The following is a 288,358-nucleotide window of genomic DNA, read 5'->3' on the forward strand; positions in this document are numbered from 1 at the left end:
CACTAACATTGCTGGTGTGATATGGCCAACAAATTAAAGCTTGGCAAAGGCGACACCATGGCAGTTTTTTTTCAAAATGACTGTGACTCTCAGCTAGATTTATTTAATTAGCTGTAAGAGATCTAATCTTAAAGCATTACAACGGCACTGGTGCATAGATGTCCTTTTGATTTACTGCTGCCATACTCCAGGATATCAAACTGGGCGATGGTTTCACATTTGCCAGCTGCTATGCTGGTCCTTTTTTATTGCACAGTACATCCTACTGAATTTAAGGGTTATAGAGACATACAGTACATTGGGCCAAACCATGCAGCGATTTTAATCTACACAGCACTATATACTGTAGTGTATAGTACCTGTATTTTCTTAGTTCTTACAAATACATGTGTGGCAGTGATCCATTTGCACCAGTCAATCTCACTTGCCTACAGTACAGTATATTAATCGATTAAAATTCATTCAGTCATTAAGTGTACACTCATCTCTTGACTTTTCTCTTGTGCAACATCTTTTCACCTCTTGGCTATAGTAAATTTCTGTCTCTGTCTGTACTCGGTACAGGGTTATATCTTTCTAATCTCATCTAATTCCTCTGAGTGTCTTTGGAAAATGACTGAATTTTAGATTTTGTCAGGGATGTATATAAATTAGGGTGAATTGTTGAGAGTGCTGATGGCGCTGCATCTGCAATTGTACATTAGCTCTTCCTAGATGCTGAAAGTGTTTGGTGTGCAAATGTTTCGGCATGGAGCATGACAGTTTCCTGAAAACTCAGATGGTGCTACTGTACATTGCTGACTGACTACGGTGTAGATTTAGATTTCCCCATAGGGAGTTTGATAACCTTTGCACATACAGTAACTGAACATGTATTGCATAGTCACCAACATTGAGGAGAAATATACCATGAAAAATACCTGTTGTTGGAGTGCAACGTTGCATCCTTCTCTTTGCTCTTGAAATGCCCTTGCTGTTGTGCTACTGGCTTGTTCTGACACTGGAAAGCTAATGCCGGTCGATAGCTCTGTTTTCTTATGCATGAATTCTCTCCCCTCTAGAGAGGTACGAGACATGCCATGCTCCGAATTGAGATCAAGCAGAATTGTCAACTTGAGCTTTTGCACAACTTCTTCAATTCGAATGCATTGACAGCATTTGTGTGAAAGTTGGAGGTGTCCTGCAAACATCTCATTTCAGATTATGGCTTTTAAAAGTAAGCATGTGTTTGAGAATGCATTGGTCTCAGCATCGGTTGAAGGGAAGTATTATATGTCCCACCTAATAAACAGGTCTTACCACGTTCTTCAAAAGCTTCTGTGCACTTAAGTACATTTTGCAGAAAAATGGAACTTGTATTTCAGTTTGGACATGCCAAGGTAACCCTCCGGTTGTTTGAGCAAGGGAATGAAAAACACACGGATTAGATCGACACTTTCTCTTCTTAACATCGTTCCCTAACGTGCAGTGTCATTCACTTCTGGGGGTGGGGGTAGGGGGGATATGGACACCCTTCACGTCCAGGGAGGGGGTAGAGGGGGGTTATGGACACCCTTCACGTCCAGGGAGGGGGTAGAGGGGGTTATGGACACCCTTCACGTCCAGGGAGGGGGTAGACGGGGGATATGGACACCCTTCACGTCCAGGGAGGGGGTAGACGGGGGGATATGGACACCCTTCACGTCCAGGGAGGGGGTAGAGGGGGGTTATGGACACCCTTCACGTCCAGGGAGGGGGTAGAGGGGGGTTATGGACACCCTTCACGTCCAGGGAGGGGGTAGACGGGGGTTATGGACACCCTTCACGTCCAGGGAGGGGGTAGAGGGGGGTTATGGACACCTTTCACGTCCAGGGAGGGGGTAGACGGGGGGGATATGGACACCCTTCACGTCCAGGGAGGGGGTAGAGGGGGGATATGGACACTCTAACGCTGCTGACAGCGTGCGATGACATCACAATGCCTGTTTAACTCTTGTGACCTTTTTTCTTCCCGCCCCGCAGCAGCGATGAGGACAACAAGCCCCTGCAGGGCAGTCAGACATCGCTGGACGGCAACGTGAAGGAGAGCGACGACAGCCTCGTCGACTACGGAGAGGGTGGTGATGGGCAGTTCAACGAGGACGGCTCCTTCATCGGCCAGTACACCGTCAAGAAGGACAAAGACGAGACGGAAGGCAATGAGAGCTCTGAGGCCACCTCGCCTGTCAATGCCATCTACTCCCTGGCGTAGCCTGCTAGCATCACTGAGGTCACTCCCTCTACAGGATAGGAGGAAAACACACGCGCGCACACACACAGTCACACAGTCACACACACACACACACACACACACACACACACACACACACACACACACACACACACACACACACACACACACACACACACACACACACATAGATGCACATACCTATTATGATATACAGTATGACACACATGACACACGATTATACACACAAGAAGAATCACACCAAGGCCTGTCTAAAGACTGTTGTGGGCCATGACTAAGGAGGAAAGGAGTGATGGTTCCTACAAAATGAAGCGAAAGGATTGAGAGTGGAAGTAGACCACGAGCCAGTCATTTAATTTAGTTTGTTTGTTTGTGGCTCTGAGAAATCGGCTGGTTGAGGTACTGAACACTGCTAGTTTTTCTCAATGCTCTGCCCGCCCCTCCCACACAGACTTTAAGTGAGCCTTCCGGGCAGCAGGGGAATATACAGTACAAGCACTCTTAAATGTCTCTAGAGATTTTCTGTTTGTTCCGCTCCGAACATTCTCCGCTTCTCTACGCTCTTGTTCTAATCCCAATTACGCACCTGCACCCCACCCACCAACACACACAAACACACATACACACAAACACAAACACCTCTGAGTCGCAAAATGAGCATCCCAGTTAAGTGGATGCAGAGTCCCATCCCCGTCCTGTAACATATCAGCTTATAGAAACACCAACTCAGCAGGATGCCGGCAGATATGTTTATCATATTGATATTTCCGCAATGAGAGATCTTTTTTTTTCTTTTGTTCTCCACAGCTGGTAGATGAGTCAACGCATATTACTAAATGCTGTAAACAGTCCAGGCACAGATTGTTGTGCCCTGCAAAACTATGCACTAGCACCACCACCTTCTCCATACTGATTTCCAGTTTAATCTTGTGAAGTTGTGAGCAAAAATGAAAGCTTTTGGGTTCTTGTCAACCTTCACTGTCACAAGTTAATTAAGAGAATTTACTAAATTCTCTCCTCAGTTTTTGAAGTGGAGTATTGTTTTGTTTTTGTCACTCTATACCTGTTGTGTAGATGTGCAGATATTCAAAATGGCAACAAGTGACGTTTCTGCCACAGCTAGTTTTTAGCACCAAATTTAACTGTCTTAACAGGTGATGTTATAATAACAGTGCAAAACTTGTTTCAAAGCACGGTAGTGTCTTAGTGCAAAGAATAGAGGAGAGGCAATGGAGAGTGGGCTAGTTTTACTTGAGAAACACTGAAGGCCAAAAGCCAATGTTTTCTCTCTACCCATCTTCATCACACGTCACTCTGTGGATGCTACTTCCTGGTCAGCATGCAGGCCAGCAGGTTGTGATCTTTCTAGCTTGATGTGCACCACTTTCCCTCAACTTTTTATTTTTTAAAATGAAGGGTTCAAGTTGTGAATTATCACGGAAGAAAATGGCAGCATTAGGGTCAGGTAGAATCTATTTTTTGAAGCATGAATATAGCCTACTGTATAAGCCCATATAATTTGCAATCACAGCCACCTCTGGATTAAAGCTAATAAAACCAACAATTTAGCAATCACAGAAGAGGAAATAAAAGAAACAAAAGAAAAAAAAGTAATGAAAGTATAAGTACCATATATTTCCACCAATAGCATCGTTCTAATTCAGTCATTTTGTTAGCTGACTGATGGACTGGCACAGAATCATCTTCTCTTACTTTTACTTTATTCCCATTTTCATTTGTTGAGTGCATGTTGGCTTCACCACATCACTTTGGCACTCATGCGTAGATGTTGCTCAACTGCACTAAATCTCCCATGTTAAATCAAATCAAACTTAACCGTTGACAATTAGTGGATGGAGGTATTTCAGATATTTATTTTATATATCTATTTATTACATTATGTAGATAGTATTAATATATTAGTGCTTAATTTATTAATTGTCCCATAAACATTTTTTGGCCAACTTATTTTGTTTCACACAGACATAGCCAAAAATAAGGATCTTATCAGACACTTTCACTGTAAGTTATGAGATGCGTTCAACACACATCTGTATATCAAATCTTTATGACAGACTTCAGAAACATTATTGTCCATGTCCATCACACATTACAGAAATGAATATATCCAGTTGGCTTTTCTGCTGTACACTGACAGGCTGTCATCATACATTAAAACAGTCATGCTTATGTGTCAATCGTGCTGCTCTTTTAGTATTCATGTTGTATTAATGTTATTCCATGTTGGTATTCAAAATTTATGTATAATATAACTTTTACACATCACAGAAATTTAATATTGTTGCTTATTTATTTGGCATACGTACGTGTGGGGCCTGATGACTGGCTTACGTTTGTAAATATTTAAAAGTTTGATTTCCAAAAGAAAACAAAAATCAGAGTAGAGAGAAAAGATTCATCAATCTGTAACCACCAAGCAAATGTCCTACAGTAGGTGTGTGTGTGTTTTGCACCTTTGTAATGATAGCTTTGAATAACAGTTGCACTCTGAAAAAGTAACACGACTCATCTCTCACTCCATGTTGTCCTTTACTTTGACATTGTCTGTAATATATTGTGCAGTTGTGGCAAGTCTGTCAGTCACTTGTTTGACCATGGTTTGGAATATATGTTGTGAAAGAGGTATACATTAGATTATCTATGATGTAAATAAGACGTAAGTGCTCCAAAAGTATACGGTTGTAGCATTCTGCAGACACCTGTTAAAAGCATTAGAAAAAAAATATGATAATAATAATACTTGCATTCGCTAAGGTGTCAGAGAACAAATTCTCCCCTTCCGCTGTTGTTATTCAGCATTGCTGCCTCTGAAGTCAAACAGACTCCCATGATCCCATATCACATTCCTGCTGTTCCTGCTTCCTGGTGACAGGCGGCCGGTACATTCATTATTTCCTACATACCTGTCACGAACTCCGTAACATGAATGGTTTCCTGCAGACTGCAGTCTCTTTCTCCTCAATGCTCCTCAAAGCAATACCTTCTGAGTATACAACGCAGTTGTTTATTTTTTGTTATAATGATGTCTTCTGTTGACTCACCGTGACCTCTGGGGTTGTATAATTCTAGCACCATGGACAGAGATGTTTCATCAACACACTACACGTGCTGAGGAGCTGTAGCAGAGACACAGCACCTGCCCTTCCTCTGTCCTCAAACGAATGCAAGACGAGTGCTCAGAGAGAGACAATTCACGCATCAACCTCGTGCAACCCAAAAAAACAATGGATTGATGTATGTTCTTGCTGTGGATCTGAAACTTTAGGTCTGAACTTTGTCCTCTTGAGCGCTTTCTTTTAGTTCTGGTCTGAATACCTGCAGCCCCTTTCCCCCTCATGGCCTTCCTCCTGTCCCCAAACGGATCCCAGTGGGGAAATTAGTGAGCTGACGATTTAACTATGAAAAGAGATTTATGCATATTTGCTGATACACAGTGCTTTCTTATGAATTTGTCTTGTGTCTGTATGTGGTGATTTGAGGTGCGCACAGAACCCGGCCATAAACATTTTTTTTACTGTCTGCCTCATCTTGACTTCCACCTCTGTTCCCCCAAAGCAAACCATGGGGGAAAGAAAATGTCTATTTTTACAGCTTTATGTTTACATTAATTTAACATGCTGCAAAAAAACAATAACTAGGATTTACTAGTGTGCACATAACAGTTTTTTAAACCATTGGTCACATGCTGTTTGGCTTTTTTATGAATTCTAATTTTAGCATCTTCTTTTTACTGTGTATCAGAGCAGCTCATCAAGTCTTGCTTCTACACGCAAAATAACAGCTTTTGTAAGGTACATCTAATCAACAGAAAAATGGCATATTAATATATTCACCGTGTATGCGTGTATGATGAGATGTTGCAACTTCTGCTAGAGACGCCTTCTTTATAGTAAAGCTATCTCTTTTTCTCTACCGCCTGACTTCTTGTCTTTCTTTGTCTCTATATCAAATGTTGTCATCTTTTGTTGTCATTCATTGTCTTTACCATTTAACACGTTTTTTTATTCCAGATGGGAAATATGGTTTAGAGTTGTGTGTAAATTACTATGTACTAAATAGAACAACCATTATGAAATTTTGCCTGCTGTTTTTGTGCTGCATATTTGGATACTTTAATCAGTCTGATGGCGTTTTTGGTGCAATTCCACAAGTTCACTGTATCTCATTTGACCCCTAAATCTAAGCAGTGAAAACCTACATCATAAAAATTTGATTTACTGTATGCTGTAGATAGGTATTCCGTATAAAAGCTTTTATACCGTCGGAAACCAGACTATTCATGTTATAGTCATGTTTCAGCCCACAAAGAAATCATACCATAACTCTAGACTATTGATTTATCCACAGCAGCCTGGGTGGAGTGGATTACACCATTCCCATTAAACTAACATGTTTGTTGCTCTCCCTTTACATGGAAGACATGCAAAAAAAAAAAAGAAGATGAATCTGTGCATACACTATGAATGTCATCTTGGCTGCAGTGCACTGTATAACCAAGCCAGAGTGAGAGAAAGCAGCAGAGAGAGAGAGTGTGGCGGTAGCATGTTTTATTGAAGATGGCCCAGTCCATTCTGCCTTGACCCCCGCAAGGCTAGTAAAAATTAATGTCTCGCCACTCTAAACACAGCCCCACTCCCTGGCTCTCGATCTACCCCATCTCATACGTCAGCGGATAAAAGCCATTAGCAACCCAATCCGTTGACAGGCAGAGAAAATTGCACTGAGGCATTCAGGCTTCATTGTTACAAAAATATAGCAATGTGTAATTATTATTTCTGTGTCTGTTTGGAGAGCTGGGGTTACTGTCACGTACAATAGATAGTATAACCCATCGTTTTTGTCAAATTGCGGAAATTGCGGAAATGGTAATTGCGGAAAATGCGGAAATGGAAATTGCGGAAATTGCGGAAATGGTAATTGCAGAAATTGCGAAAATGGAAATTGCGGAAATTGCGGAAATGGTAATTGCGGAAATTGCGGAAATGGAAATTGCGGAAATTGCGGATTTTTTTTTTCATTTTTTCATTTTTTTCAAATCCTCAAAAATGATGAAAAACGGCGCGCTATAGTATGCCATACGATATGGGCTATAGCCCATGGTCCAAAATGATGAGAAACGAGGATAACTTTTTTTTTCAAAATTTCAAAAAACATGGGCTATAACCCATCGTTTTTGTCATTTCGTCATTTTTTTCAAATCTTCAAAAATGATGAAAAACTGCGCGCTATAGTATGCCGTACGATATGGGCTATAGCCCACGGTCCAAAATGATGAGAAACGAGGCTAACTTTTTTTTTCAAAATTTCAAAAAACATGGGCTATAAATTAGATACCAAAGGTTGAGCAGGCAAATTATGACTGCTCTCTGATCTGGATCAATTTGGCACTACGAGGTCTCAGGTCTCCATTTTTGTTGCGACCAACAGGTCACAGATTACTACAGTATGAATTATGAAAACCTACAAAACCTGTCAGTCCGTCAGTGACTCCGTCACGCCACCATACATGGCCGTCAGTCCGTCACGCCTTGTGACACATCACGCCACCATATGGTCGCCAGTCCGTCACGCCTCGTGACACGCCTATACAGTATGGCCATCTCCATATATGAAGATAACGACACTGACCTCATCAAACGCAGGATAACCAAGACTGGATCATCACTGAAGACTGGATCATCACCTAGATCTGCATATATGGAGCCGGCCAGCAACTCTACATCTGACCTCAAACCCTTAGATCTCCATATATGGAGCTGACCTGTTCTGACATTCCATATGTTGATCTGACCTCATCGATCAAACCTTGTACACTCAAGACACTCTATGGCCAGTACAGAATTCATTCTATGTTGATCCGACCCCCCCATGCCAAAGCACCAGTGCTCGCCCAGCAGTCTGCCGTCACCCAGGCGGATGTGCTTCTCGCCCTCAGGGTGTCTTACTGGTATTATGAATCTGTATGTGTTTTAAATTGCTTGCTCGGTAATGACTCTGAGATGGCATATCCATGCCTAATGCAATTCAGTAAATGTCATAGTTAAATGTGAGACTTGTTATTTTCTCCTGGATGGTCATTTATTCAGCCTTTGCCATGGTCCGTGGCTGCTCTTTGCAATTCCACCACCCACTGCTGTCATTTAATCCTTATGAAGCAATATATTATCTTTTTATTAAACAAACAATATGTGGCTTTGACACAGCATTCAAATTCACTGTAGTGTAATTGGTGGTTAAGTGATCAATACCATTAGTCCAGTTTGTTCCTCTGTTGCTCCTCTGGTGCTGACAGTGTCGTCTGCATGGCTGCTGGCTGCCATGGTGTTGCGGCACTATAAAAATGTCCCAGTCAGCCAAGCAGTCCTCCAAACCCCACCCCACCAAGTCACAGATGTGCTGGTGTCTCCACAGGGGGGATGTTAGCATAAACACTGACAGATGTTCACCGGTCAATGTCTAACCAGTGCCAGGCTCTATATCATATCAGGTACCTGTCCTGGGACCATGCACACCGCACGCACGCACGCACGCATACACACACACACACACACACACACACACACACACACACACACACACACACACACACACACACACACACACACACACAAACACACACACACACAGCTCTCTCTCACTCAACCGGTGTGCCCACTGATTTAATCTTCCCAAGTGGTCCCCTACTTCCCATCTCAGTGGAGATCTGAAGGACAGAAACTAATTTAAGTCATCAGATTAGTAGACAAGGTCACTGCCAAAAACACGTATACTCCCTGTGCTCTCTTGACTCTGTTACAAAATGTTATTTATGGCATGACCGGGTATAGTTTTGCAATGGTCTTGCCTTGCATGTATTTGTGTCCTGCGCCAAGGACCATATTGGAAATGAATGGGCTCAGAAGCTCTTTTGTCATTGAATTGAATGGACATACCATAGGGGGGTGAAAACCAAGCTGTGGCTTTCTCTCCACACAGCCAATTGGTTCCAACCCAAACCACTTACCTCATCCTCTCAGACATGTCTATAAAAAGACAAATGGCAAGTAGCCTACTGTAGAAATCCTGTTGAGACTTGATTTATCATGAAGGGTAACCTGGCCTGTTGAGAGATGGATACGTCCCAAGTGCCTGTGTCTATGCACTGTAAAGCAAACTTGGGCCATGACACAAGTGCACAGCATGCTTGTATAGATTTACAAGATACTGCCCAGCCAATGTGAGGGTCCATCGATCACTTTGATCACCACAATGACCCAACAACTCAAAAATATACAAGCAGAGCATTGTCAGCATATCACATGCAACAGCTCCTGTGATATCTTTTCATGTTTGATTATGGGTGCAAAAGAATGACTAAAAGTCAATTGGTTCTCAAGGACAGGTAATCGCTTGCACTGTGTTGTACAAAATGTGTTGAACAAAAAAGACTGGAGGGCTGCGTATGGGCTTAATTGGATAGGATTTTAAAAAAGGAATTAAGGGTCTGTACTGAAATATAATTTGGATGTAATATATTCAAGAGAGGGATAGACAAATATTTCAACCTGGCTATTATCCTTTGTTCTTATACCAACTGTTTACATAGAAATACGCTATTTGGGGTGAGTTTATACAAAATAAATCTGTGATGCTCAGGCTCACCCCAAAAAATACTTTTTTTCTATGGATTACTCATCCCATTACATGGAGAATTCCTGGATTCTTTTTTTGTTTTGTTTTGTCGCATTCCTAAGTCAATAATTTGATGACCAGCAGTGGTTCTGGTTCCCTGTACGGATGCAGACGTCAGAGCCAGAATCGGCAAGGCAAGAGCCGCATTTATTCAACTCAGGACCATTTGGAGCTCGAAACAAATCAGCCAGCGGACAAAGCTCAGACTCTTCAGCTCAAACGTCAAGCCAGTACTATTTTACGGATCAGAGACGTGGAGGACAACAAAGGCAACAACAATGAAGGTGCAAACTTTCATCAACAGCTGCCTGAGGAGACTTCTGAGCATCCGCTGGCCAGACACTATCAGCAATAATGACCTCTGGCAGAGAGCGAGTCTACCACCAGTGGAAGAGGAGATTAAGAGAAGAAGGTGGGGATGGATTGGCCACACACTCCGGAAGCCCAATACCAGCATCACAAGACAAGCCCTTAGATGGAACCTGCAAGGCACAAGAAAGAGAGGGAGGCCGAAGAACACCTGGCACAGGGATCTTGAGACTGACATCAAGCAGTGTGGACTGACATGGAAACAGCTGGATAAGAAGGCCCAGGATAGAGGACTCTGGCGAACTGTAGTCAACGGCCTATGCTCCATGAAAAGGAGCGATAGGCATAAGTAAGTTTAAGTGGCGACAGAAAGAGTTACAGTTTTTCACGATTGTTAACGGCAATACTGTAAATTACAGTATTACTATTATTTGGGAAGGGGGCCCTTTTGGGCAGTTTGAGCAAGTCGGTTTACAGTAATGTCAAAAATAAATAAATAAACTTTTTTATACAATTTTTTTACAAAAGGAGAAATATGGCTCATTCTCCATAGTCAGTCATTCATGTGCGTTCCATTTCTATTATTGTGTTTTAAAAAGTTCACTTCATTGTGCTGTGAATGCTGTGGTAGTGTGCAGCAAATGCTTAGTTGTATGTGTGTCATTTGAAAATATGGCTGTGTGTACCAAATGAAAACACGAGTTCCATTTTGGGAACAGTTAAGAGATTTCATGGCAAAGAGTCATCATGGAAAAGGAGAGTCAGGGTTTAGCATTTTGTGTGTGAGTTTTTCAGTTTTGTGTGTGCAGTTTTGAGAATGCCGTTGTGAAAAACGTGTGTTAACAATCGTGAAAAACTGTAAGAGTTTTGGGGGTAGACTAGCTCTTTAAGGACAGAAGCAGAATATGAGGATGTCAGGCTGGGACACGTACAGTGAGGAGCATATCGTTTCTTTGACAGCATCCATGTGCTTTCCACCGCCTACAGTGTGGCACTTTGACTTTTGAAACAAACTTTATCAAGTGCAGAACTCAAGTTATTTACAACTGGCAGGAGTTTTTCCTGCCAGTTGTGAATAACTTGAGTGCACCCAGAGAAAAGAGTACCCGAGTGCTGTAGAGTTGTAATGACATTTTAGTGTGTGTTTGTGTGTTACAGTAATGAGGTTGTGTGTTTGCATACAGACTCGCTGCATGTTTGTAAGAGGGAGAGAGAGAGAGAGAGTGTGTATGTGTGTGTGTGTGTGTGTGTGTGTGTGTTAAGGCTGTACCCTAGCCCTTATTTTAGGACTCGAACTTTCGGACCAATCATGACAAACACAATTTTTCGGGCCAAACAAAGAATTAGAAAGTAGATAAAACGGCAGGTTACAACACGTTGTGTTCTTTGTAATTATTTGGTCCAAAATATTGTGTGCGTTGTCATGATTTGTCACGACAGGAGTTGGCTTCATATACGACGCTTAACTTAAAGGTCTTTAAATAAATAAGTTTTGAAATGCCTATGGAGAAAATGAAATGGAGAAAAATGTCCTGGGCCACTCGTCGTTCTGAAAGGGGGAGGGACTGCGACGCTCTATTGTGCAAAAGGATGCCTGTTTAACAGATTAAATGTAATCAGCATATAAGTATTTAATCAAGATCCTCTTCATCAAGTAAAAAAAGCAATCACACAACGCTGGTACCAACAGGACCCACCAACGAAAGATCAATGGATGGACATTATTGAGGAACTGTATTCTATGGAAAAACTAACATTTATACTTAGACTACAAGAGGATAAATTCTATTAAAAAAAAAGGGAAAAGTGGAATCTCTTCTCTCAGCCTAGCGATATTGCAATAGAATTTCATTGAATGTTTATTGTAATATGAAAAATGCAGCCCTTTTTCTTTTACTTTGGTCTTTTTTTTTTTTTTTCCTCTCGTATTGTCTTGTTAGTTGAGTTTGTCTGTCTGTTCTTCCTTCAATAAAAATTAAGTGAAAAAAAAAATTGAATCAGCAATTCAGCATAGGGCGCAGCAGGGAATCGAACCCCATCCCAGTAAACCAGGAGCTCCATGCCTGTGCCAAAGTGCTTTGTTTGCGACGCAACGCAAAAACCTACCCTTGTAGGAGCCCTACCCTACCAGCCCTACCCTACCAGCAGCAAAGAATACAAAAACAGATACTTACCCAGTTACCGTGAACCATCACGTTCTTCTGCAGATGACAGGCAGTGTCCACAAGTTAGGTGAAATGACAGAACCGGCCGAAATTGTGGCAGTCGACGCAAAAGACGCAACGCAAACGAGTGCAACAGCAGGCAGCCCGACACGACGCAACCGCAGGAAGCCGGAACGCAAACGCAAACGAGAGCAACACCATCAGTAGGCTACCCTGCAGAACCACACCAGCGACAGCAAAGGACAATAAACAAGTTTGTACTCACCGCAGCAAGCAGTTCTTCCCAGCAGCAACTATAGTGTACAGTTCCTACCTCAATGTCTTGTGCAGGGAGGGGGGGCATCGGTCTGGGACACTTCACATGGGCTCCAGGGTAGGGTGGGGGTCCTCGGAAGCCTAAATTGGTGGGGCTGTGGGGCCCACGGACATGGCTCGTCTCAGGGTGCAGGGCTTGGTGCTGCCTCCTACACCACTGGTGCAGTGACTCTTCATATTCTGGAATTACATGAAGAGAAATGTCATTAGTGTTATGTAGGCCTACATCACATTAGAAACACACGTGGCTGTATAGCCTTGTCAGCCCCCACAACCCATATTTTATAATATATAATTATATATTATAATAGAATACATCAATATTAATTATTAAACCAAAAGTTCAAACATAAATCATAAATCAAATGCTTTCAAAATAAACAAACAGTTAACCAGTTGATCCAAGTTAAGACACCAAGCCTATATGACTCACCGAAGAGTAACCAAAGGTTGTCACAGTGGACAGGACCATGCTGCTGTCAAACATTTCGGCCATCTTGCATAGGTGGGAGTGGGAGTGGGGAGTGTAGGAACTGATGTCAGCTTTATACTGCCTTGATTGACAGTTGACATGGGTTGCCATTTGCGGGTTGCCATGTTGGCTGGGTTACATTTACATTGCCAAGGCAAAAAGCAACAATACAATTTGAATTGAAAGTCAGAATATTCAATAAATCAGTGTCACACACACACACACGCACATGCGCGTGCACACACACACACACACACACACACACACACACACACACACACACACAGACCACGCAACAGCGCAGCGAGAGAGAGAGAGAGAGAGAGAGAGAGAGAGAGAACTAACCTTTTTCTCAAATTGTGCCATGCTGGTGTGTGTGTGTGTGTGTGTGTGTGTGTGTGTGTGTGTGTGTGTGTGTGTGTGTGTGTGTTTGTTGCTGATTGGCTGATTGGCTGATTGGCTGCAGGCCCATCACCAAATTAATGTGCACAGGGGATTTTGGAGAGAGACACCTGGGACAGCACAACAAGGAGATAGACATAACTTCTGACAGGAATGCACGAGAAACTTACTTTTTAACATATATCACATTCTCGCCAAGATATATTTTCGAGTTAATAAAAAAGGGGGGAAAAAAACGAATGGTTCAAATGCATTAATTAAGATTCGAGTGCCAACCCTAACGAGCGAACATTCAAACCTTGAATGTTTGGGGACAGCCTTAGTGTGTGTGTGTGTGTGTGTGTGTGTGTGTGTGTGTGTGTGTGTGTGTGTGTGTGTGCTTGCGTGTGTGTGCGAGTGCACGTGTGTGCAAGTGCACGCGTGTGCAAGGAAGGACACATACAGTAAAGACACCCCCACACAGTGTGTATTTGTACTGTATGTGTGCCACTTCCCACTTGTCTGTCTGTTTATGCAATAATGAGAATGGAAGAAATAGAGACAGCTATAAGAAACACAATGGACTCTGTAACACTATGATGAGTCACTCACAGGCGAGCAGCCCAAGCTTCTGAACGGGGTATGCAACACCACTCACAGATACAGATATAGGCACTATGTCTGCTTTGGTATGGTGCTAGCGCCTGTTTTAAATTAAAGCATAAAGAAACTTGTGAATACACATAGGCTACACTCAACAGTTTTCTATAGGTCATAAAGCTTCCCATGTTAGAGATTTCATTCACTAAACACACACAGCTTCAATGGCTTTTAGTAATGCATAAGTCTTGAGTGACTTATAAAAGCCATGATTTAATCTATAAATTTGAACTTAGTGTGAGGTGGTGAGTGTTTGATTGACATTCTGGGCTCCACCTTGTTCCACAGGTGCGAGCTGTTGGCCAAATGACTGCCTACAGTGCCTAGTTGGCCAGTTAGAGCCTATTTAAAACTGTCTGTGATTTGCACTCCAGCTGGGCAGCCTGGGCTGGTTGCCTGGTTCATTGTACTAGCTGTATTGTTTGTACATCCTGGGTTTCATCAGTATGTTGTGAACAGTTGTGTATGTTTTCAGTGTATGCTTGTGTTAACCGCGTTTTAGTTAAGTAAAGTCTTTATTGTCCACCTTGATTTCCTGAGTGTATTTTGAAGTGAGTTCTACATATGGTCGAAAAGCTTGACAATCATGGTTAAAAATTTGTTTGGGTTAGAATTGGTTTGCTTAGGAAGGGGATAGGGCAGCTAAAATGAATATCAAATATCTAAATACTGAATCGAGCAACTTAAAAACTGTCCGGGTTGTTCAAGCATGAGTAGATGATAAAATGACTTTTTCTTTTAATTTTGGATGCTTACTAATTTACTCTTGTACATTTCGACTTCACTGCATTTCTAGGAAGAACGTACATTGTGAATTAACCACTTACTAAGCCCTGATTCAGAAATAGAGATCTACAAATCAGATCAGACACATTGTGAGCTTTATGCTATTTTCACTATTGATATTGTTTTAACTTTTGAAAATCTTTTTGTTTTTGGAAACTGTCTAAATTTCAATACAACAATGCATTGATATTAAAAATATATATAAAAAAGAATAATGTTAAAATACTCAATACAGAAGAACTTGTAGTTGAGTAATACTTGACCAGGAGGCAGAGCATCATTCTACACTACAGTATACATTGACTCAAGTACTGGGGGTTGAGTACTTTATCCACCACTGTGAGTGTCTGTGCTAATGGAATCACTGCCTTCATTGTGCAGTGTGTACCCCATATTCACAAACAACTTTGATATTCACCTCAGGTTAATCCACATTCAAATGTTAGAAATGGAAATATCATGCCTGTTAGGCATATCTGTGGCTGTGGACAGAATAATGATGGGTAAATGAAAGCCAATTAAAATGTGTGTTCCGACATGCCATTTCAGAACAAAGCAACTTGGGAATAAGTTGTTTACGTCCCTGATACTCTCTCCTCATCAATCATGATTTATTTATATTGTGAATAAATATGTAAAGGGAGCTTTTTATTTAGCTCTTGTCAGTATTGCTTGTCCGCACAGTAAAGGAGTGGAACCAAATGGACCCTTATTGGTCCATTTGGTCTATCAGACTGGTCTTTTGCCTGTCTGACTGTCTTCTGTCATGTATTTTGTAGGACTGCAGCTGCCTGCTGTTTCTGACCCATGTAACGATTCATCATTTTCTTATTTTGGTAAGTGTAATCTGTAAAGAGAATCTGTCAATCTATGTCTGCACAACTATAATCATTTATCCATCCATCTTTTGATCAGTCAATTAGCTGACATACGTCAAGCCTGTGTTTGCAATGCCACTACATCTCTGTCCACCCATCTCCGAGTCTGCACTTAATCCTGCATTACAAAACCAAATTACTGACACATAGCCTATTGTGGCTCCCTCTTGGTTATGAATGCCTCTGTCCACCTTTTAGCTATTAATCTGTGTTATTTGTCGCCAGTTGTTCATTAGTCAGAGGCTGAATAATAAAACGTCTCACAGCGCAGCATGTAATGGCATTATTGTTCATTTGTCATGGGGGAGAAACTATTTGAAGGTACGTGGCATGGCAGCAGCCCTAGCAGGGGCTTAAAAGGCACTAAGCCACCGCAGGCTCGATCCGTCAGTGCTGAATTATTCATGTCACTTAAGGCGTCTTGCCCCAAATGGAGAGTGAGGTTAAGGGTATAGGCACACAGAAAGGATCCTGTTTACACTGGTAAATATGTGGCATGTAATGTCTGGATAATTATTTGTTATTATGTGAATCATTGCCCAAGAATCTGGCTTTAGTTCACCACCAGCAGTGCTTCATATTTATGTGAACAACGGTGTCACAATAGTAAATTGGGCAAGTAAGCGAGAGTAGACCTTGAACTTGACACTATTTTTGTGTTGAATGTGTGACTTTGAGACCTTCGCTATACAAAGTAAATCAATGGGGAGAATATATTGGATTATTAGTTAATAATCTATGCAGCAACTATTGACGATATATGACCAATATTTGGAGCGACATCATGGTATGGTGACTTACACAACCAAAACCTCTACCAAAGTTTCATTTTACACTGGTCTAGGTCTTTACAGTGTGTGAATAAACAATAAAAAGGTCAATATTTCCCATCAAACTATTCATATAGCTGATGAAGCCTCATTCATATTGATACTTTTTAATATTCATGGTGAAGAATGTATCTTCGATTAACTTTGATAACTTCGATTAACTTTTTTTAAATTATATTTTAACCACAAGACCATTAGCATGGCAGATATAGCTCACAACAATGTGTCACAACTCACAACTTGACATGTTGTGAGCTTGTAGAAACGGCAAAACTATTTAGTGTACAGTAAAAACAGAAGGGGGCCTAGTATAAAGGCCTGGCCCATATGGGGGACTCCGGTCAACTTGGTTAAAATATACAGTATCATCATTACATAAACACATGCTTGGCCAGTGGCCACTATGGTTTGCAGGAAAACACCAATACACCAATGCTAATTGGAGATGTCGCTCAACCCTAATGTCAGTTGGAAGCAATATGCAAGAACCAAGATTGATATTCACGGTATCTGGAACGGTTCCAAAAAGAATACTTCATGTTTGATTGGGAAGTGCTGATGTCTTTGTCTGCAAAACATGTGCAGCAAAAATATCAAACACGATCACATTTTGACACCTGATTTCGACAGTGAAAGTTAAGACTTCCTCATGACTTGCATAATACGTGACTCACAGTTTTGGATGCAAGAGAAGGGTACAGATGAGGAGGGCAGATAGATGAGTGAAATGCCACAGAAGGTGAAGTTGAGAGCTGGGGAGATGGATCTGTTTTTATATTGGTGAACTGAAAAATAAATGCGGTAGTCTCACACAGCCCTTCTTTCAGAGAGCTATGCCTACTTTGCCTGGCAGAGCTGTGAAAGGTCTGGCTATCTGCGGTAACCCTTAGAGACAGGAAGAGAGAAGGTGACTTTCTTCATGTAGAATGACAGATGATAAGAATGATAAAGAAGATTGAATACCAACGGAATAAAAGAAAAGGAAAGAAAGTATTTGCTGATGGGTAATGGCATTCTTCTCCTATACCTATGTTGGCTCTGTCTCTTTTGGCCACAAGGTCAACTGATAATCCACTTTGAAGGCCAAGCCAACAGACAGGTCAGCCAACAGGCAACTCTAATGCTGTGTTCACACGGGGGAAAAGATACAAAGATGCAAAGCTACACAGTGTATTTGTAGCTGCTGTAGCTTTTGCAGCAGCTACAAGCTGGGGTGCATCTTTGCATCTTCATGTTGCTGGCTTCCATTTACAATGAATGGTAGACTGTAGCTTTGCATCTGACCGTGTGAACGCAGCATAACTCGACTCAAAAAAGTGAGTTACCGCTAGACGAGTTCTGTGGGGTTGCTTGCCATATATACAAGCAATTTACTGCATTACTGTATTGCATTATTTACTGCAGTATTTGTATACTATGTGCAGTGACAATAAATTGAATCTAATCTAATCTAATATATATATATATATATATATATATATATATATATATACATACACAGTATATATATACATACATACACAGTATATATATATATATACACACGGTATTGTGTATGTGTGCATTTATACAGTAGTACTTTGTCTCCTGTCATCATTGCACAGCATGTGGTGTGAGGGTGACCCATCATTTTTGCACTTTAACCCATGTGCACTGCTATCGCTGAAACGCCATGTATCATCAGCAATCTTAACAGTTCATTTTCTGCTAACGTGTTACCTCTCTCTCCCTCATCCATCATCCACCCCGCCTTACATCAGCCCTCCTCTTGCTTCCCATCCCTCTTTTTCCCGTTGCAATGCTATAGTTATTGTTGTGCTGCATGTTCTTTTGAGGTTCTCCCTCATCTTTTCATTTCTGCATGTCATCCCGACATTCAAATACATTTTGTGCCTTCCAGTCTTTTCATGCCTATTGTCCATCTGTTCCCTCCTCGCTCTGCCCGTCTTCTCTCTCCTCGTCTCCTCCTTTTCCTGCTCTCCATCTGCCTCACTCACTGGAAGAAGTCAGGTTGATGCTGTCACTCATTTGAAGTGTTACAGCTAATTGGTCTGACCCAAAGTGTGCAAGAGTGCTTTGACTTCTTCTTGGATTCATTTATTTCAAATGAATGGAGGGAGAAACCCCAATAAATGTATGAAACGATCGTCTGTCTTAGCCTTTAGTCTCCCTCCTGTCTTCACCTTTCCAGTGCAGTCCAAGCAGGACCAAGGACATCCCTATCCCTAACACCTAACAGGCACAGCAAATTATCATTATCTCAGGGAACAACAGAGATATTCACAGAAATCAATAGAACAATTTCAGACCGTATAAGAAAATGGGGATAATTTGACACCACTGTCATCGCTGTTTAACACCTTCCCTGTATACTTTCTTTCTTTCTCTCACTCTCTCCATTTTCTTCCACTCCCCCTATAAGACCCCCCACCTTTCCTCCATCTCAAGGGGGTGAACCAGTGACTCCTTAATGAGTTGAATGTGTACACAGTAGCCAGATGCCAGTAGATACCCATTAGCTCATATGACAGACAGACAGGACACATCCCCCCTCCCATCTCTCTTTCCCCCTATCCTCAAACCCTCCACCTCCTCCCCTGACATTGTGCCGCATGGCTAACGCCGCAACCGCTACACCAAGCAGACACCCAGCCCAAACAAGACGGTCCCTGCTGGGAATAGCCTTGTAGCGGGCTGTCTGTCTGACAAAAATTGAGGGGGAGGAAGTGGGGTGTAAGTATGGAACATAGCAGAGGGGAGGTGAAAGGGGGGACAGGAGGAGAGGAGAGCAATGGGGGGTTAAAATAAGTACATGTTTTATTAATTAGAGGGGACCCTCAAAGTGATCTTTATTAATCATTCACGTGCATGTGCTTTGGGTTTGACTTGGAGTGCTGGGGATGTACTATATGGTGAGGAATATTGTCAGTTTCTCTTTGGTTGTCTTTGTTATTTAAATTCTTTATTAGCAATGAACCCTTGAGATGCAGGCTACCATCTTGTTTTTGGGGGGGTTCTCAAGAAAATAATACAATACAAACACATTTAGTAAAACATAAAAATAACTAAATAATCAAATGATACCAAATGTAACAACAAAAACATAATTGCGACAGTAAGTTGCAGATTACTATGAAAAGCTGCAAAACCTGTCAGTGACTCTGTCATGCCACCATATATGGCCGTCAGTCCGTCACGCCTCGTAAAGATCACGACACTGACCTCATCAAACCCTGGATAGCCATACATGTAGAAGACTGGAGCACTCTGCCCTCATGGTATATTAAAAGGGTGCTATATGCTATACTAAACTATGCATTATTAGACTCTAAATAATTTTATTTAATTTAAAGGTATGGTAAGTGATACACTTATTTTATCAGTATACCCTATATTCAGATTTCAAAATTTACGTTGTTACTGTATATATTATATAGATTTTGAAATCTGAAATACTATAATGAATAGGGCACTATAATGAGTTATTGCTTTTTTCTTTTTTTGGAAAATGCAACAACTATTTGAAGCTCTGTATTGGGAACAGTCCTTGCCTCACTGATTAGGCCTTTCTATGACAACCCACTCTTGGACTGAAGAAAGTGACTCTCATCAGTTTATTCTGCGCTTCTTGACCTTTAAAATGCAAATAATGTAGAGTTAAAGCAGAGATGTCCACATCTACATTCAGCCATTACGCTAAATGCTTTAAAATTGTATCGCCTTATTAGGCTGTTTTTGATTTGTTTATTATTATTTATTATTTGCACATGAAGGTAGTTCAGCCAATGAGCTACTAACAGGCAAGCTGTAATTATTGCCAGCACCCCCAGAGATTTCAAATAATCACATGCATTTTTTTGGATAAACGATTGCCATAAGATTTTGAAACGGCTGTAACACAGAAACAGCTTTTTTGCAATGTGATGCAGAATTCAATCCTGCCACAGGTATTCTGTAAACGTGTTCATTTGTAATATTCAGTCACCAACATCAAGCAGCATAATCTTTAAGTATAATTCTCCAAACTTTCACCGAGAATAGCCTCTGTTTTCCCCCCTCTATGCTAAATACATATTTGACATTTCAATCATTCTGCCACAGCGTGATGAATGATTCCAAGCAAATACACTATGGGCAATTTTTTGAGTGATTAAACTGTGCGCACGCGCGCGTGCGCGCACACACACACACACACACACACACACACACACACACACACACACACACACACACTCTTGCGCGCACGCACACGCAGACATACATATAATACACATATAAGTATGCTAGCAGCATTTCATTCCCAGTCATTTGTTATGGAGTGTTGGCTTTTTCAGAATGCCTTGGAGGACCTTTGCTCCAGTATTTATTGTATTCCACTGTTGTCTCAGACTTGCCGGTAAATCATACACGTATGGCATCTGTATCAACTTAAAAAATAAAAGGAATTGAGGTTGAGTTCATGCAGTTGTGGGTAAAAGTAGAAACCCTAAGTTGCATCAGAGTGCTTGGGGATGTAGCTAGTTCTCTTTAGTACAGGATCAGGTCAGGAGGCTAACAAGATTAACCACTAGTAAGTAACTGTCATTCTGCTAATGAGAGGATGGACTTTGACAGATTGGCAGTAATATGTGATTGATTATTTCACTGAGTATTGGTTCCCCATTTCTATCGAAGACTGCCTCCACTGACCTAAATCCAGTAGGGGTTTTGTGCAACTTTTAAGTACCTGGCTTGCATTGCTGCCAATGTTTAGGGGCTTTTAGGTCGATTGCAAGTACTTCTTAACACTGTTGATGTTTCTGTAAATCTACCCTGCACTACTGAGGTAGGGAGGGACAGATTGAACTTGCAATTGTCTCTTTACTTGATCTGTACTCATACTTTGCCCCACATTAACTCCAAGCTGGTAAATATAACTTCTGCAGATATATTCAACCCCAGGAAATTAACCCTTTCAATGTAGATCTCAATTGTTACTTTGTCTCTGCTTCAGTTCAACAGAAACCAACATATAAGGTGTGTGTAGTAGTCAGTATAGCTATAGCTTATATCCATTACCAGCTTTCATGACTTTTTTAAGCCACCCTGTCAGAAGTCGAAGGTGCTGCTTCGATAGAACGAGATAGATCTAGCACCCGACCTCCATGGTTGCGTACGAGTTTCTTTCTTTCATCTCCTTATCAGCCCACCCATCCCAGACGACTTTGGAGACATCTCTCCTTTACACTCTGCTCTGCTCGTCGAGCCTCAGAGGACACCTTGCCTGTACACTTTCCTTTCATCCCCCAGAGCTCGGGATGTCAGAGCTGTGCGTCAGTTGAGAACTCAATAGTATACATGCAATGGAAGCACCAGGAGACATAACACGAGGCGTGTGGGTGACGTGTGGCGGAGTGGGTGTGAATAGAAATGTCTTGCTGTGTTGAAAGTGTTTCAACGCAGGAAATCTGCGGTTATTATTATTGGGCGTTGGCTGCATGGAAGTATACGGTATCTTGCTGTAGCAAAGCAATGTGAAATGGTGCATGGACACAACACACACATGCACACGCACGCACGCGCACACGCACACGCACGCACACATGGGAAGAAAAGTGTCCACTTGGACAGATCAATGGAACTGCCTTCCTCGCATTCTCTCTGTTCAGATAATGGAGTTTAATGGGCCCAGTCCCTCGAGACCCATCCACATACGATGACACCATGGTGCGGGCCGGTGGCAGGACAGCTAGGGCTGGCTGGGGGGGCTGTTGGCCACTGCGATAGACACAGAGCCTCATCTGTTTGGGTGACTTTTGTGACAGCACCCATGTCATAATGTAATCAGCGTATTTGACTGACATGGCTGTGTTGTTGGGGTATTGTATTAATCAGGGTAGGGTTACGCTCTGGGCCATCTGCACATGGCAGCGTCAACGGCCAAGGTCTCCACCCCCTGTGGCCCATTCTGGAAATCAATAGGCACTCTCATCGATGGACAGAGATGGACTCCTCAACATTACATTGCAACTTCACCACCAGACTAGACTAAGTGAGTGACAATATGGCACAAAATTGAGAAAGTCATGATTCTCCAATACACTAGCACTAAGTCCATATATAGGCTAGTGTACTGTACTGTGAAGTGAAGACAGTTGTACGAAAGCTTCCTTTAATAGTATAATTGTATTTCACAGATGCTCTTCACCTACATTTTCGAAAGAATTGAAGGAAACGTTTTTTTTTCTTTGTTTTTTTTCTTTCTTGAAGCACTATTCACCTACATCATTGTATGAGCAGTAATACCACTAACATTTTTGGTCTTTTGGCAGGATTATTGTGAGATGGTGGAATGTATTTGTTGTTCCACATCAAAGCGACTGAAGATCAGAAAATATTCTGCATTTAAGATGATTGCATTTGTCATGTCATTTACATTCTTTGATCGTTCTATAACCTCCCAGCAGCTGGTGTGAGGATAAATGAAAGAAATGAAAGAAGGAATTGCGTAGAGTGGAGAGAGGAGGACCAATTACTCGCTTAAAAATGGAAACACATGCATGAACATGAGTGTGTGTGTGTGTGTGTGTGTGTGTGTGTGTGTGTGTGTGTGTGTGTGTGTGTGTGTGTGTGTGTGTGTGTGTGTGTGTGTGTGTGTGTGTGTGTGTGTGTGAGAGAGACCACTCAGCGGGGAGCTGACTTGCGGTATTTGTCGTCACACTTGACTTAGCCCAGGTGTGTGCTGAGGCCACAACAACCTTCATGCACGACAAACACAGCCATGCACATGCACACACACAAAAACACCTGACACATACTGTACACTGCATGCGACATGACGTGATCCCACCATGCTTTAAAAGCAGATGGTGGGGTTGGCGGTGCCCATGAACCCATAGCTGATCTGATGTGATGGGGGAATGGGAATCTATTATGGAATTGAGAGCTTGACAGCTTCTACGATCAAACATGCATGCAGAGAGAGGGGGGGGGGGGGGGGGGGGGGTATAGTGCTGGAGTGTTTCTGGCTTTGTCTTCATTAAACTGATTTCTTTATATTAACATTGAATATAACATTAGATATACAACATCAAAGTTTAGTATACCGGTATATGTTAGTATATGATAGTTTTGAAGACCTGACGCGTTGAAACGTTTGCACTGGTGGCATTTTTGTGCACAATGACAACATTTTTATGTATATTTCTGAAGTAGAAATGTAACATACAAAATGAAAGTAGGTTAACTGTCTTTTTTGACATTTGGGTTTATGTGCAGGTGACAAGGGCTCATGCTTGTACAATTGGAATATCTGCGCCTCACACACACACTGTGTTCTGGTTCGACACATCTTCAACATTAATACAGTGAAAAATGTTCATGAAAGTAACCATCACTTGTAGAAGAGCAAGTGGTTTAAATGTTTCTCTCTGTGCTTGAAACTTACAGGTGGGCATAGGAGTGAGACGCAACATTCAGAGACCAGAGGGGCTGATGCACAGGTGCGTGCAGTGCCTCCGCAGTCAGCACTACTCTAAATGCTAATTGTCAATGGACGATCAAAGAAGAGAGGGAGAGAGAGAGAGAGAGAGAGGAATAAAGAAGAATGAAAGTGAGATGAAATTTCTTTGGGCTATGATATCCACTCTGCTGAGAGAGTGAAGCACCAACAAGACCCGAAGGATAGAGAGAAAAAGTAAGATTCTATTTATATTGTGTTTTGTAGCAGGGCAGTGGCTGGCAGACGGACAGGATGGGGGGGGGGGGGGGGTCTAGGGGGCTTATAGGGGCTGGATGAGATACCGGAGCACTCCCTTCTCCGACGTACTGTACATTTCTGATAGAGCAGAGGAAGCTACAGTATGTGTATGAGTGAACTTCTACATGTGCACAGATATTTCTGCACCCACATCCATATGGTAGTATGGATGTGGGTGGCATTATCTCGCGTAGAGCAGCTGTCTGGGAACCGGGAGGTTCTTGGTTTGACCGATTACTCCTCCTGCGTAAACCGGAACCAAGTTGCGGATGTGCACATACAGAATTGCTGTATGACAGTAACATTTAAAGCTGTAATCCATAAAAAGTTTTGGGAAAAAGTTATTAACCAATCTGTTAGGTACCGTAGAACATGTTAATAAATAGATTATAACTAACACACCTGCAGTGGTTGGAGGTGCATGGTCTCATTGCCCATAAGACATAGATCCTGTGGTCTGGTTGCATGAAACTCAAATGGAAATAGCATGCGTGTTGTACTCGAGTTCAGATCCCAAATAGGAGAGGCAGCCAGTGAGTGCACTGGATATAATCACTCAAAATCAAATTAAATATCCATATTTAATATTTCACCTTACACTCACCTTACACTCACTCTCTCTGTCTCATTTGAAAGGTTTTTTGTGTGGGTTTTTTTGTTTTTTCTGCCTTTATTGATAGGTTGAAAGTAGTCTGATAGGAAATGGGGAGAGAGATGGGGGAAAGACATGCGGCAAAGGCCATCGGGATCGGGAGTCGAACCCACGGCATGCTGTCAGGCTGTATCGGCAGCCTAGGTGCCCAGCCTAGGTGCCCAGACTGCTAACCGCCCGGGCCTGAAAGGCAGTGTTGACTTTAACTTAGAAGGTGGTAGCTAGTCAGCATACATTCTGTATAGCAATAATTGCATTGCATTTGCATTTGCTTTGAAAAGTTAGATATAGTGTTGGCGCAGAGCAATATTTACACCTGATTCGACACCAATGGAGTAATGATCATAGTATTACTGACATCATAGAGGCATGACATCATATAGGCTGACCTCCAATTTCAATCAATCAATCAATCAATTCTGCCATGACCAAAGTCACAAAATTTCAGTTGAACAGAACACGGCCTCTGCGATTCAAGCTGCATGTTTTTTAAGAGTAAAGAGAGCCTACTGTCAGCTGTCCAGCAGTCCAAATATTATTAAATTAAATTTCAGAATGGTAGACCTGAGGCTTGAGGCCAATGGAGATAGAAACCTTGAGCAGAACATGCATTGATGGGACTTGAATGCAACACAGGTGGAGAAGGAGAGAAGGAAGGAAGAGGATATGAGCCATATAGTAAATCCCCCAGCAATGTAATCCTACAACAGCATCCTATCTGCTATAAGCTTTATCGAAAAGGAAAGTTTTTATGGCAGAGTCGTCTAGAACTAGAATACGTGTAAGTCTGTGTATTGTCTGTGTTTACTTTGTTCAGAGATTATCTTGCAAACCACTGGAAGATCATGCAGTGCCAGATTTCTTGTGCATGCTAGTTAGTAGGTGAAGGAAGCTTCCATGACTGCCTTTCCTACTGTTGATGAATTGACTTGTTGTTTAAAGTGCAAATTGTGATTGGCCGGAATGAGATAATGTATGATGATAAGGTGAGGAGTGCTTTTTGCAATTATTTGCATATACTTTAGTTTACTTTATTTGTTTATTTGGATTATATTAATGAACATTACATTTAAAATTGTAGCGTAAATACACTGGATTTAGCAGAGCTCAAGCTAATTTCCATCCGTACGTAGTCTCCGGACATTGAACACTAAACAAAACTGACATATCATTCCTACTGACCAGCACATCCATCCCAATCCCATAATAGGTACAGTTGGTTACTTTATTAAGCAGTACAGCCACACACAACCTGCCAATATATGCCCAACTATAGGGCTCAATCGACCACCCCACGTTCCCGTTTCCCAGCCTGGGGGTGGGGGGCTAAGAGACCTCTCATGTTTCTCTCCAGGCTTTTAGGCCATCATTAGAAATCGGCAGTATTGATTTTCGCCTCACCAGGCAACAGATGGACACAGCCTTGGGGAAGCGCAAAGTGGAGGAGTTCTGGAAGATGCTAGTGTAAGTCTGCCACTCTGCTCTGTCTGCCATCCACCACTCTGATGATCACAGTTATCATCACATGATCATGAATGTATCGATCAATATGGTGCTGATGCTGCTCGGAGGAACCCTCAACCATTGCTAGAATGACAGCAAGTTGACCGGAAAAGCTACAATGTTCAGGAGATGAAACTAAAGAATTTCACGCTTGTGTAATTGTAGAAGTAGCCTCGGAAACCCAGACGTTTTTATTTCCATGCAGGGAGAGAAAAAAGTCTGGTCCAAGTCCACTTCAATACGGCATAGGCCTACAGTAGCGCAAACGTCGATCACTCTCTGCTGATTTCTGATCGTCTGCACCTTTGTTAAATTGACGCACACACTCCTCTCTCTCACTGTCGCTCTAATGAATTAGTCTCATGTTGCGCAGCTGCGTCTAAATTCTCCTGACGTAGCATAGGTGAACCCCAGGCTATTGTAGAAGAGGCTGTATAGTCTATGAGCACCGGTGTATAAATATGCTTGGACCATAGAACGTCTAGTTGGGGTGAACATTCAAACACATCCAAGGGCATTCAACTATAGTTCAGTCAGACAACTCACAAATAGATTGACCAATATTTATTGCAAGAATGAGTAACAAGTGTGCATATGATATTTGACTTGGCGTTCGGCTCTGCTGGATTTCTCCCTGCTCGGCACGATTAAGCAACAACATAAAACATAAAGAGCAGGGAGATAGATATACAATAACCCCCCCATGGGGCGCATAAATAGCAGAGCCCACCGGTGGTGCTGGGGTGGTGGTGGGAGAAAACATCACATACAACCGGGAACCATGAGCAGAGGAAGGCAGGAAGGGCATGGAGTCTAGTGAGCTTAAGTAGCCTGCCCGATTGGTCAGCTGACTGCCGCATCGGCGAATGACGTGTGAGACTTGCACACACTTATACGCCCACATAGTAATGCAGCATGTTAACCCCTTGAGTATAGTATGTGCCCTTGAGCATGGCATGAACCCCCTTGAGGTTGACTGACTGAACTGCCTCGCAAGCTTCGTATTATTTATTGCGCGATGTAGTGAAGGAATGGACGGACGGAAAGAAAGATAATTGGAATTAAGTAGGCCTACAGGGCGTTACAGTGTATTACATTATAAATACATCCACTGCTTCCAAAGAATTCTGTGGCCTGGATATCAAACGGCTCCAAAATAATACATTGTAATCTCTTGGGAAGACACATGTACACAAATTAAATTATGATGCATTTAACATGTAAAGTAAACATAACTCTAAGTCACAACTAAGAAATGCAGAAACAAATGCACGGAATAATTACAAACAATTAAACTCATTGGCGGGACAACATCAAACAAAGGTAAAGGACCTGAGCATGCAAGCACTTATATCCTCGCCTTAAACTCCTCTTGCACCCACTCCTGGTTTTAAGCTTTGAGATTTTGAACAGTACTGTATACTCGTATGTGAGGAAAGGCAATTTTATTTGTAGGCCTACTGTATAGCACATTTCAAGGCAAGGCATTTCAACAAGGCGATTCAATATGCTTTACACAGAACATCAAGCAAAGTAAACACAACGATACAATTACAGTGCAGAATTCAGAGAAAGAAAAAGAAAAGTTACTCAATCAAAGGCAGCAGCAAAAAGAAAGGTCTTTTGTGTTTTAAAAGAAGAATGGTAGCAGACTTGCAGTCTGCAGGAGTTTGTATTTTCTCCACAAAACCATTCAAAGCTTTATAGACGAACAGTAGCATTTTTAAATCAATTATTTGACACACTGCTATAGTGTAAGGATTTAAGAACTGGAGTGATAATTATGCTCCACTTTCTTGGTATAAGTAAGGACTTTAGCATGTTCTGAATCAACTGCAAACCTCTGATAGATTTTTTTTATCTTTGATGCCATCCTGAAAATAGCTTTTGAGGTATCTTGTTTCTGAATCTGATTAAAGTCGAATGCACATAAAAATGGTCAACAGGAATGTGCAGCTTGTGCTTATGTGGATATTGTGAGATGTAACAGTGTATAGCATCTACTGTATACAAACCAAATAATAAACAAATAATTTTTGTTGTGACTTCTGCACGAATTGTATATCCTCATGGTGGGCCATGATGACAATATTGAAAGTGTGTCCCCAAATAATTGCCATAACAGGACATATTAAGTAAAAAACAAAACACATGATAAGGCATGGAAATAACTATGCCACTGCACTTGTTAGCAAAGTACACAACATTTCTTGCATTGTAGTTGCTCACAGGGAAACCCCCATTTCTGAATAAGTGAAACTTAATCATAGACACTTGATACATTTGTCAATACAGGGTTTCATTAGGCGATGTGCTCAATTCATTTGTCTTTGCTGAACGTCACTCTTTGTGAACGTCATCTGATAAATACGAGCTGGTTACTGTATCATGTCACCATGTCTCCCCCCCCCAATCACCAAACACCCATAGACCCTGCCTGGTCCACAGTGTCTGAGGGTCTCTCTCACTCTCTCTCTCTCTCTCTCTCTCTCTCTCTCTCACAGACACACACACACACACACACACACACACACACACACACACACACACACACACACACACACACACACACACACACACACACCAGAGGATGACGTCTGACAGTTGGGAGATGATTTGTGGGGCATGCTGCCTGACCGGGGCACGCTGAGCCCAAATTAAAATGAATATGACAGCAGTGACTACAGATCTACAGAAGGCAGACATTCTGTGTTGGGTGGGGGTAGTTTGAGCCAAGACAAGGGGCAAGAGGGGAGGGTGAGATGCTGTCTCTTGGGACCGTGCTACTGAACCCTTATGGGTTTAGTAAGGGAAGTGGCTTTCAATTGGTTTAGTACATTTTGCCACAACCATTGCTCAGGAACCAGTGTGAAAGATGATGCAGTAAGTGTATGCACTGCCAACTCACACTCAGAGTGTGTTAGTGTCTGTCTCCTTTGTCTCGGACTCTCACAGGCAGTGGATTTTAGATTTATAAAATGAGTTGGGAAGTCGAGGCTGGGTGGATGTGGGAAGTGAAGAACAAAAGACACTCTGGGGAATTGGAACTGTAAAACTGAAGTGCCAAATCTTGCAGTCATGTAAAAAGAGAAGACGATGAGTGAGAAAAGAAAAATGAAACTTCCTGGATTCTAGCCAAGGAAATTAACTCGAGACCCTTTTAATGCCATCATCGTTATTTGATGCCGTCGTAAAGATACGCACCCTCTGTTGCCTAATCTAATGACAACCTGATAGAGACAAAAAATATGAGATTGTTAGTAGCATTTCCAACATTGGCTTGTTTGTGTGAATATATGTTCATGTGTAACATCTCCCATGATTTGAATGACACAAATTATGAAATCTGGTACATTGACCTTGAGCTAAAGAACAGTATACACAACATTTAAAACCTATGCAACTTCAAACACATAGATCCATAAAATGTTATCCATGTTCCAACTTCCATCCATATCAAATACATGTTATAGTTGTAATAATATAGCAGTATTAGTCCTGTCTGAAGAATTCTAATTTGACCAATTTAAGGGCCAAATATCTGATCTACAAGCTTGTAGATCGACTATTATTGGTGGGCAACATCAGCGTTTAAGTATACTGTAGGCTATCGTGCCCGCACCTTTATTTCCATTCAAATGGATTCCGGCAATTTTCTTCACAGGTCTTAAAAAAGCTCTTTGGCAACTCCAACTTATTCAGGATATCGATACCAGGGCCCTGACGAAAACTAGGAAATATGACCACTTCACTTTAAACCAGTTCTAAAATCCTTGCACTGGCTACAAGTCAGAGAATTCATTTAAAGATTGTGCTGCTTGTCTAGTGTCTACAAATCACTCTGGCTCTCGGGAACAAAATCATCTCTGATATGCATGTGACATATGAACCCAGTCTAGAACCCTACTTTGGACATCTGGTGCTATACTGGTTGTCCTGTTTTGTTATCATGCAACACAGACATGGAATATCCAACCAGCCCTTCTCTGACCATTTTTAAGCCAAGTTTAAAACGTTCCTATTTTATACTGCCAGCATACATACATCCAGTATGGCTAAAAACATAATTATTATACTTTTATATTATTCTTATTCTCTTTATTCTCTCTTTATAGCTGAATAGTTAATACATCAATTCCTCCAGACTTGTTTTTTCATACTTTCTATATATTACCTTCCCTCAAACCATTTAATTTGGATATCCCTCTTGTGTTTCATGCATAATGTTGCAGATAAGGCTCATGATTTGCAGTAAATTGGGATGTGGGCCTAAATTGCTGATTAATTAGGCAAACATCAAGGTGCCTAATGTCACTTGAGTAATTACCAATTATCTCTATGCTTGCTAGTTCATGTCTGTTCATACGTTTTGTCATGACTCATAACCTAACCTTGCACGTCTAATTGGCAGCGCTTTGTTCCGGCCGTGCACTAACGGCCCCTTGCTCAATGCATGTGTAGTGCAGGGTGTGTGTTTGTGTGCGCGCGTGTGCACGTTGTTCGGTGAACAATGTGCTCGCGGGAGCTCAGGTGCGCGGAGGGTTGAAGCGGATGTAATAAAACTAATCATTAAAGGGGCGCCTCCCGTGATGAGATTGTGCAGCGTATGGTGGCGGCGTGTGATGATATTCTATTGTATTGGGGATGGGGAGGTGTGAAGGGTGGGGTTGGGCAGTGTTGGGGGAGGGGTATTATCATGTCTCAATTCAGAAGAACAGAAGAAAGACTGTGTGTAGGGCAGCCGGGCAGGGCAAATCGATGTTCTCGTTCCAAATAAATATTAAACCACCACCGCTGCTGCTGCACAGAAACCGGGCGAGCCGCTGTCACTGTTTTTATCCGATTTCTAAAAAAGAAAAGCAAACGATAAATCCAAAAAGTTGAGAGACCGACGAGGAAGGGAGGAAAGACGGAGGTGGGTGGAAGCAGGTGAGTGGTGTGCCGGTGTATCATGCCAACGGGAGGGAGGGACGCTGCTTTTATAGGGCACATCCGAATGCGTCAAGAGCTGCGGCTTGACTAAATTCTGTACCGCAGAAGGGGGCTTCAGTTCGTACTATAGTCGAAGGGGGGAGAGAGAGAGAGAGAGAGAGAGAGAGGGAGAGAGAGAGAGAGGGAGGGACCATAACAACGATATGTCAGATGAGGGGACGCTTCTGTTATGTGATACACACTGTGGTCCCTTCGACAGAGAGAGAGAGCGAGCAGCAGCATCCCCATCACCTCACCTCCGAGGCTCCGCTTCTTGCGCATGGTCAGCACTCTACTCTACGCATCTCTTCTCTTTTTCCTGACCGTTATCAGCGACTCTGAGAGGGAGGAGGGACGCTGCGCGTAGATCTACGCCACCGACAAAAGGTAGGTAAACAAGCGAACATTTGAAACGTCCATTAGGCTATGTATCAACCCGGCCGTTTGTCATTTACATGATTGGGCTACTACGGGAGGTTTAATTGTTGTGGCACCAACATTGAAAGCTTAGCTCCTCTTAATGGTGGTTATATGATTGTTTCACTAATTTGATTCGTTCCCTGCTTATTATTTTTTGACGCAATGTAGGCTACTACAAGCTAGAACACAGTCAGCTACGGTCAGTTAATGCCATATGGTTATTAGGCTATAATCTATCAGCACCACTAACAATTATTTTAAGCTTAAGTGCCTATGTTGATGGCTATAGTTGCCATTCCTGTCAAAAGGGACGTGCATGGTTTAGTATAGCCTATAACCTGTGCTCAGGCAGGTTTTGGAGCCGAGCCGAGTAGTAGAGAAAAGATTATCCAAAAGATAGTAGCTACCCGCTCATCATGATCAGTGATGCACTGTGGCTGGTTCTGCCGCGGGTGATTTTGCTCATAGGGTTATACACCTGCCCTCCTAGAGCTTCGGATTTGGATAAGATTTGAGAACGGAGGAGAAAAGAGAATAGATGCTATAACTTTGTTTTTGTCAATGCTCCTATTGTGGGCCATTTCACACAATAATAGCTTGCCTTATATCATATGACAACTTCATCAAACATTAGATTAGAAATCGTTTATTTATTTATTTATTTTAGGCAACTTATTGCACTACGTCTATTTGATCAACATCTGAGGACTTATATTCCAGCAGTTGACTCTTCTTTCCAGATGCTTGAAAAAGCCCCTTTTGTGACTCTGAAATCCTGTGCTTATTGTGTAGCCAATAAAAAGACTTGAACTGAAGCCAACAAGAAAAATACTTGAAGAGGGATTTTTGTTTTGTTTTGCTCAAAGCAGTAATCTAGTGTTTGGCAGAGCGTGATACTGTGGCATTGTTACACTAAACAGAGGCATTTGTAAGCCCCTCAGGATGCTGAGTATGTCAGAGAAGGCATTGGGCTATAGCTACACTGTCTGGCATCTCCCCGTTGAGAGCACCTTGCTCCTGCATGCCATGTGATGATGTGAATCAGGTAAACCCTGAAGGATTCAAGATTTAAAAACTGTTGCAACTTGCGTGACAAATATCAAAACTCAAACACAGCTTTACACATCATTGGCCTGGACGGCTGGCGTAGCGGTCCAGGCACCTTGGCTGGTAATCCAGTCTGTCAGTGTGCCGCGGGTTCGACTCTCCATCCTGACGGCCTTTACTGCGTGTCGCCCCCCCCATCTCTCCCCATTTCCTGTCAGCCTATACGGCATACGTATCCCTATTACAAAATAAATAAAAATAAATGCGAAAGCCACAAAAAATATCTTAAAAAAACATCACATCACAAGTTTACACCAAGTGGGTGAAATTATTTTGTGCAAGCTTAAATTCCTATGATTGAAGTTGTTAAATAAATATAAATAATAAAAGTAAAATAGTAATGGAATGTGCATAAAAGGTATAAAAGTAGGCTACAGGCAACAGGAATAATAACTCACAGTTGTCTTTAACAGATCTCAGACCTCGAAGGCTTTTCTGTAAATGCAAGGTGCCATCGAACCGCGACTTGAATTGAAACGTAAACTGACCTTACCCGTGGTTCATATAGCATGCTTAGACCTAGAATGAAATGCTCAAGCCTTTCATCGCACCCTGCCTTAGCTGTAGCCAGAGCTAGACATTCGGGTTAGTGCTGCTGAGCGCGGCATCAGGGCCGACTCAAAGAGCCCTTGTGCCTCTAATTAGGGGGCAAGAGTGCTGGGGTCAATCCCTCCATCTCAGAAAGATTTTAGTCTGTGACTGTCTATATCGTGTGTGGAACTGCTGAGTGGCTCCAGTGTGTGAGATTGATGTGGAGATACAGAGCAAGTGGAGGAATGCTTTGTTCTGCACAGAGAAGCCACCCTGTTATCTGATCTGAGAACAGTGTCCGTTTCTAACTGACCACTGATCTGAGAACAGTGTCCGTTTCTAACTTGGTGAGGATGATGATGATGAAAATAGGCAACTTTATTGTTATTATTAAATAATAATAATATCTGAAATTGTTCTTGCATCACATGAGCTCCGTTTGCAACATCACAGGAAATCACGAGAAATAAAGGCTACATACATTATCATAACATTACACTCACTATATTCAATATGAATAGGTCTTCAAATCCGCAAATTAAAGGGATATATAGTTACATGTTTACGTGGCTCTGCAGGAGTCTAGTCGTCTCTAAGAGGGTCTGACAGATACAGAGTTTTCAATATATGGGCACAAAAGGGGTAATGCCCATTTACGCAAATAAATCAGTTGGCTCATAGAGTGTTTTGTCAGAAATAGGCCCCTGGTCAGCTTCTGAATTTGAAGAATACTTGGTATTTGTGTGATTGCTGTTTTGTCTATGAATGCTATCTTTCTACTGGCTTTCTCTGTATCTCTCTTGTGCCGCAGTGCTTTCTCAAAAACTCTGTCCTTATAATCTACATCCGCGAGCTGTTTGTACATTTGCTCTGACTGTAATGTTGATTGTTTGATCTGCCTAACCCCCAGCATAGAGCTATAGGGACTGGATGGGGTTTTGGCCAGAAACCACAGACTGCCGAGATATTTGCCTTCAGAAGGATTCATTTACCACAAACTCTGTAGCAGATAGTGTGCACTGGATGTTGAGTCCTGCGCATTGGCGTCCTCTTTCGAAACAAGTATAAAGATAGACATGCATACATCATATGCATGTATGGTATAGCCCCCTATCAAATGTGTGTTTGCTCACACGCACATGTGCACACCACGCACGCATACACTGACAATCACTGACAATCACTGTGGCAGTCTGTGGCATTGTGCAGATGACATCATAGGGGGACAGCAGGTCAAAGCCAATCACTCGGGGTCACGCCTCCAGACATAATCTACAGCCATCATCTTATTGGAGCAGAGCAAGTGTCAGATCGGAGGAAGCCACCGGCAAACGATTAGTCACGCACATACATCACCGTTGGGAGTTTTAATGGGAGGTGTATCTAAATGTGTTTGTGTGTGTGCATGCTTGCGCGCACGCGCGCATGTGTGTGGGGGGGTGTGTGTGTGTGTGTGTGTGTGTGTTGGAAGGCTTGTATAGTCTGCTAACTGTCAGGGCACTAGATACAGGCTTAGCAGCAGCCCATGTACAAATTAAAAGCCAGTGAAGCGCTATAAGAGAACATGCTGCAGACTGCTAATGCTGGAACAGGGGCAGGAAGCTACAATGTAACACTGATAATGTTAGGGCAGCCAGCGCAGCACGACTAAACCCAACAAGAACACATGGGGGATTTTACAAACCAGACATTATAACCACTTTAGCCCTGTTTTATACATTGTCATATTATATGAAGGTAACGGAACTTCTAATGTGTCCACAGAAAGTGTTTTATTTGCAGAGGTGTATCATGTCTACTGTCCAGAGTGCTCGCACAGATCAACCGATTGCTCGAAGTCGAATGTTGTGTGTCATCTGCGATTCTGCATTGTTATCACAAATAGTCTAACTGAAACAATGGTAAACATGGGCTTCTCATGGTTTTGGTAACGATTCAACGTCATTTGGTAAAGGACCAGGTTGTCAGACATAGCCAGGACAGGATGACATTGGTGAGCCGTGCTCATCTCCAAAAAACGCTATAGGCTTTCAAATTCGTTGACTATAGTGTCAGCAAAGAGGGTTGTTTTAAATCTTCAAACAAGTTCAAAGCTGTGGTTTAAACTTCAATTACAGAGAGATTTTGGTGTTCGCGCAGAAGAATCCAACGTTCGCGACTCCAAGGTTATTCAAGAATATGAAGCCTTGTGTGTGCTATCGGTTGGTTATAAAATATAATGAAGACAGATTGAAATGGCCAACTAGGGATGCAGGGGAATTACTGAGCATGCAGGTGAACATGCTGTTCAGGCTCAGGCAATTGAAAATTTCTTAGGTTTCCTTGTGGAATTTTTTTGTGGTTCTAGTCACTCGCTATGTGTCCCTGTGTCTTGTCTGTCCGTCCGAGTACGGAAATAGCGTTTTTTGACCATCAAGTGTCACTGTTGCGCAACCTAACGCACGCACACACAGAGGCCAGGGAGGAGGGCTTGTACAGTACAGTAACAGTACTACAGTACGAGTACAGTAGAGCATCACTCAGTCCAGATGGGTCTGATTTTGTTTGGTCGGAAGCTGTGGGACTTCGCCAAAGGATTCCTTTCTATCTCATTCATGTGAGTGAGATTGCATATGACATTTTTTAATTACAGCTTCTAAATATTTGACAAACTTATTTGAACCATTTATATTGCTTGCTGGATGAGTTTAGGTATTTTCTATTTTGTCATGTTCATGAATATCTGGCATTAAGCCAACATTGGGTTGGTTGTACAGTATGTGGAGTAATGTGCATGCTCACCCAGCGTAATGTGATTAATTGACTTCAATTAACATCTCAAATTGTTATATTATTACCAACACCCAAGTAGATTAGGGATAGAGTAGGGTTGGTGGGTAAGCCTTCTCAAATTGTGTTAGAGTGTGCATGTACTGTGTGTGTGTGTGTGTGTGTGTGTGTGTGTGTGTGTGTGTGTGTGTGTGTGTGTGTGCGCGCGTGCGCGCATGCGAGAGAGAGAGAGAAAGAGAATGGGGGGAAAGGGAGAGAATTAATATAATGATGACAGCTCCTTTTGCACAGCTATTGATCTATGTATAGGCCTATGTGGCTATTCTTTGAATATAGTTAAGCATAGTGTGACTGCAAATACTATTTCATAGATGTCAATTGCTGTCAAATGTGACATATTTTAAGGCTTGTAGTATGGACCTGGACAGTGATTACTCCTGACAATGTGCTAAAAGAATCACACCCGTGTGAAGGGAGTGGTGCAACTCTGTGGCGCCTCACAGCTAGAAGGTCCTGGGTTCGATTCCCGTTGGGGACGCTGTGGGTGTATTCTCTCTTCCGTGTCATCAGTGCCCATACCCGAGGCGGGGTTGGCGAAAGGGCCTTTCTGTGTGGAGTTTGCATGTTCTCCCCGTGTCCTCTAGGGTAAAAAATGGGTTGCAAAATCGTGGGATAAAAAGTTTGATAGCTCCCCCATCCCTCACACCTCCGTCCTTTTCTTTCACTATTACGCTTGCAACTACCTAAATCTATTGTATTTCAAATATACTGTGAAACTGTTACAATATATACAATTTATGCATTTAGCAGTCATAGAAGACGCTCTTAATCCAGAGCAATTTACAGTAAGCAAGAACACATTGTAACACATCAAATACATAAAAATAGTCATCAATGATCATAAACTTAAGCTAAGAACCTCCCGTAATATCCGTCTAAGATCTGCACAATTAAACTATAAGTATACACTATAGAATGCTATGTCTACATAATATGCTATCTAAATTAAATCATGTTAGACTTTGCACATGCCTGCAAGGTTGTCGAAGCAAGGAAGTGCTGTGTGCTAAGGTGGAGTCTGAATAATGTGAGTTTTCAGACTACGGCGGAAGATTGGTGCTCTTAATATTCTCTTTCTTGTTGTTGTTGTTATTTTCTATGCTGCTGCCTTGTCTGAAGGTGCCTGTACACAAGATGTAACAAAGTACAACCTTGAACCTTGAATGAAAATATTTTGTAGATGTAGGTGACATGCAGTCTGTGCGTGTTATGTTTTCTTGTGTATCCTGTTCTTGGTTTTTGTTATTGTTTTACCTTTCTGTTGTGTTCCTGTGATTTTGAAGTATTGTTTAATTTGTTTCTTAGTTGCAGTTTTGCTTTACACTGTGAACCTTTATTTTGTAGTCTTGTTTTGTGCCTTCCTGTCTGCCCCTGTAGTTCTGTTCCTGTCTTGTCTCACTAGTCCTGTGATTGCCAGTGTTTCCACCTGTGTCCCCATAGTTCCCCAGCCCAGCCTATCCCAGTGTTGATTGTCAGTGGTGTTCACCTGTGTCTAGTTTTCCCATGTCTATAAGTATGCCCTTGTGTTTTCAGTTCTTTGTTCGTTCGTAAATTGTTGTCAGTGTTATTTAGCTCCTCGTATATTCCTAGTCCTAGTGTTACTTTCTTGCTCCTAGTTATCCCTAGTGTTCCTGTATTTGTTCCTGTTCCTCTGGTTTGTGGTTAATAAACCACCATACACTCGACCTGCCTTGTGTCTGCCTCATCCTCTGCCTTTGTCCTGCGCTTGGGTCCCGCACACCTCTGACTCTGATCGTGACACCGTCGGGATCGGTAGTCGAACCCGCAGCACACTGCCAGACTTGGGCTACCGGCCAAGGTGCCTGGACTGCTGAGCCACGGCCCAGGCCAGTAATCCTGTTTTTGAGGGGCGCTAGCCCCTCCTATATGCAGCTTTTGTTCCCACACGTCTCATATTTGCCATTGACAATGAAAGGAGAAATTCGGTCATATGTGCCTCAAATATGACGTGTGTTTGTGGCAACACAAACATTAAATGCCATTTGACAATGAAGTGAAAATGTATGTCGTATGTAGATGAGCAAATCATCTAACCAATCACATAAATTCAGTTGATTAGATTATGTATGATGATGTATAATGATAAGAGCGCCCCTCACTTCACAGAAGTTCACACATGTGTGATTCTTTTGTAATTGGTTACTTGACATTTCTCTCCACTCTATCCTACAATTTTAAGTAAGAAGCGTGTGATCTAAGATAATAGTAGGTAGTCTAGTCTCGCGTAGAGAGACTGTTTATGGGCTCAGATCCACGCCAATATTATCTGTGTGTTCGTAAAAGAAAATGCGTAAAAAAACAATCTGTAAAAGAAAAATGCGTAAAAAAACAATCTGTAAAAGAAAAATGCGTAAAAAAACAATCTGTAAAAGAAAAATGCGTAAAAGTTACAGATGCTTTTTTTGGTTCCCCAGTGATATCACTGCCAAAAATCACATGACGGCTGAGAGCCAATCACTTACGAACAGAAAAAAAAACAAGCTAAGTTACAGATGGTTTTTTTGGTTCCCCAGTGATATCACTGCCAAAAATCACATGACGGCTGAGAGCCAATCACGTGAGGCCTTTTCCTCTACCCAATCAAAAAGCTCCATAAGTCTGCCTGGCAACTGAGGTTGCCATGTTTGTCTGGGGCTACGTTATAAGTATAAGTATAAGTTTATGAGTTACAAGTTTAGCTATATTATATCCATATCTTGTCTTAAAACAACCACTTAATGGCATTATTGACTAATTCATTATTTTATAATGATATATATATATGATATATATATATATATATATATATATATATATATATATATATATATATATATAAGTTTATGATTTACAAGTTTAGCTATATATCCATATCTTGTCCTAAAACAACCACTCAATGGCCAATTGACTAATTCATTATTTTAGTAGCCAATATTAAATAGGGGGGTCTCAAGATTCGGGGACCCCCAGGGACCCCCCAGGGACCCCAAATGGTAACTAATTTTTCAACCGTTTTTTGACGGGGGTTGGCTTGTTGTGATTGTGTCGCCCCCCTGGGGGCGTCTTTGGGGGTCTCAAGGTTCAGGGACCCCCAGGGACCCCCCAGGGACCCCCAAATGGTAACTGTCATTTCTCAACCGTTTTTGACGGGGGTGGGCTCGTTGTGATTGTGTCGCCCCCCTGGGGGCGTCTTTGGTGGTCTCAAGGTTCGGGGACCCCTGGGGACCCCCCAGGGACCCCCAAATGGTAACTCTGTCATTTCTCAACTGTTTTGGACGGGGGTGGGCTCGTTGGAATCGTGTCTTTGGGGTCTCAAGGTTCAGGGACCCCCAGGGACCCCCCAGGGACCCCCAAATGGTAACTGTCATTTCTCAACTGTTTTGGACGGGGGTGGGCTCGTTGGAATCGTGTCGCCCCCCTGGGGGCGTCTTTGGGGGTCTCAAGGTTCAGGGACCCCCAGGGACCCCCAAATGGTAACTCTGTCATTTCTCAACTGTTTTGGACGGGGGTGGGCTCGTTGGAATCGTGTCGCCCCGCTGGGGGGGGTCTTTGGGGGTCTCAAGGTTCGGGGACCCCTGGGGACCCCCCAGGGACCCCCAAATGGTAACTGTCATTTCTCAACTGTTTTGGACAGGGGTGGGCTCGTTGGAATCGTGTCGCCCCCCTGGGGGCGTCTTTGGGGGTCTCAAGGTTCAGGGACCCAAATGGTAACTCTGTCATTTCTCAACCGTTTTGGACGGGGGTGGGCTCGTTGGAATTGTGTCGCCTCTCTGGGCGCATTATCAGGGTTTTGGAGGTTCGGGGACCCCTGGGGGCTCCCACATGGTAACTCATTTTATGATAGATCTTTATTGATGGGAGGGAGAGACAGAGAGAACCATTTATATTCATCTGCATATTCTTCTTACTATAGCTCTCTCTCTCTCACACACTTTTCAGATATCACTTGATATGGACATTTAACCAAGCGATTCGCCCTAGAGAACTTTGGTTCCTACCTAAATAAATAACTGAAAAATACTGCACTGACTGACACAGAGGCAGTTACATTAGTGTTAGAGCTTTGTAACATGATGGGTAATTTGTATATGCAGGTGTGATTTATTGGCGTGGGTGTACATAGGCTATAGCTGTTGGGATTTATATTTAAGTGTAGGAAGGAGGAATATGCATTCAACTGGGTACTGTAGATGTGCCCAGAGAGGCAACACAATTCCAACACGGGCTCGGTGCTGGCACCGATGTTATTCAACATCTACATCCACGACCTACCCCTAACAACATCAAGGAAGTACGGCTACGCAGATGACCTGGCAATTTTGCTCAGCAAACCAACCTGGGAAGCAATAGAGGAAGGCCTCTCTGAGGACATGAACATCCTGTCTTCATACCTGAAGGACTGGCGCCTGAAGCTCAGTGTTGAGAAGACTGTGGCAACAATGTTCCACCTCTACAACAGGGAAGCAACCCGTTGACAATGGTTGACAACGCCCGGCTAGAGCACCAGTCCTCCCCGACATACCTTGGAGTGAAGCTCGACAGAACTCTGTCCTTTAAGCAACACCTGGACGGCGTCAAGGGAAAGACCACCGCCCGTGCAGCACTGATAAGGCGTCTAGCTGGCACGACATGGGGAGCGTCCACGAAGACGCTGCGCATCTCCATCGAGGCCCTGGTGTTCCCCACCGCTGAGTACTGTGCCCCAGTCTGGAGCCGTAGCCCTCATGTCCAAAAACTGGACTGTCTCTGGATGCCTACGAGCCACTCCAACCAACCAACTGCCAGTCCTTGCTGGAATCGCCCCCGCAGAGGTCAGGCGAGAAGCAGCCACACTGGCCCTTGCTCGCAGGGCTCAGCTGAGCGAGGCCCACCTCCTCCACGGGGTCGTCACAGAGACACCACAGCGCATGCGTCTCAAGTCCCGGCGGCCCTTTGCCACACAGGCCCAGGAACTGCTCCATACAACACCAGCCGACACCTCCAAGGCTTCCTGGGTGAAGGCAAGATGGAGGGACCAGTGGAAGGCAGCAGAACCATCCAGGCTTCACCACTACATTGAGGATCCCACAGATGTTCCTGGCCAGCACCTCCCCCGCAAGGAGTGGACAACCCTAAACCGCCTGAGGACGGGTGTCGGACGCTTTGGTGCATCTATGCAGAAGTGGGGTCTCACAGACAGTGCCCACTGCGAATGTGGGGACCCATCACAGACTGTTGAACATGTGCTGACCAGCTGCCCTATATACCGGCCACCGAATGGTGACCGTGGGCTAATTGACCTAGACAATGACACACTGGACTGGCTTGCTGCAACGGAGCTAAAGGTCTAAGGACATACGACAGAAGACCCCCGTCCAAAACGGTTGAGAAATGACAGAGTTACCATTTGGGGGTCCCCAGGGGTCCCTGAACCTTGAGACCCCCAAAGACGCCCCCAGGCGGGCGACACAATCACAACGAGCCCACCCCCGTCAAAAACGGTTGAGAAATGACAGTTACCATTTGGGGGTCCCTGGGGGTCCCTGCACCTTGAGACCCCCAAAGACGCCCCCAGGGGGGCGACACGATTCCAACGAGCCCACCCCCGTCCAAAACAGTTGAGAAATGACAGAGTTATCATTTGGGGGTCCCTGGGGGTCCCTGCACCTTGAGACCCCCAAAGACGCCCCCAGGGGGGCGACACGATTCCAACGAGCCCACCCCCGTCCAAAACAGTTGAGAAATGACAGAGTTACCATTTGGGGGTCCCTGGGGGGTCCCCGAACCTTGAGACCCCCAAAGACGCCCCCAGGGGGGCGACACAATCACAACGAGCCCACCCCCGTCAAAAACGTTTGAGAAATGACAGTTACCATTTGGGGGTCCCTGGGGGGTCCCTGAACCTTGAGACCCCCAAAGACGCCCCCAGGGGGGCGACATTATTTTATAATGATATATATATGATATATATATATATACAAGCCAACCCCCGTCAAAAACGGTTGAAAAATGAGTTACCATTTGGGGGTCCCTGGGGGGTCCCGGGGGTCCCTGGGGGTCCCCGAACATTGAGACCCCCCTATTTAATATAGGCTACTAAAATAATGAATTAGTCAATTGGCCATTGAGTGGTTGTTTTATGACAAGATATGGATATATAGCTAAACTTGTAAATCATAAACTTATACTTATACTTATAACGTAGCCCCAGACAAACATGGCAACCTCAGTTGCCAGGCAGACTTATGGAGCTTTTTGATTGGGTAGAGGAAAAGGCCTCACGTGATTGGCTCTCAGCCGTCATGTGATTTTTGGCAGTGATATCACTGGGGAACCAAAAAAGGCATCTGTAACTTTTACGCATTTTTCTTTTACAGATTGTTTTTTTACGCATTTTTCTTTTACAGATTGTTTTTTTACGCATTTTTCTTTTACAGATTGTTTTTTTACGCATTTTTCTTTTACAGATTGTTTTTTTACGCATTTTCTTTTACGAACACACAGATAATATTGGCGTGGATCTGAGCCCATAACTGTTGCCTTTTGCCTAAGTGATGCCTGCAGACAGCCACCATGTAAAGCTGCAACTGCTTTTTGATTGCTTCCCATCGTGCTGCCTTACAAAAGTAAACACAGGGGAAAATAAAGAAACCTTTAAACTTCAGGAAGTTACAAAGAATACTGAACTAGAACACTGTTTTGTGTTTCATTATTTCAGCTTTTTGTTGATAAAGATGTCCTGTGGCAATTACTAGTCTGCGCACAGTGATGCAGATGATGACCTACAGTAGTAAATTGTTACAGCAAACGTCTTGTGTGTGTGTGTGTGTGTGTGTGTGTGTGTGTGTGTGTGTGTGTGTGTGTGTGTGTGTGTGTGTGTGTGTGTGTGTATTTACTGTACACTGTACAGAGTGGCAGGTGTCCTCGATAATTTACTCAACAAAGACTATTTGTTTCTTGACCACAAATGCATTCCTGATTTGGGACCCTTAGTGATATGTACAGTCATTTGTCCATTCTAAAAAGTACATTTATGGTTAATTATTATCGTTGTTGAGTTAAGAAAATGTTTCAAAATGGCCATCTGTCAGTTAATTAGTCCATCAGAAATGGCGCAAGAGTTCAGTATGTTTCCAATGCAAATTAATCATAGAGACAAAGGATACATTGGAAGAATGATAGTATATTGGCAGCAGCTCTTGAAGTCTTTTACTCCTTGCCAATTACGTTGATTCCCTAATCCCTCTTCGTCCATCTCTCCTTTTTATGTTGCCATACTCTCAGCCATGTTTTGTTTGCTCCCGGCTGATGGCTAATTCACACTGACTTCATCATATGACTTTGTTGCTTTCTGAAAGGAATTTGTTCAACTGAAAAACAGTGACATTCTTCCTCCATCTCTTCCAGTATCTTCCAATCTCGCCTTTAATCCCAAAAGGTTCTGTACCACTTTCTCTTTCCCAGAGTTCGTTTGATACCAGTTGTATGTCTGATGTGACAGATTGGGGGTGTGCAGTAGGGTGTGCAATATGAGGGATGGTTCTCCACTGGGACCCTGGTGACGCCAGTGGCTCTCCCGCTCTGGAGGTCATGCTGTCTGGGTAATGGTCTCAGGAGAGGTGGGGAGACTTCGGAGGAGAGGGGTGGGGCACTCGCAATATTTCTATTGGTGTTATCTAAAACCCTACTGGGTGAGACGGTGCCATTCAGATCAACTAGCAGGAAATTGCTTCGATGAAACTGCCGTTGTATAGTGCCACTGGCACTAGGGCACCACACGGTGTACCACAAATGTCACATTTTATTATATTTCTTGTATTGTGAATTTGTGATGTAGGAACTGTGCTATTTGTGATGATGATGTGAAATGTAACTGCCCTTCCTTGTGGGTTTTCTTTCTTCACCATGTGCTGTGGTCTGCGTTTAGCGTTTTCCTACGGGTGGTTGTTGGAACCACAGCTGATACCATCCACTCCCTTTTTTTAAAAGAAAGATTATGGAGTAGACGTCTAGCTGGCATAGCATTAACACTACTGCAACCTCAAGTTTCTGTTTAATACCATTGGGAGAAATTCGATTCAAGTATTAAATATAAGTGCTGCTAACATTATTATTCAATGAGAGTGATTCTGCAATAGTGCAGTGGTTACTGGTTTGTTTTTGCATTTTGACTAGATAAAGGAGACTAAACTAGCACAATAACAGGTGGGAGTAGAAACTACACACACACACACACACACACACACACACACACACACACACACACACACACACACATACACACACACACACACACACACCAAGTTATGGTCATTTGAAATGTTAGGCACTGCTGTAACACTGTTAGTGCCCCGGTGTCATGGCATGTCATGGCAGATGCCCGACATAGCATTTGTGCCATGTTTGGTGAGGATTGTAGCTAAATTGTGCCCGTGGCCCCCGGGGGCCCTAACTTGGTTCCTGGAGCCCCTGTGGCCCCTGGTGTGATTTTTGTCATGGCAAACCCCTGAACAGAAAGTTTGGTGCAGATTGTAGCAACGGTGTGCTTGTGGCACCAAGGTGCCCCTGATATGACCCCTGGGGGACACACGTGGCCCCTGTACTGATGGCAAACCCCAGGAGCCCCTGATGTGGCGTGTGGCGCATGCTGTGGCTATATCATGCAGACTTGCATCATGCTAAGTTTGTGGCGGTCGATCCGATTAGTGGGTCCGCCCGCCCACTCATCCACCCACCCTCTAGGCAATTTTAATATAGGATATGATAGGTAATTCATAATAATAAAATAATAACCCACATTTATAGTACCCAGCAGTACTATAATTGTGAGCCAGAGGCTGTGATCACGTGACCTATGCTGCAGGCTGCAGTCTAGAAGGGGAGTCTGCAGAACTGGAGCAGTATGCAGTTCAGTCAGACAACTCAAGGAGGATGTAATATATATATTTATTGAATATAAGATAAACAATGCAATATATTTATTATGGTTTGGCGATGTATTGGATCTGCTTTTTAGGTACGGGTCAAGCGCATCAGTCCCGACCATAGGGACTCCGAATCCCCCGTACCTAAAACAGTAGATCCAAAACGACAGGTGGTAGCTGGGGTGGAGGTGGGTGAGCACGCACTTGTATACAGCAGCGCACAGTATACAATAAAGCATTAGCAAGTAAGCAAGCAGAATGAGCGCAAGTTGTATGACAGCAGCACGCTGATACAGCAGCAGTGGGCAAACAAGAAGGCAGAGGAATGCAAACCTCTGGTTCAAGTAGCCGGTATGAGAGATGGGGTGAGCTGTGATTGGCTGAGTGAATCATGTGGATGATGCTGTGGTGGCCCAATTAACGGCCGGCGCGCTGACTGAGGTTCCCTGACTGAACTTGCTCTGCGCATGTCTACGACAGGCGCAAATGCTCATTTCAGTCAGACAACTCAAGGAGGATGTAATATATATATTTATTGAATATAAGATAAACAATGCAATATATTTATTATGGTTTGGCGATGTATTGGATCTGCTTTTTAGGTACGGGTCAAGCGCATCAGTCCCGACCATAGGGACTCCGAATCCCCCAAACAGCGCAAAACATCCGAATCCCCCAAAAAGCAGATCATCACCAACCCTAAGCTATATATGTGTTCAACAGTACAGCGCCTGTTCTAGCATTATGTGATGACTAAGTCAATGTGTTCAACAGTACAGCGCCTGTTGATCCCTGAAATTCAGGGGTCCTAAACGGTGTCCTGGTTGCCACTGCGCAGCAAACCAACATGAACCCAACCCAACCAGGATCACCGAAAAGGACATTCTATCATTATCATTAATGTCTGAAATCAGTACCCAGTAGTCTACCACCTGGAGCTGCAAATTGGCAACATGATCGCATGCATGATCATGATGCGGCAACGCTGCTGCTGCAAGTTCTGCCACAGTAATATACAAAATACAGTTTTAAGAATTAATTATACACTTCTGCAGTAAGCAAAGAAAATCAGTAGCAAACACACTATTCGCAACTAGTTAGTATTTGAGCCTGCAAAATATCTTTCAAGACTAGTCTAACATAGCTTTCGTAAGCAGCAGAGGACCACTGGCCTAAGAAACAGAAAGATCATGCAGAAACAGTTTTAAGAGTATTAATAATATCCTGCAGCATAAGGAGCAAAAATAATGAATATATGCAGCAGCAGCAACGTAACCAACATGATTCAGAGCTCATTAGTTCTGAGCCTGAAAAATGCATTTGCGTTTAGCAGAGCATAGCTTTCATCAGCTGCAGAAGACCACCAGCCCAAAGCTTGTAGAGTGTAGCATTTTGAACTTTGGTGCTGCTGTGGTAGCTGCGCCGATCCTAAAGAGTGTGACGTGTAGAGATTAGGAGGCAGCCCACAGCCTTGACACAGAATAAGCAGCTTTTGCAGGACCGGCCATGGCTTCCCGGAATCCATCATGAATAGGGGCTCATGACATTGCGGATGGACAGCATGGCAGAAAATGAGGCATGGAAGAGAAAGGACAAAGACTAGTGTTAGTTGCTGTCACAGATATACCTTAATGAAATTAGTTGTTTTGAGATTTATGGTGGGCATCCAAGCAAAGTCAGAAGTGGAAATATCATGCATAGGATTCACCACATAGAAGTAAAAAAAAAAAAAAAAAAAAAAAACTATTATAGGATTGCCAGTAGATTACTCACTGAAGGATCTGGAGTAAAGCTGAACGCCAGTTATAATGCCTTTGCGATTTAAAACAATTAACTAAAAGCACTACTATGATAGGATACACAGAAAGCAACTTGGAAAGATGAATAGGACCCTGCAGAGTCATAGGTTTTAAGACGATTTGGCAAACATACTGTAACCTCATGAGCTTGCAGCTGCAATTAAGAGAAGGCAGGAATAATTTAGCATGGTTTGATTGAAGGTTTCCAGGCAACTTCGAAACCATCAGCATGGCCTCTGAGCTAGAACATGAAATTAAACAGGACAAGCATCTCTACGTTGACGAACCTGGAATTAGAACAGCTCTTAGAATGAAATAAGCCATAACACAGGTCCAATAGTTATACCACTGAGTAACGTGTCGATAGATGGAACAGAGGAGCGTCCTTATTGATGGGTGATGCAGATTCCTTCATTATGACTGATCAGTTTCCCATTCCAGGTTTTATCCGACTAAAAGCATGCCACCGCTGCTTATAAGGTATCTCAAATAACACGGAAGACTTACATCTGCCGGCAAGTATTAAATTCAGCGATTTATCTGCAACTCATCTCCCTTCGTACTCTTCCCCCAAGACCGTAGAAGGAGCTGCGTCCATGTCAACATATCAAGGATACACATGTTTCAACCGAAACACTACTTGAGCGGCTGAGCGACTGCATGTGAATAGAATTAATAGAACAAATGCAGCCTAGGTGAAGATGCAGATTGATTAACTGATGACCTGCCTCATGGTTTCAGTAGCAGCAGATCCACGTATACCACCAATGTGAGCCTATCGATAATGGCTGCAGCTGCGATGAAGACTGTATGCGGCAACCCACAGGGAGGACCTTCCCGGCATCCAAGGTTCATCTCATCAGTATAAAGGGCTGTCGCTCAGGAAATGGAAACAGAAGCAGTATGAGAACAGGCTATGAATCGCTTTAAATGACATGGATATAGCTAAAGTTGACGTTAAAGCAAGTTAGCTTCAGTCACAGTGTAGTATCATCTAAGCCGTAACGCTGATAGAATTCAAATCAATCATTTAGCAGCAGTGTTAGCAACGCGGTAACGCCATATCTCTTTTCCTGGACTGAGCATAGGAAAAACACCACGCCTCTGTTCCTGGGCTAAGCATAGCAGAAATGTTAGCAATGAGCCAATTCCTGTCTTTAAAGACAGACTGTAAGTTTTATTTAATGTTAAACACTTCCCTGGCGCACCATATGTACTTACCTGTAAAACAGACCCATAGAGTAAGACAGAGTTACGAAAACTCCGTTCACTTCATGGGGCCAGTTCAATGGCGCGGCTCTTCTTCTACAAATGGGTAGAAGGACAGAAGTAGACAGAAATGCATGGACCCAGGCAACAGCCCAGCTTTAGTATTCTTAAATCCCTTATTTTAGATTGTTTGTAGTAATCATACAACAAACACATTACAGAGACTTTAGTCGTCACTGAGTAATACTTTTAAAACATTTGTCATGTTGCACACATGCCTAAATAGCTCTTATTTGCACCGCCCTTGTTGAAAACAATGTATTCAAACTCCACTTGTCCGCCTTTCAGGCTGCATGAACAGTGCTTGGTTTATGCCCGCTCATCGTAACTCTTCTAGTATTAGATGGCTCTGCTGTAACCCATGCCGCCATTTCTCCAAGCATAGGCATAGGCAGCGAGTCGGGGGAGCTTGAGGCCTGAAGCACCCACTGACACAATGGGCGCATTCGGAAATAGCGCACTGAGCACACTGTGCAATGAAAACAAATAGACGAGTGCGCTCCCGCACTGGGGGCGGGGCGGGGGCACCCACCACCGTTCTAAGAACTTACGCGCCCGCATAGGGCCTATATCCCGTGCGTCCGTACCATAGACTGTTTCTCCATTCATGAGCATGAGCACATTCCAACCATCGTGAGTACTGCATCTGATTCATTGAAAAGGAGGACCCCCCCAATGTAACCGAGCCAAAGTGCTTTCTGGGCATTTTTTAATCCTCTAGCTGCAGACCGCTTACATTGAACTGTGCTTGACAACTGGTAATAGTTGCAACACATATTCCAGATCATTAATTTCCCTATAATTAGCCTCCTAAATACGTCATAATAGGACTACCAATTAAAATAATTGTTGAGATTCCTGAATGTGCAAGCATCCACCTTATAGCCAGGTAAATAATTTACTTAAACAGCAGGATCAATTAGTTTATAGATAGTTAGATTGATTCCTCCAGCCAAAAATAAAAAATAAATATCCAGCATGGCTCTGCCCAACACTAGATGCATGATATGGTACAATTCACACTGAGATATCCCTTGGGACCCAGGTGCCATGTGGGCCTATGCAACCAGGAGCAACCTCACTGCTCCCTCAGTTGCTCTGGTCAACTCCATTTACTTCTGACTGATGCTGCATTGGACGTTTCATTCTGAACCGAGAACTGTGTTGCCATATTGGAACAGACAAGCAGCCAGGTCCGCGAAAACAAGCCACAAAAACTATCTTGAATCATTATGAAAACAATCCAACAACGTCAAATAAGTTTATCATCATATTAAACTGAGGGTGCTTCAAATGAACCGCGGGTTTAAACAACGTTCACCCGGCAAGTGACTTTAATAAAACAAGCTCAAGACGCTTATAATGTGCAGACGTGGCAACATGCTTGACAGACGCGATGCGGGCATACTCCGAGTGATCTAGTAATAGTGGCGACAGTGTTGATTCCCGTGGCAACAATGGAATGCGGAAGTGCTCGTTCTATCTCAATGTGATAGTTCCAGCCAAAGGAACAATGTTTGGAACTATACAAAGCGTGTCGCCACTCTCCTACTCTGCACTGTGGACAACTAGTCGCAGTGTATACTTTAATCCTGCTGCCTTGAATCTATATTACGTCCACATATTGACTAGTAGCCTACTACTACGCAGCCAAGACAAGAATGCGCCCCAAGCGTGACCACTGTTAAAAAAAAACGGATTATAAAACTTTGGCCTGGATTTACATGTGAAGAACGGCGGAAAGCAGAGCAGACGGCAGGTAAGCCGCTTCCTTGACTAGTGTTGTGAGCAGGACAGGACCCGACGTGAAATACATTGGCTAACAAATGCGATCTCGGTGTGATCGAGGCACAACGATAAAATGGCAACAGAAAAGAACATTTAAGCAGCAGCTTCAACTTGATCTAGGTTATTTCCGTCGGTGAACAAAAGCAGTGCACGTTCTTCCAAACAATTAGACTGCACGGACTTACCAGGATTTGTATGAAAACCGTGAAAGCAACGTTTAGTGCATAATCGCCCAGACAGACGCCACTTGTGGCAGTGGCAAGACTGGTGGCATATAGCAGCAGTAGAATTGAGCACGCACTTGTATACAGCAGCGCACAGTATACAATAAAGCATTAGCAAGTAAGCAAGCAGAATGAGCGCAAGTTGTATGACAGCAGCACGCTGATACAGCAGCAGTGGGCAAACAAGAAGGCAGAGGAATGCAAACCTCTGGTTCAAGTAGCCGGTATGAGAGATGGGGTGAGCTGTGATTGGCTGAGTGAATCATGTGGATGATGCTGTGGTGGCCCAATTAACGGCCGGCGCGCTGACTGAGGTTCCCTGACTGAACTTGCTCTGCGCATGTCTACGACAGGCGCAAATGCTCATATGTTTTCATCAGTTAGTTTAGCATTACAAAAAATATTCTGGAGCTCAGCAGGAATGTTTCTCAAAATGTCTGGATTCAACATCAACGCAGTCTCATTTACTTACTATCATCATTGACAAACTTGACGTAGTTGACTCAGCATTGACATGCATACAGTAGTCTAATTTACTTTAATTTGCTGTGTGCAATTTCAAACTAGATTATAAATGTTGTCCTCAAGGCGCTCCACATCGACATACCGTATAGTCTAATTTAATTTCATTATAAAGTATTACATCATACAGTACATGCAATTCAGAAAAATAATTACAACTGATTCCTATGCTGTCGGTATGCAACTTGGAGGCACTGAGTCGACAACAGGCGAGCCTCACAGATTGTCTGACTGCTTCTGATGGCACCCTCTGCCTAGTATAAAAGTGATCTATATTATCGGAAATGTTATCAGGAAGTTTTGTTATCAGAAATGTTATCAGAAAGTTTTGTACACTACGTTTACTGTGGGTGAAAAAGAGATCCACCCCCTTAAAGCTTAATATGGTTATTTTGTAGGATTATGCACCAAAACAACTGTGCATGACATTTTGTATCATTTCAACTAAGCCATGTAACAAACTAGAACATAACTAGAACATTCACGGTGAACTGAATTGGCTAGCTCCTCTTGCCAAGCATGAGGTCCCACAGGGTTCGATCCTGTTTTTTCTCTATAGATGCTCTCCCTCGGTCGGGTGATTTCACGCCATGGCATCTCGTTCCACAGTTACGTGGATGACGTGCAACTGTATCTCCCACTGAAGGCCAAAGGCCGCACTCGGTTCGGACCGCCTAAGAGACTGCCTCTATGAAATCAAGGAGTGGATGGCTCAGAACTTCCTCCAGCTGAATGATAGCAAGAGTGACATTGTCCTGCTTCTATCAATTGCACACCGTCATCTCAAGCACATCAAGATCAAGCACTTCCTCTCTTCCAGTGAGAGTTGTCCTAATCTTTTCACGGCTCGACTAGTGCAACGTCCTCTATGCTGGACTCGCTCTCAAACATCAGCAGCTGATCCAAAATTCTGCTGTCAGACTTGTGTCAGGCACCAAGCTAAGAGAGCACATCTCACCGGTCCTTGTCTCTCTCCATTGGCTCCTAGTTGTATTTGAAGGCTCCACAGTTTAGCAGAGTAAGGCCGGGCAACCGTGTCTTTGCTGTGTTGGCACCAAAGTTGCGGAATAAACTCCGTGCCCCACCCTAGGGGCTTTAAAAATATGCTTAAGACCAAACTTTTTACTGTAGAGGACTCGTGCGTGCGTGCGTGCGTGTGTGCGTGTGTGCGTGCGTGCGTGCGTGAATACTGCTCTGATCAGTGCAATATAGGACTGGTTTTTAAGGCCTGAAAATCTAGTATTGTATACTTGCAAACAAACAGTGAGTGAAAACAGCCTCTAAAGTTTTTAGATGATATTCATATATTCACCCTTGCTGTAATTATATGTAATTACTGTAATTAAATCTTTTTTGCAGTAGCGTAACTGGTAGTGTTGGCAATACCTTTTGTGCAATTATTGAAATTTAAATGAGCTGGTTACTCCATATGCGAAAATAGCCGATAATTTCAGATGATTATAAGGTATATTATCATCCGACATGGTCGATACTCTCAACCCAACCTAGATAGATTTACTGGTACATTAAATGTCAAAGTTTGCTTTGTTCCAGAATTACATTTTGTTTTCAATTTAACTATCTTGTGCTGCCTGTAACAGAGAGCTTCCAGTAAGAGCTTCTGCATATCTTAGTATTGGCAGAGTGTAAGGAATAAATGGAGACTGGTGTATGATCTGTTAACACAACGTAATGATACTGATATCTTATTTTGAGATACTAGCCAACAGTCAAAGTGTGACTGGTGGCATTTCTATTACACCAAATGAAAGCAGATCATGTTAGGACTGTTAATCCTCCATGTCATTTTAATTCAATCTTTGCATAAATAAATACGTTTAAGGTACATTTACTGAATAAAATAGAATGTCGTGGAAGCCAACAATCCATATTACGATCCAATATAATCTTGAAAGTTCCCCTCTATTGCTATACCAGAGATCAGGCATCATGGAGGGAAAAATAACTAAACTAAGCATTTCACGCTACTCTGAATCCTGTATACTAGGTCTTGTATGCTTTGAATACAAATAGAGAAAATATGCCTGTAGATTTGTCTGCTCTAGGTCCTTTGCCCACGAAGAGACTGAGGAGAAAAATCGTTGATGTCAATATTGTGTCTGCGTGTCCTCTGTCTGTCGTTGGCTTTCTGCTCACTTCAGTTTCTCTTCTCAAGCTCAGGTTTTACCACATAAACCCTACTCGATGTCAGCTTGGTCTGTCAGGGTCCTCAATTTTACTCTTTCTGCTGTTGCTACCATGACACCTGAATGTCTTGCAGGGATTAATGAAGGTTTATCTTAGCTTATAGTCCTCACAGCTGTCAGTCTGAATGGCAATTTGATGCAATGGGCAGAATTTTCCTTCAAAATTAGAAGAGATAAAAAATGTATAACCTCACATAACATAGCTTCCATGCCACAATTTATTCAGCCAACCTTTTCAGCCACGCTGACTTCCTCCGGGTGTTACAAACACCAAACTAATATGTTTAGGTTATCTTTTGTTTCCAAAGACCTGCTGGCATATGAAACAAATGTTTGTGTGGTTGTCATTGTAAATGATTGGTTGTCAAACTCCATCTGGCTGCTAGTTGAAGTGATGAACTTATTTGACCTGACAGTGCACTTTGGCCTTTGCCTTTGTTATCCCTGAGAGTATTGTCGGGGGTTGGGTGGGTGGGGTGTGTGGTTCATTGAGAGGACTCATGTCAGAAGTTAGAGGTCACACATCCGGTCAATACATTTCTCATCTGCTAATTCACACATAGTGTTCAGCACTGTGCATAGGATACACACATGAGCAGTCATTTACATACAGTATATGCATGGACATTGGACACACACGCATGTGCTCGCACGTGCAGACATACACACACACACACACACACACACACACACACACACACACACACACACACACTGTGACACACACAATTTCCCTTTTCCTGCTACACAATCTCTCCATTCGCTTTTGTCCTGGCTGAAGGGCAAACTCTACAGACTCAGCAGATGTCTGTCTGACTGTGTGTGTGTGTGTGTGTGTGTGTATGTGTGTGTGTGAGTGTCCGTTCATTCATTCATTCATTCATTCATTCAATTCAAACCGTTATTTATTCTCGAAAGACATTGAGGTCAACCCCATTTGCAGTGTCGTCGAGATACACATAATACAACATTTCAAAGCAATAAACAAAAACAGAACAGAACAGTAACATTTCCATCATTGCGTGACGTAGCACGTAGGCTATGTTTAAAAACAGTTGCAGACGCGCGGGTGTGTGTGTGACTAGGTGGATGTCCTTCTACATACCATTGGGAGTACAGAAGATACAAAGCCTCTTTCCACAAATGTGTGTCAACCTATTTGTGCACAGTGTGCTCAGGTGTGTGTGTGTGTGTGTGTGTGTGTGTGTGTGTGTGTGTGTGTGTGTGTGTGTGTGTGTGTGTGTGGTGTGCACAGTAAGTGTGCAGTGTAAAGTGCCCCTACATGTGTGTGTGAGAGCATGGTTGTGTTCTTGCTGTGTGAAGTGCATTGCAGTAAATGGTCCTCTGTTTAACTGGGCCAGAAGTGGCAGAGGGGACTCATAGAAAAACTATTGTTCCCTAGTGAGCAGTTGCAGTACATGCACGGTGACGCACGCACGCACGCACGCACGCACGCACTCACAAACACACGTTCATACTTTCTACTCAGAGCCAGTCACACTGTGTGTATCAAGCCACTGCTGGCGGGTATAATAAAAGCATTGCTGTTGTCTCACACTAATGCGTAATTATAACACCACACCGGTGTCACGCACCAAAAGTAGCAGATCTACAAGCGGTAACAAAACAACACTTTTCGACGCAATCACAACATAACGTGAGCTTGTAGATCTGCTTAAACCAGGAGGAGCTGATAGCATTATCTGGCTTAATGGGTGCAGGTGTCTGCTCATCTATATATTTTCCCCTTGTTGCACTTGGTTGCACATTGCCTGACTCGTTTTGCTATTTCCGTTGTGTGAGACAGCGGCGTGCAGCTAAGTACAGTTGTGTTGTTTTTCTACATAGTGCAGGATAGTTTATGTAGTTCTTGTCCTGTGCATGTATGTCCTTGGAGAATGGCACTTCTTAAGCCCCTCTAGGGTTTTTAGGCATTCTCCTTCACATTTTGTATTGACTTTGTGTATCAATTTTAAATGTTTTGTAAGTGAAAATAAACAAACAAGAAACTAGTTGTATAGCTGTATACTATTGTATAACTTGTATACTATTGTTCTGTATTGACAATGCTTCTTATTGGTCTTCTTGCCTCTGTCTTGCTGTAGCCTACAGTATATGAAATCAGTATCCTGACCTGGAAATGTTCTGTTTACTGAACAACCATAGCAATCTATTTCTATTTTCTATTTTCTATTCTATAGCAATGCTAGCTATTTAAAGAATGTGTCATTATTAATAACACTTATTGACACTGATTTAAACGTTCCTTTGGCTGCCAAAGCAATCGGTTGATTATTCTCTTTCCCTTGGCAGTAAGGCCATTGTCTAGGCAAACCGTAGTGGAGTTGGAGAAGGCTGTGCTTAAATAAATGAAATCCATAAAGTATGGCTGTGTGACGGTCATACACATAACCAAATTATGCATGAACAGACCAGAGAAAGAGATATAGCAAGATTAGTACACAGATTTGCGGTTTGTGAAGAGATTGCAGAAGTGTCCTGACATTTAAATTTAATAAACATATGTATATGTCCCTATTCACTTTTCAGACAGATATTTAAATCACTGTCAGAATCTGTAGGTGGAAACCCCAAGGTTAGACCAAGTGGGTACAGTTAAACAAACAGACATTTGAACTGAATGCAAAATAATCCCTTGTGTCATTGCTTTCAAAGGTCATACGCTCTTTTTTCCCCTCATTTCCAAAGGGCTACTTCACACAACAGCACTTGACTGTAGAACAGCTTCGGCTGTCACATCTCATTGGCTCTTCTATCACAGTCAGGCACACACATATGCATCCACAATCCACGTACACAGACACTGACCTTGCTAAACTATTTCCACCATGCATGCATGTGTTCATATCAGTATGGCCCAGAGGAGCGGTGCAGACTCTGCAGAGCATCTTACTGGCCATCTGCATCTGTGTGTTTTTACATGTTTTAGTATGCATTTATGACGGACAAGGTACAAAATGTCACCTGGCTGTGTCCCTCAGAGAGTCTACAATCTCTACATAATAGAACAAAAAAAAAACCCTACAAGAATGCATTCAATGCAAGCAGTTGATCGATCATGCTTTCAATTTAGAGTCACTTTATAAGAGAGATTTGATGTCATATTGAAGACTATTCTGACAACAGTGGTGTGTCTTTGCACGGTAGAGTCACATAGTTATAATTCTTGTAATAATTGATGACAGTTTTTTGTGTGGAAATGCTTGTCTTAACATGCAAAATTATACCACAAGCTGAAATGTACAAATCACTTAATTTCCACTATAGCATATTGGCGGCACACAGTTCATTAAACAATATTATTATTTTAATGCTAAAGTCGGTCCTCTGCATAAAATATATGGAAATGTAATTTTCCAGGTGGAAGAAAAACATTGTTTTTTGAAACCCTACCGCAAAGTGTTGGAGGAAGAGACTCCAGAGAGTTTGCATTGAGGTGGAATCTGAGCCCACAGATTGGCTTTCACTTTTCTGCTGAAGCAGTATAGTCCACCATCTGCTGGTGCAGATCACACCTCTTTCTCTCAGTTTATCTCTTTCACAGCTAACAGACCAGTTGTATAGTTATTCTCTGAGGTTCAGATAGAGTGTGAAGACTTGGCCAGTCAAACTTTGGCTAGTGAGGGATTTAGGTGTTAATCCATCAGTCTCCTTTTATTTATTTCTGGGCAGACTGTGCTGACATGGCTATGGCCTGTTGGGAGGTTCACACCAATTGAAGGTTTGGCTTGTAGAACCCTATTGATTCTTACTGTTCTCTCGTCGAAGGGATTAGCGTAGTCCCTATCCTTCTAGTCTCTTCTCTTCAGTGTGTGTGTGTGTGTGTGTGTGTGTGTGTGTGTGTGTGTGTGTGTGTGTGTGTGTGTGTGTGTGTGTGTGAGTGTGTGAGCTCTGAAGTCAGTGCCGGTCTCTCTTAGTGTCAGGGCTCATGATGGAGATGCTCTAGCCAACTGTGGTGTCATCGACAATAAGGCTGGGACTGAGGGAGGGAGGGGAGGTTCAAAGTTGTCGTAGAATCAAAAATGAAGTTTGTTTAGCACAGCAAGAGCAAGGTACTACTCACTGAATAAAATGGCCAAAGACCATGACTGCTATGGCACTCAATGGGGTGTACTGGACCTGTCCGTACAAATAAAGCAGAACATTATTTGATGTTGTGTTGTTTGTAGCCTTCATGGTACAGCGCACAGATTTGAATTTGAAAGCATCTGCAGTGGGTGGGTATAAGATTAGCCCCAAAGACACAGACGGGCCTCTCATCTTTGCAGAGAAATATAAAGCAAATCTTTTTTTTTACACAAGCTGTCTGCATAATAATAAGGATGTACTACTGTATGAAGGCGCTCTTTTTTTCTTAGAGGTGATGTGTTAACAGGCTTCCAGCCAGCCAGTATAATGCCATCATTAACATGGCATTTCGTTGACACTCTGCCATTGCAGCAGTGACCCGTGGCCACTGCTGTCTCTAGCCAGTCTGCCAGCATGACATCATGACATGGTATTTCGTTGTCGTTCGTCATATAACCCATATATATATAACAGCCTCACATTCTGCTACTCAGGTGCCTGCAGTGGTGGGAAAAGTAGAAAAGTACTTCAAGTGCAAAACGTTAAAGTACTCGTTGTGCAGAATGTTATGGTATCCAAATATTTTTAAATTAGCAGATCTACGAGCTCGCGATGCGACCAAATGTGAGCTCGTAGATCTGCTAATTTCAAATGGCCGAAATAGGTCTATATATATATAGGGCTGAAGTATGTTTTGTATTAATAATAAAGATACTAGTAACTAAAGTTGTCACATAAATGTACAATATGTGGCTCTGAAATGGAGTAGAAGTAAAAGTACTGGAAATTGGAAATACTTAAGTAAGTACAAATACCTCAAGTACAGTACTTAAGTACGTACTTAGTTACGTTACACCACTGGGTGCCTGAGTCTGCTCTGTAACTGTCTGCTCTGTAACTGAGACAATACAGTCTCCTTCGATGCTGTTCATGTGAACACAAACCAGCCCTTAATTGGACAACCACCCAGGCTTCTTTTGCATGAACGTTGAGCTAACGCTGCACTACGCTCCTGTCTATGTGATGTTCAATGAGACATTGTTTTGTATAGAGAGATATAAGTGACTTGGGAAGCCGAGATATTGGCACTTATGGATAGTATTACACGGTGGCCATCTTTGAACGTCTTCTGCCATCTTGATGACATGGCCTTCCCCTTCCAAAATGAAACGTATGGTGACGGAAACAATGTGGCGCTTTTGTCAGCCGTGTACACAGAATTCTTAGTGAGCTAACAGCGCTCACTATAAGCAGAGCTCAGCATGCAAACTGTTGTAGGTCTGAGAGTAAAATTACTTACTTACTTAATTAATTACTTTACTCACTATAAGGAGAGCTCAGCATGCCAACTGTTGTGGGTCTGAGAGTAAAATTACTTACTTACTTACTTACCAATCCTCTTTGTTCTCGGTGGAACATAAGGCTGCGACTATAACTGCTTCTGAGAGTAAATACCATTACATAAAACTTTCATAAAAAACTGCATACGTTCATAAAAATAACACCCGTGTGAACTGAGTGGTGCAACTCCCCTCTCTCTCTCTCTCTGTGTCATTAGCAGGCAACAGTGCAGCACTATCTCTCTCTCTGTTTCTGGCACAACAGCGCCCCTACTGGTACTCATAGTCATACTGGTGCTCATAGTCACATTAACGTCACATGGGTGAACACGGACATATCGAGTGACAACTGAAATGTAAATTGACACTGACTGAGTTGTTATAAATAGTTGTTGATATATGATAATAATAATAGTATGATTATTGTTGTTTTATTATTATTATAGCCTGTTCTACATACCTCATAAGGTGCTAAACAGATTGACAGCTTCTGTTCTACGTGTGAAATTGGAATTTGTAGAGTCTCTGGCCTAGTTAACTGAGCATGGCAATGATATCTTTAACACGACACGAAGGAAAAGAGAGAGAGAGTGTGTGTGTGTGTGTGTGTGTGTGTGTGTGTGTGTGTGTGTGTGTGTGTGTGTGTGTGTGCGCGAGGCTGCGAGCGCATGTGTGGGTATGTGAATGTCAGAATTCCAGTCACGGCTGCAGTCTAATCGTACTCATAATTTCGAAACGGAACATGAGCTGTCTGTCTCCCCATGGAAGCATATCTATCTTCGAATCAACGGGCTGTTTCGTGCACGCTCGTGTCTGTGTGTGTGTGTGTGTGTGGTGTGTGTGTGTGTGTGTGTGTGTGTGTGTGTGTGCGCGTGTGAGACCTTCAATATCTCAATCTATGAGGCAGCAGGGGCTATTCTTGGTGTTTGATGCTCCACTACATGTGTCTGGATTTGGGATTGATTGAGCGTGCGTTTTCTGTTTACTTTCTGGTTATGTGTATACACGCGGCGGTGTGTTTGTGCGTGCGTGTGTGCTTGCATGTATGCGTGCGTACATGTACTGTATGTGTGCGTGTATGGGGTGTCTGAAAAAGAGACAGAACATAAATGCTGTGTCAAAAGTGTTTATTGTAGCTGGTCTGGTGGTCAGTTACATCCTCGACTGTATATACTAACGGCAACATCACACACATTTTATTTCATCCCTCCTCCTCCTCCTCCTCAGTGTTACATGTGATTTTACTAACCACTGTTTCGGTGGTCACCTTATCTGGGTGTGTGAAATTTGAATAGGCCTTAACACTAACATTAAATGATCACTGAGGAGTTAGCTACGCATGTATGTACTGCAGTTTTGATGTCGTCGACTAAAACTGAAAAATGTTCGTTGTATGCTTGGTTGCATGGTGTGAGCTTGTAGAGCGGCTATTTTCAGCATTCAACCACCTATAAAATCAGGCATTACGACGCCATCAAGGCCAGCCAAAATACATTTTAGTCAACAAAATCAACTCTAGATTGAATTGACTAAAATCGTATGTTATTTAGTGACTAAAACTAGACTGAAACTAAAACATTTCAAATACCGTCAAAAGACTATGACTAAAACGAAATCAAACATTGCTGTCAAAATCAACACTGATGTACAGTACTGTATGGGAGGAAGGTACTGCTGTAATGTGTTTGTAGGTATTGTACATGTGTAGAGCGCATACTGTATGTTGTGTACGCGTGTGTGTGTGTGCACAGACTGTAAAGTCATAACCTACAGTATGTGAAAGGTGAAAAAAGCTTTGGGACAGTGGGTGGTCTCTGAGGGTCATCCGTCCAGACTCTCCTCCTCTGCTCCACCCCCAGCCGTGTCCTCTCTGGCTTTGATTCCCCCATCACTGTCCCTGCTATGTTCAGCCCTCCTGCTGGTGTGTGTGTGTGTGTGTGTGTGTGTGTGTGTGTGTGTGTGTGTGTGTGTGTGTGTGTGCGTGTGTGTGTGTGACTGTGTGTGTGACTGTGTGTGTTCTGTGTCCTGGTGGGAATGTGTGTCCTCTGTTGGCAGATGTCCACACACCCCAAAAAGCTCCATGGCCTCAGGCGATGTCATATACTTATTTATGGAGCATGACTGTTAGACCGACCGACCGACAGACAGACAGACAGACAGACAGACAGACAGACAGACAGACAGACAGACAGACAGACAGACAGAGTGTCTTTGTGATGAAGGACAGCTGTAAGTTAAGCCACATTTTATTTCATTAAGACGCTTATGCTTCTTTTTCATTCTTGTTAGTGTCCTAAATTGCCCTTCAACATCCTCGACTTTAGATAAAGTTTATATAAAGCGGATGGCTATGCAGGCTCGCTAAGTGCAACAGTGCCATGAATGCTGGAGTGGTATGGTACTTATAGAGTCAGCCTGTGCGTCATCGTGTTGAGATGCAGATGTGCACGTCCTTGGCTGTAGTTGCCCAGCTACAGTCAATACGTTATAGAAAAGCATCACTATATGAGTGGAAATAGTGGCACTCCAAAATAAAAATGCTTTTACCTCAGGTTCACATTTTGTATTGTGCCACTTAGAGGATACTTGCGCATTTGATCAGAGCATCATGAAACACGGTGGTACAAGGCTGCAACATGCACAGTACATTGAATAGACACAGCAAAACATGATCTTTAAAGGAGATTCCATATACTAAAAGGCTTTCTTACCTTTCTTTGTAGTTGTTACGTCCCCATCAAAGAGGTCCAGGTGTTATTTTGTGCAAAAGCTCCTCATTGGCTATTTCCCCTCCCATAAGTCCTAAATGAATTGCATTGAATTGAATGGGATGTATGGGGTGCTAATTCGCTTATTTCCATCGCTCAAAATTATATCTTTTTTGTATATATCCTCTCTTCATAATGTAAATAATAACCCAAGCGGCACACTTTACTACTTATTTCGATGGAAATAAGCGAATTAGCACAACACCCCATACATCCCATTCAATTCAATGCAATTAATTTAGGGCTTAGGGTAGGGGAAATAGCCAATAAGGAGCTTTTGCACAAAAAATAACACCTGGACCTCTTTGATGGGGACGTAACGACTACAAAGAAAGGTAAGAAAGCCTTTTAGTATGGAATTCTCCTTTAAGCAAATCATGGTCAACCATGCATCCTCTGTAATTTGTAGGTGTAGAAGAAGTTACTGCCCCTAGATGGGGTAACCTCCCCACGTTGTCACAAAGGGAGATTCACCCTTATTAAACCACAGTATGCAGCCACACAAGGACTTCATGATTATTTTCCATGCCTTCTTATAAACAGGAGTAACCGTGTCATCCTCATGCCATGTTTTTATTGCTTTATGTTTAGTTATCTTGCCCTTTTAGATTTTTTTATGTAACACAACACGCCTAAAAGCACATGCACTGGAGTGGATATATTATATGGTTCCTTGAGATTTTTATTCTGTATGTTTTCCCCATTAGCTATTATGCTGAGTTGATTTTTCTCTATGAAAGATATCTTCTATGTTATTCATGTTGCATTACCTGTGGTGTAAAGTAATGAGATACTTTGTTAATGTTCACCTCATTACCAAGAGCGCTGTTGTGCATGTGTTTGTAATTAGCCAGCTATTGCCACTGCTGCCAGTTCTACTGCACATTTTACTCAATGTTTTACACGTTTTACTCAAGCACCACTTTAGACCCCATTCAGAAAGCAAGCAGCAGTTTTTTCAAGACCATTAACACCAAAACACCAGTAATTAATACTCAACTCCCTATTAGCATCCAGCAAAATTAGTTGTCAATGCCATAAAATACTTTTCAGGTCTCAGACATTTCCTTTTCTTCTTGCTGAGAAGATGATTGAACCACTATTTGCAGTCTTGACCACAGAACGTCTCCTTTATGGGGATGAAAACTAAATGTTACTATGAGTCATCATTTGAAAACAAATGACAAACAACTTTAAATGCCAGCCAAACTGAGGAAAAAAAAAAAGCAATCCTGCTTTTATTTGAGCACCTGGGCTTTAGACGTTATTCAGCTGCAGTGTTGGCTGTGCTAACTGAAGAATGAAGGTTTTATTACCGCTCAGTGAAACAGGTTCCTAAATCAGGTCCTAAGGGCAGGCGTCTCCCCTGCATGCACAGTGGGACATGTTTGTTCCATTTGTGTTATCTCTCACTGTTTCTGGACACGGAGTTCTTGTTAGTCTGGCAGAAGTGGATCGACAGAGAGAGATAGGCAGACAGACAGGCAGGCAGACAGACAGGCAGGCAGACAGACAGGCAGGCAGACAGACAGACAAAGAATGAGATAGGTGGGCACTGAGGGGTAACAACATGGAACTCAACCCTCCTGGCACTTCAGACAATGTCAGGGCCAGCTCTGAGATTTACCCATTGGCAAAAGGGTTTTCAGTCTATCAAAGTGCAGGACATGTTGGTGTTCTATAATTGATTATTGCTGCTCTAGTGACAATGTAAGTACTTGAGTATTGTGTGTAGAATGTGTGGATAGAACATGTAGATGGCCTCTGATCCTGAGTATTGTGTGTAGAATGTGTCGATAGAACATGTAGATGGCCTCTGATCCTGAGTATTGTGTGTAGAATGTGTCGATAGAACATGTAGATGGCCTCTGATCCTGTGAGTATTGTGTGTAGAATGTGTCGATAGAACATGTAGATGGCCTCTGATCCTGTGAGTATTGTGTGTAGAATGTGTCGATAGAACATGTAGATGGCCTCTGATCCTGTGAGTATTGTGTGTAGAATGTGTCGATAGAACATGTAGATAGCCTCTGATCCTGAGTATTGTGTGTAGAATGTGTCGATAGAACATGTAGATGGCCTCTGATCCTGTGAGTATTGTGTGTAGAATGTGTCGATAGAACATGTAGATAGCCTCTGATCCTGAGTATTGTGTGTAGAATGTGTCGATAGAACATGTAGATGGCCTCTGATCCTGAGTATTGTGTGTAGAATGTGTCGATAGAACATGTAGATGGCCTCTGATCCTGAGTATTGTGTGTAGAATGTGTCGATAGAACATGTAGATGGCCTCTGATCCTGAGTATTGTGTGTAGAATGTGTCGATAGAACATGTAGATGGCCTCTGATCCTGAGTATTGTGTGTAGAATGTGTCGATAGAACATGTAGATGGCCTCTGATCCTGAGTATTGTGTGTAGAATGTGTCGATAGAACATGTAGATGGCCTCTGATCCTGAGTATTGTGTGTAGAATGTGTCGATAGAACATGTAGATGGCCTCTGATCCTGAGTATTGTGTGTAGAATGTGTCGATAGAACATGTAGATGGCCTCTGATCCTGAGTATTGTGTGTAGAATGTGTCGATAGAACATGTAGATGGCCTCTGATCCTGAGTATTGTGTGTAGAATGTGTCGATAGAACATGTAGATGGCCTCTGATCCTGAGTATTGTGTGTAGAATGTGTCGATAGAACATGTAGATGGCCTCTGATCCTGAGTATTGTGTGTAGAATGTGTCGATAGAACATGTAGATGGCCTCTGATCCTGAGTATTGTGTGTAGAATGTGTCGATAGAACATGTAGATGGCCTCTGATCCTGAGTATTGTGTGTAGAATGTGTCGATAGAACATGTAGATGGCCTCTGATCCTGAGTATTGTGTGTAGAATGTGTCGATAGAACATGTAGATGGCCTCTGATCCTGAGTATTGTGTGTAGAATGTGTCGATAGAACATGTAGATGGCCTCTGATCCTGAGTATTGTGTGTAGAATGTGTCGATAGAACATGTAGATGGCCTCTGATCCTGAGTATTGTGTGTAGAATGTGTCGATAGAACATGTAGATGGCCTCTGATCCTGAGTATTGTGTGTAGAATGTGTCGATAGAACATGTAGATGGCCTCTGATCCTGAGTATTGTGTGTAGAATGTGTCGATAGAACATGTAGATGGCCTCTGATCCTGAGTATTGTGTGTAGAATGTGTCGATAGAACATGTAGATGGCCTCTGATCCTGAGTATTGTGTGTAGAATGTGTCGATAGAACATGTAGATGGCCTCTGATCCTGAGTATTGTGTGTAGAATGTGTCGATAGAACATGTAGATGGCCTCTGATCCTGAGTATTGTGTGTAGAATGTGTCGATAGAACATGTAGATGGCCTCTGATCCTGTTCAGTTGTCATGGCAGTACCACATGAAACGCATCACAGATACAGAAAAGGTGCTACAGCTAGAAATAATAATAATAATAATAATAATAATACATGTAATAATTATAATAATAATACAAAAAGTAAACTGGAGGGATAGGAATAAAGTACCAGAACCAAAGCCAAGGAGATATAGTATACTACAGTACTCTAGCTTGGCCCTTTGCACTTGGACCACTTTGCATTTTGTATGAGCCATTAAACATAATGAATTTCAATGTATAGTCACAGTGTATACTGTATATTATTAACATGTATAAATAATAGTAAAATTGTCAAAGTGTACATAAAGCAATCTGTCCCCAGTAGTGGGTAAAGAGTCAAACCGCAGTCAAACCCTTTAAAGAAAATATATATTTATCCCCTTTAATGAAAAAGCAGTTGCTCCCAATGGTGTGCTTTGACATTAGGCCAGGTGTGCCTTGGGATTTTGTGACATCCACACACATTATTATTTCAATATAGTATATTATTAATAATAAGATGTCTTTTCTATCAAATAGTTTTCATTATCTGTCTGTGCATCTCTTTCTTCATAGCTTGATATCTCGCTCTCTTTCACTCTCTCGCACGCACGCACGCACGCACGCACGTACGCACGCACGCACGCACGTACGCACGCACGCACGCGCACACGCACGCACACATGTCGCACGCACACAATCTCTCCCTCTTTACCTCATTTAAAAATGTGTGATAATTCTGGTTCAAAAGGGTTTTGTTGCTGCTGTGATGTATTTCTAAGGGATTTGGTTAATAAATATTAAACCATTTGAACCATTTCACTATGAGTCGAGTACCAATGTTTCAATATTCTTTGCATCTACGGTATTCTATAATAGGACTGGCTGAATAATACACAGACATTTTTTCATTTAACTCTGTGAGTGTATAAATGGATCCTGACCTGCAGTGAAGCATCCATGCTATATAGTGTGTGATGCATAGACAACAAGGAGTCATTTGGAGCTGATATGCTTGGTCTCTTCTCTAGTCTCACTACTCCATTACACCGTAAACTGATTTGATGCGCTATCGTTCTCAGTCTGTCTCCCTCCTCTGTTGCTTCCAATTTCTCTTTTTATCTCTCATTTTCTGTCTTCATTTTTCCTTTACTATCAGTTCGGCTCACACAGTCTCCATTCCCATTATTCATTCATCATTCAGCTTTGTCGCTCTTTCTTCAGTATCTTCTCTGCCATCCACTTTTTCTTACACTCCTACTCAGTTTGTTTTACTTTAATATCACTAATATTATTACACACTTTACTATCTCTACTACTAACTATAAAACACCCCCCACCCACCCCCACCAGCTTATTAGCCATTTACTCGAGACCGGCAGCCAGCTGTGCAAGAGTGCATGCTGTTGACAGTAATTTGTGTGTATGTATATATTGTATGTGTGTATGGTAGTACTAGTAGGGAGCCCAGACACAGGCTGAGACTGAACCGTCTTGGGACCCGTCTTGTTGCGAGGAAAAAATTGCAGTCCAAGAAACCACCAAGAATTCCCACTGGGAAAGTCATGTAAGCTGCAAAGAGAGAGTTTGCTCTCTGGGACGTTCTGTCAGATTCGACTGCCTCCCTTGTGGTGGTGGGTAGAGTTGGGATGGGTGAACACATGGCGCAAGGGAATTGAGGCAACACCAAATGACAGCCATAGAATATGGGAAGGAAGGTTGAGTGGTAGTGTAATAATTAAGCAATATTACACGAGAGGGTGTTCTTTAGGCCTATCGTCATTAACGGTGCCGGAGATTAGCTGTTCACAGACGGACGGACGGATGGACACACGGATGGACGGACGGACGGACGGAGTGCAATACTCTCTCCCCATGCCTTCAGCCTGGTGGAGACAATTATTATTAAAAGGCAGAGGCTACCAGAAAGGTCTTCAGCATTGATTTAATTAACTGATCGTTGTGTGGGAGTTTGTAACAGATGTGGTGTATAATAATAACTGAACGTTCATCATAATCATGTTTAGGTCTGACTAGTATATACGTGTGCATATTATGCAGCAATGAGATCTAGTAATACTAAATTATGCAACTGTCTGTGTTCATGAGGATGTCATTAAAGACTTCAGCAAGAGCATTCTTGCTGAAGTTTCAGCATTCAGCATTCAGTAATTTGGGAAGCAACCCACAAGAAAAGACATGTTGACAATTTGTAGAAGATCCAAGGCCATGGAATTTGAAGCAGATTTTTTTTTATCAGAATTGCAAGGCTGCAGGAGAAGGATTTCAGATGTCCTCCAAATGTTAATATGCAGTGGTTTGTGGAGGGAATACCATGAACTTAAAGTGAGTGAGGTTGAGATAATAAAAGAAACAGATCGATGGAGGGAGAGTAAAAGGAAACCATAACCCATGGCTTTGTACTCCAATAAACCAGGCACACCTGCTGTTGTGGGGGTGCTTGGTGTGTGGGTTGCGGGTTGTTGGGCAGTCTATAGTTACTATTGTATGTGTCTCAGTCTGATAGTGTACTGTTCATGGGTTCACTGGTTGCTGTGGGGGTGTTGCACAGTAAAGTGTGGTTGTATTTTAAAGCATTTTGTCAACTATTTCACACACACACACACACACACACACACACACACACACACACACACACACACACATGATTCTTATGATAGTTGGTCATAATGATTGAAGTGATTTGTACTTTGTTTTCACAGATACGAATCAGACAGCGCTCCCCTGCGACGGTCTGCCACCAGGTCTGACCACATCCGATTCTGATCCCTTTGTGATCCAGTTCTAATACTGGTGTGACTCCGACAATGGGCCACTTGCTGTTCCTTCTTGCTCTGAGTTCACTGGCTCTCAGCTATGCCATCGGTAAGTAGCCTGCATTTAGCTCACACACAAGCTGGCATACTAGAAATATCATTTTGGAATTTGGTATGATTGATGGCATGGCATGGCGGGGGGGAGGGGGGGGGGGGTTTGGGGGTGTTATAGTGATGGTTGGGGGGACTGATTAAAATTTCATGATTGTTGTCTTAGACAGGCAGGGAGAAGGAGGACTTCGATTTTCACTGAGATGCCCTTTTCCATTGGAGCTCTGAAATTCACCATTCCCATGAATGATAGATGGCAATGAGGTGCAGCCTTTGCTGAAATTAACAGGCTCTGCCAAAGTACTGAAATGTGCAGTCATGCATAGTTAGACCCCCTGGGCACAACACATTTTACGAGAAAGCTGTTCATTATCTGTCGATGGTGGGCTGAATAACACGCACGCACGCACACACGCACGCACGCACGCACGCACACTTTTCTATTGATACGATTGAGCAAGCATGAAAGCAAGGTAGCAGAAAATAAACTTTCAAAGATAGACTCTCTCACACACACACACACACGCACACACACAAACACACACATACGTGAAACTTTGTAAAAAAAACAACAACAACAATAACACTATTTGACTTGGAACTTCAGTTCCACGTTCAATGGGGAAACATTCAGACAGGTTTGAAAAAGAGAAAAAAAAGTATGTTTTTGAATTGCAGCAATATACTTTAATGACATTTTTCTTTCTTCTTCATGTATTGAATGAGAGTAGGAGACAGAGAGCGTGCACAGTCCCAAAAGCCCAAGGCAGCAGCCTGCTTTACATAGATGCTATACATCATGAAGCCAAGGTGCACTGCATGATGCATCTCAATTGTACATAACACCCCCTTGTGTATACCATGCATGCACGCATGCATAAATGCATACCTGTGCATGTTTGAGGCACAGACCTTGTGCATCTGAAAGACAAGCTCAATTTATTGCGTATGATGAATGGATTTTCTGTACACCTGGACAATACTATATTTCTCAAACTCTAGTTTTGCTTACTATTTTCCAACACCCCAGCCAGTTCTCTGTCTCTCCTGCTGTTTTGTTTTGTAAACACAAAATAAATGTTCAAGTGAGTCACCAATTTCATCCAGTCAGGAGAGAGTACCCATTTATCAGTTTAAAATTTGTAGTATTCCAAATCCAATTGAAATTCCATTCAAATAGCAATGATTTGATCGGCTGAGCAAAGTACATATTGAAGATAAAAGTGAGGGCAGACAAGTGAAGACGGAAAAGCAAAGACGCAAATTGTGATTGGCCAGAATGAGATGATGTATGATGATGAGAACCGGAGCGTAGAGTAGGAGAGTAGCAACACGCCGCAAAGCGGGTGCCTATGGGCTATACAGTAGTTCCAAACATTGCTGGTTGGAACTATCCCATTGAGATAGAATGAGCACTTCCGCATTTCATTGTTACAATGAGAGTCAACGCTAGTGTCGCCACTCTCTTACTATTCCACTCGGATAAGAACGCCCCTCACTTCACATGGGTGTGAAGTGAGGGGCGTTATTGGAGCCATTGAGCTGTTGAGCTATTGAGATTAACATTTTCTCTCCCACCTCTCTCCAGTCCATACACTTCCTCATGAGTAGCCTCCTTCGCTCCTTTCTCATCTTCCTTGTTTAATCTCCCCCTTCAAGAAACTCAATTATTCGTTTCTATCTCACTCTTTGGACTTCCTCTCTAATCCTGCCATCTCCCTGCTCTCCACCTGTTCACCCTTATCATCACATTCTCCTCCTCCCGCTGTACCTAAAGGTGTTCTCACCATTCTCCGTCCCTCCCTGTCCTCCTCTACAGAAGTACTTCGTTATCTTGTGTGTTAATCACACAAGATACCACCCGTGGTGGTATCTTTCTCATGCTCTTTCCCTCTCTTCTTCTGCTCTTACTTTTGCTTGATCTCCAAAAACCTGTCTTTACCTCTGCAACCGAATTTGGCTTTCCTTCTTGATGTTCAAAAATCACACCTGTGTGAAGTGAGGAGCACTCGTATAATCTAACTCACGTTGCTATGATTAGGTGATGTAATGACGATAACGAAACGGTGACAAAACAAAACATTAAATTCTCTTTTTTGTCAAAGGCGTTTCTAAAACAAGCATTGAACTAAAAACAACCTGTATATAGGAGGGGCTAGTGCCCCTCAAAAACACAAAAGATAGTAAAACAGAAATCTTAATCACAGGTTGAGGCCTCGTATAAACTCTTTGGGCTTCTTGCCTCCTCCTAGCACTTTAATTATTTTTTATTTTCTTCCCTTTTGTACTGTTTTTATACTGTGCTAAATAAATCAAATCAAAATCAATTAAATCAAATGAATCGCAAACGCGATAGAAGCTTATCGCCGAGAACCTGCCGGGTGGCTTGTTGTTGTTTTTGACCAGCTGTTTTGCTGTGTTGCCAGGCGGAGATGTGTGTGTGTCTGGCCATGACAGTGGGCCGGTGTTTGAGGAGCAGCCAACTGGTCTGGTTTACCCAGAAGGCCTGAGTGAGGGCAAGGTCACACTCAGTTGTCAAGCCAGAGCCAACCCAGCTGCTACCTATAGGTCAGTAATGCACTCATACACACACAATGTTTCAGTTTCTTGACCTTCCATGAAGTCATTGTTTTCCATTCAACTGCAGAGACTTGAAACACAGTTAACCTTACCTTACCTCACTTTTATTTTAGTTAAGTTATTGTTTTAATGCAGTTGAAAGTGTGAATTGATATATTACCTGGAAAATATTATATTAAATATAATATTATTTGACTTCATCATGGCGTTATGGATATTAACCGTAGAAGCAGGTACTTTTAAGGTGGAATTACCACCTGAAAGTTTGACCTACATTGTTAGGGGAATCTGCGAATTGTTAAAAATAAATAAATAAAAATAATAATAATAATTATGCACCCTTGCACCCTTCTTTGTGTTCCAGGTGGCGTGTGAATGGCACTGAGGTCCCCCTGGGGTTGGATCCTCGCTACACTCTGGTCGCAGGAACCCTGGTGATCAGCAACCCTCAGCATGACCGCGATGCAGGGTCCTACCAGTGTTTGGCCATCAACCGCTGTGGCACCATCATTAGCCGTGCGGCCAACCTTAAATTTGGCTGTAAGTGAGAACAGGTCAAAACAGACGTTGACCTGTTTGGGCTTGTGTTTGGCCCATTATTGTGTAGTGGAGGCACCTGATAATTCGTTGGCCATGCCAAGAACTGGTTTCAGTCACTTTGGGATAGATATGAGCATGTTTTATCGATTTGTATTGTAAATCAACTTTAAACATTGTCAATAATACACTGTTAATGATTTTCCTTGCAAATACATGTGATTGCTTTCTTAATATTTACATCTTTATTTTATTCTAAGTTCTTAATCTATGTTCTATCTCCAGACCTCCATGACTTCCCTCCAGACACCAGAAGTCCCCAGACAGCATATGAGGGCGTGGGGACCTTCCTGGCCTGTCAGCCCCCTCCCCATTACCCTGGTACTGTGAGCTGCCTCCACAAACAATGCTTAACAGTAGCTCATAACGCATTTATGTCAATAAATAATAAAGAAACTATTCTATCAGCCTAATAATCACATTAAACCGTTCTTTACACCCACAAGCGCCATTGGATATCTCTGTAAGACTCATGCAATACGATTGCACTATAAGATGTAATTGTACAACCATTCTCTCCTGTCTTCTCCAGCATTGTCCTACCGCTGGTTCGTTAATGAGTTTCCCAACTTCGTCAAAGCGGTGGATGGCAGGTGGTTTGTCTCCCAGGTAACAGGGAACCTGTACCTGGCCAAGGCGGAGCCTAATGACACGGGAAACTACTTCTGCTTCACCACCATCAACCTGGACATCAGCACCAAGAGCACGTTCAGCAAGGCCAATCAGCTCACTGTCATGGCAGACGGTACGGGACTGTGTGTGTGTGTGTGTGTGTGTGTGTGTGTGTGTGTGTGTGTTTGCGTGCGTGCGTGCGTGCATGCTCATGTGCATGCGTGTGTGTGTGCGTGCATGCTCGCGTGCGTGCGTGTGTGTGTGCGTGCATGCTCGTGTGCATGCATGTTTGTGTGCGTGCATGCTCGCGTGCGCGTGTGTGTGTGCTGTGTGGTTGTATCACAAATTTAAAACCCACGTACTGTAAGTTCAACCCCTGAAACAATATTGTAGTTTTTTTATGTGCGTCATAGATGATTTACACACGTTTGCCAGTGCAAAGACTTTCAGTTAGATGGATAAGACAATATTTTTGCAAGATAGGATAACTTTAACAGAGTGCCTATACATCAATCCTATCCAGTTGTTGGTAGTGAAGAAATAAACCGGATCGTTATCAAGGACCTTGCAGAAGCAACACACCTCACAGACCAAATAGATTTTTATACAACATAATTATTTCAGACGGCCCGGCAGGAGACTGTTCTGTATTCACTAATGATATCGTTGCTGTCAGGCAGAAACCTTGTTTTCTCCACAATTTCGTCTTTTTATATAATTTTTTATTTTTTTTCATAATTGAATGCTCTGGCCTATTTTATTATACTAGCGAAAATAGCTAATCTGCAATCTCACAATGCATGATCGCATTCACGCATTGTGATGTGTTTTGAGGTTGGAAATATAAGGATGCCCAGGTTGAAAGTGCTTAAGTCTGTCTGTGTGGGTTTGATAAATTTTCAACCAATGACGAGTCATTATCAAGTGTTTGTGACCATATTATAACTACAGTTGTAGAAAATGCCCCCAAAGTATTTTATTCTATGTGCAATTTTCATTGCCATGGGTAATGATCAGGGCGGCTGTGGCTCAGGAGGTAGAGCAGGTCGTCCAATGATCACTGGGTCGGCGGTTTGAATCCCGGCTCCTCCTGTCCACATGTCGAAGTGTCCTTGGGTCATTGCCTCCCATGCGTTGGTCGGTGTGAGCTCGCCACCATTGGTGTGTGAATGTGGGAAGTGAGGACGCTGGCGTCGACTGTTCGCCGCTTCACCTCCCAATGTATGAATTAATGAACCATTGTAAAGCGCTTTGAGCACTTGGAAAAGCGCTATAAAAATGCAATCCATTATTATTATTATTAAGTCACTAATTCAGTTTGTTTGAGCTTGCAATATTGTGTCTGTGTGCATCAATGGCCACAAACCACACACTTATACACTATAATTTGTTGAGCTGTGTGTGTGTTGCTGCAAAAGAGAGCAGTAAAAGGAAAAAAAGAAAAACAGTATTAAGCCTCTCTTTGTCCTTTCTATTAACATCTAGAATAAGGGTCTAAAGTGGTGTTCTGGTCGACGCATGGATGAACCTAGTGAACAATAAAATCAGCATCGAGATTCATCATAGCTACAGTATATATATTCCTTCCACTACACCAGTAAATTATATCCATTGGTACTGCAGGTTATTCTTTCCATTTCATGAAAGGTAATAGGTTTGGAGACGGACATACAAGGTTTACGCACGGCAGTGGCGACAATACAGAGAGTCAGACTGCAAACTAATGTGGTATCAGGACAAGCACAAGCTTCTGCAGAGTCATATATAGCCTACATCTAGAAACAACAGAAACATGTTATCAGTGTGAAAACTATCACTCACGTATGATGAGAATGTTGCTGCACAGAAAATTGGCTGTTCCAGATAAAGATCTTATTTAACAATGAGTAATGTACCCAACCCAACAGTATATTAGAATGACCTTTTCCACTGAACTCTGGTGACAAATGCTTCACATAATACTGGAGCATTTGTGTTAATAACCGCTGACTTGTCGGGATATGAATGCACAACATACACTTTTTTCAACCCTCCAGTAATCTACAGTATATTACATTTACAACCCAAATGTGATTTCATAAGTAACGTTATACATTTCCTTCACAATAGCAAATCCCAGGAAGTCGGCTCCGAGCATCAAAGTGCGTTTCCCGGCAGAGACCTATGCACTCGCAGGACACACCGCCCAGCTAGAGTGCTTTGCCTATGGAAAGTAAGTTCTTAGTCCAAGCATGTTATGTGTTGTCAAGTTAACCTTAATGTACCTGAGCTTGGTTGTCTTTTAGGTTTAAGTAGTACTTAAATGTCTGTTTTTGTGTGTCTCTTATATCTCTTCCGTTCTTCTTTTCTTTGTTTTTGTACCCTCTTTTACTCTAAATCCCACCATTTCATTCAAACCCTTTGCTTCGCTTTATTCTGCATATTCTCTTGTTCCCAACTCTATTCTCTCCTTCACAATCCATCCATCCATCCATCCATCCATCCATCCATCCATCACTTTCCCAAACCCTTCATCCCATAGTCCAATCCCAAAGCTGCGCTGGAGGAAGGTGGATGGCTTGCTCCCTGCCAAGTCAGGGGCCAGCGCAGAGAGCCCCATCCTCACCCTGCCAGAGCTGTCCTTTGACGACGAGGGCGTGTACGAGTGTGAAGCGTACAACTCAGAGGGAAGTGACACGCACCAGGGGCGCATCACTGTGCAAGGTGGGGAGACAACATCCACATGCATTGATTGCATTCACAATCACACGTCTTCACACAATTTACACGTCTCCAGCTACAGTAGATTTGCGATTTGCGTCATGGCATTCTCCATCGACTCCCACAGTATACATTTTGCAGTTACTGTCAAAGTTAAAGTAACATCTTAGTTGGATGGCAAATACAGGCCGTGCACAGACTTTTTGGTGCCCTAATGTCAAACACGTGGACTGTGCATGGGATGGACAGTAGGCTAGCTATACAGTATATACTGTTCTAGCCTAGTTTTTCTTATTGAATGACAGCTATACGGTGAGCAACTGTGATTCGGTTCAGTAATAAATACACATTATGTAGGCATAAAAAGCCACTTTGTCCTATGAAGGCAATCGGGCAGATGCTCGGGCACTGGTTAGCTCCTATGTGTGCCTGCCTGACACAATAAACCAAATGATGGATCCAAAACATTTTCTTTTAGATTTTTTTCCATTTTCTTCCAAATTTAGTCATTGCCAATTCCCCATATGTGCTGTGGTCCCTGGCGTTGCCAGCCCACCCACTGCTGGGCTGGGTAGGGTGTATAGTGTAGATAATCCTGTGCCTAATCCGTTATGCATGGGGTTTCCAGCTGCAGCTTTTCAACATAATACACAAGGTGCCTGACCAAACAGCAGGGGTCGCTAATGCATTGACAAGGATGTGGTCTCTTGCTGGTTTCCTAACCCGCAAACACCGCCAGTTATGTTTGTTGTGGCCAAGCGGGAGACACCACTATGTTATACCTCTGTGTTATACTCACAGTATCCCCCAAAACATGGATTTTCCTATGAAAGGGTGGCCCAACTAATCCCAACAGTTGGTATATTGATTGCCTAGGCCCCATATCAAGACACTTTATAGAGATTTAGGGCTGTATTTTGTGTGTCTTAAGTACCAGGTCTTATTCCCTAACTTGAGTAAACTAAAGACCTGGAGGCGTGATCAATGCTCTTTGGCCACTCAGAATAGCCAAATGGCATTGATCACGCCTCCAGGTCTTTAGTTTACTCAAGTTAGGGAATAAGACCTGGTACTTAAGAGTAAGACACGCAAAATACAGCCCACAGTTTCCACAATATCCAATCAAGTGTGCTGTTGTGTTAGTTGTAGACAGCAGGGTAACAAATGCCTACCTCGTTTTCATGTTCATAATACATTTCGGCGACCTGCAGATGGTGGCATTGTCATGCTGGAAGATATTAGCTCATCTAGATAGACCATGTGCTTTTTCAGAAATGCCCCACTTGACACTCCCATAGTTACACATCAGTTATTGGGGGTTACGTGTCGTCTTGCTGATGGGCATTCTGAGGGAGTGTTGCTTGGTTGGCATTTAGATTATATTTTGGCATTTTATGACTTCATTTGATAGCGATAGTGGAGAGAGACAGGAAAGGCAGGTGAGAGAGAGAAGGGATGACATTCAGCAAGGAGCCTTGGGTCAGATTAATACCCGAGCCAGCTGCGGGAAGGATTTATTTAGTCTTTATGTCATGTGGATGCAGTATGCACTCTTAGGCCCAAACCACACCAGCTGCAACTCCTAGTAGTTGCATGTTGCAAGGAGTTGAATGGCGACCCTCTGGTGTGGTCAGGGCTTTACAGGTGAGCCACTGGGCCACCCCACTTGGTTGGCATATGCACTTTATGTGGAGGTAGGGTGGGCCTAAACATACCACATTACCCCTTTAAACTTTAAGTATGCTCTGTACAGTATATTGTATTCATTAATGTGTGTGTCTCTCTCTCTCTCTCTCTCTCTCTCTCTCTCTCTCTCGTCCCTCAGCCCAGCCAGATTGGCTGCAGGTGATGAGTGACTCTGAGGTGGAGATCAGCTCGGACCTGCACTGGAGCTGTGTTGCAGCTGGCAAACCACGGCCCTCCATACGCTGGCTAGGCAACGGGCAGCCCCTCAGCACACAGGTAGCACACACACACACACACACACACACACACACACACACACACACACACACACACACACACACAGGCGTGGTTGCAGTTGTGTGTATATCCATCTCTCTATTTTATTGTTTTTATCTTCAATTCCTTCTACTTCTGACACCCAGGACCGAGTGGAGGTAAATGGGGGTCGCCTAAAGATTAATAACTTGGCCCTGGAGGATTCTGGGATGTACCAGTGTGTAGCTGAGAACAAACACGGCACCATCTACTCCAATGCTGAACTCAGAGTCCAAGGTAGGTGAGCAGGGTTGGATGGACTGCTGTGAGTAAACACTTAATATACTGTGTGTACCAGGTAGTGAGAGTGGATGCTCAAACATTATTCTTACAAAAAAATAAATGAAAAAACAATAATGTCAAAGAAGAGTTGGCCAGCTGACAGCCCCCTCTCCCATCTCTCTCCCTCCGTCCATTCCAGTACAGGCCCCGGACTTCAGGTTGAACCCAGTGAGGAAGCTGGTACCGGCCGCCCGGGGCGGTCAGGTCATGATGGAATGTCGACCTCGGGCTGCCCCGAAACCTACCCTGTTCTGGAGCCGTGGCACAGAGCTTCTCATCAACAGCAGCAGGTATTGAACTGTATGCCGGCCCATAGCGTCAAAGTCCTTTACCTCAGATTAAAGCTGCTATAAGCAATAATATGTCAAATTTTTAATGACCTTTTTCTTTTCTTTTTTGTATTCAGACAGCCAGCAATGGGTAGAACGCTCCCTAAAAAATGTAGTCTCGGTGACACATGTAGGGGCCGCAATCTGCATTCAAAGATTTTCCTAGAAGCTTTGTCATTGGTCGATTTGCCGGTCTGCTGATTGGTCATTGCGACCAGGTTTTTTTCAACCAATGACAAAGCTTCTAGGAACATCTTTGAATGCAGATTGCGGCAGTGTACATGTACTGTACAGTAATGGCGATGTCTCTATATACAGAAAGGTCAATGTATTTTAGAGGTACAGTATACATTAACAATAAAACAACAACAATACCAAACCAAACATATGGATCTTTACTTACTGTAATCAGTGTTAACATTTAAAGGTTAACGGTTCATTAAACTATAGAGAATACCGGCAATGATTTATTTTACGTGGATGTACTGCATTTGGGATTTGAATCAAACCAAAATGCAAAATGTGATTAACGGAAATATTTTCAAAGTTCGTTATCGAGCATAGTGGCCCATGACATCATGTTCAAACAATCAAGACAAGAGGCGATCAAGAAATAAATGTAATCAACCCACGCTGGCACAAACATGTGGGTCTAAAAGTGCATTGATACCTGCCAACCAGTGCTGTCCGGGTAAACACAATGTGTAACAGTTTCTTTCATATTATTTTATTGGTATTGGTTCCGTTCTGAATGTATTGTCTCCTGTCTTTCCACAAAATAATAGAAAATGCTCGATAGTGGGCTCGATAAGAACCCGGCTCGTTAAGCCTGATCGATAAGGTGATCGTTATCAATACAAATTAACGAGCTCCATCCCTACTCAAGACACGCTCCATATATGGCCAGTCCAGAATTCATTCCATATATTGACCCCCCATGCGTGTATATTGGTTATTAATGGATGCATACACTCGCTGATCATAACAAATTCCCAATGGAAAATGCTTCTCTGGACCTTTTTTGGAAACTTGTCTTTGCCAGGGTGACGGTGACTCCAGATGGGGTTCTGTGGATCCATAACATCAGCAGAGTTGATGAGGGGAAATACACCTGCTTTGCTGAAAACTACTTGGGCAAGGCAAACAGCACTGGACACCTGTCTGTTAGAGGTAGATGCAGGCGAAAACATACGCACGCACGCACGCACGCACGCACACACACACACACACACACACACACACACACACACACACACACACACACACACAGTGACACACACACACACACACACACACACACACACACACACACACACACACACACACACACACACACACACACACACACACACACACACACACACACACACACACACACACACACACACACTTTTTGGGGTGTTCTCTCCATTTTTCTGCTGTTTGGCGATTCCCTGCTGCTCCTAGATCCCCCTCTCACTCACAGTTTCAGCATTTGTTTCAGCATAATTACACACGCAGTACCATTTGGACGCCCATTTCTGCACAATGTGCTCATTCGACATGAACACTTACCCTATAATCACAGTGTCCAGCCGTGACTATAGTCTACTTCCTGATAGGTGCCCCCTTAATTAAGCACCATGGACAGCGACGCTGTTGCAAAAGGCTTTACAACCCTATTATTATGCCTGACTTAGTTGCACGCTGTGTTGTGCACGGCAATGCACTGTGATGTGAGCTTGTACAGTAGATCAGACACCAGCATGCAACTAGATATAAATCAAGCTTCAAAGCTTTGTTTTTTGAATAATACTGACACAACAATCTGTGGGCTAATGACCGTCGCCCACTCTCTCTTATTTGTTTTATTCCTCTCTTGCTCAGGCTAGGGCAATGTCTAGTGGGGACACTATGTCTAGGTCCATGTTTTATGGTTTTACTATCCTCATGGTCTCAACACACAGTAAAGCATGTTACACACACACAAATACATATGTACTGTATACGCACGCACGCACGCACGCACGCACGCACGCACGCACGCACGCACGCACGCACTCACTCACGCACGCACGCACGCACGCAAATCATGCAAGCTAATAACATCTCTTCATACCACAATCTCTAACCCCCCCACCTATCTATTTGTGTCCAGATGCCACCAAGATCACCCTGGCCCCTTCCAATGCTGACATTAATCAGGGAGACAATGTCACGTTGCAGTGCCATGCCTCCCACGACCCCACCATGGACCTGACCTTCACCTGGGCCCTCAATGGAGTCCTGTTGGACCTGGAGGATCCTGCTGGGCCATTCCATCGGGTGCAAGGGGTAAGTGTCATAACACATGATGGACTGTACTACTCCAGAGGAAAGGGCTTTTCTGGGATGATAAATTGGGGATTGCGTTGGGACTGTGCCACATACTTTTGTGTGAATGAGGCATTTCTTTGGGGGGGAATATTGATAGTGAAATGTACAGTACTGTACTGCAGTTGAAGTAGACTCCATTGTTAACAATACCCCTGTTTGGAGGCTGGGAGTCATTGTGGACTGTAGCACTGTAGGAGTGTATTATACAGATAAAAAGGGAGACTCCATGCTTGGTTGAATGTAGTATTCGGTCATGGCATGTTAAACATTCCATGGTACCAGTCCAGACAGAATTAAACCTCTAGGTATCCAATACATGCTGCCAGTTCATGTCTAAAATTGTGATAGTACCCATTCTACTCTTATGTGGATTGTTATGCTTGTCTTCACTCATCATCATCTGTCCCTTCTCGTCCTTCAGAAGGAGACCATAGGTGACCTGCTGATTGTGAGTGGCCAGCTGGGCCAGGCAGGACTGTACACCTGTACGGCTCAGACGGTGGTGGACAGCTCTTCGGCTTCGGCCAAACTGGTGGTCCGAGGTAAGGCAGACCCTTTATACTACAGGAAATCTATGGAAAATACAGGATCAACCTCAAACTAATTGCAAAAAACCCAAACTCAACCCAAATATATCCTGAATAACAGAAAAAATAATTGTCTGAGGGGAAAGTGTTGAAAATGGCCTGTATTTTCTAGATTTCTAGAAAATATTTTCTAGATTTCCTTTTGCTTTAAAGGACCACTTCACCACTTTTCAACCTATCTTCATATAATAGGTCCTCACTAATAATCATGAAAATTTTGTTTTTCTACTCGGTCTGATTGAAATTATTTATTTGGAATACCCCTTGAGATACAATATCTCGTTTTCGAGAGGGTCTACAAGCATACAGTCAATACAAGGTAATTAACAGAAAATAAAAAGGAAAGGAAAACAAAACAATGATTCTGTGTCTCATAGGAGGGCTGTGGGCAGTTCAGAAACCGTCTTCCAATGACATCATCGATGGGGAATACAAGCTAATAGAAACGCCAGGCTTTCTAGTCCTGAAAAGTTGCAATGAGAAAATGGAAGCCATCGTTCTCACGATAATGAAAATCTAAACATTTTTGTAAAGAAATCTGCCTAATGATGTCACTGGAAGACGGTTTCTATACTGCCCACAGCCCTCCTATGAGACACAGACTGAGTAGAAAAACATCGTGCTATTTTATCATGATTATTAGTGAGGACCTATTATATGAAGATAATATATGAAATATATGAAAAGTGGTGAAGTGGTCCTTTAAGTAGCATATGACATGTCAAACTAGGGTGTTTTCATGATGCTGAATCCATTCCAAGCATTAGTTTTGACCCCTATTTAGTGTTTTTATGCAAAACTAATGTCTATGGTGGCCATACTGTACAGGGTACAAGCCATTTTCAACACTTTCGCAGACACTTTTCCTCAGACAATTCCAGGCAACTTTTTTTCTGTTATTCAGGATATATTGAAGATACAATTCAGCCGAGTTTTTTTTTTTTTGCAATTAGTTTGAGGTCAAATTACATTATTACTGGACTATTACACCTGTTCTTTTCTATAAGGGATTTGGTACAGATATAGCTTAGAGGTTAAAATAAGCAAATGCGTCTTTCTATTTTTGTGATCTTATGCAGTAACGGTTTGGCGTGTGTGTGTGTGTGTGTGTGTGTGTGTGTGTGTGTGTGTGTGTGTGCGTGTGTGTGTGTGTGTGTGTGTGTGTGTGTGTGTGTGTGTGTGTGTGTGTGTGTGTGTGTGTGTGTGTGTGTGTGTGTGTGTGTGTGTGTGTGTGTGTGTGTGTGTGTGTGCGCGTGTGCGCGCGCGCGTGTGTCTGTGTAGGCCCTCCAGGACCCCCTGGAGGATTGGTGGTAAAGAACGTTGCAGAGTCGTCAGTAGAACTCAGGTGGAGTCGCGGCTATGACAACCACAGTCCCATTGGGAAATACATCATCCTGGGACGATCATCACTGTCATCCGAGTGGAAGAGGATGAGAACAGGTGTGTGTGGGTGTGTGTGTGTGTGCGTGCGTGCGTGCGTGCGTGCGTGCGTGCATGTCAGACTGCATTCCTACTAGTACTGTAACTGCAGGTGTGAGTTAGTATACTTAATGCGTGTTTCCCGCATCCGTTAGATCCTGTTAACATTGAGGGCAATGCAGAGTCATCCCGTGTGATTGGACTGATGCCCTGGATGGATTATGAGTTCCAGGTCATCGCCAGCAACATCCTGGGCAGCGGAGAGCCCAGCATGCCCTCACACACCATCCGTACACAGCAAGCAGGTGAGGGAACCATGGAAATAAGGATGTGACACTTTGTGATGCTTGTAGTAGACGGACAATTTTTCCTATTTCCAATCTCTTTTTTAATATCTTTTTGAAGTAGCATATCATTGCTGTCTGGAAGAAACCACCTAACTTCATTTTAGATTTTTGTTTTTTTCATAAATCAATGCTATTGAACACGTCTGTGTGTTGGTTAAAAAATATTAACTCTATCTTTACCGCTAGCTGTTAGCATTAGCCCCAGCTCCAGGGGCCAGCATACACACTCACTTTAAGAAGACGGTGTTTGCCCGCCCCCCCACACACTCTCGCTACCGCAGCATTGGAACACTCACACCCTCCTTACCTCTCGTCAGAAGCGTTTACATGGCGCCAGCGTTGCAGTACAAAGACACAAATTAAATCTGAAATGTGGATGGCAGAAAATCCACCAAGGACAGCGATCTTAGAATCTGAGTTATGAAAATCCTCTCTTCCACTGCTTTGCACTGTGAATATACTTGCAATGCCATAGTTGGAACGGTGGGGCATTGCTATGGGAACCGGACCAATGTTAAAGGCTTCCATAGGCATCAACCATTATATAGACTACGTTGGTGTATGTATTATATACGGACTTGGGATATGACGCCACCTAGCATCGACGTACGTATATATACGTACCTGGGAAAAATAGAGTTAAAAAGTGCTTCGGCGAAAACCTCCTAACTCCATTGAATCCTCAAACTATCTGCCATACCAGCTAACTCCACCCGTTTAGCCATTTTTTACCAGCTGCTATGCAATAGCAAGCTGAGTCTATCATCGGTGTGCAAGCTAGTCCTCTAGTCAGCTGCACACACATTTTGCAGCTAATGGGAGAGCATTGCAGCCAATGGCATTTGGAGTCATATGCTACTGTGCACGCCAACTATACTGTCAACATCACACGCTCACTTTCAACTATTTGAAACTAACTATTTCACCACAGGATTGCGCTGTTTGTGTGCAGCAGCAGACTGCAGTGTGTGTGTGTGTGTGTGTGTGTGTGTGTGTGTGTGTGTGTGTGTGTGTGTGTGTGTGTGTGTGTGTGTGTGTGTGTGTGTGTGTGTGTGTGTGTGTGTGTGTGTGTGTGTGTGTGTCTGCATATTTACGCGTGCTGTGCGCACACAGCCAGTTATAGCGGACCCCCCGCAGATAATGTTAATGCAGCTGGTAATTAATTGATTTAATCCATTTGGCCTTGTTTCCCCATAAATCAGTGTTATTGAACACCCTTTGACAAAAGCCTCCTAACTCCACTTGAGCTGGATGATTCTTTTTTACATTTTTTGTATTTGTTTATTTTCATTTCCTGAAAAATGGAGTTAGGTGGTTTCTTCCCAACAGCAGAGAGCCAAACCTATGGTTTTCTATGTCTCCCTTAGGTCCCACAGTGGCCCCTAGTGGACTAGGAGGAGGAGGAGGGGACCGCAATGAGCTCATTATAACTTGGACGGTGAGTGTATCAGAAGGTGTCAGCGTGAGTGCTGCACTGAATCAGTGGAGCGTGGCATTGTGAAATGTGCCATGTTAATAGCTCCTAAAAAAACCTGTATTTTACGCTTTCCTGAATCCCCCAGACCATGGCCAGAGAGTACCAAAATGGGGATGGCTTTGGCTACATACTGTCTTTTAAGAAGAAGGACGACCTGACATGGACAGTGGCATCTGTTCCCCACGTGGAGTCATCTCGATATGTCTACTCCAACCAGAGCCTGTCACCGTACACCCCCTTTGAGGTGAAGATCAAAGCCTACAACCGCAAGGGCGAGGGTCCCTTTAGCCAGATCGCTGTGGTGCATTCAGCTGAGGAGGGTAAGTCAGCATCACTGTGTAACAGTTTACGGAAATAGCTTTAAAAATGACTTTAATAGATGACATGTCATACCTTGTGATGAAGATCTATAAATGCCTGTGGCCCTGGTAGAACACCTTGTGACTCACTTAGTGAGTCATGGTGGCTCCTATAGGTACCGACCGTATACTATAAGCCATATCTTGCACCAAAGTCACACACTCACCATTTGGGGATTTAGCATTGCGCATTTCCATTGCGGGCGCACTCTTGTAGGTTGTTGAGGACCCGCAATTTGCTTTCCCATATGCGTGTGCCCACAATAGAATGTTTAGGGGTATCGCAATAACACGCCCACATCAGCCACACCTCCCGCCGCAAATAAGGGAGTCGGCATAATGTCGAGCGGGTAATGCTGCCGTGCGATACCGCTTAGGGGCAGCGTCAGCTGCCTTGTGCGCAATTAATGGATAGTGCGAGGCATATACTGTAGCATGGGGTATACGATAGGGCCCTATACTGTATGTACTGTACTAATACACCTTCATTCCACTGCTGACCCTTGTCCCCCCCCCACCTCCAGAGCCCACAGTGGCACCATCCAGTATCAACGCCACAGCGCTGAGTGCCTTCGACATCCAAGTGTCATGGGAGTCTGTCCAGCAGCTCAGTGCCAACGGCATCCTCAGGGGATACGAGGTCTGTGCGAACTTGCCCTTTTGCTTGTCCTCTTGATACCCTCTTAGTAGTGACTGCAATATACGGGTCTCCTTCGAAAGTAACAAACATCACTTTTTGCAAGCTTTTAGTTAGGCTGTATGGTTAATGAGAATATTTTTTATTTTTGAATCCTGTAATATCTTATCATCTTTTATGTTGTTTCTTTCTGTAATGCCTTCTAATGTTCCTATCTTGTTTGTTTGTGTTTGCTTTTTATTTTGAAACACATTGAGTCTAAGCCTGTCACATAAAATGTGATACTGTACAGCTGAACTTAACGTAATTGTTTATTTTCATCACCTATTTCATGATCTTTAGTTACAGTTTGTCACATCCTGTCCACCATGTCTTGTTTTCTTTAGAACTCAACATGAATTGGTGTAAAGGGTAAAGTTCTTAGTTAGGGTAATTTCAATGGGTAATTTTCAAAACTGGGCCATTTCAATCTCCAGTTGACATCATGCCGAAGTGTAATTACTGTGTTAGGTTTAATTATGGAGGCATATTAGTGCAGTCTTACATCATCAGCATTGAGTATTTTGTCCCCCACCTAATACAGTATTAACAATTTATTAGCTCAATGCCAGATGGAGATTGGAGCTGTTTATTGGTTTAGTGCTTGCTATCAGTGTCTCTGATGATAAAAGTAGAGACCGCTTACCTTATTATCATTATGTGAATCTGAGTCAACAAAGTTTTACTTTCAGTCCTCTGTTGGTTGATTTGGAATTAGAAAAACCCAAAGTCCAATTAGTAAATAATTTGACAATTTCTTCTACAGAAGTGGTACAGTATGGGACCTCACCTCACAGCTTTTATGATGATGACAGTTGTTTGATAAAATGAGCAGAATGGTGACAACATGCGTGTATACCCCATTCTGGGCGGGAACCCCTTTTGGTGTTAGCATTATGTTGTGCTTTAGCTATTGAAAAATAGCAGATCTACAAGCTCATAGCGCGCCACCGAGTGGCGCGCTACGAGCTTGTAGGTCTGCTATTTTTGAAAAATCGAAGAACCACTGACATAGAAACACAGCTTTTTCAGAAAACTGTCAGGATGTAGAAGACATTTTTTGAATCTGATCTCAGGTCAAAATGGGATAATTATGTTTGTGCACATACATTATAGATCCGCTACTGGCGGCAGCATGAGCGAGAGGCAGCAGCGGACCGAGTGCGCACGGCTGGACTCGAGACGACCGCCAGGGTGTCGGGGCTGCGGCCCACCACTCGTTACCACGTGGCCGTGTTGGCTTACAACAGCGCCGGCACTGGACCCCCGTCACCGCGGGCTACCGTCACCACCAGGAGACCACGTATGTCTGCCTGACACACACACACACACACACACACACACACACACACACACACACAATAGCTCAGGGGATATAGAGCTTTCAACTTGTTATTGAAAGGCTCCCGGTTTGATCCCTGGCTCCTCCTATTGGCTGCATGTGTAAGTGTCCTTAAGCATCCTGGCTGCATGTGTACAGTAAGTGTCCTTAAGCAAGACAGACACTGAGGGCTCCATCGTACGCCATTCTTTATCCGCAAGTAATACACATTTTCCGTGAATTACGCATTTAGGAGCTTCCACTGTGCGTAAACGTTATCTTTAGCAACTATTAGCTGTGTTGGTCGTGGAGTGGATGGCAGAATAGTCAGATACTGGACACAAAACAACCCTCTGTATCTAAAATAAATGTATTTCAGGCAGCACGCGTTGCTCTTCCATAAGGCAAGATCCAGGACATAATAGATTATAGATAATAGATCTCTTAAAGGGGATGGCACCGCTGGCACACTGTTTGGTTTAAGTTGCGTAACGCTCAAACCACACCTATGCATAATGTAATGGGTAGCGGAGGTGTTTTAAGGATTTAGGTGGTGGCACAAGATAGCATTACGGGGGAACGTCCCTTACACAATACTAAATCCCAAAATGTAGGACATAGGGCTCCTGGCAATAACGGAAGCTGTCATCTGTTCATCAGTTTCTGTTCACCAAAATATGTTTTAAAATTGGTTTAAAAATATATTTTTGAATTTTCATTTCTGCTAAGCAGCAAGCTAATTACAGGTAGGCTTAGACTAATTTAATTTACATTGCACTGTTTCATAACTGCGTTATGTATCCTTGCGTCTACTGTCTTCAGGCTGAAATGTAGCTTTATCCATATCAACTGTAGAGTCCAGAGGTCCTGTTCGCCTGTCGTTTGTGTGAGGGAAAAGTACACGGTTTACAGCCACCCTGGCCCTGGGGGCTGTAAATAAATTCATCAGGTCCATTTCCGAATGTTAAACTTTGTCAGTGTGAGGGAACCACTCCTCTCCCTGAAGCTACCTGAGGATGTGATAACACCATGGTCCGTTCCTGCTCATGAGGTGTCCTTATAGCTATGTTTAACCCTGTAACGAGCCCCACCCTCCCACAGGCCCCTGAGTGACATGCAGTTGAATAACCCATGACATCATGACTCATGACATCTGATAGAAAACGCCAGTAGCGTTGCATTGGAGCAGTATTATTAACCCATTTAGGACTGAGGCCAATTCTAAAAACGCCTTCTAAATCCTGACCTACATTTTCTGAAAAACTACAAAAAAATGATGCTGCCATAAACTGTAGGCTACATAGCATTCCTGTCTTGAATGGTAGTCTTAATGCCGGCTGCGGTGCATTGGAGCAGTATTATTAATTAACCTCATTTCTAGAAGAACAATACTCTTATGATATTGTTATTGACTATTACAATACACGGAATAAACTGAATTACCGCTCTCTACACCTTCATTTACAAAGATTCTGACCTGGTCTACAGACTTCAAAGTATAAAGACAAATTTACAGATTGCAAATCAGTCAATCAATCAATCAATCAATCAATCAATAATCACCCGGTTAATCACCTGTTGTAACCCACTCCCCCCTTCTCTCTCTATCTCACTCTCTCAAAGTGAGTGTGGGGTAACGATATCCTAGTATACCAGTATGTCCTGATGAAGATCTTATTAACACAATTTGTGCCCAAGACGTCCACAGACGTCCTAGGAACTATTCGAAACGTCCACAACGCAATTTTCAGCATGACCAGTGTGCAGACTCTATTCTCTTTTGTAACGATAACCTGACACATCACATCATACCCTTTAATTGACTGGTGATATACAGTAAATATAAGTGGCACAAATAATTAATAACCAGACTTTGTGGATTATAGACACATTTGAATGAAAGCAATCAGTTCAGAATAAAGCATGGAATCTTACAAAAACAAGTCATGCATCACACACTACACTGTGGAAGACTGATTGATTGATTGATTAAAATGTGTATTCACAGTTAGTAAAATGGGTACATACAAACAAAAGCACGAAAGTCAATACAGAAACCAGCAAAAAAGGATAAAACCATAAAAAGCACTACGTTTACATCAGGGTCCTCCATTTTCAATTCATCAGAACATTTAAAGACGTACAAATATACACTTCTACGGTCCTCGCTACGAGGTCCTTGAAAACCCACTCCACTCAAAATCTGTCCGCTCTGCAACCACTCTGCTTCACATGGCTTGGTTCACGTATCTCTGTGGAAGTTATACTCTAAGCGTTTGTTTCCTTCGCAGCTCCAAATCGTCCTCCAGGAAACGTGTCTTGGAAGACAGATGGTTCATGGGTAACAGTGAGGTGGGACCATGTCAAGGCCATGCACAATGAGTCAGCCGTGTTAGGCTATAAAGTGAGTGTACACTGTATACAGACAAGTCTGAATTATTTAGAACATTATTAGCTATCTCATTACATAATTTACATTTACAACAATGGTGGTGCCATGATGCAAATTTGTTTCCCTATCAATAAGTTACAGTAAGGTAGATATGGCCACATATCTCATAATCTTATGAGATATAGCTGGTAATAAAGGATGGATATTTAAGACCAAAAGGTAATTTTGGATGAGCTGCACAGTGCAGTTTGACGAAAACATTTACAGTACCTCACCCAAAGAAAAAACAAACCGAATCCTTGTACTGATTCCGTAAAAATATATTTCTTTAACAGAATCTGTCTTGAGAGATTAAACAAAAAGTGGTCTATTGTTTTCAGAATAGCATAACACAGGATGTATACTGTATAGTGTTGCAATACTGTATGGAGGATAAATATTCTTTCTTTCTTTGGTGGGACCTTAAAATACCTTTCATATCATGTGTGATAATATGATTGGTTAGTTAATAGTATTTTTTGCCAGGTTCTGTACAAACACGAGGGCCAGACAGCACTGAAGGTCCTGGACAAGGGGAAGACATCAGTGAGCCTGCCGTTGCCTAAAGACAACGGTTACGTGGTGCTGGAGATCCGATCTTGGGGTGAGGGTGGCGATGGAGCAGCCCACGAAACCATTGTGTCCCGTGACTCAGGTGAGACACATGCATGCGTGTACACTTACAGTTGGATTGCAAGAGGGAGGTCTTTAATGATGTAGAAGACATTAAAATAAGTCAGTGAGACAATTTCCGAACACCAAGGGCATTTCATTATGACCTAACTCCAGTGTATTTGTTGAAGGTAAAACATTTACTAGTAATAAGCTCTTACCACCCACTGAATGTTAATGGCCTTGGCTTCAACAACCTAACATCTGCTTGTAGCCATGGAAACCTTTGGGCTGTCAAAAATCTTCCAAGTTGAGCATACATGAATAACAAAACGTACATGTTATGAGGGGGGTGAAATTATGACAGGCAGTTGCTGCAGTCAAAATATGACCTCCCAGTCAAAAAACACTTTGTCTTTGAAATAGACACTTGTGCTTTCTAAGGAGTGATTTGGGGCCCTAATGATGAATACAAAATTAATATCAACATACAGTACCTCCACTTGGTCCACTTCTAACCATGAGAACAAATTCTTAGCTCCTCAAATTCAAGTACCGGTAGTTTCACACCACCATTGAACATTGCCCTTAGGTCAACTGTGCTGGCTGCAAAGAGAATTGCCAGATCTTGAGAATTGATTCAGTCCAAGAGAGCACATTCACCTTTCTTATTGCTGGTGATGCTTACATTAGCTGTACAGCACTTCAGGTCAGGTCTAATTAGCGGAGGTCAAACACACTATTACCTGGAGGAATGTGGTACTTCTGACAGCTTCTTATTCATTCACTGTGGGGCCTTAGCTCTGTTCTTCAGCCCCAGTGCTCTATTTGATTATAAGCCACCGCGCAGGTATTTTGTTCGTGAGTGACAGATGGCCAGAGAGGTCAGATATTCCGTCTTAATAGGTTTTCTCTCGGGCTATTACGAGCTGTCAGTCACCACAGTAACATAACTGGCTAAGGGGCGAATGGCCCTAACAGCCTACACTGCAGGAAAACTATCTGAGAACACTGCGCTCAGTACGCTGCTGCTAGGCTAGTAAGCTGCGGTATAGAAAGATGTCATCATGCATCCGGTCTTCTCACCATCAGTCAGTTGTTATTCCTGTTCAGATATATCGGGTGGAAAAATAAACAATCTCAAAGTCAAAGTCGTTTGTCATTTGTCACACACGTTACCGCAGTGAAATTTGTTCTCCGCATTTGACCCATCTCTTGGAGCGGTGAGCTGCAGCCGTGCCACGCTCGGGAATCATTTGATTAGTAGATCTGACCCCCCATTCCAACCCTTGATGCTGAGTGCCATTTTTACAGTATGACCCGGGCGGGGATCGAACCCCGACCTCCCAGTTTCAGGGCGGACACTCTAACCACAAGGCCTTTTATTTCCCCCCTTCCAGGAACTGGAATGATGGTCCAGAACAAAGCGTGCTCCTCGCAGTCCTACCGTGGACTTCTCCTGCTTGCCAGCACAATTTCCCTCACTCTCATTGGCTTATTGGGCCTGTGATCTTCTCTGCCATTTTTATTTTTCATATTCTAATCCTCTTGGTCAAAGTCTTGTTTTTTTTTTGGTAGGGTTTCAACTGCCAGGTATGGAGTGCAACAAGACATGTTGCAGCACTGAGAGGGTGGTGGATGCAGGGCGGGTGGGATGACAACAATTATTTAAATGTTTGTTTTTATAAGAAAATCAAAGAGGGGCTTTTTTAAAAAACAAAAATGTGTCTGTGGGCATTACAGAGGGGGGGGGGTTGACTACCTGATTGTGTATTTATGTACTGGTATTTATGTACTGGTGTCAGTAGAGACCATGCCTTATGGGGACCATCACATTCGTGGCTAACGCTTATCTTGTATCTGTGGCCCTCTGGCTTTTTCATACTGTATTTCAATAACTAACGGTGTAATTTACAAGAATTGGTCGTGTCTCTATCCAGTCAGTGTACATATAAGTGCTACAGTATATACAATGGACATTTTAGAGTCGCCCATTCAAGCACTGAGGAACCTATTATTGTTGCATTTTAGGCTCTTCTATGTCTGTATTTTAGATTGTGTTTTTGTTTTTTTGCTTCAGCTGTATTTACAGCAAAACTGCAGAGAAACATAACTGGTCCGAATGATTGTTTACATTTTCTATCATTTAGGTTTTCTTTGAAAGAACCTTGACAGGGAAGAACAAATTGAGAAAAAAAAAAGTATTCTTTGTTTACAGTTTTTGTGCCTGCGTCGTTTACATAATTCAGACACAAACCGCTGCTGTCGAGCAGAAATCTCATATTTCCATGTTTCAACTTTTAATGTTAGTTTTTTTTGTAAATTAACTACATCATTTCATGCCACACTCTTGTGTTGCACACACTCTTGTGTGCACAAAAGTAGTGAAAATAGCTGATGGGCTATTTAAATGTTTTTAAATGAATAATCATGAAAAAGAAGAAACACCTGCACACTGTCTTCAACTGCAAGTGAAAAAACGTTAATAGGTTAACACTTAACAGCAACGTTTTGGCCCATGCGAACTTCATCAGGCTATCTTTCAAAGATAGGCAGTGTGCAGGTGTTTTTTCTTTTTCATGACTTCGGGCACTTGGTTGTCCTTCTCCTACGCACCTGTCGATTGTAGGTGTGCAAAAGCCTTGCTTTTTATTAATTAATTAATTTCCACCCGACAGAGACGAAATGCAAAAAAAATCTAAAAAGATAAGCTTGCTTTGTGTGTTTGGGTTGGTGGCAGGCTGCAGCCTCATTGTCATGGTGGTTGATCGTACAGGCATAGTGCAGAGGTTGATTGTTGAGCAGAGAAGAATAACTATTGATGATCAAAGAGCCCCGCAGTGTTCAATGAGTACAGTGTTATCGCAGTTGTTACAGCTACCGTTATCCTGTCAACATATCAGCGGTTATGCAATATGCCTTGTTCATTGTTTACATGACATCTAACAACCGGATATTGTTCCATACTGTTCTGTGTTTCTTATCAGCTTTACTCTTGAAGCTATAATGCACAATTGTTTTGTTTTGCTGTGCTTGAGTTAATCAGACCATTATTCATACATTTGTCGTTCTCAATTTGGACTTTGTAACAAGCAAAACAGACTGGACACTAAGTGTATACTACAAAGTATATAATATGTAAAATAGGTTTTGTGGAAGCTTATCTTCTTTTACTTTCCGTGTTATTACTTTGCTGGAATACAAGGTTTTGTTCTCTGGAATATGGTATTCTTTTTCACCATGATATTTAATGATTCAATAGCAAGCATTTAATATTAGCATCAGCTAGATTTAGCTGGGTTTTTCTTTTGTTTGTTTTTGAGTGGTGCAACCACTCCAACGAACAGCAATGTCCGTGTTCACCTATGCGTTGTTCACCTATGTGTGTCTGTGACGTTAATGAGCACCAGTATATGACTATGAGTACCAGTAGGGGCGCTGTTGTGCCAGAAACAGAGCGAGGGATAGTGCTGCACTGTTGCCTGCTAATGAGAGAGAGAGGTGGTGGGGGGGAGTTGCACCACTCAGTTCACACGGGTGTGATTTTACAGTGTATGCTATTGCTACTGTACCAGATACAAGCTCCGTGAAGTTCAACTATTTGCTATTTACAGAGAAAAGGTTCTGCCTGCATACCACTTACCTTTTACAACAACACACAGTAAGAGAAAGAAGAGCCAATATATTTATTTTTCTTTCTTTCTTATGATAAATGTGTTTGTATAGTAGTGGTACACAGATTACTTTGCAAGTGGCAATTTCATTTTATTACATGAGAAAATGGTTTCATTTCTACAGTATGTTGCACCCATATGCCAAAACTACAGTTTTCATGTTAATGAAATGGGGCAGATCTCCTTTATTTTCAGGTATATCCAAACCAACACAGGATAAAGTACAATATGAACAAACACAGGGTAGTATGGTAAAAGCAGCAGATGCATCATGGATCTCACCTAATAGTTGTAGGGAATACGGTCATTATTGTTGTACACACATTCTTTCACTAGTGAAATGTACTGATGACAGCCAAATACCGTGTCACCAAGCACTGTATAGGGAGAGACACACAATGTACAATTAATTGTTTAGTCTCTGAACAAGTCAGAAAGCCATTGAACAATGTCTGTCTTTTTTTGTTATGCTTATTATGTATTAAGTGTGTTTATTTATTTATTTTATCACTGAAGCGTTCTTATTCAGCCATAAAAATCATCGCCGTTTCAGACCCTGTCTAAAGCCTAATGACTGCTCCATCGTACGCCAGTGTCACATGATAGAAATCTACAATCATCTGCATCATCTACAAGCTTGTAAACCAGCGACACCGTCGTACAACAAAAATATAAATCAGGCTTAAGGTGACCAGTTACTTTCCAGGGTGAACTTGAAAGTGACTGATTATTGGTTCATCACACACTTCCTGGTGGAAAAAAGGAGGCGGTCCTTCATCTGGCAGGGGCTGAAATGCACTGGATAATGCCGTTGCGCCTTTCCAAATGTGTGATTGAATGGAAATGTGAGGGGGGGGGGGGGATCACTTGTACTGTAAATATTATTCAATAAACACCATGGGATTGTATTTAAAATAGACGCATACAGTAAACGCATTTATTATTGTCAGAGTTGTGTTGTTTTGCGCAATAAGTACATGTGTGTGTGTGTGTGTGTGTGTGTGTGTGTGTGTGTGTGTGTGTGTGTGTGTTCTCCTAGAATCACTGCCAAGATCAAATTAAGTGTTGGCCTGCTTGTATTATATTATGTTATTGTGAAAGAATCAGCGCCTTTTCCATGGAAAGCCAGTTATAGTATGAGCTAATCAGTTAGATTGAGCAGTCCCACTACCCTGATTACTTATCAATTGCACTTTGCCACCAGTTATTGGTCGCTAATAAGGAAAGTATAAATCACAAAGGACAGCAACAGTCTCTGAACTCTCTCTCTCTCTGTTCTTCTTGAAGAAAGGTAATGTATCATCTCAATGTGTTGTGGTCTGTGAAATTTGTAAATTCCATGTTAATCTAAACTTGTTAAGTGCCTGTATATTGCTGTGGCCTTGTCATAATTAATGTTTGGTATTTCTTGTAGTGATTTAGTCATCACTGTTCCTGTTACAAGTGGCTGGATTCCGGAAAGACAATGGTGAAACTTTCTCTCCTCACAGGTATAAACACTGTTCATACTTACTAGTATCCAGTTATTTGTTAATAGTTGTGTTTATGCATAATCTTGCAAATCTTCTCTATTCATGCTCACATTTATGCCCTTTTTATAGCACTTGGGGTTCTGCTTACTCTGCACTTTGGTAAGCATTTTACTGTTTGCTATCTCATGTTAAACTCTTAAGATTAACGAGCACAATTGAGATTGAGATAATGCACAGCATCATGTAAATGTAACTGATCAACGATCAATGTTCCAACTATGGCCAGGGAACCCCAGTTTGACACTGGATACTCTTACGACCAGTACCTTGGTTTGCTACAAGAACAAGTGACAGAACTGTCTGTATTGTGATGATGAAAATAATAATAGAGCTGTTACTATAGTATGTATGAACACTATGAATAGTGAATAATACAGTATTAGTATTAGTTCAGCATTATTATTTGTAAGTACCTCAAGAATAAATTGGAGTACCCGTTGAAACATTTAAAATAGTCACATGAATAATGAAAACTTGAGATTCTTTCCCGCCTCAGTATCCTCCTCTAAGCTGGTGTGCCACTTGACCAACTGGGCTCAGTACAGGCCTGGCAATGGTAAATTCACAGCTGGAAATGTGGATCCCTTCCTGTGCACTCATGTGATCTATAGCCAGGCCACCATCAACAGCTTTAATCAGATCACCAACATAGAATGGAATGATGAAGAGCATTTCCGCAGCCTTAACCACCTCAAGAATGTGTGAGTTCATGTAGTCAACATGGTTCTTCAACAACAACAGTGACAACCACTTAAGCCCTATTTCGAGAATAACAAGCAAAAGTCTACAAGCTCACGAGCTTTTTACAATTTCTATTTGCATGCTGTTCATAATGTTCAGGGATGATGTGTTTTTGTAGGCTACCAAGAAGTTATCTCCACCAAGGGTTCCCACTGCACATATCCAATGGAAATTCTGCTTGGAACTTTTTTTATAAATATAAATAAAACATCTGTAGCAAACGAAGGCTTATGATATTAACACATTCTGTTCAACAAGATGATCTTCACAAATCAACACACTTTAACAATATTTTATAACCATACAGAAAATTAATATTAGTTTTAAAAAGCTTCAGAATTCACGTTTGGGATATTAAAAGGTGTAATTTAACAAAACATTGAATGGTTCATTAATTATACACCTTATTTTCTACATAACCCTATGGTAAAAAATCATTACAAATCTGCGGCGAAGGAACACACATCTGAGTTTTATAATTATACTGTACACAGAGCGCGTTTTTCTGATTTTTAGGTGTGCAACCACCTTTACACTCTATTTGACTCTGAATTAAAATGACCAAGATTTGTCTCTCCCTCTCTACCCTTAGTAATCCTATACTGCAGACTTTGCTGTCTGTCGGAGGCGCAGTCAATGGAGTCAGCCCGTAAGTCTGATTACAACAGTTATGTAGCAGAGTAGCCCTGCCTGTAGCCCAGAATGATGGACAGATCCTCTGTGGCTAAGTTTAATGGCCATGCCTCAAAATTCAATAGTTTGTTTTCTACGTCCCACCAGATTCATCAGCATGGTCGGCCTACCTGAGAGCCGTGCAATGTTCATCAGGTCTGCCATCAGCTACCTCCGTGCCCATAAGTTTGACGGTCTGAACCTGGCATGGGAGTACCCAGGGCACAACGGCAGTCCACCTGAAGACAAGCAGAGGTTCACTGCGTTGATCAAGGTGAGCAGGATTTTGTTCATGCCAAACTAATTATTTGGTGAATTAATTTAGGGTATTCATAGGCTATTAAAACCAAACTGAGGGAATGAATCAACGAGTGACTTGAGTGACAAAGGAGAACATTATTAGGCAGTGTCATGGAAACTCACCAATGAGTCAAAGACATCAATGCTTTTTGGCCAGAAACGCTGAGCTGTGTTTGTGTATTCTCAACAGGAGTTGGACCAGGCCTTTGTGGACGAGGCAAAAGACACAAGGAAGACCCAGCTACTGCTGACCGCTAACGTGGGCGCTTTCCGCCCCACAGTAGACAGAGCCTATGAGGTTGAAGAGATCGCACCGTGAGTTCAAATTAGCAGGATTTCACTTGTCCTGTTTCTTGTCTCACAGTGAAGTGCAGTACAGTACAGTACAGTACAGTACAGTACAGTACAGTACAGTACAGTACAGTACAGTACAGTACAGTACAGTACAGTACAGTACAGTACAGTACAGATAGAGTTAACCAGTAGTACAGTAGTACCCAAAATAAGTTTCTTAATAAAACAAAATAACAAATGCATTAGGAGAGAAAGTTAAAAGGCAAAAGATTGAGCTAAGACTCAGATTTGAATTATAGCCAGGAAAAGCGAGTCTGAAAAGGTGGGTTTGAGGGAGGCTCTGAAAAGGGCAAGGGTGGGGTAAATAGATTTATTGTTGTTAAGGTTTTATTATGTGTTGTTTTATTTATTTTACTTTTGGTAAAAACAGTCACTTGGACTTCATCAATGTGATGACCTATGATTTCCACGGCCACTGGGAGCCAGCTACTGGACACAACAGCCCACTGTTCCAAGGCACAGTTGACTCTGGCTCATCTATGTACCACAACGTAGTAAGTGCACACGCACGCACGCACATATTTACCACAACATAGTAAGTATACACACACACACACACACACACACACACGTGCGCGCGCACACACACACACACACACACACACACACACACACACACACACACACACAATGCATGCTTGACCACAGGGACACACTATAGCAATACATGCCGTAAGATTTCTCCCTGCACTGTCTTCCTCCGTCTCTCTCTCTGTCTCTCTCTCTTTCTCTCTCTCCCACTCCCTCTCCCTCTCCCTTTCCCTTTCTCTCTCCCTCTTCTCTCTCTCTCTCTCTCTCTCTCTCTCTCTCTCTCTCTCTCTCTCTCTCTCTCTCTCTCCCTCCCTCTCTCTTTCTCTCTCTCTGTCTACTTCTCCATCATCATGTTTCTCTGTAATTCTCTGTATGAAAGCATTGGGCCAATTGTTTTTGTATCACCAGTCAATTTGAAAAGTAAAAAAGTTACTTAAAGTAAGTGTCAGGTGTCCACTGCCCCACATTCACTTTATGAGTCTTTCGCAAAAGGATGTAAGATTTTTTATGTCATGCCAACAATGCCAGCATAGTCTGAGGAAAAGACCTCAGAAAGAAAAGAGAGATTGGTCTCTCTACCAAACACATGCATGACAAACAAACATCCTCAACATCTTTTTCTTTTTTAGAATTCCTCCATCTCCTACTGGCTGGCTAATGGTGCTCCTGCTGAGAAACTGCTGTTTGGCTTTCCTACATACGGACGTACCTTTCGCCTCAGCAGCTCATCCAACAGCTTGGGAGCCCCAGCCAATGGACCCGCTGATGCTGGACCCTACACCCGCACAGCTGGCTTCTGGGCCTACTATGAGGTGCTTCCTAGAGCTAACTTTAAATAAAACAAAATGCATCCCTGATATTTGCTGATATATTGATATAGTGATGAAATGGGGGGCACGGTGGCACAGTCGGTATAGCGCTGTCGCCTCACAGCTAAAAGGTCCTGAGTTCGATTCCCGCTGGGGCGCTGTGGGCGTGCTCTCTCCTCCGCGTCATCAGTGCCCATACCCGAGGCGGGGTTGGCAAAAGGGCCCTTCTGTGTGGAGTTTGCATGTTCTCCCTGTGTCCCCTAGGTAGGTACCCTCACAAAAAAACATGCAGTAATCCTGGTCTCCAAACTACCTCCCACTGGCCAGCCGGGGCGCCTGATGGAGGGGAAAGGAACTGGTCGGAATAACGTGTTCCTTCCACGCGCTACGTCCGACCGGGGAAACTCTCCCCTGTCAGGTGAAAAGAAGCAGCTTGGACTCCTCATGCATAGAAGGAAGCATGAGGTCAGTCCGCTGCCCCCCAGGTTGGCAGAGGAAGTGTAGTGCCCAGGATTAGGTAATTGACACTGGGTGAAGAAAATGGCTTGCAGTGATTAGTGATGAAATGTAAAGACAGCCCCATCTCTTGTGATCATGCTCAGGCTTTCGTCCAATTCTTTACTCATCAAAGTTTTATTTTTCATGGGAGATTTTCTTTGCCTTATTGAAAGTCTAAAGCCTTGGGATGTTGTTTATTTTGTTAAATGTATGCCCATAAAGCCCTTTGAGACTGTAACCGGCATGATTCAGGCTATACAAATAAACTCGTCTTTTCAGTCTGATAACTGTGTGATGATGATGATGATGATGATGCGTCTCTGTGATTCTAGATCTGTGGCTTTGTTGGCAGTGCTGCTGCTGAATGGATTCCTGATCAGTCCGTGCCTTATGCCACATATGGAAGTGCCTGGGTGGGCTATGATGACAGACGCAGCGTAGCTGCTAAGGTACATCCCCTCTCCTTAATTGTAACCAAATAAAATTGTTCATTCATCTCTCATAAACCTCTGTATGTGTTTGTTACAAAGGACAAACAAAGGACAGATTTTCTGCACAGAAAGAAATATACTCAATGTTAGTATAAACCTGAGAGTGTAGAAATCGACCCGTAAGGGTCTTTACTGTAATTCTTACAATCATTATATTTGTTGCTGTATTTGATCTCTTATTTCAACATCTTGCAGGTCCAGTGGATGAATGAAAACAACCTGGGTGGTGCACATGTGTGGACACTGGACATGGATGACTTCGATGGGACATTTTGCTCAGAGGGGCCCTATCCTATGGTCAACCACCTTAGGAACTCAATGGGTAAATACTGTACCTACTGTGTACATACACACTCTGCACACTGCTCTAAACCTGGGTTTCTCAATCTTTTTTGGTGCCAACTGCCAATGCCCCCTACCCATCCAGGTCCCTTACCACCCCTCACACTGAATTAAAATGTAAACTTTATTTCTTATTGTTAATATGTCCTTTTTAGCCTACTTTCAGGGGAAAGAAAGAGGCAAGTTACTCATTTATAAGTAGAATTGTATATCGATGTCAGGCCCTGTCACATAATGCCCCTCTCAAAGTACTGAATGACCCTGTCATGTTACCATGATACTGTACCATGTTAACCATCACAGGGATGCCAGGCCCTTAATTACATGAAACTACAGTGACCAAATACTTTTAACGATCAGTGTTTATTTCATTTTGATGCATTTTTTCCATAGGCTTCCCCCCTAAGCCCACCACCACACCAGCCCCGACCACTACCTTGGATCCTGTGGCCTCTTTCTGTAAAGGCCGACCCGACGGCCTGTATGAGAACGTCGCTGACAAGACCACCTACTTCCACTGTTTTCAAGGGAATACGTACCTGCAAAGATGCCAGCCCGGCCTTATCTTCTATGATTCCTGCAAGTGCTGCAACTGGGCTTGAAACCCCCTGGGCCAGGTCACAAACATCACACTCACAGTGGTGGGTGTGCCAGGCCTATAGCATAGAACTCACACGACTGCAACAATGACATACCCTTTTATGTTAGTCACAATCTCCAATCTTCAATCCAATCTCCAACTGCTACAATGTATGTTCATCAATAAAATAACAATGTGTAATGTGTCTTTTCACAGCTCAGCTCTAATAACCTAAATGTAATAAAATCTCATATCTCAACATAATACATAACGTAATAACGGATGTTGTGTTATAATGTGTTTCATTAAGAACTTCATAATGTAATAACAGTAATAATCAGTGTCATGGTCAATATCATGGTCAGTATTATGTCAGTATCATGTCAGTATCGTGGTCACATAATAACCACTCGGTGGGAGGAGACTCAAAAATACCAGATCGGGGAGCAGCCGTATAACTCTATGGGAGCAGCCTTATAACTCTATGGGAGCAGCCTTATAACTCTATGGGAGCAGCCTTATAACTCTATGGGAGCAGCCTCATAACTCTATGGGAGAAGCCTTATAACTATGGGAGAAGCCTTATAACTCTATGGGAGTAGCCTTATAACTCTATGGGAGCAGCCTTATAACTCTATGGGAGCAGCCTTATAACTCTATGGGAGTAGCCTTATAACTCTATGGGAGCAGCTGAACGCACACATGTTCATTCACTGGACGCGCAAATGTAAAAAGAGTCGGTCTTGATTGTGTTACGCGCACGCAAGTCTTCACGCCCGTGCATGGGGCCTTTTGATTTGGTGTAGCGCCAGGGGCCCAGGGCCCTCAGAGGGGTTGATTCGGCACTGTCAATATGTCAGTATCAATGTGGAATATACACATCTATCACAAAGAAAACATTAATAGACTTACATACAAGACAGAATATAGAAAATGTACCAAAGAAAAGAAACAACTAAAGTATATATGTTACAACAATAAAAGCGATAAACACAAATACTAAGGGCCTCATTCACTAAGCTGTAAATGTCCTACTATATTTTAGTGCAGAGATGCAGCAGTATTCTAAATATGTAGACTACGCTATTTTGTATAATTGTCTATAACCCATCGTTTGTTTCATTTTTTTCAAATTCTCAAAAATGATGAAAAACGACGTGCGCAATTTCCGCAATTTGCAACTCCCGCAATTTTTAATTTCCGCAATTTCCGCAATTTTCAATTTCCGCAATTTCCGCAATTTGCAATTTCCGCAATTTGCAATTTCCGCAATTTCCGCAATTTTTCCGCAATACTCTGCAATTCCTACGCAATACTCCGCAATTCCTCCGCAATACTCCAACATTTTTTTCTTTTTTTAACACTCCGCAATTTGCTAATGTTTCTCATCCTCCGCAACACCGCAATTTTTTCGGTAAATACAACACATTGAGCAGGGCACTGCAGGGAGTTGAACCCCGTTCCGGTAAACCAGAAGTACCAGTACCAGTGCCTTAGCTTTTGTGTATTCAACTATTTGGGTAACATGTGAGCTTTATCCTCTAATTCATGGGCCTGGATTGTTTTCCAAAATTTCAAAAAACATGGGCTATAACCCATCGTTTTTTAATTTTTATTTTTATTTTTTCAAATCCTCAAAAATGATGAAAAACGGCGTGCTATAGTATGCCGTATGTGCTATAGTATGCCGTACGATATGGGCTATAGCCCATGGTCCAAAATGATGAGAAACGAGGATAACTTCTTTTTTTCAAAATTTCAAAAAACATGGGCTATAACCCATCGTTTTTTTCATTTTGTCATTTTTGTCAAATCGTCAAAAATGATGAAAAACGGCGTGCTATAGTATGCCGTACCATATGGGCTATAGCCCATGGTCCAAAATGATGAGAAACGAGGATAACTTTTTTTTTTTCAAAATTTCAAAAAACATGGGCTATAACCCATCGTTTTTTTTATTTTGTCATTTTTGTCAAATCGTGAAAAATGATGAAAAACGGCGTGCTATAGTATGCCGTACCATATGGGCTATAGCCCATGGTCAAAAATGATGACGTTCTCTCTACCGCAACATACTTAAAAGTATAGCGGTGTATGAGAATGGGTGTTGCGGAGGATGAGAACAGAGAAGCCTACATACTTACACCTAGCAACCCCATTCTAGCCTACTTAGGTTCATCGTACAGTGGACATGTTTGCCTGAAAAGGAATATGTGACAGCTGTTGGCTGTTTTGATTAAGTTTGATTAATGATGATCAATATATATAGAGCATGATGCTATCATATATATTTTTATTAGGAGGCTTGTTTAGCAGGTACTAGGTTATAGGAGGAGCGCCTATTATGTTGCCTGGTACTGGTTGTTGCTTCTGTCCCCTGCAGGTGCTGAGCATTATTGTCCCTAATGTGTTGCCGTCCTGAGGAGGGCCTGGCTTGGAGCCTGATCAGCCCTCGGATTGGTCCTGTGGCAGCTCAGGCCTTGCTTCCTGGACTATAAAGCTCACTCTCTGTCTGGACTTCGGGGTGGGAACACTGCTGTTCCCTCCAGCCGACTGCTTATGTGTTTCATGTCAGGTTTAGTTGTATTTCCATTTGTCTGTGTGTTAGGTTGTGTTGTTTGGTCATCTGTCATGTAAGTCATATAATTCTGGGCTCACAGAGCCATCCTGTCCACCATTTTGTGATGCACTTAAGCCAGTTTGTTATTTATTGTCATTTGAGTATTAAACCAAATATTATTTTATGAGCCGTGTTGTTCTTTCATACATGTTACGGGCAGTAAAACCCCTAGACTTGAACCGAACATAATTGGTTGCTCGTCCGGGATCTTGATTTTTTTCAAGAGGGAACCCAAAGTTAATAATTGGTGGCATGTCTGGTCTTTTGGTTGGTAAGAGTGAACCCATTAATTGGGATTTCTTTTTCCAAAAGTTAACCCATTAGTTGGGATCTCGCCTGGGTTTTTGGCTTTTCAAAAGTACCCATGTTAAGTGCATAATATTGTTAAGTGGCTGTTTGTCAGGTTTCCAAAGGAAAGTTGAGCTTGTACTGTGTTAATTTGGTCTCTCTTTCTTGTTTGGTTGTTGCTAAAACTGAGCCCATACTCCTATATGGTGTCTCTTTTTTAGTAATATTTGTTTGGTGAACCTGTATTTGTTAAAAGAAAGTAACATGGTGTTTTTTCTTTTTCTCTGTCCTGTTTGTGATCGGCTGGAGTTGCTGTGGTAGGTATGTGGCTCGTATTTTGTGCACCTTTTAAGTTTGGTTAGTTTAGTATAGGTGAATTGGAAAAACTAAAAGCTGTTAGACTACCAAATCTCTTAATTGGAATCTCTGTAGTGGGGCTGCTAAGAGGCAGAGTTAAGAGTGGTGGCAGAGCTGTTGGTTCTAGCCTATGTGGCGTTCTGTGGAAAGCGGGCCAGTACAGATCTGGTTCTGGGGGGTCGGGTCCCCGGAGCCGTGCTGGCCTACCGAGAGTGACTGGGGGGGGCCCAGTCACCACTCTGGGGGCTTGGGAGCATCCATCGTCTCCGGGAGGTGGAACTCAAGGTGACTCTGGCTATGACAGCGGGAGAGAGAACTTGGGTGACACCACCTGTCTGCTACTAGTCCTACATACTTAAACCTACCACCCCCATTCTAGCCTACTTAGGTTCATCTTACGGTGGACATGTTTGCCTGAAAAGGAATATTTGAAAGGTGTCATAGTTTTAGAAATATAGTGCTTTCAAATTTGAGACTTTTATAATGGGGCTCAATGGCAGATTTTGGCATGTCAAAAAATCACTTTCACCTAGAAACTCCATTCACACTTTATTTTTCAGCTTACCATGGAGACACATGCTGAAACTTTTTACTTTGAAATGTTTTGTAGTTTCTGAGTTATTTAACTTAAACGCCCAATGCATTCTCTATGGCAATAGCACAAACTTTGGCATGCTACTAGTCCTACATACTTAAACCTACCAACCCCATTCTAGCTCTTACGGTGTCAAAATACAATAAATACTGTTGAAAATGGGGAAAATATGAGTTGGAGGGGGTACAGCATTAAGTAACACAGAGAGAGAGAGAGAGAGAGAGAGAAATATATCACAGATTCACACTCCATATTTGGGCTGTCCACCCATTTGCCAATATATAGTTAGGCCTAGTGCATTCCACAGGGAGAGGGCAGCAACAGAAAAAGCATAATCTACCGAAGAGGAAATAACACAGACCTGTCCTTGCCCTCAAATGCCACCAAACATTGCTTCACGCATTTTTTTTGCGCCAGAGGCAGGGCATTCCCAAGTGTAGGAGCAACCACTGCAAAGGCCCGGTGTTTTGAGTTTGGTCTGAGGACCTAAGAGGTCTCACATTGGTCTTACGGGGCAGTAAGTCAATATAAAGGGGCCAACACGTGTAAGGCTTTATACGTAGTTAAAATAAATTAAAAAATCTATTCTGGCCTTAATTGGAAGCCAGTGCAATGTGGCTAATACAGGAGTTATGTGTGCCCTGCGGTTGGTATTTGTGAGGATTCTAGCTGCTGTGTTTTGAACTAATTGAAGTTGGGATAAAGATGACACACACATGAGGTGTGTGTGTGTGTGTGTGTGTGTGTGTGTGTGTGTGTGTGTGTGTGTGTGTGTGTGTGTGTGTGTGTGTGTGTGTGTGTGTGTGTGTGTGTGTGTGTGTGTGTGTACTGTAAAGCCACCAATATTGTAATTTTGTCAACATTTTGTCTTGTCACTTGACCACCATTGTGCGCACTAATATACATGGTACTATTATGCTATGTGCAAGATTATCCTATGCCATATACAATACCTTATCATTAGCCATATAGTTTTAGGTCAGATTTCACACTATCTTATCCCTTTCTGTTACTGTGTGTCTCATGAGTCATGACCAATCCCCACCACCCATTTTCCTTTGACATGGAAATGTGGCAACTTCCGTTTCTGGTTGTTGTAAAGTCTTGAGACATTGCATATAAAAACAACTGGAAGTCACTGGTATTTGCAGACGTGCCATCAATTACAGTACAGGTATGGATGGTTATTTTCTTCTTTGACCTTCCCAGAATAAGGTGCATTTATTGTCCTGCTCTATTAGTTATTGGCAGAGAGAGTTGAGTAGCTGTTCTTAATGATACTGTCTGGAACATGACATTTTGCATGTAGATTTTATGCGGCATATACTGTACAATAGCTACTGTGGGCATGTAAGGTCATCATTATTGTGAGCCAAATGTAAGATAATGTTAACCCAGTATTGTAAAATGCATAAGTGTTAGAACACAACATATGCATATTTCACGTTATTGCCACTATAAATTAGTTACTGATTAATGTGTTAATCCATTTAAACATCTTCAATGGATCAAACTCCCCACTGCAGTTAGAACTTCAGATTCACCCCCAAGGGTTAGGGTCTCCACCTTAGTCCATATAGCACTTGACCTAGAGACTATCTACCTAGACTCTGGCCATGCAGATTTATATGCAAAATGTAATTTAGATACCATGTTACTTAAGACAGATGCTAGGTTTTGTTTACCTGATATCCTATAGTTTAAATGTACAGCTTATTATGTTTGACTATTGTTTAGACTGATGTTCTTGGTTTATTTACTGAGGCACTACAATGTCTCTCGGAATGTGTTTTCCGTTGCTTATTGTAAATCACTCCAGATAAGAGTGTCTGCTAAATGAATAAATTGTAAATCTTATGCCTCCTCTCCTAGTGTCTTAGAGACAAGATGACCACGTTTACTGTCCTAGCAGGTACATTTCACTACCCATATGTCACACGTCTTCATACATACTGTATTCTCAGGGAATACAGTATACTGTTTTGTCCGGATCTAACATTCACAGGTACTGTTTTCTGTTTTTCCTTTTTTTTCCTCCCCTCCTTAGGCTTGTGCTTGGCCATGTGCCAGCTGGGTAAGTCTATGTAATCTAATATGACATAAAACCTCATCTGATTCTGCTAGTTGCATAACACTTCACTCTCACTTGTACGTTAACATTTACTGTTAATGACTGTTATGAAACTAAATGTTTAATAAGTGAGTAAACAAAACAGCATAATAAATAAATATATTACATTTTTCTCCCAATACCAGCAACTGCCTCTCAAATGGTGTGCTACTATACTAACTGGTCGCAGTATAGACCTGGAAATGGGAAATACACACCCCAGAATGTGGACCCCTTCCTTTGCACCCATTTGATTTATGCATTCTCCATCATCAACCCTAACAATGAACTGATCACCTATGAATGGAACGATGAGGTTAACTACAAGAGCTTCAATGCCTTGAAGACAAAGTAAGCATGTGTAATTTAATACAGTGTAGAGTATAGACACACAGTAAAATCCGGATTTCACTGTTCCTGTGTTTGAATATGTTCTACCTGACAAAACTATTTCTGTATGTTATTTAAATGAAATTAAGAGTTAGCCTATTCAGACATTTGATGAACATAAAAACAAAAAATATACGTTGCTATTGCTGATGTAATTAATATTACTAATTAATATTAATTAATATTACTGTGTGTTACTTCACAGGAATCCTGAGCTGAAGACCCTGCTGGCCGTGGGTGGATGGAACTTTGGTTCAACCCAGTGAGCATCCCTTTCATTCTTGTTCCAGAATTACGTTACCGACATAAACATAAAAATAAACATTTTGAACAGCAGTAGGACTTTGTAGTTAAATTTAAGGCAGAAATAGGATGATGAAGTATTTATATTAACCACATTAATACTGGTGAGTGGTGGTGACCGTATTTTGGCAATCTAGGCAAGAGTTAGCTATAGGACTATATGCTTCATGTATATTCATTTGTATACCTTTAGCTTGTAGATTTGCTATCTTTGCCACGAGACACTGCCGTATGACAGTAAAAAATCTATGTTTAAGTGGTTAAAATAACAGCTTAATAAGGCATCAAAGACAAATTCATGTTATGCTTATGCATCCCCAATCATTCTTCAGCTGAAGAAATAAAAAATATTCACATTTTGTTTATAGATTCTCCATCATGGTGTCCAATGCTGCCAACCGTCAGAAGTTCATCCAGTCGACCATCAGATTCCTGAGGACTCATGGCTTTGATGGTCTGGATCTGGACTGGGAGTATCCTGGAGCTCGTGGAAGTCCACCTGAAGACAAGCGGAGGTTCACTCTGCTCTGCAAGGCATGGCCCTGACTCTTATTGTCAAATTCTTCACAGAGGATGACAGTACTAATTCACTCTTTTAGATCTGACCAACTGGCACTGCCTTACCAGTTGTGGTTTAATTTTACAGGAGCTGGTTGCTGCTTATGAGGCTGAGGCTGCAGCGACTGGAAACAGCCAGCTCATGGTGACTGCTGCTGTGTCTGCAGGAAAGGGAACCATTGATGCTGGATATGAGGTCGCTGAGATTGCAAAGTAGGTTGTTGTGTAATTTGAACAAAAAAATTACTTTTTTTTGCAAGAAAATGAAAGGGTTTGTCAGCATCTATAGCCTACCTTTTATACCTGTTTATTATGTTTCTCCAGATATCTGGACTTTATTAATGTAATGACCTATGACTTCCATGGAACTTGGGAGCAAGTCACTGGACACAACAGCCCACTGTACCGTGGCTCTGAGGACAAGGGTGACTTCATCTACTTCAACACTGTAAGGATGGCAAAACATAACAATAATAGATCATATCATTCTCATTTGAGTGATCCGTGAACTGTATCCTGTAACCTTTGAGGTAAATACTAGTGAACATTCACTGTTCAGACAACCGTTCGGGCCTATATGCGTATACTGTGCTGTATATTGCTAAGCCTTCCACTTCAACCTCAGGATTATGCCATGAGGTACTGGAGAGACCAGGGAACCCCAGCAGAGAAGCTGATGTTGGGTTTCGCCACTTACGGCCGCACCTTCCGTCTGACATCATCAAACACCGGCGTTGGAGCCCCGGCTCAAGGCCCTGCATCAGCTGGACCATACACACGGGAAGCTGGCTTCTGGGCCTACTATGAGGTGAATGTATACATAAACACAATTATAAAAACATAATTCTAATTAGTATTACTATTAGAGTAGAGTATTTATATTATTGTTATATTTTGTTTCTTACAGATCTGCACCTTCCTGGATGGCGCCACCGTGAAGTGGATTGAAGACCAGCAAGTTCCCTATGCATTCAAGAACAACGAGTGGGTTGGCTTTGATAACAAGGAGAGCTTTGCAAACAAGGTAAGTAGAAAACAAATGTATTCCCATGGCAATAACAATTAAACAAGATACAGTAGCCAGACATGGGGAAATTTGGGGATGACATACAACTATACATGGACTACTTGGGGATATGAAACACAGACACATGGAGGATATTGTCACTGTCAGGTGGAAACCTCGTATGTCCAAAACTGTTTATTTTCAGGAAATGGAAAAAAATCCAATTGATCCAATGCAGTTATGTACAAGCTCTTGTTAATACTTTCCCCATTGGTTCAATATTTATAAAAACCCACACACACTTTACCACTTTCACTTAATAACTAATTCATTACAATGAAATATGGAGATATGAGGTTTCTTCCCGACAGTAATGATATGCACTATTATAGGCTATTAGGTCTATTTATTCATTTGTTTTTCTTTACAATTGTTGGTAGACAGTTGACATGTACTGCACCTTAAATGTTTGGCTGGTCTGTGATCATATATGTTTGCTGCTCTTTGCTTACTATTTTGTTGATTTTATTGCTTTTAAATTTGTCTATACTTTAGGCTATTGTGTTGTACCACTAATTGCCTCAGAATACATTAAAGTGGTGTAAGTCTAAAGGTCAGCAGCAATCCTGCAACTATAGCGGCATGTCCATGGTGTGTACTTGTACATCATGGCCTGGTAATGTACAGTACTACTACAGAAACATGATGAGATAGGGTCCTTCCCTAAGGCCCAAGGCTACTTACTTAAGTCAAAGTGGTATTTCTTCAGACTATTATGTAAGAGCAGTGTGATATCAAGTCAGTGTACCATTTGTGTGTATGTAAATGGAGATGGTCAGAGGATACTAATATAAGTCTTAATCTTAGTCTACTGCACCTTGCTCAGTCAGTAATGTTGTTGTTCTGCAATCTACAGGTTCAATACATGAAAGACAACAAGTTTGGTGGTGCCTTTGTGTGGGCCCTGGATCTAGATGACTTTAGGGGAGACTTCTGTGGTGAGGGGAAACACGTTTTGCTGGGCCATCTGCGCAGCCTTATTAATGCTGGTAAGTATTCTTTCTCGTCTTTCTTTCTGTGCTCATACATGTTGCACCATGAGAAGTGACAAAGAATATGGAATATGGTTGTAAAGTGTTAACACTTTCTACTTAAATGTTGCACAGGATGAGGAATATTAATATTTGCGGGATTTAATATACTTGTTAATAGGCTAGTCCCATACTTGATATCTTAGTAAAACACTTTCTGCTTCTGTCAATCTCTCAGATCTTCCACCAACCACAACCTCCAAACCTGGTGTTACCACGCATAAGCCAACCACCTCCAAACCTGGTGTTACCACGCATAAGCCAACCACCTCCAAACCCACAACCAAACCTGTTGTGACCTCTAGGCCTACCACCATCCCTGTTCCAGGGAGAGGATTTTGCAAAGACAAAGAAGATGGAATCTATGCTAACCCTGAGGACAGGAGAACATACTATATGTGTGCAGGTGGCAGAACCTACTTGAGGCCGTGTGGAGTGGGCACTGTCTTTGAAGACAGCTGCAAGTGCTGTATTTGGCCCTGAGTATTAGATCAGATCATATAAGTCGTTGGATGGTGCTACAAGCTTGGAAAATAAATGATACGTAGATTGCAGAGTTAGTTCAGTCAAGAAGTTAATACGCTGCATTACTATGTGGGTGTATTCAGTGTTATGCAAGACCCATATGTCATACACTGGCGTTGCAATCAGCTGACCAATTGGGCGAGGTATTTAAGCTCACCTAAGTCAGCATTCTTCCTGTGTTCCTTGTGCATATGCATTCCTGGTTGTTGTAATGCGCTGTTTGCTCCTACCGCCACCCCAGCACCACCGGGGGGGTTATTGTATAGCTATCTCCCTGCTCTTAATGTTTAAAGATGGTTGAGCAGGGAGAAAAATGTACCAGAGCCGAATGCCAATATGAAATATTATATCCACACTTTCTCATTCTATAATAAATATTTGTTCAACTCATGTTGTAAACATGATATAGTTTCAAGAATAGACTTGTAGAATTGACATTTTTGTGAGAATTGCATTTAATTGCATAAGAATAAAATATAAAACATACTGCTGGAAGTGTCAAAAGTTTTTTTTCACACAAACTCATACAAATGATTTACTACGTACTGTAGCCTAAGTCATACATCACTTCCTCATTTTTCCTCAGACGAGCCCTACAGCGGTGTATCATCTTTATCCTCCATACATCTGCCTAGCTCATCAGTACTGTGCACTGTAAATGAACCTGCAAAAGGACTCCAATGGGCAGTATTGTTAGCAGAGGTAGGGAAGAGAATTTTCCCTATGCATTTAATCATCCTATTAGGAACAGTGTATACTGTAGCTATTAAACAGCGCCCAGGAGCAGTTAGGTTTCAGTGCCTTGCTCAAAGACACTTATGCATGATACCATGGGAGCAGCCAGGATAAAAAGTAGATGACTAATTGGCAGGCAGCAATGTATAATAATAATAATACATAAATAAATATAATTTACATGGCGCTTTTTATGAAAGCCAAGGACGCTTTACGTGAACAAACACTAGCTGCGTCTCTTCAGTGCATTCATAAGAGTCCAATATAGGCGACTGCTGAATCTCCATGGGCAGAGAGTTTCACATGGTAGGAGCCGCCACACTAAAAACTCTATCACAGATTGTTACGAGAGGAGCCCCAAGTTAGAAGACAGTTTCTGCGCTGGGGTATAACCATGGAGTAGGTCTGTATAGTATAGGTGATGCAGAACTTAACCGGAAGCTAGGGAGGTGAAAGAGTGCATGGGAGTGATGTGCTGGCATTGCTGCCAATGCTTGTAATGGGTGAGCTCTGGAAGCTGAGTTCTGCACATACTGCAGGCTTTGTAGGGAACACTATTACACTTGTCCAAGTGGGAGGTGATGAATGCATGGATGTGGGTCTGAGAGTGACGGCCGAAACCTGGCTATGTCTTTGAGGTGGAAGAAAGTGGATTTGGTAACAGATTTCATGTGAGGGTATTATGTATGTATACTGTACAAGTGTACATGCTATACGGTGTAAACAATATTTAATTATCAATGGTATTTCAATCAATCTTTTCAATCTTGTCACATTGTCAATTACCAATCTTGGAGCAAAAGAAGTATCATGTATAATGCCTTTGTAGCATATTATATTATTAATTTGACAGGACCCTATACTGTAGCAATTTTGATTTAATATTGGCCAATTCATGTCACTATCACTTAAATCAAATTGGAAATGTATTTGAGTAGTATGTTTATATTCAAAGGCAAAGTGTGTTCAGTAGTCCAATAGCATTACTAAAAAAAACAAAAGTAAATGTAATGGTCCAAAAGTATAATCCATCAAATTTACGGTAGTTATCTTCATACTCATGTTGATCAATATGTTAGAGAGAACAACTGATTTACCAGTCACTAATTATCTAAGAGTCGTGCATGGTCTTTTACACCAAGTAAATTATTGACTAATTTACTTCCCCCTCCACCCCCACTCAATTAATTACTTTACAATCCCTCCCTTATACTTGTCCTGAATCAATAGTATAAAAAGCTAAATATATTCCTATTCACTGGTATTTCATCTGATGAAGCGGGCTCTGAGGTAAGTTTGGAGAAAAATGTATCAGTTGACAGAATTTATGTAACATTTTCACCGGGTTTTCAGGACAATTTAGACATATACAAAATAAAGTAGAGTAGAGTAAAGTAATATTATATCTGAGAGAATAGGCTACATTAATTTACTTACTTACAGCACTTTTAATGTAAATTTTATGTGTGTATATGCGGATCGCCACATTTTTCTTTGCATGTCACATTTACAAATTGCAACCATGACAGACGAACCATCATCACCGTCCTGTCTGAAATTACCACCTGTGAGTACACAGCTGAGGTCCTGATATTCCAGGTCCAGCTTTTGATAAGCAAATTAAAGACATAAGGTTGTTTATTCAGTAACGTTTATGACATTAATACTTTGGCCCAACATATCATTACACTTGAATACAATTGATTAGAGTGATGTGTTAGTTCTTATCTTATGGGCATCAGTAGGTTCGCTGGACAAAGTCTCCATTATTGTGGAATGACCTAAAGGAGGCATAATAACAGGTAGACATTTCGACATTGCCTGGCATGACACACACACGCGGCACGCACGCTGCATCACGCTATATCTTGCGCCACCCCTTACCCCTTTATATCCTTAAACTTATTAGCCATTTTTACTATTTTAAAACATTTTAAAATAGTACAAATAGCCGATCTACAAGCTAACAACGTGTCGATGTAGATTGACATGATAGTTAGGAAACAAATGGACCCTTATGAGTCTGTAACTCTGAGAGTGTACCAAATGGACCCTAACAGGTCCACTTGGTTCCATTTGTACACTCTCAGAGTAAAATTTACTTTGATTTTACAATCTATCTCTGGGGTCCCAGAGATAGAAATGCCATTAAATCGGGGACCGTAGCCTAATTCAGGTCAAACCACGGGGGGACCTTGAAATGAAAATGGTTGAAAATCACTGCTAGACCCACAAAAATCTTCTCTTATGGGGGTCCTTGGCATATATTTTCAAATGGGGGTCCGCAGACTAATGAGTGTCATTCTGGGGGTCGTTGACATGAAGAAGTTTGGGAACCACTGCCTTAGGGGCTCCACTCCTGATAGCCTTACAGCTCCTTATGAGTCCCAATTTCATTTTAATTTTAATTAATTAAAATTAAAATGTCATTTTCACTTGCCTCAATAAGGATGTTCTTATTTGTCTTCAGTTGGTATCAGTGTGCATCAGAATTGAGTTCAGTTAAACAACCAAATTTGAACTTCAAAGTCTCTCAGTCTTCTGATCATTAATCATTTTAGCTATCTTCATCAAGATTGAAGTTGAGGGCTGAGAAGCATTTTTACTGTTGAGGCAATATGATGCTTAATAATAGTACTAAATAACAGTGGACAAAGGTCATCTGAATGTAACTAGCATGCAAAATAGATAAAGCAATCTGAAGATTACTGTGAGTATTGAAGTGTCTTCTTTTAGCTAAATATGGCAAGAAGAATTGAGGGTGAGATTGTCAATAACCTTTTGGGTTTGTAAAATTGTTGTAAAATGTACTGTACTAGTAACATTGTATCTTCAATATCGTCGCTGTCGGGCAGAAACCTTGTATCTCCATATTTCAACTTTCTATAGGCCTATTTAAATTAAAGCAACTATTTTATTTTAAGTTTTGGACATACAAGGTTTATACCTGACAGCAATGATATAATATTAATATAAAAATTGAATTAGGATTACGGTACAATAAATTACTTACAGTGCAGAGCTGGATATTTCAGTATTTATCTACCGTATCAAAATCACTGAATACATGCACTTGACCCAAATAACCACCCATCACAGCTGGCATAAATATAGAACAGTGAGGGCACTGAGGGCCCTCCAACGACATTCTGGGTGGAAAATGGGGCCTTGTGGTTCATCGATTGATTCTGAATGATTTTGTCATATAGACTTTATTCCTGGTCGATTACAGGGTGGAGGCCACTCCCCCTTAACTATATACAGAAGATACAGTATGCAATGGTGATGAACGTCAGTCCCTATTATATAGCTATATAGTAGGTGCAAACGTCAAGAAAGTCAAGGCGAGCACATTATGCCTTTTACCCATGAAAGCACCAGTTAGAAAAGACAAGAACTGGTGGAGAAGAACTTGATAGCAAACTCCAATAAGTTGTTAATTATTATCATGATGGATGCATTTGATAATGTTACACAATGATCATATGGGACTAGGGCCCATGCGTCACCTCATGCCACTGACCCATCAAGTCACATATTGTGTATACGAGCGTTGCGATGACCATAAATTAACCTACTTATCTCAACAGATTATTATGACCCAATAATGTTTATCACTCTGTGTCCTTTCCACATCTGTAACATAATGTGGGGGTTCGATAACGCCCACTATGCTGTCCTAGTTTATACAGTCAGTATATAAAAAGCGTGATGTTATTGCTGTTCACTGGCTCTTTCTTTGATCATTGGAGTACCCAAAGGTAAGCACGGAGGACGAATTGGTGGTGGTGCACACAGGTTTCTCCTGATTCTCCTAATCTTGACAAGATTAGGCTTAATTGAAATTGTTGGATTACATCATTAATGTGCCGGCGGGTAGATGCTGCAAACATTGCTATGACAAATACATTCCAAAGATTTCTGTAAGGGAATGATTACATATATACTATATATTCTACCAAGTTTACAATATCACTTTAATCTTTATCAGGATAAAGGTTCCAAGTGAAGGCTTGAGAGCTTTACTATCAAGATGACCAAGCTCACCATTCTCGCAGGTAAAATGGTTGCCATAAACTTTCTGTAAATAAGAATAAATATATTGTGTGTGAAATGTTAATTAACCCCAGGTGTCTGTTTCTTTCCTTAGGCTTGTGTCTGGTGTTATGCCACATGGGTAAGTGATGTCAGTACTACTGTATTGTATATTTGTTTTAGTTAAGGTTATACCGTAGGTAACCAACAGCTTCTAATTACCGGTAGCCAACCTGTTATACAAAGTAGTTGGATTTGCTTGAGCATATTTGCAGTGGTGGACAGTGACGAAGTACACTGAGTACGTTACTTGATTATTTTCTTTTACTTATGATGACCTTCAATACACTGCATTTCAAAGACAATTTGAAATGTACAAATTGTACTTTTCTATGAAGGGAAAAGGTATGTTGAATTAACCACTATTAAAATAAATGCTGAAACTAACCGATCTACATGTAAGCTCAGTCCATCACTGCATTTTTGTTTTTTTGCTATATTTGGTAGGTGGTTTAAATTACCATCCATATTCTGCTTTTAAATGCAACAAATAAGATCTGTGAAACATCTTCTTTCTCTCAACAATACAGCAACTGCCAACCACCAGATGGTATGCTACTTCACCAACTGGTCTCAATACAGACCTAATGAAGGGAAGTTCATGCCCCAAAATGTGGACCCCTTCCTGTGCACCACCCTGATCTATGCATTCTCAATAATCAACAGCAACAATGAACTGGTCACCTATGAATGGAATGACGAGGTTCTCTACAGGGCATTCAATGACCTGAAAACCAGGTATGTGATCTAGGATAGATCTGCGAGGACATACTTCTCAATTTGCCTTGAACTGTTGTTGATGATTCAAAACCTCACACTTAATTTTATCTGACCACATCTAGAGGAATACAATAGGAATACTTAAACACAAGAATGCACATGTCTATAAATGTTTGATAACACAAGAATCTTCCATAATACTCTCTCCTCTCTTCTTTAGGAATCCTGGTTTGTCAACTCTACTAGGTGTTGGAGGATGGAACTTTGGTTCAGCCCAGTGAGAATTTATTTTCTTCACATCCCAAGTTATATGGCTAGCCTATAAGCATATCTTAGTTGATTGAAACATAAGTTTTACTTTTTATTGTAGTAAGGCTATAAAGTTATTTGTCTGTTGTGTAGACGACTGAATAACTTCAAAAACTTTTCTTCTCGTTAGGTTTAGCATCATGGTGTCCAGTCCAGCCAACCGTCAGAGGTTCATCCGGTCAACAGTCAGATTCCTGAGGACTCATGGCTTTGATGGTCTGGATCTGGACTGGGAGTATCCTGGTTCCCGTGGAAGTCCACCTGAGGACAAGCAGAGGTTCACTCTGCTCTGCCAGGTGGGGCCTCAAATCTACGGCAATTAATAAATACCACGCTTCCCGCCATTGCCGTAGATGTACAGCAATTAGTCTTTTATAGTGCTTATGATCGGTCAAGTCATAATGCTACTTACATTAGGATTGAGTTGCTAGCTGATGTTGTCAACAGCACTGGAGTGTGCCATCTTGAATTGCACATGCACCCGCGCCCACTCTATGTTTCTTTCAATTGCCTTTATCTCCAATTCCTTGTTCAAAACAAGGTTTATTCCACGGCCCATGTAATCCTTGCGATCAGGCTTTCTCGTTGCTGATCACGAGACCGGAAGTGGATGCGACAACACACACAGTGTAACATGTAACATTTGTAACATCCGGTCGCGGGTTTTGGCTCTTCAAAATAATGGTTGAACCCATTTTCATTCGTAAATAATAATAATAATTCTACTCTACTGTGGACAGTTTATAAACCTGCCTAGTGCCTACCAGTAATTTGTATTGATGCAATAACAATGGCTTCCATTATTGCATGCTAAAGACCTATTCATAAAAATAAAATAAAAAAAGAAGAGAGATGTGTTTGGATGAGCGGTGAAGCGTTTACCACCACGGCCTGACCTCATGTCGTAGTTTTCGGTGGTCATCTTATCACCTAAAAGTATGAATAGGCCTTAACTTTCCAGGAATAGAAAGCCTGCCATTAGCTTGGTTTCACCATTGATGATGTTAGGCTTGATTCTGACCTGTCCACAGACAGAGTAGACAAAAATTGTAACATATTATAATGACAATTAGGGAGGACCAATTACCAGTATATGAAGATATGTTGAAAATGGGTGAAGTCGTCCTTTAACGGCCAAACATCACATTCACTGCTAGGTGTAATAAGCACTGCGGTTTAATTTTACAGGAGCTGGTTGCTGCCTATGAGGCTGAGGCTGCAGCGACTGGAAACAGACAGCTCATGCTGTCTTCTGCTGTGGCTGCAGGAAAGGCAACCATTGATGCTGGATATGAGATCGCTGAGGTTGCAAAGTGAGTCTAGCGTCAAGGGCTGCTGGAACAGGAACAGGATAATAGTTATGATTCTGTGGTGATTAATATTTGTGTGTTCATGTGTGTCCAGGTATATGGACTTTATTAATGTGATGACCTATGACTTCCATGGAACTTGGGAGACATTCACTGGACACAACAGCCCACTGTTCCGTGGCTCTGAGGACAAGGGTGAACTCATCTACTTCAACACTGTAAGGAAACATGCAAATAGAGCAAGAGGCATTATAGGCTCAAGCTGGTGATTATTGGGTATTGGCACATGAACTATGTTACATATTGTAGGTGCCAAGTATGTTGGTGTTCATTCTTCCTTTAGGATTATGCTATGAAGTACTGGAGAGACAATGGAGCCCCAGTAGAAAAGCTGAGGATGGGTTTCGCCGCTTATGGACGCACCTTCAGTCTGACATCATCAAACACTGGCGTTGGAGCCCCAGCTAAAGGCGCTGCGTCAGCTGGACGATACACACGGGAAGCTGGCTTCTGGTCCTACTATGAGGTGATGTGAAATATCTAACACAAATATCCAGCACAATTAAGTGAATGAAACAAATATTTATCATTAGCTTTCTAAGGGGCACCACCTTCTTTTAAGCAAACACTGAGCTCCTTTCTCTGATGACATTACAATGTGTAACATGACTGTCAGGTATTCTATATTCCTAACTTTACTTTTTTGTGGTTCAGATCTGTGAGTTTTTAAAGGGCACCACGGTGCAGTGGATTGAAGACCAGAGAGTTCCATACGCCAACAAGAACAATGAATGGGTTGGCTTTGATACGCAGGAGAGCTATGATACCAAGGTAGGTGGCATTTCATCACTATATATTCCACACATCCATGGTGCATTTGTTAGAGCATAGTTGAATGCTCTAACACTAGTAAATAATTCTTTCACCTTTGTCTTTTCACCCCACAGGTCCGCTACCTGAAGGACAATAAATTTGGTGGTGCCTTCCTTTGGGCCCTGGATCTGGACGACTTTTCTGGACGGTTTTGTGGACAAGGCAACCACCCTCTACTGTCACATCTCAGCAAACTCCTTGATATTGGTAATTCTTCATGAAGCTTTTCCTCATTCCAGATTTATAATTTTTATAAAAAAAACTATTCTATACATTTTTCTGTGAGTTAGCCTATATATGCTGTGAAGACTTGACTTCCATCCCTTCCATTCTCTTCTGCCCATTTAGAGCTGCCCCCCCTGCCCCCCAACCCTACCCCAGCACCCGGTGCTAACACCACCACCACCACCGTGCACGCCCCTGCAGGATCCGGTTTCTGCAAAGGCAAACCAGATGGCCACTACGTTAACCCAGACGACAAGAGCAGCTTCTACCAGTGTGCAGGTGGTGTCACCTACCTACAGCCCTGCGCCCCTGGCACCATCTTTGTTGATAGCTGCAAGTGCTGCGACAGGCCCTGAACAATCCCTTAGTGCTTGTTTGCTGATGAAAACTCTCAGTAGTATAAAATTATATTCATAGATATTATATTCCCATCTTCATTCATTAGGTTTGTACAGTTATAATTCAGTTTAACAAATTAAACAAATTAAAGTACCGGTACGTCTTTGCATATTGATGAGTATCATTACTTTATTCCATTCTGCAGATTTATTTTTTACTGAAATGTTTTATTCTATATTTTGTGTCCTTAAACACACATCATATTGTTTTGCATACGTACAATAAATAGTATATTGTATTAGGCATACATAACTACAGATATCTGTACAGTAAAAAAGCATGTTCCATGGATCTACAATGTGTTGTGGTCTATTGTGGTCACACTGAGTACTATTGGTGGGAACTCTAAAACAGCAGTAGATATGAGATTGTTTTAATGAGGGATGATACAATGAAAACATTTCATCCTTAACGGTGGCACAAGTGACATATTGGTTACAATAAGTGTTAAATAGTTGAGGGAGTTATATATTCCGATAGCAATCATTTGTGTTGGTTCAGTAACAGGCTAACAGGCTTATCTCCAGCTCAGAAAATAAATGTTAAGGTCAGCATACCAATATGATCAAATCCGGAGAGAAAGAAATTGGAACTGGAACAATTTAAATTGAAGGGCTGGTCTCTCATCTGAATGGACAAAATTAATTGGTATCTCAAACTGAAAATGTAAGAGCGACAGAGAGACTGAACTGATCAAACACTCAATAATATAATAATAATATATTCGAATGGAGCATTAACTTCTCAACAAACCAAATATATAACTTACACAACCTTTATCTGTAAATATCTTTTCAATCGATCATGTAAAAAATCTCAAACTCACTTGTATTAATAATAATATGATAATATAATTATAATACACTTTGTATTATCCTTCTTATATGTTCACAATCAATGTACACATTTCTTACATGCAAACATCTGTCCAATGTAACCCATCCACTTGTGGCTTATCGTCAATTAACTCAGTCAACCAATTTGAAGAACTTAAAACAAATCAGTTTTGTTCGATTATGTGGCTACATGAATTTGCATGCCTTTTGGCTCCAGTCAAGATTAACACGAACACAATAATGTCAGGCCCCCCATGTTAGAGGTTGTGATGAGGACATTGTGCCATTCACGTCATCCACCACTTTCCTGCCCCCCCAGATAAGTATTACTATAAAGATTTACTGTTATAACCCTAAGCCCTAAGCTCGAGCAAAATAATACAATGTATGGTGTTGAATGCCTTACACAACTACTATTTTATTTGCATTCATGACAGACAAAGCAGATCATAGATGGCACATCATACAGAGTACAAACCTGAGAGCTCTATATTGGCTCTGCTTACATACTGTATCAGGTTTAGAATATCATAAACAAATTAAAGAAATAAACTTGCTGATTGAGTAACCTTTGTGTCATGATGCTCTGGACAAACAATATAATTTGTTACTTATTGATAAGTGCCATGTGTTTGCTCTTATCTATTAGGCATCTATATGTTTGCTGGACAAAGTCTGCAAATCACTGATATAAAAACTTGCCCAAGGTTGTCTCCCAGCTGCACAGCTTTGAGCTTGCGAAGGTCAATTTTTTGAGAGGCCTTTAAAGGAGGCAAGGAGGCATTTCGACAAGCACGATTACATTGTCTAATTTGTGTACACGCACACGCACGCACGCACTCACACGCACACGCACACGCACACGCGCACACACACACACACACACACACACACACACACACACACACACACACACACACACACACACACACACACACACACACACAGATGTACACACGCACGCATGCTCTTTGCCACATTTTTGGTGCACTCTCAATAGGCTAATCCCAGGCATTTTTGTTCATAAATTTGTTCTATCCATCCATCTTCAACCGCTTATCCGGGGTTGGGTCACACCGCCACAGGGGCAACCGTTTCAGTTTCAGCAGAGAGCTCCAGACTTTTCCGGGCAACAATAGCCACTTCCTCCTGGGGAATCCCAAGGCCAGCATCCCCCATCTGGTCTGCCACATGGATCTCTCCTCCCAGTGGTACGTGCTGTGAGGAGTCCTCACTGCTCGTACCACTGGGAGGAGACCCATGTGGGTGGTCCTCACATACTTTTACAAATAATTAAAATACTTTTATAGAAGTTAAAGACCCACATTTGTGACGCCATATGGACATTATTTTAACTAGGGGACATGTCCCAAACACAGAATCCACACATACGGTAAATCTAGTAATAGCGTTGATATTTCTATGATGACCATTAATTAACTTACTTATCTCAACAGATTATGACCCAATCATGTTTATCACTCTGTTTATCACTCTTTATACTGACCGGTCGATTTGACACACTCGAGCCATATTATGGCTCGAGTGTGTGCGGCAAAAACTGTGGGAGGAGTAGCGTGGCAAAGTATCCTCATTACAATAACAATAGTCTGGTTGCCCTAACAATAGTCTGGTTGCCCTGTTATATATAAGATATGTGACACGTCTGCTTTCTCTCAGTACAGCAACTGCCAACCACCAGATGATTATTCTACTTCACCAACTGGTCCCAATACAGACCTAATGAAGTGAAGTACATTCCCCAAAGTGTGGACCCCTTCCTGTGCACGACCCTGATCTATGCATTCTCAGTAATCAACAGCAACAATGAACTGGTCACCTATGAATGGAATGACGAGGTTCTCTACAAGGCATTCAATGACCTGAAGATCAAGTAAGCTATCTAGGACAGATTTGCAAAGCATCTCCTTCTCAATTTTCCTTGAAAGAACATAATGCAAGAGGCATGAGCTGAAGCAATGGTGAATGTGTCACACTGGTGCCAAGTATGTTGGTGTTTTGCACTTATTAGATTAGATTCAATTTATTGTCACTGCACATAGTATACAAATACTTTGACAATGAAATGAATAGTGGCGTCCAACCAGAGTGCAATACAGTAATGCAGTAATGGGAATATCCACGACGACATTCATCTTTTAGGATTATGCTATGAAGTACTGGAGAGACAATGGAACCCCAGTAGAAAAGCTGAGGATGGGGTTCGCCACTTACGGTCGAACCTTCCGTCTGACATCATCAAATACTGGCGTTGGAGCCCCGGCTAACGGTGCTGCATCAGCTGGACGATACACACGGGAAGCTGGCTTCTGGTCCTACTATGAGGTGATGTGAATCTAATGTCTTGTCTAGCACAAGTGATTGGATTTAGCTGTTATATTGCACTTCTCAGATCTGTGGCTTTGTGAAGGTCACAACCCTCTTTTTAAAACTGAGTGAGCTGCTTTTTCTGGTATGTCTGCATGGTGAAATGAATGACTGTCAGGTGTTTATATGCCTAACCTTACTTTTTTGTGGTTCAGATCTGTGGCTTTTTAAAAGGCGCCACCCTGCACTGGATTGAAGACCAGAAAGTTCCATATGCCACCAAGAACAATGAATGGGTTGGCTTTGATACGCAGGAAAGCTATGATACCAAGGTAGGAGCCGGAGGCGTATTATCGTCATATATTCCACACCTCTATGGTGCTTTTGTTAGCATAGTTCAGTGAATCATCCTACTGTATGTCCTTCCACCCCACAGGTCCGCTACCTGAAGGAGAATAAATTTGGCGGTGCCTTTGTATGGGCACTAGATCTGGACGACTTTGCTGGACGATTTTGTGGACAAGGCAACCACCCTCTACTGTCACATCTCCGCAAACTCCTCGATATTGGTACATTTTTGAGTTTTGAGCTTTTCCTCATTCAAGATTCCATCAATTCAATTTGTGGTCACATTTCACACCCACCACAGCCACAGTTATGTTATATCTACACTAGATTTCAAACTCATTTTCCATCACTTCCATTGTCTGCCCATTTAGAGCTGCCCCCCCTGCCCCCCACCACTACACCAAAACCTGGTGCAAGCACAACCACCAAACGACCAACAACTACCTCCGGTCATCCGCCACCACACATTCCCCAGGATCCGGTTTCTGCAACGGAAAACCAGGTGGCTACTACACTAACCCAGATGATAAGACCAGCTTCTACCAATGTGCAAGTGGCATCACTCACATTAGGAAGTGTGGCCCTGGCACCATCTATGATAATAGCTGCTCGTGCTGTGTCTGGGCCTTTTTATTTCATACAGAAGGATGGTCTTCCTGCTTTCTTTGTCGCACCTCCAACGGTGCCATGGTGGACTATGCATGGCAGGGGCGTCCTCTTCCCTGAGCCTAGCCTAAGCCTGACCTAGATATATACCTCCTAGATATATAGAATATTTGGGAATACAGTAATGATTTTTTCCCTTCTCTTTATAGACATCTTTCTCATCTTTACAAAGACCATTTTGAGATTTTGTATTCACATTCTTAGTTGTTTGTGTCTGAAGCTATTACATTTCCTGCCAAATGTGATTGTCGTTATTTGCAGTCATTTAACCCTGCAATATATAGTATATGTATATATTGAACTTGTCCATGAACTTGTTACTCAAGTTTTAAGTGGCTTCAGTGAGACTCATTGTGCTGGATGTCATAATACAGGTCAAAGTTTAGCACACAGCTGATTTTCTTAAGACAAATGTTACACCCTCAGCTCGTGGCTGAGGGTGACAGGCCCAGGGGGGTATATCACCATCACCACAGAGCAGAGGGTGTGAGAATTACGTTCAGGCTAGAGGGGACAGTTGGAGTTCAGACAAATCCTCTCAAAATGACATCTTCGAGCATGGCTCAAAGGCTGTCAGATATTGGATGACCCCTTCGTGACATCACCATAGGCTATTTGAAGTGTCTTTTGACATTTCTGTTGGATGGTCAAGAAAGTTGTTTTAACATGTCAACAACAGCAAAGTCTCACTGACAGAATCTCCTGAGATTGAAGGCTATCAAATTATACGCAGCAACAATTGTTTTCCCATGCATCCTCCACCAACATCTACCATGTTTATGCCAACAGTTGTACAATGCTACCCTAGAGGTACATCCAACAGAGCCAGGTTAGTGTGACACCTCCTTTGTCTCACTTGTCTGTGTCTGTGAAGTACTATGTCACCAGCCACATATCAGTATGCCATTGGATATTAAAATGCACAGGTAAAGGCTTTGGGTTTCATGTAAGGCTACAATGTCACCAGCGCTCTAGGTGGGGGGAAAAAAGCATGAAATTGGGTCATTCTGGGAACATTCTGCCACCAATATAATATAAAACAATATCCCATATCCACTGGTTTTTGTCAAGGTGGTGGTGTATAATATGAGATTTGTTAAGCATCCTCACACAGGTAAGGGAGATCCATATAAAAGGAGTTTTTGTGTGTCACACTAAATTGGTAATTTATCTTATCACTTGCCCTTCTTGTAAATCATATGTCGGAAACGAGAATAGATCACTGAAAGCCTTTATTGCTGAACATGGAAGCACTATTAGAAGCAAACATAAATTATCCAGTAACAGCATATTTTGTTGAATTTAGTCATCCTGTTTCCTCTCTAATAAGATACAGTATAGTGGTATTGAGAAGGAATCACTGCCCCCAAGAGGAGGTGCCTGGGATGTTTCTGAGCACCCTGTTACCTCTTAGAATGAATTATATTATGAGTATGACTTGAAGTGTTCGCATAATGTAATTTATGATGTTCATCTAGAAGTGAGGTTTAACTTTATTTTCATATATTAGAAATATTGAAAATAAATGTTTCTAACCATTTTAAATATGCCTATGCTAGGTCCAAGCAATTTGAGGTAAAATTGTAATTGTAATCTGTAGTATGAGGCGATAATGTTTCTTGTTACTTTCCTTCACGTGATTTGATTACTGTATTTCACTGTTTGTTAAGAGTTTTGATTCACTGAAGGCCTCTTCATTGTTTTTTCTCACCCCATGGTGGAATGTGATTGTCTGATCACCGTCACGTTACTACACACAGCAAAATCCTCAGGGTAAATGTAACTCCAAGAGTATGCAGTACGTTGTCTGTATGGGTCCATTTGGATCCATTTGTACACCCTTGAAGTTAAATTAACATTATGGATTTTACTGCTGGGTGTCAGGTCACGTGTGGCCTACATAATATACCTGTGCTATATAATTGTTGATCTTAAAGAAGGCCTGAGGGCCAAAACGTCACCTAAATGAAAGAGAAATGCACATGGAGCCAGAGTGTGCAACACTTTCCCTACTCTCAAGTCTTCAAGTAATCAGCGCCTCATTCAATTTGTAAGTTCATTACTTTTCTATTATAAAGTGATGTATAATATATCCTATATTTTAAATTTGATTTAAATTGGGTTTGGGTGGGATGGGTTGCTACTAGGAATGAATCTCACATGTGAGATTTTTGGTTTTTGGTTTCCCCCCCCCCCAAAAAAAGTATTATTGTAGTTTAATGAGAAAAAAAGGACACCATGTTGTTTACCATCACTAGTATTTTTGCTGTATGTTTTTCTCTGTGGATTAAAACCTGAAAATGTAATGCACTGTCCAATATATCCCCAGTACATACAACATAATATTAATATACTCCATTTCAAATATGACTTCACGTTGATTAATAGATCATATTACTTTTACATAAGATACGTTTGATAACTCTACCCGTGGGCCCATGCAGGCCATGTCCAATACATCATACGTATAATTATGTCTCTCAGGGAACATCTATTTGAATGTTAATGCTGTGACCATTGCAATGCCGTACCACGTGACTGAGAGTAATCGGAGAGGTGGCTTGTGTGACGTTACAGTATGAATACATATTGTTGTTGTTCTGTCTGCACTCTGTGAGGTGTTCCATGATGGGACTTACCCTCTCCCCGGAGCTCAAACTGTGGAATAAGAAAGGGCTGCTAACATGAATGCAGGAATAGCATGCACAATTGGTGAGCATTTCTGTCTTGCTTTTGTGACACATCTTGTGTGCGTGACTGCCCTGTCTTATAGAGGGGTTGCATCTTAAAATGAAATCAATTATGTATGTAACTTTGAACACAGCACTTTTGAATTGATATCTGCATTGTGTCTTCTACAGTAGGTCTGCAACTTTTTATTCAGATTGGTGAGTAAACAAATATAAAATGTATAAATATAAATATTGTCAAACACAAATGGCAGAAATGTAATACTGTTAATAATCTACTGTATGCATCCTATCCAGACTGTAGTAGCCAAGCCCTCCTCCGTACATGTCATCTTTAAGTTAAATATATTGTATATTTTGTTGTTTTTACACACAATCTGCGTACACATCATTAAAAACTAATATCTCTATTCTGTTTCTCATCCCAGCAACCACCACCAAACTTGTTTGTTACTTCACCAACTGGTCTCAGTATAGAACTGGCATAGGGAAATTCCTACCAGAGAACGTTGATCCTTTTCTGTGTACCCACATGGTTTATGCCTTTGCTATCATCAATTACGCTAGTGAGATCACTGAATCTGCCTGGAATGAGAACACTCTCTACAAATCATTTAATAAGCTCAAGGAGAGGTAAGAATACAACATCCAAAAGACACTTCTCTCTTAAAGGACAACTTTAGTTTTTTTCAAACAAGGTTCATGTTTTAGGTTGTTAGATGAGTGTTACATTTTTTCATTCTTTCGTTTTAGGGATTTTAGCTGTTTTTGACAGGAGGGCGGGGGCATTCGAACATGGGGCTAAATATGTATTTATTTACAAAATATTATGGCAATTTATTATTTATTATAATTATTTATTATAATCCTTCCTAGACCCTGGGAAATTACATCTTGCTACAGAAGATCGCAGGATCTACTGAATGTGAAGGAGGCCTCTCACATTCTGTGTGTTGTAGGCTCAATATGTCAGTTTGACACATTCAGTAGATCTCGTGATCTTTTGTGGCCAGATGTAATTTCTTGGGGTCTAGTAGGACAGGGGTTCTCAACCCGTGGGTCGCCAAATAATTTTGGGGGGTCCCCAAATAAATTTAAATTTATTATAATTTTTTGCAACTTTATGGCTGGAAAATGGAAATGAAGAGTTTAAATATATTACACATAGTACATGCATACACCTTCCCTAATGATTATATCTGGTTTATTTATGGTGTATTGTCTCTATTATTAATTATTAAACGTTGAGAACCCCTGTAGTAGGACTATAGTAAATAATAAAATAATAAATCGCTATAAAAATGTGTAAAAAAAATACACATTTTGCCCCATGCTCGAATGCCCCCGCCCCCCTGTCAAAAACAGCTGAAATCCTTAAAACGAAAGAAAGCAGCAAATGACAAAATAACAATCTAAAACATGAACCTTGGTTGAAAAAAACTAAAGTTGTCCTTTAAATTAAATTAACAGTTAAATTAACACATTTTTGTAATTGTAATGGTATAGACTATTTCATATCTATTTCTCTCTCTCTCTCCACCCTTCTGCATCACCAACCAATGTAGAAACTCAAGACTAAAGACTTTACTGTCTGTCAGAAATGAGAGAGATGGTGGATCCCAGTGAGTGAATCTCTCTTGCTAACTCTTTCTGAAAGCCTAATTTGCATAATGTGTTGTCACTTGGGTAGAAGTGTGACAGTAAAACTAAGTTTGTTGTACAGCAGCATCTATTCAATTTGTTGTTTTGTGCTGTGACCTTCTGAGTGTAATGACTTGTTTTATCCTCTCTATGTCATATGCCAGCTTCTCCACAATGATGTCCAAAGCAGCCAACCGTCAGACATTCATCCAGTCCACCATCAAATTCTTGAGAGCTCATGACTTTGATGGTCTAGATCTGGACTGGGAGTACCCTGGACATCCCCCAGAGGACAAGCAAAGGTTCACACTTCTCTGCAAGGTACAGTGATTTGACGTCTGTATCTTGCCTACATACTCTTTATACATTCTATTTTTCCTCACAAATATATCTGCTGCTATCAAAATCTAATGATTACATGCTCTGTAATCTGCAGTCAATCATAGTTTAAACTATTTGGACAGCACCTCGGCCCACTGATAAGGCCAACCGTGGGCCTCACCAATTGACCAATTGATTGGCCCACCAAATGAGAATGTCTGTAGGACCTACACTACAGTATATAAAGCAAATGTCTTTTATTTATTAAAAATGTTCTACCAATTTAGTTCTTACGCCAATATGTCACTGTCACTGCTATTTACCCCAACGGTTGTCTGTGGGAGGATACAGAATACAGGTTACGCCGCTGCTGCAAGTAGATTTTCATTACTGAAATTAGAAAAAGTGCCCCTCGGGGGACAGGTCTCCACCAGCATAGGATGTTTTTTGGAAAAATGTCAAGTGGCATTTCTTCCTCAGCCTAGTATTTGGTATTTGGTAGGCTTAGTGACCCAAAAACACAACTACAGTACAGTAGCTTATTGCAAAATCAGGTGCAAGTGCTCCACAATTAATCGAAAAAAGATTGCGATCTAGATTCAGTTACCTATGCAATCTCATTTCTAAATTTAAGCAAGAATCGTGCAGCACTTATAGTTGGCTGTCCAATTCATTTAAGTTAAGAGAGGTTTAATTGAGTCAAGCACTTTGATGTTGTCTGTTTAAACTAAGCCACAGTAGTTGACTCCAGGTGCCACATTTTGCATGTAATAAAAATGAGAATCGTGTGAGAATTCTAGTGGAGGAAAATGTATTCACATTTAAGCAAGAATGGTGCAGCACTATAGCACACTGAGAAATTTGATATAATTGATTTTGAGAAATATATACAGTATATTGGATTTGGATTGTGCTACTGTATATGGCCGCTAATCCACACCAGCTACAGTACCTTGATAAAGGCTATGGCTGAAACGTTGGGTCTGTAATATCCATTATATGTTAACAATAAAGATAAATACTTCAGATCAAACGTCCAGATTTAAATGTGAAAAGTGCAATCCTTGACCTCCACTCAGAGGATTGCAGGTCTTTGCCAAGCTGGAATTGCCATCCCCAGCCAGCAGGAGAAGAGCAAGGTGCAGGGGGGAATATAATATAATATACATTCTTAGGACATAAATTCAACTTATTTGTGTTTGTGGTGCCCACTTTTTTGAGGTACATGTGCTCTATAAAGGCTCAACATGTGATTCCAATTTGGGGTTGATTGGATGTATGTGGGGTTCATGATATATATGGTGTTCTTTGTAAGAAATAGTTTCCGCCCTCACATCTTCCAGGGGAAATATTGTATTGATTCTACAACCTATGATTCAAGAGTTATATGTCAAAACATAAGCGGCCTGATATAGCACCACTATGAGGCAGATTTGAAAGAGGGTGGGGTGTCTTCCTTGGTCTACTGGGTGTGCGCATGCTAAATTTGACACAGATTGATCCAGCAGTTTACAAGAATGGCTGTCCACAGACACACAAACACAGACAAAAAAACTGTGTTTTCGCCCCCAAGCATGGCGAACATAATTAACACTCATCCAGAAGATAGTTCAATTAGTATCTCAGGTTATTATTGGCATATTGTGGCTGGTCCCTGGAGGGGCACGTGAAGACGCACCCTCCTTTGTACTGAAAGAACATCTGTCTCACATGACACAATTCTCCATTTCAACATGTTAAACACTTATCCCTTCTTTCATCCTACAGTATCATTCAAGTTGATTATAGTCAGAAAGATTGAACTAAGAAGTTCAAAGCAGGCCTGGGCCATGGCTCAGTGGTCCAGGCACCTTGGCTGGTAATCCAGTCTGGCAGTGTGCCGCGGGTTCGACTCCCGATCCCGACTGCCTTTACTGCATGTCTTCACCCCATCTCTCTCCCCATTTCCTGTCAGCCTACTGTCTGTCCCTCCATAAAATATATAAAATAAAGGCGAAAGCCGCAAGTTCAAAGCAAGGCTTCCTATTTCAGGGGAATGGGGACACAGAGCATCATCAAACAATAACGGATGATGTTGCCCGTGAACATAATTTACTCTGGATCATTTCCTGGGGCTGGAATCGCTTAAAAGCTTTAAAGGCCTCCTATTTCACACCACCTCTAACTTCTAAGCATCTTCACCTCAGGTTACCTTCCTTACAGCCAAAATAAAAACACACAATGTTTTCTTTCTAGGAGCTTTCAGAGGCATATGAAGCTGAAAGAAAGGCCAGAGGGAGCCGACCACTCATTTTATCTGCAGCAGTCACAGCAGAGATAGATGCCATTGAGATGGGATATGAAGTCGCTGAGATGTCAAAGTAAAGCTTGCAATGCTGTCACCACCTTAGATATGAAGGCCTATGAACCAAAACATTGTTTCTGTTCACAAAGAATATATTTTAATTGCATGTGAAAAAGACTGGGCAGGAGTCCTTTCTTAAGTTATAAGTTAAGGAATTTGTCATTGATTGATCACGTGGCTTTGTGTGTGTGTGTGTGTGTGTGTGTGTGTGTGTGTGTGTGTGTGTGTGTGTGTGTGTGTTTGTGTGTGCACGCGTATCTGTGTAGGTACCTGGACTTCATCAGCGTTAAAACATTTGATCTTCATGGTGGTCAAACCAATGTGACAGTCCACCACAGCACCTTGTACCACGGAACAGTGTCTACTGAAAATGATACCAACATAGTAAGAAATGTGCAATGTATCACAATGCTTAACCATTATATTACTATGGTAGGAGACCTGCATACTGTGTACTGTAGGACCTAATCATACAACTGGATCTGAACCAGGTCTATAATTTGCCATATACAATCAAATGTCTCAGCAACAAAGTACAGCAATAAAAGCAATGCATTGGCTACAACAGTCCATCGTCTTTGGTCCTCCCAGGACTATGTTATGCGGTACTGGCTGGACCGAGGAGCCCCTGCAGGGAAGCTGTTAATGGGCTTCCCCACACACGGACGTTCCTTTACCTTGTCCACAGCAGAGAGTGGCCTGGGTGCCCCAGTCAGTGGCCCTGCTATACCTGGCCCGTTTACCCAGCAGATGGGTGTCTGGTCCTACTATGAGGTAAGGCAATCTGGGAACTAGTTAACTCAGCCCTCACCCACCCGTGTGCGTGTGCTCGTTAACACGCGCGCACGCACACACGCACACACACACACACACACACACACACACACACACACACACACACACACACACACACACACACACACATACAGTACATGTACAGTACGTGCACTGGTTATTAATATGGTTATGTGTGGATTTCTGGAAAACAATAAATGTTTACGTTTAGGCACCCCTGCGATCGTCACACTTACAAACTGACCCCTGGTCTATACTATGCAATGTGTTGTGAGCTTATCGTCTATTTTCGCTGAATGTTCACCTATTATGACATGGGGATGCTATAGTATAGGGTTTGTGTGGTTAAGATGCTTGTTTCCTCTTTAGATCTGCTCTTTCATCAGAGGGTCCTCCGTCTACTGGATTGATGCTCAGAGTGTCCCATATGCTGTCAAGGGGAACGAATGGGTGGGCTTTGACAACCAAGACAGCTATGAAGCCAAGGTCTGACCCTGCCGGCGGACGCAGACAAGATACATTTTAAATTCATATCCTCTTTAGAACTATATATACTACTACTATATATATTTTCATCTTCTTTCTGTTCTCCCTTATCCAGGTGGAGTATCTGAAGAGCAGGGCGTTTGGCGGGGCCGTTGTATGGACACTGGACATGGATGACTTCTCTGGACAGTTCTGTGAGCTAGGCAGATACCCACTGATAACACACCTGAAAACTCTTCTCAATAATGGTAAGGCCTACACTGCAGCCTATACACAGAGTCATGTACAGTACAGTACAGTACAGTACAGTACAGTACAGTACAGTACAGTACAGTACAGTACAGTACAGTACAGTACAGTACAGTACAGTACAGACAACATATATTTGTACATTTTCATGTTTCACTGTTTGGTAGTGATGTGGTCATACAACAAACTACTACAAATTAGGCTATATCAGATCCAAACTAATCGCAAGACTACAGTGTTGAGGAGCACATATTGATATATTTTTTCCCTTACCTTCCTTTGTAGACTCGAATACATCAACATCACCACCACATCAAACCACTAACCCCACAACCTCTTCCTCCTTATCTTCTGAAGTCACACGTCCGACACAAGAGTGGCAGACCACCGGGAGAGACCCCATTACCACGACAAGACCAGGAAGCACCTGCCTACACAACATCACTGTTGCGTTTCCAAATGTACGCTTCTGCCAAAAGAAACGTGATGGATTTTACCTGAGATCAAGTTATCCAAAGATCTTTTACCAGTGTGTGCGCGGGAAGACATCAACAGTGAGATGCCACGGCAGCCTCACTGTTATCACGGACCCGGTGTACAGCAAGGGAGGACAGGCCAAGCTGGGGAGTATAGTTTTAATTCATCTTGTCATAGCCACATATGTGTTGACAGTATGGTGATTTTATAATGTATGGGAGAATTCAAACACTCCTGTACGCTATGGATAGATGGTGTGGACAGAACTGGCAGAGTTCCAGTATACACTTCTCTGTGTATCTTGCCAAAAATCTATAGTCATACTGAATGTACAATAAACGTGATGAAGTTCCATGAAAACCTGAGCTTGGCCAGAACATTCTTTAAAAAGTGTCAAAGAACTTTAACTGAACAAAATATTTAATTCTCACTTGAATCATGTGAAAAGACTGCAGGCATTTTGTATTTTGGTGGTTTCATTTAGTAATAATCACATTAACAGCGAACAGATACTGCACCCCTTCTCCCCACCCAAACCGACCACTTTTCATTGACCTTACCGAAACCGAAAGGGGTCATTTAGAAAGCACATCTGTTACAAATTAGATAAAGCTTCAAAGGTATGGGCACACAACATGTTATAAACTGGTCCAATAAAGTTAAAATGTTCACACAGTCGCTCATCACTTCTTGTATCATGTACATTACAACTTGCTTACTGCAGCAAAGTCACAGGAGTCTGTATTAACTTATCAAGACCACTAGATGGAGTGAGAGGGCACTGCTCAATGAAGGCACATATTATACCCATTACTCAAGAATGTTCATCCATCTTCACTCGTGCAGATTACAGTACATACCATATAAGTAGGGTGTCTATTTCGGACTGTAATTTTTCCTAAAAGAATGTATGCCTGTATTATTTATATTATTGATAGAAGAGTAGGGTGACAAGAAATGGGGAGAGTCGAGGTGGGGAGTGACACGCAGCAAAGGCTGTCGGGAATGGGACTCGAATCTGCGATGCGCTGTCAGGCCTAGGTTCCCAGACCGCTACGCCAGAGGTCCAGGCCATATGCTGACTGGTTGACAGTAACTATGCTCAGGCCCTGATATATCCTTAGTGAGATGTTCTAGACTAGAATATATCAAAGACACACATTCCACATGACTGCACATTGTGTTTTGTGACATGGCTGTTGATGGTGGAATGAGAGTGCCTGCCTGGCATCTCTGCCCATCTTTCTTGATCTTCAGGATACTGATCTGCTGTTTATATGCTGTCCTAGCAAACCAAGGGCAAGAAAGACTTGGATAATCATTGATTTTCTCAAAGACTACAGCAGCTAGTGATGATGACGCTGCAAAGGCAGGAAGGAAGGAAGACAAAATCATCTGCATCAGTCCACAACACACTAGTATGGGCTGGTAACAGCCAGCTGGCACTACCAGCCACTAATCTTATCTTTTTCAAGGCCAAGAGAACTGGGAGTACAGCACCGCAGCTTAACTCCTTCACACTGTGGGAAGTCATAACAGAGACATGTCTAATAGACCTCCTTTCAAAACCTACCAATACAGTAATGCTTGACTGCACTGCTACAGCTCTTACAATATCTGCTCGGTCAGAAACCATTTCCAAAGATATAGTAGGACACAACTAACCGTGAACAACAATTAGTAATAATATGATTCATACAAAAAAGAGATCTGCTCTGTTGCTCTGATCAGAGGTATCGTTTTCTTACAGGGTGTGTCTGGCAGAAGGAAAGTTTCCGTGTTGCTTGCTTACTCCAACCTTGCACTTTGTAATTACAATTAAAAAAATTATACACATTCCTGAAAGGCACTGACCTTTCTCTGATTCATTCTGGTCAGGTTCATCCATCCTCAAATGGTCAGATTGGCACTCGATGTTTTACAGAAGACGTTGTTTTCCATGCATCACTGGTAATAATAATACGTCTTCTTCTCCTCCCTTCCTTTCTACTGAAATGACAAGATACAGCACAGTATATATACATTAACAGCACATGTTAACAGCACATGTTAACAGTTAAATAAAACCAAATAAACAAAGCTAAGCTATACATACAGTTACAGATCTGGGTTTTGTTTAAGTATGTGACCCCTGGTAGCCTGCCTGGTAGCGTGACACTGCATTCCGGTTTAATCCCTCATCATGTACAGGTATCACCCCCCCCCCCCCCCATCTCTCTCCCCATTTCCTGTCAGCCTACTGTCTGTCCCTCCATAAAAAATATAAAATAAAGGCGAAAGCCACAAAAAATGTGGTTGTGTTTTTATCCGTGACGTTTCTGTGAGAAGCATGCAACGTTTTTCTTGTGTTGCAATGTTTTTCTTTTAATCATAATGTCTAATAAATCAAATCAAGTCCTTTGTTGGCATACCTGGCTTAAACTTTGTCATCAACATTGAATTAGTGTTAGTGTTGAAGCTATCTTGCTAAACAAATAGTTTAGCCGGTAAAACTTGATTTTATGTTGATAAAGATGTTGTGCAATATTTCTCATACATTAGGCATCAAACTTGATGTACCACTGGCATACCAGGTTAGCCGCAAGCAACTAATTAAGATGCTATAATGCATTGCTATCTGGCATCTAGACTAGATGTCATTATTTATACAGAGGGATGGTCTCCCTGACTGCCTGCAGCAGCTCAACTTATTTTGCTGTTCTACCCAATCTAAGACCAAGTTACCGGTATATAAATTTCACAGAATGATTCTGTAATTCTGTAAATGCACCATACATACCACTATACCTTTAGTATAAATTGCTTGCAGCTTAATGCAGGCCAGGGTAGGATACTCAGAGATCACAGGTTGATACATAGTTCTAGTTGTTCATGTCATGTGGAGTTTCAGCCTCTCTCTCTCTCTCTCTCTCTCTCTCTCTCTCTCTCTCTCTCTCTCTCTCTCTCTCTCTCTCTCTCTCCAATGAGATTATTCGGAGAATAAATTATTAACATGACCTTCCTTGAATATGCTTTTATGACGAGCAGCCGATCGTTCCTCCTCGTACTTCAACATGTCACATGACATACTGCAACTGAAGAAATGCCACATGAGTCATGACCCTAATTTATTGACCTGAAATAGCTCTGAAAATTAAGTTAGTATTAGGCTATTATTCTGTAAATTAATATTGTTACGTTTTTTTTTTCTATCACACTGGAGTCGCCCATCTTCAGTTTGTTTTATATATAACTAAATAATAACCACTGCATGGACTCAAATAAAACAATGGTCTGGAATCTACTAGGCTGGATTACACTGTCAGGTCAGGGGTCAGTTTTGTATCTGACGGTCTGACCCATAGGTCTGACCCCTGACAACATGAACATATGAGATGACCTCACCTATCCAACCTGAAACCAACTTCACCGCGGTCATGAGATGAGACTCCAAAGACAGAGAAACAGAGAAACAACGAAATTGTGAGTGGGAGGGCTCCGTGACACTAGGATGAAGAAGATGATGATGGTAACGCCTACAGTGAAAACCACTGGACTTCAATCCCCACAATTCCAATTTCCACATGATATACTTCCGGTTTAAATAACACGTAGCAGCAGCAGCACCACGGCTAAAACAAACAAGAGAAACATCCATAAGTTATCTGTCTATTATTTTCAGCGTATTTTGTGTACTTTAAACTTTTATAAATGAACATACTCCGGTGTGGCCGGTTCAGTCATGAGCAGTATCCTGCTCGTTTTGGCTTCGCGTAACAGCTGAGCTAGCTAGCTAAGTAAGTAGCTAATTAACGTTAGCCAGAGTTAGCGAGATTGTTTACGTTTAGTTTAGTTTAAAAAGAAAATGTACACCTTACTCTCTGGGTTGTATAAGTACATGTTTCAAAAGGACGAATATTGCATATTGATCCTTGGACTGGATAATGCAGGGAAAACGGTGGGTAGCAGTTAATTATTGGCTAGTTTACAAGTTGCACAATAGACTTGGATCTCCAGACTGTCATAGATGTAGTCTTGGTCCCTGGCTAGCCTAGCACATTATACATTTTATGTAGAATGCTGTGTGTGTCTATTCGCGGGTCTGGCAACAGTATCGTTGTTTTGATTTGTAAAATAAAGATGCTTATGTAACTTCTTGTACATGACATACATGTTTTCCCTGCAGACCTTTCTAGAACAGACCAAAACTAAGTTCAGTAAGAACTACAAAGGAATGAATTTGTCCAAGATCACCACAACTGTTGGCCTGAACAGTAAGCTCATCCATTACATTTTAAAACTTTAGCCTATAGCCATATTTCTGTCGTTTTATTTTTTTGTATTTTTCGGTAATTTAAAGATATTGAACTACATGGTAATATTCTGCTGTGTGTTTGTTTGTTTTGGAAAATGGTCAGAAATGTTTGATTGCAGTTGTTTGTAAAGTGTAAATTTGAATGTGTGGTACATTATCAGACCTTAATCTACAATTTGTTTCCAATCTGTAGTCATTTTGAAATATATATTTTATGTATTTGGACCCGATTTTTAAAATATTAAATATAGCCTAAATAAATAAAATGGGTGCCCACACTGCCCAGAGGTCTCAGTGCCCACTGTACCCGTTCCAGTCCTACAGCATTAGGGGTGGTCATAGCCCCGTCTGGGTGAAGTGTCCCTGAGAGCAAGACACTTTGGGCTGTATTTTGCGTGTCTCAAGTACCATGTCTTATTCCCTAACTTGAGTAAACTAAAGACCTGGAGGTGTGATCAATGCCATTTGGCTATTCCAGGTCTTTAGTTTACTCAAGTTAGGGAATAAGACCTGGTACTTAAGACACGCAAAATACAGCCCTGTAACTCCTAACTGCTCTGTGGGCGCTTAATAGTGCCCACTTCTCCTAATACAGCGGCCCCCCAAACCTTTTTGGCCGTGCACCCTGTGTTACCTTCTGACGCAGCTGACCCAACGCTCAGGCTCGTTGTATTTGGCCGAAAATGAATTATATGATTATGGCAAATAATGGTAATCACAGAATGTCACTCCACTGAGAGACACACAACTGCTGTATACTACTATACTCTCACAGCTGCTCTATACGTCTTACAACAGTGGTTTACAGGATGTTGCCGTTTGTGTTAAATAACACCATAAAACCAGAGGGCGTTCTCACGTACCACAGTTTGGGAACCCCTGTCCTAATAGTTAGGATGGGTAAATGTAGAGGATATGTGTAAATGCACAGTAACAAAACAATATCCCAAATGATTGTGGTAACAACTTATACTAAGGGGCTACGGTCACAAATTATTATAGCGTCATGATTATTATGCAGATTAGCTTGCTTCTGGGTATGCTCTTGTGCTCAGTCAAAGTAAACCTATTAATCCACAAATCAATCACCCTTCACAGTTGGCACGATTGACGTGGGCAAGGCTCGTCTAATGTTTTGGGATCTTGGGGGACAAGATGAACTTCAGTCATTATGGGACAAAGTAAGTTGCTAATTGCTGCTGTGTGTGTCGCATATTAATCCATACTACCCTGGCATACTGGCAAAACTGTTATATATTGTTGGAAACAATAAAACCATCCTTGACCTGTTTAGTTTTTATGTTTTAATTAGGCCGTTTGGAAATTGGCCAATTTAGGAGGGAGTGATTTTTAGCCCAAGGAGTGTTTTTTGTGCAAAACTAATGCTTGGAATGGATTCAGAATCATGGAAACCCCCTAGTTTGACATGTCAAATGCTACTTAAAGCATAAGGAAAGTTTGACATTTTTGACAATTTTTCCTGCCATAGGATGTTAATGGTACAAGAAACCCCTATGAAAAAAATGCTCAATATTGACAGCCGGTCAGCAAGTGGATTCACGAATGTATTTATATAGCCAATATTTTAGGCCAATAAAAAAGACTATACCAAATGTCCCAGCCTGTCGGCTGCCGGACTAATAAGACTGCAGTCTATTTGTAGCTTTGTAATGCTTGCACACTCTGTTAATGATCCCCAAATTGTCCTTGCAAGCAGTTTCCAGTCAGCTGTAAATGTCAGTTATTTCACTGCTTCTACTATCACATCATCATATCCTTATTGCCTGTTCTTAGTACTATGCTGAATCCCATGGAGTGATCTATGTGATTGATTCAACTGATGAAGAGCGTCTGTCAGAATCAAAGGAAGCCTTTGGTCAGTAGTATCATTGTGTGTGGGGTGAGGGGGTGGGGGGGGGGGGAGACAGATTAATAGGTGTGTGTGTGTGTGTGTGTGTGTGTGTGTGTGTGTGTGTGTGTGTGTGTGTGTGTGTGTGTGTATACTTTTTGGAACTGACGAGACTTGCCATTTCTTCCAGAGAAAATGATTGGCAGCGAAGTTTTGGAGAGCGTTCCACTTCTCGTGCTGGCCAATAAGCAAGATGTTGCGGTATAGTACCTTTTTTGGTCATTAACTAATCTCTTGTATGCTAAATGTTTTGTTAACAGTACCTATATCCCTGGTCTTGTTGATGATTTTATGCTTTATTCATGTCATGTCTTCCTTTTCTCAGAACTGTTTATCTGTCCCAGATATAAAAACGGCTTTTAGCGACTGCGCTCCAAAGATCGGAAAGCGAGATTGTCTAGTGCAGCCTTGCACTGCCCTGACAGGGTAAGATTCTATGATTCTTCCAGGATAATTAGTCTGAATGGATTACGTTTTGTGCGCTTCTAAGTCAGTCATCGCTTCTATTTTCAAAAAACAAAGTAGTGCAATTCCTGCTACAATAGCTGCTAGGCCATAATATGGTCTCAAGTCAGAGCAAGTCAACAACACAATCTTCAAATGCTTAGTCTGTAACTAGAATGCAATTCTGGAAAAACTGCATAGTGTGGTTGCCTCAATCGCTAATATATTAGGCCCCTCCCACTAATCTTGCTTGCCAATTAATATGTCACATCAACCCTGTGATCATGTGTAAGTAATTCGGAGGGGATTTATCCCCCAAAAATCTTTTTTTGCAACAAACTATTGCACTGTTGCATTTGTGGATGGAAATGGAATTGCTTTTGGCTCTGTGTTGACTGCTGAAGCCATCACCCTCAACATGTGATTCAAATGTGGGGTGACCGTGGATTGGACATTTGGACAAAGATATTTATATAAAATGATATATAAAATGAAATATATTTTTTCCATTTCTGCTAAGCAGCAAGTAGGACAAATCTATGTGACTGTGAAGATGAAAGGGAAGTGGGGGTAAAGCTGGCACCCACTTCCTAGCATTTTCAGCGCTTCCATTTGACTATGGAAGAAGCATTTTAAAATTGTGTCAGCCAACAATGTGTCTTACGATAATAATATGACTAACAACAGTTGGTGTGCACTGTGCATGTATGGCTGAGCAAATTGGGCCATGATATGCTGTTGCCATGATATGCGACTAGATATCTTATGCCCTGTTTTATACTTAAAAAAATGTTTGAAATTTCATTGTGAGCATGTAGGTCGTCTATATGTTAAATTTTGCTAAACATATATTGTCAAAATCTTAATATCGATATCAAGGTACTGTATCTGTTCAAAAGTGTCATACTTTGTCTATTGCCTATGTCTATGTCCACGTCTTCATTTAGAAACTCCGCTCTCTTTCAGGGAAGGGGTCAATGAAGGCATTGAGTGGATGGTGAAGTGTGTGGTCAGGAATATCCACAAGCCTCCAAGACAGAAGGACATCACATAAGAGGTTGTCTTTGACAACCAACACCCAGCTCTTGACACTCATTTTGTGACTGTGATTTTCCTCCTTAAAGACTTTCAATAGAGCTAAACCCTTGGAGCCTGAACAGGTTTCCTGTCTCCTTGTGTTTGGGCATCTCGGCAGTGGCTTTGAGAAGTTTCTCCATCGGAAGAGAGTTTTTGGACTGAGTTGCATGATATTTATATCAGACCAACCGGGTTGAACCTTTTTTTTCTTCTTCAAAGCAGTATTTTGTTTTACCCTGCTTTGCGTGCAAAGGACGTATTCATTTTTGTTTTGCCACTAAACCTTTCTCGTTCAAGGTTTGGTCATGTTCAACATTTTATCAGATTCTCATCATTTTCACCTTTTTAGTGTTAAAATATTGAACATTGGACCTGTCATCAATCTATTCTATATAGGGTATCTGGGTTGATTTGATATGAGCATTGAATGGTTTCTGTGCATTTTGGGCAAAGGGAACACTACAAATTGTGGGCTAACGGGGACCTACAGGAACGCTATAGTTACTAAATGCACAAAGAAGGCCCCCTTTCCAGTAGCCTAATATGGATGGACACAATACTAATTGTATGATTGGAAGTGACTTATAGTCGATCACTTTATACTGACTTAAGTTTAACTTGATATATATTAGCAAGTCTGAAATGATGTCCTATTGTCCTCATTGAAAAATAGAATATTGTAATAAATCAAAAAAAGGAAAAAATTAACTATTTGTCATTTCTGAATTGCACCAGACTAAAGCTTTTCTTGAGAGTGGCCTGTTGTCATTGTAACCAGTGGGTATAGAAATGTCTTGAGTTAACAAATATGATCTTTGAAATCTACCATCTATCATTCTTTCTTGTCTCATACCGTGTCCTTGGAAAAAAAGAAATCATTGGAAATTATTGGACGTTTTTCATTACAGAAAATGGAAAACATCTCATGGCCCCTACACACTGCAAGATACTTTTGCTCTGATTATGCTGTTGGGGAGCTTTTTGGGCGCTCGCTGACAAAAAACCCAATCTGACACAAGATCTGGCTTTGATTGCCAGGGTTTCGCTCGCAAGTGTTGTCCAGAAAACTAAATAATGGAACAAAGAATTGCATTCAGTCGTTTACATTAATGGCATGCACTGAACTCAGACATTTAGATTGCATGTGCGGTTCATAATACTTCCGTGGCTTCCTGTCTAGCCAACATGATTCACTAAAGGAGAAGAGCACTAATGACCTGCCCGTCAGCATGTTTTACTGCTACTTCCACAGAGGCCTTGGCCCTTAATTGTAGCTCATGCTCATAAACCTGGATCAATGACAGGGTTATGACAAAATAACCTTTCCCACTCACAGATCGTAAAAGCCTTTGTTTTAATTCATCACTTTTTTTTCTCTCCTAATCATAATGTCTTCTTCAGGATCCATCTTTGCCTCAACAATCAGTTCAGAGAAAAACAGAATTAATTGAAGACAACATTTTATATTAATCCCCATCCTGTCTATAGGTGTTGATCAGCGTTGTCAATTGTCTTGGACAAAAGTATGAATCAGAAAAATATTTGTAATGGTATTTATATGTAAATTACCCTATCCTGCGGCTGCATTACAAGTGAAATTGATTGTTAAAGTACATATACAGGGCAAACAGCATTGAATCATTCTTTACACACCTTTACTGGGAGGGGAGACACATAAAATAATATATCAGTGTCTCCTCATGCTGATCTCTGAAAAATATGATAATCTCAGCCTTATCCTCATTGGCTGTGAATGGAGTAAGCAGCAAAGGGTGTAAATAATGGATTGGCTGTGAGAGTGGTGGATTAGAGGTCATGCTAGGGGGATGCTGATGTTAATGTTTCTTTATCCCCATTGCCAATTTTGAAATGTACCCCATATGTTACAGACTACAGATGTTATACATGTGCTACATTACATAAAATATGATATAATATTCAACTAGATGGACATTTAAACTGGAATCATGGTTAAAAGGCTTCCCCCCAATTACTGTCAAATATTGTTCATGTATTTATAAATGTATGTTAAGTAACGTATATTAGCATGTACATGACAAGGAAATACACTTACTTACAGTATATATAGCCTACTACTTTATTAACCCATGATGCAACATATCTGAAGAGACAAATTGTAATGCTCAGTACATTGTACAGGACTGAAATATTTTGGGAATATTTTTTTCATGATGTACAGCCAGGGTATCAATTCAACTTCGTCCAAACACCTATATAAGCCACCAGCATATAGGTGGCTAAAAGGTGATTATAAAGTATTGGAGTTTACCTGACTGGTTTATTTAAAACCCAAGTAATTTTGATTGCCATTGCCCTAGACAGCACCATGAATGTTGCAGTATCAATTGTGGCTCTGGAACGGTGATAGTCTATGTGATTAATGTAATTGAATCGTGACTTGCAGCACCAAATTGTAATAGCTAATACAGTTGCCTTTGACATGCCTAGTTTAGATTGATAATATCTGATAAAAGACACTCTAGGGATTTTTTATATGATCACCTCTGATACTGACCAATGTTTTTCTCCTTCCTTCCATTACCTGTTCTGTTGAAGATGTGCTCTTCTAATGCAAATCCAATCCATTCCACCATCATTCTGACTGCCTGCATCTTATCCCCAATCTACGTATAGCATTGAGTAACAAGAGGTGAGTCATGTCCTGTGCTGTCAGCCTAGATGACCTATACCCCCCACTGGCCCCAGTCATCCTCCTTTACGGTCAGCTTCACTCTGAAAGCCTTCCCATACCAGACACCAACAAAACAAATGGTGTGGTTCTTCTGTCATGTGCTGACTGTATTAAATATTAAGGTGTGTGTGTGTGTGTGTGTGTGTGTGTGTGTGTGTGTGTGTGTGTGTGTGTGTGTGTGTGTGTGTGCGCGCGCCTGCCTGCCTGCGTGCGACCGTGCGTGTGTGCTGTGCTGTGCTGCCTGTCTTCTTGTACCCCACCCCCTTTACTGATGATGGGGTGCAACCCCTTTGCCTACTACACACAACACACACACACACACAGTCCCACTGGCTGCCATTGTTCAGAGTGACGCGTTGAGCCTTGTGCACTGCACCACTCAGACAAACGCCCAGCCTTTCTCCCCTCCTCTTTCTCCCTCACATTCTCTCCTCTCCTCCATCCGGCAACATCCATCTGCACTCTCCTCCTCCACCTATAGGAACCATGGCCACTACAGTGTCAGGTAAGAGCAGAGCATCCGACACAGAGAATCTGTTTCATACCGGAGGTCAAATGTGTGAGTATGATAGGGTTGTTTATTTAGAACTGTTTAAGTGGTACGGTGCTTTAGGTCAATCTAAGGATGGAGATAGCATAAAGCTACAAAGATGGTGTCTATCTTTGTAGCTTGTCATGGTGACTGAGATTTTCTCTTTCTCTCTCAGATGCAACTGGAACTGCAACATTATAGATACTTGAAATGTGGACTGAAATGTAGCCAAAGTCATACTGTACATTCGTTATACCCATAAACGGCTATATAAACTGTATGGTTTCTTCCAGAGAGAGCAGAATATTGTTCCTTTAATAGAAATCTTCCGGTCTATTTTCTTCTTTACCTGCCTATTTTCTGATTATGTTAAGGTGTGTCTAAATGTTTTCTATATAAAGCACGGTAGATGTTGTAGAAGCAAAAAACAGGACTGAGCAACACAGCATGCAGTGCGGCAAACTAAATATACTGTTGCTGCTACATGCAGGTGATTCCATCCAGCATCCAACATTGTGACTGTCAGGAGTATTCTGGATGGAGTCTGGCTATCCGTTTGAGGGCATCATCATTATCACCACCCTAAATGCACATTATACTTAACTACTATATTTGACCCTCAGGGCTCTATACATTTTCTGTTTTCACACTACTTTAAATATCTTTATTGAAAATAGCAGATGTGCGTGCGTGCGTACACCAGGAGCTAAAGTTGATTCTGTAATGCAAAAAACTAGCTTGGTTTTGTCTTAAACCCAGAGGAGCAGACGATCAACTAATTGCAATAAAGCTGAGTGATTCAGGTGCGGGTCTGTTTCACCCAAGGTTATAATAGGCTGTAAGATAGCAGACAGCTCACTGCAGGGAACTGACAACGGGCATGTGACGTAAAGGTAGTGAAACATTTGTGATATTGTTTGGTGAAAACAAAACTTTTTTAAAGCTCTATTGTTCTGTTGTGAGTATTTGTTCAGTAACAGCTGTTCTGTGTTCTCTCTCTCTCCAGCTCTTTCATAAACAGAAAATACATTTTCGGGGGGGGGTTTCCAATTTCAGCCAATCATTTATTATCTGCTCATCTCTTTGTCATTACTTCCAGTCCCGTGTATCCCGTATGAGGTCTCTCTCCTGATTGGATGAAATTGGTATCCCGATCTGAGAATGCATTTTCTGTTAAGAGCTGCCAGCTGGAGAGACAGGGACATCCCTGTTATTGAACAAACACTATGACTATAGCAATGATTGCCGTCAGAATATAGAGCTATTTAACACTTATTTTAACCCACACAAAATAATCACTGCACCTTGAAGAACACTGGCAGAAAGGACCCAGCCTTACTCCGTTATATAACATATGCCTGCTCCTGTGAATGTGTGAGTACACTATGAGTATAGTACACTGCTCAGTGAGATTTGTGTCTTGTTTCTGCTGAGCTGAACCCTGATGAACATCTCAATAATGAATGACCTCCCAGCCAGCACACGCACTCCACAGTCAGCCAGTGATTCTCAACCGTTTTTATTTCAAGGACCCCCAGTTTGATAATCATGCATTAATAGGCCATTATTATTATATAATATTAGTATTATTATTATCTATGACTACAGTATCTAATCTATACTGTGAAATGGGTGGGTGTGGTTAGACAGTTTTTCCTTCTCACAGTTTCTTCTGCTTAATAATATAAGCTCCACAACTATATTTCATAATGACCTTAATCCTCATAAGCACCAATGTAATTGGTGGATTTCCCCATCTAAAAGAGACAACACCTTGTTTTGACAACATTATGGTTTGACTGGTGTGTTGAGTGTAGAACTCATTCTAAGGGTTGATTTATACTGATGATTCTGCCAAAAGTAGACAGACTCTCAGAATGATGAACATTGTAGGCATGCATTTATGAACACTTTGTTTCAGTACAGGATCAGTACAGGCAGCAGGTGAATGACGGTGTTTAGTCCATTAGTGCAGTACCGTCGTCCAAGGCCAACATCTTGTTACAATCTGAACAAAATACTAGAAGATTTCATCAATGCCCTTTTTAGAGATAATCCCCTTATCCCTAAACTTCTTTGCATTTTCTTTTTTTATATATTTTTAAAATAGTAAAAAAGAACTAGCCGATCTGATTCAACACGATAGATCTGATAAGAACAGTAGGCTATAGAGCAAAAAAGGAAGTTAGGGCATTATTTGCATACTGAAAAGTAATGCCCACAAACTGGTTATGTTCCTTCTTTGGGAATTGCTTACTGGACTATATTTACACTGTACATACTTAAGCAGTGAGAAAATTGTTGCGCCTTTCTTCGTCCTTTGTACATACTTGCCTGGTTGATGTTAAATGGCAAGAAATCCAACTCACTTCCTTGTACTTTTGCCCTTGCCTGGCGAGCAGCCACAATACTCAATCTTGTCTAAGATCTAAAGATAACTTGAAACTCAGAGAACTGCAAGCATGTTGACTCCTTTATTAAATTTGCATTGGGGTACATGCAGAAGCATTTAATGAATCAACTCAGACAAAGATGCATTAGATTTTAGAAGGCATTAGAATTTCAGTCTGGGTGGTCTTCAGGGCACATGCCCTTGTGATGTCATACGAACATCAATAGACCTAAGTGATATATTCCAGACATGATACGTTTTTAAATAGCTAATTAATAATTATATGAATGCACTCAGCATCCACACTAGTGTGAATATTGTAAGTACAAAGGTAACATTGATTAGACCACTCCAAGCGTATGACCAATGTAAGAGCTGTGACAACCAGACTTCTGTAACTTTTAATTTAATGGCCGAAAATGTTCTTTCTTTCTTTTTTATAAATCATGTTAATTTGCATCACCTGAGAAGAGAAGAACAGTAGAGCAGAAAAGGAAGTTATAGGCCGGGCATTATTTGCATACTTAAGAACAACGCCTACACACCTATGCATTTCGAACTATCTGTCTTCTTCAGGAAGTGCATACTGAACTAAATTTAAACTGTACATACTTGCCTGGTTGTCGTTCTGGTCAAACTGCATGAATGCTATTAATGGTTGAATGGCGAGTGAGGGCCGCACCTCTAGTTTCTCATGATAAAACAACTGTAGTATATTAATGTTGATAATGGTGGAGAATATACCATGCAGGTTCAAAAGAACAAAGTGAAGTCCAAGCGCATCTCTTTCTTTCCAATATATATAGTTTATTCAAGATCAGCCAAATTGTGACATACAAGGTAGATTATTCCTTATAAGTGAAGTCCATTCACCACGAGGCACTTTATATACTGATAGTGTCTACATACATGTACTAAATCCCGTGCATTTGTGTGTGTGTGTGTGTGTGTGTGTGTGTGTGTGTGTGTGTGTGTGTGTGTGTGTGTGTGTCTCAAACCCTAATATCACCCAGATGTTACTGATCGACCAGGCCTTTGTCAGCTCTCCTCGCTCCCTGACCTGTATGACCCAGGCCTGGACAGAGCATTCCTTAGCTCTCCCCTTAGTATCACTCAATGCTCATACCATATCTTAAGAATAGGCTCACTTTAAACATGGGCTAAGTGAATCTACATCTAAACAACTCCTCATCTCTCAATGTGAAATACATGACATAGCATATAACATTGTGTTGTTGATGTAAATACAGGTGTACCTCTATGTATTTATGACTTGATGAGAACAGAAACATCTTGACATAGTTGGCTACTAACTTCTGTTCTACCTCTGAGGGGGTGGCTTGGTTTGTGAAATGATCCCTCTGCATGCCCAATTTGAGTTCCTCCAACTGTTTTAGTTGGAGGCAGTCAGATTACTGGGTCTCTCCACATATCTACCCCAGATTGTGTCCCCAACTCTATTTATCTATATATATATATATATATATATATATATATATATATATATATATATATATATATATATGCCTACTGTATAATGCCTATGTCTGGGCGCCAATATACGACACAACAATAAAAGCAGCAACAACAGTAATATTAACAACATCACAACTACTACCATTCCTACTACTACAACTAGTAGTAGTACTACTACTACTACTACTAAGAAGAAGAAGTATCATATCTTTGTGTCATTACTTCCAGTCCTGTGTATCCCGTATGAGGTCTCTCTCGTGATTGGATGAAATTGGTATCCTGTTCTGAGAATGCATTTTCTGTTAAGAGCTGCCAGCTGAAGAGACTGTTATTGAACAAACACTATGACTATAGCAATGATTGCAGTCAGAATATAGCGCTATTTAACACTTATTTTAACCCACAGTTACCCACACTTATTTTAACACTTATTTGAATCCACAGTATCATAATACTTAATAATAATAATGCACATAGTGAGGGAAACATCGAAACTGTTAGACATAAGCCTGAATATTCATAGGTGATATTCATAGTCATGGGTGATATTCAGGTTATCAGGAGATGCTTATGACATGATTGCTCTGCTGCAGTTCTTGTTGTAGTTACTCTACCCTTGTCTTTCCTTGTGCCACAGCCTACACAGACAAGATCAAGGAGATGTCCATGCTGTCCTTGATCTGTTCCTGCTTTTATCCACAGCCACAGGCGAACAGCCTCTATCAGTATGGAGGTCAGTGGTCCTACCGATGAGACTATCTACCGTCTATAGACTCTATACTGTCTAGTCAAACAAACATATTATACGTCTAATGTCTCTCTGATCCTGTGCATTATCTAGGAGGGCAGTGAAAACACAATGAACTTACTTAAGATCTAAAAGACAACTTGAAGAAACTCACAATTTTAAATTCTGCCATTGTCAGATCTGGAAGTGAAGAGCATCAACAAGCGTGCAGCCGGCCAAGCATTTGAGGTGATCCTTAAGGACGTGTCTGATCGCTCCCCAGACAAGCCTCATTCACATCCCCTCCCCTCCCCGCTGAAGAGGGACGTGTCCCTGGAAGAGCTTCAGAAGAGGCTTGAGGTGGCTGAAGAGAGGAGGAAGGTAAACACATAATTCATCTTAATATTGGCAGGTTAATAGTCACATGGTCATGACTCATGCAGTAAGCCAGCCATGTAGTATCCAGATAAGTCATGGGATCATGTAGTAAAATTACCTTACCTTACCTACTACAGTAAGCTAGCCATGGGGCTAAATTATAGTTTGTTGTATCTGTCCCATCTCACCATAAACTTTTCATCTGAATCTCTTTGTAGTCCCAGGAAGCTCTGTTGCTGAAGCAGCTGGCAGAGAAGAGGGAGCATGAGCTGGAGGTCCTCCACAGGGCCCGCGAGGAGAACAATAACTTCAGCAAGATGGCAGAGGAAAAGCTAAACCACAAGATGGAGGTCATCAAGGAGAACCGGGAAGCCCACCTTAATGCACGCAAGCAGCGGCTCCGTGAGAAGGTTCTGTGATTAGTGGCCTATATGGCATTGATTGATTGAAATATTTATTAACAGTTTGCAGAATTACAGTACATTTCAAGCACAACTCAATACAAAGACTGTTACCTGTTAACATCAAAACATTTAGAGACGTACAATTGCAATTTCTAAACTATTTATCTTCATTGAATATAAAGATTCACCCTTGGTGGAAATCTATTATACTGTATATAGAATGAGCGGTGTGTCATCCCTTAGTTCCCTTGAATCCCTTCCCATCTTGCCCTTGGTCATACCTGCATGGGACATACTGTTACCTCCTTATCACTATCACACAGCCACAGTGCCACACACAAAACCTTGAAACCTTGATACCTTGACTCACTTGACATGCTGAAGCTTGCACTTGTTAGAGTGGTATAAAGCACTTTTTTTGTATAGGCTACACAATTATATTTATTGAAACGTAGGGGATAAAATACAAGAATATCTTGTAAATAATTATGCTACTGTGTTAAGCTGGAATGTTTTAGCCGAATGCGAAAGAAAATAAAAGCCTGGGTATTGAGGCTTAGCTGGAATTAATTGACAGTATAATTTATGAGAGCACAAGAAAAAACACTTTAATTCAGTGTTTTAAAAGAAAAATGTCCCTTCAAAGTTTCATTCTGCCATTTGTGTCTGATAGTTTCATTTCTTATCATCACAGGAAGTCCACGCAGCTGTGGTACGCAGGAACAAAGAACTTCAGGCTGCTGATCTCTCCAGTTGAAGACGTTTTATACACTTTTACCAAGTTATTTTTGTTGGCCAAATTTGGGATGCAAGTTAATGTGACATTTCAAGACCTTCAGTGTGATCAATGTACTCTTCTTGTTCAATTTCAGAGCACAAACCGGTTTATCATCACCAAAAATAGGTTATCATCTCTCTCTCTCTCTCTCTCTCTCTCTCTCTCTCTCTCCCTCAATATCTCTCTCTATCTCACAGCACACCACAGACATCATAGCAAATTCATAGACACACTGAGCCTGAGGCAATTATAGCTGAAATAAAGTCAAATTCTGAGCCAAACAATTTGTCAATCAATTATTTTGTATGTCCTCCTAGTCATTGTGGTTTATTCATAATTAAATCCTGTTTCAGCAGACAGATTGCAGCATCATTTGGTTAAGGTTTACTTTAAAAATATATTTATATATTATTATTTATTTATTAATGTGTAGGCTATACAACATAGAAATATGTTGTATATGGGGCCAGTTTCGAATTGCAGCTGCCCATGAAGTGCTCTTAATTTGAGAGCGGTTTTGAAGGAGTCTAGGGATTCTAGGGAGTCTAGGGAATAAGCAGCCTATAGCCTACTCTGAGTAGTGAGCAGCCACAGTGCCAGATTCACTTGATAATTTGATTTAGATAAAGAATTGCAGTGATGAAAAAACGTCCTAATTGTTGGTTAACACAGGACAACAGCATTGATGATGATGGGCAGTGAGCATGGTGTTGTTCAGCCCCATATGGTCCCTCAGTCCCTGGTCCCTCAGTCCCTAGTCCCTATACTGCTACAGAATGAGCATATAGGGAGGAACTGAGGGACCATATGGCCCCAGGGCTTAAAGTTCTCAGTCCTGGGGACTGATTTCAGTCCTGAGGATCTCATAGGGGTCATTTAATGAGATCAGTGCAGATTTGCAAAAAACATTTTCAGTCTTGGGATTGTTTTTGGCTTTAAGCCATATGGGGCTAGGTGTTGTTTTCAACGTTTTCCTTTTTTTCATAGTGTGGCAAAAACGAAACTGAATAGCTAGCCTACATGATCATGTGCCTCGAGGAAATGGGAGTTACTTGCAAATGTTCTCGACTGATAGATATAGGCAGGCTGCTGCTATCAGGCGGTGCTCACTGTTCAGACTGTTTTCATCAAGTGTCGTCGGTGGGATGGAAATAAAAGCTATACATCTTGATTCCTGAGCATAGAGGTGAGTGTGGAGTAGAAAGTATATATCATATGTTGCTATACAGTAGGCGCACAAATAGACTGAAATAGAACAGGCTAAGATGGTGGTTTCTCCTTTAGTAGGCGAGTAAATAATAATAAAGTAAATAATAATAATAATATTATTGGGAATAAAAACAAACTTTCGTAAACAATTATTATGGCAACGCCACACCCAGTTGTGCGACATATGGCAAATTAACTACTAGGCTAATATTAATACTCCATGATCGGGTAAAGGCTAATTAATTACCGTGCTTGATTCTATTCCATTTTAGCCTAATGTCCGTGGTTCGGACGGTGCCCTCCCGCGCATCGCTGCATGTGATAAAGCCTATTCAACATGAATATTATTATTCCCAAACCTCACAAAATAAACTACAAGTTAATTTGATTTAAGTCAGAGAAAAATTAATAAAGTTCCTGTGCATGGTGGTGGTACAGAGACAATTTGACCACAGTGACAGTTATGACACTATTATAGCCTATTGCAACATGTAGCCTACCTACTGTTATTACTGTAGCCTTTAGCCGAATCTAGATCTTGGCCGTTGTTTTGGTTGTTTAGCACCATCAAGGCTCTGGCACCATCTAGCGGTCTTAAAGACCTACAGGATATTTCAGCACTGGTTTCAGACAAAGGGGAAGTAGCCTAACCTGACGCTGAAAGGCGATTTTTTTGATATCTCAACTACATAGAATAACCAGTCCAGTATTTCAGGATTGATTTTAATTTAATCTCTTGTTTGAGCCGAATCTGGGTTGCACGCTTGCACGTGGTTTGTTGAACTCCCTCTGGTGTGTGTGTGAGTGTGGACTTCGTTGACATTAAGGAAGTATTTAGACAGGTACATGGGTATCTTGTAGCCAATCTTGTAGACCAGACCAGACCCATTGCAAGATGCTGTACTCTTCGTCAAACCTAAGCCATTCCAGCCTATCAAAATGGGCAGGGGTGAGATGGGTTCGGGGAGTGAGGCCAAGTAGTAGCCTGATCAGTTTGTTTTTGGAAGTCTGGAGCCTTGTTTTAAGAGCCTTTGAGGTGTTGTGGTACCACTACCAAGAGGTGCATGCGTAGTCGAAGAAACCTTGTACAATTAAGGGCACGTGTTAGGGTCTTCAAGGGGTTTCTGTTGACCAGTGAGGAGATCCTGTACTGGAATCTTGTTCTTTGGTTGACTTTCTTAATGACGTTAGTGCCATTTTATCACCAGAAAGATTAGCCTCCAGGATGGAACCTACTGTAGATACGGTATAGGTAATTCTAATTTCATCTTTTCGTGTGATAATATTGTCACCTACTTTTTTTCCCCACCGTTTTGTTTATTCAAGATTTCAGGATATACAGTAAATCAGATAATATAACAATGTGACACACCCATATGGGACATACCAAAAAAATACAAAGTACAAATAAATGTCATAACCACCATATGCAAAATATTGTGGTAGCATAAAAGAAAAAGAAATTGTATAGTCCTATACTAACAGGGAAGTGACACTGACAGTTACAAACCACATAACCTGAATCAAGTTTTGAAGACAAACATACGACAAGACAAGACAAGACACAACATGGCATGGTCATTGGTCACCCCCCAAAACATATTGTCACCTACTTTAACTGAGAAGCCGTCTGCCTTGCTGAGATTACTATTTGATCCAAAGAGAATGGATTCAGTTTTTCCTAGGTGTAAAGAAAGTTTTTTATCAGCGAGCCAGGTGCAGATTTGTTCTATGAGTGAAGAGACTATCTCTCCACCAACATATTTCATATGTACGGGGAATGTCCCCACCTCTTTCTACCAACATATTTCATATGCACGGGAATGTCCCCACCTGTCCCCAGTGAGGTGGGGACATTCCCCGTACATATGAAATATGTTGGTAGAAAGATAGTCTCGATACAATAGAGAACTGCATGTTATACATTTCTAATTCTGTATTATTTATGTTTTGGACACACTGCTGGCAAAAGTGTTGACCATCATACATTGTTCTAATTGTGTGTGTGTGTGTGTGTGTGTGTGTGTGTGTGTGTGTGTGTGTGTGTGTGTGTGCGTGTGTGTGTGTGTGTGTGTGTGTGTGTGTGTGCGTGTTTTGTCTTCTTTAGATTCAAGAAATCGAAGGACTTTACTGTGGACTTCATTTTTTTCCTTTTTTTTATCCAATATGAGTTCTTGTTTTATGCAGAGCTAGCGTATTCATTAGATATGAGTATTCCATTAGCACAATGGCAAATAAATGGGCTTATGGGTCCAAATTAACACATCTTTTATCAACACATGACTTTAAGCGTGTGTGCGCTGAATGCTCAGTCAAAGAGAATGAAATTACATTTTTTCTCAAATCTGCCAGGCACCAGTGTGCACACAATATTCTAATTGGCAAAGCAAAGGCCAGTGACAAATGGAGGCCTATTTCTCGACGACCCACACTTCCAAATCCAAGTTTGTATGAAGTGTGCTGGTACTTTTCAGAGGGCTCTGGTTGTAAAAAACACAAGAACCGATGTACCTTTGCCAGAAGCGATGAGGAAGCCACGGTATGGAACTTTGAAAAGAGCCAGGGATTAAACCACACCTCATTCTGCCAGCGTATAGCTCAAACTGAAATAGTTGCTGCTGAGCTCGACACTGGTAAACTTCAAAAACCTGAAACCCTGAGCGACCTGTTAGGTATTTTAGACCTAACAGCTGCGTGTTCCTCGTGTTCAGTCCAAGAGAAGGAGATAACTTACTCTCTTCAGTCAGTTAGTCACTGTTGTGGTAAAGATTTGCTTTTAGCCAAAGTCAAAGGCTCTAACCAATGGAGACCGGTTTCACCCCAGCCAACAATACTTAGGAGTAAAAGTAGCCTTTATCAAGTATGCATATATTTTGAGGAAGGCTCTGGTTGCACAAAACATGGGAGGAAATGCACATTTGCTAGAAGCATGGAGGAGGCCACAGTATGGAACTTCGAAAAAGACAAAGGGATAGATACTGCAGAGTTAATTAGACTTGTAACGGAATCTGAAAAAAATTCCATGCAGCCAGAGATCATAGCTGAAAACATACTTAAAGAGTTTTCAGGTGAATTTCTTGAGTTCTGTCAATATTGTTTTCTAGGCAGTCCACCAAAATTGAGCTCAAACAGCACTTGCTCATCAGATGCCAAGCATGCCTGGAACCCAGTTTTAGTCCATCACGTAACACACGGTCAGGGTAAGGAAGTGTACAGCCAGGTGCGCCCTCTTCCCCCAAACTGCAGATATGAATACTGTAGCCACGTTCAGCACGGCATGCCCTGTTGGCACGGGGCCTCCCAGTGCCACTGTGCCCATAGCGAGGTAGAGTTGGCCGTGTGGAAGGCAGAAGAAAGTGGGTCTCTCGTTCGTGCAGAGCTCCTTCTGCTGAGTCAAGACAGAAAGGTTGAGCCCAGCCAGGTGGCCATCTACTGCAAAGCTTGCCTCCTGGTCTTGTCCTCTCAGGAGAGCTTCCTGAAGCATTGTGCCTCCTTGGAGCATGCCCAGATGATATCTGAAGATACCACCATCAAGTGGGGATGTCGCCCCCCTCCCCACTGCAGCAGGGAGCAGTTTTCCATATGTGACAGGTAAAAGTGCTCTGCTCACTTTGAATGTGCACATTCACTGATATGCTTTATTCCTGAACAGTTAATACCAGTATGCAACTTGCATTGTCTTTAGTGTGTGTGTGTGTGTGTGTGTGTGTGTGTGTGTGTGTGTGTGTGTGTGTGTGTGTGTGTGTGTGCGCGCGCGAGCGCGTGTGCATGCGTGTGTGTGCGTGTGTGTGTGTGTGTGTGTGTGTGTGTGTTGCCTCTGTAAGTACATAATGGCGGTTTCCTCTGTAGTTCTTTGGGGTGCATGTTGAGGGGCTATATACTGTAGCACCGCTGATACAAACTAAGGGCAAGTATGTTAAGCCCCTCAGGTTATGGTTCTATATAACACCATTTGAAAAACAGGGGCTATAGCCCCCCCAGCCCCCAAATGTGCCATTCAGGTTACACACACTCAAAGGATCATGATGAAAAAAAATTACTTTTGTGTATACCAATGAATTAACTTCAAATAGTCACATGATTTCCATAAAACATGATTATTTCCCCTCTATCCTCTGATTTCTGGGGCATGGATTTGGCCTTTCACTCTGTACAGTTTACAGTATTTAATGATGCTTCTACTTCTCTTTCAAGGCCAGACACTTGTGAGTATGGAAACAGCTGTGTAAAAGCACATTCTGTGGTGGAACTGGAGGAGTGGCGGATCCGTGCCAAAGAACAACAAGAGATAAAGCTTAACATTGAAGCTCAAGGCTTCATGCCTTATGGTGAAAAGCTCTTAGAGGAATACAGAAACAGCAGCAATGAAGTATATGTTGTAAGTAAGAGTTTTGTCCAATTTACATTGTTTATATAGATATGATAGATAGATAGATAGATAGATAGGTGATTCATTGATTGATAGCCTACTACAGTATAAACCATTGTATTTTAAGAATATATACATCATTAATGGAAATAAATGATTGAAATCATTGAACAGATGTCTGACCAAGTTGATGATGTCAGTGTTATGTGTGATGAAGAGTTATATGTGGACTGTGAGCAGGCAAATGCAAGCTTGCACTGGAACTTTCATGTCAACACAGAGGTACATTTTAACTATACATTTCTGTAGGTTTCAAATAAGTTTCAAAACTTTTAAACAAAAAGTAATTAACGTACATCTTTGTTGTAGTTAGCTAATACGTTTTTGTTTATACAGAGGCTACTTGTTCATGTGGCGCTGCTGAAACAGGAGCCAGGAGCTTCATTCTCCCTTGGAGAAATCAGTTCCATGCCCTGCACCTATGTCTCAGGTGAACAGTTCAAGAGCACAGACATGACCTATGACATCACTGTGTCCTTTGAGGCCCTCAACCCAGGCCTCTACGAACAGTGGTTGGTGCTCGATTTTGACATGAGACCAGTGATGCTGAAAAAGCTTAAGGTTAGGGTCGGACAGCCAACGCCAGAAGGCATCGAAGGACCACCTGTGGCCCGTGGTACGTCCTCTCAAAGTCTTGAACGCTGGCATCGAGGAAACCGAGTCATCATCCCATGTGTAAACCGAAAAGAAGACCAGGAAGAGCTGTTAAAGGAGTACAAGCCTCCTCAGATTAGTTTTCTTTACAAACCCACCAACATGAAGCAAACACCTCTGAGTCATGAAAACTACAAGGAGAGAATGCACCAGTTCCTGTATGATGAGGAAAGGGCAGAGGAAGAAGTTGTCTCAAGGTAGTATGATTATCAATTAATCTTGTCCTTTCATACTCTTATATATAAGCATTATGTAAAACAAGTGCATATTCTTTCTCTTTACTTTAGACTCAATTTTTGTGGAGAAGCTATTGTTTCAGACACTCTTCAAGATATGAAGGCGCCTCATGGAGAACTGTACTGCACTGTCTCAGTTACTTGTAAGCTCACACCAGACACCCCAGAGGGATCGGTACTGAGACGAAGTGTCCAGTCAGCTTTCATAGCACCATTATCTTCAGCTGGGAACCAGTCCAAGGTTTATGAAGCCATCGTTGTACGAGATACTATGACTGAGAACAAAATGCACCTACTACTCTCCAAAAGATGCTGCTCAGAGCTGGACCTCAGAAACAATGAAACACGTCAGATGGAGGTGCAATTTCAGCTGAACCGTCTGTGGTTCTGCAAGATGCACAAAGCTGTAGATCTCCTACCAGATACAAAGAGAGTGCTGCCAGACTTCAAAATATGTGGAGTTCCTGTGAATGACAGTAGCTCTGACAAGGTCAATGCCAAACAGCAGGCTGCAATCGATTTCATCATAGGCAATTCAGATGTGCGAAAAGGTGTGGCACCACTTCTTATCTATGGACCATTTGGAACTGGAAAAACATTCACACTGGCTACCGCAGCCAGAGAGCTCTCTCAGAAACCTGATGTCAGAGTGCTGATCTGCACGCACACCAACAGGTACTTATTAAAAATAGAATCGATAGGCAGATGTTTGTGAAAACCATGTTCTGAATCAGTTAATTTAACCACCATTTATCCATAGTTCTTGATTGTAATAAAGTTAGTAATAAAAGTGCATTACTAATTGGAATGGTTATTAACTTCATATAGTTTTAAAGAATATTGCTTGTAATTATTGTATTGACAGTAACATTTTAACAGTTCCAACCGTTCCTTTTAGTTCTGCAGATCTCTATGTCAAAGATCACTTCCATCCTTTCGTCAAGCAAGGACACCATGGATTAAAGCCAATTCGAATAAAGGCAAGAAACTCTTCTTTGAATGTTACCGATGCAGTCACCCTGGAATATTGCCATCTCTCAAAAGATGGGCAATATTTTCTACCTCCCACGAAGGCTGTCCTGGATCGCCACAGAATCGTGATAACAACTACTTCAATGGCACAACACTTTCATGACCTAAAGCTGCCTAGTGGCTACTTCACCCACATTCTGATTGATGAAGCCTCCCAGATGCTGGAATGTGAAGCCCTGATGCCTCTTGGTCTGGCTGGGCCAAACACCAGAGTTGTTCTAGCCGGAGATCACATGCAGATGGGACCCAAGCTCTTCTCAGTGGAGGACGACCAGCGTTCTAATCACACGCTTCTGAATCGACTGTTTCACTTCTATCAAGGACAAAGGAGTGATGCTGCCATGAAAAGCAGAATAATTTTCAACGCAAATTATCGCTCGACCAAAGAAATAGTGGACTTTGTATCCACTCAGTTCTATGTCGGCAAGAATGATGCTATCAAGGCTGTTGGAAAAGTTCCAGTGCATCCAGATGGCCACTCCCTGAAGTTCTATCATGTAAGAGGAGAGTGCCACATGGAAAAAGATTCTATGTCATGGTACAATACTGCAGAGGTCGCAAAAGTTGTTGAAATAGTACAAGATGTTCTGGAACATTGGCCATCTGTATGGGGAAAGAAGGACAACAGCTCTATCTGTGTTCTATCAGAGGGATTTCAGGTAAAGTAGGACACAGTTTTTTTTATTGTTGACTCTTGTTATCATTGGAATAATACCTACAAGTTGATCATTTATAATAATGAGTAGGGAAAACACTTTCCTCCAAAACACTTCTTACCATGAGCCTGTTCTTTGTTTTTGGTGGATTTGTCATAGGTTCAACAAATCAGAAAGGAGCTCCGGAAAAAACACCTTGTTGGAGTCAAAGTTGAGAACATCGCAAATGTTCAAGGTGATTTTAGTTTAACCTTAGATGTTCCTAGAATTGATTAAATTGTATCTTGATAAGATAACTAATTAGTAACCATTGAATGGAATCTGGGTTATTCATCTAAAATATAGTATTCAAATGTACTGTTGATGGTATTAATATCCAATTTAATTAAAAATGTCTTACTCTGAAATGTGTCTATTTTGTCTACAGGAAAACAATTCAGGGCCGTTATAATCACAGCTGTTCAAACACGTGAAAGCCTAAAATCATCGTACTTACCTGGTGTTCAGCTCTTCAATGATCCTCGTGTTTTAAACACAGCAATGACCAGGGCTCAGTCCCAAGTGTTTGTGGTTGGAGATGCTGCTGCCCTCTGCACCTTTGGAACATGCTCAAGGATCTGGAAGAACTACATAGACCACTGCATAAACAAGGAAAGTGTTGAACCAAACCACCTCACCAAAGATTTCTTTGACAGAGATATCAATGAAATGTCAAGGTTCCGACGATTTGAACAGCGAGATGATAGCGACATTCACACAGATTCAATTCTTAAAGAACTGGAAGATGACATTGCCATCATGGAAACAGAATGCAGTTCAGACAAATTTGAGCCTCTGAAAAAGGATGATTCTACATACAATGTCACAGATGCTGAGAAAGATAACCTTAAGGAGCTATGTATAAGTCGTCCAAATATGTTTTCCCGGGGACAGTTGGTTATGGAGTCGTTTGACACAGGTTATGTCATACCATTTGACAACCCCACCAAACGTGTAAGCCTGAAAGGCAGGCAGAACTTGGGTAAGGCCTTTCATGGAGATGAAGTGGTGTTGAAGAGAACATTCTGTGACGGCAATGCACAGAATAAGGTTGTTGGGGTCACCGAGATGGCTGAATCACCCCGTGTATTTGTGTGCACGCTTGAGGATGAAGATCACTGCAAAACAAGTGAACGAAAACGATTGAAACCTGAGGAAAAACCCAGAAAGATGATGATACCACTTGCTAGAAATGCTCCCAAACTATGCATATTGGTTAGCGAGAAAGACCGCAATCTCATCCCAGTATGTGACCATAGTAACACACATTGGACCATTAAAAAGAGTGTTCGTGAAGAGCACAAACAGAATTATGTTTTTTTGGTGGAAGTGGTTTGCTGGAAAGAACATAATATTTTCCCACTGGGGAGGGTCATAGATGTTCTCCCAATTGGAAAAACTTTGGATGATGGGCTAAGAATTTTAGATGCAGAATTCAGAGTTGAATCTCCCATCGAATACACAGATGGTGAAGATGCCAGATCAGAAACTAAGTGGGGGCACACTTGCCCAAGAATAGAAGACTTACACAAGGTTATAACATTCACTGTTGATCCGGAAAATGCCAAAGTGTTGGATGATGCCATCAGCGTCAAGGAATTTGATGATGACCACTATGAAATCGGAGTTCATATTACAGATGTGGCTAGCATGGTGAGACCAGAGGATGCATTAGACAGAGAAGCAAAACGTTGTGGAACCACGTATTACCGTCCAGTGACAGAGTCCATCCCTATGTTTCCACAATTCTTCAGCAAAGAGTGGAGTCTTCTGCAAGGTCACAATCGCAGAGTTATTTCACTAATATTCAAAGTTAAAAAGGCAACAGATGAGATTGTTGGAGAGCCAACATTCCAGCTCTCTCTAATCAACTCTAATCAACAGCTGTCTTATGACGGGGCAGAGGACATCATTGAGAAAAGATCCCTCCCAGGTCCCTGCCAGATCTGTATCAACCCCAAGTTTGATACAGTAGAAGACTGTGTCTCAATGGCTTATCGTTTCGCAAAAGCCCAAAGAAGAGCTAGACTTAAAGACTGGGCTTATGCTCGTCCTGATGATCACCAATTACCTGGGAAGAGGAGAGCCCATCTAATGATTGAGGAGCTTAGTGTGTTGTTCAACAGTTGGACATCTCACGTTTTGATCCATGCACAAGAAACGAAAAATTGCACGCCCCTTCGATGTCAGGCTCCACCAAATCCTGAAAAGGTTGAAGAGTTGAAGGAGATGTATGGACATCTCATACCATTATCTTTTCATTTGAAGCACAGAGTGCTGGACTGTGAACAAGAAGTGGCAGGGGAGGAAGGTTTCCGTGTCCTCACGAAAGTGTGGCATGAAATTCTGTCAGCTGCCCAAAGAGAGAGTGACATAGACAAACTAGTTGATCTAATTGCGACAGATGACTTCCATCCTCAGCTTCTACCAGCAGTAATTCAGTTCCGAAAGTGCTTCGGGAAATCTTACATAATACGTTCAAACTCATCACCCAAAGCAGATGTTGGGCACTATTTGCTGAAATTAAGGTCTTACACACAAGCCTCCTCTCCGTTAAGACGATTCCTTGACATCATTTTGCAGAGGCTTTTGCACTCAATATTATGTGGCGTTCCAGTCCAGTACTCTACAGGAGAAATTGACATTTTGTCGCAACATTTTGAAGAGAGCATCAAGACTGCAAAGCAGTATGAACAAAAGGCTGAGATGATCTCCTTTGCAGTGAACATGAAGAAACAAAATGTCTCAAAGGTAGCATTTGTTGTTAGCGCAGATTCAGAACAAGAGAGTTTCCGTGTGTCATTTCCTTTTGACAAGAGCATATTTCCAGACAGCTTACCGATTATGTACAGAGATTTACAACTGGAGGAGCAACCATGTCCTGAAAGAAATGGTACAACTCTTAAGTGGAGAAGACGAATCTATTCTGCCAGCAAATCCACCATCAAGCAAATCCACGATGAAGTGGAAAGGATGCAAAACCACAGTCCCTGCACTGAGATTCCTCTCTCAACCTGGAAAGCCATTGTTGAAGCAATTGACAAAGGCAATTGGAATCAAGCTAGGTTACTCATACAGCATGCTGATACAAAGCAAGAGAAACAACTAGATGTTGGTGAGAAGCTTAACAGTGAGACCAGCTTATGCAGCTCAGAAGAAGAACATTATGTAGACCTTGCTCTCCAGTTGACATCAGGTGACACCCTTCAGGTCCAAATGACATCAGCAATAAAAAGAGGGCAACACACACCCACTGTTCAGCTGGTGTTCATCAAACCAAAGTTTGAGATTTGTGTGGATCATGCCCATGACCCTATCCAATGTTTCTCAAAATATGCTTACCGTCCATCCAAGTCTTCATATAGGGACACAGATGAATATATACGGGTGTGGAAACCTATGTGTGAGATGGAGTCTGCTGCCACTGCAGTGGCTGAAAGTGACAGCATAGTCATTGAGGACTTGATGGTAAGCTTGAGTCAAGAGCAGGATTCAATTCTAAAAGGAAGCTTTGTCCTAACCCTCGCTTGCATTGAGAAATGGGCCATTGAATTCAATCTTGCGAATTGCTTCCTTTGCATACGGAAAAGGGGTTTGCCATTGACTGAGACTCTTGACCACAATGTAGAGGTGGATCCTGGCGATTTCACATGGGTGGCCCATGGTGTCACATACAAAATGGAAGACATTGAGTGCTCCAAAGCAAAGAAAGTGGACTTCTATGTCAATCATTTGCCAATGGAAAACATTCCAGAGTGTGTTTTTCAGGAAAAAACTGATTTCACAGTTGAACTAGTGCCAAAGCTGCTACCAGACATGTAAGTGTTAATTGCAAATTGATATCTTACCAGCTCACAATTCTTTAAAGATATCTGTACAACATTTTATGTAATTGCATAAATTCCATCCAGTTCACTTCATTAATGAATATATTTTTGAATAGTATAAAGATAAACCCACTTAAAATTTGAACATACAAATGTTTTTTTTTTTTTATGTGTAGACGAAAAGAAAGTGCTGTCATCAACATTGCATCTGCTTGTGACCTTGTCAAGAAGCTAGCTCTTGGACATCACATTCAAAAAGAAGGTAAGCAAATCTGTTTTGACAGTAGTGAAAAGTTACATTATTTTATAAATTTGTACCAAATCAAAACAAATTGAAAGAAATTGTTCCAGGCAACAACCTCCCTTTATGCGCACGTGATATCATTGCTGTCTGGCGAAACACGTACAGTATATGTCCGAAAACCGTTACTTTTCAATGACAACACTGGTGTAGTTATCTTGTCATTGAAAAGTATTAACAAAAATGAAGCTCACAACACATCGCATTGATGGTTGTGAGCTTGTAGATCGGCTATTTTTGCTACTTTTGTGACACACTGAAGTATGATGAAGTTGGCCATTTATTTACGAAACAATGTGAAATATGGAGAGAGGGTGTTTCTGCCCACAGCAACGATATGTAACAGGTAGTGTGGATCACATTGTCCAGAATGATCCCTATCAATATTGTCATGAATGGCCCTAAACCGTATGCTATTTAGTTTAAAACCTAGATAAATCACATCTGAGCTAAGCCATTGAAGTTATTTTTCCTCCCACAGAGACAATTCATAAGTTAAGTTTTAATGTTTCTTAAATTTTGTTTGATAGTGACACCATACGAGATCGGCCGATGGCAGCTGATGAAAAAAGAACCACCAAAAGGACTGCCACGGTTGAACAAGAGCCAATGTGATGCTGTGGAAAAAGCTCTCAAACACAACTTCACACTTATACAAGGACCACCAGGTAAAATGTAACATTATGCTGCATGCTGTACCCTGATGCCTCAGGATTAATTTCAGTTATTTAAAATAACTTAAACTAATTATGTTTTATAGGCACTGGAAAGACAGTGGTGGGAGTATACATTGTGTACTGGTTCTTGGAGATGAACTCCATGACTAACAGGAAAATCGTTGACCCTAATGACAGCAAGAAGAAAGAAGTTATTCTCTACTGTGGTCCTTCCAACAAATCTGTTGATGTTGTTGCAGGTAAGTTACTTTTTGTGCTAACACTGTCATTTCTCCTGTATTTGTTTAGTTTCAATGAATCATGTGCAATGCAGTGAATTCTACATACATACTTTGAATGTTTAATGTGTAGAATACCTGTTGAGGTTTGGCGATGCTCTGAAGCCCCTCAGAGTCTACAGCCAACAAGTGGAGATGCTGGACTACCCATATCCAGGTTGCACCCTCAAGTTCCCTCCAAGGTCACTTCGCCAAGAGTGCTCCAAGGCAGAACTCAGGTATTGTAACCACAGTATTCAAGTTTATGCTATTCATTTTCATATGAACATTTGAATTCATTTTTTATCCATAATTCACATTTCCCTTCAATTGATTATTTTTAGGAGCATCACACTGCATCATCGCATACGCGAGAAAGAAAACCCTCATTCTGAGGAGATAAAAGCATTTGACCACAGAATAAAAGAAGGGCCAAAACTGTCTGACGAAGAAGTGAAAGAGTAAGCTCGCATACACTGTTTAACTTATTATTATTTTTGTTGACCACCGTATAACACAATGGATTCTTTCCCTTGTAGCTACAAAAAGCTTCTCAGTAAAGCTGGGAAGCATGAGCTTGAACGACATGATATTATACTGTGCACATGTACAGCAGCTTCCACCCCCAGCTTGAGAAGCACAGTCAGTGCTCGGCAGATACTCATTGATGAATGTGCAATGGCCACTGAACCGCAGGCCCTAATTCCATTAGTCTGCTACAAGCCGGAAAAGGTGTGTTGAACTATTTTAGTGTAAATATTCTGATGTTTCTACCTGGATCTGTTTTTTATTTTTTTGTTTTGTATTTTTTTTTATTGTTGTTCATCAAAATTGCTTTCATTCCAACAGTGTCTGGCTCGGTTTGACAATTGACTGTTGACCTCATCATGGTTCTTCAGTATGTCTATGAGCATGTGCAAGATTTGTTTTTGCAATGTGAAATTGATATACATATTTCTATGCATATGACTATACAAAGAAGTATAGGAATATATAGAAATATGGGGACCGGTTTTGGGGCTGGTGGTGGATTGGTGTGAGGCTTGCAGTGGAAGTGAAAGGTCATAGTTTCCGGCGGTAAAGTGGCATGTTTTACCTCATCTGCTCAGTGTCAGTGACCACTTTGTGTCTGCACGGAAATACTGTATAGTATACTGTATATAGTGGCCGACTGGCCGTGCCATTGACTGCACTTCAAACCAGTTTTAACACGGGGGGAACAGAGGTCTTCAACAGGGGGTCCGGGACCCCTAGGGAGTCCTCAGAGTTACTACAGGAGGGGGTCCGTCAAATCATTGTGTGGTGGTGAACATAAGCCTAAAACAGCAGATCTACAAGCTCACAACGACTGACGGCCTATTTTCTGAGAGTTGGCATAGAAGGAAAAAGAGTAGACCAGAGCCTGAACGCCAACTTTCAAGTTGACTAAATTTTGAGGATCTGAAAATGAAAATACACATGAATCCAGCTATCTATGAAATCTATGAAAAAGTTTAATCGGCAACAGAATTTTATACAATACTGTATGTAGTGGGGTTCCCTGATTCTCTTAGCTAGGGGGTACTTGGCCTGAAAAACGTTGAAGACCCCTGGTTTTAAGTACAGTAATTACACAACATAATGCAGTTTTTCTAATAAACACTTCCAATTTGCATGTCATACTCTGCATTCAGAACCAGTCTGATTTAGGCCTAATGGATACCAGTTGACAATAAGCAGGACATAAGAACACTAGAATAATACTGGCTGTTGATGACTGATTAAATTAGGCTAAAGCCTCGTAAATGTATATTGTTCACTCATCTGTTGGAGTGGCCATTGAGAGAGATATATATTTTTTTGAATGCTCGAAATAGTAACTTGTGGTCTCTAAATACTATTTCGTGCTCTCAAATTACTAATATGTTTTCTCGTGATCTCGAATTACTAATTCGAGACCATGAGTTACAGTACTAATTCGTTATCTCGTGGTCTCAAATTACTAATTTGAGATCACGAGATAATGACTTAGTAATTTGAGAGCACAAAATAGTATTTCGAGAACACGAGATAACTAATTAGTAATCCGAGAGCACAAAATAGTATTTCGAGACCAGTTACTATTTTGAGATCTCGAATTAGCATTAAAAAAAAACCCATCTCTTTCTCAATGGCCACTCCAGGGCTTAGGTTTAAGTCGCTTGAGTTCTGAGTACATTTAGGTGACTGAGAGCTGATTGTCACACTAATGGCTTAATAACCATTAAGCCATTATGTCTGTGGGCTTTAATGTGCATGAGCAGTCGTTTTGGATGTCATTCAGATGTGGTGCCTGATAAAATAATAACTACTGCACTTTATCCCTTTAGATTGTTTTGCTTGGTGACCACAAACAGCTGCGACCCATTGTCAATAATGTGCACGTCAGGAGGTTGGGGATGTCTAAATCCCTGTTTGAGCGTTACTTCACCCTCTACAGGACTAGGGCAGTGATGCTGGACACCCAATACAGAATGGTGAGACCATGTCAAGGATACAGTATTATGTAAAGTATATGATTACTGTAGGTAATCTTTGCTTTATTCTGTTGTGAGATGGACAATTAATATCATAATTTTAAAATTGTCAAGTAAAACAAATTCTAGTTAATGATGTTGAATTATGCACCGTTATAGCATGAAGACATATGCAAATTCCCATCGATGGAATATTATGAAGGACGTCTGCAAACCATGGTAGAGCGGCCAAACAGTGTCTTCATGGTTGACCAAAAGCCAAAGTCGGTCATTTTTGGAGACGTTCGAGGAGATGAGATCAGTCAGGTTGTGCGCACAGCAAAGGGCAATGAGAACTCCAAAGCCAACTTGGAAGAGAGAGATATAGTGGTATGGTATTAAACTGCCTTTTGTTCCAGTATTATTCAGTATTAAACTATATCCCCATAGCTGAATGTCATACATTTGCTTGGAGAAAGTTAGTATGGTATGCTTATTAACTTTTGTTTTGTTTTTGCACAGGTAAAGTTTGCTAAACAACTGGTTGAGAAATCCCGTATAGAACAACAAAGTATTGTGATTCTGTCTCCCTACAATGCCCAAGTGTCAGAAATCAAAGATTGCCTGAAGGAAATGGACAAAATTACTGTTACCACCATTACAAAAAGTCAAGGTGACTGTTGCCTTTCTCTATCCAGCAGTTGATTCATTTTTTTTTTTTTTCCCCTTCCATAAACAAGCTGTGTGGCTTTGAAATTCCTAATCTCCCTTGCCCATGTGGACCAGCTCAGTGGTCTTGGTTAGAGTGTCCACCCTGAGATTGGGAGGTCACGGTTCTATTCTCTGGCCAGGTTATACCAAAGCCTATAAAAACAGGACACTAGTGTCATGTTCAGGGGTGTACATCACGCTACAGAAACAGTAGATTATAGGCTCCTGCCCTATGGGCCACATTACATAAATATACATTACATTACATGGCTCGGCAAGACTTACTCTATCCAAACATTTAATCAGCCAGCATAGAGTTAAATCAAGCTAATCTTGTCACACAGTTGGCCTGGGGAAATATGGGGCAAAGCCACATATCTACACAGTTTACTGTAGCATGCCATTTCAGTTTGTTTAAGGAAACTGTAATGGAAATGTAACTAATTAACCAATTCGGTGAGGTAACTGATAACCAAGACAGAGACTTGGCTCCAACCGGAGACAAGATGCAAAGCGATTGAAAATATACATTATGATCAGTGACTTCACAACCTGGTCTGATGTTGCATGCTGACTTGGGACATGATGATTTACGATTCTATCCCTATCACGACGTAACTTGAATGCCGCTAAAGTGTAATAATGAACTGTAATGAAACTGCTGTATAATTAATATTGTGTCTTCCAGGCAGTGAATGGCGATATGTCATCATATCCACTGTGCGCTCTCTGCCCTCTTTGGAGATTGAAAGAGAGCCAGACAGAGCCTGGCTGTCCAAACAGGTGGGCTTTGTGGGTGACCCCAACCAGATAAATGTAGGCATCACCAGAGCCAAAGAAGGACTGTGCATTGTTGGTAAGATATTATTACTAGTGTACTACAATACAAAGTTTACTTTGTATTTCTAGTTTACTACTGTGTATTTCTAGTTTACTACTGTGTTAAGCCAGCCTTCCTCTGCCTTTCCAATGCATATTGCCCCAGGCAGATTAAGTCTGGCCCCTCTCAATTGTGGGAGGACTTCACGGCCGAAGTGTTGACGAGCCAACCAAATTTCCTCTGGAACCAGGCCCAGTATGCAAATATGGGGCTGGACAAAATCGAATACTGAGAGGGACGAGAATATTCACACAGTGATATTTGTATCGCTACACGAGGCTAGTGTGTAGTGAACCTCTCAGTCATAACTTATTTGATAAACCCATTCTAACTAGGCTCCCAATAAACAGAGCTAACCACTTAAGCCCTACCACTTAAGTTTTCAACCCCACACATATTTATAGCCATCATCGCATCACAATGCAACATGTTGATATATTGTAGACTTGTTCGTTTTATCAAGCAATGAACACTGTTGCACAGGACAGGAGTGGCTCAGGCGTAGAGTGGCAGGTAGAGCAGCCGGATATATGAACCAACCATGAGGTTCCCAGTTCGATCCCAGGCTCCCACAGAGTTAGTGTCGAAGTGTCCTTCAGTCCTTGAGCAGGATCTGAACGATGTGCAGGTTGGTGCCTTGCATGGTTTCCTCTGCCATCGGTGTATGATTGGCCAAATGTAATGCATAATCTATGTAAAGCTCTTTGGAAAAGCACTATATAAATGGACCATTTAAAAAGATGCACCATTTTGCACGGTGGAGTATAAATGAAGATTAACTTTACATCAGACGCAGGGCTTAATTTATGCTGCAGTGTTCTGTCACCTCAAATAGGCTATATCCTGCTACCCTAATAGACAGGGGTACATGAGCACCTGGCCGTTCATTCGTGCTCTATCTCCGACCAAGCCACACTTCCACCACACATCTCTCTATGCAAAATAAAACCTGCACACTCCCACAAAAGACATAGACTACATTGCATTCGCCAAAAATGTCTTCTTTACTGTTTAAATATTACTTTTCTGAAACACGCTATTCTTGCTCAACCTCAACAGCCTACGTCAGAATCGTCATGTTGGCGTCTACTACGCCAACTACGTTCACTTAATGGGGCCAGTCCTTCACAGTGACATACGCGTTACATCAACCACGCGACCGGGATGGTTTCTACCTCTCAATGTCGTGCCTACTCTACACTGCCATCCCAAGTCCCCTCCCCCTTTCACTGCTCCTGTGTGTGACCTGTGAACTACTCTCTGACTGCACTGTGGCTTGATTTATATGTGCGAGGTGGAAATGTAATGCACATAAATTAATTATAGGTCCAGCAAGCAAATCATGATTGTCTGTTTGTGCTCAATAGGTCACCATCACATTCCGATTTTAGGTGTTGTGTTTTTTATGACATTTATTTTGGCCAGTAGTTTCATATCTATCCTTTTCCCTTTCACCAACACAGACCATGCTAACGGTGTTAGCGCGTTAGCATCACACAGCTTACAGCGTCAGTGTTGCATGAATACTTTCAACCATGACAATGCCGACTACTTTTGCTACACACACTTCCCAAGGATTATGGAGATGTCTTTATTTATTTTTTAAGGTTGAGAAATGAAATAATTATGGTCGTTTCTAATCTCAGCATTTCACAAGAGAAAGACGTGGATGCCTTTCGCTGCTGTTGCCATGTCTCATAGAAACAAGTAAATAGGTCTATAAAAATAATCCCAAAACAAGCGCATATAACAGGGGTCTGTAACCTATTTTAAATGAAGTGCCATGTTTTCATTTTCTAGATAGTCAGTCAGCCACAAGCTCACATCACAACAATAATCCATGTAATAATCACAATAACAATACTAATAATAATAATCATAATAATAATAATAATAACAATAAACTTCTTTGTAAACTCACTCATTTACAAACAAGCTCACATCAGAACAATAATGCATGTAATAATAATAACAATAATAATAATAATCATTATAAGAAAAACAACAATAACAACACTAACAACAGTACAGTACAGTACAGTACAGTAAAGACGTACAGTAAAGTACAGTACAGAGGACAACATTACAGTACAGTGCAATACTAAGGAGTGCAGTACAGTATTATAATAATTTATAACCCATCCGTTACTACATGTGCAGGGCACACTACTGAGTTTAGACTTTTTATGCAGGGCCTGGGAAATAAGGCAGAATCTTTTGTTTGTGTAAAAAAAAAAGGGAATATCAACAAAACATATCTGTTTATTGTACACAATGCAATATTGAATGCAATGATATGGTGTGTCCTGTAAGCCCATGTGGGCTGGGCGCCTTTGGTGCATGACACAAAAATAAAGAAATCTATCTATCTATCTATTCAGGCCCATCCTGCTACCCTAATAGACAGGGGTACATAAGCACATGGCCGTTTATCCAACAGCTTTCTCCGACCAAACCACACTTTTACCAGACATCTCTATATGCTAAATAAATTCGCCACACTCCCAGAAAACATATAGACTACATTGCATTCGCCAAAAATGTCTTATTTACTGTTTAAATATTACTTATCTCAAACACGCTATTCTTGCTCAACCTCTACAGCCTACGTCAGAATCGTCATGTTGGCGTCTACTACGCCAACTACGTTCACTTAATGGGGCCAGTCCTTCACAGTGACACACGCGTTAGATCAACCACGCGACCGGGATGGTTTCTACCCCTCAATGTCGTATTTGCTGCGCCACGCCTACTCTATACTGCTCCATAGACAGCGACTCGAAGTCGAACAGCAGCAGCAGCTCGCCTCCGTCACAATTTAAAGCCCACAGCACTGCACAGCCCCACACCCAAATGAATCGAATTAATGAATAAGGCGCTTATATCGCTTTTGCTCAGTGGATGGGACATTTACATTAAAAGCTATCGGATGGACGCGTGGACAACGGCATGGTTGTGTGCACTCGGAGGGAAAGGTTCCATATAGCTTCCATGCTAGCTGCTTCAGACACAGGGGAGGGGAGTGAGATGGCCCGCCTCACGGGACTCCAGTGCGAAATAGCGCTTATGCAACAATTACCCTAAAAACAACACCACAACTCAATGTCATTGTGAATAAGAATTTCGAGCAAAAAAAATATTTTTGGAAGGACACTTTCAACCAGTATGAAGCTAAATGTGGAAGCCGTGTGTGTCACACCAAAACGGGTGACCTATATAATCCTGTCACGCCGTGCATTCTGTGCTTGCGTGCGCATTTCCCAAATCTCAGTCATTTATCCACACATCGCTCTCTGTGTGTGTGTGTGTGTGTGTGTGTGTGTGTGTGTGTGTGTGTCGCGTCGCCCTCCAGCTGCAATTGCGAGTGTGCGCTTTGGCAGACTTTTTATGCAGGGCGTGGGAAATAAGGCAGAATGTTTTGTTTGTGTAAAAACAAAAAAGGGAATATCAACAAAACATATCTGTTTATTGTACACAATGCAATATTCAATGCAATGATATGGTGTGTCCTGTAAGCCCAATTAGCCCATGTGGGCTGGGCGCCTTTGGTGCATGACACAAAAATAAAGAAATCTATCTATCTATCTATTCAGGCCCATTCAATTAATCTATCACTACATTAGTTGCCTGTTCAAAACTAAACTACACTTTATGAAATCATTGTTGCAGCCTACAATTTACAATTTACAATTTAGGCATTTAGCAGACGCTCTTAATCCAGAGCGACTTACATTAAGCAAGAACAAAAAAGCATGGGTATACATCACATAAAAACATTTATCATGAAACATGCGTAAGCTAAGAAAGTAACAGTGGAATATCTATAATGAAACTATACATATAAGCTATACATCTATACTACTATGCTATACATATGTACTATGACGTGCTATGACAATAGCACATACAATGCACTTATGCTGTCTACATAACATGCTATAAGACTGTATCAAATGCTATCTAAGTCTACAGAATTGCTATCTAAGGGGGTGGGGTAAGTGCTATGGGCCATGATGGAGTCTGAAAAGGTGGGTTTTCAGACTACGGCGGAAGATTGGGAGTGATGCTGCAGTTCTGACTGCAATGGGAAGTGCATTCCACAGTTTTGGAGCCAGAAGGGAGAAGAGTTTGGGACGTGTGGAGTGTTGTCCCGGCGTTTTTAGTGAGGGTACTTCCAGCTTCCCTGCGTTGGCTGATCTGAGTGAGCGGGAGGGTTTGTAGGGTTCGATCATACTTGCAAGATATGGGGGAGCCATACCTTTGGTTGCTTTGAATGCCAGCATCAGAGTTTTGTATTCTGTGCGGGCAGCGACCGGGAGCCAGTGGAGGGAACGGAGCAGGGGGGAGACATGTGAGAATTTTGGCTGGTTGAAGACCAAGCGAGCTGCGGCATTTTGGATCAGCTGGAGAGGTTTAAGTGCACAAAAGGACACTACACACATATATTCAGGCCCATTCAGAACACATTTCCCAAATCTCTGATTTATCCACACATCGCTCTGTGTGTGTGTGTGTGTGTGTGTGTGTGTGGGCGTGTGTGTGTGTCGCGTCGCCCTCCAGCTGCAATTGCGAGTGTGCGCTGTGTGCAGGGCACACTACTGAGTTTAAAAACACAGCTGAAACATGAAGTGGAGTCTGTCAACTCCTGCAATTTCCTTCTTCCCATATTGCGCTGCAACGACACTGGGATGAGCCCGCCGAAGGCGGGCGAAATTCTAGTATGGATAATAATTATTGTAGGAGCCATCTTATTTGATTTGACCAAATGGCGCCCCCACTGGTTGCCTTGAGAAATGGCACCATGGTTCCCTTTAATTAAGCCACAGGCTCACAGCTGTAGGAAGAAAGACGCCAGTAGAGATACAGATTTTCAACAGCTTGCACGCAACGCACAAACAGCGCAGTTAGAGAAAGAAAGGAAAGAAAGAAAGAAAGAAAGAAAGAAAAGTAGCCTACTTTATTATTTGTTATCGAACCCTGCGCTCGTCTGTTTTTTGAGACCTTTATTTAGTTTATGTCTGGAGCCTGTTCTTGTTTTGTTTGCCCCCGTTTATTTTGAACCATACACTCACACAACACAAACTCCTACCAATAATACCAACCTAGCTGTTGCAGTCATCAATCGCCATCGACAAACAACAATACAACAAGTGAGTAAACAACAACAAGACGCCCAAGTCCCAAAGTGTGATCACGTTAAACCGTATATCTCTGGTGAATGATTATAGAAAGAAAGGCATATTGGCCCTACAATTATTATAAATTCAACTTTAATATTTTCTCCTCAATGTCCCTTTCTCCAATGGAAAGGACCATGGATGAAACGAAACAAAGTTATGTTTGTAAATCGCCACAATTTAAACACTATATTATTCGTTGGTGTGCCCTCGCAGGGTGATCTGACTTCTGACTCCACAAATAACACAAAGGCACAAATGCTTGCATTGACCATAACTGTAATGTTGCTGCCTATCTGTGTACTGGTTGAAGGGTCCATTGTGAGTAGTTTTCTTCATGTTCTTTTTTTTTCTGTTGTCTTCCCTAAAAGGAAACCAGGAATTACTGAACTGCAGTCGAGCTTGGAGACAACTCCTAAAGCATTACACAGCAAATAACTCTGTGACAAAAGCTGAAAACATTTCTGTGCGAAGGGTAGCCAGATAGATTGTTTTCTCTGTGGTCTAACAATGGACAGCCTTTGCGGATGTTGGCTGAAAGGATTGTTTGAAGTCTTCTATTGTGTTTTTTTGTTGCACATTGGAGAAATCAATCTGGATGCTAATACTTATATTCTGTGCATGACACGGAATGAAGCCAAGTATAAATCAGCCATAATGTGATCTGCTACTGCCACTGTAGAAGAACTCGGTCCAAGGCAGCACACAAGATGACCAGGCACAATTGTTTTAAATATTTTAGTAACATGCTGATAATTTATTATCCCATTTTTTTTTACAAATGTGTACAGTAGCTGATTTTGATATTACATTAATGTGAAATTGTCTTTTGCATTGTGATCTTCATACATTTTTGTAAGAATTGACAAAAAAGGTGTACTTATATAAAGCTTTTACAGTATGTACAGTAGCTATATTCAGTTCAAGATTGCATGTAATATATGTATGTGTAGCATTCCTAGACACTCAGAGTCACAAGCATGCACACCATAAAAAGTCACTTAAGGACAGATGGACTTTCACATAATTACACAGATGATTTAACATAACACTTTGACCTCTCTCTAAGGCTAGTCCACTGCAACCTCTTGCATCAGAGCTTAACTCTGCAGGCCAACACCAAACTGTATATGTTCTTTTTATAGCAACCCATCTTGTTGTTACCTTCACCACTCTCGGGAGAACAGACCACAACCAGAAGTATAACTTTGTGAGCCTCTGTCCCCACAGAGAAAACCATTTGATCTCAGGAATTTCAAATAAATGTGTTTGTTCTAATAATCTTTTATTAATGTTGTCCATGCTTGATGCTTTCAATCATTGATTGTATTACTTTATTGTCACTACAGTGATTTTCATTGCATATTCTAGTGTGTGATCAAATGCATTACATTATATTACGTTATGTTGACAAATTAGTCTGGCATCACTGACCCAAACATAAAGTATTTCATATGTCCTTTGGACAGTATGATGGATTTATTAATAATAAACCAGAAAGAAAGGTTATCAATACAGCATTATATCCTGTTCATACTACACGTGCCAACTGGGTTCCAACAAGAATTAAATAAATATATGGTTTACTGAGCAAACATATGCAAACTCAGGTCTTGTTGGTTTTTTTTTTAAGATGTAAAATAAATTCACTCAAAACATGCAGTATATTGTAGCCCTTTAATGCCTTTTTATTTTTTAATAAACTACCATTGGATTTCACTAGCCTACTTGTACCTGTATGAGTGAGTGAGTGTGTGACTAATAGCCTCTAATGATTCTTACTTTTGTTGTGGGTGAGGTTGCAGTTAGTCAAGAGCGTCCCCAACTGGAATAGATTCTAATTACATTACCCTTTCAAAATTAGTGATAAGTAAGTACCGTATGTAAGCCTTGCCGAGCCATGATGGCAGGAGCCTATCCTGTTTCTGTAGTGTGAGGCAGCTTTGATGTACATCCCCCTGTACATGACGCTAGTATGTCGCAGGGACTTTATACCCCAAATCGAACCCTTGATGCTGAGTGCCAAGCAGGGAGGCATTGTGTCCCATTTTTAGAACCCCCGACCTCCCAGTCTCAGGGCAGACACATGCAAGGCCACTGAGCTGGTATGTTTTTGTCATAATGTATGCTCAGTGTTAATTATTTCCTTTGTAACCCTAAGTGCTTACAAATGTAACATTTAATTGCACATCCACTGACATTTGTACAACACAACATGTAGAGTTAAATGAACAGTATTTTACTGTGTAGTACCTTAAAGTGAGTGACAATCTTTGGCCATATATTTAGGATGGATGGAAATCAACCATAGACCATTACACATCAGTAAACAACTCTAGGGAATCTGGGAGTTACCTTTGACCTACAGAGTTACCTTTGACCTAACATATGCACGCACGAGCGAGCGCGCGCTCGCGCACACACACACACACACACACACACACACACACACACACACTTCCTTTCCGACAACAATAATATGCTGTAGGCTATATGCTGTCGGGAACTCCAAAATATATTTTTAAAGCAAATGCTGCCTCATCAAAGTTGGTATTGTGACAGTGACTTAATTACTTGCATGAGATGGGGAGATGCTACGTGGTGGAGTTATAGCTAGGCTATAGAAATGGAGAAGAGGTTTTGTCCGAATATATAACCTTGGACTTTTGATGTATTTCTGTGTGACTGTTGTGTTCCTTTGAAAGATAATTTCACTCTTGAAATACACTGCAGAATTCAATCATGTGATGTGACAATTTAAGGATTACTTTTGCAATAAATGTTAAAACTATAACACATTGCTCGAAATATGTGAATAGGTCAAAATGAGTTATTATGAAGTTAATGACAATACTACTGCATGTCCCTTTAACTTGTTTTACTGGTTGCTTGGTGACATTGCTTCTTTCATCAGATAGGACGATAACTAAACTATAGACTTCAGTCAGGCATTGCTGAATCAGTTGCACTTCTCTGACATATGACATGATACTCGGCTGCCTACCCTGCACTGGCTGGCATGGCTATAAAGTGAGGAAGTAGTGAGGTGACGGGTCACTGCAGGTGTAGCCATATTAAAAGGGTGTAGCCGACAAAACGGTTACCATGATTTATCGCGAAATGAAACTCAACATTTCACCAACAATAACAACACCAGCACATCATCACTTCCTGATCAGCTGTCTGCGACATCATATTCTGCGCTGTACTCGGATCATCGGATATGGTCAACGGCGCCGCCTTTGGGGAAATTACAACTTTTGCATTTTTCATGTTACTTTCCTTTTAGACTAAATGGAAACTGATTGCCATATCCTCCTATATATATCCAGCAGGTTGGCAGTGTAGTACCGTAGTTCAGCCAGTGAAGCAAGCCAGAATTTAACAGTGTGGCGGTCCGGTCATGTGTGTGTATTCAAAGACTTTCAGAAGACAATCAAATCCTCCGATAGAATATAGGTAAGTGGTTTAATAATTGTTATTAACGTAGGGATATACAATTATAATAAAAAATAAACCCGTAAAGACTAATAGGATTTATTTCTAAGTCACTATAAAGTCTTAATTAATTACTATAGTAGCCTACATGTATGCCTAGTATGTGTTTGATTGATTGAAATCTTTATTAACAGTTTGCAGAATTACAGTACATTTCAAGCACAAACTCAATACAAAGACTGTTAACTGTGAGTGGACGACCCAATTAAGCCTTACACTTGTTTACAACAGGGTCCACATTGTTCAATTCATCAAAACATTTAGAGACAAACAAATAGACACTTCTATGTAGTTAAAGAACAGAACAGGAATTCATCATATAGGAAGCGAAAAGGGAAAAAAAGTATATATACAGTGAGGGGAACAGGGGGATAAAAGAAAAGAAAACGAAAGACAGAGTGTAGGGCGCCTGCACACAACACCATGCGTTGATGCCATGTGTGCATATGTGCAGGCACCCAACACCACGTCCATACAAAAACATAGTACAATCCATAGTACAAAGACAGAGTGTAGGGCGCCTGCACACAACACCATGCGTTGATGCCATGTGTGCATATGTGCAGGCACCCAACACCACGTCCATACAAAAACATAGTACAATCCAGATACAAATTCAGCTTTTACAGAGGCCAGTTTCGAATTGAAGCCATCCGTAGGTGCCCTTTGAGAGCAGTTTTGAAGGAGCCAAGGGATTCACATGTCTTAATGACTGTTGGTAGGGCGTTCCACATTTTGGTCGCATAGGAGCGAAAAGAATTTAGTCCCTTGTTTGTGCCGAATCTGGGTTGTACATGGTTTGTTGCACTCCCTCTGGTGTTGTGGGTGTGGACTTCACACACATGTAATCATTTAAAACGGATATGAATATATTAGCATATTCATTGCCAATGGATTGTTGTCATTTTAGATTTTGGGGAACAGAAGAAACTGAAACTTTTCTGAAAGTCCGTGATGTCTCGTGTCTGTGATGCGGTTGCCATGGTTCACATGACGCTCGTACTTCATGGCAGTCATGTTTCAGGGCTAGTGATGCGGTAGCCCGGTCAAGTGCTTTTAGCGAGTCTGTCTCTCAGTCACTAGTCAGTGTCAGTGACCAGGCAGTCAGTCAGTCAGTGAGAGACTCGCTGACGCACTGGACCAGGGCTAGTGATGTGGATGGTGTAGGGCGCAGGTCTGGCCAAGGCAATCAGACCCAGACCCGTTCTCAAGTTGAAGTATTCTGATTAATAATGGTTTGGACCCTATTGTAAACAATGCTTTGCTTTTTCGTGTCATCCATATAGTTAACATTGGACGACATGACACGAAACGAGTTTGACTACGCCTGTCCTGGTTCTCTAACATCTCAATGTCACAAAAAACTAAGCTTCAAACCTTCCAGAACAAACGAATCCGACTCCTTCTAGGCCTAGTAGGGCCCATGAGTCATGACCCACCTTTATGCAACGCATTTTGATGGCATAGGATGGCTCCGGGTAGAAGACAGAGTCAAGCAGTTGAACCTATACAGTACATGTATGTTCAGAAACATACATTTGTACTACCCCATAGCTGATTCTTTTCTGTTTTTTTTCTTCTTCTCTAAATGTTAGCCTGGCTAAACAGTAAAGGGGGAAATAAAAAAGAGACTGGTTTGCCAAGTGCATTTGCACACACCTATTATTCCCCCTCTGCATTTCCATTCTAGAACCAGTGGGCAACTCAATTCAACAGTGGCCAGGGAGCTGTTGGGTCAGTGTCTTACTCAAGGACACAGCCAGGGATCCAATCTGGGATGAACCATTCTAGTTCTCAGACGGCCTTCCCTACCTCCTGATACCCAGCACAACGATCGATAACCAAGTGAGTGAGTCCGATCCATGAAGTACTGGGAAACCACTACAACATCTAAAGGAGGTGTAATTTAATTTCACATTCAATTGAAATTATTAATCCAAATAGCCAATTTGTGGAATCAAGGCATGAAAACATAGTTTTTTAAATAAATATTTCATAATCAGCTTGCATTCATCATGATCAAAAATATCTACACTTATTTCACGGCCTGTATGTCATATCATACAATAACAGCTTTGGGTGTTCAGTTCAGTTCAGGTGGATCACATTCTCAACCCATCACCACCCACCATAAAACTGGTGGGCGTGTCTGTACACCCATGGTTCTACAAAGTTCAACTTTATATAGCCATAAAAGAGGATGTGCTATTGACCTGTGATGTCTATCCATAACTCATAGGTTGCATGTCTTCTCTGCTATTTTTATCTATGGCCATGGCCATAGATCAGTTAGATGCACTAAAGGATGACTCGCACACAGAACAATAAAGGAGTTCAGACTAGTCTGGATTTTAAATGTTTATATATACAAACAAGGGTGACAAGTTTGACAACATTTCATTTCAATCTGAACTTTAGACGTTCCTCATTGCAAAGGGAGGCATGATGCACTTACAGATTTACAGGTGCACTTACAGGCAGGCGCGTAGCGTGGATCAAATGATTGACTGGGCAAATTAGCACAACCAATTGCACAACCAATTGCCAGCAGATCAGGACTTGGGCCACAACTGTTGATTATTTTTCAAACTGCTGGATTAGAGTTTCAAAGGTCTTTGCAAACTGCCTGATCCATGACATCTTGTGGATATCCTCTGATCCAAAATTGAAGATGTCTCGTATATCAAGCATTTGCCACCTGCTTTGAATGCTATCAACGCATTGAAAGGGACAAAATAGTAGGCTGCATTCTTGTGCGTTGATCACGGATACTGTTTTGACAGCGACGACACGCATTGTCCATCATTTAATTAATATTAAATTAATCTATTACTAACCCTAACACTAAATCTAACCCTAACCTCAGTCTTAACCAATGCTCTGATTTTGTCCCTTTCAATGCATTGATAGCATTCGAAGCGGGAACATTTCTCAGCAATAGAATATTGACACCTTCTATAAAACAGTTTTTCTTTATTGTAATCTAGGCTCCACAAAAACATTACCTAAAATGTCTGATATTCTCTACAGTGAACAATACCATCAGATGACATCATGGCAGCAGCACCGCTCTGGAAATGTGATGGACACTTCAATCAATTCCTGCAGACTTATGATTTAAAGTTTGCGTGTAAAGTTTGCAGCAAACCAGAATCAGATATCACCTACTCCCTTGTCAACCTTCAGCATGATTGTGTTTCATCACTTCTGTTAGCCAAGAAGAAAGAAAGTATGGTTAAATGGAGACATATAGCTCCCTTACCAGTTTATCCAAAACCTGAGAAGTATGTACAATGTAATTATTACAGAGAGGGAAAGGGATGTGCAGAACATTCAAACCGCTGCACGTATGCCCGAAGCACAGAGGAGGCAGATGTGTGGAACTTACTGAAGAAAGGAGGGTTTACTTATGCAGAATTCATCACATGGTTAAAACAAAAACAAGGATTGCCTCCCAGACAAAGAAACCATGGGACTGACTCCACTGTGAAGGAGAAGATTCATCAGAAGTTCCCTGGCCAGTTCATGGAACTCTGTGCAGTTTGTTTCCACAACACACCCAAATGTATCTCCATGAAGACCAGCACCTCATTGCACTGTTCCAGGCACAAGCATGTTTGGAAAGCAGCTCTAGTTCACCGTGCTCTCAACAGGAACAAAGTGTGGGTGTACAATGAGATCAGGCCAAAGCCTGAAAAGACTATCCGTTCATGGTGTTTCTGTAACCATGTCAGAAATGGAAGGCAATGCCCGCACGGTGCTCAAGCATGTTGGTTTGTGCACAATGAGGTGGAGATGGCTGTGTGGACCGCGGAGAGCGAGACAGATTTTAATCGCTCAGTCCTGCTGACCCGTCCCCATAAACAGCAGCACAGTCCAGCAGCCTACCCGTCTCGGACACAGCAGTATGCCTGCACAGCATGTGAACAGATATTCACCTCAAGGGGATGCTTCATGAACCACTGCAACACATTGCAGCACAGCACCAAAGTCAACGAGTTGAACAGCAAACCAGTAGAATGGAAATTCCGAGACCGGCCTCCTACCAATCAAGCCTACAAATTGTGTGAAAGGTACATTTGCTGTGTGCAGATGTGTGCAATGTCCATACATTTTATAATCATATAATGTAATAGCATTATGTCACTGGTCGGGGGGGTAGGACCAAGGGATTTGGGATTTGTTTATAAACATTTTGGTATTTGTTTATAAACATTTGTGATTTGTTTATAAACATTTGTGATTTATTTATAAACATTTTGGGATTTGTTTATAAACATTTGGGATTTGTTTACAAACATTTGGGATTTGTTTATAAACATTTGGGATTTGTAAGTCTCATGGGGGGGGGGGGTAGGACCACTACCAGTAGACCTGTAGTAAGTCTCATGGTCGGGGGGGTAGGACCAAGGGATTTGGGATTTGTTTATAAACATTTGTGATTTGTTTATAAACATTTGTGATTTGTTTATAAACATTTTGGGATTTGTTTATAAACATTTGGGATTTGTTTATAAACATTTGGGATTTGTTTACAAACATTTGGGATTTGTTTATAAACATTTGGGATTTGTAAGTCTCATGGGGGGGTAGGACCACTACCAGTTTACCTGTAGTAAGTCTCATGGTCGGGGGGGTAGGACCAAGGGATTTGGGATTTGTTTATAAACATTTTGGTATTTGTTTATAAACATTTGTGATTTGTTTATAAACATTTGTGATTTGTTTATAAACATTTGTGATTTGTTTATAAACATTTTGGGCTCTGTATAATATGTTGCCTAGGGCCTCAAAAGGCCTAGAACCGGCACTGATTATGTGTTTGTTCTAGGGCTTGTCCGTGCACACTTGGAGATGCATGTGCGGATGCTCATTCAGAAGCTGAGCTGCAGGAATGGCGAAGACGAGATAAAGTGTTGCGAAAGAATCTCACTGCTGCTGGAGAGCAAGGTCTACTCTCTTACCAGAGCAACCTCCTGAGGGAGTACAGAGATAGCACCAATGAAAATTTAATTGTACGAACCACCGTTTAGTTGTCACACACACACATGTAATTTGCCTTTCGACAAACTGGAACATTCTGCTAAATATATGGATTTACTCTTCTCTTTTTGTAATACAGATGGCAGAGGAGGTTGCCGGTGTTACTGTGCACTGTGATAAGGAATTGATGGCCTTTGGTCAAATGGAAGATATGCCGATGAAATGGCATTTCAAAATCCAGTCAGAGGTAGGTTATTTTTTACACACTTACACTGCTGACCATTTGGTTGCCCTATGCATGTTATGTTAGTACGTATGTGCGTATGTCTATAGCGGCAGTGTCTTGAGTGTACAGGGTTTGATGAGGTCAGATGAGGTCAGTTCAATATAGCTCCATATATGGAGATCTATTGGGTGGCAGTGGGGGCAGTGTCTTGAGTGTACAGGGTTTGATGAGGTCAGATGAGGTCATATATGAAGCGTGTCACGAGGCGTGACGGACGGACTGACAGGTTAGGCGTGATTGGCAGGTTTTGCAGGTTTTCATAATAAACTGTGACCTACAGTCGCAATAAAACATTTACATTAAAATAATTGAACCTCAATACCGCCAGAGGTATGTGCAAAATTATGTCATAACAGGTGTCTGGTGGTTATGTCTTGCTGCAGAGACAACTTGTGGAAGTTGCTTTATTGAAACAGGAGCCAGGAGCTTCATTTTCCCTTGGAGAAATCAGTTCCATGCCCTGCACCTATGCCTCAGGTGAACAGTTCAAGAGCGCAGACACGACCTATGACATCACTGTGTTCGTTAAGGCCCTCAACCCAGGCCTGTACGAACAGTGGTTGGTTCTGGATTTTGACATGAGACCCGTGCTGCTGCAAAAGCTCAGGGTTAGGGTTGGACAGCCATCGTCAGTTGACATTTCAGAACCAAATTTGAACCTTGAGACGTCCTCTCAAAGTATTGAACGTTGGCATTGGGGAAACCGAGTCATCATCCCATGTATAAACAGAACAGCAGACCAGGAAGAGCTGTTAAAGGAGTACAAGCCTCCTCAGATTAGTTTTCTTTACAAACCCACCAACATGAAGCAAACACCTCTGAGTCATGAAAACTACAAAGAGAGAATGCACCAGTTCCTGTATGATGAGGAATTGGCACAGGACCAGATTATTTCACAGTAAGTGAACATTAACAACCTAACCTTCTTAATTGTACAATAACTGTAATAATGTCGACATCAACTTAAATTGTTCTCTATTTCATTTCAAAATTAGATTGAATATCCAAGGACCTGTTACCCTGTCAACTACACTCAATGATCTTCGTTATGGAGCAAAATTTGCCCTTCCAGGAGAGATGTTCTGTGCCATTGAAGTTCCCTATTCTCTCACCCCAGACACCTCTGAGGGACAGTTATTGAAACGAAGTGTCCATTCAGCTCTAATAGGCTCAATCTCTTCAGCTCAAAATCAGAGTGGCAAGGTCTATGAAGCCATCATCCTCAGGGACACTACAAGTGAAAACAAAATGCACTTAAATTTGCCCAAAGTGTGCTGTTCAGAGCTCGAATTGCAGCCTGGCAAAACATGTAATGTAGAGATTCAGTTCCAATTGGATCGCCTCAGGTTCTGTGAGATGCATAAGGCTGTAGACCTCCTCCCAGACACACACCAAGTTTTGCCTAATCTCAAGCACATCCATTCCTCTGTGAGTAAAAAGGAGTATCCCCCCAGTCTCAATTCTAAACAGCAAGCAGCAATGGCATTCATTGCTGCAAATGAGGGAACCCAGAGCAATGCCCCCTTCCTCATATATGGACCATTTGGAACTGGAAAGACCTTCACGCTTGCAACAGCAGCCAAAGAACTGTCTCTACAGCCACAAAATAAAGTGCTGATCTGCACGCAAACAAACAGGTAATTCAGAATGGTGTGACTCATTGTGATTAAAGCAAACTAGTCAACGAAGCAGTTGTAACTATAGTACATGGTCCAATGTGTTTTTACCATAGAGAAGGGATGTTTACTCTATATGATTCACTTACGTTTTCGGTATAAATGAATAATTATTATTAAGATAGCACAGTGGTTAGCACTATAGTTTATAGTTCTCATAGTGAGAAGATCCTGGCTATGTAAAATGATTAGTAATTAAACTCAAAGAGCAAACAACATTAATTGACGGTTGCTTGGATGACGAAGGGCTGAAGTACCGGTCCGCCATCACTGAGTCTAGGCCGGGCTTTGAATCCATTATTGAATTAAAACAAATTATTTAATTGTAAATTCAGATACATTAAGTACTACACATTTGAATTATGAGTACATTTATGAACCATTTCAGTGAATTAATGAAATAATGTTCATCTGCAATCCATTCAATGATTACAACTTGTCCATTGTCTTCTTAATTTTTTCTTAGCTCTGCTGACTTGTATGTGACAAGGCATTTCCATGATTATGTCCAGTCTGGTCATCTTGAAGCCAAACCTCTTCGAATAAAGGCAAAGGAAGCACAGGTACACACAACTGATCCAATCACTTTGCAGTACTGCCATTTGTCAAAGGACCGAAGATTCTCGTTACCAGATAAAGGCACAATAGATCACCACAGAATCGTGATAACAACTACTTCAATGGCACAACACTTTCATGACCTAAAGCTGCCTAGTGGCTACTTCACCCACATTCTGATTGATGAAGCCTCCCAGATGCTGGAATGTGAAGCCCTGATGCCTCTTGGTCTGGCTGGGCCAAACACCAGAGTTGTTCTAGCCGGAGATCACATGCAGATGGGACCCAAGCTCTTCTCAGTGGAGGACGACCAGCGTTCTAATCACACGCTTCTGAATCGATTGTTTCACTTCTATCAAAGCCAAAGGAGTGATGCTGCTCTGAAACACAGAATCATTTTCAATGAGAACTACCGTTCAACAAAAGAAATAGTGGATTTTGTTGCCACACATTTTTATGTTGGTAAAGTCGACGTCATTAAGGCTGCAGGAAATGTTCCAGCGCATCCAAACAGCCATGTCCTCGAGTTCCACCATGTTCGAGGACAATGTCACTTAGATACCACTTCTATGTCATGGTGTAATGGAGAGGAAATCACAAAGGTTGCTGAAATCATACAGAATGTTCTCAGCACCTGGCCTGCATGCACATGGGGCGAGCAAGACCAAAGTTCAATATGTGTTCTGTCTGATGGATGCCAGGTAAGATAGATTCTGTCATATGCATTAGTGAACATTGTAATAACCAATGCAGTGGAAAAGGATACCATATTCTTTTACCTTTATGTACAGGTTTCACTAATAAGACAAGAGCTTCGCAAGAGAAACCTCCGGGATGTGACAGTTGAAAATATTGCAAATGTTCAAGGTATTTGGAGAGAAAACTATAAAGGGCATTTGGAATAAGATTATGCTTTGAGAACTTTGTCATTGATGCTTTTGTTTTGATTTCTCAACAGGCAAACAGTTCAGAATAATTGTTATGACAGCTGTTCAGACCCGTGACAGACTTCTATTATCTGACTCACATTATCCAGAATTCTTCAATGATCCATGTGTTCTAAACACAGCCATGACCAGGGCTCAGTCCAAAGTGGTTGTAGTTGGAGATGCTGCTGCTCTCTGCAACTTTGGAAAGTGCTCCAGAATCTGGAAGGACTACTTAGAGCACTGCATCAGCAAACAAAGTGTACATCCAGCAACCCTTACCGAAGATATTTTGGCAAAAGAGGCAATAGAGATTTCTAATTTCCTTAAAGATTCCAGAGATGACAACAGTGACAGTGAATCATCAACATCTGAGATACCTGATATTGATGACCCCATATTGAGGGAGCTTCTTGACGAGGATAAAGATGTACGTGTAGATGTAACATCAGAGGGTCTACTGGATATTATCCAAGATGAACAAAGTGTCCATCAACATGACCTAAGCCAACACGAAGACCTTCAATTAAGCCAGCATAACTCCAGACAGCACCATTTGAGTAATTACAAACGCTGCACCTTGTTCATGAGGAGGTTTGATTCAGGCTATGCCATACCCATCGATGATACCTCCCTCCACATTAATATAAAGGGAAGAGCAAACATTGGTCATGCATTCCCTGGAGATCAGGTGGATGTGGAGATAACAGATGCTGACTGCTGTCCTCATACTGGGAAAGTTGTAAGAGTGATCCATTCAGAATTAGCTTCCAAGCAGTTTGTGTGCACCATTGAGCAATATGATTACCAAGTAATGACACCAATCAACAAGTGCATAACAAAGATTTACACACCAAGGTGGAAGGACAAACCAAACCACATTGCTGTGCGAAGTCATACAGACTATAATCCTGTGAGAATTGTGAAAATAAATGAAGAATCAAGGAGAAACTGTCTCTTCGTTGTTCAAGTCTTGAGGTGGCGGGAGAGATTTCGATATCCTTTGGGAATTGTTGTACAAGTCCTCCCTAAAGTCACATCCTTAGATACTGGTCTTAAAGTGTTGGATATTGAGTATCAACTCCAACGTCTTCCTCCTCCTGAGTTCCTTGAAAGTGATATGCGTGCAGACTTGAAAAACCGAAAAGACTATCGAGAAATCACAACCTTTACAATTGACCCCGCACATTCTATGGATCTCGATGATGCAATTAGTGTGAGAGACTTGGGTAGTGACTATGAGATAGGAGTTCATATTGCTGATGTTGCTAGCCTTGTACCCAAGGATAGCCAAATAGACAAATATGCACAGCAAAATGGAACCACATTTTATCCCCCTGGGCCTGTCAGGGAGCCTGCGTACATGTTCCCGGATAGTTTGACCTCCAATTTTTTCAGTCTGTTACCTGAGGCTGAGCGAAATGCCATATCCCTGATGGTGAAGATTGATAAAGAAACCAACTGCATCAAGGACAGGGAGTTTTCTCTCTCTGTGATTCGCTCAGACAGAAAGCTGTCATATGATGAAGCTGAAAACATTCTCCAAATTTCCAACACAGACAACCAAAGATTTGATACCTTGGAGGACTGTGTTGCCATTGCTTGCCAATTCTCTGAGATTCACAGGAAAGCCAGGAAACAAGATGACTGGTGCTACAAGATGGCCGATGAGGATGATGTTATTGGCAGACGACGGGCACACATGATGGTGGAAGACCTGATGATCATGTATAATAATGCTTTTGCTGATTGGCTGTTGAACATTGACAGCATGGGGAGCTGTACCCCTCTTAGGTGTCAAGACAAACCAAGTGCAAAAAGGCTTTACCGACTAAAGGAAAGATTCAGTGCATATATTCCCTTGTCAATCCATTTCAGTTGCTTGACTGAGCATATTGACAGTGCTGCAGCAATGCAAGAAAAAGACATTGAAGACTTCCAGCATCACCAGGGGCTTCCTCACCAGATGACATTGGCTGAGAGAGACACTCATCAGGATGAACAGGTGATGACTCCAGAGGCATTTTCTGTTTTAACCTCTGTCATGAGATCTATTGAGTCAGCTGTTACAAGTCAGGACATTCCCAGGATCCTGGATCTAGTGACAACATCTGATATTTACCCTCAACTACAGCCTTTGTTGATTGAGCTGAGAAGATCCAACAATAAAGCCAGTAATTTACGCTCCAACTCAACTCAGCTATCCAGAGTTGGTCACTATGATCTTCAGCTTGACTGTTACACCTGGGCCTCCTCGCCCATCCGACGGTACATAGATGTCATTGTTCAGAGAGTTATGCACTCTGCACTTGAAAACACAGCAGTGGAGTTCACCGAACATGACATTAGCCAGTGCTGTGTGAGTTTTTTACAAAAATCTGATCAACAGTCAAAGTACGAAAAGACGGCTCAAAGTCTGAAAATGGCTGCCAAGCTTAATGACCAAAGTGCAAGAAAGGTTGCTTTTGTCATTGATGCCTCCCCAGGTGGCAAGAACCTAAGTGTGTCTCTTCCATTGAACCGAAAATCCTGTTCAGATTCCATCCAAATAAACTACAGGGATATGCAGTTAGCTGACCAACCGCAGCATGAGGAACATGGCAATTCAGTGGTTTTGGAATGGTCGAGAAGAGTTTACTCCTTCACTAATGAACGCATCCGCAGTGATCTGCAACAAGAGGGGCCCAGAGCACTTGTTACATCGGTCCCGGTGGACATGTGGCAGGATATGCTGTCATCAGTCCAACAAGGAAACTACACAAGCATGTGTCAGACTCTCCAGGACATCAGTTTCCAGGTTAAACAGCAGGGGGCTTCAAATCGATGCCAGTTCAAAGATAGGTTACAGCCATCTAAGACCAATCCAAATCCTGACCACTATTTTGGATTGTCCCTGACAGTAAAACCAGGTGATACACTGCAGGTGCAGCTTGGCACAGACACAGTGAGGGGAATGTTAGTGCCTGTGATCCAGATGCTTATTGTACATGACAGGTTTGAGATTTGCCTAGAGCACTCAAAACACCCGACTGTCTGTTTCTCAAAATATGCACTCCATTCCTCAAGGCCAACGTACCCCACATACATGGAGTATCAGAAAATATGGGAACCATTGTGTGAGATGGAGGCCGCCTCCAGTGCGGTTGCGGAAAATGAGAGCATTGTCATTGAAGATGTTCAGCTGACATGGCAAAGCAAGGACAGCCATCTCATGGGCTCCTTCCAGTTACCACTTGAGAAGAAAAAAGAATGGGCCATAAATTGTGACCTCAGACATGTCTTCCTGTGCATTCGCCTGAGGGATCTAGACTATAGTGTCCATCGAGATTATTCATCGGCCCAGAAAGAAGCAGAGAACACTGACCTCACAGAAGTCCCATCTCTCATCTGGGTTGCTCATGGTATTACCACCAAGTTAACGGGTGGAGAAGAGGAGAAAAAAGACTATGTTGAGATTCACTTCCGGATAAATCATATGTCCATGGATTTTCCTAATGGAAAAATCTCAAGGAGTTCAAAATTCACTGTGGAATTGATCCCCCAAATGTTACCGGATGTGTAAGTATTAAGTAATTAATACATTTTGAAACAATAGCTTGGTATTTATGAATTGGTAGTAAAAAATTAATAAATCAAGCCATCTGACCCACTGTGATCAATGCCAAATAATAAGCTATGGTTGTTACAGTTGAACTTTAACTTTTTTAACTAAATATATTTTGTTTTTTATAAACATTATATAACACACATTGCCTTTGCTTAAAGGCGCTATATAAATGTAGCATTTACAAATTTATAATGGGTTTGGTGAGGTCAAAGTTAGACCGAGTAAGCCGGATATGGCAGAGCATTCAGAATGTCTGATGCCTTAACATGCACTTCCTTTTTCAAGTATTTTGCTTTGTTGCTTTATAGACGCAAAGAAAATGCAGTTGTAAATCTCAGAAAAGCAAACCAACTGGTAAAGAATATTGCTCTGGGCAAGAGAATCATCTCAGGTAGCGTGTTTTTGTTGTTTTTGCAATATTATTTTTAGTAATACTTCAGATTTAGTAATACTGAATTCAACTCATTAACATTATTTGTATAATACTTTTGAAGGACCTATAGCCAAAAAACAGATGCCTACCAGATTTGAGATAAAAGATCATCCAGTCAGTTTCCCAATGCTGAATAACAGCCAGACCAAAGCCATACGAGAAGCCCTCACAAACCCCTTCACTGTAATTCAGGGACCTCCAGGTAAGCCTAAAGTCATTTGATGTTGTTTCGGTTTTGTTAGCCTTTTTGGTTGCTATATTAATCTAAATTTGGTTTTTTTAAATGCTATGAAAGTGTGAGTTAATGTGTAAATTGTTTATTTTTGTTTTTCAGGGACAGAAAAACAATGTTAATGTGTAAATTGTTGATTTTTGTTTTTCAGGGACAGGAAAAACAGTTGTCGGAGTCCACCTGCTTTATTGGTTCTGCAAGCAAAACAGGAAGTGCATTTTGTACTGTGGGCCATCGAATAAATCTGTGGATGTTGTTGCTGGTAAGCATCATGTTAAGTTAAATTATTAAAAAAATAGTTTTCAAATTCCCAGATGTGTTTTCCTTTTCAACATCTATCAGTGTGGTTTAAGTCTAACTGAAGTCCATTCATTTATTCAAGTTCAAGTTCTGAAACTGAAGGAGGTGCTGAGACCACTTCGTGTTTATGGTGACCAGATGGAGATGCTGGAGTTTCCCTATCCAGGAAGTAACCTGAGGCTGTCCCGCCATTATGTCAGGGAGGAGAAACCAAACGCTGACCTGAGGTAGCATTCACCTTTCACAACAGACCGCCTGAATATTTTATTTGTAAGATAGGATATTTGCACAGTGTTGAATATGCGGCTGCTTAACTGGGTTTTTTCACATTTTGTGACAGGGTGTGTTAAGCTCTAATGCAGTTTGATGGCTAGTCGCTGGTTCAATTCCAGAGCCGCTGAGTGTGTCTCTCTCTCTCTCTCCCTGTTTCCTGTCACTCTCCACTATATCCAAACAAGACAATGAAGGTCTCTGACAGTAAAAACTAGTATCAATCATGTCTATTATGAAAGTATAACATTTCTTCTCAGGTCCATCACGTTACATCATCTCATTCGGGAGCCAGAGAATCCGTTTTCCTCTGAAATACGTTCCTTTGATGCAAGAATTAAAAGGCAGGAGGACCTCTTTGTTGAAGAGATAGAGAGGTACAGTATCTTTAGGTGGCCATTGAGTCATTTCTTTGATCTGCACTCTTCCAATGCACTCATGTGCACTGTCATGCTGATAGTGCTTTTAGTAAGACATTGATATTATTCCTGCCAACTGAAATTAACAGATTTATTTTTTCATTCTCTTTTCTTTTTTGTAGCTACAAGATGCTCCTATATGATGCTAAGGTCCATGAGTTGCAAAGGCATGACGTTGTCCTCTGCACTTGCACTTCTGCATCCAATCCACTCATTTCAACACTACACTTCCAGCAGATCATCATTGATGAGTGTGCCATGGCAACAGAGCCCGAAACCTTCATCCCTCTTGTCGCCCATAACCCTGAACAGGTAATTTAACACCAGTCCCAGTATAAATGGATTGTATACATCTTTGTAAACATTTAGATATTGGGATTGAATGCACCTAAAACATACATCCTGCCTGGCCTGCATAATGATATGGAAACAATGCCAATATACAGTAGGAGGGGCCCTAGCCATTGAACATAAAACATAATAGAGTCTATCACACGGAACTATGTTTTTTGTGTCCAAAAAATAGTTCCACGTGATAGAGGGGTCAAAGTTGAACGAATGTTGCACTAATATTTTAGAAATAGGTCAACAATACAAACAATACAAATACAAAACGTTTTGTGAATTAATTTACTTTTACTGCGTGGCCCCAGTGCCCCCCACAAAATGACCGGAACTACTTAATATTGACCAAAACCAGAGCAGAACTCCCATCACGGGACTGAGGCAATCAATTAATACAGTTGCAACCACTATATTAATGGCAAGTATTTCATACAGCTTAAGTTTAAAAAAATCTGAACTATCACAACACAAACATTGAAAACGAAGGTGAGGACACAAATTCTGATTGGCCGGAATGAGATGATGTAACATGATGTACAATGATAAGAGCGCCCCTCACTTCACACAGGTGTGATGTTTCTGTTTGGATTTAGTCTACATTGTGCTCAGTGTACAGTTTCCTGTTTAACTCCAACACTACTCATTAGAATTCATAACAACTGCCCCACATGGAAAATATATATCAAAATATATAATACGCCACAAAAAAACATTAAGAAACGTAATTGTGTACAGAAGTGTGGATGGTAATCTGCTCAAGTTAAAGTAGTGGCATTATGAGTACATTATTGCACCAATAATGAGCCTTGGTAAGTCTCATGGTCGGGGGGGTAGGACCAAGTCTCATGGGATTTGGGATTTGTTTATAAACATTTTGGTATTTGTTTATAAACATTTGTGATTTGTTTATAAACATTTGTGATTTGTTTATAAACATTTGTGATTTGTTTATAAACATTTTGGGATTTGTTTATAAACATTTGGGATTTGTTTACAAACATTTGGGATTTGTTTATAAACATTTGGGATTTGTAAGTCTCATGGGGGGGGTAGGACCACTTCCAGTTGACCTGTAGTAAGTCTCATGGTCGGGGGGGTAGGACCAAGTCTCATGGGATTTGGGATTTGTTTATAAACATTTTGGTATTTGTTTATAAACATTTGTGATTTGTTTATAAACATTTTGGGATTTGTTTATAAACATTTGGGATTTGTAAGTCTCATGGGGGGGGGGGGGGGGGGTAGGACCAGGTGAGACTACGATGATTCCCTGTCTTCCAGATCGTTTTACTGGGTGATCACAAGCAGCTGCAGCCCATTGTCAACTGCAATCTTGTATCAAGACTTGGGATGAACAAATCTCTGTTTGAGCGATACATGGAAAAGGCCTTGATGCTTGACATCCAGTACAGAATGGTGAGTTGGTGTGTATACAATACATGTGATAGAATGACGCATGACAATCATTTTGACTCCCTTATTCAACTTTATACACCTGTTATTTCAGCAATTATGTGCTCAAGGCACAAAACATTTGTTGAATATTGTTCTTTTGTGGTCTAATTTGTTGCTTGCATGTTTAAGCACGAAAGTATATGCAAGTTCCCCTCCATGGAGTTTTATAATGGCCAACTTAAGACTGCCACAACTGGGCAGATAACCAGCGTGCTTCTGAATGAGTCTGGACCTACGCCTATCATCTTTGGGCATGTGAATGGACAGGAGATTGGCCTGGTGGTCTCCACACAACACGGCAATGAGAACTCCAAGGCCAATGAAAAGGAAGCAGAACAAACGGTAGGCTTAAGGGAAATCTGTGTCATAATAATAATAATATTATTATTAATGATAATACACTTTATTTGCTTAGCATTTTTCAAAACAATGTAGAAACAAAGTGCTTTACTTAAACAGGATCAAACAAACATCAAACACACAGGCAGCAAGTGAAAAGTGAAGTTTCTTCAAGTGGAAATACAACTACTACTGTATACTGTATGTAGAGGTTTAAAAGTTAGTATTAAAAACACAGGCCTAATGGTAAATAACTCTGAGTATCTCTGTCTAAACGTTACCAAACTGTAATAGTCTGTAAAAAGTTTGGACACACAGCTGTCTCAAGATGTACAGTATATAGCCTCAGGTTCTGCCTGTTCCAACAGCCACTTGTAAACAGCCGTTTTAAAGACAAACAAAAACCCTCGTTGCATAATGTGGTCAGCCAATATACCTTAGCTCTGAATAGGTCTTCAGGCTGTGTCTGTAAAGGAACAGCTGACTGATATGTACATGATCTGATACATCAACTAAATAACAGGTGAGGATAAAAGCGATAAATGGATCATAGAAAGGCTTTCTCTATTGTTTTGTCTATTACTGCCTAAGGTGCCGTTTAAGTTCATTTTGAAACACAACCTTTTAGGTGCGTGTTGCTTCACTACTGATCAAACAAGGAGGAGTGAAAGCAGAAGACATTGCCATCCTAACACCCTACAACGCCCAGGTGGCCAAGATCAATGAAATCATGACCAGGGAGGGTGTCCGAGGTGTCACTGTTATCACTATTGCAAAAAGCCAGGGTAAGGTTATTAACTAATACTAAACACATTCATTGTGATACTTTCCCATTTGAATTATGAGGTAATGAATAGCATGTAATAACTTAACCACTTAAACCCTGTATATGTACTTTGTTGACTGGACTCTGCCAGGTGTCTACTCTATACTACCTCCCCCTCTTCCCCGAGTTGTGAACCAGGCTCACGTAGCAATATATTGCAATGCATTATGAACCGAATATTTGGCACAGAATAGAGACGCTAGCATTCAAGGGATTAAAAGTATTGCTAAATTTGGGCTGCCAACAGTGCAATAGACAATAAGAATATATTTCCCTCTGACTAAAGGCTACACTAAACAAATGTCTAATTTATACTCTGTCATACGACAATGTCATGCCAGAAATAGCAGATCTACAAGCTCACCACAAAATGCAAGTTTGTAGATCTGCTCAGCGCAGGACACTATCATATGACTAATACACTGTAAACCAGGCTTGAGCATATCACCATTATTTTACAACAGGGAGTGAATGGCGTTACGTGATCATATCCACTGTGCGTTCGTGCCCTAAAGATGACATTGATACGTATCCTACCAAGGCGTGGCTCATCAAGAGGCTTGGTTTTGTCATGGATCCTAACCAAATGAATGTGGGCATCACTCGAGCACAGCATGGGCTGTGTATCATCGGTAAGAACAGTAGGCCAATGCACTACTGTTAATTACAATATACAATGAAGCACTATTGTCATTGACGAGGTGTCAGAGATTATATTGGCATTTCCTCTCTCTCTTGGTCTCGTGGGTGATGTCAAAATACCAGGTTGAGCTCACTGTTCATGTTCAATTAAAGTTAAACTACGGTAAAAGAAAATAGATATATGACCTAAGAAATTATCCCGTTGCCCATTTATTGGGTAATTTAAACTTGATTCATTTTATTTTGTCATATGTCTGTTACACAGCAAGTGATAATTTGTGTGCTGGGAGTATTGAATGAACACTCAGGATTTTTCTGTTTTGACGGGTCTTTTCCAGGTAACAGAGAGTTGTTGCGGTGCAGTTCACTGTGGAAGAGGTTGCTAAAGCATTACTGGGAACACAACTGTGTGCTGGATTCTGCTATGGACATTCAGGTTCGGAACATGCGACTAAAAGCCAGTAAGCCAAAGAAACTTTGGCGTTAAATACTGGAAATTAAACCCTGATGGTAGGCATTTCAGATTTCAATTAAGGAATTCTGGATAAATCTGAATCTTGAGGCAAAATAATATTTGTATTGTATTTGTACATTTACACATTACATGAGCTCACAGGAGAAGTGCATTAAGTACAGAGATTGGTGGTCAAGCAGCTCTCTCCTACAAGCAGGAATCGGACCATATTTATACACATAGATAAGAGAGACCACAGAGCCAAGCAGTAGTCAACAATAAATCTCAGGCCGAAGCATCTTGGAATATTCATACTGCTAGCCTTATATGACATCCACTGACATATCACAAGGAGAAGGAAAATCACACCCGTGTGAACTGAAACGAGTGTTTTGTTTTGTGCTTTACTGAACTGGTTGTGTCTGAGACACCAAATGTAGTTCTCATGATGTACACAAGAGGGCACATAGCATAAGCGCATGAAAAATGACACTGGGGAAAACTGTATATTTGCACCTATTTCGGCATGTATATATATTAGATACAGTAATACCTCAGCTCTGTGTATAACTTTTATGCAAAACCTTTATGTTTAACAATGTACTACAGTTGTTGTAAGCTTGGCTACTTTCAAAAAAGTATTTTAATACTATTTCACTTATTTGTCTTTCTATGGAAAGTTGAGTCTGAGCCCCCAGACCAAAAATGTAATTACAGATAATGATGTAGAGGCCTACATTGTTATCTAGTAGCCTATATGACAATACATTTGAACTTGTTTTATTCTCTTTGAAAAGTTGACATGTTAATGGCGTTTTATTTTGTTTACATCACAAAGGATATAATATCACAATTTTGTAGGATTTTTGATTAGAGCATGTACTGTATGTTGGTTCAAGTCACAAGCTCTTACAAAAATCACACTGAGGTGAGGGGCTCTCTTATCATCATACATCACATTCTGTGCTCAGCCAATCAAGTCATCACAAATATTATATCATTCACTTTCTGCCCTCAGTTTTATCCCCAATATGTACTTAGCTCAGCCAATCAAATCGTGTGTTCACAGTACAAACAGACAAAGCTGGGCCTATGAGGGGCTAGCGTCCCATCTGAAACGTTTTCTAATCTTTGAATATTTTCAAGTATATGCTTGATTGTTCTTGAGATGGGGGTTGCCAAACAAATACATATAATTTTGGGGGTCCATGAAAAAAGCATGTTATACTTTAGCTACGGCGTACTTCCTCTCCCAGTGTAAATTCTTCCGCCCTCCCGTCGACACACATCGCTCCAACGAACTGCAGCAACCAATGAGGCATCTATTTTTTAAATATCTATAAGAGGTGGCTTCAGACTGGTTTGTCCCCTTTGACATCCAGAGGCCCCTGATAGTTAGACATGATACAACATATGCTCCACAACTCATTCACTGAACCGGTCATAGTCAGCGGAACAAGTGTATCCCAAATATGGTACTCCTTCACTCTGCGTATGGCCCTCTCTACCAAAACTCTCAGACAGGCAATCTCCTGGGTCTTGCGGGTGTCCTCTGTGCTGAGCTGAACTGATTTCTTCAGTGGAGGGATGATGAGTGTTGCTCCAACGTCAGAAAGCATCTTCTCTATCAGGAAACCCTTGTCAGCCATTACTCCATCTCCTGACTCAAGTAACTGTAACAGCTGGGATGTTCGAGTTATTTCGATGTCTGAAATAGAGCCAGTGTACAGTTTTGAGATGAACGTGATTGCCCCACATGGAGAGATCCCAATCAGCCCTTTAAAGGTGGTGTGGTTGGAAAAGGTTTCCGACTGTAGTGAGAGGGACGATGGTGTTTCGCAGCGTATCTCAGTGCAGTCTATAATAACTCTGACTTCAGGACAGTAAAGCTTGAATTTGTCAGGCATCGTAGATTGCACTTGCTCTCTTGTCATCCACAAGGGCAGTGAGCCAAGAACCAGAAAAAGGTAGCTAGTCCACGTTACGATGATGCGACTAACTGTGGACTTGCTGACCTTAAAAATGGTTGACACGGTTCTCTCATGAAGCCCAGCTGCAACACGACAGAGGAACATGAAGAACTCATCAATTAGGGGGAGCTTGCGATGAGGGCTAGGGGTAGGAACATCTTGTGTTCGCTGTGCCATGGTCCAGTAGATTAGCCTTGAAGCAGATGGCTCAATTGACTCCCAAAACACATTAAATACCTCCTTTGAGCTGAATCTCGTGTAATAACGGAAGTCACCATCTGTGACACAATACTGGAAAATCAGAGGCTTCACATTCATTTTCAGCTGCTCCAGTTCCATTTCCAGCATTACAACTTTCATCTCCAGCTCCTGTATTCGGCCAGCGACAGTGTCCAGTTTAGCTTAAGGGAAAGAAAAAGCATACATATCACTAATCCATCTATACATTTTAAAATCCTATCCACTAAACCCAAGTTTTGTGCACAAACAATAATTAAGTAAACATAAATCACCTGCAATAAACTGTCAAGGACCTCAGATGCCTGTGGAAGGTCCTTGACCGAAATATTCAACCATTCAATCATTTCTTTCCTTTTTTTTAAATTAACTGCCATGTATCTTTTTTTGTAAAACATGCCTAACATACTAACCAGGAGATGGACGGAAGGCATAATCATGCTCTGCAGTTTGTACCGCCCCCTGTCCACTGTCCTCTCTGGTGTCCTGTGTCAGCTGGACTGTACACAGGGGCTTTTGTGTCCGCTGGTAATGTCCATTGGACTTCTGAGATTGTTTCCCTAGAAGTAAAATAAATAATGTTATAGCGATGATACATTTTTGTTAATCATTTTTTCTAGCCAAAAATATATCACAAAGATATGTCAAAAATGATTTATAAATAAAAAACATTATTTGTTTTTTCATGTAATTCAAATAAATATAATTTATATGTTGAGGTATAGGGTAAGTGATATTATTTTTGTTAAAAATAAATGTTTTTGTGTGACAAGGTTAAAGCTCAAAGTCTCTCCATCGCTTTAATTAACAAAATAAATCAGGTATGTTTACCACTTTCAGGATTGAGAACAGATTTTTCAGCTTAAATTGTAAAGTGTTCCAGTTCCATTGGATAAAATTAGTGTCCCGATCTGAAAATGCATTTAGGTTACTAAAAGAGCTGCAGTGACAGGGAGACCCTTTGTTACTTAACAAACACTGCAATGAGTACTATCAGAATATAGAGCTACCGGTATTTATTTTTAACACCTATTATTTAACTAAGCAATATCACTTACCCAACCTTAAAATAACAATAGTTGTCTGTCAATTACCCCATTCATTCCAGTGGAATCTTGACGGCACTACACCTTGTTTAATGTAAGTTCGCCCATTTGGTTTGGCTAACCTCTTTAGATTCCCTGGATAAAAGTGTTCACTACACACAAAGGTGCTCCCACGAGCTATTCTAAAATTAGGTCCCTCATCCCTCTTGATCGCTCGCACCCATTGGGAACGTATTGTTTCATCCACAGGAAACTCGTGGAAGCTTAAATGGGGTTTTTTGCCGGAGGTGTTCGAGCAGCAAGGGACACTGCAGTGGTGTCGTGACATGCTGCTGTTGAAAGAGAGGGAAAAAAGGAAACAATAATTCATCTCTATGGTAATGTTAGCATTGATATATATCCCCCCCCCCCCCCCCCCAAAAGGGACTACAACTAGTTGAATATTTTTTAACAGAATAGCGTACTTCGTATTTTAACGCGTTTTTAACAGAGTATAGTTGTTGAATAATTGGCGTTATATATAATTTGTAGTATAACTACGAAGTTGAATAAAACAATATTTGTAATTAATTAACATGCAAAGGTATACTTAGCATATAAGGTATACTTAGCTTTAGCTTATACATATTTTCATGGATGGATGGATGGATAGATAACATGCTAAAAAAATTCAGCTAAAATATTTTATGCCAGAGACAAGATTTGTGTTGTTAAATGTTTGTAGATCGGCTATTTTCGCTTATTCGCTTATTTTGGGCTTGTTTTCATAGACCTGGTTGCTTATTTCTCTTGCAGAATCTGGCAACACATTGTTTTTAGCTACATTCTTAGCTAGCATTCCTAGATGCTTTCTCTGCACCATTTAAGGCCGTTTCCAAATGTTAAAATGTAAAAGACCAATATTATTATGAAGCAAACAAGATAGGTAGAATAAACCTTACCCTGAGAAAAAAAGAGTTGTAGACTTCTTAAATTAGCTCTAACATGTACTCTCTGTGGAGTGACATAAGTTAACATAACATTATCACCACTATGGCTCCCCTGAACCATAGACTGTAAGCTCTGATCACCACTAGCTCAGGAAAGGGGCGTGGATATTGGATATCTATGCTTCAGGCTACTAGAGAAACTGCGACTTTTCTAGTTACCTATTGGTCTGACTCTGTGACGAGCCTTCTCGCTTATTAGGAGAGTTGACCTCCCCCCACCTCAAATCAGCCAATGGGGATCAAGCATGGGAGGGCGAGCACGTGAATGCCCATGCTGGAGAGACGGAACCATTCATATAGGCAATGATAGGGGTGAGAGTTTGAGATGCGATTTGCGAGGACTGGCAGCACTCAGCAGACCGAATTAGGGCCACTAATAGAATATAAAAACATTTTGAAATGATATTATATTAAGCCTGATCATGATTTTTTTCATTCATTCAAGTAAAGCTTTTAACCGTAAACTGATCTATTTAACACCCCCTGTGTGTTTGGTGAATGGTACAGTCCAGCCCCGATTTGTGCAGTGTGTCTTCCTGTTCCTGTTAGTGTAAATTCACGCAGTAACAGCCGGCTTTACAACAAAACATTGCGCGCGATTCAACAGGGTGTATTTTTTGGGGGTCACGCACGGTCAGTGTCGGTCACTACTGCGTCGTCCTCAATGAAAGAATGTATCATGTCCCCATGTCTGGGCTTGCTGGGTGAAGATATAACGTAGTAATGGCGCGTGCAGGGGACAACGTGCGGACATTGCGGTGTCTCACTCGGAGCATGAGACGATCTAGCGACCAGAGTGGAGCACAAGATGTGGTGGACACGCCGAAAAGGGGAAAGGCGAACACCCTGAGATCTCTGAGCATGGGGAACGCGGAGGACGGTGTCATGATGATGGAGGACGATGCCATCGGCTTCAGTTCGGAGAGAAGGGTCACCGCGCCCCGGTACAGCATAGTGCGTGAGATCGGTAGGGGAAGCTACGGCGTCGTTTACGAAGCGGTGGCCCGCAGATCGGGAGCAAAAGTCGCGATAAAGAAGCTTAAATGCGACGCTCCCGAGAATGTCGAGCTGGCCCTGCAAGAATTCTGGGCCCTGGCAAGTTTGGAGAAACGACACCAGAACGTTGTGCAGCTGGAAGAATGTGTGTTACAACGAAACGGCATGGCTCAGAAAATGAGTCACGGGAACAAGAAATCCAAACAGTATTTGCGGTTGGTGGAGACGTCTTTGAAAGGTAAACATATCTTCCTGTTAAATTTGTGCTTTTCAGCTGTTTTGTTTTGTTTTGTGAGAATGTCCCTGTCATGTAGAATTGTTGTCACGGCCACGGCCCGGGGAGCTCAAGTTTCACTGGGGATGTGCAGATTCGGTGCCAGTGGGGGGTAGGTAGGTACTAGAATGGAGCGCAGTTAATCCCCCACCATTCTCATTCATAGTAGTACTAAGTACAGTCAGTGCAGACAACAATGCCTTTTAAGTTTCTCTTTAACCTGTTCTTGTTAGGGTGACCAGATGTCCCACTTTGCGTGCGACAGTCCCTCATTTACAAGACTTTTCAGGCGTTCCACAAATTGAGAACCTGTCCCACATTGTGACTGGCACTGCTGGCAGGCAATAGGCATCAGTGTTCAAATGCCATAGTCCCCTAATAGTTGGCTTTCTGTTGTCTCTTTTTTGGGAGATGTGTTTTTAAGCCTGTTCAAATAACATTAGAAATATCCCCCAGGGCCAAAAAAAGGCCTAGGCTACAGTACCAACTTAAGTCGACCATACCACCCATGACCAAAAGTAGCTTTTTAAATTAAAATGCTTGTCATCAAAGCAACACTGTTGCAGGAGGAAACCCAGGACACTGAGGACAGATACAAAATAATTGATCATTGAAGTCAAGAGATAAGCTTCAAGAGAGGGGGGATAAACAAATATTAAAGGGCATTCCACTCATTTTCAACATTTTACTATGTCATTAATATACCTTAGAGCTGTTGTGTGGAAAGGTCCCCCCATTCTGTGTTTCCTTGAACTGGAGGTTCATTAACATAGTGAATCACCATGTTCATGTTTCAGCTCTAAGGTATATTAATGACATAGTCAAATGTTGAAAATGAGTGGAATGCACCTTTAACATACAGGAAGTAAACCCTAAGAAATGGAGATTGAACTCATCTGGTTGGTCTGCATTTTCTCCAGTGCTAATTGCAATGTGAGGTACCAACAATGCAATAAGTTAATCATCTTATGAATAGGATTACAAATGAAACAAGTTTGTTCAATCAAGGGCTGTACTGTATTGTAAAATCCTGTTGTATTGGTAAAGTAGGCTGCACTACAAAGTTATCTTTAAGCATCTTATAAATGTTCATTTCTAAGCAGTACATGCTCCATCTTTCTCTCCCAATTAATCCATGTGTCGTCTCTTGTCCCACAAATACATTTATTTTTGCTTCAGAGTTATGTTGTTTTGAGACGTTGTTCTGTATCCTTTTGCAGGAGAAAGAGTGCTGAGTTGTGTAGATGACCCCTGCTACCTGTGGTTTGTTATGGAGTTCTGTGAAGGAGGTGACCTCAGCCAGTTCATCTTATCTCGGCGGCCCAACCCGACGACCAACAACAGCTTCATGGTTCAGCTCACCAGTGCTGTGGCATTCCTACATGAAAACAAAGTTGTCCACCGGGATCTCAAGCCTGACAACATCCTCATCTCAGAAAGGTCAGGATCGCCAGTCCTGAAGGTGGCAGATTTTGGCCTTAGTAAAGTTTGCGCCGGTTTCGGAAATGCGACTAAGGACCAAGACGGTGAGAATAAGAACACAAATGTCAACGTTAACAAGTGCTGGTTGTCGTCTGCGTGTGGATCAGACTTCTTCATGGCGCCGGAGGTGTGGGAGGGCCACTACACTGCCAAGGCAGACATCTTTGCCTTGGGCATCATCATCTGGGCCATGTTGGAGAGGATTACTTTCATTGATGCCGATTCCAAACGTGAGCTCTTGGGTACATATGTGCGGCAAGGTGTCGAAATTGTGCCGGTAGGGGAGGCTCTTCTAGAGAATCCAAAGATGGTACTGAACATCCCTCAGAGACGTAGGTCATCCATGTCTGACGGTGTGACAAGGCTCCTCCGGGACATGCTGGCGGCCAACCCTCAAGACCGACCGGATGCCTTTGAGCTGCGGGACAGAATGGACCAGGTTACGTGTGCTGCGTGATCTTCAGCAAAGGTTTGCTATTTATAAAGCTTATATTGAGTCCATACTTATATTTTATTTCCTTCTGTTTGCAGTTAATATTGACAATTCTAAAAGCATAGCTTAGGTTTAGTCTTAGCAGTCAGTTTAGTTTAGTCAGTCTCAAATTTTTACACTCTAAAATGTATGAATGTACATTTCCTTTCATAGAACTACTGTACCTGCTTCGTTTCAAGCACAGAGGGAACTATACAATCCATCTGTTCGTTGAGATGTGTTTGTTATGATTATCAGTTCCCCCAGAAAAGCAGGTGACTGTGAACACGGAAGTAGGACACTTATGAGTCTTGACATATCTAATATTTCCACTTTATGACACCGAGGGAATAATAACTCCTCCCTCTTTGCTGTTGCTCCAGGGTTGACCCATTTTATGTATCTAAAATGAAAATGAAAACCCCCCCCTTTGTTTTTTTTTTTACAGGTTGTGTCAAATTTACAATTGTATATGATAAAAGCGCATTCCCAATCAGCAACAGATCAGGAGTCTGATGTGATCTGATTGTTTACCATGGGCTAGTACAGAATAACACATTGTGATGTGTTTTCTAAAGATATCTATTTTGGCAATTTAGACATCCTGAAAATTATCACACTAGTCCTGTCAATTAAATTCAAATGAGCTATATTGGCATGAGAAAACATACGTTTACATTGCCAAAGGGGAAATATTCATTTGGAGGGGGTACAGCATTTTCAGAGCTATGTCACATTGTGTCGTTAGACTCGTTACACGATGCCTTTCCATTTCCAAGCATACAACCCTATAAAAAGTCATCACGTGACCAGCTTTATCGACTCAACAGTTTTTGGCATGTCAGTGTACTCTCAGGCCCCTTTTCCACCAGGGTTGAACTGCCCCGGTTCTTAGTCCATGAGCCAGAGCTTCAAAATTGGAACATTAATTATGAATTGAGTGGGCAAAACTATGCCTATATTAACTTGTTTATATTGTCAATATACGTAAATTTATATATGATAACCCTTCCACAGGAGTAGCTTTTTCATATTTATCACACATTTTGTTATATTCACCAACAGTATATACATGAGTGAATAAGTAAAAATGTAATTGATAGTTATCACTAAAACATTAAAAAGCTAGTACTTTGGAAAACTACTTACCGGTAATAATATAGGTATGGTTTTGCCCACTCATAATTAACGTTCCAATTTTGGTGCTCTGGATCATGGACTAAGAACCCGGCCTCGGAGCAAGCTAGGACACACTACGCATCTATACTAGCACGAGGCCAATGAAATGCCTGTGTTTGTGTTTGCCAGTGGAGTGGATGATTTGATTACATGCCATTTTGCTCAGGAGAATGTGTTGATCCTTTCTGTGCAAAGTTCACTGTTACATTATGCTGTCTTCCTACTTGCATAAGGTGTGTCATGTCATTCCATTGTGGGGGATGGGGTAGACTTACATGAAAGGCCTTGTGGTACTGGTTGCAAGCTAGTGAAGTGAAGCTACACTTGTGACCTTTTACCAAGCTCACCGTCATTCTGTCCTTTTACCCAATGCATCTGCCAAACACTTTACCAGAGGATTATCCATTCTTTTCTAACCACCAATGTTTGTCCACTTTGTTTAAATTTAACTTTAAGCACCCCTGAAATGATAGGGTGCCTTTCTTTTCCTTGAAGTTTGGTATTTGAGTAGGGCTGAGGCGGTATGGATTGTGAGTTATCGTGGTAATAAATCACTCTTTACAGCCGACGGTATGGTGCTATCTCGGTGTCTTCCCCCAAAAAGTTGGTTTTGAAGGGAAGAAAATAAATAATAATCAAATCAAAATAATAATCGCCATTATAAACTTGACACTGTGGTATGTATTTCACAACAGCCCTATATTTGAGGCATTAATAGTATCCAGACTTTCAGTTGTACATGTGATAACAAGTACATTATAATATAATCATGTGAGCAGCACGATTCAGCACACTGTCTTTTTTTGTGCAAGATAAAGGGCACATTTAACATTGAACTACATCCAGCCCTGCCTGTACTTGCTTTTATTTTATTGTGAGAGTTGTAGCTACGTATATCCACAATTTCAGATTTCCCTGGGGCACCATCCCGACTTGTTACTTTCTAACTGTATGAGAATGGTACAGCCACGCATTTTCATGCTGCATGCAATGGGTGTGCCAGTGTATGCTAGACGGGGCTCACTGCAGTGGATCCTGCTGCAAATGAGTCAGACATAATGGACTGCAGCAGAGTGTGCCATGTGCACTCACTGACTCAGCACATCTGCTGAAAGTTTACATACAGGCTGCTGAGAGACGAGGTTGAGCCAGCAACATTTATTATTTTGTTTATATAGACTTTATATAGAGCTACTGTCATCTATCCAGCCATCCACTTCAATCCTGGTGTCAAATGAACATTTTCTGTGGGAAAATGGCTAGTATTCACGGCCAATAGTTGGTGTGTAGAGGGATTCGGGAAGTACTAGCACACCTAGTATAGAGCCCTGGGGGACCCTGGTCACCTATCTAGGTGGGTTTAAATGGCTATACAGAATGGCCAGTAATTCTCTCTCTTTCACTCTATAGAATAATCTGGGCAGCTAATTGGTTCTGATCAGCCTCGAACTGGGAATGACCCTCCACAAATTGTAAGGAATTATGATATTATCCTGTAGTGTGAGCCTGGCTTAATCCAGTTTTTATCACTGCTGCTGACCAGTATATCTTTGTTTCTATGTTTCCCATAGACCCGTCCTCTTTCCTGGAGCTGTTACATCGGTGAGGGACTGAGTGTGCCACAAACAGAGCACCGCAAAACTTTAAACCAACAAAAGGCCATGCTATAGTGAGCATATACCGGTATTTAGAAAATAACTTATTTGTTTCTCATGTTTACGGTGGTGGGTTTATATCCAGTTGGATAAAGGGAATGTTGAACTTGGACTGAAAGGTTGTAAACATAAATATTGTTATCTACTGTTATGAACATGTTATGCTGCTCAGTGGACACAGTTGGTCTTAAGTGAATGTTTTTATTTTGTTATAGTGGTTGTTGCCCATCTTTTTCAATCATAAGCATGGCCACTTCAACTTGCACAGTGGTTTTAAAAATGATTCAATTTTTTGTTTTGAATAAGACATGTGTGCACTCCCAAATCAGTTGTTTTCACGTATCTTTTTCCATCTAGTCTGTATCATCTTGCCCAGCTCTCCTTTTTGGAGATTCTTGGAGCGCTAATTATAAGTATAAATTACCTCAAGGATTTAGCCTGATTTGTAGTTGGTTGCGCACCAGCATCGGTGCCAAAATAGTCTGATCTACAAGCTCACGATGCGTTGAAAAAGCACCTTTTCCTGTAGTAACTGATGTTGCTCATGTGATGTACATCTACGAGGACATCATGGGAAGTCCTTGACACCCATTACTTTCCCTTTCTTTATGCCCACCGTGCCTTAGAATCACCAATCGGTATGTTCTGCAAATATTCCATAATCAGTAAATGGTCTCCAACTGCAGTGTAAAAAGTTGGTTCGTTTTCAGTATGTGGAGGTGTTAAAAATTACATTTCGTTTTCATAAGCCTAATAGTGCCACGCTGGCTCATGTTAGAGGAGCATTGCTAGTTAAAAAATCCAAAGCAATTTTCCAGTTCTGAAGTATTACAAGTCCCTACTAAAGCAGTCTCAGGCCTACATGGACTGTAATTTTGTTGTAATAAATCCTGGCGTTTTTATTGTTCTTTAATGCTGTCTATATGGAAATGTTTGGACTAGCATAGAGAAGGTAAAACACAATATACTATCATTGCACATCAACTGTACAGAGATTTTGCCCCATATCCAAATGTTTCAACACTAGAGAATTTTGGCCAACCCAGGCAAGTATTTAATTTGTTTTAAAATGGGATCTGCAACGTTAAATGGCTTTGTATTCTACTACCTCATGTCTTTATGCACATGTCATTTTTAATAGACTTTTACTTTACTGAATCAATAGTTCCATGTTTTTTCCTCAGGCAAGTTAATTTCTTAGATCTCTTTGGTGGAACAAAAATCATTGCCAATTTAGTGTATCGGTAATTGCATTTTAGTTGATAGTATTGTTTATTTTGATTTGTTTTACTTTTTCCAAATGTATTAAATGGACTGAAAATATTGTACTTCTAATGGTTTTTAATAAGTTACAATTGCTTGGAATGTTTATTGCATGATCCATTGACCATCATTTTCCACTTAACGCTAGGGTTAACGTCTAAGGTCCCTGCACACTAAGTGCGTTTTTCAGATGTTTAGCAGCGTTTCTCCATCGGTTTTCCGAAAAACTTTGAGATATCGCTGAAGTTAACCCAAGTATGAAGTAAATGGTCAACTGCGGGATGTCTTTGTTTACACTTTAGCAAATGTTGACCCACTTTAATTGTATCAACAACGGGTCACAATTTGCATTGACTACTTTCTTGTGTTTTGGTCCCCCAAAAAACATACCTCATTTCTCTTTTGTGTTCCACTACTAGTGTGTAAATTATTGTGACCAATACAGTGTGACTTTCAGTGGTCTCTTTGACATCGGTCTTTAGAGGTCCAGAACAGCTGCCACAAACCATCAACTGCACATGAATGAAATCCATCCTACCCTGATCCCACTTCAGAGAGAATCACTGTCACATGAACCGTTGATTTGAAATTAAATGTTCAGTCTATATGGATGATTCTTGATGTTTGGAACTGTCTGACTCTGCCCAGATATTCCTGTCCGCTGCATCTGTGCAACACCACAACATACTCTGTAGCACTAAACTCTGATGAATGGTAGGTGTCACTTGATTTGCAGACAGCACTACTATGCAATGTTCCTTAGGTACACTGCAAGTTAACCCCACACAGTGGCCAAATTGCTCTAACGTCATACGCTGGTTGGGTAAGAGCAAAATTATCATTGTGATAATATGGTCAATGATTCACATTTTTGTTCATCTTTAGTTCTCATGTTCAGAGGAATGGAAGTAAGAAAATGGATCTTGATGTCCAGTAAATTATTCCCATTGTTTTACTTATGTTGTAGACGGTATCTGTTTCAATAAAGCGTGTAGTAGACATCAATCATTTAGTTTTTAGTTTTCTTTTCTATTTACCAGCAATGGTTTTACCACTGAGTGAAGAATATTGACGACCAACCAACAGTCATTAAGAGCTGATAACATTCCTGTTGCCATGAGAGGGGTTCCATGTAAATAGCCCCTTTAACTCAAAGGTCAATGGGGCCTTAAGCAAAGTTGCATTAATGAGAGACAAAACAAACTAACATGTATGCTGCAGCATAACTGGTCGATACATTTAGCATTGCCACTGCCAGCAATTTAAAACGTACCGGTAACCCCTAAATTAAGTATCTTAAGGTTTGAGTTTGTGCTCCATGTCAGACCACCTTGAGCCCTGAGAATTCCCTTTGGGAGTCCATGTCCATGAAAGTGAGATGGACAATTTAACCAGACATGATAATCTACCACTCTGGCATAATACAGAAAACCTTTACCATGAACTGACGGCTCATGTAACCACTTACAGTTTTGATGAATGCCTGTGTTCATGGTCCTCATTTGTAGTTGTTTTATTATGAAAATACTAGCAATATAACTTATATTGCTAGTATTTTCATAAAATATTCTCATACAGTATACTTTATATTATATAAAGTATACTGTATGAGAAATGTATTTTCTGCTTTGGCCTTCTCAGGCATTCACCTCAGATACTTGTTCCATTGGCACCCCCTTCTGGGGAACACAGCACATGACGTGGTGGAGCCATACTGGCCTACCACAAGAAACTAGAGGCTGCCCAATCCTAGCCTGGATAATAAACCAGACTAATATCACACTGTCGTGTGTGTGATATTTGATTCGGTCTGGCTTATTAGCCAGGCTAGCCCAATCCATCAACTGTCAGTAACAGAACAGTAACATGCAAATGTTGTACCTAAAGGTCTATTAATACAGTTCCAATAGATGTAATTGATTAATGCATTGAAAAACTGATCAATAATGGCCAGTGAAAATTAGCACTTGATCTCACAGCCAGAAGTCAGCCAGTTTCAGGAGCGTGTGTGTGTAAATGCTTGCTGATGCAATTTTGGAAGTAAAAACATGACATTATTCGGCACACATGCCATCATTCGTCACGTGTATTTTAGGTCGCCTCACTTGTGTTTTAAACCTCGCAAATCACAAGTTGCAAATGTATTCACTGCTTCACTTGTCTGCAAAATACAACTCGCAAAGATTTGCACTCCTTCACTTTTGTTAACTTAATTATTTATCTATTATTTACGCATTTTACACTTTTCTTTAACAAGTGAAGCACCAATTTCACATTTGTGCAATAATGTCTCATTTGACCCTCGCCAACTTAATTGGCACCAGAAGGTGGTGTCAGGTCGGACTTCAATACAGGTCAGCTTCTTATTTTAATTGGGTGTTAGGGTGTTATTGGAAGTGAGCTGCGAATTGCGATGAAGAAGTGAGCAAATTAAGTTAGGCTTTTATAATTACCAGGTGCTACGCCGTGCAGATTTCTGCAATGGGTGTCATCACTTACCTGATGTTTTCTGAGGCTGATTTGAAAACTGTCAAGTGTCATTTCTTCCTCAGCCTATAGTGGATATGCACGGCTTGGGATATGATATGCTCCTGAGGAGGAGGATTCTAAAAACGACTTATAAATCCTAAAGCCTTGTTTATACTTCACTGTGCAACGGTCCTATGCTGGAAAATAGCAGATATGCAAACTCACAGCACATCTCATTCAAGACACTGAACTTGCAGATCTGCCATCCAAATGCATTATGGTTAAATGGGCCCTAAGAGATGCAGAAATTAACTTGAAAAAGTGCCCTTCTGGGCACAGGTCTCCACCAGGAGGATAGGAGAGTGTGTGATATGTTTGGCAAAATATTTAGGAGTAATTTTAATGTGTGTGTGTGTGTGTGTGTGTGTGTCGGACCTCTTTTATGCCATTTCTTCGTATGCTGCAACCTTGCCTATCTCTCATGAAACGAGGGACTCCGCGACGCTTTCCAACCCCTCATGAGCACCTGTCTAAGAAATAATTATACATTACATTATACAAGAAATAAATATAATTAAAATAGAAATAGTAGTAAAAATAGTACTAACTAGAACTGCACTCTATCGAGTGCCTACTTGCTTGTTGCACACTGGTAGGCCATAAATGGCCTACTAGTGCGCAAGCAGAGCGCCGCAAGTACTGTCGACCGCTACAAACTGTCAAATCTCAGCTTCTCTGTGCATGGGCAACTGGTGTCCCCCACCTTCACTTAATGCGGCCCACAGGTTAATATACTGATATATTATTGTCTCTCCATATTTCTAAAGGAGATGCCAGCCAGAAGAAAAAGGAATCTGTGTTTCCGAAATGAATTAATGGAACAACTCAGCTCTGCAATGTTTGGTTTTCACCAAAATTCTTGAGGTTAGTAACTATACTGAATCTGACCAAGTTCGACAGAACCAGCCACCTTATGTGTGAGTGCAGCCCAAGGGTGATTTCCATCAACATGAGCCTCATGTTGGATTAATATATTGGAGACTGGATGTTGAATGGAAACAAATACAGAAATGTACCGTAATTGAAATGTTGCTTGTGTTCAAGATGGTCATTATGCAATGTCTAGCCAGGTTATGATGCCATCAGAAGGTAAATTATGTTCAGCAAGAGAGGATGTGAAAATATCTTCATTGATGCAAGTACAGCACAAAACAAATTTTTATTGTGCAAAAAGAATAAAAGATGGAAATATAAAGCCTGTATCCTCATGATGAAGTTGCCTAGATGAAAGTTCTGGACCATCTAACATGGACCGTCTTTATTATTTGGATACTTGCGTGATTCACACAGTTTGGCTCAACACTAGCCATGGCAGTCATGTATCAGGGCTGGTGTCAGCACCAGAGAAGGTTATGTGCATGAAGAATTACAAATCACTAAGACGTAGCCGGTTCCTCTTCACTAAAAGGATGTGGTAACGATAACCAATGATGACGATGACAATGATGATGTACCTGGTTCCTCTTCAGGTCGCCTCACTTGTGTTTTAAACCTCGCAAATCACACGTCGCAAATGTATTCACTGCTTCACTTGTCTGCAAAATACAACTCGCAAAGATTTGCACTCCTTCACTTTTGTTTTATAGCGTTTGCAAACAACTTAATTATTTATCTATTATTTACGCATTTTACACTTTTCTTTAACAAGTGAAGCACCAATTTCACATTTGTGCAATAATGTCTCATTTGACCCTCGCCAATTTAATTGGCACCAGAAGGTGGTGTCAGTTCTAAGTCGGACTTCAATACAGGTCAGCTTCTTATTTTAATTGGGTGTTCGGGTGTTATTGGAAGTGAGCTGCGATGAAGAAGTGAGCAAATTAAGTTAGGCTTTTATAATTACCAGGTGCTACGCCGTGCAGATTTCTGCAATGGGTGTCATCACTTACCTGATGTTTTCTGAGGCTGATTTGAAAACTGTCAAGTGGCATTTCTTCCTCAGCCTATAGTGGATATGCACGGCTTGGGATATGATATGCTCCTGAGGAGGAGGATTCTAAAAACGACTTATAAATCCTAAAGCCTTGTTTATACTTCACTGTGCAACGGTCCTATGCTGGAAAATAGCAGATATGCAAACTCACAGCACATCTCATTCAAGACACTGAACTTGCAGATCTGCCATCCAAATGCATTATGGTTAAATGGGCCCTAAGAGATGCAGAAATTAACTAGAAAAAGTGCCCTTCTGGGCACAGGTCTCCACCAGGAGGATAGGAGAGTGTGTGATATGTTTGGCAAAATATTTAGGAGTAATTTTAGTGTGTGTGTGTGTGTGTGTGTGTGTGTGTGTGTGTGTGTGTGTGTGTGTGTGTGTGTGTGTGTGTGTGTGTGTGTGTGTGTGTGTGTGTGTGTGTGTGTGTGTGTGTGTGTGTGTGTGTGTGTGTGTGTGTGTGTGTGTGTGTGTGTGTGTGTGTGTGTGTGTGTGTGTGTGTGTGTGTCGGACCTCTTTTATGCCATTTCTTCGTATGCTGCAACCTTGCCTATCTCTCATGAAACGAGGGACTCCGTGACGCTTTCCAACCCCTCATGAGCACCTGTCTAAGAAATAATTATACATTACATTATACAAGAAATAAATATAATTAAAATAGCAATAGAAATAGTAGTAAAAATAGTACTAACTAGAACTGCACTCTATCGAGTGCCTACTTGCTTGTTGCACACTGGTAGGCCATAAATGGCCTACTAGTGCGCAAGCAGAGCGCCGCAAGTACTGTCGACCGCTACAAACTGTCAAATCTCAGCTTCTCTGTGCATGGGCAACTGGTGGCTCCCACCTTCACTTAATGCGGCCCACAGGTTAATATACTGATATATTATTGTCTCTCCATATTTCTAAAGGAGATGCCAGCCAGAAGAAAAAGGAATCTGTGTTTCCGAAATGAATTAATGGAACAACTCAGCTCTGCAATGTTTGGTTTTCACCAACATTCTTGAGGTTAGTAACTATACTGAATCTGACCAAGTTCGACAGAACCAGCCACCTTATGTGTGAGTGCAGCCCAAGGGTGATTTCCATCAACATGAGCCTCATGTTGGATTAATATATTGGAGACTGGATGTTGAATGGAAACAAATACAGAAATGTACCGTAATTGAAATGTTGCTTGTGTTCAAGATGGTCATTATGCAATGTCTAGCCAGGTTATGATGCCATCAGAAGGTAAATTATGTTCAGCAAGAGAGGATGTGAAAATATCTTCATTGATGCAAGTACAGCACAAAACAATTTTTTATTGTGCAAAAAGAATAAAAGATGGAAATATAAAGCCTGTATCCTCATGATGAAGTTGCCTAGATGAAAGTTCTGGACCATCTAACATGGACCGTCTTTATTATTTGGATACTTGCGTGATTCACACAGTTTGGCTCAACACTAGCCATGGCAGTCATGTATCAGGGCTGGTGTCAGCACCAGAGAAGGTTATGTGCATGAAGAATTACAAATCACTAAGACGTAGCTGGTTCCTCTTCACTAAAAGGATGTGGTAACGATAACCAATGATGACGATGACAATGATGATGTACCTGGTTCCTCTTCACTGTCAGAGTGTGTGATAGTAGACTGTACTGTGATGCAAGTCAGGATATTGTCTATGTTGGGTTAGACTAGTGTGTGCTGAGAAAATGTTTATGCAAAAGATTTCATGCAGTGCTGTACCAGAGAGGAAGCCTTGCTGCAGATGTAATACCTCATTCCTCCTAATGAGTCTGGATATCCTGTTGTCAATTGCAGGACAGATTGATAATAGTGTAAGAGCCACACAGCTCAGGATATGACCCGGGTTCATTTTGGTTATTTGAAATCTAGATTGATCAGCTGAGAGGACTTTGATCCGCCATAACATCCTCGCATTGTTATCATTTATATGAATTGAGCTGGGTGGGGGTTTTCTCTGCCGTTGTTCATACAGATGACAGGTCTTTCCCAGGAAAAGCATGCCATGTTGAAGCAGTACAACTCCCAAGCTGTGAATAGTTTGGCAAGTCTATCAGAGTCAAGCTTAAGGTATTGTTTTAGTTCTCATGAGGAACTTGTCACTGAAACAATTAAGTGTTTCACATGAAGAACGACCTGGCAGGCTTTCATTTTCTCTTATGCTGTAGAATTCCTTGTAGCCTATGAAGTTGTGTTCAACAACAAGTTCAGCAGTAGAGACCATCCTCTGCACATCACGGCTACTCGCTTCCCTATCTACCACACCTGCCTTCACTCATTAGCTACTCCCCATTCACTATCACCCCTATGCACTACGCAATACGCATGCTCGGAAAACCTATCCGGGTTGTGGAAGGACGCGCTGTGATTGGCCAGTAGCCACTTTGAGTGGCAGTCGGGGCCAGAACATTATTTACTATTCTCGCCCTATAGAGCGTTGCAGGCCCGCCCCCTTTCAGAATGACGAGTGGCCCAGGAATGATTCTCCATTCATTTTCTCCATAGGCTTTTCAAAAAGTATTTATATAAAGACGGTTACGCCGCTTTCAAATAATTTGAAAGAAGAAAATAAAGGCAGGATACAACACTATTTGTTTTGTTTTTCTTCTTACAAATTATTTGATCGGCCCAAAACATTGTAATTATTGTCATGATTTGTCATGATCCGAGTTGGCTTTGTCCGCGGCGTAACCGTCTTTAAATAAATACTAAATAAATACTTTTTGAAAAGCCTATGGAGAAAATGAATGGAGAATCATTTCCTGGGCCACTCGTCGTTCTGAAAGGGGGCGGGACTGCGACGCTCTATTGGGTCGCAACTCGAACGGCCCTGAGTTGGCTAAGCGAACTTCGCATACACTTGACATGGCAACGCCCTCGCTTTAGCCATAGAGTATTAAAAGGATAGAGACTGATCTGGCGCGAAGCTCCAGATGTACTGGGGCTCCTTGTCAGTGCTCCCACACAGTAGAGTCACGAAGATGCAGCTTAATTAGAGCAGGCATCACTACAGGGTTTTAAACAGCTGGTGGATGAAAATGAAGCTCGCGTGCAGCTGCAACTTGCAGCGTCGGCAAAGCGTTTTCTGGCCGTTGGAGCCAGATTTGTGTTGTTAAAAAAAACCTAAACATTTCAATTTATTCTCAATATTCTTTTTAATAACATATGTACAACCTCACAATGTGTCCCTGTGAGACAGTGTGAGCTTGTAGATCTGCCATTTTCATTTGTGCTTGTTTAGGCTATGGGGCACTGGAAACAGGTTAATAGGGCAAAAAAGTACATAACAACAGAATCCTGAACCTTCATCAGGCATGACTTGTTGCCTGATGGTGGTCTTGTGGCTGAAAAGGTTGTTATGCAAGTACAGATGTGTGGATTCTGTTTTTCTTTTTTTTTTTTTTTTTTTAGCATCGAGCCCAAGGGTTATTTTCCTATGCACCTGTCACCAAGACCACAAATGATATGGTTTGCTGCCATTGCTGCCAATTCACACACAGACACCAATTGGGCATTGAATCAATACAGTCAATCATTGTTTTATTTATTCTTGAATCTAAACATGCTTTCCTACAAAAATCTGTCTTTCCTAAGAAGCTGAGGAAATCAGAAGGTGGTGTTGGCCTTCAGGGGAATTCTGTCAAATGTGTGTGATGTTGGCAGAAGGGACAGAAATGTCAATTAAAGGACATAACTTTCAATTCTGAATATTCATTTTTAGGCTATTCTAAATGTAGCAACCAATATCTAATGAAATGAAAGAAAATCCAATTATAAAATACAGCGGGTGACCCAATAGCCAAATGGTTAGGGCCTCATACCACATGGGCGCAAAATGCCTTCTTCAGCGTGTCCCTGGCTTGATTCCTGACCGGACAGACGTTTGCTGTGTTTTCCCCCTGCTCTCTCTAAAAATTCCCCCTTAAAGGAGCACTTCACCACTTTTCAACCTATCTTCATATAATTTGTCCTCACTCACATGTTTCTACATGTTTTTGTTTTTAAGTGGAATTCGGTATTCGCTTGTTTCTGCAAGCCAGCTGTCAAAATGACAGATATTATGGATGTAGTGAAAATGAGTCACATGGGTTGAATCAGCTTTCATGGCCATGCAATATTCAGGTTTTGACTGTATGATTATCCTCTACTTCCGATACTATACATTTTGATAGTTGAGTGGCCTTTTGTGCAAGCATGCACAAGCATATCCATGAGGTCAAACACCAGGTCATGCTCTGCAGTTGCAGATGAGTTAACTTACTCCAGTCCAGACTAGCCTGCCTTGTCTGAAACACATGCAGTATAGAGTATAGACCAATGCAACAGTACAAGGGAGAAAAAACTAAGACTACCTTGATTGATTTAATTCTTTTTGAGGACTTTTTAATATAATAGAGACTTTTTAATATATAATAAATGGAGGCTAAACACAATATAGTGTGCCCACTTATATGTATTGTTAAATAGTTGAGTCATATTTATTAGGGCTCATAGTATATCAAAGTTAGAAATGTTACTATTCAAATGGGGTTTTTTTTATGTTTCAAAAACACAAACTAAGCTGCTATTTTTGGGTGGTGATATTATATTGGTCCATTAAATTGGTCAATATCACCATTAATCTGTACAGTCTATACACAGTCATACACATACACTTTATTTATAATTAATAAGCAACAGAAACTGCGCTGCATTTCGGCTCATAAATACTCAGTGTAGATGTTATGAGAGTCTCAAAGGAAAAAACAAAAGGAAAAAACAAAACAAAAAACAATTATACCATTTTCAATTCATCAAAACAATTAGAGACGTACGAATATACACAACTATATAGTTAAAACAGGAAATCATCAAGGTAAAAAGGGGAAAGAAACAGTGAGGGGGGAAAGGGGTGGGTGGGGGATTCAGATTTTACGGGGGCCAATTTCAAATTGCAGTCGTCCGTAGGTGCCCTTTGAGGGCGGTTTTGAAGGAGTCAAGGGTTTCGCATGTCTTAATGACTGTTGGTAGGGCGTTCCACATTTTATTGGCATAGGATCGAGCGAATGAATTTAGTCCCTTGTTTGTGCCGACTGCCGAATCTGGGTTGCACATGGATTGTTGAACTAATATGGACATGAACTGCAAAAGATCATCAGAACAAAGTCCTGGCTGGTATGTTTCCTTCCATGGAAAAAGCCAGCCAATAAACAAACCTTGAAGATGACGCAAATGTTAGGCTGCAGGCGTTTTGTTTTCAAAAGGAAAACAAAACGCCTGCAGCCTAACATTTCCTACGGTCTCCGAGGCCAGGCTGCTAGAGCCTAGAAGAGCAGTTCAGTATTCAAGTTGGTGTGAATGCCAGGTGAAAGTTCGGCCTCCATTGCTTTGCGGTACATGACTGCGCTTGTCCATCCAGCAATAGATTGCCTGGCTTGTTTGCTGGCCCTCTGAAAGCGCATGAGGAAATCATCATTTCCTACTAAATATATCAACGGATTAATTGCGCTGTTTAGACTTGCCAGACCGCGTCCAATCTGATGAGCAATGTAGATGTCATCAAAAGTGGCATTGCACTTCCCATCGAGTTTCATAATCCTCGTCTTTAGATTTAGATTTCTGAATAGGTGATAAGGAATAAAGCAAATGGAGAACAATACTGTCAAAATAACAGCAAGCTTTAAACACCGTTGTTTCATATCAGCGTTATTGTCAGATGTGTTGTATTTGTCCTGTGTAAGGGCTAGTATAATATGCCCATAGCAAGCTAAAATAATAAGCAATGGGATGACAAATCCAGTTATTGACCATCCAACGCTGTATGGCAGGTAGCGCTTGATCTGCTGGTCTACTGTAGTATCGAAGCATGCAGCTGAAGCATTTTTTGGAGCCTTGTCAAAAAACATATCTGGAAGTATCTGGATGAATACTAAGAACCAGACAAGGGCACTTATTGCCACAGAGTGGAGACTGCTGATTCTCCCCCTCGTTGTCATTGGGTGAACGATGCCCAGGTACCTGTAGATGCTGATGCACGTCAGGAAACCAATACTGCCGTAGAGATTGAGGTTAAAGCAAAACCTGGTGACTTTGCAGAATGTTACTCCAAAGATCCATTTTTGGTCCAGTGCGTAATAGGAGACCAAAAACGGCAACGTGAAAAGGTACAGCAAGTCTGCTATTCCGAGGTTGAGCATGAAAATGTTGATGTTTCCCATCTTTTCCCATCTTTGACACACACATTTCAGCCCCCAGATATTGGAAATCGTTCCGACAAGGAAAACAACCACAAACACCGCGGGTAAAAACGCGTGCGTAAAGGTCAGATTAATCTCTTCACATGCAGTCACGTTCGATAGGCTTCCGTTCTCTAACATTTTCTTCCGTTTTTAATCGTCAGTCAAGAGTCCAGACTGAAGTAGCTGCCTAAACTGACAGAAAATAACAAACGCGCGGCGCGCACATACCCATGAGCTCTCTCTCTCTCTCTCTCTCTCTCTCTCTCTCTCTCTCTCTCTCTCTATGCGTGTGTTTCCTTATCAGAAAAAAATTACATTCTGAATATGAAACCAAAGGTTTACCCGCCCACTTACTACCGGTAAAATAATGTGCAATAAGCAATTGTGAAAATGCAGGCAACATTTCCAATTTTTCCATTTTACTTTATTATTTCCAGCTACTATTGTAGTGAACATGTTTAGAGTATGCTAAAAATACATGACAATGTATTCTACAGCCATGCACAACACAAACACTAGGCATGTAATATGGCATTATGTATTGCTATTTAATTGTTGTCATTTTCTGCTTCAGTATTGTATTACAAAATGCAAAGAGAGCCAAGACCTTGACAGCAATATAATATTAACAGCTTTCTCTCTCTCTCTCTCTCTCTCTCTCTCTCTCACACACACACACACACACACACACACATTTTTCCTGCATGGCTGACAGGACCTGCCCTAATGCGTGCGTCTTCAACCTGGACGTCCATTTTACAACCAGGATGAGGACCTCCAGATCACTCGTTTCTGGGGACAGTTGTAGCTGCTACAGGAGCAGGACTCAATCATCATGACCTGGTGGTGGGTGAGCCTGCTTTGGGGACAGTGGAACACCACACGCACTGTCCGAGTGAGGTAAGGCCTGCAGCAGTGGCCCTTGGGACAAGCCAGGACACAGAACCTGGGACGGAAGGCTTGTGTACTCCAGCAGCCCTGATGCTCCAGGCGAACGGAGATGGACGATTTGTAGCTGCTTTCGCACGTGCCTGATCCCTGTGATGCATTTAAAAAAAAGAATCATTTCAGGTTTGTGACTAATGCCTAATGCCTTGCTTTACAGATCCTTGATTAATAGCATCATAAAGGTACCATGGTAGCCTACCATATAAAACCCCTGTCTGCCTTTAAGTGCCTTATAATCAATGTTTCACTAACGGTATAATCAGTCACTAACGACTAATTTATACTTAGTCATATGTTTTTCATTTGAAAAACACTTGTTTTCGGTGAGACGCAGTTGTACACCTATAAGTAATCTAATTTACGTCTAAGCTGAGCCATCAACATCAAGTGTTTGCAAAGTGATTCAAGGTTCAGACTCCTCTGCCCACTGACTGACCGGTTGCTGCCTGCGGGCCACCTGGGACAGGACTTGGCATGGCCTGACCTGGCACAGCCTGGTTTCAGTCTTCAGTCGGCAGGCCCAGTTCTTGTTTGAGCTGCGGGTGGAGACACCTGGCCCACAGCTGTGGGAGCAGGGGCTCCAGTCTGTGGTCTGCTCATTACAATTGGATATGATGCTCAGAGACTGGCTGGACAGTCCATCCCCATGGTTCTGACGTGCCATCTCCACTCTTTCTGCTGGCCTCTCCACTGGAAAAGACAAAAATGTTAGCTGTCAGCCTAATATGACATCCTTAGTTATAGTTGGTTGCCCATCATGTATGTACTTTCAATGAACTGTACCAATTCTACAAACTGTTAATAAGGTTTTCAGTCAATCAATCACACGTTTCTTGCCATTATACCTGATACACATTTACACATTTACCTCCCAAAGGGTCTGGGTAGATACTGTTGTCCAAGCCATCGCAGATCCACTCCTTACAGCATTGTCCTGACAAGCGCACAAGGTGGGGCTTGGGGCAGAACTTGGCAGGCGGCATCTGGAGGTCATCGGTGCACAGGGGCACACAGGTCACTCCGCCACCCAGGCAGTGGCACAGATGGGCACATGAAGGCTGGAATGTCTGGCCCTCCTCAAGCCTCATTCCGTTCAGTTCACAACCCAGTGCATTCTGACCTGACCGCAGCAGGAAAGGGAGTGGAGAGGAAATGTTTTCACCTAAGTGGGTGAGAGTCATAGAGAATTCCCTGTGCCACATCCATGGCGAGGTGAGAGTGAGACCATGAGAGTGAGACTTATTAACCATGCAATGTTGTAATTAACTTAATTATTCAGGTACGTTTGATAACATTGAATAACTATTATTTCGTTAATTAGTGTCCATGAGTTGATATTATATGTTAGGTCAACCTTTTTATTTATTTATTATTATTATTTTATACAGAAAAATGTTCAAGCAGACCGACATTATTATTTTCCAACACTGAAACGCTGGCTCTAACCTACAACAGCTCCATGGGAAATAAATGTCTTCCCTCACCCACACATTCTCCTGGACCTTCGGGATAGCTGGCGCTGTAGTCACACTGCAACCCTCTCTGGCTGTCACATGGCATCCTATCAGTGCAGGCTTCACCCTCCTGTGCAGCACACACCTGGCAGCAGCGACACCCATCCAGGACCAGGGGGACTGTGGGAGGGCAGCGAGGGGCAGGTTGTGTGCACTGGCACGGCCAGCCACAAGACTGGCAGCACACCTGAAACATGGTCAGATGTTTGCCAATAAGAACTTGTTGTGTGTGTAGCGTATAGTTATGTATAGTGTGTATTTTCAGCCATAAAAGTATTTTGCCTCGCTATAGACAGTCTGTATGACACACTATGCAAACTGCTTTTTCTTCATCTGTAGCAAATTGGGTACAGGCTTTAGTTCCGACATACTATTGGTCTGACTGTCATTAGAACGACAATTTACCTCAAACCCTAACCTAACCATAACCGCAAGCATTAGGAGCAGCTTGTGTCCACCCGCATGTCCGATCGGTTCCCTTTATTGTTTGAGAACTGTACATCTAATGTTTGCAGGTAATTCCCACGGTTAAGTGTTATTATTATCTCAGAATGATCTAAAGGTCAAAGTGACATTGCGCTTTAGCTAACACATTTTCGTATGTTGACTTAGCTTCTATGACAAATATCTGAGAGAGAGAGAGTTAAGGTGGAATAAAACAAGTCCACCGACCCACTGATGGTCGTTTCCAAATTATGTTGTGTCACTCATATTCCACAGTACAGTATGATGTGTTTATGTTAATGTAGAATTATCAATACACCAACTGTAGGCATGTTCACAGAAGCCAGCAAATGTCAGACCCATAAGCTCCAGGCACTTACTAGGATATACTAATATTATGAAATTAACCAGCACCGCTCAACCCTAGTAGTCTTGTACAAACAACCAGTCAAGTCTCAGAATGTCTGAGTTATAGCTCTGACAACGGTATGCCATTTTACTCTGCAAACAACTCCCATCATAGCAGGACAATAGAGGACTGTATATTGATCTGGCACTGCCAGATTGTAATACATACATACAATCATACTGATAAAGAAACATTCAATAATTTCCGATACAGAAATTATTAAAAGGTTTCAGAATAGTGATAGGCCAAAAATAATTGATAGGCCAAAAGAATAGAACATCAACGTTGCCAGCCCTCACCTGAGTGATGATACAAAGGAGTAAGAAGCCAAGCAGCACAGAGTACCCACTGTCCATTATTGCCAGTTAGTTTTCTCTTACTCTCTCCTCCACTGTTGATCTCCCCAGGACGGTGGTGATGCTATTAAATCTGATCTTAGTAATGTGCCAGCCTCCTTCCATTTATTTAGAAAAGTCTAGCTTATGATGTCACAGACGATGGACTGCAGTGTAAATACAGTACTTATTGGACAGGAATCAAAAATAGTTCTAATTCCACACTCCTGTTGCTCCATTTCCTCCACTACACTGTGCCTTTGGCTCAGGATCCTGGAAAGGCTTTCTTGTGGTCATTGAAACCAAAAGCTCATGCATAAACAGACCTGGTTTTTAGTGATGTATATTGTATAAGCTTTACAAAGCACCAATAACTACAATATAACTAAGTATTGCATTCTGCACTGAGTGTGTTGTAACGGATATTTTATGTGATAATCCTTTGTCTTTCTTGAGTGTTCCAAATCCACACACCTTCTTGACCAGAGGGATCCAATCCAACAATGTCACAATCAGGGGGGGGGGGGGGGGGAATTATTTTTATTAATCATGTACCTCTCCCCTTTGAGAATCTTGCAAAGAATGGAATGACTTACGTTTGGCCGATTTCTACAAGTCTTCAGCCCAGAGAATACAACTCACTCACTTATTTTGCAGTCATATGTACCTTAGCTACTGTATAACTAGGCTAATTTTACAAGACTCAATAAAGATTGCAGGAAAATAAATGTTTTTGAAATTGTTAATTCCTTTGTTTCACATACTAGAATAACTAGATGACCATGCATTTCTCTTTCAAAGTCCTTATTATGAGGTATTTTCTCGACATCTGGTCGCCAAAGACAGACTACCACTCTCTTCTGAAAATAGATTTTCTTCAACTTTGGATGCTTTCTTTTGCAGTGATACAACAAGAAGGGAATGTAAATGCCAAATTCTGCTAAAGCACATCTGCTGTTACAATAACAAAAGTGTCCTGGGCCAGGAGGCAGCTTTGAAACTTGTTGTTCTTGCCATACAGGACACTGTATTGGTGTAAAAGCACAAGTTTTGCAATATATTATGAAATGAAATACAAGAATGGATATATAATCGAAACAGATTCTTCGTCCTGCTGCGTTTTGTGGTCAATAGCATGCTATGGTGAAGGGTTGAAATGCTTGAATGGTAAATTAATATTTTTGTTAAACTCATGCATAGGCAGAGATGGTTGAATTTCAAAGGATACCTATAAAGGATGCTGCATGACATATGCATTTCAGTGAAATAATTTTTCCTATAAAAGTTATTTGCTAAAAAAGGATCTTGATACAATACTTAAGATAACTTAATAAATTAACAGTAGTGCAGTGATATTGCTTTCCCACTAGATTAGATTACTTTTTACTGTACAGTCAATGATCCTGAAACTTCAGAAAGCCTCTTAATAGGATCCTTTTATCGTAGCACAAATCATAAATCGTATAATATAAACTTGCATACATGCCAACTTTGCATATTTTTGCAGACTGAGAAAGAGAAAGAGAGAGGGAGGGAGAGAGACGCATATATTACAAACACACAAGAGAGTTTGAACAAACATGACTAATAACAAAACACTCCCATATCTGCTGGGCGAAGTATGGCAACGTGAAAACACTGGAGTCAGGTGATCAAGATCTATACAAAGTTAGATATTTCAGATGCCATTCCATGTGGCTATAACTGTTTCCAAAGTTTGTGGGCACTGGGTGTACTAGGGTAGGAAACACGGCCTGGCAGACTTGTGTTTCGTTTTTATTTCAAACTTGCTTTGGCAATGTAAACATACTTTGTTTCCAATGCCAATAAAGCCCCTTTGAGTACAGAGAGACAGACAGAGAGAGACATAGAGATAGAGATAGAGATAGAGTGAGTGAGAGAGAGAGAGAGAGAGAGAGAGAGAGAGAGAGAGAGAGAGAGAGAGAGAGAGAGAGAGAGAGCAAGAGAGAGAGAGAGACAGAGACATAGGCCCTCATTTATCAACCGTGCGTACGCCAAAATATGGGTGCACGCCGAAATTGCCGACATTTTTGACATTTACCATTTCCGCCAACGCTTGAAATTGAACGTGACAACGTTGAAAATCCACGGTTGCTCCTCAGCTGGCGTACGCATTTTTTTTCTGTCTTACACAAGCGGAGCAGCCTTGTCTGAACTGCTGACACTGTCACAGGCATCAAAACATATGTTTTCACTCCTAAAATGTTAATATAAAACGGTATGTGTATGTAAAAAACAAAAGAGAGATTTCCAACTTTACAAGTAATTAAAATCGCGCAATTAAAAACAATATAACATGTTTACAATGTATTAGTTTGTGCTTAATCAAACACTTGTTATGCGAGCGCACTTGTGAGATGATTTTGGAGCGCATGCGGACGCGGTGATGCGGCATATGCGATTATGATATTATTATTTTTTTAAAGGCATGAATGGACTGCACGCCTTTATTTCCAAGTGACAATGACAAGCATACAATACAGCTTGCCTATTTGTAGTAAGTACTAGCAGGCTATAGGCGTAAGGGGCTTAATCATTCACCATTTATAAGTGCTTAGACAGTTTTGACAGTTCAGATAAAAGCGAGATCATTTTCGGGGCTCGGGAGGACGGGACCGCGGCGTGCGTCGCCAACACATACCAGCGCAAGCGGCAAGCCTTCATCCATATGTTTATGATTCGTTCATCAATGATCAAATCACTACATAAACGTTGATTGTGAACTGCCTTGACGACATGATAGCCTATCTCTCATGCAGGCATGTCACCCACAGGACTTTAATATCACAGCAGTGCGCAGTATCACGCCTTCGCCGTGCACTGCGCACGAATGGGTAAAATTAATATAGGCCAGCCTACAAAAACTAATTCCATTCATGGCGATGCGATGTCGATGTGTCATGTATATGCGTGCATGCGTGGACATGACAGCAAAGCAAGCGAGGTGAGAGGAAAACAGACAGGGTAGTAGGCCTACAACTTTATTTAATTCATGCAGGTGTTCGTTCTTTATTTAACAAGACACCAGTGGGCTTGCAAGTTGCGTGTGCTTCTGCGTGTGTGTTGTGTGTGTGTGTGTGTGTGTGTGTGTGTGTGTGTGAGAGAGAGGTGCGTGAGGCGGGCAAGGCACAGGAGAAACCTATTTTTTCATGTTGCCATGGTTTCAGGAAACGTATTGCCGTTTTCAGGTCGCAAAAACGAGGGCGAGGCTTGATTTCATAGGGCGTGCCAGATAGATTTCAGCCGTCACATTTATTAACGTGAGAACGAAATTAAGGAAGGATCAGCTGTTTGCGATCACTTTATAAATGCCGTGGCGACGTGGGTGTACTACGAAACCTGCACTCGAATCTGTGGCAGATTTTACACTCGATTGATAAATGAGGGCCATAGAAACCTGAGATCTGTTTGGAGGGTTGGACCAAAGGTAAACCCGCCCCTCCATCAGTGGCCCCTCTAGGACCTTGGGTACACATGCACTTCTTATCGTTGGTTGCATCTCTTCACTTCTTATGCATTGGCAAAATGGACACTAACCTATCCCTCTCGTTGCTTCATCAAACTGACCCATTTTACTCTTTTTGTGCCTCGGATTTGATGACTGCCTCTCAGACTGTCAATAATTTCACAAAGGAACAGAAACGACTAATGAAGGTAGGTATAATGTTTCATTTATTTTAAACATTGTTTTAATTGAGAATAACAAGGTGATGTTAAATATAATATATTTTATTAGGCTTTGTGAAAACACTAACAAAATGAAAAATTTCTTTAACTAATTTGTATGGTCAAAATACAAATATTCTGTCAACTATCCTTTGTGTGTGTGTGTGTGTGTGTGTGTGTGTGTGTGTGTGTGTGTGTGTGTGTGTGTGTGTGTGTGTGTGTGTGTGTGTGTGTGTGTGTGTGAAACAAGCCTTAGTCCAAAAGACTGAAAGGTTCTCTTGATTTCAAAACCTTTACATTTTGATAGTTAGATAGTTGATTGTTTTCAGTTGACAGATGCCAACCTTCAGGAATCTGTTTGTCCTACAGTATGTTTCTGAAGTGACAGTCCACTCCTCACAGGCTCACACCATGGTGTCCTAGCAAAGGCGTCTATTTTCAGCCCACTACTTTGTACCTTGATGCCAGGCTGGTAAAACATTAGGCAAACATGATGTCTCTGAAATAGGGACTTGAATGGTACCCATGGTAACAGAAAGGCCAGGTCACTCATTTACAGCCCCCCTATAATGTTTGTCAAGATCTCTTCAGATATGGTTTACCCTGAAAAACTAAAAGTAGAAAATACATAATTGTAATAATCTCCAATTCATCATCTTATATTTGCACACCAACCAGAAACAGAAGTGCAGAATATAGATTAGAATCTGTTATCTGTTGCAGGCACTAGTCATAATCTAAAGGCACATCCAACACATCAGATTTAACTGATTTCTCAACCGTCCATTGCAGACGCTCCGGGCGTTGGAACTGGAGAAGGCAAGCCGCCTGCGCCAATTGAGCGAAGACAGGAGGACGTTTGCATTTGCCATGAACAAGAAGCTAGGCAAGCAAGGAACAAGACCCCAAACAGCCCCATTGGCCTCCTCCATTGTATCCTCAGTCAGGGGGTCTCAATCAGCTCCTCCTGCTGTCCTCTTTCATGGTCCCAACACAGGGGCCCTTAGAGGGCATGGGAGAGTTGCCAGTGCCACTGCCAATACCCAACATAGAGGAGTCAAAAGGGAACAGCACTCCTCCTACCTCTCGCCATTATCAACTAAATTAAAGAAGGACAAAACAAGTGTTGCTCAAGACAGGAATGAAAGCAATGTGAGTACAGTGACATACTGTTGTCAGTATGAACTGCACAGACTATTACTTTGAGTGACAGCTCTAATAGAACACAATTAGACAAGCTGTATGCAATTTGCCTCAAACAGAGGCTTTCATATTAGATGGCAAGATCTGTTCAGTTACTACTTGTTTTACTCTCTCTCTCTTTGTAAATAAGGGTTCACTGGCAGATCAGAGACGTTGTCACTGTGGACATCCCAGGACATCAGTGACAAGAAGACAAAGTTGTCCTGCAGTATTACAGAGGCATCAATCCTCTGTCCACTGACTTGTCTGGACATAAAGACCTAGCAGTGGCCTATAGCTATTGGCACTGGCCCCATTGAGAAGTCTAATGCAGCAACTGTCACAAGACTAGCCCATGTTTTTAGAAATTTTGGGCTATAGCCTATATCGTACGGCATACTATAGCACGCCGTTTTTCATCATGTTTGAGGATTTGAAAAAAGAAAATCCAGGCCCATGAATTAGAGGATAAAGCTCACATGTTACCCAAATAGTTGAATACACAAAAGCTAAGGCACTGGTACTTCTGGTTTACCGGAACGGGGTTCAACTCCCTGCAGTGCCCTGCTCAATGTGTTGTATTTACCGGAAAAATTGAGTGTTGCGGAGGATGAGAAACATTAGCAAATTACGGAGTGTTGCGGAGGATGAGAAACATTAGCAAATTGCGCAGTGTTAAAAAAAATGGGTTATAGCCCATCGGTTTTTGATTTTTTTTGAAAAATTGCGGAAATTGGGAAATTGCGGAAACTGCGGAAATTGGAAACTGCAAATTGCGGAAATTGCGGAAATTGTGTGTGTGTGTGTGTGTGTGTGTGTGTGAGCTCATGTGGCGTGCGTACAGATAATCTAGGACACTGCTTGACCAATCGGTCAAGCATCAAACTAGCCAGTACATCATGTATGCAGAGAACGGAGACCATGTCGTCCCCATTGCATAAGGAAGGATCACATTTATGGAGAAAGGGGGTTCGTTTGTGTTTGTGTCCCCACTCGCGCGCGCGCGCGCGCGCACACACACACACACACACACACACACACACACACACACACACACACACACACACAATTTAGCAGGTTGCATATGTGTCCACATTTGCATTTCAATTTTGAGTGTGAGAAACAAAGTTGAAGTTGTCAAATATTTCTATCCAGCAGATGGCATGAGCGTATTGACATTATTCACCTGCTTTGGGGTTAGCAACTAGTCCCACTGTGCCCAGTCCAAGAGATTTAAAAACACTGAAAGCTAAATTACAGACACAATTTAAGATGTATTTGTGACCCCTTAAGGAACTTTCACACCAAGCACTATAATGATAACTATAACTATATTGTTCATGCTTGTCTTTGTTATGCTTTTCTTTGAACTAATTCCTCATCTATAATACTCCCACTCCCAAAAATACTGACTGACTTTCTGTTGAAGGAAAATGACATACCGTAGGTTTTTCTCCATTGAATTAAGCTATAGGCTACTTTAGTTCTTTCAAATTAATAGTTTTTAATTGTGCGTTTGGCTAATAGGCTAATAGGTGCAGAATATAGTTTGGGGGTGTGGAAAGACAATCAAAGGGCCATGAGCATTTGCCACAGTTTACTACAGCTTACTGTAGCAGTGTAGCCTATACCCAGGACCTGCAAGCTTGCATTGACATACTGTACAATGACATACAAAACGATCTGATACATTTTGAAGTGTGATGAATGACATGAATGACATTATTGTTCTAGTGCTTTCCTGTAGCTGCGATGTGTGATAAACACAGAAGGATGTAGCTGATGTCGACAAAAGGTGTAACAACATTTCTTTGTGTGCAATGTGTTTTGCAATGTGAATACATTTTACATACAGTAAAAAAAAAAAAACACAATTTTGTCAATTTGCTTCCCCTCGGCCATGTCATCAACAAGGATGGGATATTGTGCCACTGCTATATGCTGATGACACACAAAGACTGACCCAGCCCCCTGTGCAGCCCCCTCTCCATCCTCATCACCATCATAGTCTTCGTCCAGATGCCTGGGGGAGATAAAAGCCATGAAATAAAACTTCATACAACTAAACAGCTCATGTCATGCTGGAAAAGTGATGAATGTGCATAGTCTCTAATCTCTATATAAATACAATATTTTATTATTAATTAGAATTTATAGGCCTAGTGCTGCACTGTCTTGATTTTAATTAATGTGAACACTCACTCACACTCACTTTTTTATCTTGTCAATGAAATGAGGATAATAATAATAATAAGTAAACACACACTGCACACAAGTATACAATTAGTATACAATAACCTTTTCCTGAATATGTATTGTCTTTACATTTTAAATGGCTATTCTTTTCTTTTACCAAATGTACATAAAATATCGGACATTTCCACACAATTCTTATTTTTTACATAGCCTACCAGTAGAGGTCTGGTACATAATACATCATCAGTCATCACTTCATCAGTCAATCTCAGGAATGTCTGCCTTTGTTTTGACGGGCACGAGTACGTGCGCGCACCCCGTAATACATTGACAAAGATGGCGGCCGCCGCCGGATCAGGTAAACCAATTCTAAATTCGCACTGGTAGGCCTACTAACGATTTGTTGACTTATTGTAAGATGTGAAAGTTCATAACTCTGCCGCGGCTACTACTAATAGTACACAGACAAACCACCATACCATCCACGTAGCATTATCAGTAACGGGACAGCGTTAAATAGAAAATGTTACCGTTATAGCGGCTAGCTTGGTACTGGTAGCCATCATCAGATTCACCACTGGCCCGCTGTGATGCAGCTGCAAGCAGCGTGTCGAAGAAACAACAATCATGTTCATGATTGTTTTGAGTACTAAGTTGACACATGCAATTATGTATTTGGCTCGTGTGATTCCATATTCATAGATCGACTAGCTAAAGTTAGCTGGCCGAAGAAGCCGAACCGAGCACAACAACTTGCATAGTCATCATGGTATATATTTGCGAAAGAAAGCACAGAATTGGCTAGCCATCATCAGTTGAACTCATAATAGGCAGAGTTAACGTCCTACACTTGCTCCCAAAGCTCCGTATATGAATACAGTCAGTGACATCGCATATTATGTTTTTGAATTTGTCCTAAAATGTTACGTTCTTTTTCTTTCTTATGTCTTGCCTTTGTGTTAGTTTGTTTAACATTGATTATCCATTAGTGTGGCTACGACACTGGCAGTGCACTATCCCGTATTCATAAACACTGCTTCAGGATTGGCAATATACGCTTTACATGTTACGTGATTAAGTAGCTAAATATGTCATGACTCGGCTTTCACTGTCCCAATTCCCCTTGTGGTGTTACATCATTTGGCTTTTACTTCAAGCAACTGTCAGTTAACTAAGCTATTTGAATCTCCAATTTGAGTGAAACTTGCAAAACACACGCACAGTTAACTTCACAAATGGAACACATTTTTTTGTATTTTTTACAGCTGTTTCTAGAGACTCCAAAATGGTTAAAATACTAAATCAACTGGTTCAACAGTCTGGCTAATCAACTGAAAGTTATTGAAACCCAATGAAGATATTGTCCTGGAATAATAACTGTATTTTACTTAACATTATCTTTCAGATTCAAAATATGAATTAGTTGGAATTCAAAATTGCTCTGGGCCATATTGACCAGACAATTAAGTATGTATACGTGAATCAAGATTGGATTAATTAGATTGTGACATACATACAAACAACCTAATAGGCTCTATGCATTGTGCACACTCCATTTTGGTAAAGTGATAAATTGAGTGGCAAAGTCAGTTTGATGATGTTTAATCAGATTGGACTTTTCAGTTTGGGTGTATGGGCTGTCAAGGCCATACGTTTTTTGCCACTCAGTAGGTGTTCCTATAGACATAGGCTCTGGGGCGTGTGTATCATTCTCGTGAGTAGGCAAGCTTTTGCCGGCAAAATGCTTCCCGTTATGCTTTCATTGCCATTAAAATACACAGACTGACTGGCAGATTTTACTCTGAAAAGCCCTGAGTTCCGTTTAATACCCCCCCAAAACCAGGAGGCATAATTTTCCCATAGTAACACACGCTACCTCGTCTTATGTCTCTCTAGAAGCGTTAATATTCCAAACGAGGTGCTTGCTGAAGTCAGAAAGGACCATAGAACATATGCGCTATAATCAAAACCATGGAGAGTGCCGTAGATTTAGTAAGTTATGAGCAACTTTAGTCTGCCCGTAAACAAGGAAGTGAACGTTAAAAGAAAGGTTGGATTTTTATTAAATGGTTTGATATCAATAAAAATGATCTAAAGACGCATATACACGCCCAAGGCACCCCATGGCTTTGTTTCTAAAGACGTATATACTACACGTCATTAGCAAATATTTAAAAATATATTTTCGTGAAAGGAAATGCCAGCTTCCTTGCTCGGATTTCGGGAGGTGTATTTACAGACTATATAGCATTCAGAGATTAGTAGCCTTCGGCCATAATTATGTATTAAGCGTATGTATGATGCTGATGAAAAATGTACACAAATATTGGTATGTATCAGTCTCCGCCCAACAAAGCCGGATGCACCAAAAGCGTGGCCCTAAAATGGCTTCATGTGTTTTCTCCTTGTAATGATGTGAAGTGTTTTTCCACCCTTAAGGCATTGTAGTTCCCCGTAACTTCCGGCTACTGGAAGAGCTGGAGGAGGGACAGAAGGGAGGGGGAGATGGTGTGGTGAGTTGGGGCCTGGAGGACCCGGATGACATGACCCTGACCCACTGGAACGGCATGATCATTGGACCTCCCAGGGTGAGAGCAACAGACCATGCTATACAGTTCCCTACCATTACCAGTTACCACATGGCTTTTTTAAGGGGCTGCTTTGGAAGAATACTGCTTCTGTTGTCCCACAAAAAAACACACAAGTCCAACTTTTAATGCAAACAAGAACAATGCCTATTTTCTTGTAGATCATCACACTGGGCTTTTCAGATCATGAAACACTTGTCTTTAAGGATGTGTGCAGCTAGTCTATTAAATTGTGGTGGTGCTGCCCATAATCATTTACTAAACAATATGATCATCATCATTTTATTTTATTGTGCGAAGAGATTGTTTTCAAAGATTTTCAAAGCGCCGTATCTCCAAAGGTTCGAGAGCTGTCCATGGTGCGCCGCCACGCATCCGGCCATCGTAAATCATTTGTGAGTTTGTATCGCATCGCTGAAAAAATGTAGCTGGTTGAAGGCTGTGGGCTAATGCCAGAGGTGGTGTTCCCCTTCCAGAGGCCCACACCTTCCTGTTTAACCCGGAAAGGACAACAAGCTCCGTATAGTGGGCCTGGACGGGCGGCATATGCTGCAGTAACAGCATGCTGCTAACACTAGGGGCAGCAAAGGAGTTAAGGAAGGACTGTTGTATTCAGCATTGTAACGCAGTGACTTCCTTGCGGGTGAATTTATGCAAAAAAAAAGTCCACCCCGGACGGCTGGCATAGCGGTGCGGGCACCGTGTGTCGTGGGTTGGAATCTCGATTCCGGCGACCTTTGCAGCGTGATTATTAATCCCACTACAGCTCTAGGATAGACCCGTCTGATTGGCTCCCCGGCAGGCATAGTTTTACTGAGGTTAGGTTTAGGTATAATTTTACTGAGGTTAGGGTATAGTTGCAAAAATGAGAACTGTTAATCACAGAGACAACTGGCTAATCACAGTGGAGTTTGCCTAGAACTGTGGTGGGATCCATTATATCGCCTCATTTCCTGTCTATCAAATAAAGGCAGAAAAAGCAAAAAATAAAAAATTATCCTAAAGGACAAAAACAAAACTACCTATAACCCATTTAGACCTGAGGCCGATTCGAAAAACTGCTTCTAAAATCTAACCCAAGTTTTCTGAAAACCTTCAAATTCTTACTCAAAAATTCAAAAAATATAACTAATGAGACACAGAGGTAGCTCCCGGATTGAAAAGTATAACAATGTATAGTTTACAACAGTTCTAAATGGGCTAATAAATACTCCAGCATGTTTGATGTCAGAATGGTCGCTGGTACTACCATATAGCTTTCATTCGGCGAAGTTTGGTTTATTTAGCCTTTGATTTCAGCTGATAAGACATTTAGTTGTTTAATCAGTAAAAAAAAACATTGTTTAAATATCAGTGAAATTAGTCACTGCACAGCCCTGAACAATACACAATACAGCCCTGAATCATAGGACACACAAGATATACTTAAACCTTTTCAACTCTGTCGAGTAAAAAAAGATATGTGATAATAAATAATAAAGCATTTTAAATTATCCATTTGATGACTAACCAGTTTGAATGCATTGTGTTAATGATAAGCAGAGTAAAGTAAACTTTAGATTAAACCAGCCCTCTGGTCTTGTATTATTTCAGACAATCTATGAGAACAGGATATACAGTCTGAAGGTTGAATGTGGACCCAGATATCCAGACACTCCCCCTTTTGTTCGCTTTGTAACCAAGATCAACCTGAACGGCGTACATAGCTCCAATGGCATGGTAAGTGTTCACATCTTTTCTCTTGTTAGATGGCATCTCGATCTTCCATATTAGTTTCTATAGTTTGTATCCAGCTATCCATCCAGCATAGACGGATCAAGTGTCGATGCTCAATCTTCAATGCAGCAGAGGGTGTGCTATCATCTAGTCTAGTCTAATATCTAAATGTACATTGTGTGCTCTGAAAATGCATCTGGGCGGTGTGTGCTCTGATCTGCCTTTCCGCTATCAACTGTGCGTACATGACATTTCCTGTGTGTGCATTACATTGCATATTTCTACAATCACACCCGTGTGAAGTGAGGGGCGCTCTGTGAAGTTAGGAGCTAGCATGAGAGCTAACATGGTCTTCGTTTCTCAGTTCTAACGTTGGACAAAGAAATTGAAAGTAGCTCATATAGGATCAGCAGTCGTACCCACCACTACCCAGACAGCAGAGAGCTACTAAATAATGTCTAATAAAACTGCTGTTATAAATCATTTAAACCCATTATTGACCTTATACCGACCTTGCAACATACCTTAGTTACGTCACCAATAACAGTGGTCCCTTATTGGCCAAGGGTTTTCACCGACAGCCGATTTGCTCGGGCACATATGACGTAAATTCTCCATTCATTGTCAAAGGCATTTAATGTTTGTGTTCAGACAGAATCAAAATTCTCATGTCATCTCCTCTTCCCTCCCCTTCCCAGGTGGACATCCGGGCAGTGGGATCACTGGCAAAGTGGCAGCTTTCATACAGCATCTGTATAGTGCTGCAGGAGCTGAGACGACTTATGATGTGCAAAGAAAACATGAAACTTCCCCAGCCTCCAGAGGGCCAGGTGTATAGCGCCTGAAACAGGCTATTCAACACTGCTATTCCTCACTGTCAAAAACACACAGACACAATTGATGTGTACATTAAAACACACATGCACATACATACAGTCATTAATACATATGCTCATCTGTCACACATACACAAACGGTGTGTGTGACACACATCCCCCTCATAAGACCTGGCCACTAGCTTGTCTCGGGAGCTTCACATTGGACAGAAAAAGATGCACAAGTGAACTCCTATACCCCACAAAAATGTCCTTCGATGCTTACCACGAAGGAAAAAAAAAACATCTCACTGATCTTTATTTTATTACCTTTTACCAAATTACCGTTACCAGATTGTTAAATCACATAAACAATATTACATTGAGTGTTCCTATCACATACGGTGCTTGATTCTGCACACCAAGGTTGCTGACAGTAACTGTACCGTACTGTGGGTGTATCCTGGTGAGTGATTCAAGACAACTTGCTGCTGTTCTCTATTCATGTAAACCCCTTGCTCTTTTGCAAGGGGATTCCATGATGTAAAGTATTCAAAGCATTCGCCATTGCACTTGATTATACCGCTTAAAGTTTACCCTTAACGTGGAAAAGCGTCACCATCTTGCAGTATTCTAAAGTGGATTGTGAAGCAAGACATGACTTGGCTTTTCTTCCCTGGCCCCGTGTTGGTCTCAAATCGAATATCCAGTGTCCGCAATCCCGATGATGTGAATTTGCTGGGCCATATTAAATGAGTGCATGTACGGTACATGGGAATAAACTACTACTATTACTACTGTTACTACTAGACATTCAGCAGCATATTATATACTGTATGTATCAACGGGGCTCGTCATCACTCATGTTCTCGAACTCGACCTCTGTGTGCCATATGGTTCATAGCGCTTTGTGATGGTGATTGATTTTTAGAAAGCTGGGTATGGGTGGGTGGGGTGGGGGATGGTTGGGGCTGTATGTCCTTATGCTTCAAAGATCATGAGATCTAAAAGGCTCATTTTTGTGTGCTTGGCACCTTTTCAGGATACCCACTGTATTGTGGCCTATATGGAGAGGCAGGAGCTGTTTCCTTTGTTTTTTTGTTTTGTTTTTCGGACTGACTTGTTTATACTCCATAGGGTCATCTCTTGTACAGTGAATGCCCACTGAATGCAATGTATGGCTTTAGATGTTTATTTTATAACGGGTGGGAATCTTGTCGGGATGACGGTGACCTGTTGCATGGTTATATTTCAATTAAACGTCATTACTTTTGCACGTGTTCGTGTCGCATCTGATTCTTTAAATTGATATATTTTTCCTTTTCTGGAGGAGTTGCTTTCAAATATTAGTTATAGTTAAACGGTTAAACCAGTAAGATGCCTGAGGGCGACCTCGAGGTCGTGCACGCATCCGCGGTGTGCACGCATCAGCCTGGGTGACAGCAGACTGCTGGGCAAGCGCTGGCGCTTTGGGGTCAGATCAACATAGCCGCCTGGGTGACAGCAGACTACTGGTGTAGTCTAGTTTTCGCCAGCTGCTGGGCATGGCTGCACTAATAGATACTTCTATTGGTACATGGTGTAGATTTAGGAAAGTCGAATTAAATTAGTGGTTGGTAGACAAACGATATCATTACTGTGCGTGAATTAATTGGAAGCATAAGGTCGAATTTCAGATTTTTGTTCTACTTGACATAGTAACTGTTATTACCCACATTTTCAAAATACTGCATTATAGATGTAATAGCTTACTAACTAGTAAAGCATTATTTATTTATTTAATGTGTTTACCACCAACTGCTGACGCAGGACAGGCAAGATCTTATGGAATAAGGTTGAGAATAATAGGCTAGTCCATTGAGCAAATGGAGTCACTGATGTACAGGATAGTTTTACAGTTTCAAATGCACATTATTAATTCATAGTTGAAAGTAAATATGTTCCAAACATATTGGGTAATGCTAATCAATAGTCCTGTCCAAATGTACAGAACAAGGAGAAGAATGTCTTACTGTGTTTGTTCTTTGACTTGACAGTCATTACCGATACTGAACAATATCACTGTTAGCCGTAACAAATGCCTATTCCCATGTAAGGTGACGAAGCACTTTCTATGTTGAGGTTGATGCATGCTGGGACAAAGAAATTAATGTTTTTCATTCTGGGAAAATGAATGAATAAATATATCCCCCATCCATTTTAATGCCTCGAACCTTTAACCCGTTAAACCCAAGAAAGCATCTGTGCCATTTTAGATTCTAACCATTATATTATACTTTGGCAATTCAAAAATCATGACGATTTGTGCAAATCTTTGAATTTAGTATACCATTTTTAAAGAAAACATTTAACTAAAATCTTCTGGTGGGTCCCTGCAAAATATATCATTTTGGGGGTTTCCATGAGGCTAAAAGTGGTGAATAGCTCTATATTCCGACGGCTCGTAGCGCACTTGTAGGTCTGCTATTTTTGAAAAACAAACGACTGACATACAGTAGAAACATTTTTTTCTTCAGAAAACTGTCAAAATGGGTTAATTCAGTCAGGTGTAGGCTACAGGAAAAGCAAGTACATTGAAAGTGATGGAACAAATAAACGAGCCAACAAAATTGGAACACAAGCTGATACATTTTTCTCTACCCATATAAAATGTGTAACCCACCTGAAATTTCTGTTCTGAGGATGTGGTGCATCTGGCTTTGTGACTGCACATATTCCTACAGGCTGTGGCAATAGAGTTATATGGAGACTTGGAAACCCTATTAGAATATATTTATTTTACTTTTTTTTCCTATATATTAAGATATTTTTGTGGCTTTTTATCTGAGTGTACAGTAAGTTGACAGGAAATGGGGAGAGAGAGATGGAGAGTGACACGCAGCAAATGTCGTCGGGATCGGGACTCAAACCTGCAACACACTGTCAGGCTTAGCAGCCTACTGTAGTTGCCCAGACGGCAAGGCCAGCCCGGGCCATATTGCTTTAACTTCTTAACAATAAACCTTTTGTTTTAACCAAAAAATATCACTTTAATATAGTTATATTAACTATGAATAGTTCTGTGACAGCTGCTGAGCTTAAATCTAGTAGAGAAAGTCATTAGTAAATCATTACAGTTTGTCCTCTTTAATGCCCCAAATTTCTTATGGAGCTTAATCTTAAAGCCCCCTTTCTAGAGCACTATTTTTCCTCTTAAAAACAGTGCACCGTTTTCTTCTCAATGCATTCGAGCTTTTCGAGGCCAAATGGAGAGTAGCCTAAGTAGCAGTATAGTCCTCAGTCATTCAGGGCAGGAAGCATGTCTGCCCAATGCAGTAAGCCAATTCTCCACCATGTTTCTGGAGTGAAGGCAAGGTATGGCTCTATGGGGAGGCTGAAGCAGAGTCCCCGTTCAACAGCTGTTGCTGCTTCCCTTTTTTGCCTGAACTATCCTCTCCTCTTCTGCAGAGAAAACGGGACAAAGACAGGCACGTGACTAAGGCCTGAGGGAGAGAAACCCAGCAAATCCATCACAGTGAAAGAGACAGCTGCATGGGCCCCCCTTTAGTCTTCCATACAACATATAGCAAAGCTCTCCTGGTCCTCCCAGGACTTCCAAAAACAAAGTATATACAGTAAATTCACAATACAATTCAAGTAACCTGCACAGTATAACAGTAAGATGCTGCAGAGAAACACATCTTTATTGCAAATACTATGAACAACAATCGACAAATTCACTCCATGTCTTTTCAGATCAATTGGATGTCAATCCGTTCATTAACTATGATTGCCTTCAATGTGAATGCACTAAAAGTTCCAAGTTCCATCTCCAATGACCCAACCAGCCTTATAGAAAGAAGAATGTGTGTGTGTTAAGCCCTAAATCAAATTAGCAAGCTTTCAATCACTGTAATTGTATAATACTGTGATGGAGCACTATATTGGCCTCACTGTATACAGTAAAAGGAAAGAATATCTCTCAATCAGAATAATTGTATGCAGATAAGAAGATAACCCTGTTATCCATAGCCCCTGTGTGCGTGCGTGGGGCACAAAGACCAAGCATATGTTATTTTATTAAACTAACAATCTGGTCCATTTGTTTCTCTTTATCCCATTTATGAGAGTGCATGTACTTTTAAATGAATCCCTCAGTAATATTAATTGTTAATAATCTTATTCCACCATCGGCAACTGTATCATGACAAAACGTACTGTCATTCCTGTTTTTACATGAAAATAATCAAGGGCTTTCACATTGCCTAACGTTTGCTGTACATTTGATGTGTTCATTATCCGGATAGACCAATGGCCCTGATTATCATATGAAATATCTGTAGTCACAGGCCATCTCCATAATTAACTCCACAGCCTGATTGCACTCTATTTGTTGTATTCAGATGTAAAAGGCAGAATGAGTATGGACCAGTTGTGGGAGGTGTCAGATGGTCACTGACACACACACACTCCCACATCCATTCTCCTACCCGACCCGGTGTGTGTACTGGTCTGAGTGGAGCAGTCCATCTGCTCACTGGGTCAATAAAACTCTCACACACACATTTTCTCAAAGAGTGAGAAGGGTGAGAATGCCAATTAGCTAAGTGAGACAGATTTTGCATTCTTTATGGCCCTCACATGATTGTAATATTCTGACCATAATCATGGATTTATTTTTTTGTCTAACGTGACTCAGATATAAAAGAACAATTGATATGCCATTATTCATATACACGCACACAAAGCTCATATAGTACTGTTAACCAGGCCTAATTAGGTATATTTGTCATTACTCATATATACAATTGAGAAGAGCACACTTTGTGCGCGCACAGCTTTGTGTGTGGTTCGGTTGGCCAAGTCAGACCATGACATGACGTATGCTTGTGCTGTAGCCTGTGCTTTGTAGCCAACTGGCCGTGATACGTCACTGGGTATTCGCAGTTTCCCTTTCCGTGATGCGATCGACCGCTTACAGAGTGCCCACACAACCTTCCCAGCATGAAAAAAACCCCAGTGGCCAAAGATACATCGCTGTCTGCCTTTAAATGTAGATTCATAATGTGTGTGTCAAACTCAGATCGCAGTGCCACATAGACGCGTGGCGTTAGACGTGAGCGCGCCGCAGGCACACGCTTTCTGTTGTAGCAAAGTTACGCAGTGAAGTTACGCATGGTTTGCATGACTGCACTAACAGCAGTACAACACAACATGAACAACATTATGTATCCAGATTAATTATAGTCCTAATTATTTGGCACATGAGAGTGTGTGTGTGTGTGTGTGTGTGTGTGTGTGTGTGTGTGTTCATTCTCGAGGTCGGCTGTACCTTTGACTATAGCCTGGAAGAAGCCTTTCTAACCAAAGTGCTGAAGTATCAGCAGCTAATGCAGACCATCTCACAGCTAGGCTACAGATGTAAACTTTTAGTTTTTATCTTTGGCAGCCTAGGGCATGTGCATAAGTTGGTTGTGAGGGGCTTACAAATGGCCGGCCTTTCCAAAAGGAGAGCCAAGCAGTTAGCGAGGTATTGCTCAGTTTCAGCCATTATAGGAAGCCGCTCAATTTGGAGGAGGCGTTGTTTCCTTTATCCATGATTTATGTCTGCTGCCCTGTGTCCGACATGTCAGCTGTACTGTATGTAACGATGCTTTGCCGTCCATGCACGTTGTAACTGGCTGCTCTCCCACTGTCAAACTGCACTGGCAGTGTTTATGTCCTTTGTACAAGGTATTCCTGTACTTCTCATTATGTGGACGTGTGCGTGCGTGTGTGCGTGCGTGTGTGGTATGCATGGACAGTTTTGGACACATTAAAGAATAACACCAGATTTAGTTCAGTACATTTCAACATCTCTGGCCTTCTCATGTGGCTATGCTCCACCACTGAACTCAGGCACATTGTCCAGTATTTCCCCCATTCCATTCTTTAACAAAATGGCTGATGAAGCAGAATTGGCGTGTTGGGAAATGGCGAGTAGTTGTGGTGCGGTCACCCTGGGGGACAGTAAATTTCCCTCTGCCTGTGTTTCAGCGTCTGCGACCTCCAAGCTTGGCCAGGCTCTGCAGAAAGCCCCAGCTGAGGGGCTGCTGCCACGCGCATGGCTAAGGTGACGGAATTCAGCCCGACTCCCCCTTCTTACGCACAGCCTCACGCCCTTTATGAAACCTCAGCAGATGGCCAGGAGACAAAGAGTGTAAGGGTGAGAAGCCCCCCTTTCTCCATCTTTTCCCCATGACCCCCATCTCATCCAACACTACTCCACTACAAGCACCCAGTCAGTAGTTTCAGCTTTACAGCTGGCCCCTATCACACCCATTGTAGCCTCTTTCTCAAACACCCCCCCCCCCCCCTCCCGTTATTATCATCACTGACCCCAACCAACCCCCACTATCCTGCAGCTAGGCTCGCCACGTGCTTCTCAATTAAGTCAAAGCGACGGTACTTTAGCCCCTTTTCCTGCTCATGCAGATGCAACGATTACTCTCTGATATTCCATTTCTGCCAAATGAGCTTTTTTAATGCGGACATTAGCCAAACTGTTCCCGGTGTCCTTTTCAGCGGAGAGCTCCCATTTGGGGCCCTTCGGCAGGTAATTCTCCTTTTGACAGAGCAATTGAACTGGACAGCGCTGAAGGGCTATTTGGCAAAGAGCCATTTAGTGTAAGTGCTCTCAAGGCCAACGAATGACACTTGTAGAGACAATGTCACCCCCAGTGACACCATCAGTTGATTGTATATTGAATAGGAATGGTGGTGATGTACGCCCGGGCGAAATGTATGCAGTATTATTGGCAGGAAGAAGTCCAAGGCAAGTGTCCCAGGGAAAGTTAATTCACTCGGGTGCAATGGAGGTCTCTATCAATATCAGGTGCCAAGGACAGCAGGACAGGGACTTTTAGCTGATAAACTGTGTTATTTCACTAATGTGCAAGTCGCAGTGGTACACTGGTACCACAGGTTGTGCAAGGGACAGTGTTCCAAACCCAAAGTCATATAACGAATGGTCTAAACATGCTCAGGGTTGCAAATGTAGGCTTCTGCAATGGAATAACAATGGATTCTATTTATAATGCACTTTACATTCCACGGAATCTCAAAGTGCAAATACAATAGGCAAATGTATAAAAGAGGAAACATCACACGATTTATAACAGTGGTCCTCAAAGTGAGATCCAGGGACCCCCATGGATCCTGAGGGGGTTCCAAGGGGTCCCCAGCAAAATAAGGAAAAGTTCAAACAGGGCAAACCTCCCCAATAGTCTATGTACAAGCTCACTACACGTTCCATGATTGCGTCACGACATTTTCTCTCATGGCAATCTCTGGCACAAAATCTTTTCAAATGGCCATATATCAATTTGAGGTCTGTGACGTGATTTATTTGATATTTGAGAGCTTTAAAATGAACACAGATGACTGCAATGTGTGCTTTGTGTTTTGGTCAAGTGTATTTAATGTATAGATAGTTGCTTTTGCAATGCCTCTTTGTACTGCACCTGTTGTCCTATTGTCAGTCTCACAGTGTCATCCACGACCCAGCATGTCATTGTACCCCTATCACTATCAACCATCATATTCCACCTCCAATACCTCTCTGGCCTTTCTAATTTCCAACAGCATATAGCTCGCGCCTGGTTGTTCCCCCGAGACCCCTGACACACACACACACACACACACACACACACACACACACACACACACACACACACACACACACACAGCGCAGGCCATGCACAAAGAGAGTGTGCAGGGAGGGAGTGACACATTTGATTGATGACCCCTAAAATGGAAAGGATAGAGATGGACAGATTCCTTTTATCAGGATTGAGGGCTGACTAGATTAAAATGTAGTTGTACAGCCCCCCCTTTTTGCATCCCTGGCTGTTACCTCCCTCAAACCCCCCTCCCCTCCAGCATCTCCTGTCATTCACCACACCACACCTGACGGCTCAGAGTTTTTCCTCATCTCCTTGGCTAACCTGTCACCTCACCTTCTCATTTGAGTTGACATGGTGTGGACATGGTTGATTCTGCAAGACTTAACCAGCCACCTCTAGATTGATCTGTTCCTTTTTCCTTTTTTTTGCCCCTACAGAAGTGCGTGCAGGGAACTCCTCAGCAGGCCACTCATAGCACGAGGCTCAATATGAAATGAATATATGAAATGTGTGCTTTTCCACAACCAACCACCATTGCATCTGAAAAAACACGCCTATTGAAGTGGGGAATTTCTCTTTTTCTCATTTAGTGACTACTGATTAAAAGAAGAAGGGATACAAAGACAATCACTCTCATTCACTGGCTTGCAGCTGCTTCATTGTCAGCCCGTAGAGAGGGAGAGGGAGAGAAAGATTTCAGTGGAGGCACTGAAAAGATATTGCAGTGAAAAGGACTTGCATTTGTTTTTTCAGAGGGCTCTTTAATGACTGGATGTGATTAGCACAAATTATCTCACTTATCACAACTAAACAGGACTTGATAGCTCATCTGTGTCTGCTTTCATCTGCAGCTCTACCCACTATGCATTTAATCAGATTCAGCATGCTACAGGGTACATTGAATCAGTGTCACTTAGTGTACATTAGCTAATGCTTTTGATAGGGATTGCAATTAGTGCTTAGATCGGGCCCCCCAAAAAGCCTGACCCTAACCCAAGCCCATGTACTTTAGGGTATAGTTTTATACCCTGGGCTATACCTGGACTATAGCCCAGAATATACAGTACCTTGGGGTATAAAATAGGCTATCCCCACTTTAACTTTAGTTTGACAGGGGGTGTATTTAGTGCTGTTACACATACACAACTTAGCTGGCCCGTTGCTGCCTGGTTTAAATCCAGAATGTTCTTAGTAAGACAGCTGTTTTTGTGTGCATAAAGTGCCTGTCAATCACAGTGATTGATTCATACAGTCTTATATAACATTCTGGTTAACACAAAAATTGTTTATTCCTCACCCTAATTATAAAAAAATCACAGCCATGTGAAGCTAGGGACGCTCTTATCATGATGCATCATCTCATTCCGGCCAATGAGAATTTGCGTCCTCACCTTCGTCTTCAATGTTTGTGATTACTGTTAGTGTTTACACACTGTTTGTGTTTACACAAACACTCAAAACTGGCCATTCATTGTCAGTGGCATTCAATGTTCGTGTTAGGACAATGTTTGTGTTTACACAAACCCTCAAAGCTGGACGAAATCACACTTGTGTGAAATGAGGGGCACCTACATGACGTCTCACGATGTCAATGTTTGTTTAAATGGACAGGTATCAGTCAAAAGGGAGACATCAAAAAGGAAGGATGGATGGGGAACGATGAACATATGGAATGTCAGAACAGGTTCTGACATATATCCATATACTAATATTGATGACATCAGGGATCTCCATCTCTCTCTCCATATATGGGCTTAATTGTGACAGCAGGTCGCATTTACCATGAGGCCGATTTCTGCTAAACACATTGTTTATGTTAGTCGCACAGATTTCATCCAAATCTCATGCAAATCAAGACGAGCCTGTTGAATTTCTCAGATTCTACACTAATTAGCTAAGATTGCCTTCCAAAGTTTTCAGGAGTAGCCCGTTTTGTACAAAATGCTGCACATGTCCTGCTCATCCAGAATTCTATCCTCAGATATTACCCCTAAACATTTTGCCAAACATCACATCACACATCCTCCTGGTGGAGACCTGTGCCCAGAAGGGCACTTTTTCTATAGTTCTCTCTGAAAACATGGAAAATCCCCCACATCAACATCTGTCTGTGAGATTATATATATATATTTTTTATGATCTTAGTCAAACTGTACTTTGTAGAGCCATCTGTGTGAGCCATGCAAGCTGTGTGTGTGTGTGTGTGTGTGTGTGTGTGTGTGTGTGTGTGTGTGTGTGTGTGTGTGTGTGTGTGTGCGTGTGCGTGCGCGCGCGCGTGCGTGCGTGCGTGTGCGTGCGTGTCTCTGTCTGACCATAGTTTGACCCATGTAACCCTGCCGACACACAGGGGTCAGCCTGTCACAGCCGACAGGCCGGAAGTCACCATGAGGACCATTGTATGTGGAGGAGGCTTGAGGAGGCTTGAGGGGGTGCAGATCCATCAGAGGGGTGTAAATATGCCATGGACTTACAGCATAGAGGATGTGACTTATCAACCTCACTGAAATGTAAAGAATGTAACAGTGAATTGTGTTTGTTTTGGTGTGTGTGTGTGTGTGTGTGTGTGTGTGTGTGTGTGTGTGTGTGTGTGTGTGTGTGTGTGTGTGTGTGTGTGTGTGTGTGTGTGTGTGTGTGTGTGTGTGTGACTGTGTGTGTGTGTGTGTGTGTGTGTGTGTGTGTGTGTGTGTGTGTGTGTGTGTGTGTGTGTGTGTGTGTGTGTGTGTGTGTGTGTGTGTGTGTGTGTGCACATAGCTATTATATATATATATGTAATTTAATTATCACATGTATCATTATCGTAGAATATACACACACACACACACACACACACACACACACACACACACACACACACACACACAAACAGGACAGATAATGCAGAAATACAAGTAACACACAATTTAACGCATGGTTTGAATGCATGTTGACATACATTTAATTCTCTGTTCTAACTTCCTACAGTCAAGGCAAGTTACTGCAGATTAGCATCACATCACATTTCAGTAACGAGCTGAGCCCACTAATGATGAACTATGAGGGGAAAAACCCTCTGATCTGATGAAGAGAGTGAGCCGTTTCAGGGCAACAGAAAGTGTGTTACCTACTTCATTGAAAGACAATGGAGGACAAGATGTTGTGTGTAGTGTCACCCACGTGCTCCTGCAATGCTATTGTCTGCTCCCCTTCCCAGTTAGAGGAGAGCAGTAAAAAAGGAGGAGGGTGATATGTTGAATGATTCCAACGTTTGAGAGAGAGAGAGAGAGAGAGAGAGAGAGAGAGAGAGTGTGTGTGTGTGTGTGTGTGTGTGTGTGTGTGTGTGTGTGTGTGTGTGTGTGTGTGTGCGTGCAGCATGCAGGGGGATGCACAGACGGCTCGTGGTAATTTGATGTCTGTCCCCGGGGATGTTTGATGGATTAATGCAAAGCAGCTCCCTTTTCCAAAGCACCACCTGATCTTTGGGGGCTTATGCCCCACATATAAAAGCTTGCAGTAGTGCTGAGCTCAGCTAGTCTAGCCGTTCCTCTCCTCTCTGTCTCTCCCCTCGCTGTATACTTTCTTCCTTCCTCTCTGTCTGTTCTGTCCTCTTTCTGTTTCTCTTTCTCTCTTTCTCTTTTGTTTCTCTATACAGTGTTGTTTTTTCCCTCTGGCATACAGGCCTTGTCGGTTGAGATTTTACCCCTTTTCATCTTTTTTTTAATCTTTGGACAAGAGGAGAATATCAAAGTACCCTTTCTTCTGCATTATCTGCCTCCATTTTGGGTTCTTTGCACTTTGGCCTTTTCTCAAGCAGTCTGTTTTTGATACACTTTTTTTTTTTTTTTGTATATCTTAATTATTTGGGGGTTTTGCATCAGACAAAAAAAAATGCCACGTTCCTTTCTGGTGAAGCAGGTGAAGGTACATGATTTCTCCTCTTCTAACTACTACCACCATCAGCACCAGCATCCCTTGGATGGATCTTACAGTCTGACACATGCCATCACGGAGTCTGCCACCAACTTGGCTGTGCGCTTGAGTGAAAATGGTGAGTAAACACTGCTCTGTTTTGTCCAGTCTGTGGTTTATGTCCATTGTTCTGTGTGCTGCGTGCTGCCATTGCTTTTTGCTTGTTGTTTACTGTGTTAAAATTTGTATTTGTTTGTACTTGTATTATCCAGTGTGTTTTTGTGTTTTGTATGTTTTATCAGAAGCAGATATTTCTTTTATATAAACTGGGATATGATGTAAACTAACAGACATTGATTCATGATCCACCTCCTGATGCAGGGGGCTGTGTTGCTGTCTACGCTACATAATCCCCCCTTGAACCCCCCCCCCCCCCCAAACACACACACACACACACACACACACACACACACACACACACACACACACACACACACACACACTCCCCAGTCATGGGTACCCCCGTGCCTTCAGACTTTTGTTTTCCAACTCTGTGGATGCTAAATAGTATTCAGGTCACGCCAGCCCAATCAGCTTAATACCCGGCCAGATCACACAGCAGCCTTTGGCTTTAATACTATTGTGTACATGCATAATGATATATACATGTATGCAGGCACTGGGGGCACACAATCAGATCACAGCTTTCATGAGATCCCACTAAAGGAAAAAAAGCTCGGGAGAAAGACGAAAGGAGATATCCACATGGGACTGGTTTGTCCTTAGATGATGCAGTTGCCCTTGAGTCTTTCCTCTGCTCAGCTAAACACCCCCAACCCCCCATCTCCCCCTCTCTCTTCTCCAACTGATCCTACAGGATGTTAGATAGCCACAGGGGGTAGGATTGCAGCAACACAATCCATATCTAGAGCAACGAGAGGTGATGGTACAGGGTTTTAGAGAATGGGTATTGACTGGAAAATAGAGAGTGGTGCAGGTAATTCAATGAAGTGCAACATGAGTAGTGAATTCAGATGACGTTTGCAGAGATAAAAGACCAGCATTATGTGTGTGTGTGTGTGTGTGTGTGTGTGTGTGTGTGTGTGTGTGTGTGTGTGTGTGTGTGTGTGTGTGTGTGTGTGTGTGTGTGTGTGTGTGTGTGTGTGTGTGTGTGTGTGTGTGTGTGTGTGTGTGTGTGTGTGTGTGTGTGTAATTTAATGATAACATATATGTTTTTCTCATAAGGAGCATAGTCATCCAAATAAATATGTGCTTTGACTGGAATGTACCAACATCACAGAGTATTCTTCTGCTCGTTGGATCATTTCTCCTCAGATTTAGGATGCCAGCTGTCTACTTCCCATTGTGTTGTGTTGTGGTGGGGGGGTGGGGGGGGCTGCATGTGAGGGGGTGGCACAATATACTACGCACTGCTGTCAAGATCAGACTCTAACCCCCCCATATGCACACCCCCTCTTTATACCCGCCTTTCCCCATCACACAAATCGCACCCCACCTGTCACTCAATCTCCCCATTACCATATCCACAAACACTTTCAAAAACGCCACAGATGGGGAATGATCAGATTAAAATGATTTAGCGATTTAGGGGATTTCACCACTCAGACACTGCCATTACAGATACAGACGTGCCACTACTGGCAGGTGGCGACAGGTGGATCGATTGTGAGCAGAACTATTGCATTGAAAGGGTTTTGTCAATGTCAGCACATATACAGTATGACTTGTATTCATCTGCTGTGGCCTTTTCAGATTTTTTTCTTTTTAATCATAGCACTTGTTGGAGCCAGATGAGTTATTGATCAGCTCAAAACTGTGCACTGAAGACTCATTAATATTTCATTCCCAAAGCTTTGCTGATCCTCGCACTTTCAAATGGCTTCCTGTATACTGTTTCATATTGATGACGGGAAGGTCTTTGGGGATAAACATTTTAATATGTATCAGTCGTTTTCCTTATACAGATACCATGCAACATTTCATTGAAATATAGATGGATTCAAATATGTATTTAAAAAAGACACAAGATGTTTAACTGTGAAAGTATAACTCACACTTTAGTGTGTTTACAAACGACCCCTCTTCTCTATGTTAAAAATGTTCCCCTTTTCTTTCACAGGCTACATCCAGGATTATATCATTCCCTCAGTGTGCCAGAAAACAAAGGAGCCGGGTTCCAGGCCAAGGCAAACTAGGCTCTCCACAGGGCCCCTGTACACCCAGGCAAGTGTTGGGGGAAGCGGAGGAGAGGAGTTCTCTGACCATGACATGGAGCATCCAGACAGTCCTGTATCCAGCGCTACGGCTGAGTCCGACAGTGGCAGCCTGCTGAGCCCCGATCCAGAGGAGTGCACCATCAACACCTTCCTCATCTCTGACGGACGCTCCCGCCGCAGCCCCAATCAGAAGTGTCCCCGCAAGGGGGGCAGCCTAACAGACAGCAGCGAAGAGGCAAGTTCTGCTGAGTCTTCTCCTACCAAAACAAAGTCCAAGGGACGCCATGTTTGCGGCGAGTGCGGAAAGTCTTATGCCACCTCCTCTAATCTCAGCAGACACAAACAGACCCACCGCAGTCTGGACAGCCAGCAGGCCAGGAAGTGTCCGACCTGTCACAAAGTCTATGTGTCCATGCCGGCGTTGGCCATGCACATGCTCACCCACGACCTGAGGCACGAGTGCAAGGTGTGTGGCAAGGCCTTCAGTCGACCCTGGCTATTGCAAGGTCACTTGAGGTCCCATACAGGGGAGAAGCCCTTTGCCTGCGCTCATTGTGGCAAGGCCTTCGCCGACCGCTCCAACCTTCGAGCCCACATGCAGACACACTCGGCCTTCAAGCATTACACCTGCAAGCGCTGCCACAAACAATTTGCCCTGAAGTCCTACCTGAACAAGCACTATGAATCAGCCTGCTTCAAAGGATCTGGAGATGAAGATGACTTCAGCTCTGAGGACTAACTTAAATGCTGCAACGTCTGCAGTTATTTTCTATTTGAAAATCTTTTTCTAAACATAAGTGAGATGATAAGTGAGATGACAAAGACAGGTTGTGGATTCACAGACTGGTCTCTGTTTTGCATGCATGCATCTTCCTACTCCAGCCTTTTGGTAGAAGCAATAATCTCACTTACAATTGTTGAGAAGTTAATAGGGAACGTATACAAATTCCTAACATTTTGAGCTTTGATTATAATTGAATTGTACATATTTTCTATTGTTTGTATTAATTTAAATGCAATAATTTACCATTCAGTATTATTTTATACACCAACTAGCTCTTAATGTACTTCCAAATTGATGAAAAAAATGTATTTGTGTATTTATTTATTTAACTATTTATTATTATTTATAAAATGATTTATTTATTTGTCAATGCATTTGTGAATTGAGCATTATTTATTAGAGAGATGATTTGAATTTGTTGAAAACAGAATAATTGAAAATATAATATATTTCTGAGAAAACTGTTCCAGGATCTGTTTCATTTGATGATGAAATGAGAAAATACTTAAATGTCCTTTTTTTTCATTCATGAAACTATGCACAAGTTTAACATTGAAAGGCAAGAGTTGAACTACCTGACCAGTAAAACAAATTACACAATGAATTGATGTAATTTGTGGAAGTTTTATTTGAACGTTCACATTTTTATGCTTATTAATTATTATTAAATTATATTTTTCTCTTAATTGCATGTGGTCATATTTACTTCTTTGTTGTTCTGAATCCTAAGTAATTATAAAATACTCAGTTACATCGGTCATAAAGAGATCAAACTCATTCTAAAATGGTTGTGGCTTTCTTGGCCAGCAGAGGGGGCAACCATGTTACAGAGCTAGACCATCCCACCAGCACAAGCCTTTACAGTAAGTAAATGCTCTTAAAACTTCAATATAGTACAGTATGATAGAGTATATGCATACTGTTGATAACGTGTGTAAAGAAAGAGTTCTCAAGTCACATGCATAAAGGTGAACAAAAAATAGACATCTTCCAGTACAGAGCCAAACAACTAACCTCAGCTAAGCTAGGAATACATACACAGAGATGTCAGTCAAAATCACCATACACAAAAGGTGGAAATTCACGCTGTTACTTACAGGGTGTAACAGTGGTGCCCAGTATAGGCCTGTGCCCTTCCCATAGCTGCTGGCAGCCATGTGGGTCAAGGGTTTCCCTGGCATATAGCACAGGCCGCTAACAGCACCACGCTGTAGGCTTGAGGACAGGATGTGCACTGAGCCTAGTGTCATGAGAACCAGGCCTTCTGGTCCAGACTAGACGGGGCTAAGCCCTCTTTGGCCTCCAGTCATCAGCCCCCCCCCCCCCAAGGGAAACGCAACTATGTGTCTCAGTGGACAGGAGAGTGGAGATCACTATTTTCAGACACAATGACGGCCATTAAGAATACACGTGTGTGTATGCATGCACATATACACAGACAACAACATTCTCACGCACGCACACACACTCACTCACTCACTCACATGCACGCACATACGTACAATACATACGCACACACAACCTTTTGAAAAGGATATTGCCATAAGCCATAAGAAACAAACAAGACAGACATAAAACTTAGACAATGAACAAAAGGAGAACAACGTAATTCCAGGTCAACAATGCTTGCCAGTCATCAATGCAAAAGTAAAAAAAAGCATGATGGGCGATTTTATAGTCTCTTGTATCAAATCTAAACCAGGAAAATGGCATCATGATCATAAGAGACATGTTTTTATTGCCAACTTCAACTTGTAGATTCCTCCTGTCTGATAAACTTTGTTGACCCATGGAAAGCTTGGAGGAGAACCAATAAGGACGCTGTGGTCCCAGGTGACACTGGAGGAAGCCGTCAAACATGGGCCAAATTTAAGAACCGATCTAGCCCAGTCTTGGATATTAAAGTCTACCGTGGGCTTCTCCACAAGAATTGTCGCGTGTGAGGAGACTTCCTGGATCAGAGCGGCTGAGCTGACTTCAGGCAGTCAGGGGGCCTCAAGGGAGATGATGACACCGGCCACAGGATCAAGAGGCACCTGTGTGGCTTTAGATATGTCCCATAAACAGCCCTATAGGGTGTTTATTTTAGCTAAGATGTTACCTTTGGCAGCTGTGAGTGTAACATGAGAAAAATGTTCACCTATGAAACTGTGATTTTCACATTTGCAACTTGGGACCCATCTTACACAGTGATCTCATTTTTATAAGAAGTGAAGATTTCATGCCTTAAATGGAGGTTTTGTTTAAGATATATTTTATATAGTCTTCAAATGAAAGGCGAAAGAGTGGAAAATGTGGTTGAGACCATTTGTTGAACCTTTTACAGTACCACCTGTCTTGATTACTCAAGCTGTCGAGAGCTGTGTAAAACGATCAGTGTCTTTGGGAGGGAACAAGACTAAAAGAGAGGGAGAGAGTGGGGTTAGGGTGTAGGATGGGACAGAAGAGGAGGGAGAGAGTGGGGTTAGGGTGTAGGATGGGACAGAAGAGGAGAGGTTAGGCTGAGTCTTATCTTGAGGTCACACCACAGGGTTAACTGCACAGATCAAATGTCTGCTGCTACCGTATACATACTGGGAGCTACCTCACAATTGCGAATTAAATTAACAGGAACTGGGAAGTGAGAGTTTTGCTTTGACAAATATCTCTCTCCGTTATTATCAGTCATAGGAAAAATATATATTCTGTTAAATACTCAAGTATTCAAAATTACAAAGTAATTTTGTTTTTAATATTGCTGTATTGAAATATAGAACAAAAGTAAAAGAGCTTGTAGATTGTAGATCTACTTGTAGATCTGCTATTTCTACTATATTTAATAGGTCTTAAGCGGTTAATTGTGGAGTCAAAAGTACAATACGGTATTTCTATTTGAAATGTAGCGGAGTGAAAGTCACATGCATGCAAAAAAAAGAAGAAAGAAAAGTACAGTACTCAGGTAAATATACTCCAGCACTGATTGTAGCCCCTATTTAAAAGAGCTCTGCAGGGGTGCAAACTGTGTAGTCATGATGAGTTTGACTGCTCGTTATCCAAACATTCTCCAATCAATCTCTGTCTCCCCTCTCATTCCTGTGGTTCTGCACTCTGTGCACCCTCTTATAAAGCATGAAGGCATGCACGCACAGTCACACACGCTCGCGCGCACTCACGCACGCAGGAAAACATCAGCAGTGGTCTGCAGCTGGCTGTGAGGAATAACTGCTTATGGCCAGGTTCTCTCTGTGGTGCAGCTGTTTCTGATGGACTCAGTAAGTCAAGATGTCTGACCGCAGTCTCTCCCAGCAGTGTCCCCACTCCCCTCAGAGGAGATAACTGGGCAGTGTTGTAGCTGACTAGCCATGTGCTCATCATCGGCTCATCACTCAGTACTTGGCACATGCGAAAGGGGAATCCGAATGTGTGTGGGAGGGGTGTATTACCTGATGTCAGAAGAATGCAATGTGATGCAATGTGATGCATTGTGAGCTTGTATATAATATGCTATTCTGTTGTTGTTGTTGTTGTTGGGTTTTTTTGCCTTTATTGATAGTGGAAAGTGGAGACAGAAAGGAAAACGGGGGAGAGAGACAGGGAGTGACACACTGACATACAGCAAAGTTCGTCAGGAAGGGGACTCAAACCCACGATGTGCTGTCAGGCAGCATTAGGAGCCTAGGTGCCTGGACCACGAGGCCGGCTCGGGCCAGATATGCTATTTTGGAAATGTTTTTTTCTTATGTGGTTAAATCACACTGTCTTAAAAGTTTGGGATGTTCTAATACCGGCTTCCAAATGTTTGAAATGTCTATGACCACTTCTCTCAGTAGTGTCACTCTTAAATTTACCTTAACACAGGTCCTGCCCACTACTACACACTTCATTATTTCTTTAATCACCTCGAACAGGGTTTTAATGGCATTCCTTAGGTTGATGGAGTGGGGGCGGAGGGTAAAGTATTTACGGTTCCAAACTGTGAGGCCATGGTGGCTAGGGGAGAGAAAACGCGGCAGGGTCGTGTTGCTGGCCGGCTGAGTGTAGTAAAACACCATGGTGTCCTGCTTTATGAGTGGAACCAGGTCCCGCTCAGGTCGCTATTGTTGGTGCAGCTGAGCTAGGGGCCAGGGGCCGCCACTGCACTGGTTTGATGTGTCAAGGGGCTGTGTTTGTGAAAACAATCCCTTTGATGACACACTCCCTCTCTCTCTCTCTCCTTGCACTGATCCCTCTCTCCCTACAGCAGCGCCAGTCAATCTGGAAGCCATTTGCTCCGTTTCCACAGAGAAAGTTCAGGCTTGATCACCTCCCGCATCTGCTGAGTGTTTATTTACACACAGCACTTAACCCATTAGACAAACCAAGCAGAGCCACTGATCACATTGGCCTTCTGAGGGCAGCGGGCAGGGGTGGCTGGATTGGGTGAACTATATTTGAATGATCTGTAAAGTTCAGATCAGTGGTTCCCAAACTTTTTAGCTCAAGACCCAGAAGACAATTCTGACGTTCGCCCACGACCAAAACTAGTGACAATAGCAGATCTACATGCTCACAATGCATCCCTTTGCGACACATTGTGAGCTTAGATCTGCTATTTTCACTACTTATTGTTCTTTGTGGAAATTATTTTATTTATTTTTAAAATATATCTATCACACTAGGGAGAAAATATCCAGTGAGGGTATATTTTGTGAGACACTATATTGATTATTGACTGGGTCTGTATAACAGAGTGGTCCTCTGTTACTTATGTTGCACAGCATATTGGCACTTTATTAATTTGCACAGTTGTATTTTGCAGTCATGATTTTATTGTTGAATACTGTTTCCTGTTTAGCTGAGATGGCCACTCAGCCAACGAGTTTCACCTGGGAAAATGCTTGGTGATTAACAAACATGAGGGGCAAGTGCAATGTGGGTTATAGATGCAATATGTTTATTGTTTGGGAAGTGCAATAATATGGAGTTCTATTGTTGAGGTTTGATTGAATGCCTAACAATTGCCTGTGATGTGTTTCAGTAAGGTTTGGGCTGGACCATGTCAGGATAGCGGGGGTTAAGATGTGCTGTTGGGATTGCTTATTTATGTTGTAGTGTTGAAGGACTTATTATATAACTTGTATAGTTCATGTAGTTCACAGAAACTTAACATTTGTATGGTTTAAGGTTATTTATTTATATGTAATTATTGTATGCTTATTTATGGTATGTTACTATGTTCTCATTTGAAGACACTCCTGTAAATGGTATAGTCCATTATCATTATCTCCAGCTGGGTATAAAAGGCTGCCATTTTGCCAGTGAACTGAAGTCTGTGCTGGGAGTAGAGAGCTTCCTGTATTTATGCCGATTTGTAGTGCTCATTTGGTGAATAAACCTACCATTGGTTAACCTCTACCAATGCCTCTGTACTGTTTCTCCAGCCACTAACACGGTCATTCTTACAGTCTGAAAGAGAATCCAGACTAAATGTCAAGTGTAAATCTGTAGTAGCGGCTATAGGGTAAGTAAGCCTTGCTTATCTCCTGTTTCTGTAGCGTGAGGCAGCATGATGTACAGTACAAGTACACCCCATGGTCATGACGCTAGTATAATGATGTCGCAGCCCCACCCCCCAATCCAACCCTTGTTGATGCTGAGTGCCAAGCAGGAAGGCATTGGGTCCCATTTGTCAGTCTTTGGAATGAGCTGGCCGTGGATCGAACCCCGACCTCCCAGTCTCAGGGCAGACACTCAAACCACAAGGCCACTGAGCTGGCATATTGCAAAACCCTAGGAGTAATGGATTCATAGCATTATGATGGGCAGACAGATAATGAGACTGAGGGGCATCACAAGGTGAGGTCCATCATTTAGTGACTTAGAACTACAGTATATAGCTGCCTATACGAGAGGATATTTTTAATGCTCTAGAAAACCTATAAATATGCATTATTAAATGTATTTCTAGAATTTCACTCATAACTGCAGGGGAGCCCTTTTGTTTATGACAGCACATATGAGGGGTTCAGCAGAAGAAGCTGTATATTTAGGCAAGAATGGGTAGTTGGTGAAATCTGGTGAGATCGGTGGCAATGGCCAGACTTATCATATCCATTGTGACATGATGTGCTTGGAATTTTTGGTTTCTGTTTTTTATGGAAGGAATGTTGTATACCATAAGCATTATTATCAATTTGATTTATTATCACTGGAATTTGATAAAAGTTATTTTGTTTGGTTAAAATAAGTGTTAAATATATTCTGATTCTCCATACATACTCTTTATAAACAGAAAATACATTTCCAGGTTGAGATAGCCTATACCATTTTGATCCTTATAGAGCAGTGATACCCTCTATAGAGGGTATACGCGTGACTGATTGATTGATTGAAAGATTTATTAACAGATTGGAGAATTACAGTATATTTCAAGCACAACTCAATACAAAACTGTTAACTGTGCATGGCCATAAAGCATTACACTTGTTTACAATAGGGTCCACCATCATCATCATACCGGCCTCAGCATAGTAAAAGCCACCATCATCATACCCGGAAGTTATGCGGGAATGCCTACTGAGTGTAAAAAAAAAACTACTATCTGGCCTTGGCAGCCCAGACATCCAAACAGAAAAGTCCTATTTGATTGCATTAAATGACTTTAAACAACATTAAATTCACTGTCACTCACTTTGACACTCGATCTGCCATCTAGGATAGAGAAGGATAACAAGTGAAATGGAAGCCACGGCTCATGACAAAAATAAATGAGCAGACATGGAACACTATAAAAAATGAAGCAAATAAATGGGTATAGGCTATACTCTCTCCTGGTTGTCTGAAATGTTGTCACCTACCTGGAAATGTATTTTCTGTTCATTAAATACCCAGAGAGATGTGACTGAACAAACACACTATAGCAATGAATACTATCAGAATGAGAATATATAGGCTATAGTGCTTTAACCTTTTAACAAAAACCTTTTTGTTTTAAACAATTATATGACGTATACCCTACCTTAAATTGGGGGAGTCTTGTCTTAAAATGAGTGGTTTGTCATGACAATATTCTACTTTATATTCATGTCCTGTGTGTTGGTTATAAATAATTATAGGCCTATAACCTATACATACAAAACCAACCCAAAACAAAAACTGAATTTGTAAACATGTGAACACTGTCTTCCATCATGGATGAGGAGGAGTGAGGACCAAAACATTAAGAGTATGATATTGGTCCCTCCCATTCAGTGGGGCGCAACTATAGTGTAAGAGTCGACTATAAAGAGCGCCTGCAGGAATATTATTACACGCACGTAGGCTATAGTAGACACGCTGTTGACCGTCACTCCCTCCATTGTCCGATGGAGGAGAAGTGTCAAAACAATCTTATATTATTCCACAGTGAATTATCGTAGGCTAGTATACACGTTTTCAGTGACCTCTGTTTTCAGTGACCTCCTTTACGCGCCACTCTACATGCAACTGCCCATATAACGGATTTTTGCCAGTTGCATGTGAATTTGTGAAACGTATCCTTTTTTTATCATGGCTTTTACTATGCTGAGGCCGTTGGCGACTCATCCCTTCTCCTCCTACGCTTCTGACCTGCATGCGATGTCCGACGACGAGGAGAACCGGAGCGAGAGCGACGGAAGCACGGACCAGAACTATGGATGCTGCGCCGAGAAGTACCGCCGGGTCTCCCGTGTCCTGGGCGTCGGCGTGGTGGTGAAGCAGCGGAACGCAGCCAACGCCAGGGAGCGGGACCGTACCCAGAGTGTCAACAGCGCCTTCACGGCTCTGCGGACTCTCATCCCCACGGAGCCGGTTGACAGAAAACTGTCCAAAATCGAAACCCTGCGCCTGGCCTCCAGTTATATTTCGCACTTGGCCAACGTGCTTATCGTCGGAGACGGACGCGAGGATGGCCAACCTTGTCTGAGCGCAGTGTACAGCAGCACGCAGGGAGAGGGAGAAGGCAAACAACCAAGAACTATCTGCACATTCTGCCTCAGCAATCAGCGAAAAGGGGTAAACGTTTATGAATATTAATAAATTAAACAGCTTGCTTTGTACATTTAATGAATAGTTTTTGCTTTAGACTTTGTACAAAAAATGAAAGAAAAAAACAATAATAATTTGTTGCAACTTTTCACCTGCATGTTTCTGTTTTAGCAACTGTTTAAATTATGAAAACAAAATGTAATCCATTGCAGGATTACATTACATACAGGAGACACTCTGGTCAAAAGACTGCATGCATGCAGCCAACTTTATCAAAATAAGCCTGTTAATCAGAACAGGCGAGCCCTAGCTGATGTGTATCCTACAATATAGGAATATGTTCCATGTACATCTGAGTGAAGTGGAAATGTCAAATGTGTCCCAAGTACTCTCTTGGGACTTTGTTTATTTATAGGGACTATAACCCAGTCATATCCTTTAAAGGGCAACATGTTCTTTTTTGTATAATGCTGCTATAAATGATGTATTTGCAACAAATTAATTGTATCCTCATAGATGAAGAAATGTTGCCTGTTGGTTCCAAGTTATTTCCTAAAGAAGAAGAATAATGCTCTGATCAAGAGTGCAAGCAACAACTAACGCAATGTCTTGCTTTGTTCACAGGTGAAAGACAGGCGAGACTGTGTGAAAATGCATGGTGGCAACACACTGCGAATGAGCCGGCGATGAAACTGTCTGGGGGCTGTTCAGGTTTAACCTAATCCCTATGGCAGACCTCAGGGAGCACTCCAGCCAACACTGACCCACAAACCGGCCTTTCTAACGTTTCTAAAAGCATCTTAAAACGGTGTTCTTAGTGCGTTTGAAAACTAAGACAATCTTGAAGTTGCTTTTGGGAAGCTTGGTTCAGAGTGTCACCCACCTCTGGAAGCAGACTGTCACCAGAGAGCCGTTTCAGGAATAATGTGGGACAGAACAGATTACTCCACCCATCATGAGAAGGCTGTAGTGTACTGTACTTTCTACAACACTCAAGTGACACTGGTGGAATATGATCTTACAAGGAGACTCTAGTCAGTTGATTTTTCCAGTACATTTTGAATTCTGTTTTGAAATTAAATCTATTTTTTCATAGACATTCTTGTCTAGTATTTGCAGTGGTTTTAGCGATATCACTTTGTTTTATGAAACCAACAAGTTACCACTATGCAGGTTTTCAGTCCAGTAAATTATTTTACAATTATTTAAAAGGCATTGTCCAAAACAAACTCAGCCATAGCACGTACGGCAAACCACACATGTGAGTGAATATATTTTCTCAAAGCATAATTGTTTATACACAACACTTGATAAAATTAACTATACCAGTGTGCTACAGGTGAACAGCAAGTCTATGATATGCTCGTAAACACAAGCAAAGTGCCTTTAATTACAGAATGGTGGCTTGATAGTCACAAAAAGCTTGTAGCCCTTTTTTCCTGGCTTCGTAGCATGAAGAAAAAAGAAGTGAAATTACAAGCCATCTGTCCATAAAAAGCAATAGGAACCATGACTGGCAGCTTTTAAGTGTAACTACATAGAGAAGTTCCAATACAGCGTTACATTTGCTCTCAGTGCAATCATGCCGAGCTGCCTCAAAAAAGGAAGTAATCAATCTTGCCCTGAGTAGGGTCTTTCTAAAATAAGGCATGCAGCAGCATGAGTGACCACAGAGAGGCCTTGTCAGGATGGTACATTGAAGAGAGTGCCAGCGAGGAAGGCATGAATCATGCAAACTCGAATCAACACTGGCGAGGGTATAGGAAAAACAGGAAATACACAAATTAGGGGTGATGAGGATCATCGCAAACTGCCACACATTGTTTGTACCCATTCAAATAAGCATCCACAAGGGGAAAAACGCCAGCTTTTCATTTCCTTAATGCCTATATGTCTAATTCACAATGTTCTGCATTCTAGCATTCCATGCCCTGGTCATCCAATTGCTGTATCTCAATTTGTCACTGTCACTCAGTACTTCTGTGTCCTCAAATGTTTGACTATTCAGGGCCTGGATCTGGAACACTTGTTCTCAACGTGAGGTCCTTGAAGGGTTAGCCAGGGGGTCCCCAGATAAATGTTTGGTAGAACCAAAAGTACCCTTGTGGGTCTGTGACTCAGAAAGTTTTAAGATGGAACCACATAGATGCTTGGGTCCATTTGGTTCCATTTGTACACTCTCACAGAGGATTTTAAAGTGTATGTTTGGGTCCCAGAATTAAAATAATAACAAAATGGGCATCCACAGCCAAATACTGGGTTTTTTGCAATTAAAAAGGTTGAGAATCACTGATCTGGAAAGTGCAAGTGTGCTCTTTAGCATGACTTGAGTTGAAGTAATAAATCTCCTGGGCTGTGATCCACATGTGGTGTTGATCAGTCACAGCTAATATCACCTTGCAGCCTGTTTCCAAGCAAACACAGCTGCTGATGAATCAACGCAGTAGATCACACCATGAGTAAAGGCGTATGGGAGACAGTGTGTGTGTGTGTGTGTCCATAAACGTGACAAATAGTGTAAATGAAGGTATGCCATTGTGCATGTGTGTAAGTCACTTTATGTGAGTCTGTATGTGGATGTTCATGTGTCTTTTAATGCAGTGAATCGTGATTTATGCCGTGCTAGGTTCCTGGGACTAATCATTGTCATCATTAATGTCCACACAATTGGACACTGTGAGAAACACCAATCAAACCTCACTCCAGATATTACTCATGCAGGGTGAGTGATGGTGGACTGGACACAGCATAAATACATGTCAAATAAAATAAATAAATTCAAATCTAAAAAAAACAAAAAAAATGACTTGCGTTATTAACAAGGTTACTAGAAGGCTACATATTTTACATCACCAGTGAAGTGATATCCATGGATTAAAGATTTAAGTAGCCTCGGCTCATTTCAGTATTTTTTTATAAAATGAAAGAGCATAAGAATGGGTCAAACTAGAATACATATTCAGAACAGAAGCATCTTCCATAAATCCTTAATGGTGTCAAATATTTCACAAAAGCAATCTGCAATTGCTTCAACTGGTTGGCTGTATATTAAAACAGCAGGAATTAGGAATATAGGTTTAGAATTCTAATGCCTATAAACATAATTCTACATATTGTGGTAATTGTTTAGGTTTAGGAAACACAGCGTTAGTGTGTAGAACTTCTTTCACACAATCGCAGAGTGGGATGGAATAACACAACATTTCTGCCGTGAGATTTGTGTTAGCTTTAATCCCTGGATGTTTAGAAATACACCCTCTGGAATTAAGTTATTGTATTCACACACCTTTGGGGCAGCACAAATGACTGTACACTTGCATAAAGCATCCCAGCCCTCCAGTCTCTCCACCTGTCAGTTCTAAAGTCTAATTAGAAGCTGCTGTGTGAGCTTATCATGCAGCTCTGGGGGCCTGGCGGAGCCCGTTGAATGGCTCCCAGAGGCCCCCAGGCAGGAAGATGTCATAGAGAAACAGGAAGGAAAAGGGCTGAGGGACTGACCCTGCCGAGGCCCTCCCTGTGGGGCCCAGGGCCCTGGGTCAGTGCCAGGTTTGACATCAGCCTGGGACCCAGGTGGCCCCACTGCTGCTTTGGTGCTAATTTTAATTCCTGGGTGGGAAAGTCAACATGGCAAACTAAGAAGTAGACAAGTAAATGAGGACAGTGCAAAAAAATTAATGAACACAGCTAAATTATATGACAATGTGGCTGTCATTTATACTGTATGTCCAGGTGGGCTGGTGAGAAGGCTTAGAACAACCACCTGACTGGCGTGATTTCGTATAAAAGTTAGTGATATCCCTGTACAGGATAATATAAAGTTCCATTTGAACATAAATTATTGTGTCAAAGTCGTCAGCAACGCTTTTCCAACCCGCAGCCCCATCTGGTAGACATTACGTGGAGGATACCATGGGGCAAATAGGAAGGGGTAAGATTGTGATACAGTTCCCATCCACCTAAATAGACCCTTATGGTGCTGTATCTCAAGAGCTTGACAAGGTAGACACCTTCCACCCCCTCGTCGCCTCTTATTCAACCCTATAGCTTCCTGGCCAACCTGCCTGTCAAGGGGGATAATCGCCATCAGACACGCACTTGCGGCCCCTTTCATGGGACAAGGCCTTGGATAGCCTGCTTCCGATTTTTTATGATTCTTTTCCATTGATGGGTGGAAAGGGAGTACAGGGAACAACCCACTCCTCAGCAGCAGCCAAACAGCCCCAACCAGGGCCAGACAGTGGGAGTGTGTGTGTGTGTGTGTGTGTGTGTGTGTGTGTGTGTGTGTGTGTGTGTGTGTGTGTGCACGTGTGCGTGCGTGCGTGCGTGTGTTTGTGTGTGTGTACTGTATGGTTGATGCTGTTGACACACACTCCTCCCGGCAGCGGACACCCTCGGGACTATCGTTTCCCTCCCAGCGTGTGGAGGGAGGAAGCGGTGGAATTCCCTGAGACATTAGCACAGACAATGTCAGTCTACCGGGGCAGGGCCCTGATTACTCTTTACTTGGCTCCTGCTCGTGTACTGAACCTTTAGTCTCAGGGCGGGGGTCCTTAATGTGGAGGTGAAAAGGCAACTAATCTGCCCCCCTTTCCCCACCCCCGCCTGGCAAAATAATGCAACTGTATGAGTGCGCAAACAGCTCTTTTGGGAGGAAAGCGTCTGTCCTCCTCAGAATCATCCATCACAGCCTAATGGTTGATCGCAGTATGACTAGGACTCTGTACAGGTTCACAGGGGTTACTGCTTGTGGAAAAAACAAATATTAATACATTTGTGTACTGTTAATTTAACACTCAAGCTAATATTGGACCGTAAATTCATAAAAGGTCTTTCAATAAATGTAGATGCTGTGCATATATACCTTACATCCACACTGACAAAAAATACACACAAATACGCCAAAGCATAGTGGGGAAATCATGTAAGGTGAATGGATTGCTATGGATTGTTATGTTAAGGCATGGGCTTCTGGCCAGCAAATGCAATTGTTTACAGAAACTCCTGTAAGTAAGTGGGATGGATGGGAGGAAGACCACACGTCTGAATCTTTGAACCAATTTCAACACTCGGAGCAATTGTTTAAAGGATATCCTCAATCAAGGCCCCAAAGAGCACAATGAATAGTCTTGCTGACAGAAACATGCAGCCCTCCGTCAACCTTTTTGACCTGCCCACTGTGTGTTGGACACGAGTAACTGTCCCACTCCAAACAAAACATCATGATGTCATTTGATTTAAGTTATGTTTTCCAATGAACAATTGAAGATTACCAATCTAATTTAAAAATAGTGGCACCATGCGCAGACTCTATGGCTTCACAATTATTCAATTCATTTTAAAGTAATTAATATAATAATCACTACAGAAATTAATGATACATGCAGCCATAATAAGAGCACTCATAATACAGATATTGCATAATATAACAGGGATATAAGGACCAAACCACACTGCCTAATATTCCAGTGGCCCAGGATTCCACATTTAATTACTGAAAAGTGAAAGGTCAAATCAGCTCTGGATTAAGAGGATCAATTGGTCATGAATGAGACTGAAAGCCATGGTCTAATGCATATTATTGTAATCCTGATTATTCGTCACTGTCCGGCAGAAACTAGCTAACTCCATTTTTAGTTTTATTGTCTCCACCAGGCCGAAGGCATGGGGAGAGAGTATATGTTTTGCACTCCGTCCGTCCGTGTGTGTGTGTGTGTGTGTGTGTGTGTGTGTGTGTGTGTGTGTGTGTGTGTGTGTGTGTGTGTGTGTGTGTGTGTGTGTGTGTGTGTGTGTGTGTGTGTGTGTGTGTGTGTGTGTGTGTGTGTGTGTGTGTGTGTGTGTGTGTGTGTGTGAGTGAGTGAGTGAGTGAGTGCGTGTGTGTCCATCCGTCTGTCCGTCTGTTACCAGCTAATCTCCGGCACCATTAACCCGGTCCAGATTTTGCAAACACATCCCTGGATGCCAACGATGAACCTCTGCCCCAAATTTATTTTTCCTGCATGCATGGTTAGCCTATATCTAAATATTGTCAGACAATGCACAGTTCAATTCTCAGTGTTAATTTAACTTTGGGAGGGTAAAAATTGACCACTCTCAGAGTGGTAAATTAAATGCATGCTGATGTTTAACATAACCATGAGTATATTGCTCGCTCACCGATGCCATTGAATGGTTCCGATGATGATGATGATGATGATGGGTCACTGACAAGGAGAGAAGAAGGGCTGGAGGAGTTGTTGGACCGAGATGCCTTGAAGCGTAGGGGTAGGTTATGAGTTCAAACCCTGTGCCTTCAATTCCAGCCAGGGTATAGTGCATTGTAACAGTTGTTGACTCTTGTTTCAATGTGAAAGTAGGGCAGGCTATGCAGGACTAGTAGGGTGTACAAGATTATGTAGGACTAAAGTTTGCTATATTAAATAAACAGTGAGGAGAACATCATACATGTGTGAGTGAGCCGGCCCACAACTATCAAAGTCAGCAGGATCCCAATGGGATCCAAGCTTAGAGTATATACTCTAAGGATCCAAGAGGGGGCGATGTATGCACACAGTTCTATGGGATGATCCCATAGAACTGCATACATCGCCCCCTTTCGGACAAAGTCATGTTTCACTGTCAACATTTGCTGCTATTTTCTCCCTCCCAGGCCTCCCTTTTAAAACATTGACCATAAAGGTGTCAAAAGGCAGGACATGTAGCCTAGCTACTATAAACTGTCATCATGTAAATCAAATTTGTTTTTGTGTTGCGTTCTTTAAAAATTAAACTAATTTAAAAAAATTATATGAATCTAAAATAATGTGATGAGTGGCTTTAGAATCGGATTGGGACCTGTTGACATATTGTCCCTCCACGGCATCCGTCCCGCTGCTGCTCCGCCATATTGTCTCTGAGACAGCAGAAATCACACACCGGCGAGGCGGGGAGGGAAGGGAAGAGAGTCGCCAGAGCTTGTAAAAACTCAGCTTCACAGGAACAATTTAGATCGTTTAATCGATCAAATAGGTAAATATACACCAATATTGCACAATTCCACTGTAGATGTTGTAGCACCGTGTCTGCAATCTGTGGAACATTAGGGCCAGGGAGGGAGGGAAGGAAATCGGATGAGAGCTTCCCGAGCTACCGTTGGACAAACTTGGGCTTAATTTAGCCTTATAAGCTTCGCCGCGCGACCCTGTCGATTATTGTTGGCCAAGCGAACAAATTGACGGGTTCAATTTAATAAAGTCAGCACGCGTTTCACGTCGACACTTTTATCCCCGTTGGAAATTGTGCTTTTGCACCAGCGACAGGGTCGAGCGGCGAACTATAACTGATCCCTTTAGCTCGCGCTGATAATAGCTAGCTAGCTGATGCCGCTCACACTTATGTCGAACGACGGTGCCGCGCGCCGAAAAGACCGATCTACCAGCTCACATCTCTTCGGGTACGAGGCGCGTTGTGGGCTTGGAGATAGGCTATTTTTTGTTGCGCTACGCCGTCGTACGACGGAGCATTAGCCATTAGCTTCTGTCTTTCTTGGGCCCAATTTAGCTTATCAAAAGAAAGAGACGTCCTGGGAGCTGTTAAAGTTGGCTACATTACCACTGGCTTTTAGTCTCTTTATTCGCTAACTATCAAGACGTTTATGGACTGTATGTATTATTTTAACGTTGGTTTCTTAACGCCACCACAGGGTTGAACAGTAGCTAGCTATCGTTATAAGCTAGAACGAAAATTGGTTCATTCATGTGTTTAGGAAGGATGCAAGTTTGTCTTAAAGATATCTGAAGTCACCCATGAGATCACCTGAGTTGGGTTAGCCAAAACAGCTGTTTGAACATTAGCCAGGCGTCTGTAATTTAATTCGTTGCTGTTGACGCAGTGTGCCCCTGCATCCTTATAGTAAATCATTCCCCAGCAGCCAAGCGTAGACACAGATTGACAACACCATAGATTCGGGCTAATGACTGGCATCTCTGTTCCTATTCTGGTAACATCATTGAAGTTGAATTGTAACATACGGTTTTCATGAAGACCGCTGATTAGTAAATGAAGACAGTTTTAAAGCCTGCCATATTTTGTCTTTGCTTAGTGGAATTAGGATGGTCTGAACTCTGAACCATGCTACAATAAGATATGTAAATATAGACATGATGCTAATATTTGTTTATAGGCAAAAGTGACAAGATAATGCCTTGTTACACATAGGGACATCATATTGTCACCTGCATAGGGATGGGAGGAGAATTTCATGTCACAATTATTGTGGGAACTAAACTTGCTTTCCAGCATCCATATTCTGGGGGGGAACATTAGCCAAAAATAGCAGATCTACAATATCACAATGTCATGAGCCTGTAAATCTCATATAAATTAAAATCTCTGCAATATGATCTTTTTTAAATATCTGTTTGCACACGATACATTTTAACGATTATGGTCCCATCCCCACACCTGCATAGTGTTTGTAATGTCCTTGATGTTTCTATTTCATTTCTCTGAACATAATGGGAAATCATTCTTTTGGTGTGTTGATGGTAGTTAGGAATGATGTCTTGAGTCTGATAATTTGGGTGAAAAAACAAATCTTTCCTCTACCAATGATCATGCAGCAGGTCTCCCCTTCTGCTAGCAAAGACCTAAACTAAAATGTTTAACTTTCTTAGTCTATTCATGTCTTTGCTGCTTGCTGGTTCTGTAAGTGTTATGATATTCAGAGAATGATTTTAGTCATTTGAATAAAGGGTTTAGGGTTAGGACAAGGTGTCTGATTACCTTATCCCTTGACTCATATCATAAAAAATTGACCATGATATTTGCCTACGCACCTCTGGGCGGGTCATCTGCATTAGTCAGTGCCACATGTGACTGGTGACATGGCTAGCATATGCAGGGATAGACATTAAGGAAACATTTCCACTGGTCCTCTGGGCTAGTGACTTCAAGATCACTGCTAACATTATTTTTTAATTGAAAAAATAACAGTCAAGAATTTACCCTCATAATGATGGGTTCACAGAACGCTATATTGTTTGTTAACTTAATTGGGTCTTTAAAAATATCACACCCGTGTGAAGTGAGGGGTGAAATTGTTATCATCGTACATCATCTCATTCCAGCCAATCAGAATTTGCATCCTCATATTCAATGTTTATTACGCAATGTTTGTGTTTACACGAACACTTAAAATTGTCCATTCATTGTCAATGTATGTGTAGGATAAAGTTTGTGCACATTCACCAAAAGCTGGACATAGGAGGGGATATCGCCCCTCAAATACATTGAATTTATTTTACCGGCCCAAGTGGGTAAATGGAATGTGTGTTTTGTACGGGCCAGCGGTCCTGTACCATATCCCTGATATGGTACAGGACCGTTTTCATGATTATTTTCAAAGCCAATATTTAGGTTTGCATGTCTAACTTTTGTTTTTCTTAATTTCTCTGTTGTCAGCTGCTGTCCATAGGTGCCCCTGGTGGCCCCACCCCCCTTCCCTTGCCCACAGCCATAGCCCCCTCCCCCCATATCCCCTGCCCTGTTAATAACAACAAAAACATCCCCCCACTCCCCCCCCAACCTGACATCCTTGCCCTCCCTTCCTCCCCATCTTTCATTCATCGTGACGGTAGTGGCTCCCCATCACCTCTGCCAAGCTGTCGGACATGTCAGGACCCGTGCCGAGCCGGGCCCGCGTGTACACTGAGGTCAACACACACCGGCCCAGGGAGTACTGGGACTACGAGTCCCATGTGGTTGAATGGGGGTACGTAGCGTACTTCAGTGGTTCTCAAACCTCTTCATGTCAAGGACCTCCAAAATGATAGTATTTGGCAGTGGACCCCCATCTAAAAAAAACCCCACCCGTGTGAAGTGAGGGGCGCTCTTATCTTTGCTCTGACACGCATGACGTAAATTCTCCATTCGTTGTCAATGGGAATTGAATGTCTGTGTAAGACGAAAATAGCCACTAATAGCTGAATATAGGAGGGGCTCAAAAATATAGTGGTTAAAATGATTGTGATGCTTTGTTGAGGACACCCCCTGGTGATACCAGGGGGTTCCTTTTGGTTGTACCAGGCTGGTACAACCAAAAGGAACCCGGACGGACCGCACTTTGAGAACCAATGCCGTACATACTAGTAGATGCCACTCAAATAACACCATTAATTAAGCTAGTTTCTTTTAGATGTCCAACTGATGTTTGATTCCTTTTTGTGTACAGAAATCAGGATGACTTTCAATTGGTTAGGAAGCTGGGGCGTGGCAAATACAGTGAGGTATTTGAGGCGATCAACATTACCAACAATGAGAAGGTGGTGGTGAAGATACTAAAGGTAATTACAAGTATACAGAGTCGTATAGGTCTTAAAGGAACACTTGACCTTTCTTCAACCATATCTCATACTGTATGTTTGTCCTCACTGATGCTCATTATAGTACAGTACTATATTCACTTATTCAGCATGTGCGTGCGTGGGATAGACGATCGCTACAATACTATTTCTCTCTAATTGAGCTAAGCTCTTCGTGCTCTCAAATAACGCTGCGTAAGGGTCAGAGGCTGTGCCCTATTGGCTCGTAGTCCCACGAGTGACAAGGTTTGAAAGGGATGTTTACTATGAGAACATACACACTATATCAAGGCTATATCATATTTATTATATTAGAATTCATATCATATAAACTGTGCTCTTAGTTCTTTTAGAACACCTCTTAACCCATTTAGACCTGAGGCCGATTCTAAAAACACATTCTAAATCGTGTTATCTGAAAAACTTCAAATGTATGTTGCTATATCCTGTACATGGCAACAACCTAAAAATGGGTTCCCAGATTGAAAGGTATAGTTGCGTATAGCGCTGCATTTTCAATTAAGTTTAATTGAAAAATGTCTTGATAAAAATATTGGTCTATATGCCACACCAAACGTATATAAAATTAGATGGTAGCTATACAAAATGTTAAAGGTGAGTCACTAATGCCTCATCTTTCAGAATTAATTAACATGCTAACAGTGTGTTTTAACAGAGGGAGAACAACGGCGAGCGACACATGAATTTAATCGCCTGCTATCGCCGGATGATGTCTAAATTATTTTCATCTTTTCGGGGGACGTTCTCCGCCCACTTTTCGCCTGTTCGCCTGCTATCGCATCCCATTGACAAATAATGCACTTCTGTAAAATCGCTGTCAGTTTTATAGTTGAATAAAAACAAAAATGTGGGTCTGCAAATAGCGGCCTGACTCTTCTGCAGTGTTATTTGAAAGCGCACGTCTAAGAGGCAGACTATGGCTACCATTTTAGCATGCTAAAGTTTAAGGAATTCTTGCCAATTACGTCATCGGCAGATCATTTTCAAGCTGTCCAGTCGACCTGTGAGACACAGTGACTAGACAGAAATGGCTCCATCTTTGTAGTGAGCTTAAATGAGGACGGATACTGTATTGTGTTTGTTATTTGTATAGCGCTTTGCATAATATCACATGGAATGAAACGTGTGTTGAAAAAAAATGTTTCTTGTCGCCACATCAGCCAGTGAAGAAAAAGAAAATCAAGCGTGAGATCAAGATTTTAGAGAACCTGCGTGGAGGACCCAACATCATCTCCCTGATTGATATCGTTAAAGACCCTGTAGTACGTATACTTGATCAACACAAATGATTGATGCTTTGTACATTAGTGGAAATTACTGGTCAGATTTCACTTTGCCAGGGACTTTATTTCAAGCATTCATCTTTTTGTTTTTCATGTTAAGATGGCTGGTACTTTCAGTTCTGACATTAAATACCCTTCAAATTGCTTGATCTTTTCAAATAAACTATACCAATAGCATGGGGAGCTCAACAACTGTGCAAGCTTATGGGTTTCACTTGGGCTTTGGAAATATGTGTATGTAAGTACCTAAAGCTGTAGCTAGCTGCTAGTTAAATACCAGTGTCTCCTGTGTACAATGTTGTCCGCTTATCTGCTCGTAGATACTAAGCTCCCTTATTGTAAAATATTTCCATTATGAATTAGTGCAATAGACCTGACCTATTTATCCATCTATTTTCATTGAACCATTACTTTGGCCAGTAGGAATCCCTTGTAATAAGATGACTATATGACAAACCCCGTTTTCTCTTTCAGTCTCGAACGCCTGCACTGGTTTTTGAGCATGTTAACAACACAGACTTCAAGGTAGGACCCACACGTTTTTTATTTATTGCAGTAATCAAATCTTCGGCCATACATACATACTCAAAATATTATTATATTTACCGTCTAAGGTTATTTTCACAGATATTGATGACGCAATAATAGTGACCGTCGATGGCTAAATTCTACATTGTGTACTTATCTCATTCAGTAATAAACTTTGGAAAAAGTATAATTATTGATTGATTGAATACTTTATTAACAGGCTTTGGCCAAGCCCCTATAGGGCCTAGGTTTGTTCCCATTGTGGTCCTCTGTATAATATCGGAATCAGTCAGAAACGGTATCAGCAGATATGACCCTGCAAATCATAGTGTCATAATCGTGCACCCCTACTAAATTGTATAATAATCTGTACGTTGAAACTATACAAACGTTATGGAACATTGCCATGAATCAAAGTGGACGATGCTAACCCTCTGCTGTTGAACGTGTGAAATAGTCGATATGGCTGTAGAAATGCTAATGCAATTCGTTTTTATTTTCCAGCAACTGTATCAGACGCTGACCGACTATGACATCCGATTCTACATGTATGAGATTCTCAAGGTGAGCCTGCATAACATGGATATCTGAAGTGTCTGTTGCTTTTGATTTGTTTTCTCTTTTCAATATTCAAGAACTTTTGATAACCCTTAAATACATTTAAACATTGTTATAATTTAGCTATTGAAAAATAGCAGATCTACAAGCTCATTGCGCGCCACCGAGTGGCGCGCTACGAGCTTGTAGGTCTGCTATTTTTGAAGAATCGTGAAAATATTTATTTCAGAAAGGTTTTTATATTTCTTTATTTCGAGGTTAGGCCTAAATGGTTTGAAATGTTGAGACAACCAGGAGTGTGCTAACGGGGAGCATTTTGACTGTTTCTGTAGGCCCTGGATTACTGCCACAGCATGGGGATCATGCACAGGGACGTAAAGCCCCATAATGTGATGATTGATCATGAACACCGTAAGGTGAGGATCTATAAGCTTTTTCTGTTTTCTTTTTGTGTGCAGCGATGGCAAAGACTGAATAAGTATAGCACCTTTCATGACATAAAATGCAATTTCAGAAAAGAAAAGCAAAAAGCATAAAACATTAAAATAATAGCAGTAATGCAATACAGTGAGGACATGAATAACGAGGAAAAGATCAACTAAATGCAAGAGTGTAGAAGTAGGTCTTGAGCTGTGCTTTAAAAAATATCTACAGAGGCTGTCTGTCGAAGGTATAGTGGGAGTTTGTTCCATTCTGTCGGCCCGTAGAAGCAGAAATACATTCTCCAATATTGGGATGCATATAGTTGAGAAAACAGCCATTTTATTACTTAATATAAATGTGTTCATTTAACATCTGCATTTGCTAAAGATGGTCATTATGTGACATTGTGACATCTTATGGAGCAAGTGTTTGAATGAAACGTGCAGACAGTGTCTGTTTCTTGAAGCTAACGACTTATGTTTGTTCAGCTACGCCTCATTGACTGGGGTCTGGCCGAGTTCTACCACCCAGGGCAGGAATACAACGTCAGAGTGGCGTCGCGCTACTTCAAAGGCCCAGAGCTCTTGGTAGACTATCAGGTATAACGATTGAGCACCACCAGCCGTTGACATTCACTACCTGCCATTGTGCTTTGTTACAACTACCTTTTGAAATCTGTTATTTATTAAAAAAATGGACTCCTGTAACAGTTTAATATAGATTTGGACTGCATTTGTTTCAGATGTATGACTACAGTCTTGACATGTGGAGCTTGGGCTGCATGCTTGCTAGCATGATCTTTAGGAAGGAGCCTTTCTTCCACGGTCACGACAACTATGACCAGGTAAAAATGCAGTCTCCAAAATCACAGGTGTAGGCACAGAATCTAGCACTTGACATACAAGTTACTGTGCTTTGTTGACTTAAACAAAACATGTTTTTTTTTTTTTTTTCATCCGTATTCTTCAGTTCCCTGGTACCTTCAGACCGCCAAGTCTAAAAAACGATGAAAAACTAAGATCCCCTGTATTGTAAATACTGTATTTCCTCCTGTAGTTGGTGAGAATAGCCAAGGTGCTTGGTACTGAAGACCTGTATGACTACATCGACAAGTACAACATTGAACTAGAACCTCGCTTCAACGACATCCTAGGAAGGTAGGTGACTGTTCTTGGGGGGGTTTGTTGATCTTCAAATGGCTAATTCCAATTACAAAAGCAGTTGTCACATGTTTATATTCAACCTCCGTCTGCCACCACCGCCCCATATTTTATCAGATAATTATCAGATTGTTGTTTGTCCCCCTGCTTTTTATTTTGGGGTGCATTCTGAGATCTCAGAGCCTGTGTTTCTAATGCTGTCTGTCCTGCTTCTGCCCACCCCAGACATTCTGAGATCTCAGAGCCTGTGTTTCTAATGCTGTCTGTCCTGCTTCTGCCCACCCCAGACATTCTCGTAAGAGGTGGGAGCGGTTTGTTCACAGTGAGAACCAGCACCTGGTGAGCCCCGAGGCCCTGGACTTTCTGGACAAGCTGCTGCGTTATGACCACCAGGCCCGACTGACCGCCCGTGAGGCCATGGACCACCCTTACTTCTGTAAGCCAGGAAACTGCAAGTGCCTTATATATTTTATCACAATGGTGATGCTATGAAAACAGGCAATGGGCCCTTCGCTTATGCCCCACCCACTCCACGCTGCCCAAGGACTGGCAAGCTGTGCTTGTCAACACCTGTCCGGACAGGAGTTTTCATGCACTGCATGGCAAGACTACATATAGTAGCAGTTAAGACCCTGAGCACACAAATGCCATGCAGCCTTGAAGTTAAGTGCAGATTTCAGCTTTGAAGGGATGAAAATGCAACTGCTTTCTGGGTACGTGGAATCGGCTGCTGCTTCATAGTCACCATCGTGATATTCCTATTGTGTGGCAAAATGGCTAGGACAGGTGACGGAAGATTGCCAGATCATATGACAGTTAAGCGACGTTGCTAAGCTAGCATTGTATAATTGCTTTTGGGGTGGGGTTTGGTGAAGGGTCCATTGGAAGATTTCATGTTTCTAATAGATGCTATTTGCGGTTTTTCTTTTTGTTTGTTGTTCCCACAGTCCCCATTGTGAAAGATCAGTCTCGCATGTCGGGGTCAGCAAACTTGCCCAGTGGGAATACAGCTGTTAGCACAGCCAACATGATTACTGGTGAGTATGCACGCACATGCTCCACATCCCAGATGGAAGTCTGAGATTATTTCGCCTTGCTATTGAGGGTGTGGGGTTTGGTCAGTCGATCGATTAAAACAATTTTCGATGTAAAAGGGCAGTCCAACCTCTAGGGGCCACTAGTGGGGTTTTAGATATTGATCTTGTGTATTAAACTGCATATTTGAGAATCACTTAACTTACTTTGGGATTTTTGGAAAGAAAGTGATATTGGATCCTAGATCTTGACCTAGACGCCTGTAGTCAATGTTTCAGTCATGCGATCTTCACGTGGCAATGTTGAGACAATGATGTAACACGTCTTGGGATGTTTTTTCTGCTTCCAGTTGCCTGTCTTCCTGTGCATCTACAATTTGGGCATTTAGAATGATCATTGTAAATGGCATCAACCCTAGTCAACAAACGAACAGAGTATTAAAGTGTATATAGGATACCATGTAGACATCAAATCTAGCATCTGTCTGTAAGCAGCATGATCTATTCTAAATCATGTTCTTGGCATTTGTGGTCACACAAACGTTATTTTGCAACTAAATAACATAACAAATGTGAACAAGTAACCAACATACATCTACAGTATTATATAACTAGCATTCAATCAGCGCACAATTAGATTTTCACCGCAGAACGTTTCTCATTACACGATTTTCTCATGTACCGTTGATACTGATGCACCAACCAGCAGCACATAGAGTTGCTGTGGAATGCACTTCCCATTGCAGTCAGAACTGCAGCATCACTCCCAATCTTCCGCCGTAGTTTGAAAACCCACCTTTTCAGACTCCATCATGGCCCATAGCACTTACCCCACCCCCTTAGATAGCAATTCTGTAGACTTAGATAGCATTTGATACAGACTTATAGCATGTTATGTAAACAGCATAAGTGCATTGTATGTAGTCATAGCACGTCATAGTACATAATGTATATCATAGTAGTATAGATGTATAGCTTATTTCATTATAGATATTCCACTGTTACTTTCTTAGCTTACACATGTATCATGATGAATGTTTTTATGTGATGTATTCACCATGCTTTTTGTTCTTGCTTAATGTAAGTCGCTCTGGATTAAGAGCGTCTGCTAAATGCCTAAATTGTAAATTGTTGCAGCAGCAACGTTAACAACAAACCCCACATGCAAACATGAGAATGTGTGGCTACTTGCTTGGCCCTGTTGATGGGACATTTAGATTTAAAAGGCCAACAGATGAAGCGTGGATAAAAGCATAGTTGTGTGCAATAGCAAAGGGAGAGGTTCCATCTGGGGCTAGACCAGGGGTTGTCAAACTGGGGATCCGCGGGCTATTTGCGACCCGCGGAGACGTCCAATGCGGCCCATGACATGATTTTTAAAAAAAAGGAAATTAACATGAGCTCTAACGAGTAACGACACCACTGCTTGTTGGCATCCTCTCCCCTTTCCCCCGCCCCCTACTGTTCGCTGCTGCGGACTTCTCACACTCTCAGCTGGGACAATGGGCTGCTGATTAATGTGGAATGTTGACAACGTTGGCTAACCAGCTAACGTGAAGACGTTAGCTGATTCGTTGATTCACTGGTATACCAAAAAAATAAAAAAAACTGCTTCTCACTGTTCTCAGGTCAAATAACTAGTCTCCCTGAAACCCTCAACTTGCACCCTCCACTCCTCAAACACATTCTGCTTCAACCCCGTCAACCATACCATACCACCTTTATTTATATAGCACATTTAAATAACGAAGTTGTACCAAAGTGCAGCTCATTCCAAAGCTTGGGAGCTACCACTGCAAAAGCCTGGTTCCCTCTGAGCCAGGAGAAGCTGGTCAGAGGACCTAAGGGTCTGTGTGGGAACAATTCAGAGAGACAAATGGGTGCTAAGCTGTTTAGACGACGAGCAGGATTTTGAAATCAATCGCACAGGAAGCCAGTGGAGGGAGGCTAGTACAGAGTTAATATGGTCTCGCTTACGTGTACCTGTAAGCATCCAAGCAGTGGCGTTCTGGACTAACTAAGCGAGAGATGGAGACCTGGTTGATAGTTGACACCAATATACAGGCCATTACAGTAGTCGAGGAGGGATGTCTTAAAAGCATGAATTACAGTTTCAAACAGAGCGGGATAGATGAGATTTAACCTTTGATGGCCTCCTAAGCTGGAAGAAGCTCTTCCTTACTACCTCATTTATCTGTTTATCCATCTTTAGGTCACATTCGATTTTAAACCCTAGTGGTGTTAAGAAGGGCTTAAGGGGGCCCAAATCACCAGGAGGAGACACATGTGCATTTGTGGGCCCAAACACCATAACTTCGGTTTTGCTGTCATTGAATTTAGCCAGCCATGCTTTTACATCCTCCAGGCAAGCTAGCAGGGGTTTTAAGGAGTCAGGATTGTTGTGTTTTAGAGGCAAATAAATTTGGCTGTCATCAAGTCAAGGCCTATGCACCATGGGTGACCAGGCTTTCTGCATGGTTGCTCCAGAACTGTGAAGGGCCCTCCCTGTCCACATGAGAGCGCCACAGTCCATTGACTCATTTAAGAAATAAATGAAGACCTACCTTTTATACCAAGGCCTTCTTTTGAACCAACTGGTTTTACATTTTGACATTATGCCATCATGTGATTCCATCATGTGATGTTTTTAATCGTGTGATGTTTCCATTCCATTCCATGGGATGTAAAGTGCATTATAAATAAAATCCATTCTTAAATAATATGCGATTAAAATACGATTGAGATGACCCCCCAGGTGAATAGGGAAAAAAAGTTAAATAATAGCTATCACAATGAAACTTCTCCAGTTGATTACTTTTGTATTACATTTTTTGTATTACAAGTTTTCTGAAATTATGTTTAAATATGCAAATTAGGCATTATATGTGCTAATTTGCATACATTTCGGGGCGATAAATCTGAAGATCGGATAAAGCCAGGTTCAAAATTATAATTTCATTTTGTTGACACATTAGAGACAAAGAAAATTACAGATGGGATTTTTGATATCTCTAATCACTCCACAAATCAGAAAATATTGTCAACAGGCATAAAAAACCCAATTATTTTAATTGTTTTTAGGTATAAAATGTGATGTAAATCAGGCTGTGAATGATATATCAACAAATCCATCTGTAAATGTCGGCGGAATATAGTTATGAATAAGACTGGAACGTTTGTTGTATGTGAGTTCAACTGAAGTGGAGATTCTTTGTCCCAGGAAAACTCATTTTGAGAAAACTGCCTTTAAAGATTTGTATTGTAAAATTCCAAAACGTTTTATTTGAAGCCACTATTGTGAGACACAATATCTCATCCAAACCTTGGCAACAACATATAATGGCATATATCATTGGAAAGGTCTGGACCTCGAGCTGACTGTGGTCTGATCCAAATATGGTCACTTCCTTTGTACCAACAACCAATCATGAAAATAGAGATTTTCACCCAGAAAAACGAGCTTTGGCTAAATTGGCTAAAATAAACTATCAAAATAAACATCTAAATCTGTATTTTTAATGTGTATTTTGCTTTAGTTTGAAAGAACATGTTTAGGAAGCAAAATGGCAAAAAATAAAAAGAAGAAAAATCATGATTTCACCTGTAGTGTCTCGCCTTAATTACAAAGCCTGCAAAAAAATAAATTATGTAGTCTCAGCCCTAATATCTAATACAAAATATATTTTATCTCATCAAATTAAAGAATGTAATGGTTCAGGTTATGCTTACGCCAGGGCTCCACTGGGCGCGTTTGGGCTCCGTCGCGTGCGTCAAAAAACGAACCGGTTCAATTGTAATGGTGACGCACGCACGCGCAACGCGGGCAGTGGAGCCACCCTTCATTGATTAAAAAGGGAACATTCTGTGACTGACGCAGGCGCGCCCAGTGGAGCCCTGGCGTAAATCTATGCTCCATTGTCTGCATGTGTCAACATCACCTACTAGAGATAGATGTGTGACAGTAACTAGTAGCATGTCCTCTGAAACATCTTGTTTGCTTCTTCCAGGCATCTCTGCCTTGCCAGCATCTACTGCCCTGGGGCCCCTCACAGGCTCACCCGTCCTCTCTGCTGCCACCAATGCCCTGAGCACACCTGTGCCCGCTGCCGCACCTCAGTGATGGCAAAACACTCCTTCTCTTCTCCCCACCTCCACCTTCAGCCAGGGGAGAAGCCAACAGGTGCCACTCTGCCAGTCTTCACCACCTCGAACTGTCTCAGTCTGACTACTTTATTTCCACAAGTCCAGGAACGCCGACCTCCTCCTGGGGCGGGGAGTGTTGCCTGAAACATGTTTCTGTTCCTTTTTCTCCTTGAATGAACGTTGTAACATGACCTGAAATGAATGTTCTGTGTAATTAACATACAGGTTATTCCTTAAAAAAAAGAAAAGAGAAAAAAATCCTACAAGCTGTAGTGATAAACGAAATGAGTGCGTGTACGTTTGACCTGAGTAAGAGTCTCATCCACCACTGGTGCAAGGTCTAACACCCAGTTTCATATTTTAGTTTGACATTACAGACACTGGTCAAAAAAGGTACTTGGTCGTAGGCAAAAAGTAAGATCTTAGTCATTTGGACCAAAAGGAGCACATTCTGTATAGTTTACTATTGTAATGTCATCAACACAAGACCTGGCACGAACTCCTAATGAAATCTCCATATTTGAACCAGTCTAAGACCTTATGGACGACTCAACCTCCACAGCATTTTGGAAGTGTTTGGTGCTGTTCTGTGCTCCAGGTGTATGTGAATACTGAAGCCCTCACTTGACATTCATCATGACACTTCAACACTTCCGCCTGAATATTTTTGTCTTGCCTTTCTACCAAACCAGATAAACCAGTTGTCTTTTGATATGCGACGCCCCAGTTTACTGGATTTTTTTTTTTTTGTACTGAAATGCTTTGGACTGCTACATATGGTTTCTTTTTTTTAAATGGGTTGAAGATATAATACTGATACTGTTGTAATCTGATCTCACAAGCTGTCCATTCAGGTTCTTTTGAAATGGTTTCTCAAACGTGCTGCTTTCCAGTTCCTCGAACTGCTTCAAGTTGCTTTCCTTGAACTGCTTCAAGACATAACCAAAGTTTACTCAATCGCTTGGGAAGAGGAGACTGACCAAACTTGAGTTTTGTTTTTGTGGGAAAAAGTTCCATATGGAGATGCTGAAATGCAGGTTGATTATTTTGTTCTAGTATTAACATCACAATTTGCCGAAATAATCTGTATTCGACTGTAATGCAGTTGGCACTGGTGTAACTTTTTGTTTAAATGGAGTTTGATGGGTAAGTTGTGTTCATTCACAAATTGGCTATAATGGACCCTGAAGGAAGCATTTAACTTGAAGGATTGAATTGTTCCCAAACCTTTTAGTGCCAGAGAGTGACATTGTGACTTTTAGATCCTGCTGTACATATGTATCCTTTTGTTTTTCATTTGAAATCTGAAAATGCAAAGAACACAATACATGTATACATTGACCAGATAATGGAGTTGTATGAGTCCCTACATCACTGTATATATTTTTATGTCCTTATGTAGAAGGCCTAGTATTTGAAAATATTTGTGTAAATAAACACGTGTTTTATTTATCAAGTACATTTGACTGCTTTATCTAGGCCATGGTTTTGGTTGATCTGGGCCAGAAGAGTCTTGACTACATGTATTTATGATGCCTATGAACTCGCAAGCTAAAAAATAGGCCAATGACAGTGAAATCTACCTCTCCATTCCCCAATTTAGAGCTAAACCCGGGCCGTTTCCATACTCATTCTCAGAAGATTAGAATGTACATAGTTGAAACCTGGTATTATGTAAAGGGAGAATGCCCCTCCATAAACCTCTGCTGGTTAGTACAAGGTTCAGAAAAATGCAAAGATCAAATAAATTAAATCTCTTTAGGAATAAAGGAGGAGTAAGTAGCACAAACTATTTAATCGACAGGCAATACATTTTAGAGTGCAAAGAAAACGAGTCATACAAAGCAAATGGAGCATTGTGGCATGCTCATGTTTATACACCATCCATGTACTGTACATAATCCAAATGGGATGACGATGCAGTCTATTTAAAAGACTGAAGCTCACTTTCACATACTCAGTGCATCTCCCTGCTACCACAAATGACATAGCAGTTGGGTATAGTTCAGTCGTCAGCTGAACAAGTCACTCCATGTAGGTTCATATGTATTAAGTTCTTAATACCTGTATATCTCCCAAGTTCTGTCCTTCGGGCATCATATATCTTCTATGTTTAGGCTTTGCCTCGTGGGGATTTGAGGTCAGTCAAGTTGTTCTGCAGGATGGCTATCTTAGCCCTGAGCTGCTTGCCTGACTGTGTACTCTCTGGTATTTGACAGATGTGATTTTCCTGCTAATGAAACCACAGCATTTTTCACTGGATTGTATCCTGCAATTGCAAACAGAGGAGAACATACATGATGCGTTAGATAGATAGAAGATGGCTTGAACAACCAGATTTCTGTCGTAGGCGTAGCGTAGCATGTAATGTAATGTCATGTAATGTCTTACCTATTTAAACTGAGTTCCTGGTCTATTTCCTCCAGGGACTTGCCCTTGGTCTCTGGGAGAAGTAAATAAAAGAACACGATGGAAACCAAACCTGTCAGCCCATACAAAAGGAAGGTACCTGACAGGCCAATGGAATCTGTCAAGAAAAACAAAGTTGACGTAATTTGACTTTGACCTGTCACCATTTGAAGTTATCAGTTGATTCTGCAATGTAACAAATAGAGGCGGCAGTGGTTCAGGAGGTAGAATGACCATCTGGGAAGTGGGAACTGGTTAGATTCCTGGCATTTGTGTCAGTGTTCAGTGCAAGACAAAGAAACCCTCACTGCTCCCAAAGTTTGTACCTTAAATTGTTAACTCCACGGAATGTAACGCACATTTTTAAGTGCTTAAATGTATAAACACACTATAGAAATGCAGACCATATAAACCATTTGGTGCACGTAAACAAATCAAAGTTCAGTTTATTTGTAATATACAGCAAAAGATCCTGGCACAATATTAGTACAAAAAGAAAGGGAGACAAAAGACATGAGATATGAGGACAGAAAAAAGTCAGTCAACTCACCAATGACATTCAAGAAAGAGAATGTGACTATGAGGTTAGCAGCCCAGTTAAAGCAGTTGATGAATGCAAATGCTCTTCCCCTCACACCAGCAGGAAATATCTCACTCAGCACAAGCCAGGTCACTGGTGAAAGACAAAAATGATAATGTGATATATTTTAAGTCCAGTCATTCACTGTGCAATAAACAAACGGTAGTAACCAGTGCCACTTGTAAATAGACCATGTGTTATTCTATTTGTATTCATGAGAAATGTTAAGGCACAATACACACTTGGTCCAAATCCAATGGAGAAGGCGCTGACAACAGCCATCATACAGATGAGAATGATCCAGTTTTCTACTCGGCCATGGCCAGCTGGCGGAAGAGCCACAGGGTCAGTGCTGGCAGCTCCAATTTGTTTAATGCCATTGTCCTTTTCCTCCCTTAATCCTGTCTCATAAAAGAGTATATGACTCTCATCGTCAAATACAGTCTGATTGTCAAGAATCAAAGGTGGCAAGGTTGCGTTTCCGATTAAGTCCTGAGAATCACAGGGTTTCTCTGCGCTGAGCACCGAGCGTCCGCTGAGAAGTCCAATAGTTATTAAGCCTACGGACATCACAGAGCATCCGCCAAGGAGCAATGCTCTCCTCCCCACCCGGTCAGCTAACATCATGCTGACCACAGTGGCAATCACTTTCACTGCCCCCAGGCCCACAGACGCCAATACCGCTGAGGCACTGCTCTGGAATCCCACAGATTTAAAGATTGTGCAGGCATAAAAGAGAACATTTGGCTGCCCTGTGAACTGCTGAAACATAACCAGTCCAAGCCCAATAACAGTTCGAGTCCTCATGTTGTCTCTACGTTGGAAGAGATACATAATGCTGTACTCTTTATTTTTGTAAAGTCTGTTGACATTGGGCTCTGTATCGTCCAAGTCTTGATTTCCACTTGGGCCCATTAAGCCCCTCTCAGTCTGACCACAATCTCTATGGCTGGAGGTGTCTTCATTGCTGGATGGAAGAAACAATATAGACACAAACTGAACCAAAGTAGGTATTATGGCTAATCCAAACATATACTTCCAGCCTCCATTCGTATCAGAGAGGACATAGTTCATTGCATAAGCTGCCAGGATGCCCACAGTGATTCCAGCTTCATACAGAGTTACTAACAAGCCCCTGCGGTTGGCAGTGACCAGCTCAGATACAAAGATACAGCAGGCCATGGAGGATATGCACATAGCGAACCCCACAATGATACGGCCCACCACCAGCGTCAGGTAAGAACTTCTGAGCAGCATCACGCTTCCAGCCAAGATCAACACATTACTGAGGAGAATGGAGTTCCTTCTGCCATGCTGGTCGATCAAGCAGCCACCCACCACAGAAGCCAGTAAGGCTCCCACCAGCAAGGCACTGACCAAAGCCTCCTGCTGGACACACGAGAGCCTGAACTCAGCCTGGAGCTGGAGCAGTGCGCCCGAGATGATACCCAGTTCATAGCCGAATACGATGCCACCTAGTGTGGACACCACACTGGCGAGTAACAGGACGGAGCAACCTAGGGAAGAGGATATGATTTGAAGTTTAAAAGACCAGAAGAAAATAATTACATTAAGACTGAAAACTGAATACACACACAAACACACATCAAACAGTTGTTTAACTGCGGATAGTAATGGTTGTTTGATTTGCATAAACATGGTACAGTCAGTATAACAATTATTGTGCTTGTTTCAAGTGCCAAATATCGGCCCTCAATCAGGACATCATGATAGAAATAGGAAAAATATTTGTAGGGTTTTAAAATGTATTTTAAGATAACTTACCCAGCATTATAGCCCCTCTTCCAACAATTCACATTTCAAATGAGAATGCATGGACATCCAATCAAGATTCTTACCAAACAGTCCCTGTAAAACAAATTAACAGAATAAAATATATAATCCAATCTGCATGAGATGCCCAGTGTCGTGTCCTGCTGTCTCTCAGATTAAACAGGGCAGCACAAGAGCTCATTGCAGCCCCTAGTAGCCATGACAACTCTCTTGTTGATTGCCATGATTTCATTAGGGAGACCACTTCAGATCGGCTCAACAAAACCCACTGCTTTGTGTAGCAGTGCAGAAGATCATAGATCACACACAGTTTTTACTTTATGGAAATATGCTTAATGTAGAAGATTACAACCACATGATGATGATGACCAGTTGAGCTTGGCTGTAGATTTTGTAATTTGCAGAAGGCAATATACAAATTAAGGCATAGCCATAGGTTACTCAATTAATATTACAGAACAGAAAAAGAGCACTTGCTGGAATTAATACACATATGGCTGAGTAAACATTCAGTACATGAACAATCTCCATCTGCAATTCTGCACAACATATCTATTACAGGGATTTTATGTATAGGCTATTAGATAAAACTAGCCCACCCTTTCTTATAAGATCTATAACACATACGTAGGCTATATCCCATTGGCATATAGTTTGGAAAACTATTTGGGCTATAAACTACTATGAATTATTCAAGGAAAGCGTATAGCCGTGCATCGGTGCATATCCATTTTCCGTTACCTTTCCTCCTTTTTTAACTGTCCGAAATCCGAATAGTCATCAGTTATCACCACCTCCTCCATCGGTCAAAAACAATTAGAAAAGTTTCGCTCACGACTCACGAGTCACGTCTGTCACGACTTTAAAACTATAATAATCCCGTTATCCAAGTGACTCGAGCGCAGCAGACAGTCACAGGTCACAGGACACCCGGACACGAAAACAAGAGGAACAAAAATGTAAAACGGGAGAAAACCATGGAGAAATGGCATTTATTTTTCCTCCATCGTGGTATTATTGGGTCTCATGCATAGAGGTCTCATGTCAATTAACTGAGAACTAACGCGCTATTACGTTGCACGACATTGATACGGATTTGACATAATTTAGGCTACTCACCAGTCACCATACATCCTGCTGCCTGATGAAGATGCTCTAATCATGAACAACATGAACTACTGGCTCATTCCATCAGGAAGTTGGAAGCTACGTGGCAAAGAGCGTCTCAAATTGCATGAAAGTTTTCCAAGTTTGACGCCAGAGGCCGACACATTCCTCCACTTCAAAGAAGGATGAGAACAAAACAAATAACCTGACCATAGGCTACAACCTTTTCACGCAGCTATTAACATAATAGTTAAATTAATAGTGTAAGTGTATTGTTTCTTCCTTCGTTGAGTTGGTTCTATCCGCGATTAACGTTTGAACTGAATCGAATTTAGAAGGAAGCCTAAATATATTAGTGTCATTGTTAAATGTTAACACATGCCCGTGTGAAATTGTGAATGTTCTGAGCAACATATTTTCTTCATCACATAATATTTAATTTACACAGGACTTCGATTTCACTTTTCTAACTGCTACGGGTAAACTAATTATTATTTCCGACCATTTGCCAAAGCATTCCTTATTTTGTTAACATTGGTGTCCACAATGTTTAGGTAACAATTAAATGCAGTGCATTGTAAATCAAATGTTATAACTGTAATAGTAATGTAAAAGAAGCCTAGGATTCTAGCCCCCCCCCTCAGTGTTTAGCCATGCTGCCATGTCCACTCCAAATATGGGGTCCAGACCAGAGTATAACGACGTCACGTCACGGCAGTACTATGATCTATGACGTCATATTGTTGATAACAGATCAGAACTATGACGACGTGACGTAGATGTGATCATGTGACGTTTCCTCCACGACGCAGGTCCACACAGTATATTTGCCATACATATTTGCAAATAAAATAAAACCCTTTTTTGCACGGACGTGTAATTCTCCTCCACAACAGTGAGTGGCAGTAACCTGAACAAGTAGCGGCCAGGGTAGAGAGAACCATGGAACTCGAAGTCGAAGAAGACGAACACAACACAAACATGGCGCAGGAGAAATGCGATGATACTCCTTTTCAGGGTAAGTTTCCCGAGTTCCGTAGTCAAATAGATTTGTTAAAACAGGGAGCTGAAGCGCGTGTGTACCGGGCCACATTTCTGGGCAAGCCGACTATTGTGAAAGAGAGGTTCCGGAAAAAGTACAGACATGCCCTTCTGGACGAGAAGCTGACACACCGGAGGACTGTGCAGGAGGTGCGCTCCATACTGAGGTGCCGAAAAGCAGGTATAGTACTGAACCTGTACTGCATGTGCGTCTTCTTGACTTGACTTGACTTCTTAATTAAAATGTATTTTTGTTCGTACTAATCGTAATCAAGTTTATGTTGCTTTGGGGAGACAGGCAAGCAGACCAGTAGGCAGTAGCCCTGGTCGACCAGGGCTAGCAGACTAGCAGAGTCTTTGGGACATGTAGTGGGCAGTGCACCACATGGCCATGCTGCATGCAATTCAATTCAATTCAAATGAGCTTTATTGGCATGAGAAAACACACGTTTACATTGCCAAAGCAAGTGTCAAAAATAAAAACAGTTAAATGGTACAGTTAAATCAGGTGGAAAGTATATACAGTTGGAGGGCATTAAGTACAGCATTAAGTAAACAGAGGCAGAGCAATGTCACATTGCATCGTTATATAGGCAACATGTTATACAGGTGCATGCATGTACACTCGCTTTAGTCGCTTAAATCACATGTGATGTCATGCGATTTGTCAATCTGTGTTCCCAGTTTCCCACTTCCCATCATGATATTGATACATAATGCGATGTTTTACTTATTGCTCCCGTGAATGTAATCCTGTCGGGACTGGTAAAGAGAATGTGGAGAATGGAGATAGTTTATTATTTAATAGAGACCCAAGTAGTTAATTAGAATGGTACCTCTACCGTACTGAGATGAATCCCTCCCAAAAATGGTGTTCTATGGCTGCTGTACATGCAATGGAGGGAATATCAGCCATTCCAGAGCTAAAAGGGCTCCTTAACTCATTACATTTATCTTATTCTGCAGGTATTCCTGTACCAGTTGTTTACTTTGTGGATTACACCACACACAGCATCTTCTTGGAAGAAATAGTGGGGTCCACTACGGTCAGAGACCACATTGCTTCCATCCAACAGTCCCAGCCAGAGCAGGACCTGGAGCAGTTGGCCAACAGGATTGGCCAGGTCCTGGCCAAAATGCACGACGAGGATGTCATCCACGGAGACCTCACCACCTCCAACTTGCTGCTGAGGAGCAGCGTGGAGAAGAGCCAAGGGATTGACCTGGTGCTCATAGACTTTGGCCTGAGTTACATCTCTGCCCTGCCGGAGGACAAGGGGGTAGATTTATATGTGCTAGAGAAGGCCTTCCTAAGCACCCATCCCAACACCGAGACTCTGTTTGAGAAGCTACTGAAGAGCTACACGGCCTCGTCCAAGAAGTCTCAAGCTGTCATCAAAAAACTTGACGAGGTCAGGTTGAGAGGAAGGAAAAGGTCCATGGTGGGCTGAGAACACACACTGAAGTATACACAGACAGTTTCCTTTTTATTTGATGTAATCATGGATGGTGCCGTCATGGTTGGTTGGTAGCAGAGCATTCAGCATCAATTATTTTCCTGCTCCTTTTCTAAATATAGATTAAATTAAGTCTGCATTGTTCTCACACAGGGATTACATTTAGGAAACTCCTGTTGTGTACATGACCTGATGAAAGATACAAGGTTTTTGTCTGTGAGTCAGCCAGTGTAACAAATAAATGACCATTGTCTCGTTGACCGTGTCTGTATATTTGTTCATTAATCAAAATGGAATAGCACATATGATTTGAAATAAATACAATTAAATAGCAATTATTTCTAACAGTTACAGTATGACTATGTTGCTGTTGGTATTTATTTACTTTGACTTTAGTATACTAACTTTGCACATAAATTATGTGCGTCATATCATATCCTATTCTGAGTGTTGAATGGAGCATTCGACTCACGTGATGTTTTATGAGCCTGAAGTTGTGCGGAATGAATTAGCTGACTTGTGTGTGTCAAAGTTTACTTTCACAATCTCTTCAACATGCACTGAAAAACATACCAGAATTCCAATGGAACAACGGAAAACCATAACAATTATAATACAAGTAATAGCTGTTGTTTTGCACTTAAAAGGTAAGAATAACCAACAACAAATTTATTCAATGATTCGTTTTTATATTAAAATGTTGTTTGCGAGGACAGAGTTCCATTACCGGTGATAGCTACAGTATTTGGCGTCATTAGTTGAAATGCTGATAACATTTGTGCAGAACAAATATGCAGGTTATTTTGCATCTCTCTTCATAGTACTGTCAAGGTTTAACGAAAATATTTCCTGTATATGCAATCCTGTTTTATACATGCTTTTCCATTCAAATGTATGCAAGGCCTATTGCACAGCACTACAGAATAATCTATTTGTATTTGGTGTTATACTGTAGGTTCTCCGGTTGACACAATGGGGACAGTAAGTGTCTTAACAGGGACTGATGTGACTCTAAGCTGCCTGTTTGACAAATTGTTCAAGCTTGTGAAGTTGAGCACTCTGACAGTTGAATGGAACATGGTCGATAAGCACTTACACAAGCATATAGTGTACACTTTTGAGGATGAGGGTGCACATGCGAACTGTACAGGCTGTCTGGTGGACAAAATGGGACTGCTACAAAGCAACGCATCTCTCCAGCTGCGTAATGTGACTGTTGGCGGTGAAGGTATTTACACCTGCAGAATCATAACACCAGTGGTCCACACAGAAACCATTCAGCTGGAAGTGTTGGGTAAACAAAATCATTTTTATCTTTGAGTTCACTGAGTTTTGAAAAGTGCCCAGATTAGCTCTTGTTTTAGTAACATGAAGGAATGATAAATTAAACTATTTTGTACACTGTATAGCACGCTAAAATATTTAAATGGCTGAAAAACAACAAGGCACAGTACTACAAAGTGTACTCTGTACTGTAGTGTGTGTGTGTGTGTGTGTGTGTGTGTGTGTGTGTGTGTGTGTGTGTGTGTGTGTGTTTTAAATAGCACTAAGCAGTATGTTAAATATTTATATAGCTCTTTCTTTTTACTCAGAATAGACTGCACTGTTTTTGTTCACAGCCCAACCTTCAGTGTCACTCCCAGAAAAAGCAGTAGTGACAATGGGAGAGGAAAAGACTCTATTGTGTGACGTCACAGATTTTTACCCAGAGAAACTTGAAGTGACATGGCAGATACAGAAAGGCCCTCTGACAGTCCCTGCAGGCACCGACTCAGGCTTCCATGTCTGCACAGAAATGGCCATTCTTAACCCAGACGGCACCTACAGCATTCGCAGTAGCATCACTGTGCATTCTTCTGCAGTGGATCGCAGAGAAACCCACATCTTCTGCCAAATCAAACACAAAACCTACAGGGATCTTTACAGCAAAGGTGTTATGCTGACAGTACAAGGTTGGGTTTCAAAATATTGTTTTCAACGTTACAGTTAATTGCAATATAATTGCAATAATAGTCATTATCTTTATCATCATATGCTTTCACCTTTCTTCTGCAGCTTCAAGGGAGCCACATTACAATCCTGTTACACTGATAGCCGTTACCAGTGTTGTGAGTTTATTGATGATTCTCTCTGTTATCGGTGGGACACGGCTTATCTGCACAGGTATGTGTCAACTTCATGACGCTGCATCAACTACACACAGTACATAATGGCATTGGTACATACAGTAACACTAAACACATACTGTAACAGTGTGTATTGTTGGTTACATTCTCAGTTACAAATTAATAAATGAACAGTGACATTTTACTGTGTATACATTGCAGGTGCACTTGTATAATGTGTGCTCACATGCAGTCATGCCTGCCTTCATAGGTCCACCCTGCGTCTCTGACATCATCGCACCGAGCATCATCTACACCAAGGTGCCAATGGAGCTTAAATGTACCATCAGAAGGGTTCGACTGAGAGAGCTCAAAGTGAAATGGTACAAAGTGGCAGCCAATGCAGACTTTATCCTGGTCCAAAACAACCAGTTAGAATCATATCCTATGTTGGTCAGTGAGGATCTGAGTGACCAGGCGGTCCTTCAGTCAGAGAGTAGACATGATCATGTGTCCATCCTGACTGTCTGTTTGACTGTCAGTGATGATCAAACTACATACCGGTGTGTGGTGAAACACAGGGCCAAAAACATCACTAGAGAAACCACTGTCAGTACAAAAGGTAAAACATTAAACATTTCCACAGTTAGTGTCAATGAACTGAATGGGCATTGTTTGGTATGAAACTCTGGTCATTTTCTATTACAAGCTTGGGAAGTAATGGATAACCTAAAAACAACTATAATCTGTAAGCAGGAGGTCATAATTATACCAAGCATTGTTAACATGCTGTACATTTACAGAGCATTTAACAAATAAAATGTAGATTTCATTTGATCCCATTCACACTCTACTCCAGTGGTCCCAGACTTTCTACAGATCTCCAGCATCCCGCAAATCCCTAAGGTTCAGAGGCTGCTGGTACTGTGCTGTCGGGTGGAGAGGTTTTATCCCGGGGACATTCGCCTGGAGTGGTTCAGGAATGACGGGGAGCCAGTTTGCACCGTCACTAACTTTGGGCCTTTCTCAGACCATGAGGCCCTCTACAGTGTGTGGAGTAAGATTCAACTGGTCATGGCTAGAGAGGATGAGATGGCTGTCTACAGTTGTCGTGTGTACCACTCCAGTTTCCCCAAACCAGGATACAAAGATGCTTGGTATCATATCAATACCCAAGGTATTTGACCATTAGCTAGATACTACTATGTCACTTATAGGTAAATTATACTGTTTAATTACTTGTAGACTAGTGTTAGTTCCATCTACAATGTGAATGTGGCTCACTTCTGTATTCAACAGGAACCCCTCCAAATGTGATGTTTGTCAACTGTGAGCCCTTGTGCCCTCTTCTGGGTGAAGAGTGCACACTCAACCTCTGCATCAAAGACTTCTGTCCCAAAGATGTTTCCATTACTTGGTCCAAGAATGGAGAGATTCTCACAAGTGCCTTCAATACGCCTCCCAGTCTCAACATCAATGGCCTGTATACCATGTGGAGCTTCCTAAAGTTGGCCCCGAACAGGGAGGACCAGGGCTCTCAGTTCAGCTGCCAGGTGGTCCACAGTGCTCAGAAGGAGGCTGAGGAGAGGGCCTTCACAATGACACATCTAGACATGATAACCACTGGATTGGGATAATAGGATGGTTATGAACGGACACATGAAGGTTGCAGATTACTATGAAAACTTGAAAAACCCATCAGTCGTTGGGTCGGTCCATTACGCCTCGTGACGTCACGCCTACAATCCCTGTTATGCCCATATATGGAGATCCCTGATGTCCTCATCAATATTAAACTCGCGCCTTGTGACATCACGCCTCGTGACATGCTCCATTTATGGAGACATGCTATAAATGGCCATGAACCACTGACACCAGACTAATAGTTTAACTGCTTCTCAACTGTGCCGTATTAAGAAGCTGTTTCAGCACGACCTCGGCCTGGTGGAATTAGCTACGATGGAGTTAAGAGGTTTTGTCCGAAGGTTTTTATTGGATCAATATTTTTTTACCCAACACACAGACATAACGGGTGTTCAATAGCATTGATTTATGAATCAAAAGCCTCAAACATTGAGTTAGGTGTCAATTAATCAATTAATTATCATGATTTTTGGAAGCCTAAATATATCCCAATTAATTACATATTTGCACTATAGTATATTGTTTTTGTATGCTACTTATTTCAGTCTCCATGATTTATTTTATAGTGGTCATGAGGTGCACACACATCCAAGCAAACAGGTGCTCGAACAAAAGAGATAAATGAAAGAAGGAGGAAGTCTGCACACCATTTTGAATGCTCCCAAAAATAATTTATTTACCTAAGAGGTAAACAAACACAACATTTCGTCAGGTATACTGGTACTGGTCAGTATACCTGACGAAGGCCACAGAGGCCGAAATAATTACATTAAATACAAATAATAGAAAATCTCAAACTTGGCAGAGGCTTAAGTTGATTGTGAATCATTATGTCAGGAATGTAGTTTCAAACAAAAACTGGATTACCACATTTGTGTATTTAACACTGCTCTCAATAATTTACAGATACTGTATATAAGGCATTGGAAGGCATAGCAGCAAACTATCAAGATACTATTACAACAAATAAATTAAACTTAAGCAATACAATAAAGAGATAGAGCGACAAAGAGAGAGTCAACCAGGTGCTCGATGGAGGTGCAATAAAAGTAAAATATAAAGTGAACTGGTGCTACAAAGATCCATGGGGCTGAAATACTAGAAAGAGGAAAAAAAAGGCGGCGATCCGAGCACTCAAAAAGGTAAAAATGAGGAGAGGGTGGATAAAAGTCAAGGTACTTGAGTTAGAAAAGTTTAAAACGGCCAACATGTTTCGACTCACAGGAGTCTTCATCAGGGCAGGTATGAGATGCTCGGATCGCTGCCTTTTTTCCCTTTACAATAAAGAGATACTTTGAAATAATGGAATTTCAAAGATGTGTGAAAGCCCACTTCACAGAGCCTCATTGGCTTTATGTACACATTTTGTAATAACAATGTATGAAAATACAATGACTCTGAATAAAGCTATTTGTGACAAAGCAAGTGCATGACTGGAGTATTAAATATAATTGCAATAGTACTGTGCTCTGGTGGAGTAAGCAAATAACTGTAGGTTGTTGAGACCGAGTATGGTAACAAAAATGGTCCTATTTGACTTTGGACTTTCATATAATGGGTTCATATTATAACTGGAATGTATTTGTAACAAGGAGGGTTGTTTCTGCTTTCAACACTGGATGTCCATCAAATGCTATATCTGGGTGAAATTACTACACTTAATGTCTAATGCTTAATTTATACTTTGTAATAAGTACTGAAAATAGCTGTTGTACAAACTGACAGCGCATTGCATCTGCGACGCATTGTGAACATGCAGATCCGCTATTTTCAGCGCATGACACTGTCATACGACAAAGTAAATTATATATCGGGCATTATTACATCACCAATGTTGCCACCAACCAATCGAGAATCGACATCTACAACATTCAAATATAGGCAATATGTTACGTGAAAAGTAAAGAACCAGGTGTGTGGATGACAGACGGGGGGCTGAGCGCTGTTCAGCTGAAATCGCGGTTGGTGAGAAGCATAGGGGCCACCAGGGTCCAGATGTACAGGGCCAAACATACCCAGCTGGATGTGATCTTGACCCACACTGCTGGCCACTTACTGGAAATGGCACTGTAGTCTGCATCAGGGCTGTCAAGCGCCAAAAACAGAAAGGTGATTAGTGAACTGTAGCGAAAAACAGAAAAATACTGGTAAATGTCAAGACGGTGGTTATTATTTTATTTTTTAATGTAATAAATTGTATTGTGGTACTGTTTTTCTATGTTGTGTTAAAATAAGGTGTGATTCTATATGCACTGTATATTACAACTGAACAAATACAAACTTTCAATAATTGATTAAGCGGAGACAGTAATAAATCGTACGCTCAGGTTTTATTCCATTGCAGGACTGACATTTGTAACACATGACGTATTCTTCAGACCAGGCCTATTGAAAGAGAGACTTACAACACTTACTACTTCTTGCTGCGATGCAACCACGTGGTTCATGTATCGCATGTGTTAATCTCTACACACCAATATGAGGACTCAATGTTTGGAACTATACAGTAGTCGTTTTTGAAAATATCAGTCACCCAATGACGAGCGTTAATTCTGAATTATTCTTGTAATTGTTATCTCAGAGCACACCTAAACACATTTATAATCAACTGTAAGTTGTTTTTGGTAATAAATGATTGAATATTATGAATATTCTTCGTTTACAGCGTAAATGTAATAGCTCTCTTTGTCAATAGCTCTTTCTCTGACCAAAGATCTCAGACCAAAAAAGTCATGTGCCTTGTTAAGACTGAAGGCGTTCTTGACAGCGTCATGGGACTTCTTCAGACTAAAGGAGGCGTCATGTGATTTTGAAGCTTCAGTCCTGCAATGGAATAAAGCAGTGGTTCTCAAAGTGGGGTCCAGGGACACCCAGGGGTCATTGAAATGATTCCACAGGGTCGACAGCAAAATTAGTTGATATGCCATCAAAATCAGTTTTAAATATCCACTTCCAGAATAAATGTGGCAAGAGTAGATACAGAGGCCACTTGGTCTACTCTAAAGCCATAAAGATAATCCAGCCTCTTATTTAATTGAATGAAAAAGATCTTGTATCTGTAGTGTATTTTGTTTCTTCATACAGTATTGCTTCTGTCTTGACTATCCTTCACATGAGAATGTTTGAGAACCACTGGAATAAAGTCTGGGAGTAAGATTTATTACAATCTCTGCTGGTCATTTGAGTGCTCCCACATGGCTGAGCATCCCTACTATAATCTCCCTTTTGTTCATTGTAGTGCAAAGGCAAACCTCAACTCTAGTCTTTACACTATTCTTTTACGGCATGGCTCTGAAAGATGGGTAGCTGTCTAAGAGGGTCTATTTGTGTTTGTATCTGTCTTTTCTGTCCGACTGTCCGGTTGTGAACAAACCACTTGAGCGATCAGTGAAAAAAGTTAGCACAGTACCTTTAACTACTTTAACCTACAACTATTTTACACTATAATTTCAGTATCTACTAGGAGAAGTTAAGTGCAGTAATGCCCAAGGCTTGCATCTTCTGCTAGCCTCTTTCAGAGCCAAGCTGTCAATATGAGTCTACATGCTGTCAACCAACATGAACTACAAGAAGCCACTTCGTCATTAGACCCCAACTTGTTTAATAGAAAACAGGCCAAACCCTCACTGTCTAAAGTCTGCTGTTGATGGGGGAGAATATACCAACCTGTACCAGTTGGTGAGAGTCATCATGATGTAGAGAGAGGCCAGGAACAACATGAAATGGAAGAAGGAGTAACTATACTGGACCATGTCTCTCTCATTGTCCTCCACCCGCCTGGGACCCCGAACATCTTCACACAAGTCTGTGGTACTACAGCTGCTCTCGGCCAGGCTGCCTGAGTCTTTGGAGGCCATGGTCAACTTATTCACTTGGCTGGTGTTGGATGAACGGATGCTGCAGGAGAAGATTGAATTAGTATTTGTTTTCCATGACATTAGAAACTTAACTGTTCATTGCATGTAAAACACTTCAAATTAGTCATGTGAAAAGAAGAAAAATAAGTATTTATTCATTGACACATTAACCCTTGTATCAGATTATGTCAGGTTGAAGAGAATCTTTCATCGTGAAACAATTTGTATTTTTATATTTTCAAGGACCATTAGGCCACATCTACCTTTCCAAGCAATTTAGAGTTGATGTACTAATCTAGTGGTTCCCAAACTTTTTAGCTCAAGACCCAAAGAGAAATTTGCCCAGGACCCAAACTAGTGAAAATATGTTCACTATTTCCTTACATTTCTTAGATTTTTTTATTATCTTCAGTAAATGACTGAAAAGTTTAACTTTTTTTTGGGAATGTTTTTTGAAATAATATTTTAAAACAAAATGAAGGAAACACAAAATGAAGGGGCAGACACAGTGTTTTGTAACCAGTGTACTAATCCATCCCATCCAATAGGAGTGATCCTACAGTACCTGGAGTACAGGATGCAGAGCACAAAGATGGCCAGCCCCACAATGCTCTGGGCGTCCCACCACGGGAGATGCGGGGAGTTGATCGGCTCGTCTGTATCGTCGAGGATCACCACGGCCGTCTGGTTCTCAATCTCCAGAGGGGCCAGTGTAGGGATGGCAATCTGATGGATGATACTTAGCAGGCTGGGGTTGCATTTCCGATCTGGAGTGGAGTCGTTGG

General features: G+C 41.6%; 22 protein-coding genes and 1 pseudogene across 25 annotated transcripts in view; 18 read left to right on the forward strand and 5 right to left on the reverse strand.

Moving 5' to 3' along the window:
* LOC308332919 (neurofascin-like) overlaps positions 1-6,163 on the forward strand; it is a gene marked incomplete at its 5' end in the record, with an annotated part of 78,568 nt that extends 72,405 nt beyond the window's left edge. The window contains 1 exon segment of the mRNA XM_080789060.1: positions 2,002-6,163. Within this exon segment, the coding sequence (XP_080645186.1) occupies positions 2,002-2,230 (229 nt within the window). The 3' untranslated portion in view covers positions 2,231-6,163.
* Positions 6,164-62,981: 56,818 nt separating this feature from the next.
* On the forward strand, positions 62,982-89,866 carry cntn2 (contactin 2). Its single transcript, XM_080774298.1, has 23 exons — positions 62,982-63,088; positions 67,497-67,659; positions 70,088-70,229; positions 70,606-70,781; positions 71,064-71,159; positions 71,371-71,583; positions 73,560-73,662; positions 73,972-74,153; positions 75,976-76,112; positions 76,259-76,388; positions 76,573-76,723; positions 77,805-77,932; positions 78,900-79,075; positions 79,539-79,659; positions 80,986-81,144; positions 81,279-81,428; positions 82,838-82,908; positions 83,033-83,267; positions 83,831-83,946; positions 85,099-85,285; positions 87,595-87,707; positions 88,221-88,389; positions 89,747-89,866. The coding sequence occupies exons 2-23, from the start codon at positions 67,602-67,604 to the stop codon at positions 89,854-89,856; spliced, it is 3,123 nt and encodes a 1,040-aa protein (XP_080630424.1). The 5' UTR covers positions 62,982-63,088; positions 67,497-67,601; the 3' UTR covers positions 89,857-89,866.
* A 3,619-nt stretch (positions 89,867-93,485) lies between these two features.
* Positions 93,486-98,892, forward strand: chia.1 (chitinase, acidic.1; the record flags this gene model as incomplete). The annotated part of the gene is made up of 11 exons (XM_080789072.1): positions 93,486-93,510; positions 93,622-93,651; positions 94,049-94,253; positions 94,886-94,942; positions 95,074-95,239; positions 95,456-95,580; positions 95,990-96,113; positions 96,780-96,962; positions 97,790-97,906; positions 98,144-98,270; positions 98,684-98,892. 11 exons carry the CDS (start codon positions 93,486-93,488, stop codon positions 98,890-98,892), a joined length of 1,368 nt encoding a protein of 455 aa, XP_080645198.1.
* Positions 98,893-104,617: 5,725 nt separating this feature from the next.
* On the forward strand, positions 104,618-108,671 carry LOC308324281 (chitinase-3-like protein 1; the record flags this gene model as incomplete). Its single annotated transcript, XM_080776283.1, has 11 exons — positions 104,618-104,642; positions 104,778-104,804; positions 104,987-105,191; positions 105,436-105,492; positions 105,902-106,067; positions 106,180-106,304; positions 106,416-106,539; positions 106,717-106,899; positions 106,999-107,115; positions 108,014-108,146; positions 108,367-108,671. The coding sequence occupies 11 exons, from the start codon at positions 104,618-104,620 to the stop codon at positions 108,669-108,671; spliced, it is 1,467 nt and encodes a 488-aa protein (XP_080632409.1).
* A 4,810-nt stretch (positions 108,672-113,481) lies between these two features.
* Positions 113,482-117,336, forward strand: LOC308332939 (acidic mammalian chitinase-like; the record flags this gene model as incomplete). Its single annotated transcript, XM_080789080.1, has 11 exons — positions 113,482-113,506; positions 113,599-113,625; positions 114,074-114,281; positions 114,484-114,540; positions 114,703-114,868; positions 115,761-115,885; positions 115,977-116,100; positions 116,226-116,408; positions 116,597-116,713; positions 116,830-116,962; positions 117,104-117,336. 11 exons carry the CDS (start codon positions 113,482-113,484, stop codon positions 117,334-117,336), a joined length of 1,398 nt encoding a protein of 465 aa, XP_080645206.1.
* A 2,585-nt stretch (positions 117,337-119,921) lies between these two features.
* On the forward strand, positions 119,922-121,617 carry LOC308332948 (acidic mammalian chitinase-like; annotated as a pseudogene). Its single transcript has 6 exons — positions 119,922-120,109; positions 120,223-120,229; positions 120,379-120,561; positions 120,759-120,875; positions 120,980-121,112; positions 121,263-121,617. The product of its transcript is annotated as an acidic mammalian chitinase-like (transcript).
* A 2,560-nt stretch (positions 121,618-124,177) lies between these two features.
* Positions 124,178-131,825, forward strand: LOC308332957 (chitinase-3-like protein 1; the record flags this gene model as incomplete). Its single annotated transcript, XM_080789103.1, has 12 exons — positions 124,178-124,269; positions 124,419-124,445; positions 124,676-124,880; positions 125,813-125,869; positions 126,053-126,209; positions 128,445-128,569; positions 128,820-128,937; positions 129,145-129,327; positions 129,718-129,834; positions 129,950-130,082; positions 130,441-130,710; positions 131,818-131,825. The coding sequence occupies exons 1-12, from the start codon at positions 124,242-124,244 to the stop codon at positions 131,823-131,825; spliced, it is 1,428 nt and encodes a 475-aa protein (XP_080645229.1). The 5' UTR covers positions 124,178-124,241.
* A 2,321-nt stretch (positions 131,826-134,146) lies between these two features.
* Positions 134,147-139,228, forward strand: arfrp1 (ADP-ribosylation factor related protein 1). The gene is made up of 7 exons (XM_080775940.1): positions 134,147-134,497; positions 134,726-134,813; positions 135,953-136,035; positions 136,649-136,730; positions 136,894-136,964; positions 137,089-137,189; positions 138,174-139,228. The coding sequence occupies exons 1-7, from the start codon at positions 134,405-134,407 to the stop codon at positions 138,259-138,261; spliced, it is 606 nt and encodes a 201-aa protein (XP_080632066.1). The 5' UTR covers positions 134,147-134,404; the 3' UTR covers positions 138,262-139,228.
* Positions 139,229-141,407: 2,179 nt separating this feature from the next.
* Positions 141,408-147,871, forward strand: stmn3 (stathmin-like 3). Its single transcript, XM_080788655.1, has 5 exons — positions 141,408-141,502; positions 146,035-146,130; positions 146,324-146,505; positions 146,721-146,912; positions 147,601-147,871. Exons 1-5 carry the CDS (start codon positions 141,484-141,486, stop codon positions 147,661-147,663), a joined length of 552 nt encoding a protein of 183 aa, XP_080644781.1. The 5' UTR covers positions 141,408-141,483; the 3' UTR covers positions 147,664-147,871.
* Positions 147,872-148,754: 883 nt separating this feature from the next.
* LOC308332630 (3'-5' exoribonuclease HELZ2-like) lies at positions 148,755-171,525 on the forward strand. Of its 2 annotated transcripts, XM_080788620.1 has the most exons (20): positions 148,755-148,870; positions 151,001-152,484; positions 153,088-153,271; positions 153,437-153,544; positions 153,659-154,173; positions 154,264-154,887; positions 155,111-155,903; positions 156,060-156,135; positions 156,328-159,757; positions 159,943-160,028; positions 160,598-160,735; positions 160,828-160,983; positions 161,096-161,240; positions 161,346-161,462; positions 161,541-161,733; positions 163,350-163,496; positions 163,656-163,865; positions 163,998-164,148; positions 164,875-165,042; positions 170,615-171,525. In XM_080788620.1, exons 2-20 carry the CDS (start codon positions 151,121-151,123, stop codon positions 170,728-170,730), a joined length of 8,721 nt encoding a protein of 2,906 aa, XP_080644746.1. In that variant the 5' UTR covers positions 148,755-148,870; positions 151,001-151,120; the 3' UTR covers positions 170,731-171,525. The 2 variants fall into 2 exon arrangements, with proteins under 2 accessions (XP_080644746.1, XP_080644747.1); XM_080788621.1 differs by lacking the exons at positions 161,346-161,462; positions 161,541-161,733; positions 163,350-163,496; ... (2 more) ...; positions 164,875-165,042; positions 170,615-171,525 and having other exon boundaries at positions 160,922-160,983; positions 161,096-161,235.
* A 5,249-nt stretch (positions 171,526-176,774) lies between these two features.
* helz2a (helicase with zinc finger 2a) lies at positions 176,775-192,357 on the forward strand. Its single transcript, XM_080788643.1, has 19 exons — positions 176,775-177,814; positions 178,573-178,756; positions 178,864-178,971; positions 179,394-179,908; positions 180,006-180,647; positions 181,153-181,945; positions 182,036-182,111; positions 182,203-185,728; positions 186,086-186,168; positions 186,272-186,412; positions 186,594-186,704; positions 186,825-186,969; positions 187,273-187,389; positions 187,554-187,743; positions 189,058-189,192; positions 189,361-189,573; positions 190,199-190,355; positions 190,861-191,028; positions 191,377-192,357. Exons 1-19 carry the CDS (start codon positions 176,796-176,798, stop codon positions 191,523-191,525), a joined length of 8,472 nt encoding a protein of 2,823 aa, XP_080644769.1. The 5' UTR covers positions 176,775-176,795; the 3' UTR covers positions 191,526-192,357.
* A 96-nt stretch (positions 192,358-192,453) lies between these two features.
* LOC308323085 (uncharacterized protein) lies at positions 192,454-194,843 on the reverse strand. The gene is made up of 3 exons (XM_080774686.1): positions 194,794-194,843; positions 194,113-194,259; positions 192,454-193,863 (listed from the first exon to the last, which is right to left on the reverse strand). Exon 3 carries the CDS (start codon positions 193,820-193,822, stop codon positions 192,845-192,847), a length of 978 nt encoding a protein of 325 aa, XP_080630812.1. The 5' UTR covers positions 193,823-193,863; positions 194,113-194,259; positions 194,794-194,843; the 3' UTR covers positions 192,454-192,844.
* A 1,466-nt stretch (positions 194,844-196,309) lies between these two features.
* Positions 196,310-204,037, forward strand: LOC308325081 (serine/threonine-protein kinase 35-like). The gene is made up of 3 exons (XM_080777488.1): positions 196,310-196,968; positions 198,225-198,955; positions 201,709-204,037. Exons 1-2 carry the CDS (start codon positions 196,458-196,460, stop codon positions 198,941-198,943), a joined length of 1,230 nt encoding a protein of 409 aa, XP_080633614.1. The 5' UTR covers positions 196,310-196,457; the 3' UTR covers positions 198,944-198,955; positions 201,709-204,037.
* An 8,348-nt stretch (positions 204,038-212,385) lies between these two features.
* On the reverse strand, positions 212,386-213,885 carry LOC308324551 (P2Y purinoceptor 1-like). Its single transcript, XM_080776642.1, has one exon. The coding sequence runs from the start codon at positions 213,880-213,882 to the stop codon at positions 212,830-212,832; it is 1,053 nt and encodes a 350-aa protein (XP_080632768.1). The 5' UTR covers positions 213,883-213,885; the 3' UTR covers positions 212,386-212,829.
* A 615-nt stretch (positions 213,886-214,500) lies between these two features.
* On the reverse strand, positions 214,501-217,435 carry LOC308332967 (CCN family member 5-like; the record flags this gene model as incomplete). The annotated part of the gene is made up of 5 exons (XM_080789112.1): positions 217,359-217,435; positions 216,177-216,393; positions 215,561-215,812; positions 215,129-215,382; positions 214,501-214,782 (listed from the first exon to the last, which is right to left on the reverse strand). Exons 1-5 carry the CDS (start codon positions 217,413-217,415, stop codon positions 214,501-214,503), a joined length of 1,062 nt encoding a protein of 353 aa, XP_080645238.1. The 5' UTR covers positions 217,416-217,435.
* A 7,323-nt stretch (positions 217,436-224,758) lies between these two features.
* Positions 224,759-230,854, forward strand: ube2v1 (ubiquitin-conjugating enzyme E2 variant 1). Its single transcript, XM_080775837.1, has 4 exons — positions 224,759-224,817; positions 226,899-227,047; positions 228,641-228,766; positions 229,462-230,854. Exons 1-4 carry the CDS (start codon positions 224,796-224,798, stop codon positions 229,606-229,608), a joined length of 444 nt encoding a protein of 147 aa, XP_080631963.1. The 5' UTR covers positions 224,759-224,795; the 3' UTR covers positions 229,609-230,854.
* A 10,221-nt stretch (positions 230,855-241,075) lies between these two features.
* On the forward strand, positions 241,076-244,082 carry LOC308334739 (transcriptional repressor scratch 2-like; the record flags this gene model as incomplete). Its single annotated transcript, XM_080791544.1, has 2 exons — positions 241,076-241,245; positions 243,247-244,082. The coding sequence occupies exons 1-2, from the start codon at positions 241,086-241,088 to the stop codon at positions 244,080-244,082; spliced, it is 996 nt and encodes a 331-aa protein (XP_080647670.1). The 5' UTR covers positions 241,076-241,085.
* Positions 244,083-251,415: 7,333 nt separating this feature from the next.
* On the forward strand, positions 251,416-254,824 carry LOC308327453 (transcription factor 15-like). Its single transcript, XM_080780962.1, has 2 exons — positions 251,416-252,119; positions 252,717-254,824. Exons 1-2 carry the CDS (start codon positions 251,634-251,636, stop codon positions 252,780-252,782), a joined length of 552 nt encoding a protein of 183 aa, XP_080637088.1. The 5' UTR covers positions 251,416-251,633; the 3' UTR covers positions 252,783-254,824.
* Positions 254,825-258,976: 4,152 nt separating this feature from the next.
* LOC308332266 (casein kinase II subunit alpha) lies at positions 258,977-273,038 on the forward strand. 2 transcript variants are annotated; one of them, XM_080788061.1, is made up of 13 exons: positions 258,977-259,097; positions 261,531-261,840; positions 262,300-262,411; positions 263,611-263,712; positions 264,208-264,258; positions 264,766-264,825; positions 265,152-265,235; positions 265,731-265,841; positions 265,985-266,086; positions 266,299-266,399; positions 266,690-266,853; positions 267,350-267,439; positions 271,444-273,038. In XM_080788061.1, exons 2-13 carry the CDS (start codon positions 261,740-261,742, stop codon positions 271,554-271,556), a joined length of 1,191 nt encoding a protein of 396 aa, XP_080644187.1. In that variant the 5' UTR covers positions 258,977-259,097; positions 261,531-261,739; the 3' UTR covers positions 271,557-273,038. The 2 variants fall into 2 exon arrangements, with proteins under 2 accessions (XP_080644187.1, XP_080644188.1); XM_080788062.1 differs by having other exon boundaries at positions 266,690-266,838.
* A 339-nt stretch (positions 273,039-273,377) lies between these two features.
* Positions 273,378-277,554, reverse strand: slc2a10 (solute carrier family 2 member 10). Its single transcript, XM_080773294.1, has 6 exons — positions 277,482-277,554; positions 276,354-276,437; positions 274,811-276,085; positions 274,539-274,661; positions 273,971-274,106; positions 273,378-273,848 (listed from the first exon to the last, which is right to left on the reverse strand). The coding sequence occupies exons 2-6, from the start codon at positions 276,358-276,360 to the stop codon at positions 273,746-273,748; spliced, it is 1,644 nt and encodes a 547-aa protein (XP_080629420.1). The 5' UTR covers positions 276,361-276,437; positions 277,482-277,554; the 3' UTR covers positions 273,378-273,745.
* Positions 277,555-278,426: 872 nt separating this feature from the next.
* tp53rk (TP53 regulating kinase) lies at positions 278,427-280,227 on the forward strand. Its single transcript, XM_080781089.1, has 2 exons — positions 278,427-278,691; positions 279,477-280,227. Exons 1-2 carry the CDS (start codon positions 278,451-278,453, stop codon positions 279,959-279,961), a joined length of 726 nt encoding a protein of 241 aa, XP_080637215.1. The 5' UTR covers positions 278,427-278,450; the 3' UTR covers positions 279,962-280,227.
* Positions 280,228-280,939: 712 nt separating this feature from the next.
* Positions 280,940-283,709, forward strand: LOC308332975 (uncharacterized protein; the record flags this gene model as incomplete). The annotated part of the gene is made up of 6 exons (XM_080789125.1): positions 280,940-281,261; positions 281,587-281,919; positions 282,023-282,130; positions 282,326-282,601; positions 282,932-283,249; positions 283,372-283,709. The coding sequence occupies 6 exons, from the start codon at positions 280,940-280,942 to the stop codon at positions 283,707-283,709; spliced, it is 1,695 nt and encodes a 564-aa protein (XP_080645251.1).
* An 817-nt stretch (positions 283,710-284,526) lies between these two features.
* Positions 284,527-288,358, reverse strand: part of serinc3 (serine incorporator 3) — a 10,513-nt gene continuing 6,681 nt past the window's right edge. Inside the window, exons 8-10 of the mRNA XM_080793474.1 lie at positions 288,139-288,340; positions 287,383-287,613; positions 284,527-285,801 (exon numbers count right to left, since the gene is read on the reverse strand). Of these exons, the coding sequence (XP_080649600.1) occupies positions 285,663-285,801; positions 287,383-287,613; positions 288,139-288,340 (572 nt within the window). The 3' untranslated portion in view covers positions 284,527-285,662. The remainder of the gene's footprint in view (positions 285,802-287,382; positions 287,614-288,138; positions 288,341-288,358) is intronic.

Source organism: Protomyctophum bolini, assembly GCF_963924005.1.
Source record: "Protomyctophum bolini genome assembly, chromosome: 2".
Lineage (NCBI taxonomy): Eukaryota > Metazoa > Chordata > Actinopteri > Myctophiformes > Myctophidae > Protomyctophum > Protomyctophum bolini.

What these genes read in the sequence shown, in the direction of transcription:
- cntn2 (XM_080774298.1), top strand. Translation starts at nt 67,602, where the DNA reads ATGGGCCACTTGCTGTTCCTTCTTGCTCTGAGTTCACTGGCTCTCAGC. An exon ending in TGGACACCTGTCTGTTAGAG is followed by an intron (nt 77,933 to 78,899) that starts GTAGATGCAGGC and finishes ATTTGTGTCCAG; the next exon opens with ATGCCACCAAGATCACCCTG. An exon ending in CATTGTGTCCCGTGACTCAG is followed by an intron (nt 88,390 to 89,746) that starts GTGAGACACATG and finishes CCCCCCTTCCAG; the next exon opens with GAACTGGAATGATGGTCCAG.
- arfrp1 (XM_080775940.1), top strand. Translation starts at nt 134,405, where the DNA reads ATGTACACCTTACTCTCTGGGTTGTATAAGTACATGTTTCAAAAGGAC. An exon ending in TTCAGTCATTATGGGACAAA is followed by an intron (nt 136,036 to 136,648) that starts GTAAGTTGCTAA and finishes GCCTGTTCTTAG; the next exon opens with TACTATGCTGAATCCCATGG. An exon ending in CCTTGCACTGCCCTGACAGG is followed by an intron (nt 137,190 to 138,173) that starts GTAAGATTCTAT and finishes GCTCTCTTTCAG; the next exon opens with GGAAGGGGTCAATGAAGGCA.
- stmn3 (XM_080788655.1), top strand. An exon ending in CAGCCTCTATCAGTATGGAG is followed by an intron (nt 146,131 to 146,323) that starts GTCAGTGGTCCT and finishes TGCCATTGTCAG; the next exon opens with ATCTGGAAGTGAAGAGCATC. An exon ending in AGCAGCGGCTCCGTGAGAAG is followed by an intron (nt 146,913 to 147,600) that starts GTTCTGTGATTA and finishes TTATCATCACAG; the next exon opens with GAAGTCCACGCAGCTGTGGT.
- LOC308332630 (XM_080788620.1), top strand. Translation starts at nt 151,121, where the DNA reads ATGGCAAATAAATGGGCTTATGGGTCCAAATTAACACATCTTTTATCA. An exon ending in TGGACACCCAATACAGAATG is followed by an intron (nt 163,497 to 163,655) that starts GTGAGACCATGT and finishes GCACCGTTATAG; the next exon opens with CATGAAGACATATGCAAATT. An exon ending in CACCATTACAAAAAGTCAAG is followed by an intron (nt 164,149 to 164,874) that starts GTGACTGTTGCC and finishes TGTGTCTTCCAG; the next exon opens with GCAGTGAATGGCGATATGTC.
- helz2a (XM_080788643.1), top strand. Translation starts at nt 176,796, where the DNA reads ATGGCAGCAGCACCGCTCTGGAAATGTGATGGACACTTCAATCAATTC. An exon ending in TTGACATCCAGTACAGAATG is followed by an intron (nt 189,193 to 189,360) that starts GTGAGTTGGTGT and finishes TGCATGTTTAAG; the next exon opens with CACGAAAGTATATGCAAGTT. An exon ending in AAAAGGAAGCAGAACAAACG is followed by an intron (nt 189,574 to 190,198) that starts GTAGGCTTAAGG and finishes ACAACCTTTTAG; the next exon opens with GTGCGTGTTGCTTCACTACT.
- LOC308323085 (XM_080774686.1), bottom strand. Translation starts at nt 193,822, where the DNA reads ATGAAAGTTGTAATGCTGGAAATGGAACTGGAGCAGCTGAAAATGAAT.
- LOC308325081 (XM_080777488.1), top strand. Translation starts at nt 196,458, where the DNA reads ATGGCGCGTGCAGGGGACAACGTGCGGACATTGCGGTGTCTCACTCGG. An exon ending in GGTGGAGACGTCTTTGAAAG is followed by an intron (nt 196,969 to 198,224) that starts GTAAACATATCT and finishes ATCCTTTTGCAG; the next exon opens with GAGAAAGAGTGCTGAGTTGT.
- LOC308324551 (XM_080776642.1), bottom strand. Translation starts at nt 213,882, where the DNA reads ATGTTAGAGAACGGAAGCCTATCGAACGTGACTGCATGTGAAGAGATT.
- ube2v1 (XM_080775837.1), top strand. Translation starts at nt 224,796, where the DNA reads ATGGCGGCCGCCGCCGGATCAG. An exon ending in GGCGGCCGCCGCCGGATCAG is followed by an intron (nt 224,818 to 226,898) that starts GTAAACCAATTC and finishes TCCACCCTTAAG; the next exon opens with GCATTGTAGTTCCCCGTAAC. An exon ending in TACATAGCTCCAATGGCATG is followed by an intron (nt 228,767 to 229,461) that starts GTAAGTGTTCAC and finishes TCCCCTTCCCAG; the next exon opens with GTGGACATCCGGGCAGTGGG.
- LOC308327453 (XM_080780962.1), top strand. Translation starts at nt 251,634, where the DNA reads ATGGCTTTTACTATGCTGAGGCCGTTGGCGACTCATCCCTTCTCCTCC. An exon ending in TCAGCAATCAGCGAAAAGGG is followed by an intron (nt 252,120 to 252,716) that starts GTAAACGTTTAT and finishes CTTTGTTCACAG; the next exon opens with GTGAAAGACAGGCGAGACTG.
- LOC308332266 (XM_080788061.1), top strand. Translation starts at nt 261,740, where the DNA reads ATGTCAGGACCCGTGCCGAGCCGGGCCCGCGTGTACACTGAGGTCAAC. An exon ending in ATATCGTTAAAGACCCTGTA is followed by an intron (nt 263,713 to 264,207) that starts GTACGTATACTT and finishes TTTCTCTTTCAG; the next exon opens with TCTCGAACGCCTGCACTGGT. An exon ending in ACATGTATGAGATTCTCAAG is followed by an intron (nt 264,826 to 265,151) that starts GTGAGCCTGCAT and finishes CTGTTTCTGTAG; the next exon opens with GCCCTGGATTACTGCCACAG.
- slc2a10 (XM_080773294.1), bottom strand. An exon ending in CTCTTTCTTGAATGTCATTG is followed by an intron (nt 274,107 to 274,538) that starts GTGAGTTGACTG and finishes TTTTCTTGACAG; the next exon opens with ATTCCATTGGCCTGTCAGGT. An exon ending in CAGGAACTCAGTTTAAATAG is followed by an intron (nt 273,849 to 273,970) that starts GTAAGACATTAC and finishes TTGCAATTGCAG; the next exon opens with GATACAATCCAGTGAAAAAT.
- tp53rk (XM_080781089.1), top strand. Translation starts at nt 278,451, where the DNA reads ATGGCGCAGGAGAAATGCGATGATACTCCTTTTCAGGGTAAGTTTCCC. An exon ending in ACTGAGGTGCCGAAAAGCAG is followed by an intron (nt 278,692 to 279,476) that starts GTATAGTACTGA and finishes CTTATTCTGCAG; the next exon opens with GTATTCCTGTACCAGTTGTT.